Below are 248261 nucleotides of genomic sequence, written 5' to 3' on the forward strand. Positions count from 1 at the left end.
ACCTGTTCTTCTCATTCAAATTTCCTCACTTGTCACACTTGAGACATTCTAAACTATAAACTATCAAACGGGCAGCCAAGAGATCATCCTCTCTTTCTTAGGAGATTCTGATCTTGCTGATTTGGTATTGTACCGTATCGGCCAATATGTATCAATATCGCCAGAGCCTGATATGAATATGACACCGTTTCGGCCAAAAAGTAGCATTTTTTAGTTGAAAAATGATTTTTGGTCTAGAATTGGATCAATTCAACCAATACGTAACAATATCCATATCGATATCGGCAGCTGAGACAAATACGGCATCGATACTGATAACTAAAACCATGGACCCATCTTGTCCAAAACCCAAGAAGCCTTCTATAATGAAGTATATAATTTTGCAATGGCTTACTCCAAGCAATCCAAATCCATTTGAATAAGTTATCAGAATTGATCAATCCGGCAAATGGGCTGTTACTTCAACTGCCATATTCTGTTAATTTTCAATCAAGCAGGCTCCCCTTACCAGCACAGGAGCATCTGTCTCTGTTTTTCTTCAAAATTTAGTGGGGCCTGTGCTATTATTCACTTTCTCCATTTGTGCTTTCCTCAATCATCTAGAATTGTTTGACTACTCTACCTAAACTTTCTTCCTTTGGCATTAAACAAACCTTAATAAAATCCTCATTTTTTTCATTATTATATGTTAGTTAGCTCAGGAAGAGGACTAATTCTTTGGTCCTTTTATTTTGTTGGCCCTTTTTTGCTCCCTTTGGAGAGGGTTGCGGTTGGCAATTGGAATTCTGAAATGCAGTGCAGATTTCTTTGTGGGTGATAGTAATACCAATGAGAAAGAATCAAGTATGAGAATGAAAATTATATTAGAAAAGATTGTTAAAATACATTTATGATATCAAAGATGTAAGAACCACCAAGAAATCATAATCATAAATTTTGGTGAATGATAATGCATTACCTAATTCCTTCTAATCCCCCCCCCCCCCTCAAAAAAAAAAAAAAAAAAAAAGGACTCCTGTACAAAATTTTCAATAATTAAACCCAAACCCAACATTTTTCATCCATCTCTGCCCCCAGAATGTACAACTAGAAACAATGGTACATGGATCTATGGAGTTTTTTTTTTCTCCGACTTCTACTCCACACGTTCATCACTTCATGTAAAAACCAGTTCTGTTTATCAGTAAACTGGGCATACTAAACTATATAAACCAGAGATCAGCTCCTACCACTGGTTGAATCTCATATAGCAGCATCTTAGATGTGTCTTGACACATATGTACTGCTTGCTTTCAGAGTTATAAATTAGCATGTCATCTAGCCTCATCACCAGAACTCATGCAAGGAATCCGGTTGAATTTGAGACAACTTCTAAACAGATCTCATCAAGACTTCCAATCATCTCTCTGAACCATCCCTGTGTCAAAGATAAATCAAATGTTAAATTAGTATATTTATTATTTACAATTCTGTAGCTGAATCTTTGGTCAAAATTCCATATATGGCAATTGCAGTTAGCGTCTAATTCAGGAAACAAGGACATTTGCAGTTGATTCCATCCTAGGAGATCTAGCAAGCTATAAAAAAAAAGGGCGTACCCAGTGCAAAAGGCTCCCACCACTGCACAGTCTGGGGAAGATCATAATGTACGCAGCCTTACCCCCGCTTCGAGGAGAGGCTGTTTCCAGAGACTTGAACCCATGAGCACTTGGTCACGATGGAGCAACCTTACCGTTGCACCAAGGTCCACTATAAAAATCTGGCAAATAGTCCAGAAGCAGTAATTTACATTATATGGTTGAAATAACTTGATTAGGTTGACTTCCAACTAGATCATCTAGGCGAGACTCATTGGTCGGTGAATACCAGACCCAACATTTGCAATATATGTTCTGTTTTACTTTAGATATGCACTTAGCAGTTAGCTACATGGATCCTGTTTCGCTATTCAACTCTGTTTAAAGCCAACTTAGTTGTCATAGGCATACATAAACTTTGCATGAACAGTGTAAAGAATGTGGAGTCCTACAGTACAAGGAGGTGAGTTTCCAGAGTTATGCAAACAACAGCTACTCCCTAATCCAATTGGTGTCATTAGCAGCAATAAGACAATCTGAACCTGATCAACCAGTGACCAAGAAGATGAAAGGAATAGTACACAACACTGTAAACTTTATAAGGACATTTCTCTCCTAAACGTTTAGCTTGTTTTGCCAGATCAGACTATAGCCTAACCATAGGAATGCTTATATCTACAGTATTCTTTTAGAAGATACGCTATGATATATTTGTCTGAGACCTAACTTATATCTCAAGTTGCATTTAAATGCACCCAACAAAATCGAAAACAGAAGCAGTAACAAAAGATGGATTATAAACCAAGGAAAACTTTCATACAGGCACTGAATCCAACATCGTGAGACTGGAAAATTCCCATGGCTTTTCCATTTTTAATTTTCCTATCTTGTCAACTTGCCACTTATCCATGAGAAAATATTTAAAAAATGCAAGACTGAAATGATTTACCAAAGCATACCATTCAACATGCATTGAACAAACCAAGCTTAGAAGATGTTCTATGTCAAGAATTATTAAAGGAGTACAAGCAGAACCATCAGAGCAGTTGCATTACTTTGGACCATCAAGAAATTTAGAACAAAATGAGGAATGATGTAGAAAATAAAACTAAAAATTGGTTCTGGATATCTGATTGGGTCATAGTGAAGATCCCATGGGTCAAGTTCATTGAATTGTAGGTTGACATCTTTAGTCCTCTACAGTAATATTGAAAGCATTACATAATGATGCAACTTTGTCATGGGAAAGCTTGGACTAAGCATTAAATGGTTGATACATCGAGGTTGAAGACATAAGAAAAGTGGTTACTTAATCAAGCCTTTCATGGTAGTTCCCCACCCCCACCCTTACTTATTGTGATTGTACACAGGGATCATTAGGGATGCAGGTCAAAAGGTCAACATGAGCAATATGATCTGGCCCAAACCCAGAAACAAACATCACGAAGAAAATGTCAAAACTAACATGTAACTAGGTAAACCTGTCCTTAAAATTAAATATACCAGCAACTTATAGGTGCAAAGGTGTTCTAAGATCGAGTACGTGACAACGGATCACTTGGCTACCTGATTTCTGTCAAACTTTTTCACTCCCCCCATTCATCAAGAAACACTTCAGGATGCACTGCAGCATTTTTTATATTCAGAACTTTCTGGAGCTTTCGATGGTCAAAGACTTCAATATCAATTAAGAAGATTGAGCTAACTGGGCGATGATCTGAAAGCCTTATTTCAGTGTGCTTGTAGGCAAGCTGTCTGATGCCCTTCCCTAACCATAGAATGCGATCACACCTGACATGATGAAAAAGAAAAATTCAATATAATGTACATAAAAATCCATTTAACTTTATATCATCGTCGTATTCTAGTAAATCAAAGGTAGGAAGGCCTAGTCCACCCCATTTAAGTTTTAACTTTTGCTATAACCAACAAACTCCAATCCAGCATGGGTGGGGAACTAAAGCATTCTGGGTTTAAAAAAGAAAAACAAGAAAGGAAAAAAGAAAAGAGAAAAAAGAAAAACAAAAAAATAATAATAATAAAGGTTCAATCAAACATATAGCAGTACACAACAGAAGTACAGTGAGAGGGGCCAACCTAGTACAGGTCTAAATCAGCAGGTTCTGAAGTTGAGAAACCAATTGTTCAGATAATTGCAATGATACAACCCTTTACTTTCTTTTCTTTTCTTTTCTTTTTTTTTTGGGGGGGGGGGGGGGGGTGGCTGTGGGGCTATGATGCAAGGATGATTATGATTAAACATGCACTGATATTCCCAGAAAAAAAAAAAAACATATATGGATAGCATCCTGCCCTGATACTGTGATACAAGTACTGGCTAGTGGCCACGGCATGGATATTTCTAGGAGAAGTTTGTTGACCTTCCTCATGGTTTACTTAAAGGCTACCTTAGATTTCATCTTAAGCAGTAGCAGTACATCAGAAAATTGCAGTCCTGTAATGTTCAACAAAAGAACGCTAGAGATGAAGTTTAGATTTTATGCATGAAGCAGTTACTGTCCAACAGACAGAAGGTACTCTTTGTTTAATTTATGACAGACGAATAATTTTTAAAATGAAAATATGCAAGGCACAAAGCCTAGATGAGATCCCAATAGAAGTGTGGAAAATCTTAGGAATCTATAGTTTATCTTGGCTCACCAAGCTGTTTAATAAGATTATGAGCACAAGGAAAAATGTTAGATGAATGGAGGAGAAGCATTGTAGTTCTGATTTATAATAATAAAGTTGATTTTCAGAGCTACAATAACTATAGAGGCATAAAACTAATAAGTCATACTATGAAATTATGGGAGATGGTTATTGAAACCCACCTGAGAAAAGAAATTACTATTACAGAGAACCAAGTTTGTTCTATGCCAGGAAGAGCCATGACAGAAGCTATTTACTGACTTAAGAGACTCATGGAAAGATTTAGATATTACAAGAAGGATCTCCATATGGTCTTTATTGACCTAGAAAAAGCTTATGACAAAGTCCCTAGAGAGTTAATCTGGCAAGTACTAGAAAAGAGAAGTGTTTCAAATAAATATGTGGACAAAATTAAAGATATATATGATGGTGTAGTGACAAGTGTAAGAACTGTGGGGGATCAAAGTAGTGAATTCCCAATTACAATTGGGTTACATCAAGGATCAGCTTTAAGCCCTTACTTGTTTGTGCTTATCATGGATGATTTAACCAAAGACATTTAGGATGAGGTTCCTTGGTGTATGCTTTTTGTTTATGATATTGTTTTAGTTGATGAGACAAAAGCAGAGATTAACGCCAAGTTGGAGTTTTGGAGATCAACATTGGAATCAAAAGGTTTTAAGATAAGTGGAACGAAGATGGAGTATAAGATGTTTAACTTTGGTTACACTAGGATATATAATGAGGTGGTAAAAATTGATGAGAGGGATATTCCACAAAGTGATTATTTTAGATATCTAGGCTCAATCATAAATAAAAAAGGTGATATAGAGGATGATGTTTCACAAAAATTAAAATAGGATGGATGAAGTGGAGAGGTGCATCCAGAGTGTTGTGTAATCAGTGTATTCCTTTAAAACTCAAAAGAAGATTTCATAGGACAGTCATACGACCAGCTATGATATATGGTGCTGAATGATTGGCAGTTAAGAAGCATCATTTGGATAAACTCAATGTAGCAAAGATGAGGATGTTGAGATGGATGAGTGGAAAAACTAGGAAGGATAAAGTAAGGCATGATCATATTGGAGCTGATTTGGGAGTAGCTACGATACATAATAAGCTACAAGAAAATTGTTTGAGGTGGCATGGCCATGTTCAACAGAGGCCTTTGGATGCCCTAGTATAGAGGAGTGATTTGATTTAGATAGTAGGAACTAAAAGGGTCAAGCGCAAGTCTAAATTAACCATAGGAGAAGTGATGAGGAGAGACATACATAGCTTAGGACTTGTATCATATATAACTTCGAATAGAGTTGACTGGAGAGCAAGAATACATGTAGCCAGCCCCATTTAGTTGGGATGAGGCTAAGTTGTTGTTTTGTAGATGAATAATTTTTATATTTCATAAACTAAGATTCTTATATAAACTATGGATTTTTTTAATGATATATGAAGCAGCAGTCTGCAACACATATAGTGCAGCCTACATTCATATATTATTCAGGATCAAAAACCTGTCAACTAACATCTGGCAGGTGGTTGCCTCTTGCATATGTGAAAATCCAAATAATAACCATATATTCTTAATCGTCCAATCAAATCTAAAATTAGAATTCTATAAAAGAGCACCAGGCGGACAAGTTAAAGGAATTTGTGTGGTCCCATTGAAGAGGTGGCCTGCCTATTCAAATGCTCTACAGAGCACCTCTTCTCTGAAATATTGATCTTTAATTTCCTCAAAAACATGTGTAATTACTAAAAACCTCCAAAAATCACGCTTGTTGCCACAAATCTGCCTTACCATGCTGGGGATCTCTTTTTCTCCCCTTCTTTTGTATTTTCTCCAACATATCTATCTGAGTTGAGTTCATATTTGTATGTGGGTGGGAAGTTTATTACACCCTCCTTCCATCCGTCAAAGACATGCCCACTCCGAAGTTCTTTGCTCAGCTGCCACATTAACCAAAGTTTCTATCAATTTTTTAAATTATAGTAAGTTATGACTAGTAATGATGCAAGCAGATGAAATCAGAAGTTGTAGTTTGATAGATAAGTACTAATGAGGTGATGCAGGATTTATACAATAGTTAGATGGGTTGGATCCTACATCCTTTCATGTTTCCAAGTGCCATTAAATATTACTAGCAGATCTGATATCCCGAGAAAAACACATCTCTGACCTATTTTTTACATAATTACTGTGTCTAATTCCCAAAGTAAGAAAGCATAGAGTACTCTGCAACCATGTGATTTTTGGACACATTCAATTTGAAAAAGAATCATCTAAGATTTACCAAGTCCCAAAGAGTTAGGAAGAAAATAAAAAGTGACCAGATCAACCAAGCTATTTCAGATTGGACAAGTTCAAATGAATAGGCACATTGGCTTATGGGATTAAAGTTTGTTATATAAATAAAATTTAAAATATCAAGAGTCTTTACCTGGTCACTATTGATAAGCTCATTCCACTGTTTCTTAGCCACAAGCTTTCTTACCTCAGCATCCAACATATTAAGACGATAATTCAAATCCCCAAACCAGAAAATCTGGCTGTTCACCATTCAAAAAACTCAGTCAAACATTAATCAAACACATCAGATGTGTACATTAAATGATAATAGATAGATACCTTGACTCAATTGTGATAAATCAACTGTTAGTATTTGACCAGGCCAAACTAGTGTGTGTGTGTGTGTGTGCGCCTGTGAATAGAAACTCCTGAAAATTTCATGTCGGCAAACAAAGAAATGCAAACAATCCGCATTCTCCCCAAAAAAAATCATCTTAAATTTCAATAATACTACTTTTACAACTCTATAATATATTTCAGGAGTTGTCAAATCCCCATATAAGCACAAATAGTTCGACTAATTGCTCAACTACTTAGAAGTTTGACTCTGTACACAGTTTTGTACTCATGCTAATGTAAATAATTTTTTATATCATTAATCATTTTAATTATTTTAACCTAGAGATATCATAATAATAATTAAGAAAATTTAATTTTCACATTCTAAGACTAGGTAGGACAAGTTCTACAATCATAATTTTTAATCCAAGCTTAATAATTAGTATTTAGTAATCTACCAATACATAGCAAGTATATGTTTCTAACATCCAAATCATCATTGATCTACTTGATCAAGTAAGATATATTTCAAAATCTAAATCATTATAAATTTACTTGAGTATTCTGTGGAAGAGACAGTAGAAAACTTAACTGAGTCCATAATTTGCAACTCTTTTTACCAACTCCTTTTTGGGTTCCAAAATCATGTATTCCAATTTCCAATTAATACTGAAAAGTTCGATAATTGAATTTCCAGTACTGAACAAGCCTTTGAACACAGCATATTTTGAATAGGAAAATGAGGTTGAAGTTTTGGAATCAATGACCCAATTCATCCATGAAATGAAAAAACTTGCATTTTCTATTAATTACTTGGGATATGTACATTCCATTGCTTCAACGCAAAGGAAAAGAAACAGTGGGTGAAGGAAAGAAAAGAAAACTGGAAAACCATTGCTACCTTCTTGAACTATCTTTTGGGTTACATAACATGAACTTAATAGGAAACCTTGATTCCCAGTGGATTTAGGTTAGAAACCTTACGTGAAGAGTTATATTGAAAAATAAATAAATAAATAAAAGAGAGGTGGATCTATTTAAATTCTCTTTTTGCCTGCTTTTGATAAAGCGCACAAGACTTAGTTTATTCAAATTACTTAGTAGGAAGCAAAGGAGTGGAGTAAATTAACTCATTAAGAAGAGTCATTCATATCTGGATTCATCACCATGAATTGACCCCCATGCTTTGACTGGAGTCGACCACAGGAGTATAGGACTAAAAGTGGGAGTCAGTAATCCATGGCTTGATGTTGATGAGATCATAGATACATGGACACCTCAGAAAGTGCAAAAGATCATCTGCTAAGGCCAATAAAATTTCTAAACAGGCATAATCAGTTTTATATGATCATCAGGTACTGGCTATGTGAACTTGAAGATATTGGTAAGTAAATGCTTACTCGTGAGATGGAATAGTCTGTGGCTGATCTGCATCAAAAACAGAAGAGAATTGCGTACGTTGTAAGATTTCATAAACGTCAGAGTTACGTCTTTGTTGATCCCCCTCCTTTTGACCAGATGTTAGATGTGAACAAACAAAACACAGCCGTGTTTGAAAAAGAGACATACTGATAGAAACAGATCCCTGCATCAAATAGATATCAAGTAACATTCACATTAGATATTCAGAAAAAGGGTTAATTAATTGATGTCTGCATTTAGACTTCAAGATATCAGAAACCTTGTTTCCCATGTAGCCCATGAGACCAACTCCCACTGGAGAAACCTTCAAATTATTTATGTGCCTCCTCAACCTTCTACGAACCCAAACTGATACATAAATCCCCACCATCTGTTTGCTAACAATACGCACATATTTAGCACGGGTCTTCAAATTAGCTCTTTTGACTCCATTTTTGCAATTCCCCCTTTCTGCTTCTAAGTGAGAATCTTCGTCTTCTTCACACGAACTTTCAGAATCATCAGAAAAAGAGAGCACTTCAGACTGATCTTGCTGCACTGTCCACATCAAACCTAGGCTTCCTGAGCTACTGTGCACTCGTTTCAATCCACCGTCCAATTCTAAATCTTGATTAGTGAAAACTAGAGGCTTCTCCATCCAATCAAAGCCAATTCTGGCTGAACTGCTTAACACTTTCCGCAATCCTTTGTTAGAAGAATTAACTCGTGTCTTCATATCTAATGGGCGTTCAGGCCAATCTAGTCTACCATCAATGTCAATCCCATATGGTCTCCTTAACTGGAACTTCTTCGGAGTACTGATTATTTCTTCTACACCTTGTAATCCAAAATCACTAACATCATTGAGCCCCACAGGCTCCTTGCTCATCACCTCTACTTCAGGAGCAGCTATCTCATCTGCAAAGATATCATCAGCAGAATATGTCCTCCATACTGGTGAGGATGGGGCACTGTAACTTGCAAATTTTGTTTCAGGTTGTGAAGACTTATTCAGGGTTCTACGAATGATTGCTTCCCATTTTGGAATTGGCTTGTTATCCTCTGCCCCCAGTACATTCCCAGCATTTAAAGGGACCACCTCTTGGAAACTGTAGATAAGAGAATAGATATACAATGTCAATGTCTAGCAAAAGATTCAACATTTCCATCATCCCAAACATAAGAATAAGCGCAAGACTGGAATTTATAAAACAGAGCAACATATTGTAGTAAACAGAATTACACTGGACGATAAAAAATTCATGAAGTGCTATAAGAGATGACAACCCATGGCATTTGTTGGACTAAATAAATAAACAAAAAATGGGTATTACATGACTACACAGAAAAATGGCATGCTGATGGCATTCAAAAATGATTTGAGGAGAGAATAAAAGCATCAGCATCAGAAATAAATAGGAAATGCATAGAGACAATTCCCAGACAATGACAGAGTCTGAGATCATAAATGCATGTGGCATGGATAAAAACGCCAACGAAATTACAAGGTGAGCAGAACCAAGAATAACATCAACAGACTCTACAAGAATCATTGCACTAGAATGATAATGCAAAAAAAACATGGGAGGTCTTCCACAAAAAAAAAGAATGAAAAAAAAGATTAATCCTGAAAACTCAAGTCTGGAACCATGTAACCTTGTCCTTGTGAACTTCTTGCTTGTGGTCAGGAAGGATGCTCAAAGCCTTGACATTGAAATCTCATCAAAGAGATCGATATAAAAAAAACATGCTACTTTTACATCCAATTGTCAAAGTGAATAGCAGCTTCTTATACCAGATATGGTTGGAAACCTTCGACTAGGCTAATGCAGGTAGACTAGTAGAATGAGCAATAAGTATCCGTTTCTGATTGTGTTTCATGCAGGATCCTGAGTCCAGCAGTGCCAGAGTACATTTGAGCTTTCTATTAATTTATGGAAAATAATTTATAACTCAAGGAACGATTTTATTTCCATCCCCAATAAGTTCTAAGAGTGGAAGTAGGGAAAAGCTAAAATAATCTGGCTCCTAACTTACATGGGTACAAGTAATAGGTTGGAACAAGAAATGCAAATAATCAAATATAAAAATATCATCTTAATAATAAGATTGTATGTTTCAGATAGATGTATGCATATCAACTTTTTAATTGGATTTTGTCCTATGTTAAGCAGCTATTCATGAAATTCAAAGAAATACAAAGGGATTCATCAACCTGAGGAAATACTGACCCAATAACGTACATGTCTGATGGTTCTTCCATACCAAGCCACTCTTCAATTTCAATATCAAGATCCTCATATGGAAGTCTTCCACCAACATTCCATGTGCCTATCGTTACCCTAAAGAAGCACAAATGTTATGAGAGAATTAGGGCAAAAATTTATTGTTTTAAGAACAGGACCAGTTGGCCATGCACTGCCAAGGAGACAGTTTCTGGCTTGACCCAGTTTGACCTGGTTTTGACCAGTCAAACATGCCTGCAAAAAATAACAAAACAATTTATGTACCAGGAAAAAACAAAAGGAAACAAATAGTTTACATGGTTTAGAAGAAAACTGTGCCCATTAGACGCTGTTTTCTCCCACCCAGTTTTATGGGAAGGGTATCTAAACCATGGAAAATCTTGTTTCCAGTCGAACCTGCTCAGTCCAACCTAGTTTTCGAAACTATGCCACTTTTTCTTCCCCCTATGGGAATCATTTTCCTAAGGAAACGTCCTCACTGGGGAGCCCCCACAGAGCGGCATTCCCAAATGGTTCTTGAGAGCATTTGGTTCTTTCTTTTTCCTTTTTTTTTTTTTTTTGGATGGGGGGGGGGGGGGACCAAGGAAAGGGCAAATATTTTAATAGGCTTTGTTCCAGTTTCCATGAATGAAAATAATAGTAGCCAACAGCCAAACCTCACATCCTTTCTATTAATATATTGAACGCGTAGAGTTTCTGATTTTCCTCTCCTATGTCTTAAAAGATAACCCTTGGATGGTGTCCCTATACAGATCAAAAATCAAAACAACATAAATAAAAAATTTAGATATATAAGTTATCAGAGAGGAGGGGGGGGGGGGAATGACATTGACAACCATAAGTGGTTCCATGTATGAGCCAATTAATGGAAAATTTTAAACTTTTGAAGATCAGTGTCCATAACTAGACCATGGATACATTATCCATATTTGGACAATATTGTTTCTATCCTCTCCCCCCCCCCCTCCCCCTCCCCCTCCCCCTCCCACCTTTTTTTCTTTGGTGTAGAACAGATACAGAACAATAATAAATTTCTAACAGAGGTGTTGTGATTGAATTATCACAAACAAGAGAACAAGGTAAACAGACAGAAAGAGTGTCCATTAATCAGAGATTTCATAAACAAACAACAAAATTGCTTTAGGTACAATTAAACAAGGAAGGTGAAAAGCAAAGGTTCAAGCTGTAGCAAAGGCAAGCTCAAGCAGGTAAAGCTTCAGTTTTAAATAGAGAAAAATTGGGATCATATGATGAACAAATTACTGAAATATAAATTAATTATTGCCTGAAGCTTGACTTGGGTGTACAGATTGATCCCCCGATGTTCTGCAAAACCGATGCCCAGCCAGGTGCTCTTTTGCAACTCTAGGAGAGTATGCTGAAGGGAAATCAGGAAGAAAAAAAAAGCAATATCAACCATTATGAATACTCCAGTTAACTTCTAATTATCACAATTTTAAAAGCATACCCTCATCCTCACTCTCAGTCTCAGTATCAACCTCATCTTCACTAAATTCATTCACCTTGGGCTTAATATTTAGCCATTTCTTCATAACAATGGAAGGCCAGAAGGCCTGCATAAATGCCCAATTAAACAGTTAGTGACCATAAATTTGACCAGGATATCGAAAAACAGGTGAGCAAGAATTACAAAAGCACACAGTACATACCTCTGAACGCTTTGATTTGTTTGTTCTCATTCTTCCTCTGTCAAACTTCAGAGAGGGATTTTAAAGAAACTGAACCAACAGAACAGAGCTAGAAGATACAGTTCTCAATTGAAGTACTAAAATTTCCACTGTTCTAATTATTAAATTGGGTAATTAGGAGGCTTTCCGACCATGGGGATAATCTAATGCCCCAGACAAAAGATTCATAGTAAGACCAAATAGAAAGGACAGAAAACAGTGGCCAACTTGAGCCGACATCCATAACCTCAAGTTGCACAATCACTCATTTGTCCTCCCATTACTTCAGAACTCGAAATATGGAACGTCGAGATTAAACTAAATTCAAGAAAAACAGAGGATGTTCAATCGTTTTATAGAAGTCTAGCAGTCTCTTTCAATACACAGACTACCAACACCATTGATGCTGCAGCTACTACCTCAACCAAGCAATGTGTGTGAGTGAGTGGAAATGGGTAAAAAGAAAAAGATTAAAGACCATTAAGAAATTAAAATGCATCAGCAACTAATGCAATCCACGGAAAAGATAACCCATTAACAGATCTTTAAGAAATCAAAATCAGCCCATGATGCAGACTACACAAGAGGGATAACCCATTAATGGATCATTTTTAAGTATTCTAGAGATAGAAAAACAATTCCCAACTAACCCTTCTACAGTAGGACGAAATCTGAACTGGGTTACTATAAATTTCTCAAATTGGTCCCCAATTGTGCCCAATTGTGCCTAAACTCCATGTTTAGGCAACCACGTACCTTCTAAGCAGGGCACAAGCTTAAAAGCCGAAAAAAAAAACATATTAAAATGGATCAAACGAAACATTGATTAAGACTGGAAACTAATAAGTCCTAAAGACGTACCTTTATTAATACAAATTATGGCATTGCTGCTATCATCGTTTTACAAAGATTGTAATGACACACCGGCATATAAATAAAACCAGGAAAAGTTGATATTATATTTAAAAAAAACCAGTTTCGAATTCAGGTCATATAGGTGGTGGGTTCTTAAATAAAGACTGAATATGTGCAGTACAGCTGGTCCAGACTCCAGAGAGGGTGACGAATGAGAAGGTAGAGAGCTGTATTTGTTTCTGCAATTAGAGAGAGTATCAATCACAACAAGAAGACAACAGTGGATAAGTAGCATTCAAAAGGAATACTGGTTTAACGAAATTAAAAGTAAAACGACTTATTAATAAATGATTGTGTTGAACAGTAAAGCACAGCTGAAAGCAAGGTGAGAACAAGTGGACCCTGAATCGCACTATCAGTGGAGGTGATGTGTTCCAAGTTCCAACACTGAAACCCTTCTGTGTGGAATTGATGAGAATATGACATCGATGAGAACCATGGAAATGGAATAACAAAATTGAAACTTGAAAGGGAAGTCGGCAAAGCAGGATTTTCTGCAGATTCTTTTCCCTTCTTCTTTTTTTTTTTCTTTTCTATTTTTTATGGAAAATTGAGGCCTCCTTTCGGTATAAGAGAAAAATACTTTTGTACGACACAGGGATGGTTCAGAGAGAGAACATTAGTAGTGGTGGTGGTGGAAGTTTCCTTTTTTCCTTGTGGAATGGTGGAAGTTTCCTTTGACTGCAAGGAAAATTAAAGAAAGAAAAGTGATTCACACCTGAAAAAGAAAACTTTTGTGATGATTAAATTACATGATTATATTATTAATTTCAAATTATTTCATGTTTGTGGCTAATCTTTTGGAATTAGTGTGTGATTGGTGTGATTACACTTTCATAAAAATAATTATTTCATATTTGTTTATTAAATTTTACTTTATATTTAGAAAGGAATATGTTCTCTACACTAAGGTGTAGGATACACTTAAACACATGGGGTGAGAGAAATGACCGTTCCGCCCTCTAAATGATTGAAATGACGCATCCATCCCACCCATGTGTTTGGGTGCAATGTGCACTCCCGTGGGCTCTCAGGCAAAGAACATCACCCCAAATAAAACTTGCATCTATTATTTACCAAAAAGAACAATACATTAAAAAAAAAAAATGACCTCTTAAGACAAAAAACCAAGTCATCTAACCATTTAGACAACAAAGAGATTCAAGAAAATAACAAAAGAATTTCATGGCCACCAAAACTTGTCCAGCTCTATCACCATATCCTCAAATACTTGGAGTCGGTCCAAATGTGTTTCACATTCCATCCTAACTGACATGCTGCTAGAATGCCTTTGAGAATGTCCTGAGCTTTTGCTGAAGTAAGTTGGCATGTCTGCACACAACCCAAATCTATGAAAATAAAACAGTCTTCATATAAGAGACCATAGGCTCAACCTGAATCGATCAGAATGCTATTAGTAACTTTGCGCATATCAAAATAGGATAGCTCAAGGTTGGCAAAGAAACGTTACCATAAATATTAGAAAAGGCATCAGAAAAATCATGCATACTAGAATTAATAGGTAGACAAAAAAGGAGACAAACAGAGATCACCAATCCAACAGTTAATGTTATGTAAAACCATTAAGGAGTTAGGTTTTATATTGGAATGAACCACCTAATTTCTGTGTTTCCAAATAAAATAGAAAGTTATAGCTATTACACTAAAGAACCATGAACGATCTCGGGGCATCAGAGATGGAGAGGTAAAAAGCGAAAGAAAAAAAGATAACACCTAAGGATCCAAAGGTCAAAAAAAAATCCAGCTCTTACACCCAACAGCCCTGCAGCCCATTTTCCTTTAAAGAATTTATTAGATAGGAAAGGATTGATATTCTCTGTGTCGCAGCGCAGCCTACGGCCAGACACATGGGCCTGCCATTCAGGGGGCAAGGTGGTCATTTCGCCCACTTTATGTGTTTGGGCGCAACCTACGCCCCCAACACAGAAAACATTCTCCAGATAAAAAAATATGCCAGATGGATTCAAACTGAGTATGACAAAATGGGCACGCAGTATCCAAAGAGAGACACTTACCCAAAATCAAGTGCACATGTATTCCATCATTGAGGACCCTCCAGAGATGCATTTTTAAATTTAGGATGAATATTAAGTTTTCAGAAAAAAAAAAAAAAAACCATCACTTCCTAATAGAAGAAGAATCAAAAACCTCTCCAGAAGAAGGGGCTGGGTCAGAAATTTATTTTTATGTAAAAACCTAACAACCAATTTGAGATAGATGGCATCGCCAACAGTCCTCCGATTCTGAGAGAGAAATCTTAAGAATTTCATACACCAAAGAGTAAGGTAAGTACAAGGAGAGTAAATTTAAATTCCAAGAATTCATAGAAATGAAATGACAAATCTTGACCGAAGTATCTATTCGGGGCCGTAGAAGGAAGGCTACTCATTGGTAAATGTCCTACCTAAGGATCGAACCGGAAAAAAAAAGGTAGAGCGACCAGTACTTGTTTTTCGGTAAACCATCTGTTAAAGATTAGGGAGAATTCCAGTAATACTATTCCAAGTCTAGGAATCCCAATGAGCAAGAGTTTTCTTGTAAAAAATAGAGCAATTACAAAATATTTAAATTTTTAAATTTTGGCCCACAACGCCCCCTCTTCAATGAATAAACGCCAACCCAATTTAAGGAGAAGGGATTTATTTTGGGTTGAGGAATCCCTCTAACCCAAACCACCTACATTTTTAGAAGAGCACACCTTGTTACAACTAATCACATGAAGTTTCTTGGTATCACCAATAGAATAATTGTCACCTCCAATTCGTTGTCCGCTCCAATTTCTTCCAATTCTTCACATAGAAGTGGATATGACCACCCTATCCCACCTTGGGCAGTGTGTTCGGGCAGGGGGTAGGGTGGTCATTTCCACTTCTATGTGAGGAATTGGAGGAATTGAAACGGACAGCGAATTAGAGGGGATAACGATTCATCATGAATATCCCCCATTCCAAAATCTTAAACAAACGGAATCAAGGCTCAGGTAGATTTTGATAGTCTTTTTCATTGCATTTCTAATACCGTCAGCCAATATGGATACGGTTGATAGAATCTTTAAATTTTAGGGGAGATAGTTGTCATTAGTCAATATACAGGGGAAGGGAATGCCATTGAAACAAATCACAGGGAGGAGAGTGTAATTTTCTTATTTTTTTTAAAAGATAGTGTCTGGTCAATCAAATAATTATCACCCATGGAGGACAATACACTTATCATATGGTGACAAACAAATACAAATAAGTTTCATCATGAAATTTTAGTCCACAAAAGACGACCACATTTTGATTTCTAACATTTTTCCTCTATGGAATGCATCCCTTCCCCTTTCCCCCTTTATTACAACATTAGTCATTTTAACAAACTTTTATTTTCTATCAATCAAACAGGTTTTTTTTTGTGGGTTTTTATCATAAGGGCATTTTGATCATTAGATTCTTTGAAACTAACGTCTAACGCTCCAGACTAATGGACTGGACCAAAATATTACAGTGTTTTGAAAGTCGGAGGAGTTTGCAATTTGTAAAGTTATAGGAGTGCATTTAGATAAATAGGCATTTTCAGAAGGGGTATTTGTAAAAAACCCTTTTTTTTCTTCTGAAAAACAAAACAACAAAATGAGATGGAATTTTCTATTGATATCTCCTATTTTCCCAACAATGAAATTCAACTACAATGTTCTTATATAAACTATAAGCTAAATACCAAAATTACACCGGCAATCAATGGTATTTGTTAGCAGTTGCATAGTTAGAAAGAATGATAAACATCAATCCGAAACTTATAAAGGTCACACCTAATGTGAGGGCACCTTAATTGAACTAGAATCTTCTTAAAAGAAAAATAAAATAAAATTTTGAAGGGGCTGAAAAATCAAAAGGGATCATAAACTTTGCCTTCCATCACAACATGGCAAATATGGACGGATCCATGTGACTTTTAAATAAGACTCAACAATCCAAAAAGCATGTTTAGGGGGTAGTCTCTAGGCATGTCGAGTTCAATTCATTTTCGAATTATGATGAAGCAGATTAAGGTTGTGTTTCATATACATTCTCAGAATACATTCTGGATCTATAATGCATTCTAAATTATCATTATTCTCTATTTTCTTGCTTCAAAATGTATTCTAAGATTGCATAACAAACATAGTAAGTATTGTAAATTTTGCGCTAAAATAAATAGAAAAAATATGTTGAAGAATTGTTCTCGTAAGCTTTAAACTATGGGCTTCAATCAGCTTGAAATGTTTGCTTTAATACATTGAAATGAGTAAGATGAGCCTAATTATTCAATACTTAACTCAACTTTTCTGCATTGTGACAATTTTCAGTTGATAGCTTACCAATAAAAAGGGTTTTCTCTATAGGAATTTCTGTCAAGAAATGCAAACTTTGTCTTTCATCACAATTTGCCAATTGGCAAACATGGTGGGTCTATAATTTTATATGATTATTAATGAAAAGTCAACAATTTAAAAATACTTTCTAGGGTTGTTATTGAGCATCCAAAAAGCATGGTTGGCTTTTGGCATTTTATATATAAGCTTTAGAATTATTTTGATTGATTGTGAAACATGGACTTGAATCATCATGAATATTTGCTTTAATACAGTTAATTAAATTGCAAAATCTCAGATTAGGTTGGCTTGTTTTTTTATTTGATGGAACTTAATTAATTTCGCTTGTTTGCCTCTCTTGTTTCTCAATTTTTAGGGAAGCAGTTTTCTGTATAGGAGTGTGACCTACGCCAGTACTCTCATGTGTCTTTCTCTCTCCTTCTTAAAACAAGGGGGCAAAGATGTCTTTTTACATAAGGAGGAGAGAGATAGACTCATGGGAATGTTGGCATAGGCCACACTCCCAGAAAGAAGTCTTTTTCCCTCATTTTTATTGCAAGACACAATCTTTCTATCTTTGAATGTATCTTACATTTTTTGTCCTTTTGTTTGGATAAATTTATAGACAATGTCTTACAATTAGGAGGGAAGGCCCATCAAAGACTTTGGGAAGAGCCCCACTTGATAGGTTCAATGTACCAAGAGGAGCTCAAGCACAGGTTCCAAAGTCTTATCAAGAAAGAAATGGAAGAAAAAACAAAAGAGAGGTAACATCTTAAAACCCCATCAATAAAACAATGATATCCAAAAAGCCCAATATATAATTTTTGGGAGAGGGTTCTTGACGATATCAGAGAGGGGAGGAATCTACACGTCATACTAATGGCGATGCAAAGAACAATATCATCAACATAGAAACTACATTGGTTAGAACAAGATAAGAGTGTCAACGAGGGCCTACAACTCAATATGTGAGAGGAAGCAAGATGTAATTTATACTTCACTAAGCTTAGTGAAGTATAACGCTTCACTATTTACCACGAAATTTCACTTTAAAATGTATAATTTCACTTAAAATGAGTAGAGAAAGTAGTTAAAATTACAATTGATGCCATTTTGTATTTTATATTTATCTCTATTTGATTGCATTTTGATAATTTTACCAAAACTTTGAATAAGAGTTTCAAGAACTTTACTTACTTGGGACTAATATTTTGCCATTGAGATGTATGTGGGGTCCCCTATCACATGACCTAACCCATGTACTGCCAAGTGACAAATAGTGAAACATTGTACCTCACTAGGCATATACGCATAGTGACACCTTGAAGGACCCTTTTTTATATTCATTAAATCCATACAAGACATTAATATATTATTTGGAACATTTTAATTGTTGAGAAATTATTCACACAAAAAAAAAGGTGTGTTGAGAATTCTATTATTAGAACACTTTAATTGTGGAAATTTGTGGGAGAATCCCTGAAATCCATGATCAAAAGTATTAAAAGAAGCTTCACAAAGCCCAATTCTTATGCCTCCTTACAACTTTCAATTGCTAAGTTATTGCTGAAAAATTACTCCCAAAAAATCATTCTTGAGGTATTCTGGGTGTACCTATTTCTGTTTTCAATTTAATGGCTCAAGTATTATAACAAAAGGGTTGTGGCAGAGTCACTAATTAAAATGACAATTTGTCTTTTTGGCGTGGAACAATGATCCCAGAAGGAATTCCTTTGATATCTGTTGCCCCTATTTTCTGTCCAGGCTGAGGTGGACGACCTGTAAGAGAGATGGAGAATGATCGGATAACCCCAAGGTTAACTCGTGGTAACTCCGATGATTAAGTTAGAAACGGGCAACTGTAAATATGAGAGAGGGACGATAAGAGTATTCATCTGTCTGTCTACCTCTGTATCGTGATCCTTATATATTTTGAATCGATTTGTATTATGATCTGACTGAGTGGATGATGAGTTGTTACGACTGACTAGGTTAAGTCGGTCGTGTTGAGTCATCCAAGAAGAACGTAAAAGACATGATATTTAGGGTGTATTAATGGTGAGGGACCCACAGTACATACGGTGTCAGTGATATTTTGTAATGGTATCGACACCTATATAAGTACATATTTATGTATATCAGATGTCCCCCACTCCCTAGACTTATTATTATAAGGATAAGGGAGTAGAAAGAGTGGAAAATACAAGAAATGATGAAAAAGGGAAAATAAATTATTTATTCATGAAATCATGACATTAATCAAGATGGGAGTAGTAGGATTGCTCATGAAGCCACACGACTATTGAAGGTTGAGGCCACATGGTGGCATTATATACAAAGGGCATAGGCAGCATGACACTTGGCCATGGCATGCCATTCTTATCAGAGCAACACAAGAAGGTATTCCATAAAGAATATCATATGGGACAGACGATGAGTTTATTCATGACATATAGAAATGAAGTAAAATAAAAATGATTTGTTGAAAATAACATAGGTAACTGCTCACTTGACGGATAATCGTTTGGTTTTTGATGGTGGAGTATGTCGAGTGATTTGATGCCTGGTAGGCCATGCGCGGTTTGTAATTGTGGGGTATGCCGAGCATTTCCGTGCCCGATAGGTAATGCACGGTCATGGGACGCAGCCTTACCAAGGAAACATGCTGAATATTGATGTGCCTTGCAGATAATGCCCAGTTATGGGCCAAGGTATTTACAAAGAAAATGCGTCGAGTAGTGGCGTGCTCAGCGGGTAACGGACGGCTACAATATCGTAGTATTTACTTGAGAAGAAATGTACCGAGCACCCGTGTGCCCGACGGATAATGCTCAATGACATAACCGGGGGAGTTGCCGAGAGAAATGTGCCCGGCATTTGTGAGCTCGGCTGATAATGCTCGGTGATAAATCACTAGAGACCCGAATCACTTACTCTCTTTTTTTATATTCAAATAATAAAAGAAAGAGAGTTATGATATAGGGAATCTTAAAAACCTTAAATTTTACTGCCACGTGGAATAATCTTTGTTTGTATTTCCTTTTTAATTCCTCTTTCTTTCTTTTTCTATATATATATATATATATATATATATATAAAAGAAAAAGAGGGTAATTGAAACCTCAAGTCATATTTACTCGGGAATCGAGACAAATTATTCAATTAAGTAGAGGGGAAAGTTTAGAGTATAACCCACAGTAAGCAGTCATTTATTCAATAAATAACGTTCGATACGAATGTGGTGACACATCGAATGCATTGATGTAGTCGTATACCGAGCGTTTTGATGCCCGGTGGGTAACGCCCAGCTGTGATGCCAAGAAATGCCGAAGGTTTTTATACTCGGCCGACAACGCTCGGCCTTGATGTCAAAGTACGTCGACCATTTTGGTGCTCGGTAGGAAACGCTCGGCGTGGATGGCGTTTTATGTTTTGTTTGTTTGTTTTTTCTTTTTTGTTTTTATGTTTCAAAACAAAAGAACTGATGTGCACCGATCATGCTTATGTGTGAAATGGCTCAAGTGGCACTCACGGTCAGCCTAAGGACCGATCGACCGAGTTCACACAGGGTGGTGAGTTTATCAAAAGAGAATGACACAAATCCTAGGGAAGCAGCAGCTATTGCAGACTATGTAGAGATGATTGGTGATTCTATAGACGAGCTTCAACAATCCTTGAAGGAGATGAAACACTTATCTGGTCCTAATTTCGCAGTAGACTTCTGACAACGAAATTGACGCGTCGAGTGTAGTGATCGTGCAGAAATGACCAATTTGTTGCCTTAATATTCTGCCCGAGCTAGCTCGGATATCAGAACTAAGGCCACTATTGATGTGAGCTAGTGGAGGTGTGTCGAGCGTTTTTATGCGCGGCTATGATGGCGGAGCGTGAACGCGAAAGTGTGCCGAGTGTTTGTGTGCCCGACGCAAAATGCGCGGCGTTAATGCCAGACCATGTAAAAAATGTAAGCCGAGCGTCTGTGTGCCCGGCGCTTAATGCTCGTCTTTAATGCTAGAGCATGTAAAATATTTAAGATTGAAAAAAGAAATGATATAATACTTAAAAGAAATAAATGCAATGTAATGCTAAATAGATGAAACGCCCATATTATTCAAAGAAATAAATGCATGTAATGCCAAAAAGAATAAATGGAATGCTTGGTTTACCAAGCGCCAGGTTATCCGAGCATTTGGCTTCTCGGCTCATAATGCTCGGTGTATCCGAGTACTTGAAAAAATTTGCATATCATGTCTCGGTATACAATGCTCATGTAGTCCGTGAATTTGTTCTGTTTGGTGTATAATGATTGGTATATACATCGCGACGGGACTTGTCGCTCAGAAATAATGTGATCCGAACATTGTAGTTTTCAGTAGAGAATGCTCGATGTTGATGCCGAAGTGTCACAAACAAAAAGATGGATTGAGCATTTGGTTACTCAGTAAGGGAGGTTTACAAAGTGACCGAGCATTTTGTTAAGCCGAGCGTTTATATGCCCAGTTGGAAATGCACGGTAAAGAGAGAAAAATATGATTTGCTTGAAGATATCTATGTTTGTAAGAAATAAGAAAAGAAAGTGTGGACATATATGTCATGCCCGACGAATAATGCTCGGCTGCGATGCAGTAGCATGTGATAGAAAATGGTGTCAAGCATTTATATGCCCGACGAATAATGCTCGGCTGCGATGCCGTAGCATGTGAGAGAAAATGGCGCCGAGCGTTTGTATGCCTGACAAATAATGCTCGGCTACGATGCCGTAGCATGTGAGAGAAAATGGAGCCAAGCGTTTGTATGCCCGATGAATAATGCTCGGCTGCGATGTCGTGCCCGACGAATAATGCTCGACTGCGATGCCGTAGCATGTGAGAGAAAATGGAGCCGAGCGTTTGTATGCCCGACGAATAATGCTCGACTGCGATGCCGTAGCATGTGAAAGAAAATGGCGCCGAGCTTTTGTATGCTCGGCTGCGATGCCGTAGCATGTGAAAGAAAATGGCGCCATGCTTTTGTATGCCCGACGAATAATGCTCGGCTACGATGCCGTAGCATGTGAAAGAAAATGGCGCTGAGCTTTTGTATGCCTGACGAATAATGCTCGATTGCGATGTCGTAGCATGTGAGAGAAAATGGCACCGAGCGTTTGTATGCCCGGCGAATAATGCTCAGTATGGAATGCCCAGCATCATTGCCGTGACATGGAGAGCATAATGGTGTATTTAATAGAAAATGTGTGCCGAACTAAGTACCTTTGTAGAGTGGATTTATCGGTGTGAAATAAATTATAAATTTCATAAAAGAAAGAGAATTATATTTCCAAGTAATAAAAGAGTAAATAAAACTTATTGATAATATTTATGCAGATTTACCATTTTCGGTATCGCAGGTATGACGGTCAATATCCTTGTCGTTCCCACAGACGGCGTCAATCTGTTGCCGCTATTTTCTGTCCAGACTGAGGTGGACGACCTGTAAGAGAGATGGAGAATGATCGGATAACCCCGAGGTTAACTCGTGGTAACTCCGATGATTAAATTAGAAACGGGCAACTGTAAATATGAGAGAGGGACGATAAGAGTATTCATCTGTCCGTCTACCTCTGTATCGTGATCCTTATATAGTTCGAGTCGATTTGTATTATGATTTGACTGAGTGGATGATGAGCTGTTACGACTGACTAGGTTAAGTCAGTCGTGTTGAGTCATCCAGGAAGAATGTAGAAGACATGATATTTAGGATGTATTAATGGTGAGGGACCCACAGTACATACGGTGTCAGTGATATTTTGTAATGGTATCGACACCTGTATAAGTACATATTTATGTATATCAATATCTCTGGCAAATCTCCAATACCAGAATTACAGAATAAACTCCCTCTGATATCTCCATTGGGTTACTGACTTTTCCTTCGCTTGAATCAGACACCCAAATCTTGAAAATTTGTAATCAAAACATTATTATTAGATCTATAGTCAGCCGGTTACGATGCCTCAGCTGCATACATCACCGCATTTCCACTTGACACCTATCATAATCAAGGAAGAAAATCAAGACAGTTAAATCCTCGCTGTGTCTCGCAGATTTTTTTTTTTCTTCTGGAAAAGAAAAACACTCGTAAGTTCCACTCGACTTCCATGTCATCCATCACTGTCAACCAGAATTCGGCGGCTGTGTTTAACTTCAACCATGGAAATGATAACAGGGGCATTACCAAACCTCACTTACTCAAGCAAGTGTAACAGAACAGTCTACTTCGAAAACAACAATAGAAGGAAACACATAATGTGTTTATTGGATTTCGCTTTATTGTGTATTTTATCTGGGCTTTCTGATGGACCACAGCACAGAGAGACCACACATTTATGATAATATTTTGAAACATAAGTGAAGGTTCAAGACATTAGGATCAACATTAACACAACAGAGCAGAGAAGCTTCCCTAAATCTATTCCACTCCCTTTGCATTTCGCAATCTAATAAAGATGTGATCAAACAGAAAAAAGTTGAAATTGGAAAGTGACCTGACTGAATTGCTCATTCACTTGGGCACTGAGAGTGTTGAAAAAAGAAGTTGATGAGTTGTCTAAACAAGGGAGTGTTAGACCTGTGTTATTTTTGGGAAAGCTAGAAGGATGTAGCAGTCATCATATAATTGTTTTGTTCCATTTAGGGAGTGATTGGTCACTGGTCCTGTTTGGTATTGTACCTCTATTTACTGTAATCAACAAATAAACTGTCCCTCATTAAAAACTGGAAAAAGAAGTCATCAGTCAAGCTATGGCAAAAGTCGATTAGAATAGGTAAAGTATCAGTCTTTAGTAGCAAAGCTTAATGTTTATTGCTCAAGAATGAATCGGAATTTTATTAAGAATCAAGATTAAGTACACTTACTTGATTACAAAGTTGAGAGAAGAGGTGATGGATTCTGGGAGGTGGCTTATACAACCAAATATGATCGAGAGAAACAGAATTGGCTCCTTTCATTAAAATATGAAGATCAATATTTACTTTTGGTAAATAAACTCCGGTAAGTGAATGTTCTGCAGAACCACCTCCATCCCATGTATTCTTTCACAACTTTAAGAGGGTAGCCAGGATGTAAATTGAAGAAAATAAGATCAACTACAAAGATTAAAGAACAACCAAATTAATTTCCACATGTCACAATTTTAAAATCATACCATTGTCCTCACCTTCACTGTAAGTGTCAACCTCATCATCACAGAATCCATGCACATTGACTTAAATGTAGCCATTAATTAATCAAAAGGCCAAAAGGACTGCATTCGAGACCAAAGAACTATCAGTGAACACTACAGAAGCAGAGAGGAAAAAGAAAAGAAGTGGATCATGAAGCACCAGAGCACATGCACGTACCTTTGCTGCATCTTCTGGTTCTCATCAACTTCAGATTGAGATGTCAGAAACCACAAAATAGAGAGACACTGTCCCATATTATGGAGCAAACCCTGGTGTCCGAATTCCCACTCATAAGGACTATCTAATGCCCAATATAGAAAATTCACTGTAAGAACAAATACAAATGACAAAATTTGTTGTCAAGTTAAACAGGTCATTGAGAACTTCAAGTAGCAGGATCACTCAATTGTCCTCTGCCACATTTGATTTCGACAAGAAATATAGAAACTATGAGAGTGTTAATGTTCTGGAACAAAGACCAATATTAACAATTGAGACTATATAGCATTGTATAGGAACTTTTTCAAAACCTTACTGTCTAAGCGCGCAGTTTCAAAGTCTTCAACCGTAACCCAGTTTCAAGATACCAATCACCAGTAATCTCTACAAGAACAAGAACCATCCTCAAAGTGGTGAAAACGGCTACGATCCCTGATGATTATAAGCCTATTGAAAACTTTTGATATCAATTTCATGGCAGAATGGCAATCTTCACAAACCCTTAGGTTCTTTACAATACGAAGAACAGCCCCTTGCTTAGTGTTAATCAATCCAAAAGCAACAGCCAACTTCTCACTGTGTAGAGACAAGGCCTGCTCTTTCTCCTCCTCATCTATATCCAAGGCAATTCCCCTGGTAGCTGGTAAATATCCTTCAAGACTGAGAAGCCTGGCAATCTCATTCAACATCATATGTATTTGACTTATCTGTGGGTGAGATCGATCTCCTGCTATAAATTCATGAACATCACCATTGAACTCCATCAAACTAGACCCCGGTTGTTTCCTAATTCTCTGCTCTTTCATGAAGCTCCTCACCTCTTCAACTTGGGCCCACCTTCCAGTCGAGGCATATACATTGGACAAGAAAACATGGGCTCCACAATGGTGAGCATCCAACTTGAGCATTTCCTTAGCCACCATTTCTCCCATCTCCACATTCTTATGAGCCCTACAAGCAACAAGGAGAGAACCCCACAGAACAACATCGGGCTTCAATGGAATTCTCTTAATGAAGGCCAAAGCATCCTCTAGAAGTCCAGCACGACCTAAAAGATCCACAATACAGCCGTAATGCTCGATTGTAGGCTCCATATTATACACCTTACTCATTTTATCTAGAATTAACAACCCCTCTGCTACCATGCCTGCATGACTACAGGCACAGAGGGCACTCGTGAAAGTAATAGAATCTGGAGGAATCCCATCCCTTTGCATTTCCCTGAAGAGATCAAGGGCTTCATTTGCAAGACCATGAATAGCAAGCCCACCAATCATCACACTCCATGTCCTCACGTCCCTCTCCGTCATTCCCTTGAACAAATTCATCGCCGCGTCAATACTTCCACACCTTGCATACATATCAACAAGAGCTGTACCCAAGTTTGTACTCATTTTCATTAGATGCTTGTCAATGTAGGCATGAACCCATCCACCCATAGCCAATGCTCCCAACTGTGTACAAGCCAAAACTACACCAAGCAGAGTAATCTCATCAGCCCGACAATCCGCCGTATCTTGCATCATCCGAAACACATTAACTGCACCCATATATTGGTTACACCTAACATACCCCTTTATAAGAGCATTCCAAGAAGTAACATCTCTTTCAGGACACCGATCAAACAAGAGGCGTGCAACATTTATAGACCCACACGAGGCATAGAAATTTAGAAGCGAGGTTTGGATAAATGCATCACAATCTTCAAACCCACGTCTAACAACGGACCCATGAATACCCAACCCAAGATTGAGGTCCTTCAGTTGGGTACACACCTTGAAAACAAAAGGGTAAGTATAATTATTAGGAGAAAACCCTTTCTCAAGCATCTCTCGATATAAGAGTACTGCCTCATCAGGTTTGGAGCTATGTGAATAGCCCCTTATCATGGAATTCCACATGAAAATGTTTGGTGGGTATTCGAGTGTAGTGAAAACGGATCGAGCGTAGTCAAGGTTGGAAGGATCTGAAACTGCAATGTCAGCGATGAGCTTGCCGACGGTTAAGACGTCTTGCATGCCAGAGTTCCTGATCAGCTTGGCGTGGGTTTGCTTCAAATGTTTTATGTCGGGAAGAGGAGAAATAGAAGAAAAGGGAGCGAAAGCAGCTTTTGTTAGGAGAAAAATGTTGGAAACTGATGTTGATTTCCCGCGAGTATCAAAAGTTAACGACCTTATGGATTGGACAACCGGACCAGCCATCGACCCCCTGTGTTAGGAGAGTGTACCGCCACGCCCAGAAAGAGGAGGGGGGGCGAAATTTGATGCATCAAGATGAAAAAATGTTAACTTATCAAAAAAAAAAAAAAGGATGAAAAATGTTAGAGAAAAGGAACGCTAAGTGGGTGCGGGCGTATACCTGTGCTAAGATACAGTCGAGCGCGAAAGGACTGGCGCACTCTTGGTCCTCTATACTTTTCTAAGGGGAGTGTGCGACTGTATCTAGTGCAGGCACAGATCGACCGATTAGCATTTTTTATCACAAAGATTATTTTTTCAAATGTCACATTGACAATTATTTTGCTACATGGACAGATGATATGTCCATTTCGACCATTAGATAGAGAGGATATGATCTAGATTAGTCACATGTTAAATTTCAAAATCTAATTCAATCAAATATCCTCTTTTATATTAACACATGTCATGTGTAAATCTTGTATGATCCATGTATGTGTAGTATTAGTACTCTACACATTTTTATGCACTCTCCCATCTTTGAGTAGAAACAGATGATTTAGATTATACAAAAAAAAAACCATAAAAATAGATAACTCAATCGATCCGGTCTTTGACATGTTGCTAACATAACGGTGCAGGTCAGTTTGGTGAGATCGACCTTGGTGGGCCATAAAGGGGGGCAGGGTGGAGCAAAATCATATCATGGTAACGAGAAAGTTTGCAAGGTATAAAACACCAATAGTCTGCCCTAGGGATCTCCCAATGCTGATCCTTCTTTAGTAATACGGTTTGTAACTAAGTGGTTATGTGACTTGAATACTTATTCCCCCGCACCCCTTTATATCTACTGTGATCTTCGATTTGATATACTAGCTAATTGTAATATACATTGCCATGTCTTAATATGTGTAGGCATTTCTAACCCAGATTTAAGTATATCAGGATGACCCTTTTGCTTTTCGCTAGATGAGAACAATATTCTAACGGATACAGGATACTGCCCTACCATAAATCGAACAGAAACGGAAGTCATCGGTGTTGTGAAAGGATGGAAGGTAACTTAAACAACAACAACATTCCTTGGAACTGCCTTTTTTTGTAGTTTAGAATTAACGGACTCAACATCTAATTTATCTGGAGTGAAGTTTAATTTATGTTTTGAAGACATTTTAGGCAGGTGCTTAGAAAGTATAGCTCTCACAGCTATTACCAATAGGACTACGGATAACTTATTTTCTTTACAAACTTTTGATTATTAATTTTACCTTTTTCTTTCCAAATTTGTGACACTGAAACCAAATCAGACCGTACCAAAACTGATAAGACACCAAACTCAACTTTAAGAACTAGACCGTAATCGATATAATCCAATAAGAAACTGATATCAACACAAAATTTTTAAACCGATAGTAACTCAATAAGAGACACCGATACAAAACCAAAACCAATGCACCCTTATCGGATAATGTTTTAGACTCTCATTCTCACACCCAAACCGGTGAAACTGAACCAAAATCAGATCAAACTGATCAATTGACACCCCTAGTCTTCCCCTTCAACTCCGCTGTTATTATTTTACCGGAAAAAAAAATGCTCGAATATGCTTTTGCCCTCCGGCTCATTAGAGGTTTTTAACAGCATCCACCATTCCCATCTTAAAGAATTGAACCATGAGAAGCCAAACGGGAAGCTTCAGAAAAATAAGATCAGGCAGCATAACAGCATTGCTTTTGCGGACTGAAAAAAGACATCCCTTTGATGTTAGCACTACCTTGGAGAATGGAGACTATGTTTGAGCTTGGGCATCCAGGTCATACTTAATTCGAGATTTTTAGTTAATCAGGTTGATTCAAAAGGCTTAAGGGAGCTTCTTTGAAGCACTTCTCAATCCAATATACATTACCAGAACAAGATGGGTGACTAACGGCCGCAACACATCCACCCATAGCCTAGCCTTGCCATGGTTGATGACACAGTGATCCTGCATTCCAGCTTGAGAATTATGTTAAAAGATAGATTTTTCCTACCTTCCTGAGATACCAACATAGTACACAGTGGTGGCAATCTGGCAGAATAGTGTGAATAATGCAGTCACTTATTGACAGATGATACAGCTAATGAGAATTTTTTTTATAATGAAAGATCCCATAGGAAAAACTCAACTTCTGAAAAATATTTGTACAACACAAGCCAAAAAAAAAGGGGAAAAGGTCATAAGTTCAAGTTCATGTTCAAGTTCTACACACCAATGTCCAGCAAAATCTTCTCTCTGAGAACCAGCCTCCTAAAATTCTAGCAACTCCAGTATCACTAAATTACATTATAGTGCAACGACTCCTTTCCTCTGCTGGCTGGGCTGTGGGTTGTTGGTACCTGTTTGACTCATTTGGGTTGTATGTGAACTCTGACGTATCAAGCCCATACTGGTCAATAGGCAAAGAGAGGACCAGAAAAAAAACAGAAACATGGATTAAAGAGAGACAAAGAAACCAGAATAAATATCCAAAGTGAAGCATCCGTATGGGAGATTGTATGTGACTTTCAAACTATACATTTGGAGTCAATACAAGAGGTGTGGCATTTCGTATTTTAATATATACAATTACACATACATTTGTTTATATATATATATATATATATATATATATATAGGCTGGGTATGCTAGCGGTATACTGTAAGCTAGCACGTGTCTATCTCTCTCTTCCTCCCTTTGAGGGGTGAGGGAGTCATTTCAAAGGGGGGGGGGGAAGGAAGAGAGAGATTGACACATAGGGTGCTCACTTATGGTACATTATGTCTAAGGAGGGACAATATATACTCAGCCTTACGTCGCTTCGCAGAGAGGCTGTTTACTGACTCGAACCCGCGACCACTAGGTCGTGATGGAGCAACCTTACCGTTGCGCTGAGGTCTGCCCTCATTTTATTTTCATATAGAAACTCCATAAAGTGGATGTAATCATGAGCAAATTAGGCTACTTTGATCTACTAGTAAAATTTGGATCCTGCCCTAAATGACATAACATGACATAAACCCTTTGTATTATTGTTCTAATTCTGAAAGGAAAAAAATTCACTGAAAAAGGATCCCACCTTTTCCCTCATCCGTGTGCTCCAGGCATCATTCCTACTTGAACGAGAATCGAGGGTGGGACCTACAGGTACTCCTGTTGCTGGAACCCCTTGCCTGTTTATCAATGGTTGGTAGACTCCAGGTCTAGGGCCAAGATACTCGTCATCACTGTCATAGTCTGCCGGCCTGTTTGCTGCCCTTACAATTAGAGCTAACAAGAACACCAGAGCCTGCAATTCCAAAGGTAGTCGTTAACTTCAGAATTGGAGCAGGCACTCTGAATATATAATATAAATAAATATAATTTAATCCCAATTATATCCATCGTAGATGACCATAACTCATGACACTTGAAATTAAAAGAAAACGCAGTTCAACCAGTTCAAGAAAATTATCAGAAGAACAGTATGACAATCAAAACAAAGAGATAATGATCATGGAGGTGATACATTCTTGACTTGGTGCCAAATCTTGGACAACAGTCACCCAGTATGTGTTTTAATAGCCAGAGTCAAATGAGGAAAGAGTCGATTAAACCGTCTCTCCCAAATCAGCCTCTGATCATGCTTATGAAGATATGCAAGTACATGATCGTGTACTTGTACATAGACCAATGAGCATGAGGAACCAAGGAGACTTTGTAACCAACCCAACACGATGATCTTTCAAATAGAACTACATTTTCTTCCAGATAATCAATATAACTGAGACCAACGGTCCAGAAAATTAGTTGGATTCATTTGTCTGGCCAAAATACTTTGAAGGAGATTGGGTTGGGTGGTCCAGAATCCAGATACCTACAAATCACATGGAATTTTTTTTCACTCAGTCTAGACATTTTTTGTAAGATCAACTTTTGGACTAGGAGATCTCCAAGAGAGAAACCCTTGGATGATGCAGATTCCCACACGTACATGTCAGTGTCACTTGTATACTTGAAATCTACAATGTAACTAAAACACAATGGCACTATTGCTTTATACTGTTCAAACCAAGGATTTAGAAACTGAACTTGGGGATCAGAATGGCTCACATGCTGGTCACTGCAAGACTTATCCAACTCTTGGAATAGGATCGCCGAGTCAACTGGGATCGAACCTAGTCGATACGAATAGAGCTCAGTCAATATGACCAAACAATTCATATATGGCCAAATAATTTGTGCTCACATGGGCATACGTATTCATAAACCACAATTAAAGATCTTTATCTAGTGATCATTGGCAATTGGCAACACTTGTTCCTGACGTGTCTAGGAGCTCCCAGGTCAGAAAAAACAAGCTTATGGAATTAGTTGGAGCCAGCTAGAGGATGGAGTCACCACAGATATCTGAACCATGACAAAGTCAACCGAAACTCTGAAAACAGGCTATTAGCCAGTCAACACAACTTCTCAACTCTTCATTACATTGAAACTACAACAGAGTGAAATAGAGCATCTCCCGTCCTTTCTCACAAAGCAACATACTGTTCAACATATTTTAAAAAAAAATAGATTAATTGAACCAAAAGTTTAAAGTATTGGGGAAAAATGTTCACTAGACTTGTTACATGTTCCTTTGCTCCGACTTATGTTTTTCCTTTCTACCATAACCTTAATATCTATCTTTCACCAGGATTACACTCCTTGCCCCATGAGTTCAGCTTTAGATTTCAAGAGAATATATAACAGTAATGGGAGAGGGTTCCCCACACTCCCAGTATGAGGAGGAATCTGCACGCCGCATCAATGGGTTTGCTGAGAAAGGTATTATCTATATAGGGCCCACATTTTCAGAACAAGTGAGAAAAAAAAAAATGATGTGAGAGGGAAACTGTACACTGGCAGCATGGCAATCTTTTTCCCAATACTAAATGCTTCTGATTTGGCTGTGATCCATTCAAGAACCATCAAATTGAATGGTAGGAGGAGGAGATGGGAAAGGGCTAACAAAGTAAGTTCCTTTTTATAACTTCAATTCTTCATCCAACATGTCAAAAAACAAATATCCTGTTCAAGATGCATAGTCAATTAGTAGTAGGAGAAAATGAGACTTAAATCTTTTAGTATTCAAAGACAACAGCAGCTATAGCCAGCCCCCCCCCCCCCCCCCAATAAAAAAAAGAATGCAGTCCGCTCTACTGTTGCACAATGTCCCCTATTGTCCATGTTAAGTGTAGAAAAGTCGGACATAAGGGAAAACAACTTTTCTTCCACATAAATGGACAGGAGGGATGTGCCTTTTCAGAAAGTACGAATGCAGCTCTCACACACCATATAACTGGCCAATTCAGCAGAAGAATATAGTAACTTCAAAGTTTTAACAAAGGCAAAATATATTGTTAATTCTTACCTCCAATACAACAGCTCCGAGAGCAACCCATTTTGCAATTTTCCAGTTATCTTTAAGGAAATCATAGATCATATCGAAGTCTCCAGTTTTGTCGGTTGGAAGTGCCTGAAAGAGGGTTGTATTTTATTACTAGAAAGTTAAGTATAAAAACCAGGCAAATAAGAAATTACTTAATGAGACAACACTCACATCTTTCCAGCTCTTGTCAAAAAATATAAAAGCAGCACACCCCAGCTCTGCTAAGATCAACAAGATCACCAACACAGAATACTACCTTTGTTTAAGGAATCCATTATTACAAGACAACTTGTAAGTGCTATCAGTATTTCAAAAGAAATATGTTGGAATACATTCATACGACAAACATGACATTATGATTCAAAACTAATTGTCAATATTTCGGAAGACAAAATATCTACAAAATATACAAAACATAGATCTGGAATAGAATAAAAGTAACAAAATAAATTCAACTTTAGTCACAAAAAGAGGAACTAAGTAAAACTCCAAGGAGTTCAAAATTCTACAGCAAAATAAAAGCCATCCATACTGAAATGGTAAAGAAAGATGGTCAGTTAATGTCAATCAAGGTGGAAAAAAAATACTTGAGAAACCAGGATACACAAGACAGGCAGCACCCGTTCCTGGTTACTGCTCCAATGCAACCAAAACAAGATATGACGAAGAGAATAACTCCGATAGCAATGAATAAGTATATAAACCTGCAAAAAATCTTGTGGCATATTAGCTAGCACACTGAAAAAGGTGCACATGAGCTCTATTGTATCACAGCCAGATAAATTTATTAAGTTAGTTAGTTCCCTCATGATATATGTCATGTCAGTTTCAGATAACTTCACATTCAGAGATACACAAATTGACAGAATACCATTATATATACTAGCAAATACACTTTTAACCATTCTCAACAAAGACTCACAAACTTAGCAAGCAGGCATCCATACCACATTAATGATTCATCATAAGGAAGCACATACCACTGTCACTACGAAGTGTAACAAAGCTTCAGAAGTCGGTAGTATGTCAGATAGAACTGTCCAATTTCAAGTAAATTATAAGATTTATAGATAAAAACATGGTTTTACTCTTAACCATGGTTCTCAATCCCAATTGAAACAGGAAATTTTTTTAGGGAAAATATTTGTGTGTGTGTGGGGGGGGGGGGGGGCACGCCCAGACAGTGGGGGGGGGGGGGAAATGACCACCCCGCCCCCATGAAAAGTGGAATTTCTGCCCCTGAGATGCCAGCACGCGTGGCCCCTGCGCTCCCCCACAGAGAACGCTCTCTCTTTTTGTTAACCTTTTCTCGTGTCTTCTTTCACAATAATGGAGAAGGATTGAGGGAATGCATAGACAAGTCTGAAAACACAATGGGAGGCTGTAAGTTATACGTCACAATAAAGTTCAGTTAGAAGTTGCAAGCCCATTTAGTTGAAAAAAAAAAAGGCTTAGCATGAGTTGAGTTGAGTGAGTTTAGAAGCTTACTATAGACTGTTTTATAGAAATTTCATTTTTTATTTGACATTGATGATTTCATTTTCAGCCATGACTAAAACATGAATTGAAACAAAATTTTGATTACTTGAATAGAGTCCTATGAGAAGATAATACAGACTAGTACTATACTATAATATGTTTAGCCCACGAGTCCTCCCCAACTAAGTGAAGATACAGAAAATTTCAATTCACCCACACCTTTGCATGCCAACCCATCTGCCATTAGATTAGTTGACTATGACTCCATTGGAATAAGATGTAAGTGGAGAATGACACAACCACCCAGGAACCCTTGCAGATCCAAACAACCAGCCAATAAATTTTGAGGACCAAAAGTTTTAAATCACCTTAAGCCAAATACAATGCTTTAGCTATGGAATCTGCTCACCAATAAGACCCTGGAGGTCAACAGAATGGATCCTAAGCTTTTGTCAGAAACTCCCTCAATGTTTTCAGATCCTTATCACCTATGTATGACCGTCGAGATATAATTTGACGGATTTTGGAGAAACTTTGATGCCCTTTTACACATATGTAGGACCCATCCTCCACTCTCAGTCTGACCGACAAGTACAGTTTAGTACAAACCTATGCCCCTCATGCAATCCTGTCTTACTACCACTTGAGCCACACAAGTAGAGCTCAAGCGTATTTTCTGTCAAACCAATGGGGTCTTCTTCTCAAAAAAATTTAGTTCCTCTCCTTCCACATCTCACAGACCAACCATTATTGGGAATTACCAGTGGAGCTTCCCCATTTCCCCAGAAATCCTTTGCAAGAAAGTCATCAAATTAAACATACTCCAGAATAACCCAAAAAGAATGTAAAGAGAATTTGATCCCAGTCATGGACCTGAAAGGGTTATGTAAGATAAGACTCAAGACACCTCTACACCAGTACCTAAAATGGCTAGAGCAACAAACATGTAGGAGAACATTTATCTTATTTTATTTTTGTTATTTAATATTTTTTGGGTCAGTCCTAGCTGGGTTAGGATTTGGTTTTGGGTCAGGTTACGAATTTAGGATGTATGTAGTTAATTCCTTTCTCTTAGTAGCAGTCCTAGAATAAGAAAAAATTGTTAAAATAACTCTCTATGGGGTGATACTTTGATTCTTGTTAACTTATTTTTTCAATTTATTTATATGCTTTTGCCATTTGGATGAGTTGGAGTACCTAGTTGTAAATAGAAGGGTGGGCTATTAACAAGTTTATAGACAGATATTTACCATGCTCATTATGCTTCAACAGAATACAACGATTTTAATCAGCCTGTAGAATCAGGGTGTAAGGGATGAATAATGGATTTCCTCTGATTTCAAACATTCCCTCAGGGTACTACTTTTTCCTTTAACACTCTTCAATTTTCATTGTTAATATCATTTCCAAAAATGTAAGTGATTCCAGCAAACATAAATCAGTCCTTCAGAGAGGAGAGATCCATCTTCTTCAATTGGCTTCATCATACATGCATTATATTATACTTTCAAGCAGCTATTTCTCGTATATCATCAATCGTTCATCTCCAACAGACACCATTCCAGACAACTGATTTCTTAATAAAAAAAATAAAAAAAATCAATCTTCTGTCTGACTGCACTAAAACATGAAGCCTCACCACCAATCCATATCAAGAATTCAATCCTCTCATCTTTACCATTTTTAAGCTATATTCAATGGAAGTTTGCAATTTTGTTGGTCTTTCTCTATAGCTGATTAATTTCTTCCAATATGCTCTACTTTTTAATATTCAAACAACCCCTCCTCCAAAAAATGCATCCCTTTCTTATTTTCTAACTTTGAATCCTCCTGCCAGGAGAAAATTCTTATTCTTATAATAAGTTTGAATCACAGGATCAAAAGGTGGTTGCCACCTAGCCCAATTCAAAAACCAGGAGAACATGTGGAAAACCAGCTGGTTCAAACACATAAAGAACCTAAGCTTCCATCTTCTACCCAGCTAGTTTCATTGGACTGCCTGGAGGCCACCATGCCTTGAAAACACCGATTATGAGCTAAATAATCCAAAAGAAAAGATGAAGGCACCATGACACCACAACTAACAGGACAAGTGAAATTTTTGACAAAGAAAAATTACAGTTCACCCTTCAAAGACACGACATATCTAAAGTTATAGCAATTTCATTAATGGAATCTCCACTAGAATAACTATGAAAAGAAAAGATGATTTCCTTTCATTTGATTTTTTTCTCTATGACTATTTACTGAAGATAAAAGATACAGCTTTAACACTTGAGACAAGAATACATTTTGCTCGATAAAGATTGAATCCTACAAGAGTTAACAAACCAATGATCAGGTACGGTTTTGTCTCAGAAATAGTGATATCTGAACCAGTATTTTGATCCCTTTAATAGTTTTTCTCTAATTGACTATGGGTTCAGAAATACCAACATTAGCAATGATTTCTTATTGTACTTAGCATAAAACTTACTAACACAAGCAAAATAAATTGAGCAAGAGGAGGTAAAGATACCAGGCTTTAGGTAATTTATCAAGAATACTAGCCGATAGAGACACTGCCAACATCAGAGGACGACCGAGCTGTACAAGTTCCTGAGAGTCGCTGTTCGACAATAAAGCCGATTCATCCGACATTTTCTTCCATTCAATCAGTAGGTAAATCCCAGAACCCACCATGGCCAAACCAACAAGCGTCAACAAAAAATTCAGAAGCTTCAATAAACACTCCCAGAACCCTCTGCACGCCATCTTTTCAAGCTTTCTCTGCTCTCCCCAACGACGAATTCTTCTCTATTTCATGACATCATTTGTTCCCCTCAAGATAAACCCACAAACTCCAAATTCCCAACCAAAAAAAAAAAGAAAAAAAAAAAACAAAACTTATGACGGATTCACCACCTTAAACATGAAATTACAGAATTCCATTAAGTACTTTCTTAAAACAATTAAAAGTAAATGCAGACCATAAGATTAAAAAGAAAGGATTTTTTCTTGATAAAAATTCAAACAATGTACTCCAGGGGAAGAGGAAACATTGCATGCGATTTACAACGAAGAGGGGAAGGGGGGGGGGAAATGACTCAAAACTTTTCCATATTTTTAAACAATAAGATCGAAGAATGAATTTGGAAAAAAAAAAAAGAAGATCAAATCACAACCAACACTGAATCATTCTTCATGAAATATTTCACAAGAAAAGGGAGAAAATCGAACAATCCAATTCAGTAATCAAAAAACCATTTTAAAATCTGAGAGAAAAAAAGATAAGATTTAACTTACAGTTTGAAGGCAATATTAGCCGAGCTTTAGATCCTGAGCTTTGAAGGTATTTTTAATCTGAATCTAGAGAACCTGAAAACACGAGAGCCAACGCAATCTTCCAAAAAGCGGCAAAAATGGTGGTATTTATCTTACCTTAAACCTTTATTAATTAAATTAGCCGACGGCGCAGTTTTGTGACACGTGGTTAAACTTAAGTTTGATGGACAAATAAGCGGCTGAGATCGAATTAAATGTGCTTAGGAAGGCCAGCTGTATATACATGGCTACAGGCTACAACACCACGTACGTTCAGTTCAGCTAGTTCCAGAGACAACTTTGGGGATAACTGATTTACGTAAATACCCTCCTTGGTTAAGAATCCAAGGTGTGATAACGGCCATACTAAGGGGTGTTTTGGTCATAAAGATATACGTGGCTCAAATGTGAAGTCTTTCAAGTTTCTGAAGTTCACGTGTCTTAAAAAGATGACGTAAGCAATAATTTTCTATCAAGACCGTTGATTGATAGACTAACGGTGATGAGGAGAGGAAGTGGACCCACGCAGGGAAATGGCGGGAGATTTTTTTTTTTCGGTAGAAATGGCGGGAGATTTTGGCGATTTGCTCGGACGGAAAGAGCATGGACCTTTGCATGTATGGACGGTTGGAGGTAGACCCCACCCACCTGTCCTTCAGAAAGAGCAAAACAAACAGCTACCTGTCAAAGATTCGAAGTTTAAGTCCCAAAGGTCCTACCTAACTAACGGGTGCAAGTTTCGCCCTGTCGGTCGAACCCGCCCTAACCCACCTTTTAGCACAAATTAGGGCGTGTGATGGTTAGAAATTTCTAGCCTTGAGTAAGGGTTGGGTTAGGCCAGGATTGAGGCGGACTTGGGGTGAGCCCGATCTGACTAGCTCAATTCTATTTTATATTATATTATAAAATATCGAAAAGAGAATGTCATTCCTACATCCAAACATAGGGGTGCACAAAATGATCGTCACATCTTTAGTCATTCCATATTTTTAGGGGGTGGAATACAGGATGGCGTTCTGTTTTCCATAAAATATATATTATAAATTTTAAATGTCACGCATATTTTGTTGTCTAATATATTATATATAAAGATAATAAATGATATAATATATTTTATTATAATATTATTTTATATAAAATTGATAATTTTCTCTCCCTACCTTCAATCCAACCCATGCATCTCCCTTCCCCCTCCCCATGATCAAGGTTAGTTTGGCCCAACACCGAGGGTGGAGGGTCTCAAGGTTGGATTTTTCAGGCCTCGAATTAAGGTTGGGGCGGGTCTGGGCTTGGGCCTAGCTAAGGGGACTCAAGATTAGGTTGGGGTTTCAAAAGGTCCGGTCTAACACTCTAACCTGACCTTGTTGCAGCCCTAGCTATATTGACTAATTTTATAGCACATTTGTATCTATGTATTAATTTAGCCTAAGTGCATATTAGAATAATTTGATGTAATTAATACACTCATTCAATGAGAAATTTTGACGAATGTCTACCATATGATTCAAGGTGTCTATATGACCGTTAATTAAATATAAAGACTAAAGGTCAACAGTTAAGTTGCGCTATTGCAACCATTAGGTTGTGGATTCAAAACATGGAAATAGCCTCTTTGTGAAAGGAGGTAAAGCTGGATACATTTGATCTTCCTAGACCTTGTAGTAGCAGGAGTCTTGGGCACTAGGACACTCTACCAAAGGAGTGATATCATTAATATTTACACAATACATAGCTACGTCATATCAATATGCATTGAAAAGGTCTTTCATCAAAAAATATGAATTGAGGAGAAAGATTTAACAATGATATGAAAAAAAAATGATAACATGCCATTAAGGGTAATATGTGCATCTTAAAAACCTAGGGGAGAAGATGATAAGGAAGTTTAACTTATTAGGGCATCAAAAAAGAAATATTCTATATTAGAGTTTGGATAAGTTGAGTTTAAAGAACTAAAAAGAAAATTTTCCTTTATTTTTCCCGCTTTTATAACCCATATGTAACAAAGAAGATGGTTCATAGATTTTACCTGCCCTGCTTGTTCACGATGCTAGCATTCCTCTTATAAGAATGGAAGTCGATGGTAGCATGTTTCGAAACAATGCTTTGTAGGACATTATGCTATCCCATGTGGAAGTATGAATTGTTATAAGAGAAAGAGTTTTTTGTCTAGGAGCGTGGTCTCTATATCAATACGGAGGCCAATGGGAGTGCACGAGAAAGCATCAATCGATGTGAGATTTATGTCTTTCTTAAGGGCGGGGTGATCATTTCTATCTTCCCATCTCCTATTCTTTCTCGTGCCCACCCTTGATCTCCCTTCCAATCCCCATCTGCTCCAGGCCCCCCACCCCCACCCCCAACTCTACCTCCACCTCACCCCTTCTGCCTCCTTCCCCATCCCAACCCCCTTTAGAAATTGCAAAGAGGAAAAAGAATAGTAAGGATATATGTTGAATAGTGTTGTAGGTTTACTGTTTTTTTTTTTCTTTATGTAGGTTTACTGGTTGATGGGAAGAAGAATGGTAAGGACATACAAAGGAAAAGTTGGAATTTTAAAAAGGGAGAAAGAATGCTACCTGGTTGCGTGTAGTGTGCAGCCCCTATGCCCAGACATAGGGCCGTGCGAAATGATTGTTGCATTCTATAGAAAGGGGAAAAATCTCTGGGGGACACAACAATTATTTTGTGTGGCCCTATGTCTAGGCGCAGGGGCCGCACAATGCATGAGACCAAGTAGCATTCTTTTTCCTTTTTAAAAATTAAATAGTCTGATTAATGTTATGTTAGTTTAGATAACCCAGTCATAATATGTGAAACATTGGATATCTTAATTGTAATTTCTCAGAACATTAGGTACATTAAGTGACATTTACCCTAACAAATATGACAGTTGATGGGATTCAAGAAGGGCATTGGACCTTGCACCATTGTGGGGCCAATGAGAAAGCATGCAAGGGGACATCCAATAAGGGTGGAATTTTCATTTCACCCGGCTGGGGCAGTCATTTGGCCCTTCCTATGTTCGGGCTTAGGCTCCACACAGCTTTGGTAGCCTTCTTTTCCCAATAAAATAAAGGGAAAAAAAATGCCACATGGTCGTATGGCTCTTGCGCCCAAACACAACAGCGCACGAAAGTATCATCCTAACACATGAGAAATAAAAAAAAATCCAGTACTCTAATGCACACTCTCATTGGCTTCATGCTGGTGCAGAAGCTACACGACTAGACAGTAATCTGTTGCCAATAATAAGTTAGGAAACAGTATCTCATCAAACCTCCCAAAAAAAAAAAAAAAACACTAACAAGGCCCACTCTTCAACTCCTTTTCTGCTGAGGAAAACACATGGTCCGTTTCTCCCTTTTTTCCTTCCCAGTTCTCACCCTTCTTTTCCTTGAAGAACAATGTTTTCATCTCAACTGTTGCTGAGTTGATTAATAGGAAGTAATTAAGCAAACGTTGGCAAGACAAGGTACGCAATCATGAATTTATATCACTCTGTTCTTCCATTTCAATCCTGCCCATATATTATCCATCTCCCGTGGGGTTGTGGGGGGTGGGGTTCCTGCCCAGATATGGAAACTTGTGAATTTTACAGATCTGATTAGTATGTTCTATAAGATCACGATGCCCATCTTCACTGAATTATCGGTTTCCCCCCTTCCCCTTGAAAACCATATCTGGTCCCAGAGTACATTTTTTTTTTGGTAGGTGTTAGAGAGGGGGATGAGCAAGAGAATACAGTTTTAGCTCAGAAGAGGAGTTGTAAGCGGGGTCTGTGATCCTATTAATTTGGATGGCACTTCTTAGACTGTCTACAGTTTCTAGATGTTATTCCTTCTCTATATTGGGTTTCCTTAAACAATTAAAAGAAGTATCTGTTGTTCCATCCGTAATTTTTTTTTTGGTTTGGTGCTATAAATCCATGGGTTATTGATGAATTTTGAAGAATTTGATTTGATGGAAATGGAGGAATTCATGTTATGGGGATTTATTTAGGCATGTCATACCAAAATTCAAATTTCATATATCATTCCCTTTTTTGTTTAAAATCCTCCCCCCACCCCCCCAAAAAAAAAAAAAAAAAAAAAAAAACCCTTAAAAAAGAGGAAAATGAATAACTCAAATTTTCACTTCTCAAGTTGGTAAAGCTGCCAAATAAGCTTTCTTTAGTCTCAATGTCAATTCTATCAGTACTAAATTAGAAGTCAAGTGGTCTAGCGACACCCAAAGTCTCATTGGTATGTTCTGATTTCTCATTCAGTTTAGATTTAAAGATGAAGAAGAAGATTATCATTATTAGTTTTATATTCTTTTATAATGATTACTGTTATTAGTTTTCATCATAATGCTGAAGGAGAAACAAAAATGACTTTATTCTTGTTGATTGGGTATTGGGGAAGATAATACAAATGTATCACTCCATCTGAAGGCAGGTGATCATTCGGTTGTCTGTATTTTCCTGTTTCTGGTATATCATCTCAATACATGATCTCTCATTTTGGATAGTCAGATTCTGAGATTTGTAGATTCTAAGAAATCAGACCTGCATTTTGATTTTTCGATTGGCTGAGGAAGCTTCGTGATCTTAGAGAGTACTCCTTTATTAGCTTTGAGAAGAATGAATCCGCTCGTTCTAGCAATTTAGCAGGTGTATCATATTCCACTACTCTTCCTGCTCACAGAAGAATAAGTTAATTCTTTTTGTTAGCTAGAATGGAATCAATTACTAATTTAAATGTCTGCTTTTGCATTTGTTCAATTTCAATTTTTTACCTGGTCAAATTAAAGCTTACCTTCACTGAGAACTAGAACAAGATCGCTGTCTATAACTGTATGAATTCTGTGAGCTATGGTGACAACTGTACGATCTTTGAACTCCCAGCTTATGATCTTCTGTATCACACCATCAGTTGCAGTGTCAACAGAGGCTGTGGCTTCATCTAAAACAAGAATGCTGCTTCTCTTTAGTAAGGCTCTTCCAAGACAGAATAGCTGCCTCTGTCCCACACTCCAGTTCTCCCCATTCTCCACCACTGTGACAACTATATATATATTAATAAATTAAATTTGTAAGCCATAGAGTTGAGATTGATTACAGTCCATATGTTTTATTGACCTGTTGAATCCAACTTCTCTTCCTTTGCACGCACGAGATCTCCAAGTTGACATTTATCTAGAGCCTGAAAATTTCAACAAGATCTCAAATATCCTGATTTTGAATGAAAATATGAGAAACATATAAATCTTGCACACTTTTTTTTGGGTTTGTTCCATTACTTTGCAAAGACAAAATAATTTACATATTATAAATAAGTATTGTGACGGCTCAGATTGGCTACATGTTTTAAGAATCTTGTTAAATGATGAATATTGATAGAAGTGATCACCTCCCATATTTCGGTGTCCGAATATTGTCCCAGTGGATCAAGGTTTCCTCTCACTGTTCCTTCAAACATTGTTGGGTCTTGTGGGATGATGCTAAGCCTGGATCTCAAGTCATGAAGGCCTATCTTGCAAATATCCACATCATCAATTTCAATGGTTCCTTCTTTTGGTTCTACAATTCGGAAGATTGCCTGTATAAGAGTTGATTTTCCACTCCCTGTCCGTCCTACAACTCCTACTTTCTTCCTTCCAGGAAAGGTGCAGTTAATATCTTTTAAGACAGAGGGAAGATGTTCCGCATATCGGATCTGTAACACGAATGAACTTGCTTGTAAGTATAGACCCCTACAAAATGAACAGATACTTAATTTATCTGACTGACAAGTAACAGAGTATTCAGCCATTCAGGTGTTGTCAGTACACTGGATTGAAAATTCCTCAGAATTTGTGAAATAAGAAGTTATCTTGTAAAGCAGCAACAATAATGATTGACAAAAATTTTGAACTTTCAAAAATCCATAATTCGCAGATTCTACCTAGGTGATCTATAAGACCAATGATTGACTGAATTAGACTTGCTGACCTTCCAATGTATAAAATTCTTTTAGACAGTTGAAAAGGATGTGTCAATTGGACTGAAAAACTCTTTAGACTAGATGTTTAATAGCAGTCCATGGTGTCAACTTTTTACTCAGAAATCTCCCTGATTGAAACATCATGGTATGTCTTGACCACTTTACATGCATATCATTTGCATGGAACATGTATGTTGAGTGAAGGTTGGATATGAAATCTGTACATCAGCAGTTGTCTAGGATGAGTAGATAGAGCACCCTCACTCCACAAATTTATTGGATTAACTTGGAAATAATCATACAAGTGATAATTTTGCACAGTAAAAGAATGAAGAATATCCAAAATATCTCTTTTTATGAGAATTGGCGTCATACCACTTATTTAACATAAAGATTGCATAAATAAGCACTTAGTAACATATTCTTATCATGCATATTGTTTACTGAAAGTAATTAGGTGAAAACTAAATAATTACATGTGGCATCTATGACTATTCCTGGAACCCAAGGTAATTTGTGCGTTAATCATCCTTTATTTCCTAACCAATTCACGGTGACTAATGAGTCTTTGGATACCACCATATATATAGATGATGCCTTCGGAAAAGATATGCAATCATCCTATGGTTTTTCAATTTATGTTGAAGACAGTAAATTCCCGCATGATGTACATATTATACCTGTATGCAAATTTCGTTTTCATCTCGAATCCAAAACATGCTGAAAATTTTATTCCTAAATATAAAGAACTCTATATAAATATGTATATTTTCATATATTTTATTTCTACATATAATACATAGATTTTATATTTTATTCCTCCTGAAAGTGAATTATTCCGAATACGTTGTGCACTGTATTTTCCCATCCTTGCATTTACTAAATACCGTTGAAAATATTATTTGTGGTATAGATCAATAGGAAATATGCAAGGAGAAGCCAAAGTGGAAGACAGTTTTGATCCTGAATAGTTAAAGGAGGTCACTGAGAATTCTTTTTGGAGATTTCATATATTTTCTAATTCAAAGAAGACTATTTGCAGCATGGAGAATGTGGTGCAGATGAGGGAAGGAACATCAGACTCTTCTTGAAATTTCGGACATAGATAATTGTTTTGAGTATCTTAAATTCTCTTTCCACGTCTCTAAATATGCATGTTTATTTTATGGTTTCTAGGTCTCTCTCTAATGGTAGGAAATTTTTATGGTGGATCCCTCCCCCCACCCCCTCCCAATGCCAACTTATTTTAATATTTTGTAGTTTCCATTTTCTTTTTTATTTCTTTCACCCAGGAAAGAAAGGGCACAAGAATTAGAAATCTAATACTGTCATTTCTTGAGCATGTAGTTTCTTGTCTAACAGAATTTCTTCCAGTTATTTAAGTGTTAGATATATGGCCAGAATACCGTGGGGGTATTCTGGACCTTTTCTTTGTTATTTAATTAGTTTTGTATTATGTGGTTTAGTCCCACATTGCTCATGTACATATTTTACTATTCTATTATTCTTATAAATAAGAAGGTGCTTGGGATGAATTAATCATCCAAGCATAGAGTTCTAATTCAGATCCACTTAACATGGTATCAGAGCTGGTTATGAATTAGAACCATCCACGATTCCCTCCCCTTCTCTAATTCTCGATCTCTCTCCTGTTCTCTTCTCTCCTCTTCTTTCCTCTGTTTTGCATTGTTCTTCTTTGTCCCATAGGGCAGCACTGATGAGGTGATCTATTGATCCAGCTGCTGCCCTCCCTTGTTACCTCACTTCATGACATGAAGAATTGATCGATAAGGTGCTGCCCTCCTTTGCTGCGAATATTGAAGACTTCAGCCTTCATTGGACAGATTCACATTATATTACAAGGATTTTGTTCACTATATTGGAGCTTCAGACCTGCGGCAGATCAGTATTCCAGCACCTACATCAAGCTACATCAAGTTCTCAAGATCGATATCTCTTCACACTTTCAGGGTTTTTTTCAAAACCCTGACAATTGTCGATCTTGGGGTTCCACTTATCAGTTAATTCTGATTTTTTGAGGAGTGCTTCACATCTGTTCAAGTGTCCTTCGCCTGCAATTTCAGCCTCATACAGTCATTTTTCAGGCCTCACATCATCTTATCGATTTCAGCAATTTCGTGGTTTTTTCAAAACCCCGAAAATATCGATCTCAAGGTTTTCTCGGCTGCTGTTGCTGATTCTTGGAGACACTTATTCCTTCATTATTAGAAGGCTTTCATCCTTGTTTCAGCCCTTAACTTGGAGGTGTTCTTGGTTTCTCTTCACAACAGCCCTCTTCTCCGATTTGGGATTCTTCACTGTCTCCATGGGTGACTCGTGGATTCGATCGCTACTTATGTTGGTGATGGAAACAGCAAACCGAGTATCATACTTTCTCTCCAAATCCAATCAAGTTGGATGGCACCAATTACCTACTTTGGTCTAGGTTCGCCTCCTTTGCCATTCTGGCCGTGGCCTTATCGGTCATATTAGGGGATCCACTCCTATGCCTACCGAGGTTGGGGCTGCTCAAGACAAGTGGCTTGCCAACAATGGAGTTCTTATGTCCTACTTGATTGGTTCTATGGTTACAGATCTACAACACAATTTTCTTCTCCTTGATACAACCTCGGAAATTTGGGCGCTTGCAAGGAGACTTATGGACAGCTTGGCAATGATGCCGTATATGAAATCGAAGAAGGTCCTTCACACTACTCGGGGAGAATTGACGGTCTCCAAATACTATGCTACCTTGCGCAGCCTTTGGCGCAATTGGACCATTTTTCCGATTTTCACCCAAGTACAAATGCAGATATTACTTCTTATAAGCAACACATGGACAAGATCAGGGTTTATGATTTCTCGCGGGATTAAATGTGGAGTATGATCAGATTCGGGTTCAAGTGTTGGGTCACAAGCCTTTTCCCACACTTGAACAGTCATATGCCCTAGTCTCCTCTGAAGAAAACCATAGGGCTGCCATGTTGCACCCTCCTATTCGACAGATCGCTCTCCAGGCTGCTGCCCCGCCACTCCTACACCTAGTGGCATTGCTTCTCTTGGTGATTCTACTACAGGGTCTGTTGTTTGTGAGTACTGTCACAAACCTTACCACACCAAGGAGAAGGCTGAAACTTCATGGGAAATCGGCTGATTTTGAAGCTAAAAGGGTGCCAAGACAAAGATAAAGACAAAGACCAAGGCCCATCGATCGAGATCATCGCAACTCCTGCATCGACACTGGTCTATCCGGATGATCTACAGGCCCTCCTACGTATGCTCAGGACTTCCACGCCGCTTCTACTACATCGCCATCGCCAATTCCTCGCTCCTTCAGTTCACACTTTGTCCGGTCAGGTATTCCATTTGTAGGTCATTGTGCCTCTGTGGCTTCCCATCCTTGGATCATAGATTCTGGAGCTACAGATCATATGACCGGTTCCTCTAGTCTGTTTCACGATATTCTCCCACTCGGGAAAGATAAGGTCAAAGGGTGATGGGTCCCTTTCTTCAATATCGGAAAAGGACTCATCAATCGCACTTCCTCTCTTCCCTTGTCTTCTTTTTACATATTCCTAATTTTACTACTAACCTTCTTTCCATTAGTAGTATTACTCGTGATCGTGAATCGCAAAGTCACTTTTTTCCATCTTATTGTGTGTTTTAGGATCGCCTCGGGAAGACGATTGGATTGGGTAAAGTGCATGGTGGCTTGTACGCTTGATGACGGTCGCTCTCTCCACCACCATTGCCTTCTCCGCCGCATCAGAACTCCTTGGTCTCTTCTGAACTTTACCAGTGGCACTCTCGGTTAGGTCACCCCCCTTTAGGAATTTTAGCTCATTTATTTCCTCGTTTGGTCACCCTACATACTAAGGATGAATTTTTTTGTGAGGCTTGTGTTCTGGCCAAATAGACACGTTCAAATTATCATATTTCAAATAAAAGGAGTTCTTCTTGTTTTAATTTGGTACATTCTGATGTTTGGGGCCCTAGTCGCAAGCCCTCTATTTCTGGTCATCGTTGGTTTGTCTCTTTTATTGATTGTCATTCTCGGAACACTTGGGTATATCTTTTGCACACTAAAAATCAGGTTTTCTCATGTTTTCAGCATTTTCATAAGATGATTCAAACTCGGTTCCAGGCTACTCTCCAAATATTGAGAAGTGATAATGGAACCGAGTTTATCAATCACAATTTCAAAAATATTTGGTTGATCATGGCATCATTCACCAAATTAGTTGTGTTGATACCCCTGCCGAATGGTGTGGCAGAAAGGAAAAACCGCCATTTGTTGGAAATGGCCCGGGCTTTGATGTTTGGGAGGAATGTTCCTTCTCAATATTGGGGGGATGCGGTTCTCACTGCCGCCTATCTCATCAATAGGCTCCCTTCTTGGGTTCTTAATTCCCGTACCCCCTCTGATATTTTACTGGGCCATTCCTCCTTTATTGTCCCTCCCAAAGTATTTGGGTGTGTGTGTTATGCTAGGGATACCAGATCTCCAGGCAAGCTTGAGCCTCGTGGGCTCCGTTGTATTTTCTTGGGTTATTCTCCAACCCAGAAAGGTTATAAGTGTTACCATCCCCCTTCCCGTCGTACCTTGGTGAGTATGGATGTTGTTTTCCACGAGGCCCTTTCTTATTATTCTTCACCACCTCTTCAAGGGGAGAGTTCTAGTGAAGATGTGCCCTTTGAGATTCCTCCACTAGAGTTTCCTCGGCTGCTGTCCAGCCTCCTTTGACGGCACCCACGGCTGCTGCCCGACCTCCTTTGATCGATGCCCAACCTCCTTTGGATGATGTCCAACCTCCTCCACTGTTCCTCCCTCACCTAATGGGAATCCTTTACGGGGAGACCATAGAAAATAGTATTGTTAATGTTCCTATTCAGGGGGAGCTGACTCCAGTCCAGAGAACTATTGGTGCATTTCAGAAGAGAATTGACAATTCCAACATACTCACCTACACAAGGGGCAGAACCAACAGAGGGCAGTTGCAATCCCCTTTGGCACCAATACCCATCCAATTGCCGGCTCCAGATCCAGATCCTCCATCTCCTGGTAATCCCTCTTCTTCCGACTTACCTATTGCTCACCGCAAAGGTACTAGGACTTGTACTTTACATCCCATATCTCGTGTTGTTTCTTATAGCTCTCTTTCTCCATCTTTTCGTGCTTTTGTATCTTCTCTTTCTTCTGTTTCGATTCCTAAAACTTGGCAGGAAGCATTTACAGATGGAAAGTGGAAGGCAACAATGTTGGAAGAAATGATAGCACTAATACATGGGAGCTTGTGACTCTTCCTCCGGGAAAGAAACCAGTTGAATGTAGATGGGTCTTCGTGGTCAAACAGAAGGCTGATGGTTCTGTGGATCGATATAAGGCACGTCTGGTTGCAAAGGGGTTCACTCAAACTTATGGAGTTGACTATCAGGAGACCTTTGCACCAGTGGCGAAGCTCAACACTGTCCGGGTGCTATTATCTTGTGCTATAAATCTTGGGTGGGATCTTCAACAGTTAGATGTCAAGAATGCCTTCCTCCATGGGGAGCTTGAGGAGGAGGTCTATATGGACATTCCACCAGGCTTCTCTGATGACAGGACCAAGGGCAAGGTCTGTAGACTGAAGCGTGCACTTTATGAGCTGAAACAGTCACCTAGGGCATGGTTTGGCAGATTTCACAAGGCTATGATTTTAGCAGGTTATAGGCAGAGTAATGCTGATTACACTTTGTTTATCAGACGAGTTGGTGACAAGGTAACTCTTCTCATAGTCTATGTGGATGATATTGTGGTCACTGGTAATGATGGTGATGCTATCAGGGATTTGAAGCTCCTCCTTGGCCGTGAGTTTGAGGTCAAAGATCTTGGTCCTCTGAAATATTTTCTAGGGATAGAAGTTGCTCGCTCTTCAAAGGGCATCTTTCTTTCTCAAAGAAAATATGTCCTTGATCTATTGACTGACACAGGGTTGCTAGGCTGTCATCCTTCAGATACTCCTATGGAAGCTACTACAAAACTTAGGGAGAAAGAGGGTGAGCCTGTTGACAAGGGTATTTATCAGCGGTTAGTGGGCAAGTTAATCTACCTTTCTCACACACGACCTGACATTGCAGTTGCTGTGAGTTTGGTGAGCCAGTTCATGCATGATCCCTATTCCTCTCATATGGATGCAGTCCGTCGTTTTTGAGGTATTTGAAGTCTGCTCCAGAAAGGGAATCCTTCTATCTCCCACGGGTCACCTTAAGATTGAAGCCTATATCGATGCCGATTGGGCTGGTTCTCCGACAGAAATCTATCTCTGGTTCTGTTCCTTTGTTGGTGGGAACCTTGTCACATGGCGTAGCAAGAAGCAGAATGTTGTGGCCAGGTCTAGTGCTGAAGCTGAGTTTCGTGCGATGGCCCAAGGAATGTGTGAACTTCTGTGGCTTAGAGGATTATTACAGGATATCGGTGTTGCTATCCATCTTCCCATGATGCTTTATTGTGACAATAAAGCAGCCATTAGCATTGCCCATAACCCTGTCCAGCATGATCGTACTAAACACGTGGAGGTTGACCGACATTTCATCAAGGAGAAGCTTGAGGCTGGCCTCATTTGTGTTCCTTTTGTGAAGTCTACTGATCAACTGGCTGATGTGTTCACTAAGGGACTGAGTAGCAAGCTGTTTCATCCTATCTTAGTCAAGTTGGGCATGCATGATATATATGCTCCAATTTGAGGGGGAGTGTTAGATATATGGCCAGAATACCGTGGGGGTATTCTGGACCTTTTCTTTCTTATTTAATTAGTTTTGTATTATGTGGTTTAGTCCCACATTGCTCATGTACATATTTTACTATTCTATTATTCTTATAAATAAGAAGGTGCTTGGGATGAATTAATCATCCAAGCATAGAGTTCTAATTCAGATCCACTTAACATTAAGTATCCAACATGTATGACATGATTTCTATCTTCCTTCATTTTTAATTCTTATATCCTATAGGATACTCGCTTTGGAAGCTCGACCAACACCAAGCTTCATAACAAGGACACAGATACATGCATTGTCTGACTAATATCCAGACACACGGATGTGTCTGTGTATAATTATGTCTTTCCTGTAGACAATCACTTAGGTGCAACCATAACTATCTTTCATCTTTTTCCGATGAGCTCTCTCTTCCTTGCTCACTTTCTTCCTCTCTCATTCCCCTTATTTTTTGGTGCCTTGTCTAAAGGAGAAAAAGATGAAGTGTTTGGGTGATATGGACACATGTTTCAGTGTCCAACATGTATGACTAGTCTAGAAAAAGAAGAATAGGCATGTCTTTGTTACATAGACTCCAAAGTGTTCATGAGAGGAATATTACTCTATTGATGCTTTACCTGCAATTTTTTGAAGCATATTTTTCCAATTTGTGGCCAGTTGTTTGGTGGTCTGCATTCATCAATCACCAGAGGGGCTTCACTAGCGAGTTTGGAATATTGCAGAATTCTTTCTACTGAGATCATTTTATTCTCTGTGTTGCACAGGTTCCAAATAACTGAGGCTTGCTGAAAATTCAGATTCAATCCATAGGTCACCGCCAAACCTGCAATGCCTGCATATATCCAGTTCTGATAAGCATTCTCTGTATCTTCTGATTTAGAACTGATGATATAACTCAGTAATTTGAGAAAGAAAATTCAAAGTAACTCATTTGGTTAACCATAAGATGCAAAAGGTGGGACCAATTATAGCTTTATGCTGCAAAATTCGTAAGTTATTTTTTGCTTTTTGTGTTAGTATGTGTGTATTTTGTGTATGTGTGTTTGTGTGTCTGTGTGTGCATGGGATATTTCTTTTGTCTGACACATTTGATTTCTATGATGCCTACTGGTGTACCATTTTTAAATTGTATATATGGTTCACTAATCAATGAAAATTTCTACTGAAATATAATTATGATCCTTACTTGCATTAATTATTCCTTCAGGGATGCTCACAAGAAAAACCAATGAGAATGCGAAGACAAAATTGGACAGTAAGTTTAGTCTGAAGGAAAGCCACTCCATTGCTGACACATTATGGAACCAGGGCCTAGAGTGGTCATCAATAAGGCTGAGGTTTGCATTAGTGAAACGGCCTTCTTGGTCGAAAGCTCGGATTGTTGCTGCTCCCGTTAGTGATTCTGCAAAGTGGTGGAGAATTGGTGCTCTTTTAATCCCAGCAAGGCGGGCCAGTTCTCTTGCAGTTGGTATATAGTATTGCTGCAGTGATCCCCAAAAAATGGTTAAAGGGAAAATTTTTGAGAAGAAAGAATTGGATAGTGAATGGGAAATACTTCAAGAACAAAAAATATGCAGATGCCCACTTACAAAATTCTTCCTAGTTCAATTACAAAGATTAAGATCAAAGCATTTGTAATCGTTGTTTGATGGAATAACAATTACAGTTGAAATAACAGCTTACTTGGTACCATATGCAGATTGCTGTAACTGGAATGAAGACCGCAAACACTTGCCATGCTACCTGTGACATCACAGCGATAGTCCCCAAAATCCGTATTATTGAAAATGCGCACCAACCTAATTTGCCTGCTATTTCCAAGTCTAGCACACTTTGATCTGTAGAAGCCTGCAATTACATAAAAAGGATATTAGTAAGTTAGCCGGGTTATGTATACCTTAGTTTGTATATATATATATATGTATAGAAACGCATACACATGTTTGCTTCATAATGATATGGGAATTGCCCTTACATATATTCTCAATCTGTATTAGCATATGGTTGGTACCATAAAACAAAGAGTCTCAGGAAGATCCCTTCAGTGATTGTCTAGGTAAGAAACAAGCTTCATGGCTCAAAAGGGTTTTCTGTATTCCTTTAAAGCTCAAATAGTGAAAATATAAGTGAGAAACTATGATTTGTTAAATTGAGATCTGAAGTCAGAAGCACTTTCTGGTATTCCTCTGTTTTAGGTATGTGGCTGCTTTTAATATAATTAGTGCCTCCAAATGATATTTGAACTTTTTAGTATAATTCATTATGCAGCTTTGTTTTTCCCCATTTTCTCCCCTATTACGTTGTTTTCCTTTACTTATTTCCAGTCTCCTGAATTTTGCTTTCTTTAATTTTCACAGGGGAAAAAAAATTAAGATACTCTGACATACTGTATTAGTTCCTCTGAACTGATATTAGAAATCAGTAAGTAATGCTCCAATCAATGTTTTTAAAATTGGACTGGATGTCAGACTGTTCTGGCCTGGTAGTCAGTGGTCCAACCATCTGTCAAGCATGACAGAAAGTCCAAATAGAGAAGTGCAATGTTTGCTGAGTAATAGTATATTGTTTAAACGTTCACAACTGAGAAGCAAGTAAAACACCTTCTGTGATGGTAAGAGGGTGGGTTTGATAATTTTGGCATCACGAGCAAGTCTCATATGCTGCTTGTATCTGTTCTTATTTTTTTAATAAGAATCACATTTGCCATCTGGTTCGAAAGGTTGGATAGACTGATTGTTCAGATGAGATTGGACGTTGATCGGTCAACTGTCCTTGGAGGTCCTCCAGTCCTAGGGTTGGAAGGGATTGTCTTTGTCTTGTGGGTGACACTTTGAATGGTCCCAGCATAGTCGGACCATCTAGTCCAACCATCCATGAACACAGTGGCTCTGATATATGAAATTCTTAAGCATTCCTATGAATTCAAACATAAATTGGATGAATGTATGTTACTGACCCGATTTAATATCCTTCCAGTTGGTGTTGAATCAAAGAAAGCCATTGGAGCTCGAAATACACTATGCAGCATCTTCGTGAAGAGCTTTTGTGAGGTTAGAAGGCCGGCTATTGCAAGTAGCGTGGCTCGGACCAGCACACAAAGTGAACTTCCAACAGATAGAATTATATAAACAAGGAATAGAATTTTCAACCCCACTAGAGGTTCAGCCTCTGTTGAAGGAGGAGAAGCCCATGCCATCCAATAATTACTTGCTATCTGTAATACTTGGAAGAGCGACTGTGCCAGGATTATGATAGGGCCCAAGGCTCCGCCTTTCACTGCAGTCAAGTAAGACCAGTAGACTTCTTTTCCAATGCTTCCTTTCTCTCTCTCTTCATCCTGTACTAATCTCCCTCCATTTTCTGTTTTCTCTGGAGAAAGATTATGTTCAGAGTCATGCTGACCATTCAAAAGCCCTGTAGTTGAGGTTGGTTCAGCATCAACTTCTCCATCAGATACTGGTCTTTCAGATGTTCTGCTTGAATTTTCGACTGTGAGAATCGACTCTAGAGCTTGGCTGTGTGCACCAACTAAAACTTCAAATCCAATGTTCTGTTTTATTAGTTGTTCAAACCTTCCTGCCTGTTTGACTCTTCCATTTTGCATTACCTGTTAAACATCATTGTCTGTCATCATTGGTTCCTTTTTAAAAGTACTAGAAACTATGGGTATTTTGTTGCCTTAATAAAATGAGACACAAAAAAGATTAAGTTATTTGTGTATTTCGTATACCAGAATGAGGTCTGCTGCTGGAAGAAACTCAACTTGATGTGTCACATAAAGTATAGTTTTGTCTTTAAGAATCCCCATTAGACAGTTCTGCACAGAATATACAAAGAAAATGATGAAGATATATAAACTATTGGGCAGTCTGTGATGGTAGTTTTCAAAAACTTACCCCTCTCCCCCCCCCCCCCCCAACTCCCTGGTCGATTACAACTCACGAACCTAGAACAAATCTGGCAGGGTTACTATAGAAGAATTCAGGTATGCACATAGGTGCTGAACTTGCCTGAGCTCCTAAATAAGTGTTCCCATGCCATACTTATGCTAGGTTAATAGTGGTAGTCTAGGGTAGTTTAGAAGATCTGGGTCCAATGATTTGGTAGCTATTCTCTATCTCACCATGGGTCAAGGCTGTTACTGATGCAGCACTGAGGAGCCCAGTTCTTCTGAGCCTTAACTATATTATACTTTTTCTCGACTGAGGCATTGCTAATCTTGGTAGAGGATGGTTGGCTTGTAGCAACTGAAACCCTGTCTGAGCCATCAAACCTAAGTCTGAATTTATGATAGTAGGAAGAAAACTAACCTCAAAGAGTTGGGTGCCTGTATGAGCATCAACAGCACTGAAAGGGTCATCAAGAAGATATATATCAGCATCCTGATAGACTGCACGCGCAATTTGTATTCTTTGCTTCTGGCCTCCACTCATATTAATTCCCCTTTCTCCAATCTCTGTTAGATCACCAGAGGAGAAAAGCTCAAAATCCAATTCCAAGGCACAAGCGTTAATTGTTGTCTCATACTTGGCACTGTCATAGGGATTTCCAAAGAGAATATTCTCTCTGACATTTCCTGACAATATCCAGGGGGACTGGGGAACATATGCTTTAGTTCCCATAATCTTTACCGTTCCCGACAGCTTTGGTATTTCTCCAAGTACGCAAGAAAGCATACTAGATTTTCCTGATCCTACTGTCCCACAAATGGCCACTTTCATCCCCCTCTTCACTTTCAACTCTATTCTGTCAAGAGTTGGGCTTCTTGATTCTGGATTCCAGCTGAATTTCCCATTATCAATCTCAATCTCAAATCCTGATTCATCTTTTGGTGCAAGAAAAACTGCATCTGGTTGAATTTCATCTTCCTGCAGGTATGATGCAACTCGGTCAACTGAAACTTTAGCCTGTGCAATCACTGAGAGTAAATCAGGTAGATTGAAGATTGGATCCTGCAACATTCGGAAGGTTGCTAATGCAGATATGACTCTCCCAGCTGTGAGTGGGATTCTCAGAAGCATGCATGTTCCAAATGTCACGACCGAAATGAATGTGGGGCATCCCCAGAAGATAAATGCTGAGATGGCTCCCAACCGTAATGACTTCCATAACGAGTTATACTCAACTATTCTCAGGCTTTCTATTTTGTGGAGAAACCGAGTATCCCAAGCTTGGAGTTTCAGAGTCTTCATGTTGCGGAGAACTTCTGATGTAGCTTTCATCCGCTCATCCTTTGTTTCCATGATCTTGGACTGGAACCTTCTCTGTATTCTTGCAAGGGGTATATTGCAGGCCATGACCATCACTGTTGCCAATAATCCTGTCAGGGATCCAAGACCCAGATTCATATGTAGAATGTAGATCGCCAAGGAAATTTGTATTGGTAACATCCAAATTATGTTCAGATACCAGATGAAGTCTGTAATACGTTGGATATCAACACTCATATAATTAATGATCTCTCCACTAGTATGGCTTTGGCGTGACTGGCTTGATAGATGTAAGCCCTTTTTGTAAATGTGGGACATGAGAGCTGCTTGAAGGCGAAGACCGAGTTGTCGGGCCCCAAAGATCCACTGCCTCTCTGCGACAGTCTCAACCATTTTGGAACTTAGAAATGCTACTGCAAGAAAGTACCCCTTCTCTAATCTCTGTTGTCTCTTATCACTTAAGAACTTCACAAAGTCATCAATCAAGTACGGTCCAACATATGATGCTCCAGTGTTGATGATGGCAAATGCTGCATTAATTGCTGCTTTCTTCCTGATAAACAGAAAGATAGCCTTGTAAAAGACGGATGGATTTGCAATGCCGTTACTCTCCTTGACATGATTTAGACATTCATCAAATGAACGGGAGACGAACCTAGCAGAGTCTTTTGTATCAACGTCTGGGATATCATCCTGTTCAAGTGGTTTCTTGATCCCAACTGAAAACAATGGGTTAAGCCAAGAAAAGGTAATGAGTTGGAGAATAGCAGCCTGTCCATATAGAGAATCCTTTTTTCCCTCTGCTTTATTTTCAGCTTTTCCATTAAGAAGTGGGTCAGTGATGCCATTCTTGAAGAAGCTGATGCCTGTGGTCCCTCTTAGTGAAATACCAAACAGATAGGTGGAGGGAACGAGACTGAAGAAGTCAATGTAATCTGCTACCTCAGGATAACCCTTCTTGATAAGAATGTAGTGAATATCAAGAGCTGTGAAAATAATGGACAATGAGAAGCTGCATGTCCACCAAGCTCTTAGAAACCATGGAAGTTTTGTTGACCTTGTTTTCCATGTATTTAGAACTGCAATTAGTGAAATCAACCATGATGACACTTGCATGATTTCTTCCAGAATAACCGACTTTTTAGATTTGCAATGGGTCCCACAACCATTCAACAACATCAGGATAATGAGCAAATGGCTTCCCAGTAGCAGAGTATTGCAACCTATATTGGCTTTGTACGTGAGGCCATGTTTGACCATAACGGGGTACGTCTCTGTGCTTTTCTCTGTAGGATTTGATCTTCGTATGCATGACTGACATATAATTTTTTGTACAAAATAGGCTAATAAGCTTCCAAGGATCCCAACATGGAGAACTATGCTGACTTTCTCCCAGAAACAAGGTGAGCTTAACTTTACCTGTGCTCCCCAATGTTGAAGGATTTCCAAATCTGATGCACATGAAGCAACAATATTAGATCAGGAAAGCATTTGAGAGAGGAGATATCAGCTTCCATTATTATTTTTATTATAACCATTCAATCACTGGTCATGGTAGCTTCCTAAAGTCAAATTTCAGGGTCATATGCAGTAATATGTAGTCAATGATCTCTAAGAGATGGATATCTGACATAGTAAGATTGATCTGCTTAAATGTACCATAGTGGTTAGTTCTTATGGAGTTCATGATTAATTGTCAATTAATACATGCTTGTAACTTATTAAAAGACCCTAAAAAAAAAGAAGCAATGTTCTATTTTGGGGGATGCTAAAGTTAAGGGAGGACATGGACACATCCTGGACAAGAAACTTGATGTCCTAGTTCAGTGATCTTGCCATAGCGATCTCATCCTCTAGGCATATTGGATAAAGACTAGGTATCTGTTTTGGATGCCATCTTTGCTGCATCCCCAGGTTGACATCCCTTGGAGCAACTGTGAAACCAGAGTAGGTAGCCAGGGGCAGAGAAATTCGCACCTCTGTATTCTCCTCAGAAGGGTGACTTTGGATAAAACAAACTCGGTTACTATTTAGATTTGCTGATGCTAGAAGATTAGTTTTGTCAAATGAAGCACGAGAAGAATAATTTTAGTTCTTTCTCTTAGTTCATAGACCCATTCTAGTAGGTAGATAGTGGAAATAGTATTTGTTATATAGAAGAAGAAAGTCTATCTGAGCTACAGTGGTACTCATATCACACTTGCAAGGAGATAAACCATTTTTCAGTAAGTCAACCCGGAGCTCCTATGAAGAACAGGGTTAGATTGTTTCTGTTTTACCTGGAACAATTTCTTTGTCAATTTATGGTTTTAGAAACTCTGGGTGTAACCTTCTGAGGCATTAGTGCCTCCAGTTTACTCAGGGTCTGGAACTATTTTCATGGAGGTTTTCATATTGCCATCTACTAGTCTGTAAATGGGAATTCGTCCATAAACACAACCTTCCTGGAATCCTAGTGTTTACTACAAGATCTTTCTATTACAATAATCTTTAAACTTCTAGTTACTCATGCAAACAGAGTCAGTTAACAAGTGCTTGGCTTGTGTATTTCTACAGAACTGTCGATAAATGTTTAACAAGATGTCCATAGCATGTACAGACTATAGAATAACAAATCACCACCAGAAGTTAAAGTTTATTGATGCAGAAAATTGTGCCTGTAGTTCATAATTCATTTTTATGTCTGCATAGATGCAACCTCCTGAAAGCACCCACAAACCAAAGAAACCACGGAAATAACCAGTCTAAGAGGCCTATGAATTCCTAGAAGAACTTGGTTTTTCTCTTTTGCTTCCATAAACATACATTTACATCAGTTCCAATAACACAGGGAGAGAGCTTACTTGTTGCAGTACTGTTTAAACCAAACATATTTGCGTGCAACACTTTGCTCCACAAGCAGCAGGAATAATGCTTGTCAATGGCTCAAGAGTCTTCCATTTAGTGATGCTCTAATGGGTCTAAGATAAGAAAGAGAAGCCTCCCAGTACCTTATAACAAAAGAGTGTTCATTTCAGGTTTTATGGTTGCAAAGAGAAGTAGAATGGAAGAAAGTGGAAGAGAGGGAGGACAGATTCTGATAGCTCAAGATAATGGAGAGGGATCTTTTTTTTCTTTGCAAGTCGTTCATGTAATGGAGGGAAGAGCCAAGTTGGAATAGGATTTCACGTTTTATAGCCTTAGTGTGTGAAGCAAACAAAAACTAATGAATGATTCAATAAAGATTTAAAAGTGTGCTGCGCACTAACACTGTGAGCACCAGAGAGATAACTCCATAAAGTTTCAAGTGTGCTGTGCGCACTACCACTTGAGTGAGAGAGAGAGAGACTCAGAGAAAGGGTTTGTTATTGGCTCACTTTTATTTGAACCCACAGTTAGTGTGTGCTACTCCAGCATGGAAAGGAGTGAAGTGTATAGGCCTTTAGGGTTTATTGGTTGAGAATTTTTGAGATTCCAAACCATATTGAATATTTCTGGATGGATCTCATCTTTTATCTTGCATATTGAATAAAGAATAGGTAATCTATGTTGGGGACAAATGCGCAACCATGAGGAAGAAATCAATAAATAATTACATATGATACGAGAAATTTAATGTGGTCCGACCATCTGAGAGAACTATATAGAAAACTTAAAAAACCCTAATCCCCACAAAATTACAATTTTACTTTGTACATGTAATGAATTCAAAACACGACCCAATAGTAATTATATCAATCCATAGAATACAAGTTTTAGATATATTTTTTTTTCCTTTCAGGATGTCATCTTTGCTGCATTAGGGTTTACTGGTTGAGAATTTTTGGGATTCCAAACCATATGGAGTAATTTTGGATGGATCTCATCTTTAATCTTGCATATTGAATAAAGAATAGGTACCTATGTTGGGGATGAATGCGCAATCACAAGGAATAAATCAATAAATAATTACATATAACACGAGAAATTTAACATGGTCTGACATAAATACTTACATTCATCTGAGAGAACTATATAGAAAACTTAAAAAACCCTAATCCCCACAAAATTACAATTTTACTCTGTACATGTAATGAGTTCAAAACACAACCCAATAGTAATTATATCAATCCGCAAAATACAAGTTTTAGATATATATTTTTTTTCTTTCAGGATGTCATCTTTGCTGCATTTCTTATGGAGCTTCAGTGAAACCAGAGTAGGTAGTCAGGGGCAGAGAAATTCTCACCTCTGTACTCCAGAATTCCAACCTCCATCAATTTAAGAGTTCTTTCTTTTCAATATCACTGGCCTGGTTTTGATTCCATTTAATTGCCTAAATACATCCACTTGGTTCTATTTGATTATAGATCAAAGATGAAAGAATTCCTTTTGTCAATCTCTTACATCAAGTTTTATTGTATTGTGGGTCCAGGGTAAATGAAGTTATTATATACTCAGAGATGGTTGTTCCTTGACAACTTCCACAGCTCTTCTAATGCACTTGGAATTCAAATTTCTTTCCTAATATGAAGGCATATTAATTTAGAGAGAGAATTTAATAATTATACATTTTCTCTATGAAGAAAGGCAAGTAATTGGTTGTACATACTTCTCTACATTTTTCTCCAACTTTAAATATTCCCTTCATCTTTGCTTGGCGTTGGATAAAACAAATTGGGTAACTAGAAAAGAAAAGGGTTAGATACGTGTACCCACTAAAATGCACCCAATATTCCTCATACCCCCCTAAGGTTCTGACAAGTCCACGTACCACCCCTTAAAATTTCACGTACCACTCCTACTTTACCCCCCTAAAGTCATTTAAGTGCACGCCAGGCATTAAATACTAAAAAATGATCAAACTACCCTTTCTTCTATCTTTTCTAAAATTTGAAAAGACCTAATTGCCTTGACCTATTTGCTAAAATTTGAAAAGACCAAAATGCCCTCATCTTCATCAAATCATCATCTTCTTTTACAATATAGATACCCAATACTACCACCACCACCACCACTGCCATCCACCATTAACACCATCACCACTATGAAGCCCCACCTCCAGCACCACCTCCAACTCCTCCACCTTTACCAATTCCACCACCGAGTCCCCCTCCATTGCCTAAAAAATGACCAAACTACTCTTTCTTCTATCTTTATATAATGTATTCATTGAACCTTCAAGCTATATGTCCAAATGGGTCTTTCTCAATTTTCAATTTTTTTGTCAGCATATATATGCATGTAACATCCTGAAAAGACCCACAAACCAAAGAAGTCACAGATACATATATAGTCTAAGCTGCCTATGAATTCCTAGAAGAACTAAGTTTCTCTCCTTGGCTTATTCCATGAACATATATATCTACATCAGTTCCAATAGTAGTGAGAGAGCTTACTTGTTGCAGTATTGTTTAAACCAAACATATTTGCATGCAATGCTTTGTTCCACAACCAAGCAGAATGATGCTTGTCAATGGCTCAAGAGTCTTCTTCCCAGTGAAGCTTTAATAAGGCAAAGATTCGAAAGAGAAGATTCCCAATGTCTTCTAACAAAAAAGAGTTCATTCAGGTTTTATGATTGCAAAGGGTAAGAAAGAGGGAGGGAGGGAGCGGACAGATTCGGATGGATCTAAGAATATTTCATAATGGAGATTAGGGACCATTTTTGCAAGTCGATCATGTCTTGTAGGGAAGAGCCGGGTTGGAATAGGATTTCACATAATGATTTAATTCTTTGAGAATGGTATTTTGTGTTGAGGACCTGAGTACGATGTCTTGTATTCTGTCGCTTGCATTAATCGACTGATTTCGAATGACCGTTAAGAGGTTGTAGAGTCCAAAGGAATAATTTTTTAGGGCTATATAGATATTTCGTTATTCTACCTATATAGGATTCCAGTATAAATTTCTAACGGGGTTCTTTCTTTGTAATCAATCTGAGAGAGGCGTGAGGATGAACAACTATAACCCTATTTTTCATTGATGGTGTAGTAGATCTCATCTCATTGTGGATGTAGATAATCTTATTGAATCATGTAAATATTTACTGTGTGATTATTGTTTATGATTTTCATTCTTTTCTGCATCATTATAGACTTTGTTTTCTACAATTTTACATGATTGTTCAGTATCACATTTGATGTTTCCTATCATGTAGTGTGGAAAGCAAACAAAACCCACACTGATGAGTCCATAAAGTTTTAACTAGTGTGGTGCGCACTGACTCCGTGAGCACACCACACACACACACAGAGTCACCAACTTGAATCCAATAGAGAGAGAGGATTTGTTATTGGCTTACCTTTATTTATTTATTGATAAAGGCTTACCATTATCTGAACTACACTATGACTGTCATAGTGTATCCTTGCATGAAAAGGAGTGAAAAAGGTGTATGGGTCATTTGGGTTTAGTGATTTAGAATTATGTTTTCTTGGAGAAACGTTCTCTGCGTGGGATGCAAGGGCCACTCTCAGACACATGGGGGCAGAAATGACTGGCGTGCCCCCATGAATGGAGGAAATTCCACCCCCTCCCCAATGTGCCTGGGCACAGGAGCGACGTGGCCCCTGCATTCCACTGCATCCCACAAAGAGAACATTTCTCCTTTTTTTTTCATTTGGTTAGAAAGAAATTCAGTTTTATTTAACTCTAAAAAACCAAACCCCCAACATTTAATGAGTCTCATTTTTCAGTGGATTTCCTGTCATTCTACTCAACTTATTGAATCTATTCCTACTCCCTTTTGTAAGGATCAACCAGTCCAATTAAAACCATCAGGTGGTCACAACCTTATCATCACTGATGGTAGCTTTTTGGAGTGGACCAAAAAGCAAGATGAGGGAATCTTCCCTATTTTTGGGAAATGAAGAGATCTCTGTATCATCTGATTATGGATTGCTAGGTTCAGCATTGATGCTGAAAGGGGAAGCAATTAAACAATAAAATCTAAGATGCAACCGGGAAACGCATCAAGTGTCTAGAAATTTAGATTGATTTAACAAAAGGAAGAGACAACGTAAGAACTAATATACGTAGTTCGGTAAGATGCCTACATCTACAATGAGATGAGAGAGGGTCTTCACTGCTAACAATAGAGGAAAGGGTCACAAGCTCTCTACCTCATGCCTCTATCTCTCTATCAACAAAGAATTCTTTGAACCCTAATAACCCCCCATGACTACCAATTTACAGGGAAAACAAAGAGACGTCATATCCGAAATTACCCTTATGTAAACCCTAAAAAGCTATGAATTTTTAACGACCCTTTGAAGACGATCTACAACCCAAATCATAAAATACAAGACATCAACCCTCAACAAATAATTGTTTTGGAGTTTGGAAGCTTGTACTTTAATGATGTCGAATCGGTGACATATGTTCGTGTACCAAACATTGCATTATAGTTCTTTAGAATGAGAGAGAGAGAGAGAGAGAGTTAGTTTTCTTATGGGATTTGTCTTAATTAGAATGTAATGATAGTGGTTACTAGGTAGGTTGAAACTATCATTACTAGCTCGGAGAACAGGTCGTCATCTAGTTGTGTTTAATTATCTTGTGTTCATCACTCACCTTTGTCAAATTTGGCAACCCAAATAGGACCCATGTATTAAACACAGGAATTTTAGTTCTTATTCTAAGGTTTTACATGTAATGGGCTTAACAGAGTCATTGTATAGGCTTGCATTAGTAGAAGGGTGCTAACTGATGGGTTTGACCTTCCACATCAGTGAGATTTCTCTTTGATCTATGTTCTCTGCCCTCCATCTCTTCGAATGTCTATCATTAGGAATAGGGTTGCAACAGGGTTGCGTTGGGCTGGGCCTTTTAAAACCCTAGCCCAACCCTAAGTCCTCTTAGTTGGGCCTAAGCCCAGCCCGGTCATGACTCAGGGCAAGAAAAAAATCCAACAATGAGTGGGTTGGTCTAACCCTGATTGGCCCTGACCATGGGAGGGAAGGGAGATGCATGAGCTGGCCAAGCTCAGAAGAAGAAGAAGAAAAAGACAAGGTCGGGTTGGGCCAGGCCTGGCTCAGCCCGGTCCTGACTCAGGGCCAAAAATTTTCAACCTTGACCCGGCCTTAGGGCCAAGATATCTCAACCCAAGCCCTGTTCGGGCTCAGGGTGCACCGCAATGCACCGCCAAGCTCGAGAAGAAAAAAAAGTGCAATCGAGCTCACACAGTTGGATGTTGCTGTGTCCACATGTCGAGCTCGCAAAGCCGCACCGTAGTGCACCGCCAGATCGGTGCACTGCAGAGGATTTTTATCCTTCATTCCTTCACTATCACACCATATTGGGTTGTTGGAAACAAACACAAAGATCTTATAAAGCCAGCCCAACCCAATCTAGAGGTTGTGTTGTAAGGGTGTCTATGTAAACCAAAATCGTTTATTGAAACCGAACCAAGCTGTTTAAATCAGAACCATTAAACTTTTTCATAAATGGTTTGAAAAAGTGCAATGAATTATCAAACTATTTGGTTTTAGGGAGAAAGAACGCTACCCGAGCTTTGCATGGCTCATACGCCTAAACACAAGCCGCCTTGCCCACCTGAAAATGACCACCTTGCCCCAATGTAAAGGTAGAAATCCGAAGCAATCAAGGCAGTTTGTGTCTAAGCGAGGGAGCCACACAAGGCGCACAACCGGGTAGTGTTCTATTTCCCTTGGTTTTAAACCATTTAATTGCCGCTTTTAAACCGTTTGTAAACCAATTATACCATTTTTCAGTGACGTTACTTTTGTGTATGTGTAATGTTGCTTTTTTATTCTATTTTATTTTGGACCGAGTTTTCCTCCACCACGGTGAATAGGATTCCATTTATCGTAGGACTTCATTCATCGTGGGGCAAGAGAAGATGGGAAAGGGTATCAAGAGGGTATTTTGGGAGCATACTAAATTCCTAGGAGGGATTTGTGAACCCTAGGATAGTAGGTGAACCATCCTCTATGGGTGGAGAGAAACTTGATCTTTTTTTTATTTTTTAGATAGAGTGATGTCTTTTGACTTGAACATGGCTTTATTCTCTTTTTGTCTTATACAAATATGTGCGCTTAAAAGGCCATGTATTTGTTTTGTACAAGGGATGTATCTTCCTTGCATTTGTAGGGTACTAGGGTATAATGGTATACCTATCTAGTTAGTTAACCATCAACTAAATCGTTAATTAAACCGTTCAAGGATCATTAATGAACCTATTACGTTTAAACAAATAACAAAATCGAGCCCGAAACCATTTAAAAACAAGGAAATAAAAAACGTTTAGTAAATTGTTTTGATTTCACAAACTAAAACCATTTAATAAACAATTCAGTTTCAGTTATGGGTAATGGGACCCACTTGTCCTGTAATGGACAAAACAGATACCAAAAACACTGGTAGACATCAACTCCAATTATTGATCCAAACTTTACCTTTCAGAAAAACCAAAAACAAAACAGATACCAAAAATACTGGTAGACATCAACTCCAATTATTGATCCAAAATACATTTTTAGAGCAACCAAAACTTTATTCATATGAGGATAGGCATTGACCCCACTTAATTACACATCTTAACTGCTCAACAATGAACCGCAGACCTCGAGAAAGGAGTGAGAACTACAACAACATCGTCACAGCAATCAAAGCCCAACTAAATAGGATCCACCACATAGATCTTTATTTTCTAATCACTTCTATTTGAAATCATAGAGGGAACAAGACCTAAGCTAAGCATGTTTTTCTTGAGATCAGATCATGTCCTTGTACAAGTATCATACAAGACCCCACCCACATGGAATCCACTTCTCCATATCCATGTGAGTGGAGCCTTGAATAATACTTGTACAAGGACACGATCCACGCTCGTCTTTCTTCACCACTTCTCCTATAGTTATCTTAGGCCTACCTTAACACAACCACTACTACAGCTGAAAACGCTTTTCAGTTTCCACCAACATCAAAATAAACCCATATTTTTTCTTGGAGGACCCACCCCAACCCCACCTATTTAAGGACAAATCAGATGCCAATCAGAGAGATCATCCAGAATGACAACGACAATCAAGACAGCAAGATGATAAAATTAATTTGTCTATGTAATCCAGATCACACAAGTACGGCCCCACCTCATCCAAAAATAAGAGAGATTCCCCCGACCCCACCCAACACTCCAAAACATATTCCTATCTTATCATGATCACTCCACTCTCTTTTTCCAATCTTTGCTGCTACTGCTGATGCTTTACCCTTCAGAACATGAAAGAACAAAAAAAAAACAAAAACAAAAATGGAAAAAGACATTGTTGGGTTGTAAGGGTAGACTTTGATAACTCAAGCTGACAGGTGTCCCACCTGGCCTTCTATTTACAGCCACCAATTAGAAGCACTACACGTGGCCCTTCCTCAGCTCCTCTGTCTTGTCATGTCGGATAGGATAAGACCCTTCTCCTTCCTTGTAGTTTTCTTCTTTTTATCTTTTTTTTTTTTTTTTTTAATACCATGAATTGATGTTGGTGGTGGTGGTGGAGGTGTGAGGAGGAATGGTGGAGATGCCTTGGCTGTAAAGTTCAGAGAGTACACTTTCGGTGGAAGGAGGCTTTAGTCCCAATGGTAGAGGCAGCCACGGCTTGCTTATTGCCTCCTTCACCACCCTGTCAATCTCCTCCTCTCCCTGTTCATCAATCCCAAAAGTCAGCTCTACCCATACACCACAAATACTAAAACACAAGCTCATTTTAGTTCCAAATCCAAGGATATTTCTATTCTTATTAATCACCATCATGATTCAAAGAATGAGACTGGAATCAGAAGAATTAGGTTATGCCTGATTTCTAAATCCCTCTTTTAATCGACCATTAATGCACTCAGATCTTCATTTTCGGCAATTTTTGGAACTTAGCTCTTGTAACAAGATCTACAAACAGGGTTTTAAAACGTGGAATCAGAGACAAGCTGATTCCAATTCGGATCGGATTAGATCAGAATAGGTCGTAAGCGGTCCTCAGATCCAAAACAGGGAATTTCTAGACTTTTTGGGTGTGAATCAGCCACATAGAATTAGTCCGAAATTCTAAAAGCCCTGTCTACAAGCCTTTTGAATCAGAAACTTTAAAAAAAAAACACATATCTGTGGTAAAAATCTTTGCTTTTCTTCCCGCTTCTATTTTCTAGGGTTTCAACCAATTCCGGCCAATCGACCGATTCAATGATCTGATTCCTGATTCTAAAACCCTGTCCACAAATCCTTTGAATCAGAAACTCCAACAAAACATGTCTGTGGAAATCTTTGCTTCTTCCTATTTCTAATTTCTAGGGTTTCAATCAATTCCGGGGCCGGAATTGATGGAGGTTGATCCCATGTCCAATTTCGAGTTTTTAAGCCTTGATCACAACCATAGGGATTCTTCTTTTGGACAAGTTCATAACTATAGGGATGGCAAGGAGGGGGAAGCAGATGGCCTTTGCACTACATAATCTTCTACTTCAATCTTAATCAAAGGAAATTAAACAAGATGGAGGTAGGAAGGGTAGTGATCAGATCACACATGGGTATAAACAAACCAAATAGCAGGAAAAGATATTCAGGGGTACTTGTATAAAATACATGGGTGAGTGAGTGTTAACAACTGATATACCCCTAGATACTTTCAATGCCCATGAAATTGATAGGGAGAGGTGATCATTTTCCAAGTAGAAAGTGGATTTACCGGATTAAACTCAAGTGGGAATTTCTGCAAGTTTCCTGGCTCCTGACCTGTGTCTGAACCATGACAGCCTGGGTAATTGAGCACCTAATCCAAATCCAGAGGTACTTAACGATACAAGATTTAATCAACATAATATATAATTTTTCATATCACGATACTCACTTGAGGAAAGGGCGAGGATGGAACTTGTGGTGTGGGCATCACAGGGCTTCCCCATGCATCAGCATGCATCTAAAACACAGCAATGCTCATTAGTTTAAACATCAAATATGCTAAATGCTACTATATACTATGATGTTATGATCCTCCATTTTTTTGGCACTAAAGAGTTCCAACATTACCCCTGCATAAGTTTTCCAAGGCCAGATTTCTGAAGGCTGCCACGAGGGGAACCCTGGATGACCCCACATTTGGATGCTGGGAGGATGACCCCATACAGGGTATATCTGGCTGGTTGTGAAACCATGATTAGCATGGTATGGAGGGTAGGCCATGACAGGGTTTTGTGCATAAACCCTCTGCATAGTGTCCCTTGGATGATGCCATCTCCGATCATCTTCCTTTGGCATGATGTGTCTTCGATGCATTCGATACTTCTGCACAACAACAACAGCAACATCAACAAAAACCACTCATTTAGGTACTGTAAAACAAACATGGTGGTCCTAATAACTGTACATATCCTTGCATCCTTAAATTGTTGGATCACTTCCTGATGTACTACTCCAGTCCTAATTAAGTTCAGTTATCTTACTCCCCTGATGAGAAGACCCTTTTGCCCAACTGTTAAGCATTAACCATATCTAACATTGGTCAGACTTCACAGTTTGAGAAAGAAATAGGGAAAAAGAAATAAAGTTTTGAATGCAAAGAAAGAGAGTTTTACAGATTGACAAAACTATGGAGGTTCAACCCCAAATGAAGGAACTCTGACCATTTTCTACTTTCAAAAGACATGACAACCATTCCAAAATACTGCTATCATCTTGATCTATTTCACTTTCAATTAAAAAAGGGTGTTCTGAATTTTGATACTCTCCCTTTGTATTTATCCACATTTTATAGACAAAGTAACCCAGAAACCTGTTTCTCACAAGCAGGCACTTCACAGAAACCTGTTTCAAGGTGTTAAATGTTTCTGGTTTAAAGGGTTCTTAAGTTCTTTAGCCCAGAGCTTAACCATCCAGGTATGGGGCTGTTTCCCGTTATCTCTTCTTTGAATCATTCCGTGTAATCCCGAGATAATACTACGAAGCTTTCAATACTAACCTGGAGGTGGCTTGCTACATTATGTCTTGTCAAACCATCCATCTTCATTAATTCTAGAATTCGAGAAGGGATGGCTTGGTCGACCCCCAGTTGCTCAACTGCTTGCACAAATCGTTTGTGCAGTTCAGGAGTCCAGTCGATCTGAAAACACCAATAATTCAAACAAAGATTATGAAAATTATCTTTCTCAAACACTGTTTAAATTTAAGACCACAGCAGCAAAACTTGGTCAGATAACCTGTTGATAACAAAGTCGAGCAATGATTTATGCTTCTGAATTCATAAATCCATTTTAACCTTCATTAGGAATTAAATTAAACTACCTTTATCTTCCTCTTGTTTACTCTGGTCCCACAAAAAGAAGGAAGGTTTGATGTCTTTTCCTCAACTCCAGAATCCGCTACCCTGTCTTTATCATTTTGTTGAGAAGATATATTGGTTCCAGTCTTAGAACCATCATGTGAGTCATCCTCCTCTTTGATCCCAGCACCTTTGGTGCCTGGTGCTAGATCAACTTTAATAGTAGTTTCCTCAGCAGGATTGCTGTAAGTAATGTCGACAGATTTTGATTCTGCTTCTTGATCCCCAGACTCTTTCTCCATTGCGGAGTTAGGTTGGTCTTGACAGTCACCATCGTCTAACAATCTTCCCCCCTGTTTCAATTGTGGGGTTGAAGGTGCTGGAAACCTATCACTAGCCGCTGAATGCTCATGGTTATGCTTGTAGTCCTGGGGTTCGCTTTCCATTTCCAAGATATTTTCACTCTGTGGGTTCATCGTTTCCACTTGGAGCTGAAGCCTGGAAACTATGGTATCTTTGATGGGCTTCAATGATTTGGAGATGCCTGTTCCTCCTGCATTTAAGGCCTGTTCAGGACTAATCGTCTCAGAAATTTTCCATTCCCAGTTGATAGCATTAGAATTAAATCATATTTCTACAGCAGTAAAATCCAAAATTCCCAAACCAAGAATTAAATGGTTCAGTGGTTATTATGGCACACCTTTTGAACCACATGCTGCCAAATGTTCTTCAATTTGTCTTCAGATAGTGGCTTCTGAAGGAACTCTGCCGCACCAAGCTGAAATTCAAGATATAAATGAGAGAAGGCACCATTTTCATGTGCGTTTACATGCATATATGAACAGTTGCATGAGGACAGCCTCCGTGTTTATATATGTGAATGGAACTACTGCACTTTCACATGTGTGCCTGTGAGTTGAGAGGACAGATTAGAAAACTTACTGCAATGCACTTCATCATAGTGCTTAAGCACTGGATATTTGATGTCACTGCATCAGAAAATTTCATGTCATATTAGCAGCTGTGAGCGAATTAAGATACTGAATGCTAAGAGTTATGAAGACAATCTGGTGTCAACTCTAAAATAAACCAATTATTCTAGTAAGACTTAAAATTAAGGTGAGAAGTTAAAAGTTTATTGAAACTAACTTGGAATGGCTATGAGAGTCAGAGATGAACACACTTACTGATGGTAGGTAGGTCCTTGGCACTCTCGAGAAACCTGAAACTCCCATGGTTATTGCCTGTGCTGACCTGTAACCCCAGATGCATTTCAAGATGGGTACACCATAGAGCAACGTAATGTAGTTATGCATTTAATTAGCCAAGTGATAAGTTTTGCAAAATTTTCTGAAATTAAATCTCCTTACCTCCACTATGGCAACATGGAAGCACTCGGTTTTGTTTGAAATAGCTGTCAATGCTTCATTCTCGTTGCAAAATGTGGAAACTGCAAACAACATGCATAATGTCAGCATTAATACAGGAAAACAGATCAGGTAGTAATAGAAGCCTCCCTCCACCCCCTTCCCAACTCAATCATCTGGCTTCATTTGGTCTATGCCTCCAAAGGTTAAAACAAATATAAATAATAGTGGAAATGGACAAACATCCAGCATTTATTCAGAGGGGAAAAAAGGACTTAACAATCTGAAACTTTAAAAGAGGCCAACAATTAAGAAAATGAAAAGAAAAAGGGACTAACATTCTGAGAACTTTTAAGAGAGGACAACAGCTAAGAAAATAAAACTAAGATGACAATAGACTACAGAAAACAACTAAGAAATTAGATACATAGATGACAGAATTTTACTCTAAAATGATTATTGTTCTGTCGATTTTGTTCACAGTACGAGTGTATCAAAATTGATCCACTATTTTATCACTCAAAGTTATTGGATTCAGCAAAATGAACATAATACAGATCAAAAGCAGTAATTATCTGTCAACTCAGGGACGACGATGGGGGAGAACTAGACAATTTATAATTACCTGCTCACAAAAATAGGATTTAAATTCCTGATAGCCAACAAAAGAAATGTCTTTCAGAAAAAGTTGACAAGTTTATACTTTCAACCTTTAATCTAGAAATCTACTTTTGGACACTTGGGGCATAACATGGAGTATATTCCTATTAAGTTAAAAAGATACGTTCTGTTCTAATTCAAAAGTATTTATCAAAACTGAAAACCGTGACATCTGCAAAGAATCAAACATGGGATATCTAATGCTATGAGGAATACATGACAACTTCAATTACAAATGCAAGCACCAAGGATGACCAAAAGTTGAGTGAGACAGGAAAAAGGAGAAGGATAAATTCCAAGTTGCAAACTTGGGCAATTATCATAGTTCATCTGAAGCTATAAACAGAAGGGGAATTTAGAAGGTCACTAACCAATGTACTCCATTTTCTCAAGTCTTGATTTTATCTCTGCAGCCGATTCACTGTCTTCGTCAAGGAGAAGAACCCTGAGGCCTTTAGGAAAATCCTTCCAGCCCAGTTGATCATCTTCAGTGCAAACCATAGTTGACTTGGCATTCCTTCAGTCTACTCAGGAGTGTGGGAGATCACTACTCGTCAGGATGCTGTTCTAATACTGCAGGACCCAGATCATATAATCCTGTTTGATCCAAATGAAGAAAACATCAAAATTTATAAGAATCAATAAATTAGAGATAACCCATTAACAAACAAATAACCTTCATAATCTACTGAAGATTTTTTTTTTTTTTTAAATAAAACCCTTAAGAGTGTGATGCTAAGTGGACAGTTCATGTGTTCACTGTTCTTCAGGATCCATATGAAGAACCCGTTAAAAGAAGAAGAGCCAGAATTTTGCGAGAAAAAATGAAAAATCCAAAATTTTAGAAACTGAGGAGAAAACTCATACATCAGTCAAACAAAGTCCTCCAGAGTTCATAAATGGAAGAGAAGCAAAAAGCTGAAATCAAATGCTAACAACCCAACTCCAAAAAAACAACTATTGATTCACTTTATAAGGAGCAAAAAGCCAGAAATAATAAAGGGTGAGACAAGAAAGAAAAGATCACTGGGTAGGGAGAGACATTTCAAATTTATATTCAATGACCCATCAAGCTCAAGAAGACAAATAAAATCCTGATTAAATCATAGTAGAACCATTAGAAATTTATAAACATACTAACAACATACATAGTTTCAGTGTGAGGAAGGACAGACAGGCTCTTCAATGGTGAAACCTTCTTCTTCAGTCGTAAATGGAACGTGAGAGAGAGAGAGGGTTTTAGTGCGGTTCCTGCGGTGTGTATGTACCAGTTGCTGTCGGTAGCTATGAACCACAGAATATGCAAAGGATCCCCCAAAAAGGTCACAAATAGTAGTAACTCTTTCACCATAAATCTCAATTCTTTTTAACATAAAGAGCCCTTTTTAGATCCTTAAATAGCCAAATTACCATTCTAAACTCTAATTATGACAATGATATCCCCATGTATTCTCTTTCTGCTACCCCTTTATTCTCCTCTTGAAATGGTCCAAAGTGAATTACCTTTCTGCAAAAACCAAAGAAAGATTCACTTTTCCATCTTAACATGGATGAGAACAGCTTTACTATTATAGCCTTATAGGTTTAAAAATAAACCCGGTTCAGTGATCTGGCCCAACCAATAGATGGGATGAATTAGAGAAAATTAGGTTGAACAGAGTCAGTCATGTACAACTATTACCATTTATGGATGGACTGGGCTGGCTTTGCTTTGCTTTTCAGGATACATCATCACTCACTATCACTGGCCCCATTTGGATTTATACCAATTGGAATGGTAACTGGTAATCTAAGGTAGCATCTTTGAATTGTCAAACACACTCTCACTATCACAAAGAGAAGCCAAAAGACAACACCCCTCTCCCAAGTCCCTAGTGTCAAAGGCTGAAATCTATATACCCCTCCTCAACTTGAATGCCCTTTCGCTAAGTTTGCCACATAGGAATACTGTAGATAGACCAGGTATCGGTATCGGTATCGTATCAGTGGATCGGGTATTGATATGTCATCAAGGGTAAAATCATAAAAAAAAATTAGTGAAAATTAGGGATAGAACCGTTTGATCCAGGTCAATCTAGATCAGTATCGACAGAGACCAATACCGATATCTCAATCCTGAGCCCAACATGATTAATTACTAAGCTGAAGGAAATGTGAAGTTGGTGGGCCCATGGTTTTAGACATCAGTTTGGAATCGGTCATATCGATTATTATTGGTACCAGCTGAGGCCAATCCTATTCCTCTAGCAATGTAACAAACTAACAATACCGAGCAAGGGTAAAAATGTCAAAAATTAATTTTTTTATAAAATCAAGGGTAAAACCGTCTAATACAATATGTTGATATACAGATCCATATCCGAGATCCCATGTCGATTTCGGGTGTGTAGTCGATCCGATGCCATGATTTTAGCCTCACTAAGTGTCACAAAGTTTTAAGTGCATGGGTTTTTGTGTAATTTAGATCTGCTCCTTTATAATTATTTAAAAAGAGTTTAAGAGAATCAAATTAAGGAAGGAAAAGGATTAGCTTCTTCTAATGGTAATTAAGAATGGGAACTGGTAGTTATTAGTTAAGCAATTAAATTAATCGGGGGATTTGGGAGTGAGTAAGCACCAAAACAGTAACTTCAATTATTAAAGAGACTAAGAGCAGATAGGTGTACGGAATGACACGTCATGTTCTGGCAGAACTGGCAAAAAGTCGGAGGGGGTGAGTCACATGTGGGCTGGGGGTAACTCTTGTCACGAGTGGAAGTTAGATAGTAAGGTCAAACATATATATAAACAGATCACGAGATTTGAATTCACTTTTCCTCCTCCAACCAACCTCGAATCTGATTTTTGTGTCTATCCATTTAGGGAAATTCGTATTTGAAAAACGATCGATAGTATTATATCTGATTCGTATTCAATCCGTTTACATCTCAATCCATATCAGACTCAATAATTTCTCGTGTTAGGATGGACTTTAACGCTCCACACTTTTCTATCATTACATTTTCATTTTGTTTTGTTAAACGATGATCAATTGTTTTCTTCCTTATCTTCTTTTTTCTTTGGGAAATGGTTTCTATACGTCTAATTTTTGAATGGTTTCCATTTAGGGTTTGGAATCATCAATAATATGTAGTAGTTCTATATATTGACTATTAAAAATATGTAAGAAGGAAAATTCAATACAACGTGAACCATATAATTGAGATGAATCACAAATATAATAAACTCCAAAGAGACCCTACCTATTGAATGATTGAAATTTGCCACATCATTTGCGAGATAAATTAAAAAATTAGAAAACCAATATGCCATTGGATGGATAATGATAGCGAAGACAATAGGATCATACTCCCAACAAAAAGGAAATATAATGATAGAATAGATATCATTCAATCTGAATCATAGCAAATCTTTTAGATTTTTCAATTGAAGAATCAATAATTCCCTACACTTTGTTTCAAATCATTTTCAATATGATTTTGTCTACTTACAAAAAAGAAGAAGCAAAACTAGAGGTATTGAGTTTTTCTTTACTTTTCTTTTCGAGGAAGTGGAATATTCAGTTGGTTAAAAAACCTTTAAGAAAACAAAATTATATACTTTCTTAATCAAAAATAAAATTTTTTAAATAGAATGAACAAAAGCTTCTATCCATGGGCACATCTAATGTGCCATGTGAAAGGTGATCCAACCATACTAATATTTGGATATATTAGGAATGATCTAAATTGGCCACCTGAAAAATTCTCACTCAATTTAATCAAGTATAATTCGTGTATTGACATGCATCCCATGTATGTATATGTATGTCTATTTGTACTCCGACAACTATTGGATCTCTCTTGATTTTTTTAATGTTTCGTTTGTCACTTGGAAAATTTCGTTTGAACTAAAACTTAACATGTGAGTAGAGGGCCTTAAGGTCCATCTATCACTTCAGCTCATTTGACCTTCTATGTGACAGAAATGAAGTACATGTGTATATAATTTATATACATTCACGTTCCCATTGGGAGAAACTCCATCGATAGAATGTGCATTTAAAAATTAGATAGCATCTTATTTTCTTTTTAAAGATAAAAAATAAATTTTTTTGTTAAAACTAAACAATAATTTTAACAATCAAAATGACAAATTCTTTTTTATCTCCTAAAAAATCATTATTCTATTTATAAACTAATATAAGCTTCCAAGTAATTAGAGATACCGCCAAAATAACTATGAAATGCAATTTTTTCTGTAGGACATTGAGTTTCTAGATTGGTGGTTAAATAAAGAATCATGATCTGCAAAGCTGTTTTTGTTATGTGATAAGTAGGAATGAAGTAAAATATTGTGGACAAGTAGATCCCAGGGTCCGCAACTGTCAAGTTTCAACTTAAACGAAGTTTGTTAACCAAGAAGCAAAACATAGTATTAAAAAATCTATAACTACAAAAAAGTACATTCATGGTAAAGTGTGTCATTACATGGTGGTATATGATTTAATTTAGGCCCAAAATTAGAAATATCGAAATCCGTTAAATATCCAATATACAGATTTGTCACACCATTTGTCCTTGTGGCAAAAATATGTGCACAAGACTAGAAAAGGTTCCTAGACCCGCTCGACTAGAGGGATTTTTCCTTTCCTTAGTCTAGTATCCTTGCAAGTGGATGGAGTCTTGGAGTTTTGTTTGATAACAAGTGAGTGAAAATAGACAAATTAAAATAACGTTAATTTTTTTTTTTTTAAATTTTCTGCCATGCAAAGACTAATTGGAAATTTCACTATTTTCTTTCGCATTGCGTGTACTTTAGTTCACTTATATATAGACAACGAAAGTTTTATTTTTCAATTTACTTGTGAGACCTTAATCAATCATGCATGGGAAGCTCCCGAAAAAGGAGAGATACATTTTGTAAACATGACATCTAGGTAAATACATAATTGATTACTTATATACTTTATGTAGTGCCTTAAAAGGCAAATTTTCTCTAGTTGTATAGAGTGCATAACGTAGTGCACAAGTAAACTTGCTTGCGAAAAATAAACTCTTCTAATATTCCATTTCATTATGATATACAAAGAATTTAAAGTATAACCATGCATCAAAAGGTCGGAAGAATAAACCAGAAGATGATTATTCCTTAATTTATAAGAGTTGGTTGATCCTTTAATAGATGATGATGATGATGATTTTGTTGAATGGTTCCAACTGAAAATTAAATATATGTTATTCTTATGTTTCTTATATTTTCTAAAATCTTTGTACATATGTTGTACTTTTTCTGCATTGCTTATTTTGTAATTTAACTATGCTTTAAATGAGATGACTTGTCTAACTTACTATGATAGAGTGAAGATTAAATTTCGATCACTCTTTTCTATTTAGTAGGAGGTCAATCAGTTTAACGTATTGACTTTAAGCCAGCATTGTGAGTATGCATTTAATAGAATGATTATAAGAATATAATTGGTAAATCACTTACATTTTATATATTTTAGACTATATAAAATTCAAGACATAATTTTTCTTCATCCATGGTGAAAAGAAAATCTCTTCACTTGTAGGTTTTGATGTCTGAATGAGACTCATGAAATAGTGGAAAAACATTTTCGACCTTCGTCAATAGAAAGCAAAAGTAATACTGAGATCATAAAAATTTTGTAGTAACTAATTATTTTCTATTTAAAAAATAATTAATTAATCTTTTTGAGGTTGAAAGCGATTAATGTTATTTTGTGAAACAGAAACGTCAAGCTTCTTAAATCTATTTTTAAACACTAATCCAAAGACACACGAAACTATATATGTTATTATATTTCACTACCAAAAGGATGGGAGGAGATAGAAGGAAAATTACATTAAACTACTTTATTAAAAGAAATGATATACTTTTTGTTGCATCAAAGTTTTGAAATGATATGCGATAATCTACCTTGATGTTGAAACATAAGATAAGAAAACAAATTTGATTTCACTTCTTAATTCTTCATTGTCATCTCTTATGTAGTTTTTAGTTGAATGGTAATTACAAAAGAAAGAGAAAGAACCCCTAAGCCTGTTGTCCCATACAATCTTTCTTTTTCTTTTTCTATTTAGATGTACATATGTTTAGCACATTTTTTACATGGCATCTATGATAATATACTTGAGAAAAATAATGTAAGTTAGAGAGAGAGACCAAATGACCCATCATATCAAAAGTAAGGAGTCCACAACCTTAGACTCACTTTAATTAATTCCCCAAAATCAACCCATTGCATTCCCAACTACCACATCTCTAAATAATTTTCAACAATTAATGTGGCTACCACCTTTTCCTGTTTTCCTTATCAGAGGGGAAGACTAACTCTCTCTCTCTCTCTCCTTGATGGAATTAGATTTTTTTTTTTGGTAAATCCTTGATGGAACTAGATAACTCGGGAAACTGAGTCAAGCAGTTGAGCTACCATCATTTGGATACAAATATGCTAATAGTGAATTTTGTTACTTGTAATTTGGTCATTGTGTCATGGTCAGTTTCACAAGTTTGTGATTTTTTTTAAAAATCTTTTAATTTTGGATAAAATCAAAGCACTTTAAAATACAGAATGTAATAATTAATGTAATATTTCACAATTAGTTACTTCATGCAACAACTTAAGAATAAAGGATGACATTAGATACAGTGGGCTGGTACAAGAAAATTTTGTTAAAATTTAACAAACACCATGAAACATGAATAGAAACAAAATCAAACAAAGATGACACAAATTTTACGTGTTGCACACAACAATATGATGTGTTATGTCTACGAATGAAGTTGAAAATGATTCACTATGCAATAAATAGAACAAAGATTGAAAAGGAAATTTTATTTTGGATTTTTAAGCAAGGTAGGTATGTCAAATTGGCAATCTAATTTCCTTTACAAATGAAGAAAACTGTATTGATATCTTGAATTGAAACACTCTATTGCAATCAATTTTTTTTTTCCATATATGTATACATTTATAACATTCAAAAGGATGATAATGTTATGGTACCTTATCCCCTCTTTTTTCTTTCTAGTGATAATGAAAGGCCCACATGAAAGTAACATTTTGATATCTTAGTTTAGATCTCTTTCCCTAACCATTTCACTATATGTCAAAGATTGAAAAGTGTTAAATCATTTTCAATGGACACTGCACTGTCATCACAACTTTTCATATTCTCCTCTAAAAACCCAAAATTTCCATCCCTTAATATGAATGACTAATGCTCATACACCAGCCTCTCATTCCTTTCAATCCCAAAAAAATTTCTGGCTATTCTAGATTAAACCCACAAGTTTTAAAGCTTGTTGCCCACAGGTTTTGGATTTGGTGCCCATAGATTTTGGCTCTTTGGTTGTCTACCCCAAATAAAGGAGTTAGGTTAATTAACATTATCATCCAGGTAGTTGTGGTGACTGGTGGGTGGGCAGAAAACTACATATCTGAATGGTTCATTGCATGTTCTTTGTTCCCCCTCTGTACTAATTCCACAATACAGAGAATTTTTTTTATGGGTTTCTGCCAAACATGGAGTCCCATTAAAGGTTAGGACCCATACTTGGAAGAAATCCATCAAACAGTTCTAAGTTTTGTTGCTGAGTGAGTACATAAAAATATGTGGTCTGAAAACTAATCATGATTAGTTTGGTAAGAATATTATATTTTTGGGTAAATTACATGTTACCCTTTGGTTTGTTAAAAAACTCAAATCATCCTTTGGTTTAGATCTTAATATGACAAATTAGTCTCTACCGTTAGTTTTATGCTGTTAAGTGATGATGTCAGTCAGTTAAATAAATTTAAATCTTTAAACTACCCTTGACCAATGTTGAAGATGAAGGAAAGGTATTATTGTAAATTTAATTCTAATGTTTTAGTACCAGGATAAAAAAGTCTTTTCACACCAATAACCAACAGCAAACTAACACCGTTACTATAGAAGGGGGTGATTTGAGTTTTTTCAAAAATCAGAGGTATGATCTAAGTTTCATCTGAAAACCAAAGGGTTACATGTAATTTACCCTATATTTTTTCATCTTCACATGTATTAAAATGATGACACAGATGTATTTTGTTAATCAATTTGCCTATTTCTCTAGTTTGGTATAGTTGTCCAGTTTGATTCGAAGAGAAGCGAAGTGAAATAGTAATAATTTAAAAAAAAAAAAAAAAAAAAACAAACTATTTAATAGAGTACTTGGTTGGAATTAGAGTTAAATTTTTTTTATTTTTTTTTTACAATCTTCACTTCTAACCAAACAGAGCCCATTCATTGACAACCAAGTGTTGCTTCAAGGCTGTTCTTCCATCCCCTACTAACTCTACGTGGCCATGGTTATATATCCAGAACCTTATGTATATTTGTAATAGTGTGTCGGATGTAGTATTTACCCACTTTAAGAATCCTGTTTGTTTGGACGTTGTGCGTGACCTAGCAGTTTATGCACATGGTTCTTAGGCCAGGTTAGGTTTTCGTTGTACTTTGCTTTCTTTTATCATCAAAAAAAACCAAAAAATAAAAGTGTTGCTTCAAGGAGCATGAAGGCTGAAAGTTTTATCTCTCTAGGAAAACTCTCTAGGGAGCATAATTTCACATCACATGGATTAAATGAGTGTTAATCCTTTGTCAAAAATTAAAAACATAGTAATAATAAATGAATACTGAGATTTTTTTTGTGTCTTTGGCACTTAATTATATGCATAGACTGGATCTTGAAGCCAGGGTGGGGCTTCCATAATTTCTTTTTAGGAATGATTGCATGTGCTGATGTACTATTTCCAGTCAACATTTTGATTGAACTTGAACTTGTAGCAGTCCCCTTCCTTCCTTGTCAATTGAGGTGAGAGATAAGGTTTTTTTTGTAAACAAAATGATACAATTTGGCTTCTAAACTATGAAAATTTAATGAATTATAAGAGGTTTACCACTAATTAATTCAAAAAAGATATAATGATTCAAGAAAGGATGAAACATTAATGTCTAAATAAGATCCATTAGACCCTGATTAGGGGTTTTATTAAACTCTCGGGTCAAATAATTTTTATTTTTAATACTATGATCATCATTTTTCTTTCTAACAAAGGAAAGTTGATCAAACGAGTCAACAAGTAATAAATAAAGGATTGAACTAATGAAAACACTTTCTCGCAATAATAAAATCTTTGGTTGATGGAGATTCAATTCAAAGCTTGTCCTAGTTGGAGTTATGATTAATATTAGATCTTCAATCTCAATAAATATATTTTCATCAAAAACAAAAAATCTCAACAAACATATGTGTTTCTTTTGAGTTCAAGAACAATTCAATCTTTTCTCATTGATTGCATTTAAGAATGGGACAGTAGTATAGGACTCATGCACGGGAGATTCCCCCTCATCGAGTCTGTCTTATAAGGGGGTGAGGGTCTTTGGTCATTTCGGGTGTGCATTTATGTTCATCCAACCGTACTCAATGCAGGTCATGCATGAAAACTATTGCCTTTTAAAAATGATGCTCCATATGCTTCCTTGGAAGATGCAAGAAAACTAAAATTATCATGACTCTTATTTTTTATTTATTTTGAGCACATAATCAACAGAGGAAACAATGTTAATTGATAATTATCACAATTTGAATTCAACTTTTTAGGATAGTCTACTGGGGTGCAAGCGCCAAGGTTTACCATCTGAATTTTTTTTTTTCCTAAAACAAAGAAGGGAAAAAAACAATTCTTATTCGCGTGAATCCTGTACCAGACATAAAAGCGCATAAAATTACAGCAACACCCCCATGAAATAAAAAATCTCATCCTTATTGATATTCCTGCATGTGCTCTCATTAACATCCATGCTGGCGCAAGGGTCACGCATCCAGGCAACGATCTCTTGCCCAAAAATGAAAGTTTTAACTTTTTGGCATCTATAAAACTTAAAACAACAAAGACCAACTTAGCGGTGTAATTCAAATCAGAATTGGCTTATTAAATTACATGATCGGGATCTTCTCCAATAAGGAGATCACCCAATGAGTGTCCAATGAGGCATCCAACAGTTGGGCTGCCTGACACACATCCCGGTGCACGCTTATGCAGCCCAGCTGTTGAATACTCATTGGGTGATGCCCTCATTATTGGAGATGATTCGAATCCTATCAAATTCGGCATATGATAGATTAAGGGGGTCCACTTATGCATCGAATGAGGAGAATGACTTGATCAATTTTCCACATAGACCAAATTAAGTGATCTATGCTACAGAAAAAAGGTTTTCTCCATGTGTGATATATTTTAAGCAATGTGGCACTCTTGAGGCCACATGATGCCACCAGTCAAAAAGCTCATGGCTGAGAGACATTGCGTGCAAGTTTAAGATGGTATAAGGTCAAATCAGAGGGCTAATAATCATCAACCAGAGTTGCTTTAATTGGAGCTTCTGTTGAAAGGAGAAAGTTTTTCTAAATTGTATCCTAGGATCATTATTACTGCCCCCCACCACTAGTTAAATGTCCAAAAATACCCCTTAGTTTTTGCATCACTCCCATTGTAATAATGGGCTGGAGTTGGAAACTGGTCCCAGTTGAAACTCTGAAGATCTATATGTAATAAATGAGACCGGTATTGAGCCTTTATATGAAGGATAGATATTGGGCCTAATAAGCTCAATTATGTGGTTGCTTGGTGGGCTTTAAGGTTCAGCCCTCAACTTTTGTGTTTTTAAGTTCAGGTTGTCCAAACCCAACCTGGGCCACTATGTTGTGCTTTAAAGTCATTAGGCCTACAGAATTGGGCCAAAATTGGACTGGCCTACTGACATCAGATTGGCCCAACCCAATCTGCACTGTTAGCCATATCAAAGAAGATTAAACTTGAAAGCTGAAACTCTACCTGCAATGGGTATACACGAGAATAATTTTATAGCAACCCTAGGGTGAAAAGCCCATTGTCATGGCCTGCCATCAAAGGCCCACAGGCCTAGCTCACCAGCCCATGGACTTGGGCCATTGGGCTAAGAAAGGCATAGTATCTAGAATTTTCTATCAAAATGCACAAGTCTTAATACTTGTAGAGAAGCCTCTAGAAAACTCAATTACAAAGCCAAAAGATACGTATATATGGGAAAATTAAAAAGAATTGTTGGAAACAAATCTTTGGAATATAATAACCTTTGGAAAAGAACCATTAGAGTACAGCTATTGGAATGGGAGAGAAAAGTGGTCATGAGCAATAAATGTTTATATCATACCAACATCATCATTCTTCCCAGCTTGAAGAACTCATCCTCAAGTTCAAGATGCCAACCGTACATATATATATATGTATTGGGCTAACAACTTAAACAACTCTTTTTCTGGACTATATATAATATAATATATACGTATTTTGACTTGTAGAAGAGTTAGTGAATGATTTATAATACCTTTGTACTCTTGCTATGCCATTCCCCAATGTGAGTTTGAGATACTCTTGTGAGGGGTGAGTCCCACACGTGGGTGAATGAACCCCTAAAAGACCATTGAGTTAAATGGTCCTCTCTAACCCTTATTATCTTATACTTGATTCCTTATTTTTGCAATAGAACTCTTCTGTAATTTCTATTTTACTTTTAAGTTGCATCCACATCTAATCTAATCTAATTAAAAAAGTATCTATTGTTACTTTTGTGTGTGTGAGAGAGAGAGAGAGAGAATCTTTCTTTCCACATTGAGTTCATTTACATCTCTAGATTGAACAGAACAGTAACAGATTTCTGGTACATGAATCCACTTTCTTTGCTGAGTAATTTACATTTCTAGACTGAAGAAAAATAGTAAGAATTTTCCACAAGAAAAGGGGACGAGAATATTGGTGAGGGTATTCATTTTCTCTCATTGGGACTAATTTACATTTCAAAAAAATTTGTTACAGGAGCAACAAAAAATTATGGGAGCATGGTACTATAATACATGCATCTGCTGTGAGCATCTCTTCAGCTTTCCTGATTGGTGGAAATCCTTCTGAGAGATGCAAAATATACCAGATTGCTCATCAACCTTTTCAATCAAAAGTTTCAGAAGAGGAACATTCGAAACAGTTTTGCACGACCCTACCATGATCAACTTCTTCTGCAAAAGGACCAAACCAACCAAATATTACTTGGAAGCTCTACTTGTGCTTAAGAGGGAATTCATCAATTTTGCCCATACTTCTCTAGTCCAATAGAAATCTACTTGAGAAGCTTAAGATGTCTATACAGGTGTTGGAAGTTGAATTAGTGAATCATTTAAGTCTTATTACCATTTATGAGCACATAAAAAGATTCCCAATGTTCCCAATCACAGGAAGTTGGTTGGCTAACTGTACCCATTTCTTGACTAAGTTAATAAGGTCACAAGCGACTAGACCAACACCTGTTTGTGAGCTGCATGATAGGCCAACTGAGTTGCCGGCCAGCTCAGGGGAGACCCTAGAGCATGTTGTATGTACTCAAATAGGTGGTAGAGAAATTTTAAGCATTTTTCTAACAATATATGAATTTCGTTCTAAGCATGTGTACTTATATTTAAAAAAGAACGAAAACCTATGACATTTTCATCTTGCATAGATTGTAAAAGCATTATGAAGACATGATGAGCTGTCTACCTTTGCACGTGTCAGGGAAACATTTATCCTCTGCCAATCTCCAAGTAGTGAAGACTTGCAAGCCCTTGGGTTATCACTAGATCTTACGAAAGATACAAGTATGCAGTCCTTATCCCTGCCCTGTTCATTTGATACAAAATGCATATAACAAATCACAGAAAGCTTAAGTTGATGCAATATTCAATCTCAGATCATTCAAATACTTCATTTATTATAATAAAAAGGTGCCAACTTAATTTTCCAGTCACTGATACCATTTAAAATTTAAAACAGGAATACAAATTTTGTGATTAATCAGAAGAATTCAACTCAGTTCAAATAAGGGGATAACTACAAAGCAAAACTCTTTTGACAATAATATGGCATGCAAAATTTCTTACATGTTTATTATGGGAAAATGCACATAGTGAGAAGGCTAAACATGAGCAAGTTGAAGAATGTTGAAAACCTGGCTAGTTCTTAAAGGAGAGAAAAGAAGGGCAAGCAACATCAAAAAATATGTAACATATATAACCTGATATTTATCAATGGTATGTATCTCCACAGAGGTTGCACATACAACACGCCGGATGAGATTTGCCTGTGAGTTGTAGGGGGTAATAATGCCAATGTCTTCTTCAGCAATACCTTTGTTCACTAATTCATCAGTGATCTATAGACAATAACAAAGTTTGCATTACAGGATAAGTTTAAATACTAGCATCTCCAACACCACAATGATGAACAACAAATTTAGTAAGCTCGGAGAATCCAGTTTAAGACCAGTAGAAAATGAAGAAACATTGCAGTTAAAAATTATTGGCAGGAATTAATCACAAGGACCATACCTCTGCAACAATGTAAGCCTCTTTAGGGTTGTTTACGGTCTTTTGGTCCTTTGCCTCCAAAGCAGGCAACATATCTATGATGCAAAGACAGATTCATGAAGGGGCTCAAAATATATACTGAGAATCTTGATTGGATCCTAAAGAAATAATTAAGAAATTTTGGAACCTGTATTAATAAATATAACCGGTTTGTTTGGATCCAAGACCTGCACAAATTTACAATAGAAGTTAAGACAAATTCAATAGTCATAAAAAAGTATTTAAGATATCAATCTTGCATTCACATTTAGTTGTTATGTATTTATTTCTCTTAGTGACTGTAGTATTTCACCCGTAAGGGGACAATAGGATATTCTAGGGAAACAATAGCTCTATTCCAAAGTTGAGCACCATGATTAATGAGCCTTTTCAGGGGACCTGGCTCCTGTTCAGCGGTGGCGGGAGCTGGACGGTCCAGCGCTTGGGAACCACCCCAAAAACAGGGGGGGTCATTTCACATGTGGGGCCCAGGTGGGACCCACCTGTGAAATGACCACACCACCCCTGTTTTTGCCATCATTTAGCGGGGCTGGACGCTCCAGCTCCCGCCACGGCTGGACAGAACCTTTTCTCTTTTCAAGGCTAACTTAGTGGTACAATCTGGGGTGTATCTGCAGCCACTGTCATACATGACTTGTGAGAGATCAATGCCTCCTCTCCTGCTGCTCTCAAAATATCAAAGTTCTAATGGCCTCCCCTCCATAGGGTTCCTTCCAGAAAGCTCAATTTTGAGGAAGCACATCACAGAACCAATAGAGATCAAACATTGGAGCGAATTTTAGAGAAAGGCAATTATTAAGGTGTTTTTAGGTCCCAAAAGGGAAGGGCACTCCACCATAACTAAGAGCAAAGCTCTCATTTTTGGGTATCAAGTAGCCTCTACTGTTAAGAGCTAAAGTGTGAGGGTAGAGGGTGGATACTTTCATTGGCAATGGTTAGCTCTATAGTTTGTTCAAAACATGTTTTAAACACCATTTTATTGCTCGTCCCTTTTTTGGCTGTTTTCTGAATTGATCTCAATGATACGTTAAAAAACAGCAAAAGTTTTAAACATGTTTGCCGTTTTTTTGAGAGAATAAAATGGCACTTTTAAAAACTAAATTATTTTTATATATGCTTGGCCCAAACCTCAAATACTAACATTTAATTAATAAGACATGAGTTGTTCCCACAATTTATGTGTATATTGTCGTTTATTGATTTAGTATTTTTCAAATTTAAATGTTTAAAACCTGTACCATCCATTTTTGTTTTTGTCCCGTTCTCAAAATATTTGACCTTTTTCACCGTCCCGTTTGAATTTTGAGCTGTTTTAAACGTACAGTACCTAACAAAGTTTTTTTTCCCGTTCCCATTTTAACTAACTATGGTCAGCTCTCATCCACTCATGGCAATCTTGGGCACCATCTTACCTTGCTATTGAAGCCATTGACCATTTTTTCATATCAATGCCATGACCAATGAATGCCTTGGCAGATGAGTTAACTAAACAAGAGATGCTTAAGGATTGTAACGGGTACATGTTTTTAAAAGGATGCTTCAGAGCCCTAAGGCTTGTCCTCCTTGTACCGTTGCTGGTTGTTATTAAAAAAAAAATTTAATTATTCATTAAAAAGCAATATGATATGTTATATCCATCTCGTATTACCTTTTTTAATCTCACTACTATTTGATATTGAATCCTTGCATCTCATCAAGAAAAATAATAAATAACATTTTAACTTGGTAATGCTTCTAAAAATATTGTGACTAATCAAATAATCATTGTTATATATATGGTAAATGTTGATGCCACAACATACATCATCAGTCATTATCATTTAATATATATATATATAATATGTTATCAGTCAATATCATTACAGCGGGAATTATAATGGTACAGTAATTGTTTCATTTAAAAGTTCACGATTAGCATTACTAAAATTAGACACATGCCATAAATAGCTGATAATTGATATTATAACAAAAGAATAACATTCAAGGTCCATTGCTGCCAACCCCATTAACATCAATTTAAACCATGTTTTTCTTACATGGTTAATATTTAGATCATTTTATTTACTAACCCAGCAAACAAACCAATCTGAAAATGTTTTTTATGTAAGGTTCTCACTCATTTGTCATACAAAAGCTTTATATTCCACTAAGACTACATCTGTATAAGTTGCAGAGACTTCACAGACTGTAGAATTGCATGAAAGAAACATAATTTCAAACAAAAAAAAAGCACTCTGCAAACTGTTCAGCTTACCTCCTTCAGCCATGGTATACTGGGCTTTGCACATAGAAACTGGAGTTTTGCATTTGCTATTTTGGGGGAACCACAGCGTAATCTGTTCCCATATATTAAGGCATTTGAGAGTTCCATGATGCCAGCATTCATTCGATACTTCATGTATTAAAATTCATGTCCTGTCAGTTTTTACATAATTATAACAAAATTTCAAGCATAATAATCTGGTTTAATCATGAATTACCTGGCATTGTAATGCTGAAATTGCTTGAGGATGTGCTTCTGAGAGTCTGCAGAACAAACTTATTCCCATCCCATTCTCCCGAGCCTCTGTGCTCTATAAATAACAGAATAAAACAGATAAATTACAGATAAGTCAATTAAGTGAAGAAGCTTTGAGCATTAACTACATCAATTTATACCTGGACGAGTGGAGGTAACTGGTAATGATCTCCAACAAGCACGAATACTGAAGCAAACATCAAGGGCCCCAAGGATACCTGAATAGAAGAATCCAATCATTACATATGCCAAATATAGAGCATGTAAAAGGATCTTTTTAGAAGTTCAAACAGATTGACGTATACTAAAAATACACATCACATTGAATGCAGTACAAGAAATCAAAGTAAATTTTAACCCAATACCATTCTCTACAAGCTGGATAAAGAAACCATACTATCTTGCGGGTTACTATATTGTCAACAATGTTTTTTTTTAATGAGGAATTGCATCAAGTGAAAGTCAGCAATGTAATCCACTCATTAAAAATTTTGATATGATGTGATGAAGAAGTCTACAGTTATTTGAGATTCATATTTCCATAAACTAAAAACTAATAAGCCAAAATAAATGCAGTTCATGCATAGCTTCATATGAAAGTTTGCAAGATAAAACTGATGATTTCCAACAGGAAAAATAAAATCAGGTAGAATAATGGCAGCTGAAAGTCAATACTATTATTAATTTATTATGGTAACTAGTCAACCATCAAAACTGAAAGAGTAATGCCTTGATCACTACATTGAAGATGAAATGATGTACAATCACTTGCTTACTTAAATTATTGCACTATAGGAATCCCATTAAACAAGTACAAGAGAGAGAGAGGAGGGAGGTCAAGGAGGGATTTTGACCAAAAATGATAAATAAGATAAGAAATTATAGGGGGTGCATTTGATAAAATATCCATATAATCATAAAATGCAAAATGTACAGCAGGCCAGTCACTAGTTTCCTTTCAAACATAGAACAGACCTACATGCCATCTTCATCATGTCCACCGGTTGAGAATTAACCCCCACCCCAACACGCATATAAAGAAAATCCTCAACCATTAAGAAGTTTTCCCAACTTTGCTACTAGTCAGACTCTTATGAGCTCTACCATAGAAATTGTGTTTACCATCTTGGAACTTGACGGACACAATGTAGCCATCTGAGATTATTTATATGACGAATACATTAAACATGATTCCATTCTCAGTAAAAGTAAGATTTGGCATTCCTTGGACGATAATCAAGTCCTAGAATTCTAGTTTCTCAAAGTTGCCAAACTGAAGTAATCTACAATATCAAACAGGGGTAATCAACTAGCAGGTTGATATAGGTAAACCAATTTGCGATTAATAAGAAGAATACACATACAGGCAGTGTAATCTGTCCAGCTTCATCCATTATGCAAACATCAAACCTCCTGTTGGCAAGCAGGGGATGAGTTATCCCCAAACAAGTTACTGCAACAATGTTGACCTGGTCTAATCTTAGCTTAATTTCTTCAACACTGCATGTGCCCGTCGCTATCAGACAAAATTAAGATAAAACCATGTTAAACAGGATCCAAATCAGGGAAAGTGGTGAGGAAACAATTGCCAAAAATGGGGTTATCTGTCGACCTGAAAAACAGTGGCCACGAACTTCCTCATGCACAGCTTCATATCTTCCAATACGTACAAAATCTATGCCCTGCAACAGTCACAATCAGGTAAATTAGAAAAGATATCCCACATTTTGGAAGATAAAAAGACAATTTGGTCAGACATAAAAAGAATGTCAAGATGAAGACGGATTTGCATTGTATTTTATGTATGTAACAATACCTTTCACTAAATGCCAGCAACCACAGAGAAACAAAGAGAGAAGAAGGTGAGACTGCTGAGAATAGCACACAGGCTCAATGAACACAGCAGCCCCCCTACTGATTGTATTTATACTAAGAAGAAGAACTACAACTTAGAGAACTAGGAATCCCAACTTAGAGAACAAGTAGGAATCCCAATAACAAAAGAAAAACTACTCTAGATACTTAGCTATGTAAGAAGAGAAGTCTTAGTCTAATTCGGAAAACAACACAATAAAGACACCAAACCACGATAGGGACACCCCCCCTATGTAGCATATTCCAAATATACCCCTTGGTACATTATAGCATCCTGCTAACACTCCCCCTCAAGCTGGAGCATACAAGTCACCCATGCTAGCTTGGAATAGACTTTCCTGAATGCAGGGCAAAACAGAGGTTTGGTAAAAGCATCACCCAGTTGATTTGCAAAAGAGACAAATGGAGTAACAATCAGCTAGTTTTATGATGGCATTCCGTACAAAGTGATAGTCACCTTCAATGTGCATAGTTCTTTCATGCAACATTGGATTATTAGCAATATAGATAGTTGCCTAGTTATCACAAAACACATTCATCGGTGACGTGACTGGAAACCCCAACTCTTGAAGTAATGACTTCAACCACATCAATTCGGTTGTAGTGTGAACCATAGCTCGATACTCAACCTCAACACTGGATCTAGCCACAATTGTCTGCTTTTTTACTTCTCAAGGTAACCAAATTGGCACCAACGAATGTGCAATACCATGTGATAAACCGCCTATCACCAGCTGATCCAGCCCAACCAGCATAAGAAAATCCTACCAGATCAATAGTCTAATGAGGACGATGAGTGAGTCCTTTACTTGGAGCTCTCTTTAAATATCTCAGAATACGACAAGCTGCCTCCCACTGAACCTTCTGAGGCAATTGCATAAATTGACTAATAACGCTAACAGCAAAAGAAATATCCGGTCGTGTCACAATAAGGTAAATAAATTTCCTGACAAGTCTTCTATACCGTTTATCTTCAAATTCCTCATTGCTAGAAGTTTCCAATTTCTAATGTGGATCCATGGGAGTATCAACCGGTTTGGATGCAAGCATACCAGTTTCAGTTAAGAAGTCTAGCACATACTTCCGTTGTGATAGATTAATTCCTTTCTTACTCCTTGGTACTTCAATACCAAGAAAACTGAGAGGACCTAAATCCTTCATCTGAAAATGTTGATGAAGATAGGACTTTACTTTTACAATACTTGAAGCATCATTCCCAGAAATAATAATATCATCCACTTAAACAACAATAACAACCACTTTCAAGGCATGGCGCCGGACAATTTGTGGTTAGATAGCATAGGAAAAAACTACAACGAGTAACACTAGAGCTGAATTTGTTAAACCAAGCTCTAGCTGACTGTTTCAACCCGTTAATAGCCTTGTGTAGCTTGTATACACGGGCAGAATTCTCCCTCTAAGAAACAACCCAAAAGGTTGCTCCATATAAACCTCATCCTGTAAATCACCATAAAGAAATGCATTTTTTATGTCCATTTGATATAAAGTCCAGTCCAAATTTCACTGCGAAAGATATAAGAACGTGAACAGAATTCAAACGAGCAACAGGAGAAAAGGTTTCGAAGTAATCGACACCAAAAGTCTGAGTGTACCCCTTTGCAACTAACCGAGCCTTGAGGTGCTCAACGGATCCATTAAGATTGTACTTAATTGTGTAGACCCAACGACAACACACAAAATCCTTACTTGGGGACAATTCTACAAAAGTCCATGATTGGCGAGCCAAAAGAGCATCCATGTCCATTTCCATAGTCACTTTCCACCTCGGATGAAAAAAAGCTTCCTAATGATTCTTGGGAATAGAGTTAGTAGACAATGAAAACAAAATTATTCATAAACGATGGGCGATGAGAAAGAGACATATAACTGTCTAAGCAGTCAAAAAAATTTTAGCACAAGAGCGAATACCTTTGTGAAGAGCAACGGGGAGATCTGTAGGACAGTTGGAACAGGATCATACTGTATGGACGGTGGAACAGGAGCAGGAGCTGAAGTAGAAGGCACAATCTTCTTACGACGTTGATATACTGGCAAAGGAAGAGCATGCAATGGAGGAGCAGCACCAAATAGTACAATAGCAAGAATAGAAGGGCAACTATCAGTAGAAACAAGAGATGAGACAAGCAAAGAATAAAAAGGAGTACTTTCAAAGAAGGTGACATCAGCACTAAGAAATTGCAAATAAGTTACAGGGTCAAAACACTTGTAACCCTTCTAAGTGTGAGAATAACTAAGAAATTTCACTTCCGCCTGGGGAGACAATTTATTGATATGAGGTTGTAAAATATGAACAGAACACACACAAACAAATACTTGGGGAGGGAAAGTAAACAGAGACACGATAGGATATAAAAGAGAATAAGGTACTTGGTTATCGAGGACAAAAGATGGCATCCGGTTGATCAAATAACAGGCAGTAAGGACAGCATCACACCAATATTGTTTAGGTGCATTCATATGAATCATAATGGAGCAAGATATTTCTAGCAAGTGTGCTTTTACGTTCAGCCACCCCATTCTGTTGGGGGGTATACGAAACAGCTCGTTTGATGGAGCATAACATTATCTAAACACAACTTAGAAATTTCACACTGAATATACTCAAGGACATTATTAGATCTGAAAATCTTAATGGAAGCAAATTGAGTCTTTATTTCTTGATAAAAATTCTTAAAAACATTAAGAAATTCGGAACGATCTTTCAACAAATATACGCAAGTCAATCAGGAATAATCATCCACAAAAGTAACAAAGTAAGAGAACCCCAACCTATTACTGACACAACAAGGACCCCAAATATCAGATGTTTAACAAAAATAAAGACCGACTCTTAGTGTGAAACCCGCAAAAAAAAAAAAAAAAAAATTGAACTTTTGGAACCCGAGTGATTTCAGATTTTGGTTCAATATTTCCCATGCTAACCTCAAGCTATGGGCAACATCACATCTTTTTCCTGTGCTTGGCATGCTGGTTTGATGGCCTGCGAAACCTCTCTCTGTCTTAGGCCGAATCCCAGGTAAGAATCCCATTTTATATGTATATATGTTGTATTTTTAATTAATTAGTGTATTAGGGGCAGAATAGTAATTTTAACCTTATGGGACCCCGCACCAAAGCTACCTGTGTCTGGTCTACTGGCCGGACAGGCTGCAGGACCTCCCCCTTAATTAAACTCAATGTAAGTATAATTTAAAATATATTTATAAAACGTTTTGTACGACCAAATAGGGTTAGAAGAGTATTTTAGTAAAATTGTCACTGTGGGACCCAGTTCCCCAGTGGGGAATGTTGTTCCAGACAGTTACCCGTGTTCGGATGACCTTTAATGTCGGCAGGCATCAAGTTATGGATAGAATAGACCAATAAATACAAATTCAGGTTTATAAACTATTTTAGAAATTAGTTTAAATCTAATTTCTGTCTAAAAGACAAATTTACCCCTTAGTGCTTAAGTTTCTATAAATATAACCCTCTTTACACTATTCATTATTCACCAACAAAGAGAAGAGGAACTAGAATCGTTCCAGCCTTGGAGAATAAGAAAGAAAGAAGAAAAAGAGAAGAAGAAGAAGGGAAATGAGAAGCATACCTTGGAAATTCATCTTAGACTTGAGTTGGAAGCTTAGAGACCTCCATTAGAGACCTTGGAGCATAAAGGCAAAGCTGCCATCGTCCCTTCTTGCTGCTGATTTCAGGTAAGCTCTGAGAATCCCTGCTGTTTCCATCTCCTCCTCCTCTAAATTTGATCTAATTTCAGCCTAGACTATGCCTAAATAGATTTCTGCCATTAAAGCTTTTAATCCAAGCTTAAACAGTGGAAGTTCCACCTAATTTCTTACTGTTTAGTGCTGTTTAGGTTCAGCTATGCCTGAATCTTCATGGTTGTACCTCTAATCAGCCCAGTTGCTGTTTCTAATGGCAAACCATAAACCCTAAGTCAACTAATTTATGTTTAAATTATGAAATCCCTAAATTAGGAAGCCAAATATGAAATTGGAACCCAAGATAGATTGACCCACCTTGAATTAATGTTAAAACTCCTAATTTGGGCCATGCATGCAAAGATCTGGCCAATTGAAGCAAAACCCCCAAATTCGGATACTGACCCGGATGCTGTTGCAGGCCCAAGGGCGGTTGACCGGCTCCCTGGAAGTCTGCATCCGGCTCCCCCATTTTTGTGCCCTTATGACCTAGACCCCTTGGGACTTGACCTTGGACCATCCCAAAACCTATTGCATGGTGTTTGGTATGTTGTTTAGGGTTGTTTCTACTGTTTCTAGTCGGTTTGTTGGATTGTTGGTGGGTAACTGACCTAGGATTCCTTCTATAACTAATCTATAATTGTATTGTCTCATATTTAGGACTATCTTGGTCTGTTCTTGCCTGCCTATTGGAGTTTATTCACCTAGGCTAGCTACAACTACAGGTAAGGGGATCTTGACCTTAATTTCTGTGTGTTTATCATCTTAATTTCTATGTTGTGCTGATTGTCATACCATGCATCATTATAACTGTATCTGAGACATATAGTTTCCTAGCTTGTTTTTAATGCATTAGAATGCACTGTGAACTAGGCTGCATATGAGCATGTTGCATTGCATTGCACTGATATATTATTTATGTGAAACTATTGATGATGGAAATCAGTACTCTATAACTCAATCCATGATTGTAACATCATAATTAGATTGCACTGGGTTAGGTTGTTATTTATAACCCAGTACTACGCCCACTAACAGGGGAAAGGTGTTGGACGACCCATGAGTGCGTAGAAGGGACATGCCGGGGTGCCATCTTCTGTCCCATATTAACGTGTCCGCTCCGCTGTGGGAATAAACAGACAAGGTTGGTCATTGAGGGTTTGTCGGGTCCGCTGCCTGGTGTCATGCCGATCTGGCAGGTCCTCACCGTAGTAGAATGGTTTCGCTCGGGTGACCAACGTCTGGAGCTGCCTTGTGCCATGCTTTCCTGGCGGGTTCTCTTCGAGGCTAGCATCTACTTCTCGTAGTACTTAAACCTCATGAGACTTAGAACTATGCTAGGAGCATACTAGTTAGGACATGCATCATGATTTACTGTGTATGTGTGCTTCCCCTCCCCCTTATTGGGCTCAGTGGAGAGCTCACCCCTGTGGATATTCTTATTTTTCAGGTGATTTAATTACTTTTAATGTTGGCTTTGCGGCGCTGGAGTTTGAAATGCACGATACTTCGTGCGCACGTGATGATTGCGCAACCTCCTGATCTTGGCCTGATAGTCCAGGCTACCTCCCCACTCTTTTATGCTTTATAAATGCTTTATATAGTTATAGTATAGTTTCTTGTATACTTTTACTCTGTGCTACCTTTGAGAACTGTATAGTTGTATCACAAGCCTTATCATTTATATAAATGAAATATCATTTAGACTTCTCTTACTAATGATGTTATCTCTATTAATTAAATTGTTTCCGCTGCCTCTGATTACTGTATCTGTCAGCAATGATTGTGAATAGGGTACTGCACTTGTGATCCTTAGGGATTGGCTAGATGTCAGAGACATCCCGCCACACTTGGCCCTTAATAACCTGGCCGGGGTGTGACACTTAGAATCACTATGGGGAGGAAACGACGATCGATGATGTTTGCTAAGTTCACACACTTCACACTCAAGAGGAGAGATGGACTTGCAACTTGAAACCATCAACTGAAGCTTAGACAAGGATAGATGACCCAAACGAAATGTCACTGAAGAGGAGAGGGTCCACTAGTAGATGTAGTAGCTGCAGTAGAAGGTCCAGTGCCATCCAAATAATATACTCACAAATTAAAGACTCAGTGGTAATTTGGAAACATAAAGAACAAATGATAAGGTCATGGACGCAATAGGGGATACCGTTCCATGACCAACAATATGAGTAAAGGAACCATCAGCAAGAATTACAAGAGCTGAATGTGGAATAGAAGATAAGGAAGTATATAGGTTAGACTTACCCGTCATGTGGGAAGATGCTCCAGAATCAATAATCCAAGGGGTGGTAGTAAGGAAGGCTGACTTTCTTGTATGTGCTAAAGTAGTAGTGGAAATAGAAGCAAATGCTCAAGTAGTTGGAGCCATTTTAGTAGCCGATTAATAATCATCATGAGAGATAGATGTAGATCTGTGGCAGATTCTCCAAAAGAAGATGTAAGTATGGTGTCACTGGTGATCATTCGCTCAATAGTACTATCAGTACTGGCTGAATTGGCTAACTCATTTACCCAGTTGTGTCGACCATGTTTGGCCCAACATGTGTCAACAGTATGATTTGGCTTGTTGCAGAAGGTACAATATCGAGAAGACCTATCAAATTGTTGTCCACTAGAACCATGACCATTACATCCACAACCACGACCTCTCCATTTACCATAGCTTCTACTAGGAAAGGAATTACCTCGTCCTCTGTTAACAATAAAGGCTAAACCTTCCTGAAGAGTGGGGGAAAGATCAACTTTGGGTGCAGTTACCAAACGTTGAAGACGAAAGAATGTTTCATTCAATGAAGGTACCTTCTCACCAAGAAGGAGCTGACTTTTGACAGCCTGGTAGTCAGGATGGAGACCAGCTAGAAATTTTGCAACATGGAACTCAGCTTGTTGAAGCTTTGGTTGCTCCAGATCAGTAGTACGTGGTTGATGGATCTGGAGTTCCTCTATAATGCCCTTATAGCTGTTGAAATATTCAGTGAGGGACTTATCCCCTTGCTTGAAGTTGAACACCTTCTCATAAAGATCATAGGTTTGGGATATATTCTTGTCTTGCTTGAAATTGAACATCTTCTCACTGATAATATAAATGTGAATACTGTCAACTGGAGCCTTGGGATCAGCCATCATACAAATTGGCAATATAGGAATCAAGGGCAGCATGTAAAACGGCAACCAATTGTAGTAATAACTCAAGTAGGGAGTAAGAATATTGATCTGAGAGACCAACAGTAATTCGCAGCAGTAAGTTCCCTCAAACCGAAATACCAACCCAGAATTGTAGAAATTGTAATAGCAGGATGTAATCACCACAAAAGTATGTGAAATTTGGATCGAAGTCCCCTCTAGTGATGTGGAAAATAATCCAAAAAGGATGGAATGATCAGGTATATTCTACAAGATTCTTTTATGGAAGTTCCGATCTTTGATTGATCCAGCAGTGATATTGCCACCAGTGGGTTATGGCTATGATTATTCACTGTTTGTGGCTATTATAGTTGTGGTTTTATATTGACTCAACATTTTCCCTTCCCACGAACCTGCTGTTAATCTGTCATGCGCTGCTACTGATATTGATCTGTTCTTATTATATTGTTGCTGATATTGCTGCTGATTTCTCCTGCAGTGGTGCTTAACTGCTGCTGATAATTTTGCATGATATTGTCCGGCCATTGTTGGTTTTCTTGGTTATTTATTGTACTTCCCGTGTTATTTGTCCATGTGTAGTGCTACACGTGAGGGGAAGAATAGTGATGCTGGGAATTATCAAGACCACTCCTAACATGTTGGTGTCTACTTATTGAACATTATCTTCTTATCGAAGATTATTTTCCTATGTCTCCTTATAGGAGATTATTTGCCCGTCTCCTTATTGGAGGTTATTTGTTTCTCTTCTTATTGAAGATTTGTTATTTGTCTTCTTATTGAAGATATGTTATTGTGGATTTCTTCTCGCTGGAGTTCTTTCTGTTGAAGATTTCCTTCTACCTGGAGTTCTTTCTGTTGAAGATTACTCCCTATTGCTTGTCTGAAGATCTTCTAGATTTCAGATTTCTAGCCAACAGCAATGATTTATTCATCTTCTGTAGCTGCTATTTCCTGGGATTTTATTGTTTCTGTTGCTGCTACTGTTATCTAGCCTGCAGATGATATTTTCTACCACTTATATTGTTTTCTGGATTTCTTCTTCACGAAAAAATTTCTTCGTTGCTGCTGCATGTGGCTGATATGTTTACATGGCGCTGCGACTGGAAGAAGTTTTTCTCCTGTGGTTCTGTTGTTTGGTGTCCACTGGCTTCTACAACGGTTGTGTCAGTTCAAGTTTGGCACTTACGATTATTTCTGTTCTAATTGTTCCAATAGCCTTGCCCTCCAATCAGCTCTATTCAAGTTCATATTTGATACAAGGACTAAGCTATGCATGTCTTTCCTCACCACTTCTTCAAAGGACATTTTAGGCCTGCCTCTGGCTCTTTTAGTTCCTTCAATCTGAATCAAATCACACCTCCATACTGGAGCATCCAAAGGCCTCCATTGAACATGGCCATGCCACCTCAAACAACTTTCTCGTAATTTCTCATGTATCGGAGCTACTCCCAAATCAGCCCTAAAATATGATCTATACATACACACACACACATACATATGCTCCACCTTGATGGAGAGTGTTAAAGTTGTTAGGTGTTAGCTATGGTCCTTGTTTATTACTAGTGGTTTTTATTTATTAGTTATAGTTATTGTTTTTTTGTCATTGTCCATTGTCTATTCTTCGTAAGAGCTTATGTGTAATAACATAAGTTAGAGTTGTCTGCAACTTGTAGTTATTGATTCTTATTATTATAAATATATCACTAACCCACAGTAGGAGGATCTAACAAGTCTACCGTCAGAGTTGTCTGCAACTTGTAGTTATTCTCTCTCTCTCTCTTTCTTCTTCTACACGATCTTGGTTCTTAAGCTCTGATTCTATAACATTTTTAAAAAAATTTACATTAATTCTCTACCCACTTTCAAGAAGTCTAATAGTTCTGACAAGTAATATGAATCAAATTTTTAATATTTGAGGAAAGGGTGTGATTTCACGAGTCGACTACTAGAACTTGGAAGGGCCAGACTTATAAATGAAATTCCCTCAGCCATTAGCCATGCTGATCAACTCTAGGTCGACTTGGGGATACTAGTCATGATGATTTAGAAAATCATCTCCCTTTCAGAGTGTGCACTGTTAATCATGGTTGCAGATAAAAAAGAAATAAGTTTAGATGAATGCTGAACATGCTATCATCATTAGAATATATTACAAAATACATTTGAATCAGAGACAACCTGAGCTTTCAATTTGATAAGTAAATTATCAACAGCCGAGTTTGTGTATGATGTGAGCAAAATGGATGCACCTCTCATCAGCAATGCCTTCACAGCATGCACCATAGTGGAAGTCTTGCCAGTTCCAGGCATTCCTAGAATTAGAGCATAATCCTTTGCTGTAAGTATCTGCAGATAATATTGTCTGGTAAGTGACACTACTTGTTTGAGAAACATAATATGTCAACAACCAGATACTAAATACAAATAACTAATTGACATGCAAAACAGAAAACAAATGGGACACCATGAAAACACAGCATAAAGAGCTGAACAGATAAGTACCTTTTGGATGGCTTTGCGCTGGTCCTTGTTTAGATTCTTCTCTGACCGGACATAAGATATTGCTGGATCTTGGCTGAATATACCTGCACTGTCAAACCTGGGTGCCTGGAAAAGTCAAAAGGTATTAGTGACTTATAGTGACACCAAGCAGAGCATTGAGCAAATTGCCTTTTTGTAAAATATTCACCTCAATATCAACTATCATCTTTCTAAGACGAGAAGCTTCGGCACTTTGAACAAACAGTTGTATAAGGTTGAATCTTCATCAACACAAGCAAGAACGAGACAGAAAGTTAGCATCCAATTTTTTTTCCCCTTCCCCACAGTGAAGCATCCTAGCTACAACAGTTTTCTCAGAATATTGAAGGCTGCAGGGAAGGAAAAACCTCATAATTGCAAAAGAGGTGGTAAATTCATCCTTGTCAATCCGCCACACCTCCTGAAGGAGATCTCCCATCTCTAAAGAAGATTTGTTCCCCGGAAGACGTAAGCGTCGAGGAAAGGATACCTACGAGAATTTTTGTAAAGGAAAAAAAAACACATGACATCTAAGAATGTTTACTAATGTAATATTACATAGTAATGATGAAGCATTAATTACAAATATTCCCTGCTAATTACGGCATGAAACTATATTGAGCAGCTGACCGGTATTAAAAATTAGGGAAAAGACTGGGCACACCACGCCCATGTGCCGCAAGCTAGCGGGCGCTGTGTCTATCTTTCACTCCCCCCTTTGAAATGACCCCCCTGCCCCTCCTGTATGATGCCCCATTCCGCATTGGTGCGGCCCACTAGCTTACCACACACGGGTGGTGTGCCTATCCTCTCTTCTTAAAAGTTATCAAAATGGTACACATAATAAACAAAAAGAATAGAAATCACAACATGGAGAGTATAGTTCTTACAGAAACATGAAAGCGACTGATGTCAGTTATAACTCCATTGGCAACTGCGACATGGCCAGCTTCTGTGCTGAGTATCTAGACACAAAAAGGATAAGAACATACAAAGCAAGAAATAAGACTTAATTACATGCAGCAGCTCATGAAATTTTAAGTACATATGTATAGATGAATGTTAGCATGGGAAATCAAGGACATATGAGAGTTTACAAAATATTATATTTAGCACACATCTGTAAAAAGATTTCAAAAGATCATTCAAAACAGGTCCGTCAATATATAAGTAATATGCATCTTGAACAGTAGCAAACATAACATCTTAAAAGGGGTTTCCAACATCATATGGCACAGTACCTCACAAGTTCCTGTCAGACACGATCTATAGAATATAAATCACAAAGAATCAATTACAAACACCGGTAACATGGCAAAACATAGATAGACACGAGTGGATTCATGTGATTGAGTAGTTAATCAAGTTTCAACCCTAAATGAGCTAGGGAAGTGAGTCAAAAAAAACCACTGAAGTTTAGAAAAACTATAAGATTGGTATTTTGTCATCTAAGCTGCAGTTTTATAATTTTTTTGTCACTCTGCAGTCTGCACTCACTTTTTAATCACTTCCCTTACTTTTTAAGGATGAAACTTGGCCAGTGAAATAGTGTTGTGTCCTCTATCACATGGACCCACCCACATCTGTCCACATGATAGGTGTCACCGCTAAATTAAAAAATGTTAAAGAGAGAGAGAAGAGTTTATACCACATGGTCCCCACTTCTTAGTGTGCAATCCAGGTTTTTTATTGGAGAAGAGACAGCATTTAGAATCTGCCCATTATCTGTTTCTTGGTCACAATTAGGCAAATCTTGACGTACAAACCGGTAGAGATATCTGCCATCTTTGGGACAATTAGTGGGGAAGAGCTTGTCTGAAGCATCAAGAATAACAGAAGATAGGCCACTGGAGTGTTCACTCCTAAGACCAAGTGAACGCCAGATCTTTCTATTTGCAGCCTGAAGTAGTCAAAGTACAATGAGTACAAAGAATTAAGTGATGGTTGATTGGGTATTAGTACCCTAAAAACTTAGTGTGAAAGTGACCTGCATCTCTTTGGCTTCTAAGTCAATCAACCGATCCCATTTTTTAAGGAAACCAAAATGAGTACCACTTAAGTGTTTGACATGTGTGTCAAAGACATCACCCAATCCACTGCTCTCTGTGTTGCCACCATGTGCCTGATCATGGTAGGGAGAATTAGTCCAAGGATCCAATATTCAATAGAAGTATTTGTTACACTGCAGTTCAGCCTAATCGTTAAAGAGCATCCCAGTGCACAGGGTCTGGGAGGGGCCAATGTATGCAGTCTTACCCCCTGTTTCACAGGAGAGGCTGTTTCCAAGTTTTGAACCCGCAACCAACATGTTGCAATAGCACAACTTTAACCATTGCGCCAAGGCTCACCCACTAGTTCAGCCTAATCGTTGATAAGGATAAAATTTTACCTTATGATAAATGGTACAAGCACTAAGGTGGCGACAACTCTTGCACATATTTGGATTCTGCAAGTGAAGATGCAACATAAAATCAAATAGCAAGCCTGCTAATTAATATGTAGAAAATAGAAGATCAATAGCTCAGCAATGCAAACCTGTAACATTGGAGGCAATTGCTGTGTTGTTGATGCCTTTAGGATATCTTTTGTAAGTTCATTACGGCGCATGATTAGCCCTACCAAGTCAGATCTTCGAACTAAAACTCCCTAGACCAAATAATATGGAAATATTGTTAAATGGTTAATTCACGTACATGCAGAATCAATAATAACTGCAATGGAACTATGAAACTTACCTGTGTCTGATCTGTATGGAGATAATAAAGAAGGCCAGAATCAATATGTTCCAAGTATCTGAAAAAAGAAGGAACAAGTAGAAAGTGAACAAAAAGACTTCACCTTCATTATATATCCTCAAAGTAAGATATAACGCACAAATTGAGGGAACAAAGGTTTAATTAGACATACCTTTCCGACATTAGGAGAGTGTATAGGATCACCTGGGCACAATGTTCCATAGCAGACTGTACAAGAGATAAATATGAATTACATTACCATCATGAAAATGAAAAGTGGAAATTACATTAATGACTGAAAAAAAGAGTTACATCCAAATCTCATCCATTTTTTCATTTTCAACATGTTCTGTTGTGGATGTAAAGTTACCTGGCCAGTGGTTCCTTTACCGGTTTTAAACTCCAAAGGCATTATTTTCTCCTCGGCCCCACTGGTCTCCGAATCTATTTTAACTCGAACAGAAGCATCAATCATTCCTTTCAAACCATATCTTGGGGCCCATGCCATCTCCTCAATATCTATTATCTACATTTTGAAATAAACCTCTCAAAAGCCTGATACATTGAGTCTGCATATAAGCAAATGAACAGTTGGAAGAATTGAATCTATTCTATAACCTAACAGTAATAATAATAACTATTATTATTATTATTATTATATAGGAAAAGAGAATGCTACCTGGTCGTGTGCGGCGCGCAGTCCCTACCCCCAGACACAGGACTGCACAAAATGACTGCCACACCCCCAGGGATCTCCTCCTTTTCATGGGAGCACGGTGGTCATTTCGCGCTGCCCTGTGTCTGGGCGCAGGGGCCGCACATGACCAGGTAGCGTTCTTTCTCCCTAGTATATATATTATTAATATTATTATTATTATTATTACTATCATGATTATGATTATGATTATAATTATTATTATTATTATTATTATTAAGAGAGGTAGGAGGACAAGAGGGGCATCTGCATGAATGGGTGTAAAGAATAAATAGATAATCATAAAATTCTAGAATAGGGATGCAAATTTGTGCCACTTGTTTAGGAAGTGTACAAAACAATCTAGAAGCAGATATATGTAAATAATCTAAAGAGGGAGTTTTTTATGGTCAAATCTGTAATTCAACTTTAAGTGCGGGTACGTTCAATAGTTTTTTTCCTAATTGTGGGATGTTACTGATATATTTCTTATGCAAGTCAACAATTTTGGTTTTTGGAGCAAACCACATCCGTGCTTGAATGCATAATGCACTCAAGTAAATAAGCATATTTGTAAAAAAAAATGGGCACATCACGTAAACATGAAGATGCATGAAATTAAACTCAAAACTTTGCCTATGCACCTGAACAAGACCAAATGAACACCATACCTCACTTATGGTGACCTTTTTTTCTCCACCATTGGATCCAAAAGCAACAGTAGGAAGTCCTGTTTTCTGTCAATGATCTTGACAAAACCATTAGCATGAGGAATAAGAAGAAAGTAGGCAGCAGGGGAGAAAGGAGGGAGGGGAAAGGGAGAAATGTTCATAGCATAAAGGAGGGTAGATGGTTACTACTTTTTTTAGACTTGGCCAACTGTAAACAATGATTTATTTGAATCAGAGCAACAGCTGGACTAAATTGATGCATATTATGTCATTGAAAAAAATTAACAGCCTCAGTTAACCACTAGTGTAGTACCTCTGAATGCCTAAAGGATATGAGCCAATTCATTATTCTTGGAATTGCCTCAATCAGTATTATAAGCATATCCTTCTCCTTTACTGCACAATCCACATAAGAGATGTTAAGACCATTAGGGGGAGGGGAATCTAGGGATGTTTTAATACTATTTCATCTGAAAAAAAAAAACAAAAGTAGAACACTTAATAGGAATAAAGCAAGGATAAACTATTGAATACATACTTCAAAGGGTGTGCAATTTAATTAATCCTATAACATCTAGAACAAAAAGGGGGGAAATGAGATCTTAAATTATCCTTTACAGATATCCACCTCCACATGCATACAAGCTCTCAACATTTTTCTGGAGCACTATTCTGGCATATTCCTCTAAAAAACCTTTCGTGGGAAGCTCCTTAAGAAGTCCAGCCTACAGAAGGAAAGAATTTATACATGAAAAGCAGGTGCATGTCATGCCAAATTTAGTTTGCAGCAACTATAATCTTGTATTTTGAGAAATATTAGGCTTCTTGAGATCATAAAACCTGAAAAATCTGATGAAGCAAGGTTCCAATCAACGCAGCAGTTGAATGCTCACTACATTTTAGCCTCTCATCCAACACAGTTCTCCTGGGGCAGCTGAAACTAGCAGCAACCTATAGCTTTGAATTTGTTAGCATCCATCACAGGAAAGGACAGACAACATTTAGTTCTCAAAGCACCTTAGAAGTACTTATTGCATTTATGAATTTAATATTATGAAAACCAGTATAGTGTTCATGAATGAAGTTTTAGCAAGGAATTCAGAGCAAGAGATAATAATTACCCGCGTGCCAGATACCAATATATCTGGAACAACAATGACAAGATTATTGTCATGGTCCACAACACATTTTCCTTGTTCATCAAATTCTCCAATCACATGTATGGTATCACCAGGTCCAATGATGCTGTTAAACCTAAAAGTCAAGGAACACTGGTTAAAAATCAAATTTAGAGGACCAAACCATTTACCCAATAAAACAATCAATCAGGGTAAATAGAAATACTGGATAAAAATATTTAAGACCCCAGTGTATTTAGGTTGGGAAAAAATAGGAAGCAGAACTATCAGTCTTGTATAACTACTTTAAGTTCAAGAAGAAGAAACATTTAGGATGGACTATTTACCAGCTCAATGAGCCTGGATGTGTTTATTAATACCAGACTCTATAATATGAGACAGGTGAAGTGATAGTTTTATCTGTGAAATCAGCAGGCTTTCATTATTCTTTTAACTGGCCAGTAACACAGACCAGCTCAATTAGCCTGGATGTGTTTATTAATACCAGACTCTATAATATGAGACAGGTGAAGTGATAGTTTTATCTGTGAAATCAGCTGGCTTTCATTATTCTTTTAACTGGCCAGCTATAAGTACGTTTTTTGTAGTGTAAGGCTGTAAGCCCTGGTAACACAGACACAGCACAGTTGCTGTGTCTGACTCAAATAGAGTGTTTGCTGGACACCTGCCATCAAAATTATATAGGGTTTATTGGAGAGAGTTGTCATGGTATCAACATCTGACACAAATGCAATATCCAACATGGCAATATTTAGAAAATAAGCTTCTCTGTTATTTAAACCATCACCCTTTTTCATCCTACTTTTTTATCAAAATATCCAATGGTAAGATGAAAAGAGTGAAGTTGAATTGGTTGATAAAATATCATCCAATTGTAAAGCAAGGAACTATATAACCAAGATACTAATCAATAATTTAATTAATTGAAATTTTCAGTTTCAGCAGTAGATGAGGTATCAATTCAGAACAGTTTCTTTTTCTTTTTTCTTTTACCAAGGGGAAGAGGGTTCTTAGGACACCCTAATTGAAAAACCAAAACATATCGTCATACCACTTAGCAAAAATTTTGATTTTATACAAAAAATAAAAAAGAAAAGATGATAATGACAAAATCAACATGTGATAAGCTCAAGAGGACCAACCATAGAAATCCAAGTGCTTACCACTCATCATGCAAATGCAAAGTCTGCTCCTCCCCACATTGCTCATTCAATAGACGAATAACCTAATTAAAAAAAAAAACATTAGACATTTAATACGTTATGGGTAGTCTACAAAGAGAAGAGAAATGATTTCAGGATTGAAGTCCAAGAAGAACCTTAAAAGGGGACAGATCACTGGATGAATCACCAGTTTTATGCTTCTCATAAACCTACAGTAGGGACATGAAAAAATAGCATCAATCTCTTGGAAGATCTCATCAATCACCCCTAATAAAAAAAATAAGAGAATGGAATAAAAGGCAAACCTCCAACACAAGCAAATTATGTTCAGAGGATCTCCTATTAAACCTCTGTGGCGGAAACTTAGCCAGTGTCTTTGGTGCAGTATCAGCTTCCACAGAAATCGTATTATTTTTGTCTCCTTGACTTATTGATAAATTCGCCTCCAGGTCATTAGTTACTGATTCTTCAACTGCAATAACATCTTCCACTTGGTCTAAGAGTTCAAGCAATGCCTACAAATATGAGAAACAATAAGATAGTTAGATGAAATGCCAGAACAAATTTATGCGATACAATCTTTTGACTTGCACATTGTCAATAAGGTGTAATAATAATACAAAACCTATAAGAAAAGGCTAAACAAATAAAGTGGCCCTTAAAATATCAAAATATACACACACAAACAAGCAAGGAGAAAAGCTTAAAGTTGCATTTAGGAACCTTTCTGTGTTGCCGTAAACCTGGCTGATCGCCTGTTTCTTTAGACATGCTGCCATTAACAGGCTGCATTTCAATACAAATAAAAATGATTTAGAGTACTATCCATCCAGGCAATTTGGCAAGCATAGAAATAGAATAGTACTTCAATTACATCATCTGGGCCATATGACATCGATGGGGGAGTCCGGAAAGGACTGAACGGACTCTGACGATGTTTAACTGCACCAGTGTTATTCCGATCACTGGAGGTTACACAGCTACCCTGGAACTCCACTGCCTGTTCTGGCTCAAGAGCTCTTGGAAAAATCTTTTTTGAGACTATCACGGATCTTTCAGGGGCTTTTGGTGCTGGTGAAGAAAGCCAAGTCTCGAGCTTTCCCACTGAACCAGGAGGACTCTGTACCACCACCAATGTGATCAAATGTTTACCAATACTGCAATCAAAGATTAGCCATACAGAAAGATAATGCAAGTAAAACCCACCTGTTTCTGCGAGCATTTGTGAAAATTCAAAGAATTCAGCTTTGAAGCATCAGCCAAAGCTCTCATCATCTCAGGCAAATGCTTGGAGACAGCTTGAAGCCGCTCATTCACCGGAGAGATCTTCCACGTGATCTCATCACCTCCATCATCCTGACTCTGCTTTATCAACTATTACAACAACACCACAGAAAAAAAATTAATAAACGAACTATAAAATCCTAAATGCCGAAACAGATTAAAATTCTCAAGAAAGTTGAGGAAAATAACAACTAACCATTCCAGGTGAGAATTTAAAGCGTTTGAATGGAACTGACTTGGAGACATGTGGAGGCGAGACCTCGATTGGATTTTCTTCATTTCCGAATTCAACAAAGGTTGCGGCGGGGATTGCCGTGAGACTCGAGGGAGGTGTACTCTGAGAAGGGTTTTTGGGAACGGATGTTTGTAGAGGTTGGGGAGTTTTGGCATTTTGAGAGGCTGATAGAGCAACATTTTGAGTGTGGCGATCGAAGAAATGTTGGATTCCGAACTTGGAAGGTTGGGATTGCTGGTGGTTTTGGTTTGATTTCTTTGATGATGAAGATGAACCATATTTCTTCCTTGGAGCCATGGATGCTTTTTTTAGGATTTACTCAGACCTGATGGTTTTCTCCATAGACAGAGAGAGAGAGAGAGAGAATATCATATTTTGTACAGTTCCTTCACTGCTTTCCTTTCCCGCCCAAACAAATGAATCCAAAACTAATAAAGAGGGAAGACAGAAAAATACTAATAAAGTATCACTAGTGATGCATGTTTATTTTTGCCCTAGGAGATATTTTTAAAGGGTAAAATCGTAATATTATAATAATCACATTATTGTTTAAATTACACCACTTATGCAAATACACAAATACACAAATACACTCTAAAAATATCATGGGTAAATTACACGTCACTCCCTGATTTTTAAACAAAACTCATATCACCCCTTGTTTTTGAAAATACTCAAATCACCCCTGCATCATGCATCAGACCCCAATATGACAAATTTATCCAAATTTGTCATACCATTAGTTTTATGCTGGTAAGTGATGATGTCAACCAGTTAAATAAATGTAAATTCCTAAACTACCCTTGATTAGAGTTGATTTATGATTTTACCCTTGTATTGTAAATTTAACTCTAATGTTTTAGTACAAGGGTAAAACAATCCTTTCACACCAATAACTAATAGAATACTAACACCGTTACTGTATAAGGGGACGGATGAGTATTTTCAAAAACCAAGGGGTGATTTAAGTTTCATTTGAAAATCAAGGGGTGACATGTAATTTATCCAAATATCATTATTTTCATGTACAACTTTAATGTAGAATTTCTACTTTATCAACAAAGAATTCATCTGCTATAGGGTGTCAAAAATCAAATTGATCCCATTCAACGAACCTGATTGATTATAGAAGATCTCCTTAAATATTCAAAGAATTTCATCGAATTGAGTAATGATTGTATGTATGTTAGCATATCAAATAGATCAAATATTGATTCGGTATTGGTTTGTTTTTTTATAAATCATAAGAGATGAAAACAAATAGATCGATCGAAACCAACCATTTGGAGCAAAAATATCGAGGGATAGTAAAAAAAATAAAATATCGGAATGTTGTAGGTCAAAATCGTTTGATTCGGCTTGATATAGCCGATCCATATCAATTTTGGTGGTTACTAATACAGACACCGATACCATGAACTAAATCCCTGCATTAATCAACTCCCAAAGCGCCTGTGAATGCTCCAAATTATTCAGTTTGTTTAGCGCAACATTAATCATTATCTATAATCCCTATAGCAAAAGGCCCCAATATTATCCACGTGTCATTTTAGAGGGTTGAAAAAAAGCCCTTGGAAAACAAAAAGATATAGATGATAGATCATCCATTTTTACCATTGGTCTTTCGCCATATATCAAATCATTGGTCCACTTGATCGAGTTTCTCCAAGTTAGATGTGTGGCAATACACGGGAGGGGGACGCAAATCAATTAATCTAACAGTTAAAATCACCACGTCGGTTACCATTGAGACACACAGGTTATATGAAGGGACAAAAGGTGTCAAGGGTAGTCGATGTGGGACTATTCTCCCAACACTCAGCACGCACTATCTCTTTCAAAATTCGAACACCAATTCAACTTTCGTGTGGCAAATGACCGACCTCCATGGTATCTATCTAAATACTCCTTTATGTGGATACTTGCCCATAGAAACTGTTGAAATTGTTTCTAACAAAATCTCATTCTAATGAGTTAATGCATCTATTTTTTTATATATTTATATGAGAGGCTAGGAATTTTTTTTTAACAAAATCATAGATATTTTAGAGTGTAAAACGAAACATTGTTGATGGATTTACCTCTGCAAGAGTAGAGATCAAAGCCAATTCTCATGAGCTTTCTTTCGATAAGACTCCAAAAATCTTGTTAAATTGGAATTAGCACATGGCCTATATAATGTATTGCATATTTTATCAGATTCACTAATTGAATAAATGTTAAGTATTATTTGCTTAATTTTGTATGAGATTAGATCAAGGTTTGATTCTCTCAATACTATTAGAATAAACATTTAATGATTTATAACCATAGTTTCAAAGATAACCCACCTATGAGATCTATTTGTTAATTGTCAACCTTCAATCTCTCATGTTTTTTTTTTTAATTTATTTATTCATTGTGATAAAACGAAGAAAGAATAGTTACACATTTGATGTTAGTACGTAAAACAAGAATATATTTTTATGGGCAGATGTTCTCTATGCAGCAGCACTGCAAGCTGCACCCAGACACATGGGTTGGGTATTTGTGCCATTCAAACGGGTGGGGCAGTCATTTTACCCACTCCCCATGTGTCTGGAGCAGCCTGTGCCCCCGGCACAAAGAAAATTTGGCTTATTTTTATGTAGGAATATCTTTTTATTAAGATGTACTTCTACGAGATGCATTTGTATGGATATGTTTATACATCATAAATTTGAATTTGAATATACTCTAGTGGTTCCTATCTCTTGCACCTCTGACGCTCTCTCCTTTCCACCCATGCATACAAAATCACAAACCACCGTGCTTCTCTCTTGCACATCCCACCCTGCTTGAGCCTTCGGGGCAGGGGGTACTTGCACCTCTGTGTTGCTCGACTCGCTCCTCTATTCCACTTGCTGAGAAACCTCTTCCATTTTTTTCAAAATTGAAACATCAACTCAAACACGTATTCCAGCTCCATTTTCAAGCTAGCTCATGTATATAGCATAGTTTTGAAAATCAGACTTTCTGAAAAGATTTATGCTTGCTTTTTGTTTTTTTTTTTTTATGATTTTTGATAAATACCTCCCTAAAAATGCCCATTTGTCCAAATGCCTCCCTACAACTTTTTTAATTGCAAATTCTCCCTCACTTTCAAAATAATGTAGCACTTGGTCTCTATTGTTAATTTGGAACGTTAGCTGTTAGTTTCAAGGTATCTAATGATCAAATTGCCCTTCTAATGAAAAGCCACTAAAATTTAAAAATAAAATAATCAAATTGCCCTCATCTTCTTCAAATGGTTTAGGGTTTGAAACTGAAAATCAAACCCTAAACCATTATCAAACCCTAAACCATTTGGAGAAGATGAACCCTAAAATCAAACCTTCAAAATTAAAATGGGGTTCGTCTAAACATAGAAAGAAAGCAAATGAATAGTAATAAAAATTCCAACGAAGTCATAATAAACATATGAAGCTGTTAAGATCACGAGGCATTAAATGTATGTAAACCTGCAAATGGAACTTTCAGAGCCCCCTTTAAATAATTTCTGAAGCCCATAAAGCATTGCTTTCGCCTTTGCATTTGAGTGCGACCTGCTCCTAATACTTAATTAAACAAGTAAAGGTGAATCCGGCAACTATCATGTGCCAGACAAAAGGGCTCGTATGACCATTTAATTTTTTTTTTCTGCTTTTCCACATTCTTTATAGGCTAAGGGTTACACATGAACTCTTCCTAATTGATTAATGCCTAAAAGGTGAAACGGTCGCACATGATGAGGAAGCTAAGAACAACATGAAGGGTTCATCACCCTTTGAAAATTGAGATGGCTCAAATCAAAGAATCAACCCAGGCAAATTAAGATGCCCTGCAATTTTCATTTAAAGAACTTTTAATGATAACCAAAAAATAAAAATTGATTTTAAGGAAAACCACTTCATCACTATACACATGGAACCATTTCCTTCCATCACGAGCATTAGAAATAATGATCTCTCTCTCTTTCAATTTTGGAGGTTTGAATTTAGGGTTCATCTTCCCCAAATGGTTTAGGGTTTGATTTTCAGTTTCAAGTCCTAAACTATTTGAAGAAGATGAGGGCAATTTGGTCATTTTATTTTTAAATTTTGGTGGATTTTTATTAGAAGGGCATTTTGATTATTAGATACCCTAAAACTAACATCTAACGTTCCAAATTAACGACAGAGACCAAAGTGCTACATTGTTTTGTAAATGAGGGGGAGTTTGCAATTAGAAGAGTTGTAAGGAGGCATTTGGATAAATGGACATTTTTAGGAGGCATTTGTCAAAAACCCTTTTTTTTAATGCTAATCTGTTCCAGTACAACTACTGGTTTTCATAAACCCCTAACATCTAACTGGAAACTGGGAATCAGTAAGGATGTTGGAGGTTGGTTCTTGTTTAACCTGGTCCGGTCTAGTCTTAAAAACTATGCAGCTAGTTTAGGTCATACTCGAACCACCCAGTCAAAAATTCACCTAAAGTGGTTTAGCCTGATTGCCCATATATGCCCATGTTCGCATAGGGCAAGAAGCCACCCTCACAATCATTTCTGCGAGGTTAGCAAAACCTTTTGGCTGTAACCCCAACAAAACTGCTGCTGGGCTTCCACCATAAATATGTAATGGGAAGTCAACAATCCGCTAGAACAGTAAAAATAATCAAACTCCTGCATATATATACATGGGGCATGTGTAGGAGTTACAACAGCAGATGGTCATTTATATGAGAATCTAATAAATGGTGGTCTGAGACTAAGTTTCAGAACATTCAACAACATATTATAGGTGTTTCAAGAGTTCAAGTTCTTGGTCCTCTATTTCGTCCATCTGCCTACTTTCTTCCATATCATTAATCAAATAGTTGTAAAACAGTGATGAGGAAAAATAATGTTATGGCAACAGCCATGCTGGATATACTTCCAACAGAAATCTCAATTTACACTGGCTTAGAATTAAAAATCAAACTCTGGATCAACCAAAATAAGGCAGGAAGCACAAGGAAGTATGGAAGAAAACATGAAACAAGAGTGGAGTTTCCACAAAAGATAATTAAGAATTTAATGGCACCTCATATCTAATAATCCAAAGCAGCCAATAATTTCCAGATATGCTTGCCATCACCCTGAATGAAATTGCATGTTTACAGTTATAAATGTCATCAGCAGGGTTGGAACCACATTTGAAGAAATTTAGAAACTAAGAGAGACATCATTCTATAAAAACTTGTCTACAACTGGGAATCTATTTAAGAGACAAATATCCTTACATATCTATTAACAAAAAACCCTTTAATATTTTTTTAGCTCCTATAAGCCCAGTCGTTAAACTTTACCCATCAAAACCTTAACATCATTTATAATGCGAAAATACTCATAGAACAAAATAGAGTGCTCACCCTTAAGCCCATCTCTGCTCACCCTATTGCTGCCAGTAAGATTGTTACATGGGCTCCCACCAATTATAAGGTCAAACCCACCAAGTGATTTGATGAGCTCCTCCAACCTATCAAGGGTCAACTTCTGTACATCTCCAACATGGATTAGATTTCCTTTTTGATTTGTTTGCTCCCACCAACTATGAAGAATGTTCCTGCTAACTTCTGAAATCTCCACTGACACGACGTTCTTCAGAGGGATTCCAAGACGATGCAAAGCTACCTCGGCACCCCCAATACCAGAGAAGAGAGAAAGTACTGAAATACCATTTGGAAACATCTTCTTCAGCACTGAGAGATGGAAAGCAACGGTGTCTACCTGAAACCAATGCACTTCTGATGAGATATCGGAAAATTCTTCAAACGAGTATGACTAGAAGTTGAAGGAATATTAACCTGAAATGCATTTCCAAGACATTTAAACCTCTCAGTCCTACTGGTTCCACCCCCTCTTGTATGGTGCTTAGGGTATCCCATGAGCATTTCTATCTCCTCTGGCTCAAGAGGGGCAGCTTTGTTCTTGCCAACCCAAACTAAATTCCACTTTTTACATTCATAAAGAACGTATTTTTGGGTCTTTGGATGTGGCTCCCCATCCCAGTTTTCAAGGGCCTTCTTTATCCTTTCTGTCAGTTTTGCACTGGCAGTGCAAGTGTTTAAACAGTTTAATTTAGTTCTCTTGTCCCATGGAGGCCACCACTTCTTGCTCAATGGAAATGTTTCCTGAATTGTGAGTGGTGGAATAGGTTGGAGAGGAAATCTGTTCTGAATGGGAAGATTGTGAATGTAGCCTCTTTTTCTTGCGGCGGCACAGAAATGCATCGAGTCAACAAACTCAGGCTTAATGTCATATAAGAAACGAGAAATGGTATCCCAGACACCTTTAGGAGTTAAGGCCACATTTTCAAAGTAAAAGTAAGGAGGCCCAATGACTTCTGAGGAAATTTTCCTGTTGAACACAGTCATTTGGGTATTTGGGACTCCAAAACCTATCATATTTTTTGGTATACAAACAGTCTCTTCATCTTCATGCAGCAAAGATTTCTTTCTTTCTTTATATGATTCTTTTTGCCGCCGCCTCCATGAATCAACTTTTTTTTGCCATCTCTCCTCTGCTTCAAAGAGCTTCCTCTTCTTGTCTGGAGGAGGAGCAGTGTGGAAATGACCTGACCCTGCCTGTAAAAAAACGAACAATTGATGTTAAATTGAGATATTCTTCATATAACTTTAACAGGAATTGCAATAAACCTTGGCTTCGTGTTTTTCAGAAAGCTTTAAACTCCAAGACAACAATGCAAAGAAAGGTACTGAGTGGTGAACCTCATTTTCATCCAAAATTGGATGTCGTTGAGGATCGGGTATCTTTCCTATTTGTGCAGCAGATATAAAGTCCATTAGTTCCATAATTGAGGTACCTGGACCTGAAAAATAGTTTAAAACAAGGAATGGAGGTATTATTAGAACGGATAAAGAGGAGAAGATAGAAAGCATTAGCCAGCTGTGATTGACAAAAAGTCATGAAGAGGATATGTTCTGACAAGGAATATCATTTCAGTAATTTTAGAAAGGGCCATACATGGTTACCGAAAAATATTTAGAAAAGAAAATGTCTACTAAGCTTGCTTGGTCTCAGTATGTCCATATATATATATTTCACCTCTGGATAGAACTATCAATTGCATGGAAGAAATAAAATTAAAAGAAACCACCATCTATTGGACTTTTGTACCAATAAAATATCAGTTGTTAGAAGTTATTAGTTTTCTAAGTGAACAAGAAAGAGGGGAGGGGAGGGGATGTAATTTGGCGCAAGTCTAACTCTCACAGGGTCCCATGATTGATTGATTTGCACAAAGTGACCATTTTCAAGACTTAAAGTGTCTTCAAAACTGGTAGCCCAAGCTAGAGCCCATATCAACTAAGCCAACTTTGCCCCTGTCAGGTCTTTTACCACTTGCTTGTACTGATATAAACCCCCTACCCCCCCCCCCCCCCAAAAAAAAAAAAAAATTAAAAAAACAAGAAGAAGAAAATGAAAGGTAAAGGTAACATTCGGAACATGTGGAGCCCTTCTATGGTCACCTACATTTCTTTGTCTGCCTTTAAAGGAAGCATTAGAGGCCCAAACCATGTGAAGAGGCAGCTCAAGCAGAGCTTTAGTTCACTGCTTGAGAACAACTTAGCTCAACTCAGCCTTATCCCAACTAAAGGGGGTCAGTTACATGGATCCTTTTACTCCTTTCAACTCTATTCAAAGCCATACTCGTTACTAGTCCTTAGGTATGCATGTCTTTCCTCACCACTTATCCTAGAGTCATTTCAGGCCTACCCCTGGCTCTTTTAGCTCCTTCAATCTTAATCAAATATTGAGCTTGGAGTCTTGGACATGTAAACTTTTTTTTAAAAAAAAAAAAAAAAAAGAAGCAAAATGTTAGTTGCAAGGCATCAGGAGTGTCAGTTTTATAATTTTTTCTATTTTCAAAGGTATTTCTTCAGATAAATTATTGTTTTGTTAGATGGAGACTAATAATCAGTCTACACTGATAAAAATGTGCACTAGCTTTTGAACAAAAAATATTGTAGGATAATCAAGCATAAAGTTCTACAGTAAGGAGACAAAGTGGTAACAGGTTTTGAAATATAAAAATGTGGTGACAGTTCTAAAACCAGAATCCCACTGCAAAATAAAGAATAACCGCTCTTTAACATTCAGTGATCTTTTAAAATCATCATAATCAAATTTTCAATATATACTAACCACATTTTTCCAAAGCTGATGAAGCATCATCTATTGGGAAGCCCATATCCACTAACTGCAGGAATTTCTTCTCCCTGTCAGATAAATGATCTGTGGTTTCCTGCCCCCCCTCCCAACGAAAGAAGAAAAAAACAAAGGAATAAAAAAATGTTGTTTAGTTTATCCACAAAACACACAGCTGCATAGCAAATACAAAAAGGAGTAATTACTCATTGTTTCAACAAATGTAAAAAAAAACTGCAGAGGTGAAAAGCATAACAGATTGAAGAAGGCATACGCTGGAAATACATTTCACTCTAGCCCAAAGTCACATTCACAGAGTGAACGGTGAACATTTATTACATGGCATTACCCAAATATATTATGTCTTCATTGTAAAGTCTAGGAGAAATCTTGGCCCCGTTAATCCTCCAATTTGTGAAATCTTTGCAGCAACCTGTTGTTTGTATGTTTGGATTTGTTTATATCAAATCCATCCACTCAAATCTTACAGTTAGCAAGGGATCATGCAACTATTGCAAGCTCCTAAAAAAGAAAACAAGTCTTAACCGGACACACAGCTACATTAGAAGGGTCTGCAATAGGTAAGAATCAAGGAGTGAGATCCACCCAGAAACTTAAGCCACAAAACATTGACCCAAAAATAGATAATGGATGAGGGGATTTAGGCTAAACTATGATAGAAAGACCCGGGGATAATTTTTCTAGGTTAATTGATGGGTGTGTGTGTGTGTCCGCTGTTGAGGGTTGATGCCTTCTATTCTGTGGACTGGGTTGTAGAAAACTTTTAGGGTTAGTACAGGGTAGTTACAGAAATTTGTATCTTTTTGTTTCCCTTTCCATTGTTGTGATGGGGGTAATTACAGTTACTGGGAATTCTTTGTAAACATAGCGAGGCATGAGGAAGAGCAGGGCAGAAAGCTATATTAGAAGGGTCAGTAAAGTGTGCTAGAAAGACTCAGGGGTAAAGTGTTCATATGGGGCTAATTACGGAAATTTGTATCTCTTTGTTTTTCCCTTTGCATTGTTGCTATGGGTGGGGGGTAATTATGGTTACTGGGAATTCTTTGTAAACATTAGAAGCATGAGGAAGAGCTGGGCAGAAAGCAATATTAGAAAGGTCAGTAAAATGTGCTAGAAAGACCCATGATTAATCTTTCTGGGTGAATTATTGGGTGTGTGTGTGTCTGCTGTCGAGGGTTGATGTCTTGTATTATGTTAACTGGGTTGTGGAAAATTTTTAGGGATTACATGGGGGTAATTACAAAAATTTGTATCTCTTTGTTTCCTTTCCCATTGTTGCAATGGGGGTTATTAGGGTTACTCGCATGGTTGTAGGTTTCGGTTGAAACTAACCGAAATCTCCGAGTTGTCTCGGTTTCGGGCCTGGCCGAAACAAAGCCCACAGTTGAAACCCAAGTTTCCATCCTGAGTTTCAACACGGGGAGGCCTAAGGTTTAGGGTTGCCTTCGTGCCTTAGAATCATCTTAAATGGACCGTAGGACTAGTAAGGTCCCTTACTCGACTCTGTGGTGGAGATAACTCAAGGCAGTTATAGAAGGAGTAAGCATTGGACTATTGGGTTAACCAATTCAAAGGGATGAGGGCTTGTTTCCTAAAGAAGGGGTTGAAACGGTCTCGGGCTGGAGAGCAAAGAATCAAGCCAGAGGAAGAGATATAGTTCCGGTCTAGGCGTCAGTGGAGGTGGGAACTCTGTGAGCAGCCACTCGACGGCCTAGATAGCCTAAGAAGAGGCATGCGCTTATGTCGGAGGACAAACATTGACCCAGTGTCAAATCCTCGAAATGAGAGCCGGCATGTCTCTGTTCGAGCCTGATAGAAACCAAGTCCAAAACCGAGGTCTTGATCCTTGGTTATGGGGAATTCTTTGTAAACATAGAGAGGTGTGAGGAAGAGGGCTTGTAACCCTTGCTTCACTGCTAGTGAAACTGCTCTCATCTCTCCGTGGATGTAGGCACCTTGCCGAACCACGTAAATCCTTACGTTGTGTGATTGTTTGATTGCTCTTTCTGTTTGTTTTCTGCATCGTGTATATGATTTTGTTTCAGCATCCACCACATGTACCACACCCATGCCTATGTCATGTCACATCAAGTCAACACGGTTACTCTGGGGGTACATTAAGTGTCCATGTGACAGAGTAAAAGACAACATCAGTTTCTGAGCTAGTTTTAGTAATAAATAATCCAGAACTTGTTACTTGATAAATACTCCAAATAATCCACAGATATTCATGTTCTATGTGCACCTGTGCCTCTAGAATGACATAAGAAACTTTCAATTGGATAAAGTAGAATGAAAGCAGATTCTCTTTCCATGGTATTTATTTGTTAATAACATAGGTAAAAATAACAAGATGATACCTCATCTCCAAGACAGCTGCTGATATCTGATAGTTGGTCAAGATCATCCATTTTGCTTTCTGAAGAATTGGTATCAGATGGTATAAGTTCACATTCAGGAGGATAATTTTCAACCACCTGCAAAGAGTGAAAATAATATAAATACCTCTGTTCCATCATTCATTTAGGAATATGAATATTAGAGAGCAAACTGATTTGTCACACCAATATAATATATAGGAAAATCACATATCAAAGTAAAATTAACCCACCGAGTATGTCAGAAGAGTTTCCAGTATAGCTTCTGTGTTTCCTTCTGCATTTAATAAAATGTAGATCTTAGAGACCTCCAATGGTAAAAAGCTCTGAAGTTGAATAAAAGCAATTGTTTCACCTAACCATTCTCCTTGATAGCTTTGACAACCATGTTTTCAGAGAAGCCCATTCCAACAAAATGAGAGATCAAACTGAAGTTAGAACCTGCAGATGTACTTGCCTGCAACAGTTAAAGGAAACCCACAATAAGCTCCATGAACAAGGAACCTATATTGTCATCAGCATGCAAAACACTGACATCTCATGTTGATTTTTAGCCAAAACATTTTTATAAACTGCAGCCTATGGCATAGGCAGCCAAGGCGTAGGAGGATTAGATTTTTTTTTGGGGGGGGGGGGGGCCTTGGAACTGTTGCTTGCTTGTTTCACAGAGTTCCCTTTTTTTTTTCTTTTTCTTTTTGATAGATAAGAAAACTTTATTAAAAACAAAATAGAACTACAGAAAATATGATACAACAACAGCGAGAGTCAATGTCTCTATATAAAAAACTATATATATTCTAGCAAAGATCTCTCTCTGACACTTAAGAAGACAGCTGGTACATTCCTCCTCAAAGGTATCTCCACATAACTTACTTACTGGACTTCATCCTCTTGATTACAAAGGTCAGCATCACCTTTAATGACCAAATCACTCCCTCCCCTAGATCTTGATACCTCCAAACTCAAAATGATGAAAATGATGACCTCTAGTTACAAGTGCCAATTGAGAGTAAATATACTAGCAGCTTTTGTACTGTCATGATCCAAAATTGCTCCATCAAGACCAGTTGGACAAGGATAACCTTCAGAGCCGCCATTTGATGGTCCCAAAAGAAGGTTGGACAGAATTTCAATAGATAAAGGCCCCAAACAGGCAACTAGGCTCCACCCTCTTAAGAAAAACTCTAGAGGGATCCTATGACATATGTCAACAGTGATAGACTATCTTGCTCTCCCAATTTATTGACAAAACCACCACGACTTCTAATCCACCATCTGAACAGTTTATTACTTCTTTCCTCCCAAATGGTACAAAGGCAAGTTAACATAAACTCCACATTAGCTTCCTCTTGTCAAAAGAGACCAATTGCCCAAAACCCTATCATGACATAGATATTGGTTGAAATATTTGATCCAGAGACATGCTAGTCTTCCACCGTTTAACTGTTCAACTGTGGTGCCAACGGTGTCATAATAAATTAATAAAACGTAGAAAATGAAGAATAAAAGAAATTGCAGAAAAAGGAAAATCTACATAAAATTGTTCCCTAATGATTCAATACAAGTTATTAAATTATAAAATGCCTGTAGTGAGTAGGAATACACAAAAAAAAAAAACTGTTTTACTAAAATGCAATACAAATTTAGAAAAGCAACTGCTAGTTTATTTCTCTTTTTTTTTTTTTTTCTAGAAATTAGTGATGGTATCTTGGTCACTCATACAAGTTCCATTATTGAAGAACATTTTCCCATCAAATAGTTGGAATTTACAAAATCAAACATGTCTGAAAATGCTTCATCAATATATCGATATACAATCATAAAAGCAGAAACGATAAAGAAAGTCAAAACAAATTTTATTATTACAAACCAATTTTCCAGGAAAATATTTCTGACAAAACAAACAAAGCCAGAGGTAACCAAAACAAGAGTAAAAAATACTCTGTCCATACCAAGAGGACAACGGCACCCCTCAAACTCACCATTCTTCATAGCAGAAAATCGATTGGACAAATCATTACTCTTTGTCTTTTCTATTTCTAATAAAAAGGCAATAAGAAAAATCATCCACAAGAACCAGGGTTTGATGCCCATCCTCACTGTCCCTGGAAAAAATTTCTGGATGTTGCTTTCCAAGAAGAATAATATCATGGTCCATGATACAATTGCCTCCATGGAGGACACCAACCCCTGCACATAGCTTGACTCTTTCTTCACTTAATCAGTGCCTAGATATGCTTCCTAGTCACTCAATAATAATAAAAAAAGACTAAAAGCAACAACAACAACAACAAACTCAGCCTTATCCCAACTTAATGGGTTCGGCTACATGGATCCAACAAACAAAGTAGGGAAACTAAGGTCTGAACAAAAGGGGAATGAAGATGACAAAAGAAAAATGAAAGATGAAAATAAGAGAAAGGAGGCACAACCCAGAAAGTCAGGAGAATCTCAGCTAAATGGGATCTATTACATGGATCCTTGCCCTCTAATAGGCTATATCTGAGCTCATATGTTATGTATGTCTCGAATTCTTGTACCTTTGAAGAATGACCCTCTCTGACATTTTTGGTGGCAACCTGGATGGAACTTTTTCAGATATCTGTGATGGCAGCGGACGGCTTGGGCCGATACTCATCCGATAGAGGAGTATTTATATTCTTTACCCGCTTTGTTGTAAAGACAGTGAGATTTGGGGTTTTCAACTTAGGGTTTCTGTGAGACAGCAGCAACATCGTTTTTTGGTGTTCTTGAGAGATCTCCATTGTAACTTTCTCTGATTTATATAGTGAAAGATCTTCGCCTTTACCCGTGGACGTAGCACACCATATTGGTGTGTGAACCACGTTAAATCTTTGTGTCATCTTTCTCTATTTTCGTTTTTTGTTCGTGTTTTGTTTGGTGTTTGTTCTAACATCATACTTGATACAAGACCTAGACTATGCATGTCTTTCCTCACAACTTCTCCTATGGTCATTTTAGGCCTGCCCCTACTTCTCCTAAAGTAAAAGCAAAGAAAGATTAAAATAAATAAATAAATGTTGATTTCTGAGATAATATTTTCCATTCAAACAAATACATCCTTGGTTGTGTATAAGGTTCACCTCCTTATGGCTAGCAGAAGCTTCTTGACCAGCATGAGTTCTAAAATGTGAACCTGAAGAGAACAGAACAGTGTTAGAGTTGACTTCATCTTCATCTTCACCAATCCATTCGAGACTGTCACTTGATTTACTGCCGCCATTCCATTCCTACAGAAATTTAAACAAAAGATTTAAAGTATAGAAACAAACTCAAATGGTGATAACTTTTTGTTTACCTAGATCTCTTTTCTTTACAAGTAAAAGAATAGAATGGACAAAGAGATCTCACCATGTCTTAGAGCCTAATTTCTCTCGCAAGAGATCCTTAGGCTGTTTAAGAAAACACAACGACACAAGAGTAACAATACTGAAAAATAGACAAGGAAATTAGTTTCACAGAAAATCTATAGCAGTTAAAGCTCTTACCTCCTAAAGCACATTACGTTTTAAGAACAGAATCACCACTTCTTGCCTGTACCTCAATGAGAGATTAATCGCTCAATACACTCGATAAACACGCTTCTTGGATTAAGTTCAAGAAACCTGCTAAACCCGTTAAAAAAAAAAAAACAACACAAGCATCAGACCAACAAACAAGTAAAAGATGCAAATGCAGGATCAAACAGAGCAGAGAAAACCAAAGCAGCCCACAACGAACCATACCAGATACAACTACCACCATTTTCAATAGAAACCGAAACCCAAAAAAAAAAAATGTTTTCCAAAAACAGATACTCATGAAACAACAGAAACTTCTTATTCCAAACATTGAGCTCTAACAAGAAACAGCCGATCACAACAAATAACGACCCTAGCGAATCATTACTAGTAGAAAGAGAAAAAAAACTATTTAATTATTCCTCCAAATTTACGAGCTCTACTGGTTTGGTTAGCAGGTGAAAATCTTTGTAATTAACATGAAAGAACCAAAAACTACAATCAGAAGCTTGAATAAGAAAGCAGTTCCACCTCTGGAACTGGAGAGAGACACTCTCGAGCTGAGCTTGCTCTACTCGCGTTTCTGGTAGAAGAGGAAAACGAATGTAAATTAGTGAAGGTCTTATGAGTCTACTGTAATGGCGGAATGTGGAGGCGGGAGCAGAGCAGCCAAAAATGGTAATTGGTGCTTTTCAGGGTGACAGTTATTTAATTAATTACTATTTTTTCTTTTTCTTTTTTTATTTTTATTTTTTTCAGTAATACTGTTAAACAACACTACATTAGTCGCGAGGACCGATTGAGTGGAGGCACGACGGTTAGGATTTTGTCCATATCCTACTACTACTCTTCTTGAAGTCTTGAACGATCGGAGTAAAATTTATTAAGGCCATGTTTGTGTGATGGGGAATTAATCGGTTGTATGGTGCAGTTCGTATCGGTATTGGGCAACACAATCTTGATACTATACGGTATCGATATGAGATATTTGTACCAAAACAATATTTAATACGGTATTAGTATCAGGCATATGTGCAATGTACCAAATCGAAACCATATCAATTGACATCCTTAACTCCAACTCCGTGTTCATCAAAATCTTTTCCCCTCTCACCCCAATTTCTTGAAAATTTGAGCAAATTGAATAAGAATTTAAGGGGAAAAAATCAAGGGGAATTCCAAGTTTCTACTCTGTATCACTCTCAAAAAATCAATTAAACATTTTAAGAACCTATTTAATTATTTGGATAAAATTTTGAGTAAGAGATGGTCGTGTGGCTTGCACCAATGCATGACGAATGAAAATGAACGAAGGAGTATCAATATGAATGAGATTTTTTATTTATGAGATAAGGTAGAAACTTCATTGTGAAGATTTACCTACAAATCTAAGGTCATTATTACTTTTCTCTCTCCCATTAGTTGAAGAACCAAATTATCGTTGCCTAGTTGGGCTCTTGCACCCACAGAGGGTCATCATGCCCCTCTATTGGATGCTCCGGTGTGTCCCTCATTAGCTACCACACTAATGTAGGGGCCACGCAACTATGCAATAAATCCTTGGATTGAGCTCCTCTTTAGGGAGTCCAGCGCCCAAGGAGTGTCAGGGGGCATCCAATCATTGGGTTGTATGGCACATATCCCAAAGACTGATTAGGTGCACACCGAGATATGTGCAACTCAGCCCAACCCTTGGATGCCCCCTAGGAACTCCCTAGGTGCTGGGCTCTGAATCCCAAACCTTTCTCCTTATATAATGACATCCATACCACACTATTAATGTCATTAGTGAACAAATCATTATTCATCGTGGCTCAAGAAAAGGGACTTGGATCTTGTGCAGCTGTGGCGGGAGTTGCACTCTGTAGCACCAAAACCCACCTTGAATACAAGGGGGAGGTGGTCATTTCACATGTGGGGCTCAGGTGAGACCCACCTATGAAATGACTACCTTACCCCTATTTTTCTTGTCGTCTAGTGATGCTGCACAGGTGCAACTCCCGCCACGGCAGGATAAGATCCTTTACCCAAGAAAAGCTTGATCCCTTATCAAAAAAACAAAAAAAAAAAAGAGGAAAACTTGATCTTTTTTTTTTTTTGGTCCACCAATAACATCATAGCATTTTAGCTTTAAATCTTAACTTTTCCATCCAACATCCCCACCAAGCAAACAGGGCCTTAAGAAATTAAAAAATTAATTTAACGTGTCAATGCACTTATAATTAATTAACTAATAAAGTGAAATATTTATAGAAAACAGAGCCGGAACCACGTATCTCTGTCGTCTGAGGTACGATAAGACATAAGAATGACATTAAACCAGAATGTATTTACGAATTTACCTGGATGACGTTTTCTTCTTTTTGAGGCTGAGAAGCAATCAATGTAAAGGGAAGGCGTTTGTTTTTGTCTCGGAGTATAGTCTATGCCATGCTGTCACCACTCTCATGTGTCTATCTCTCTCTTTCTCAAGATATGAGGTAGAGATAGGAGAGGAGAGATAGACTCATGAGAGTGTTGGTGTAGCCACACTCCCGTACAGTCTTTTTTCTGATAAAATAAATACATGTAGTTTGTACTTTGTACAACAACAGCTCTATTTACCGCCATGCCCGGAAGGCTAGAACTCTGTAATTCTGCAATCCAGATTCTAGAGACTCCAGAAGCTTCTTCTTGGGCTTCTTCATCAAGGATTTTAAAAATCGTAATCGGGCATAGAATTGTTCAGAGTCAATTTCGATCCAACCGGTTCTAAGCTATTTTATGGTGAAAATTGAATCGGTTAAAAAACGAGAATCAGCTCGATTCAAGATAGATTACAAAGAAAATGACTAGGAATCTGAAACCGATCGATTTGGACGATTTGATTCTGATTCAAGTAACAGCAATTAGGAACTAGTAGCACTTGTCTCATATACTATTTTACCAAAGATTTGATTGTTAATTTAAAGGTCCATTTGTGAATTTTAACTTAAGAGCATACCTAAAATAATCCTAAATTAAGTGGGTGATGGTGTCATACCTATTAATTGAATACAAAACAAGAGGTAATATGAACTACTTCCATAATTTGAAGAAAAATGATAATGAATTGCATATCTTATGTGAATGAAATTAATATTTTACAAAGGAGAATTATCGTAAGGCACCCACATGAAGTATAGAAATATCAATTGTTACCCATATTTTAATGGGGTTAACCTATGAAATGCAATTTACTAAATTATTCTCTACACTAAAAAAAAAAAAAAAAAAAAGTGATAATTTGTTGACATCAGTACTTAACAACCCTGATAAGTTAGTCAAGGGCTTAAACCACTGTTACGCCTTCTCAACCATCCAAATGCTCTAGCGTCAACTGTCCAATTTTTGTACGCTTGGTCCTTTTGAATCAATCTCATTTGGGAATTTGACCAATTGTGATAATCTAAAGCTTAAAGAACAAATTGCCATGTTCTTCGGCAACGTTTTAGATTCTCAAGAGTAAAAATATTCAGGCAAATCAACCAATGAACAGAATTCTCGAAGTTTGAATAAACAAAGCTAAACCTAGAATAATAACTAATTATAAATACCCGAAAAGGAGAAACACAAAAAGAGGGTTTGGAGGTGGAACTCGACTCATGAGAAGGAGAAAAGTTGCAGGGAGTTACTTCTCAGATGAATGGTCTCTCTTTTCAAATCGTTTTCTAGAAATAGAACCAGAAGAATAACGAATATAGTTGCAGGGAAGAGTATTCAGATATCTCCTGCCTTCTTCCACTTTTGTTCTCTTGGCATCTATTGGTTCCTTTATAATCTGGATTTTCTACCCAGGTTCATTCCCCCTTTCAAAAACCGTGAGAGCCATAAAGATTTTACTGAGATTTTGGTTTATTGTTGAGATCTCAGGTCTCAGTTTTCTTTTCCGAAATAAATCTCCCTTATCCAAAATCATGAAGATCTTTCCCGCCATCCTTTCCAAAGCGTGGGAGATTTTCTCTTTATGGCTCTTTCGAAAAAGGCTCACCATCTTATTTGTCGTTGCCAGTGTTCAGCGGTGGGCTTTGGATCATCTCATAGTCCTCGCCATTCGTTTCCCTTATGGAATTACACCTTAGGCCGATCACAGATCCAGAGTCGGAGTTTGAAGAATTAGGGCTCCGTGCATTGGAAAGAATGAGAATTAAAGAGAACATCTGACACTACCTTATAAACAATGCTCTCTCTTATTGCCTCTACACTCCCCTCAAGTGTCATCCATTTGCACTACCTGAAGGAAATCTTCCTTTTTTTGTTTTCAAAGTTCTTCAGGTTGGTTCTTTTGCAGAGGACAAAACACTAGCTCAGTTATCTTCCTTGCTAGTGTGGGCGCTAGCCGCTTGAGAAGAAAGAGGCGGGAGGACATGATGGAGGTGGAGTTGGGGAGGGTCAGGTACAAAAGAGTGGTGGGTGTGGGGGAGAGGGGTGGGAGGAAGAAGAAGGATGTGTTTGGTTCTTTTATTTGAAAGGGTAGAATAGATAGTTCATACACTAATAAGGGGCAAAATTATTTTTAAAAAAAAGTAACCTGCTGATATCATTACTTAACAGCCCTTGACTAACGAACGATAGGGTGTGTGTATACTTTTTTTTTCTAAATCAGGGAGCCACTGATAAGTTCCATATTTCGTATGGGTGCCTTAAAATATTAGCAAACCTCAAGGGGTGGCGTTGAAAAAATTTTCTATTATAATATTATTGAATATATATAACATGTGTTAGGAAATTTTTTTTTTTGATGACTAATTGGAACCGATAACCTGAATCGATCCATCCATTACTTAATGGTCTTGGATCTCTGGTTTGGAATTGATTAGCTTATTGGTTCGGTTCTGGTCCTGATCCCTTAGGATTGGAACCATTAAAGAATCGAACCGATAGCCCATAACCAGACCAATTGACAACCCTAATTGCCCCTGTGCTGGTGCAGGAGCCACCATGGTTTGAGGTATCGGTATCATATTGCCCGTATAAGGCGATACGTAATGATTTTGCTGGTTGCCAATCGCGATTTTGTGTCGATACCGTATCAGTGACAATACAGACAAGGGGTAAAACAATCACAAATCCTTTTTTTTTTTGAAGGAAAAATCAGGGCAAATTTGTCTAAGATGACCGATCTATGACGGAAACGGAGGCAGCAACCCTTCCTCAAAATTTTTTTTCTTCCAGTGTTTTCACCCACAATCAAGAGTCATGATTATTTTGTCCCCTCTTAGGCTCAGGTCCAAACATCTTTCACTGTTCTCAATATCTCCAAAAAAAATAAAATTTGATTAAGAGATTCTCTTCCTTACTGTGTTGAAGGAAAACGAGGCAGGTTCACATTCATGTGCGAGAATGGTTCACATCCGTTCAGATGGAATCCATCCCATGGGACCCACATGGGGTGGATTCCATCTGAACAGATGTAAGCCATTTTCATATGCTCACAACATCGGAATCCACCCCATGGGACCCACATGGATTCCATCTGAACAGATGTAAGCCATTTTCATACGCTCACAACCTCACATACATGAACGTGAGCCCAACTCAAGGAAAACTCCATCCAAATATTTAAGTTGATAAGAACAAATCTTTTGTAATTACACTCAAGAGTCATGATTATCCTGTCCCCTAATACGTATTGCTGGTATCTATATTCGTCAATGGAAACGCACGTGGAAGTATCAATAGGAATGGAATTTCTGACTTTCATATGGGCACAGGTGTCATTTGACCCCATTCTGTGTTTGGATGCAGAAGCCACACTTCCAGATAGAATCCTAGTACCCATTTTTGGGATAGTAAAAAAAACGAGCCACGAAGTCTTGTATATTAACACTAAACCATATAACCAACCATAAAACCCTTTGGCAAGAGATAAAATTGAAACCTACAACCATTGAATCCAACTTGTGAATTTGCTAGCTCGGTGAAAATTTCTCCATGAATCAAGTCATCAAGGCTGTAGTATTTGTCCAAGAAATAAAGGGAGAAAAATAGATACCTGAGAATGATTGCCAAAGATGGACACAGGGAGAGAAAACACTTGCAGGTTGCAGCTTTACAAAGGTGAGAGATGAGGGGGTGTGAGGGTGTGGGAAGATGAGAACAACGGCTTCAGGGTATTACAAATGAAAACTAAACCTAAAGAAATGTAAAACTTTTTGGAGAAAGTTTTCCTCTACTTGTAGAATAGGATTAGTGGAGTAAGGTTCATTTATCATCTAGGGTAATTATTACTCTGATTTTTATTGTAGTAATTTGAAAATGCCATATTGTTCCCATGGAAGAAAAACTGGACCGAAACCTGTCGAAACCACCGAGTTAACTCGGTTTCGTAGGTTTCTGAGATGAGTTGAAGGTGGATTTTATAAAATCCCTGGATTTGATCGGGTTTTGACCATATTTCGATAGTTTCAACACTTATGTCCATCGAAACTTGGTTCGAAACTAGAACAGACAGGTATTTATGCCAGAAACTGTCAGAAACCAGACCAGACACTTAGTTATGTCTAATATCATTTAAGTAAATGTTTTAACATTTACTTAAGATATTATTCATAAATAAGCAAATAACCCTCTCTTTGAATCCAATAAAAATAGTTAAAAAATTAAATTTCAAAAGGAAAAAAGGTCAACCCCCCAAATGTTTGGATTTTTTTCAAATCTAAAAATTTCATAAATCTTAGTATGGTAAAACATTGCTAAAAGTAAAAAATGCAGTAAAATATCATTTGTTTTGATGTCCAAAAAAAGTATTTTCATTCAGAGTGATTTTGACAGCATTCACGCACACCAAATTAAGTTTGACCGGTGCATAACTCATTCAATATAAATCAGAATTAAGCAATCTTGGACTTGTTGGAAAGCTATCAAAAGAAGGTTTTCTATCAAATCCAATATTACTTAAATCTGATTTATATTGAAGGAGTTATGTTCCGGTCAAACTTTATTAGATGTCATGTCCAAGAACAATATATAGTATCAAACTTTGACCAAAATCACAGGTAATATTTTTAGTGTTCTCTATGTGAAAATAATGTATGGATTGGATTTGAAATATCAAAAACATGTAGCACAATAAAAATCATGATAAAAAAACAACTTCTGGGCCTTGAAACCAAAGTTTGAGTGTTAGTTTGGAAAATCTCAGATTTCAACCAAGATATGATTGAAATCGAAATGATTCATCTTGGTTTCTGGCGGGTTGAAACCTAATCGAAACCAAAGTTTTAGAACCTTGATTGTTCCCACTATCCATCACAAGACACCTAAACCTAAAGAAATTAATGTAAAATATTTTTTGGAGAAAATTTCCTCTACAAATGGAATAAGACCTGTGGAGTAGGCCGTAGGGGTCATGACACCCAACTAGGGTCATTATCTTTACTTATTTATGTACTGAATTGATAATGCCGTACTATTTCCAATGCCCATCACAAGACACCCAAGCTCCCCTGACAAGAGATTCTCTATAAAGTTTTCTTCCACTAGTGGAATAGGGACTAATAGAGTAGGGTTCACCCACTCTTTTAGGGTCATTATTACTTTGTTTTTTACTATGCTAGGTTAATAATGCCCTGCCCTCAGCTCCAGTACCAATTACAAGACACCCAAACTCCTTGACAGGGGATTCTCAATTCAATGTGGGTGGAGGGAATCTGCGTTCTTGTTTTTTATTGGGAAATTTACATATACCTTCCTGAGGTTTGCGGAAAGGATATTTTTATCCCTCAGGTTTGAATAATTCTGCATATCCCCCTGAGGTTTGCAAACGGTAACAGATAAGTCCATTCCGTCAATTCATGACTAATAGTGTTAAAAATATGGGATGAAATGACAAAATTATCCTTGCACCAAAAAAAAAAAAAAAAAAACTGCAACTACTCATCTTCCCCACAAAAATCTGCAACTCACATATCTCGATCCTCAAGCAAACCTACCCTGAAACCAATCAAATTGGATGGTAACTGTAATGGATTAGTTGAATCAACTGTTACACTATCAACCTCTTCCTTTTTTGGTTTTAACTTGTTCTTGTTTTTTGGGTTTTTGTTTCATTTTTATCTATTAATCACAAATTATGGATTCTTGATTTTTTATTCTGATTCTCTTCCAGTAGTCAATAATGGAAGAAAATGATATCCGAGCTTGTTTCGTTGGTGTCTTTGATGACGAGTCTGGTATCTCTCGGTTCATCGTCGTCGATGGAGTCAGATTCATTAGTGGTCTTGTCGACATCGAGGACCACTTGGCCGTTGAGATCTACGACCCTAGGATTGACACTTGGGAGCTTTGCCCTCCATTGCCGGTGGATTTCAGATATGGAACCTCTTCTCAGTGACTCACATCTGCTCTATTCAAAGGAAAATTCTTTGTCTTTGGCATCTACTTCGATCTGAAGTTTAAGAAAATTCCTCTCTTTCTCTTCCTTCTAAACCTAAACCATGGGTTTAACCAAACATTTAGGTTACGATTGATCTTCAAAACAGGGGTTGATTTGGATGGTGGAACCCTTGGATTATGATTACCTATATGGATACTGCCTCCAATTAGGATCTCAGGTCAAAACCAAAGAGCAGCAAGGAGTTCAATCACTTCCTTCTCTGCCTGGTATTATCAACAGTAACATAAACAGTAGCTGGGTAGAAGAAGAAGAAGAGAAGTAGAAATCAGAGGAGGGAAGAAATGCACGCAAGGGTCATGGCAACCATTGGTTAACCTGACAAAATTTCATTCCAAAAACTCTCAAATCTAATTTGTCCAACGCCTATCTGCATCATTTGGTTTCCTAACTAGAGTAGGACTCTCCAATATCTCAAATTATTAGTCTCAGATTTCTGATTTTGCTGAGATATTCTACTTACATGATCGAATTGTTTGGGTTGAGTTTTTAAACATCTCTCTTTGAAACCCTAATTTAGGGCAGAAGCAGAAATGGAATGGGGAGCAAGACGAGTTGCAGGTGAGCAAAGGGTTCAGAGTTGGGGGTTGGAGTGGATTCCACTTGATGACTAAGATGACAAAAGGTTAAATTCTCTCTTTTTTTCATGTCTTCGCTTCATTCCTGATGAGATTCCTCTTAGGAAGATGAGTTGCAGGTGGAGTGGATTTCAAAATTTTCCCTAATTTCACTAAAGGGTTTTTTTTTTTTTCTTTTTCTTGTAAGGGCAATTCTGTCAGTTCAAGTCTATTTTTTAACAGTGTTAGTCATGAACTGACAGAATGGACCTATATATTGACATTTGCAAACCTCAGGGGGATACGTAGAATTTTCCAAACCTGAGGGATAAAAATATCATTTCGTCAAACCTCAAGAGGGTATGTGTAAATTTCCCTTTTTTTTTTTCATAAGACGTCTAAAAAAATTATATTTTAATCATGGAAATTATGAAGAGCGGGCAAACCCGATACCCATTCCCGCCCGCTCCCGCACCCCATTAACCATTGGTGGAGGGGGAAACTCAATCCATAAAACATTAAAGACATTCTTTTCCAATATTGGCCTCTCACTTACTCCCTCTCGAGAGGACGGTTCACCTACCATCCTAGGGTTTTAGTATTTTCTGACATACCCTACCGATACCCATTCCCGTCCATTCTCACACCCCATTTACCATTGGTGGAGGAAAACTCAATCCTTAAAGCATTAAAGACATTCTTTTCCAATATTGGCATCTCACTTACTCCCTCTCGAGAGGACGATTCACCTACCATCCTAGGGTTTTAGTATTTTCTAACATACCCTCCTCCCGATACCCATTCCCACCCGCTCCCACACCCCATTTACCATTGGTGGAGGGAAACTTGATCCTTGACGCATTAAAGACATTCTTTTCCAATATTGACCTCTCACTGACTCCCTCTATTCTATGATAGTTGTTACCTTTTAGAAAAATGTTTTAGGTGTCTTTTCATGACTTCCAAAGCTCATTCTTTTTTGAGTTTTAAATTCATCGTCTAATTTATCATTTAGACTTCGGTTGTATTTTTTTTTTTTTGGTCACCTTATACGGTCTTTTTGGTATCAATTTTCGGATCAGGATCGTCTTCAGGGAGCCCAATGCCTAGGGCTCGCCCAAGGGACACCCAGCGGCTGGCAGCACCCTGTTCCTATGTCATCCCCTAAATAGTGGGGCCATCTCATCAAACTCAAAAGGATAGATATGCTGTGCTTTTATGGCATTTTCAGTTAGATGACTTTTTGTTGGGCCTAGTGAGCCCATAGACTTAATGGGCCGCCTTGTAAGGGTATCATTGGAAAAGAACAGTTTCGCAGATCTATTGAGGATGATAGACCTCAGCTTCGTCACAATTTTATTCCCTTTTTCAACTCTTTTGTCTAGTTGTCTTTCACTGACGAAGAGTTTTAATTTTTTAAAACGGTTGCGTTTGGTTTCCACGAATGTAGCAAACGACGGTACTCAATCGAAAAGCGCTAAAATTGATTTTTTGGAGGGAGAAATCAGAAAATAAGTTGCAGGTTATCCAAAGCTGTACGAGCATCTCTGGTACGTATCAACACCTTTGCCTTCTCGAATTTGACTTTGAGGTTGCATAGCAGAGCTGGAGATCGATTTGTCATGTATCAGATGAGATTTATCGAATAATTTTTGGTGGATTTTGATCTATTTCATTTGATGATCATTTTTATATCTTTGCTGCGATTACATAGTAAATGGGTTGATGATCATGGCCTTCTTTCGAGTTCAATGTCCAGGATTTGTTTTTCTGACCTTTGACTTTTTTCTGTTCATTTTCGATCCTGAATTATGATACAACGGGTGTGATAGATCGCAAAATTACGTCAATTGAGAGGATAATTGGAAGCTGTGAACTTTTCTAATGGTTTATTAATTTGTAATTCTCCTTGTTTTGTTTCGGATTAAGATAAAGAATTTTGCAATAGCCTTAATGACATCCTCGATCTGGGAATATGTTCTTTTTAAAAGGAAAACTGAAAAAGATTTCAGGAAAACAAAAACCCTGAAAAAGATGCAGAGCAGATAAGGATTTATAGTGAAGCTTTAACTTAATTTGAAATTGTGATATAAATATGGTGCATGAGATGAGAGGGAGCTTTGTAGCGAGGAGTACAAGAAATAGTTCCATTTGTTACTCAGGGAGATGCATGAAGTGGTGATGTCAAAGGAATTAAAGCCCGAAGTGATTAAAGGGATGTATTCAAGAAGGTCCATACAACCTCAATGAAGTCTATATCCCTGCTCCAAGTGAACGAATGACAGAATCAAACAAATTTAAGATAACTTCTAACTTACTTGAAGTCCATCTGCAGTAACCTAATCATGAAATGCTGATTGGTTTCTAATTTAGATGCCACTAACCCCTCCCCTCTCGCTTTCTTTTAGGAATTAATTCTTTTTTCTTTTTTTTTTTTTAAATTTATGAAGTGGTATGGCAGGAAAATATTGAAAACTGTCTTTAACTTATGATGAGTTGGATGGATATGGTCATGGCTGTTACTAGATTATATAATTAAATCATTTTATATATTTTTTTATTTTTTTATTTTTCACTAATCCAACTTCTGGTTGTGCATATGTAGCTTCATGCTTATGATTATTCCCACATTTTTCTGTTTCATGATAATAATATTGATAAGGCTATAGATATGAGTTGTGAGTGTGGTAATGAAAAGATTTTAGGTGGACCTGTCAACTGAATGTTTTCATTGTACTCGCTATGGATTAGTCATCTCATTGCTTCTGGTATTCGCCTTTCTTGGGCATGCAACTTTGTTGTTATAATTTTGGCTACTGCACAGTAATCAGTTAAATTTAATTTTGAATTAGTGTGAAAAACAGACCTTTATCTCTTTGAGATAGTAAGCGAGTTATCCCGCTGCTTCTGGTATTTGCCTTTATCGGGAATGCAACTTTGTTGTTATAATTTTGGCCACTGTCACAGTAATCAGTTAATTTTAGTTTGAATTAATGTGAAAAAACAGACCTTTATCCGTTTGAGATAATAAGCGAGTAAATGGGATAGTTTGAAGATTGGACGGAAAAATAGAAAATGAAAATTTTTGGCCCGCTCGAGATGAACCTCAAACCTTGACCAAGGCACTTCTTCAACGGTCCCAGTCCGTCCGGCCTTCTGGCCCATGAATTCTTTCGAGCAGGGAGGCAGGCGAGCGAGACAGAATGGACGGGCACTGCTAACCAAGCCAAGCCCAGTTCTCGCTGATAGCCGCTGGTAGCGTGCTTCCTTGCTATCATTGTTTCTGAAACTTTGGTGCTTCCATGAACTATTGAGCATTTCTTTGTTTGATAATTATTATCTATACCACAATAATCTGTGTATCTGCCTGATTTCTACCTTCCATTGGCTTTATCTCAAGTATGATGCTTACAGGTATCTGTTTTCATTATGCAGCTCTATCAGCTTGCCGATCTATCAGTTGTTCCTCTTCCAGAACTCTCTATGTGGTGAGCCAATTTATGATGGCAGACTTACCTCGTCATGTCGTTCATTGCTTGTACAGTGGGAAACTTGCATTTTTAGCAATTTTGGTCTCTGCAGGAATTGTATTGCAAATTCTGGTCGGTACTATTTTCATTGTGTGGTCAATGTTGGTCTCTGTATGAGTTCAATTTTTTTTTTTTCTCTCAAAGTTCTTATAATTTTTTATTCATCTTGTGTAATGGTCCAGGCATGTGCTTTGTATAATAATTGGTGGCCAATGTTAACAGGTAATTTGCATAATCACAACTCACAAGTTGACACCTGGAGAATCTTTTAGCAAATGAAATTTTTATGGAAAATTTAATTTCTTGAAGTAATTAGGCTAAAATTGAAATATCTTGGTTAATTTTGAAATAATTAACTAGTTTATTTATTGAACAGTAAAAAAACTCCTACGAAGGAATCAGATGTGACTGAACCATTAATGGCATTGAATTATCAAGGATTTCAAGAGGAATTTTTTCTTTTTGAATTTCTGAAAATATTTCGAAATATTTTAAAGTTTAACATATTTAGGAGATATTTTGCAAGATTAGCATACCAAGGTGTCTGTTCAAAAATTCTGAAGTAGTTGCCCCAAAAGAAAAACATTTTCAATGTAATATATTTTCATTCCTTTGATTCAAAATGGTTCCAAAATGTACTCAATTAAGAATAAATTATTCAAAAACTTTTCCAAAAGGACAAGGTAGCCTCTTTAGGTCCTATCAGTTAACTACCTCTTTGGTTTTTACCCTTGCCTGCTTGATACTGTTGAATAGAAATTGCTCAACGTCTTCCTATAAGTTTATTCCGAAATATAAAAATAAAATCTTGTCAGATGCACCTTGTTGCAAGTCTTGTATAACAAAGGGAGGAGGGAACACATAATGCACAGAGGAAAGCACACTTCGGTGCAAAGTGGAGGTGTGATTTAATCCCAACCTCCTTGTGACAAGCCAAAGACTTTCTACCTGCTGAACCAGCTGGCACCTTTGGCGCTAGAAGATGTGAGATGGCAAACTTTATTTTACAACCAGGTGGCAAGAGCTTATAATGTTGCCAGGGCAAATGGCCTATGTTATTGGAGACCCTCTGGATTTGCATCTTTAAAGTTTGTCTATCTGTGACATGCCAAAATCTACAGTTTATTGATCTCATTTGAAATTTCCCCCTTAAAAACCACCCCATGAAGTGTTCTTTGTTTAAAGAGGGGGGAGAAGGAGAAAAAAGGAAAAATTGAATAAGAGTTTCTCCACATGCTTATTAGGCTAAAACTTGCATTTTTGTGTGTGTGTGTGTGTTGGGGGGGGGGGGGGTGGGTTATGAATAGGTGAATCTCATCTTCCCTGACTGTGAGGTCAAGAATCTAGGGTTATCTGAATCTCCTCAGATATGCTGTCCTGGAAACCTTGCATGTTTGCATGTGTATTACAAATAGCAGAAAAGATGTCTTAATGGTAACTATTCTGGGATATTAAAATACGAAAAATGAGATATTATATCTGGAGGATTCCTCTTTAATCATACTAAAACTGTGATTTTAATGTTTCATATTGTCTTCCTGCAGTATTAATGTACATACTTCTTCCCATGCCTTTGATGTTTCTTGCTGGGTCTGATACCTCCTCTCTTTTTTCTGAGAGTGAGAATAGGTAAGTCCTTTCTTTCAGATAAATTGACTGATCAAAATTTGTGCTAATTATTAAGGCTTGGAATAGAAATTATATTTTTCACTTCGCTCTTGCTTTCAATGCCTATGTCACAGCTGGGTGGATGCTTCTAAGTTCTTGACAGGGGCCTCTGTAGTTGGAAGCATTGCAATACCATCTATATTAAAGCATGCTGATATTATTGGTTGGGAAGCTCTTGCAATGGAGATCTCATCCTTTCTTGTCTTCTTGATCGCCATAGGCTGTTTCGTTCAAATGAACAATGAAGATGATTACAGCAGGTTCTGAGATGCACTATGATCCCCAACTTATTTATATATGGAGTTGCCATTGTCTATTCTATCACACAAGTCGTGTCTTTCACTGATTTGTATCATTGTTGTGTAACCATTTGTGCTCCACAAAGGGAGGAGAAAATTATGTTACTGATTGAATGAAATTTGTTTTCTTAGTATAAAATGTGCGATTGTTGCAGTCAAAACAACACATTTTCTTGTGATCCTTTTCCTTTTCTTTCAATGACCCGAAGGAATTGGAAGTTGCAGCACATTAGATCATTTTTCTCTAAAGAATTTTTTTTTGTGCTCAATTTCTTTAATAATGTGGAATAAGACACTCAAAATTGTGTTTATTCAAGAAGGATCTAAGCTGATAACAACTACCCCAAATGTCAAAACTTGTTTGCTTTCTCCACTGTACAAGCAATTGAAACAGCATACTAACAACGCGACGCAGCTTTGCTGATGTTTTTTTTTTGAGGGTGCTGACCTGAAATTTGTTTCTCAAACTCGAAAAAAGAATGATCAATGTCCCAATTCCAGCACAGTGATGAACAATCTTGTCAGTGGTTGATGCACCGGAGTCGGCTGTTCCCTTCTCGCACTCTGATCGGAGTTGGCTGTCCTCCTCACGCCATTATCCCCTAATTCTCTATAGCCTGTATTCCTCTGTAACCATGCAGGCCTGTGATACTGTAGTTTGTAGTGTAATACCGTAGTCCTGTAATTATGTCTCGAACTATGTCATATGTACTTCCATCTCTATTATCCCCCCCCCCCCAAAAAAAATGAAAGAAAGAAAGAAGAAAAATGGTGAATGTGCAGTGCGGGGTTGAGAGCTCGACACATGGAAGATGTTAAAATTCAACGGTGCCGAGCTCGAAAAAAAAAGAGGGTCAATCGAGTTCTCAGCCCCGAACTGCACCACACTGCACTTTTTAGGGAATTGGAGAGGATTTTAATCCATAAGCAATTCCCTAAATTAAAAAAAAGTGTGATTATTTGTTCTAAATCTACAACTGGCATAAAGCAGTAAATTTAATTTGTACCTTGTGTCCGAAGAGATTTATAATGTTATCGATCCTATATAGTATCATGGTAGGCCTCAAACACAAAGAATTCAAAGGTGAAACTATTCATCCACCTTTCATGAATGTAAGACAAAAGGTGGTTTTCTTAACTCAAGTCTAATTTGTCAAATGTTGTAGGTTAAATTATCCCATTCAACTTCCTTCCAATTATAAGCCAATCTATCTACCCTTTCAAGGGAAAGTCCCCATTCGATTACCCTAACATCTTCCAGTAATGTTAAAGCTAATCATTCTTTGGTCTTAAACAATTGTTAAGAGTTGGATCATTGACTTACTTTTGTCTCCCCGCACCCCCTTAATGTCTTCTTCTAATGAGCTTGTATCTTCTGTGGTTGATATTTCTGAGCTGCCCACTTTGAATTATCCTATATTGATACGCACAGACACAGTTAATAGTGATTTGAGCATTTCAGGTTGTGCCAGAACCAAAATCCAGAGTGTGGCCATGAAACTATTTCAATGTTTTTGGAATTTTTTTTTTGTCTATTTGGAAATATTCTTGACATATAAGGCTATGATGGAGAAGTCAACCTATTTAGCTTATGGGATTCTGTGGATATTATATGTATCTTGAATTAATGTTAATTTCTTATTTTTGTTTTTTTTTTTCTCAAAAAACAAAAAAGAAATAATAAATAAATAATAAAAACAGTGTTGGTAGCAGATGTACAAATAAGAATAAAAAAGGGATTTTTTTAATGGCACTTTTGCACCCCTTAAAGTTTTAAATAGGGAAAATGTTCTCTATACTAGGGTGCAGGCTGTGCCTAGACACATGGGGGTGAGCGAAAAGACCACCTCATCCCCCTTGAATTGGGGAAACATTGTCCTCATGTGTGCCTGGGCGCAGCCTGCGCTATGGCACAGCAAACATCGACCCTAATTTGTAATCTTACTTTTTTACCCTTTTAAGTATGACATACAGTTTGTTTCTAATGAGGGTACCAGTGGTATTTCATATGTGTCACTTTTTTTTTTAAAAGTTTTTTGGTGTCATTCAGACACTCCAAATAATGAAATCCAAAACCTATTTTAACTCGACCCTTACACGTCCAACGTATGAAACCTAATCTAACTCAAACTTTTCAGTTACTCAAATACGGTTGGGGTTCATTGGTTAAAGACTTCTATAGAATCCTCGGGATAAAGCGCCGCAACGAAGTTTAGAATCGCTGTATTAGAAAATCCATCTTCTCCTTCTTCCTCCATTGTTTTCTCTCACTCCACGTTCAGAGAGAGTTCCAGGTTCTCTTCTTTCTCCAGGGGTGGTGACGCTCATGCCGAACGTGAGTTCTCTCTCTCTATACCCTGAAACCCAACGTTTTTCGGTTTCTAAGCTAATGTAGGTGAAGAAAAGGAAAAGCACCTAGTTTTTTATTTCCCAGAAATTAACTGATTTTAAATTTGACTGCTTTTCTGCGCAGAAACCATGGCGACACTAGTTTCTACGGCAGACATTGATGCAAAGGCCATGGGCCTTGGAATTGATATCTCTAAAGTGGATTTAGATTATATACGGCTACCTCCAGGGGAAGATTTTGGTATAAAAAGGTGTTAAACTCGGGTCCTTACCCTAGTTATAGCTATATCGCTTCTAATCTGGTTTATACGATTATTTTGTTTTGATTTGATTAATTGTATATTTTTCTCTCTTTGTAGTGACGATGATGAAGATATTTTCAAAGAGGATGCCCAAGAATTCGAAACTGGTTTTGGGAATGTCATTGTTGTAGGTAATCTTCCAGTTGTTCCACCGGAGAAATTTGAAAAGCTCGAAGTAGTCATCCGGAAAATATACAGTCAAATTGGTGTTATAAAGGATGATGGGCTTTGGATGCCTGTCAACCGTGAAACCAAAAAGACTCTTGGTTATTGTTTTATTGAGTTCAATACTCTTCAGGTAACAAAAATCCAAATATTCTAGAATCTTGTAGATTAGTGAACTAATTTAACTGTAAATTTGAAAAAAAATTGTGCGAAATTATTCATGGGGTTGTGGCTTTTCCTCCTCCGGAAGTTGGTTAAATAAATGTACCATATAGCAGTTGTTACTTGTCACTTGGCTGTTAATCTGCACATGCAATACAAAAATCTTTTCCCTTTTGGTTGATTGATGATTATAATACCAACCCTTTTATCCCCCATTATTTCATCATCTGGACCTAGATGAATTCAGTAAGCACTTCCTCTTATTGAATTGAAAGCAAATTTTATACTGAACCAACACTATAAAAAAAAAGGCATGTATTTAAGCAACATTGATACTGCTATGGATGGAATTTGGGGTAACAGGATGTCTAGCTGGTCTTGGACTCTTGGGACTTGGGACTTGGAACTTGGAACTAGGGGTTGAGATGGTGAATCATATAATAGTGTATGATTTGAATTGCTAAAAGGAAGCTTTAAGACTTCTTTTGATTCAATATGATAGTTCCGAAGGGGGTAGAGATCAGTTGGCAAGGACCAAAACCTCAGAATTAAGGTGTTATAAGTTCAGCTCTCCTTGGGATAGTTCTTGGGTAGAAGTGCTAGGGTAGTTACTGTTGTCACTTCTTTTTTTCCCCCATTCTATAGATATTATGTGTTTCTGCAATTATTAAAATTCTACTCATCTCCTTGGCAAATATTTTCTGATTTCTCTGTGAAGTAGAATTCCATATCTGTATTCATGTTTAAATTCATCAAAGGAAATTTCTTCTTTTTTTGTTGTTGTAGGAGGCCGAGCTTGCAAAGGAGAAGACACATTTATACAAGTTGGACAAGGCACACATATTTTCTGTGAACTTATTTGACGACTTTGATAGGTTCATGAAAGTTCCTGATGAATGGGTTCCTCCTGAGATCAAGCCTTATACACCTGGGGTAACCTTTGAATCTTCTGATTCTTAATATCATTTCTTTCCTGTTTATTCTTTATTATGCTTCTTGCCCAATTTTTCAGGCAGCATATTTCCATTAAGATTTGAAATTGAGATTGCTACTCAGTGGATGAACTTTGTATTAAGTTTAGTTGCTACTCAGCGGGTGAACTTTGAATTAAGCTTAAACTACTGCAAAAATGTCTGCTTTATTTATTCAGGGTTCTTAAGTCACATTAGAGAGTGGACCTTGGTGCAATGGTTAGATTGCTCCATTGTGACCAGTAGGCAGGGGTAAGGCTCTCTGCGAAGCAGGGGTAAGGCTGCGTACATTATGACCTTCCCCAGACCCCACAGTGGCGGGAGCCTGGTGCACTGGGTACTCCCTTTTTTTCTTAAGTCACATTAAAATTCCATACTCGATCTCATAGATACATGGAGAATTCTGTTGAAATCTGTATTCGATGAGTTATACGGCCTGGAGAGAGATTTCATATCATTGGCATGGAAATGCTGATTTACAGCCTGAGGGGGTACCCACGTAAATGTTCATATTTATTTGTAAACTGTGTTTTTGGACTTGAGCTTTTATTTTTTCTGAATTTCTTTTCGTCTCTCTCTCTCTATTGGTTTTTATTTTTTATTTTTATGTTTATCGTATTTTAATGGAAAACTGTGACATGTTTGCTGAATATTTCCTATATTATGTTCTTGGTGCAGGAAAATCTACAACAGTGGCTTACAGATGAGAAAGCCCGAGATCAGTTTGTAATCCGTGCTGGATCAGACACTGAGGTGTTATGGAATGATTCCAGACATCTAAAGCCTGAACTTGTTTACCGTCGGGGTGTAAGTGAATCTCCTAACAATATTCTCTTGTTCTCATTGAATAAAACTTCCAGTGATGTCCTTTTACCCCTATCTTATCTGTTTGGACTTCTTTGAAAACTGAGGAAGACGGTGGAAAGATTGACTTTTTATTTATTTATTTGGAGACCTTTTTAATTTTATCTTCTTGTGTCATCAGCCTGTGAAAAATGCCAAAGCCCATTAAAACTTATCCAATGCACGATCTTCTGAGGGGTTTTGGTCAAGTTCAATTAGAGTTGATTACCTTGTCATCATAGACAACCCGTTCAAACTCATTCACAGTTTGGACCCTCCTCTCCCTTTTTGCATAGCAACAGTGGTGGGAGGCCGTTAGTGCAGGAAGTGGCAACATTATTCTCCTCTTTGCTGTCTTTCTACTTGCCCAGAAAATACCTGAGTGATGGTAGCATTGAAGCCAATGGAAGTGTCTGTCCTGTGTCTAGATGTACCTAGCAATCCCCTTACTCTCTTTGTCTTTTTCCGCATTTTGGGCATGATTTGGATTCTAGGCTGTTTGATAACTTGTCCCCTACTTTGTCCTTTACAAATTTTTTTTTCAAGATTATGCCATTTATTTGTACTTAATAGCTTTAAACAGCTATATGACTGATTTATGTCTGGCTTTGTTGGCAGTATTGGACCGAAAGTTTTGTTCAATGGTCCCCTCTTGGGACATACTTGGCCACAGTGCACAGGCAGGGTGCTGCTGTTTGGGGAGGTGCCACTACCTTTAACCGCCTAACGCGTTATGCTCATCCCCAGGTTACAGTCTCTTATTTTTTCAACTTGTCCCCTGTGTAGCTTTCTTTTCTTTTACTTATAGTGTTGCTTCAATGGAATTGAATGTAGGTTAAGCTCATTGATTTCTCTCCTGGGGAGAAATATTTGGTTACATATAGTAGCCATGAACCAAGCAATCCTCGTGACACCCATGTGAGCATTCATTCTTAGTTATCATGCAGATTATTTGTTTGTTATGAAGGATCATTTTTGCATTTTAACATGTTCTGTTAATGCAGAGGGTTGTCTTGAACATCTTTGATGTTAGGACTGGAAAAGTTATGAGAGATTTCAAGGGAAGTGCTGAAGAGTTTGCCACTGGCGGCACTGGGGGTGTGTCTGGAGTGTCATGGCCAGTCTTTAGGTGATTTATTATATATGTCAGTCGTATGTGTGAACATTGTGATGTTGAATCTATCTTCTGAATCTTTTTTATTACTCTTCAGGTGGGGAGGTGGGAGAGATGACAAATTTTTTGCTAGAATTGGGAAGAATGTGATCTCTGTCTATGATACAGAAACATTCACTCTTATTGACAAGAAGTCCTTGAAGGTTGAAAATGTGATGGACTTCAGTTGGTCACCCACAGATCCCATACTGGCAGTCTTTGTTCCGGAGCTAGGTGGTGGGAACCAACCTGCCAGGGTGAGTATACGATGTTTTTTTATGAGAGGTGGTTCTTTTTGTCATGTAACTTATTTTCTTCTTCTGTGTTCTATTAACAGGTTAGCCTTGTCCAAATTCCTAGCAAGGAAGAACTGAGGCAGAAGAATCTTTTCAGTGTTAGTGATTGCAAAATGTACTGGCAAAGCAATGGGGACTACCTTGCTGTTAAGGTTGACCGGTACACTAAAACCAAAAAAAGCACGTATACTGGTTTTGAGCTTTTCCGTATAAAGGAAAGGGATATGCCCATTGAGGTTTTGGAGCTTGAGAATAAGAATGACAAAATTGTTGCCTTTTCCTGGGAACCGAAAGGTCACAGGTTTGCTATTATCCACGGAGACAGTCCCAAGCCAGACATAAGCATATATTCTCTGTGGAGTGCTCACAACTCAGGACGTGTCTCAAAGCTCACTACTCTCAAAGGAAAACAGGCTAATGCTCTTTATTGGTCTCCTGCTGGACGCTTCATTATCCTTGCAGGGTTAAAGGGTTTCAACGGGCAGTTGGAATTCTATAATGTTGACGAGCTTGAGACAATGGGAACAGGCGAGCATTTCATGGCAACTGACATAGAATGGGATCCAACTGGAAGGTACTACAAGGGCTTATCATTATTATTAGGGAAAAAGCTGGGCACACTGCCCACATACCGCAAGCTAGCGCCTGCTGTGTCTATCTCTCTCTTCCCCCTTTGAAATGATCCCCACCCCTCCTGTATGATGCACCATCCTGCGCCCCCATTGGTGCTGCCAGCTAGCTTGCTGCACCCGGGCAGTGTGCCTATTCTTCTCCCTTGTTATTATACTTGGGGGTCAGGATACAGCCTCTCCACGAAGTGGGGGTAAGGCTGCGTAAATTATGACCTTCTCCAGATCCCGCAGTGGTGGGGAGCTCGTGCACTGGGTACACCCTTTTTATACACTTGGGAACATTGCAAATTTTAGCCTCACAATGTTTATTTTGTTTGTCTGAATAAAAAAATTAGATTTTTTCGTTTTATTGTGAAGCTTAAGAATAATATATTTCATTTTCTGCACTACACAGAAGGTTCTTTTTAGAAACAAACTGGTCATATTTTGCTAGTCTCTTAAAAGTTTTCTGGAATATTTTCCTTGCTTTATTTTGTATGATAATTTTTGACACTTTTTTTGGGGTTTCTATAGGTATGTTGCAACATCGGTGACTTCAGTTCATGAAATGGAGAATGGGTTCAATATTTGGTCCTTCAATGGCAAGCTGCTATATCAGATCCCAAGGGACCATTTCTATCAGGTAGAGCAATAAATGTCCCAGTCAAACATCTTTGATCCATTGATGTATAAATTTTGGTTATTATATTCCAGTGGAAAAAATTTGGTATTACCAGTACATGTGTGGCTGTTGTATGAAGATTTGATCCACATTAGAGCTTAATTTCAATGAGCTCTCCCCAACCGCAGTGCGGTGGCTAACTGATATACCTTTTTTTAAAGGATCTGCTTACTGTATAGTCTGTAACATTTCATTAATTACAGTAGGACATTTTTGGAAATTCTCTCTTTGCTCTGATCTACATACTAAGTTCTTGTTTTCCCTTTGCCCAGTTTTTGTGGCGACCAAGGCCACCATCCTTCTTAAGTGCAGAGAAAGAGGAAGAGATAGGAAAGAACCTGAAGAAGTACAGCAAGAAGTATGAGGCAGAGGACCAGGATGTCTCATTGCTTCTTAGTGAACAGGATCGGGAAAAGCGGAAGATGCTACAGGAGGAATGGGACTGCTGGTCCCAGGAATGGAAGAAGTTTCATGAAGAAGAGATGGAGATACGGCAGTTATTAAGGGATGGGGAAGCAAGTGATGAGGAAGAAAAGTATGAGGCCGAGGAAGTTGAAGTAGAAGAAGTTTTGAATGTAACAGAGGAGGTCATCTCCTATGATGAGCAGACTATGAATTAGACGAGTTAATACTCGTTGGCTTGGTGTTTGTTGAGTTGTTCAAGGGTAGCCCCAATTTTGAGGTATTCATTTTTGTTTTGGTTGGTTAAATTTCTGTATATCTACGATGGTTTTGAAGTTTATTTTTGGTGGGAGGAAATTATTTATAAAACTAAAGTGAAACAGAAAAATTACAGAGTAGCATTGCTCTTGACAAAGTTAGCTGAGAGTTTTAGACATGTAGCAAACTTAGCAAAAACATGAGGCATATGAACATGATCGCGAGGGACCTTCTATACCTCCATTGCTTCTAAAAGTTCTTGAGTAATTGTGTAATATCATAAAGTATAGCAAAAAGAGACCAAGGCCATAGTGATGAAATTTCTGAAGTGAGCCATGATGCCATTTGATCCGAGTCCGTCCAAACTTCTAGAAGCTGGATGCTCTTGGCTGCTGCATCTTTGATAGCTTGTTTGATTGTTTTCCCTTCTGCTTCAGCTGTTGAACTTGAGAAATCATGATCTTATAAGACAGAATTACAATCGTTATCGAGAAAGAGACAGGATGCTCAACTTGACCCCTATGTAGTCTGTAAAAAACTGCTGTCATTAATGTCAGTAATAACAAGGTAATGACCATCAGTTTGTTTAAAAACAACAATTGCATGCCGTTATTTCAACGTGGATTTCCATCATTTGGCTTGTTGAATTCTTTCCATGGCTGTTCCAGTAGACAGTGGCCTAAACTTGGAATTGGTACATGGCTCCACTCAGGTCTTCCTTGTGATAGTTGTGGGGTTGAAATTTTGTGGACAAGTAAACCTCAAGATCCCTTCATTACATGATAAGTTTCAAAATAATCAAAGTTTGTCATTATTTGTGATGGTTGTTTTGACTCAATAACCAATACTGCTAGTTATTTTAGTAGTGTCTCAATTTTGCTTTTGCTTCTATGAATCATGGGGGTTCAAGGACTTATTGGTACCGAAGGCCAGAGGCATTTTGTAGGATCTACAACAGGCGATGGCAGAAGGATACCATAGAGTAGAGATTTGGATAGATAATGCTGATCTTGCTACATAGCTTAAGTAGGGGAATCGGCGGATTGGCCTTGGGAGTTGTTTCGGATTCTATTAACAGTCACTTCTTTGTCTTTTAAGATGAATGTAATATTTGATCTTAAGGATGATAGCCCATAAGACTAGGATAACTAAATTATCTTTGTGTTTTAGAAGGTGATGTAGCTTAACTCTTTTTGTTTTTTTTGTTTACTTTTGTTTTTTTATATCTTGGCAAAAAAAATTTGCTATTACATGTAGAATAAAGTGATGCATGGGAAAGGAAATGTTTCATGCGACTTGAAGCATTGTAATTTATCTTGAAAATTCATATTGAAAATCCAATACATGGGAAGATATTCGATTAAATTACAATCTAAAATTTGACAAGTTACACAATATCCTCTCTATCCAACAGTTGAAATTGCTACATCATCTCTTCATGTGGCACAATTAAGGTAGATTGTTAATGAAGACTTTTTCATCCGGCCGTATAATTTAAATATTTTAACTATTAAAACATTGCATCACCATTTGAAGTCTTAAATACATATCTTTTATATAGACCTGTAGTAAACACTTGTAATATAACACAATTATTTTTTTTAATGAGTAAATTTTTGTGATTTCACAAATCAACTTGAAAAATGTGTAAAATAAAGATATTTCATGATGATATCGTAACGATAAAATTTACGATAAAAAATATTTTTTACCCTCAACTTAAAGAACTTTGAAGAATAAAATAAGTTCAAAAAATATCACAAGTTCTAAGATCACTACTTTGGTGACCTAAAAAAACCCTTTATTTTATGGGAGAATCGGTCCTGGGCCTTGCGTGGCTCCCATGTGTAGACACATAAATCGCCTTACCCCTATGCAAAGACAAAAATCTCAAGCGATCAAGGCTGTTTGTGTGCCTAGGTGTGGGAGCCACGCAAGGTGCACGATCGGATAACGTTCTATTTCCCAATTAGGGGAAAAGAACTCTATCCGGGAGTGTGGTTTGCGCCAACACTTCCATGAGTCTAGCTCTCTCCTCCCCAAATGAGAGTGCTAGTGTAGGCCACACTCTCGGAAACTACTTCCCTTTAAGTTAAAGAAAATTCATATTACATCCCAAAACGATGTTTGTGTTTTCAGTAGAGAAGTCACTCCTGGTATCTGTCACACTCAGGGTATTAAAACACGGAACTGGCAATGGAATTGGTCATTAGATTGGAATCCAAATTGGAATCGGGCCGAATCGGTGCTTATGAACTTAGAATCGGTCCTCAGATCCGAAAACATGGAATTTCTAGGGTTTTTGGGTGTGAATCGCCATGGCGGAAATCAGGATTGGTCAAACCGATTCCGAACCGGACCGGCCGATTCACTGATCCGATTTCCGATTTTTAAAAGTCTGTTGTGCCCTTCTCCCTTTCAAAAGGAATTATAACCAGAGACGATCAAGAATACCGAAACTGTAACACAGATCGTCAGGCCTTCTCTTCTTTCATTTTGGATTTCTTAGCCATGGACGAAGAGCAACGAAAGATCCTCCTCGAATCAGCTTCTCGTTTCCCAAAACCTCAGGGTCTGTAAACCTGAAAACCTTTTGCTTTTCTATTGAAATTTTACTTCCTCCATCTGTTCTTACTTGGCTTACGATATATACATTGCCTATAATTTTAATTGCAGGAGTGAAGCTTTCATATGGGACAGCCGGGTTTAGGGCTGACGCTTCGATACTGTCGTCTACAGTTTTCAGAGTTGGGATCCTGGCAGCTCTGAGATCTCTGAAAACCCAATCTTTTATTGGGTTGATGATCACAGCTTCCCATAATCAAGTCTCCGATAATGGGGTTAAAGTCGCTGACCCTAGTGGTGGCATGCTGACGCAGGAGTGGGAGCCCTTCGCCGACGCCATGGCAAATGCCGTTGATGCTGAAGATCTCGTCCAGGTCGGTTTTCTGTTGTTTCAGCTGATTTTATCTGATCTTGGGAATTGATTTTCTCTCTTCGATATTTATATAATGTTTGTTTTTAAGAATTGTACTGTTGGATTTGAAGAAATTATTACTTATTGCTTTTGGCTGTAAAGTTGATTCATTCCTGAAATATTTGGTTTTCATTATACTTTTCTGCTTGATGTTTGGTAAACTTGGAGAATTCAACTGATGGGCATCTTGTGGGTTCCTGAATAGATTTCAGAGGTGCCCTTCAAATGGGAATAAAGTGCATTTTTTTTGTTTGGATTTTCAAACAGTTGATAACTGATTTTGCGAAGAAGGAGAACATTTCATTTGGGGCAGACCACTCGGGACAGGTACTATTGGGAAGAGATACAAGGCCCAGCGGAGAATCTCTCCTTGAAGCTGCAAAACAGGTAAAGCTTCTTTCTTTTTTTTTCCCACCTCCGAACTTTGTGTCATCTCTTTTGAGCTTGCTTCACCCTGAAATAATAATCAGTTAACATTTTTACTTTATGTTTGACGAAAGGGAGTCAATTCCATAGTTGGATCATTTGCAGCCGATAAGGGGGTGCTCACGACCCCACAACTCCATTGGATGGTCCGCTGTGCAAACAAAGGCATGAGGGTTTCTGAACTTGACTATTTTGAGCAACTCTCCAACTCTTTTGGGTTAGTTTCAGGAAACCCTTCTGTATATGTTAATTTGGTTGAACTGTTCCTTTTTGAACTCTTTGTTGGTTGCTTAACATGCTTACGCTATTCCTGCAGGTGTTTAATTGATTTGATCCCTCAGAAGACCATGCTGCAACTAATGGATGACACGTTGAAAGTGGATGGAGCTAATGGTGTTGGTGGAGAAAAGCTTGAAGAGTTGAAGAAATTGTTGAAGGGCTTGGTGATTCAGGTCCATAATTCTGGCAAGGAAGGAGGTTTTCTTAATGACAGAGTTGGTGCTGATTATGTACAGAAGGAGAAAATTGTTCCATGTGGGTTTGGTCCAAATGATGTTGGGATAAGGTTAGCCATCTACCTCTGCATTCGTTTTCATTAAAGCATGGATTGGACTGGCTGAGTCACACAAGTGCTCTACTAAGTCAAACTAACAAGACCAGTTTGGCTTCTGAAACCTTTTGACACCTGATTTTCTACTCATGTTTGATCACATTATTAAAATTTCCATTAGAACAAATCCTGCTTTGTAAAATGTCTTATGACATTAGACATGGATTCAAGTTGAAATATTTTTGCCTGATAGCTTTTTGATGTTGAGTTTGGTTTCAGTTCATGGTCGCTAAATGCATGGGTGGTTCTAGTGTTTCAGGTGTGCAAGTTTGGATGGGGATGCTGATCGGCTTGTCTATTTCCGTGTCCTATCAGAAAGTAACAACAAGATTGATCTTGTTGATGGAGACAAGATATTATCTCTATTCGCCCTATTTATGAAGGAGCAATTAAGTATTCTCAACAAGAAGGAAAATGAAAATGCAAATAATGATCACCCAGTACAGCTGGGTGTAGTTCAGACAGCATATGCCAATGGGGCTTCAACCATCTACCTTAAACAGATGGGCTTGGAAGTTGTATTTACTCCAACTGGAGTGAAATACCTGCATGAGAAAGCTGCTGATTATGATATTGGAATTTACTTTGAGGCAAATGGTCATGGAGCCATCTTGTTCTCAGAACATTTTTTATGTTGGTTGGAGGCTAAAAACAGTGAACTTGCTTCCATATCCAAAGGTTTATAGCTGACTTTCCCCCCTTATTGTCTAGCTGTGCTCATATTATTGACTAGTTTATCAAAGTTGCTGAACAATTTTGTTTTCTTCTTTTAGGTACGGAGCAACAAAAGGCTGCACTGAGACTGTTGGCAGTCAGTAAGTTGATCAATCAGGCAGTTGGAGATGCCTTGAGTGGTTTGCTTTTGGTGGAGGCTATCTTACAACATATGGGATGGTCTATACAGAAATGGAGTGAACTATATCAGGATCTGCCAAGTAGGCAGATTAAGGTCAGTCCCTTAATTCCGTACAAGTTAGGGAACCCAAATTTGCTAAATTAATCAACCTACACTGTTTTGTAAAAGGTGTGAATTCTGATTGAAATGGACTCTAATTGCCTGTTCATGAATTTTTTTTTTTGGATTAATTTAGAAAGTAAGTGAAACGGCGAGGATACATTTATCTGCATCCGAGTGTTGCCAGCTGAAACAGAATTACAGAACAACGTACTAAATAACAAAATATTTCATGACAGTGACTGTTTGATCCATCTTTTTATAGTTCAGACTTCAGTGTTGCATGTATTAAGTAAAGCTGCTATTGCCATTGGAGATTGAACATAGTGCAATTAGAAGTGCTTAAGCAATGTGATGTAAGACCATAATTGCATGGACCTGCATACTAGGTGGACTGTAGGAAATTGTTGTTTCATGCTTCTCATCTACTCTTTAATTTTTTTTTCGTGTGTGTGTGTGTTTGGGAGGGGAGGGGGTGTTGTGCGTAGCTTGATTAATTTTTCTCTCATAGCTGAGAAAGACTTAACATTGAGCCCCTGAATTGAAGTAGATTGTGGTAAAAATTGCTTAAACTTTCCATTTGGTTTTATCCTCTCCATATTTTTGGTCCTAAATTGATTTTAAAAATTTAATCACAATCTATATATGTAAATGTATATTGGTAATTTGGTATGAAATCTTGTTAGGATTTTTAAATTTTGGTTACTAGGCAACTTGCAGTTATCACCTAATCCGCAATTCACCATGGGGAGGCTTACATGCCTAGACATCTCTTAGCTGTCTTGACCACACGGGGATTAGCTTAAGTGTTTGCTTGGTCTGGAATATCAATGGAACAACATGTTTTTACACTTGCTACAAATTATGAAACTACAGAAAGACTACCTCCTACTTCAATGAACCGTCAGCGTAGGACCGGTTAGAGAAGGCCAGAAATTGAGATGAGACCTGAGTTGCAGGGGAGAGAGGGAATCACATAATCACCCCACACTCACTTCTCACACACGTTGAGCAAACCCAATCAACTTTCCATTCAATTCTGTCTTCCAACATTGAATACATGCAATTATATAAAGAAAAACAAATAAGACTATTAACTAGACTCTAAGACTGAAACTAGCTTACAATCGAACTCTATCTGCTATTCCTATGCATCCAACTCAAAACATGAATAAAAGACATAAAGATTAACTAAATTACTTCCAATACTTAGTGGACCAAAAACCCAGGTTGGGCCGGTTTCATCTAGGTTTGGGTTTCCAGACCTGGTTATGCTGGTCCAACCAGTCAATGCTACTGCATCAATTCTCGTCCTCTGAAAAGAACGCAACTCCATCGAGGAGTTTGGACAAGGACCGAGGAGGCCATCTGACTTAACAGTTAACACGCTGGAGGATAAAAGATTTTGTTGTCTGCTGAAGCTTGAATGCCAGAAGGCCTTACCTGGGAGGAACTTCATTTTGAATCCACCATGTTTGAAGGGGTAATTGTTCTCATAACCACAATGTTGAGCCTTCTTATCAAACAACCACTGACACCCCAAGAGGATGTGACACACCTTTAAGGATAGGACATCACACCTTCAAGTTGTTGTAGAATCTCACTATTGGCTACTCCACTATGGCGAGGATATAGTTAAAATCTGCAAATTGGTGATGATTCCGAGGCTCGGAAACCCTATTTGGCATCATTAGGAGCCCACACAAGCACAGAAATGCTCAAATTAAAGTATCAGTGGCAAAACAGTAAATAACTGAAGTTTAGGAGAATCTTAAATGCCTGTTAACAAATAGAGAGTAGGGGGATATAAAGGGAATTAAAGTTGTCAATGCACTACCGTGGGTGTGGAGTTATAAAGGAAGGGGGTAGTTCTGGAAATAAAAGAAAATAGGAGCTAAATGGAATAAAAGAATAAAATGCCCAGCAATATGGGGACTAGGTTTTTTAAAAGGATAACTTATCCTTGGGGGAGGGGTAGAAGACGTATTTGAGTTGTCTTTCTACCTCTGGAGTATCAGCGGAGAACCAGTGGTGGATGGGTTCAAGTTCGAGTTCAACTTTGACAAGGAGACCATCAACTCATGACGTCTGGAACACCGGAAAGTAGGGATTTGAACCACAAGTACAGCCTTCTGAAACCATATGATTCCCCCCAACTCCGGCCCCTCTTTTTTTATGTTCTTTCTTTGCTGGCGGAAGAGAAGTGTTTGAAGTAAATATGTGGACATAATTGAAGATATGTATGAGGGTGTGGTGACTAGTGTAAGAACCGTGGGGGGGGGTGTCAAGGTAGTGAATTCCCAAATTGCAATTATATTAAGAGAAACAAACAAGACTCCTAGCTAGACTCTAAGACTGAAACTAACTTTGCATCCAACTCTATCTCCTATTCCTACGCATCCAACTCAAAATATGAATGAAAGACAAAGACTACCTAAATTATTTCCAACCTTTATTGGACCAAAAACCGAGGTTGGGCCAGTTTCGTCTGGGTTTGGGTTTCTAAACCCGGTCATGCTGGTCCAACCATTCGAGTGCTATCAACCATGGTTTTTTGAGTTTGAGGAGTTCTACTGTCAAAGTATATCTGACTTTAAGGTAGCTATGCCTACTTGAAAACACTTTATGCTACTTTTAGGCAATTATTTTTTAGAGCTATGCGTACACTTAATCTCTTGAAATTTTTCGATCCTGCCTAGGAATTGATGTGTCAACTGCTTTTCTGATCAAATCAGGTAAAAGTTGCAGACAGAACTGCTGTTATTACAACAAATGCAGAAACTGTGGTTGTTAGGCCGTCTGGACTTCAGGAAGTGATTGATGCTGAAACTGGTACTATATTAATAGGGGCTTTTAATGACAGCTCTCTTTGTTTGTGTGCTCATTTTAATTTCTGTATTGGTGTTCATGGTCCAGTCCATGATGTAGTTCAGGCAATAATTGGAAGTTGGAACCACATAGGGCCATGCTGCACACTGGGCCACTTGAGAAAACAACAGATGCTACCCCAGGGCAGACCTATTTACACCCTGCTACACATGGTCATCAAGCTGGTCATTGCAGATTTCAGTCACTGTTGGATATATCTGGACTCCACAGCCATATGTCACATGTGACTTCTCTTGACCATCTGATTGGTAGCTTCATTTGAGAATTTGTTTATGTTAAGTTTTCCAAATGAGTAAGAACCTTTGAAAAAAGAAATGCATATTCCATGCTCAATTCAGATAGTCAGACGTGCTGGTGCGATGTTGGAGGCTCCGGATTGATGACCATGTTTTCATGTGTTTGTAATCCTCCGTGAGAGAAGCAAATGAAGCCTTTACTATGAGTAGTCACATATTTTAAAAACAAATTGCTCAATTAGGCTAATGTTCTTGGCAACTATGACTAAATGTCCCTGGTTGGTTAAATATTCTAACCTCTTTTTTATCTACTTTTTAATTTCAATGCAGCTAAATACACTAAGGGACGATCATTTATACGGCCCTCAGGAACAGAGGATGTCATACGTGTATACGCTGAGGCATCCACACAAGAAGCAGCAGACAGCCTGGCAAAGTCGGTGGCAGTGCATGCGGAACGCTTTCTAGGCTTTGGCAGCTCCTAATTATCTCTTTCTTGCCTAACTCGTTCCATAATGAGATCCATCACTTCCAATCTGTCCTGGACCTTAGCCTCATAAGTTATGGAGTCATGGGAAACAGATTATTCTAGAGTTGGTTGTTTCAATTGATCTCTCTTTATGTTTTCTTACACTGTGTTAAGTTCCGGTTACTTTGGACTATGGTGTTTGACTATGCTAACAAAGGAGTTTGTCATTTTATTCAATATATTCCCATATTTTGATTGCAGCCCAAAGAGCACGAGTTATGATGTGAAAGAATGACTTATACTTTGCGTTTTAGAGTTGTTTTTATTTATTTTTTGGCAGAGGTTCATAAAGCAGAAGACACAGATGTTGTCCAGAGAAATTTAAGGGGTTGAAACAGGGTTTTGCTAAATGTCAGGAATATTATGTTGTGGATGGTATTGGTCACAATTTTCCATCTTTCAAGGTTGGCATTGTTCACACTCAAAACGCATGGAGATTGGAAACTGAATAACATAGTGATTTCCGAAGCCCAAACTGCTGTTGTTTGCAGGCCAGACAGGGATTTGGATGCAGAAGTTCCTGGATGAGGAATCCCAGCTTTTTGTTGTAGTTAAAAACACAAGCTCAGCCTCAAAACACTACCTATTTCTGACTGGCCATGAAATCTTCTATTGGTTGACAGTACACTCTAGAGATCTGTAGGCGTTATTTTCATGGCTGGCTACCATTGTGCACTAAACTGTTGCCATTGTGTGCTCTTCTTGTTTCTCCAACCATGGCGTGTGGGGTATTTTAAACAGCAGTTATCCCCATACTTTGTGAAGATATAATGCCAAGTAATTATGCCCTTGTTCAATTTCACACCACCTCAAATGGGTCTGTTCTTTTTTTTTCTTCTTTTGGATATTCATGTATCGTGATGGTCTTATCACAACCTTCCAGGCATTATTCATTGTTTGTTATTTGTTCTCAAATCTTGCAATGTTTGCAAAAGTTATGAGCACGAGTCAACTTTTGTAGCTGTATAAGTCGTCACCCAATGTCATGGTTTTGAACTCTTAAAATGCCAGTGGCAAAGTTTAAATCTAGAAACTTCTACATTAGCAAAACTGGAACTTGGAATTATTTTGCTGCAGAAGTAGTGACTAGTTGACAGACTTGCAATAGAACCGAAAGTTAAATGTCGAAAGTCATGGCTTAGCAATATGGTTTCTTAAAAACGAAAAATATGCAATTCAAAACAGTGATTTTGTTTTGGGTTGTTTTTTGGCTTAGCAATATGGTTTCCCCTGCTGGATGAGGTAAGCTTGCTTTTAAGTTCGACTGAAAAAATGAAGAATGACCTATCATGATTGATATTCTTAGAGAGTGGATTAACAACCTAATTCAGACCACATAAAGGAGTGGATCCCTGTTCCATTGAAGAGTTGAAGTTTCATAATTCTGCTACTATGTTTGCAGCACTACCTAACAAAATGCAAAAGGCATAGCCAGTGCACGAGGCTCTCGCCACTGCGGGGTTTGGGGAGGATCATAATGTGTTTCTAGAGACTCAAACCCGTGACCACTTGGTCACTATAGAGCAACCTAACTGTTGCACCAAGGTCCACCTAAAAAAATGCAAACTCACCACAAATATGCCATTCTCATTATAAAGTTAAAAAAAAAAACCCCTGCCACCACCAGACCAGAATCCACAAAACTGAATGATCTGTTAGTAAAAAGTATTAGAGCAATAAGAAAACAGTCCTTGGGCATGAGAAAAGGAAACCAAACGTCTGCCATGTGCATAGAATAGGAAGCTAGGAGCAGTAGCAGAAAACCCAGTGTATGGCAGCAGTGTCAAAAAATATTATAATAAAATGAAGAACGAAGCTTAAAACATACTACTAGTGAGTAAATCAGTGGGCGTTACAAGGCAAAAATCTTTTAATTGTTGGAAATGGTAGGGGCCGCGCGAACGCGTACCCCCGCTACCACAAATTATGACGTACACTCTCCCACTTGGGGAGATGTTAAGCAGGCACCCCTCCCAAGTGCAATGGAAGTCACCAACCCAGGCAATAGGCGTTCTTGATCACCCATAGACCCCGTCCAGGTAAGTATGTTCTAAAGCTCTTGCTTCCCCTCATTTCTACACTTCTCTTCCTTGTCTTCTTTAGTAGCGGACCGATGTGGGACTAAAAAGACAAGTCTCTTCTTTATCCATTGATATCAATCGTTGTTCTTATATCAAAACACCCACAATAAGACAAAGTTGGAATGGTTTCAGATTAAACAATTCTGTCTGCTACATTGTCGATTTTGTACTCATGGAAGTTAGTTTCAAATGAGGTTTGGAAACGGATTTGAAATTGCAAGACAACATCAAACGAACAAAGATTCTTGTGGCAAGCATGTGCATCTGGACTTGCTACAGGTTCTGCGCTTCTTCGTAGGAGTTTTCTTGTAGATTCTTCATGTAATTGATGTGGAAGACAAGAATCAATCTCTCATATACTTTTGGATTGCCCCTTTACACGGGCTGTTTGGTTTGGTTGTGCTTTGGGTCATATTACACCAAATGGATCTGATTGTTGTCTTTCAAAATGGATTCAAGGTAGGAGTTATTTTTCGCATCAAGAGAAAAAAAGTGAATCGTGATTTGATGACTCTCTGTTCTTTTATCTACTGGAGTCTTTGGTTAGCAAGAAACGACTTGGTTTTTGGTTGACGTATTTGGTACCCTTATGAGGTTATTCTTTCATCACGACAAGCATATCATGAATTTCTGAATGTGATTTCTAACTAAAATTCTGATGCTTCAACGAATCACCCTCTCAACGGTATCCACCAGCATTTCATGGTGCCCGCCACTTGCATATGTCTTCAACATAAATTGTGATGCGATTTGGATACCTAATTCCACTATAAGACTTGGTTTCATCATTCGTGATCATCTTGGGAGATGTAAATTTGATCTTAAGTAAGGTTGTAGAACAGCCTAAAGAGCCCAAAACATCCAAGGGGTATTAGTAGATAGAACATCTGTTTAACATCCTTTCTTCTAATTATCTCCAATCCAACAATTAAGGCTTCAATCTCAACATTGAAATTTGACTGGACATTGAATATTTGGAGAAGCACCAAATTAGAACTCCCTAAGAATTCCAAAAGATACTCCCAACACCACCTCTCCCTTGGATTACCAAGTGAACAACCATCAACATTTAATTTTATCCAATTATTCATTGACTTGCACAAAAAACTTTTAAAATCTGAAGAGTGCAGAAAACCAAGTTAATATCTATAAAAATGGATCTTTGAAGCATAGTTGGAAAACCAGGTTTTTAGACTCATCTTTTAGAAAAACTTGGTGATTCGGCCTTGTCTAACCCGGTCAAAACAAGTCACATCTCTTAATTTTTTAATATAATAAATATATCCAAGTCATACTTGGCACATTAGTCAAGTGCTCACTTGCTGAACTTTTTTTATTTTTTATTTTATAGATGAAAAAGAAAATTTCATTAAACTTAAGGGTTAAAATTTGTACAATCCATGCACAAGGGGGTAGGAGCGGCAGATTTAACACCAGATTTAAACCAAGAGACAACAAAGGGGTTAGCCAGTTCTTTAAAAAGGACGCCACTTGTTCGATCCAAAATTTTCAAAAAATAGGGCAAGACTTCATAAGGCCAGGGAGAAAGGGATGGAGTTGAAAGAAGTCCAGATAGCACCCTATTAGAACACCAAACTTCTTTCAGCTTCAAACCTCTCACGGCACAGACTCTAAACCATTGAGAATGGCAGTCAACTCAGATTCCAAAAAATGATTGTTTTTACATCTTCCACTAGTCCGAAAACGAAGTTTCCCATCAAAAAACCAAAAGCCCATCTAGGTTTACCTAGATCTTTGGAATTGAACCCTACGCATAACAAAACAAGAAAATCTAAAGTAGATAAATCAAAACTAGGATAAGAAGAAATGTAGTTAGTACAATCCGATTCAGAAGAAGAAAAAACATCCATTTTATAGAGGGGAGGGGAGGGGTAGGATAAGAAGAAATGTAATTAGTACAATCCGATTCAGAATAGAGGGGAGGGGAGGGGAGCCATTGGTTTCGCAGAATCTGACCAGGATTAGGACCAACATAATTAAATACAGAATTGTTTCGAACCTGCCAAAAATAATAACAGTAAACAATAAAAACTTCAGCAAATGACTTGACCCTCCCCAAAAGAGAACGGGTACGTATAATAAACGTCCTACGTATATTTAACCTTTCAGGAAAATGAAAGTCTTTATTGGACTACTCTTTTCAAACTAAATGTACATCGGCAAATGACTTGACCACATCAAATTTTAAACTTGTATTGGTGGGGTGCGCCAGGCCCCTGCAGTAGTGCAACGCATGGGCGACACTTGAGGACCCTGGCAGCAAGCTACCGTAGTGGGAACTCCCCCGATAAAAATTAATTTAATATCATGTGAGTCGATGACCCACGTATCAGATATTAAACTGATAAGAACAGATACTACACTTGATCTTAGCCAAAAGGCCGAGAAAGGTATGCTTCGATCATGCTCTCTGTTTTCGTTTTATAACACTCTTTTGCCATCTCTCTTTCAACTTTGGTCGATGTGGGACTAAAACAATAATATTCACTTAATTCGCATTTAAGCATTTTCTTGCAAATAAGTGCTATGAGCCTATGCCTCCCTTTGATGCCAAACCACAAGACATGGTTCTCTATGTTTTACTGTATCATTCACTTAGTCTGAATTCATCAGAGGCAATACTCCTTCACAGAATGGTTGGTGTTTCAAAGTTATTGATGGGCTGAGGCTCATTACTTGTCTTGTCTTGAATCATGGTCGGGTGGTCAAAAACTTGCGCACCATTGGAGCAAGTTCAACCAATGCAACCACTGTTTAAAACCATTTCCCGTAGACGAATGATGCACTCTCTATCAGTGCAAAGCATTAGCCAACAATACAAGGGGGAGAAAGGGACTACTCATCAAAGAACATGCTATTGACAATCCATTATTAATCTCTGAAACTCTGCATCTACCTTGTATCAGTAATAAAGGGAAAATAATGTAGACACTGTGTAATTGAATATCACACACTATCATCTTATTTCTCATTTTTTTTAATAGGTATCATCTTATTTCCCACTGGGTCCTCTCTCTGCATCTCAGACATTAAATCCATTAGTTGTTACAACCCCACTGTCACTACACCCTCTCTCTCCCCCGCTGCATTGTCTCCCCTCTCCCCATTTCTCTCTCTCTCTCTCTCCCGGTTTCTCTCCCCTGCCCAAACCCCTCCGGCGGCCTCCCTATCTCTCCATTCCCTGGGTAGCCATACCCACTCCACCCACCATTGTTGCATCTCCCCTGCCCTCTGCCCCTCCCCCTGCAGCCACAAGTGCTAGTGTGTAGATTCCACCCCCTCCCCCACATAAATATATATTTTTTATGGTTCCATTTTTTTAACATATACAAAAGGAAGACGAAATACAACGAAAGAGGGAGGACAAAAAGACTACGAAATCACTGATGCTCAATCTGGTGGTATTTTAAAGGGGATTCTAGTTATCACTTATAGGATTCCTATTCAATATCACTGCAGTTCCTTTTCAGGCGGTTGTAGGACGGACAACCACCTAGTAGGGTAGGGTGGGTGGTATCTCACACACTCACACACACACACACACACAAGTAACCTGAATAAGTCAAGAAATTTTAATTTCACTTCTAGTGGATATGGCTTCGTGACTACATTGCTGTAATAATTCTTCTTGGAAAGGTGAAAGCGTGGAACTACCATATTTGTAATATGATATGTTGTCAACCCCCTTTCTTGGGGAGATTCAACCCATGAATGTTTTTATAATTTGTTTAATTATCTCATGAAAAATTTCTTTCTCATTGCAAGAATTGCCAACTTTTCTTTGGGCTCTAGCAGTCTCTAGGTAAACACGACTTGAAAAGGAAAAGTTTCATGTTCTTTTACCTGGAAAACAGAGCCTTGATCTTCTTGTAAAACCTTTAAGATGTTCTGTCTAGACCCCAGATTAATAGAAGAACAGTAAAATTGCTTTGCATTCTGGAACAGTAACTTTCCATTCTGGGTTTTTCCCCTTTGAAAGAGCCCAAGAACTGAATTATAAGAAAGATGCAACTGTGATTGATGAAACAATCTTCAAGCCCAAGCAGGCAATGGTTTCTCGTGGTGGCACTCAGTGTTTGAACGCTTTCTTTCCTGGGACTATCAATTGCCAATCTTCTAGCGAGATACTAATACAACCGAGGGAGAAATAGTAAATGGATGGTGTTGCTTGTCCAAACTGCAGCTTTTCGAATCATGCTGCCACTGCACTTTCTTTCCTTGTTCCTTCCTTCCACCACCACCTTGCTCTCTGCTAACATATGCACACCCCATGTACTTCTCACTTGGCCTACTTGTAGCTGGTGATGATGTGATGTACCCCTATGGCCTCTGTGCCTTCCTGTCCCTGCTTATTCCATTACTTGTGGATTTAAATGGCTTTTAAAGCCATTATTTTCTTTACCATTTTTCACTGAATTAACTGCTCTGGCACATTGATTTTAGTTTTCTACTTATCATCTTTCCTATTTAGCAATGCATATGGATTCTGCAGAAGAACCAACAGAAATTCCTATGGCACCTGAAAGAGAAATGAAGGGAAGGGGAGTGAAATCAAAAAACGATAAAAAAGAAAACTTTTGTGGCCATTACAGGAAATGATTGTTTAACTAAAAGACTGCGCCAATTATGGAAATTACAATTTACTATTTTTGATTCCTATGCAACCTGGGTGCATCAGCAACCTACTCTGTTGAGACTTCAACAATCAAAAGTTTGGCAATGGTTTCATTGCAGTTAATTACCATTTAATCAATATTTATAGAGCCTCTTATATGAGAGCTTGGATATACTGTGATAGCCTTATTACGACCCTTCAATATTTCTTCATTGTTTATTTATTCTCAAATCTTGCAATGTTTGTGTAAGTTGTGACAATGAGTCGCAGCTTTTATAGTTGCATAAGTTGTTATTCATTGACATGGTTTAACTTTTAAAAGGCCACTGTTGCAGATTATTAATCTAAAACTTTTACAGTAGCAAAACTGGATTTTGGATTTTTATTTTATTTTTTGTAGTGCCAGCTTTGTATAGAACCAAGAGTTGAATTAACAATTTGCTTTTATGCCAAACTTGTGGCTTAGTATCTTGGTTTCCTAAGAACAAAAATTAGGCAACTTAAACCATGATTTTCATTTTTTTGGGTGGAAAGGAAACTTCATTAAAAACAGATCAAAGAAAAACATCACCACTTCACATGCACCCATCAACCATAAAGGGAACCTCTATTGCCAAAAGAAACTACCAGTAAATCTAAAGGCATAAGCAGCCAGATACCAAAGTTTTTGCTCACAAATAAAATCTTACACAAAGCATAATAGCCTAAATTACCAATGACTTGGAATTATGATTCTCTCAATGTCCTTCGATGAAAAAAAAACAGATATTACATTGCCTTTCAGTGCCATCTATAGACCAAAGCAATTACATGGTTGGAGCAACACTGTAAATGTAGGGCTTGAAGGACCCTTTTTTCAGGTATCGGGGTCTTGAAGGTCATGTTCTGGTTTTTAGAGTCTTGACCATCACCACAACCAACAAAAAAGGTGTGGTATTCTGTTGTACTAAAGATTTTGCAACGGATACCCTAACCTCCTAGGATAGTCCCATACACAGGATCAGTGGTAGGAGATGAGGACAGTTAACTTGCTCTTGTCCCTATCTTTGTATTTCTCCAACATCCTCACTCTGCAACTGCTCCAATCTCTTGGGCTCTCTCCTTCATCAAAAGCCGTCTCCTTCCACCAAGATTGCAGGTTTTTAGCTACTCGGAATTTATCTGGTGCAGCTTGCTTGTTGTTGGATAATACTCTCGCACCCACAAGAATGACTAGAAAATGCTCAAATAGTAAACACAAACTATAACATGGAAAATGATGATCAAGGACCAGAATCAGCACCCCTGACATTCCTATCATTAGGTTATAAATGAAAGACAACAAAGAAGTGGCTCCAAGGAGATTTGAACTCATTACCTCTTAATTATTAGGTGTTGGTCTTTGCCAACTGAGGTACCCCCTTGGGGTTAAAAGGTTGCACCAGCCTGGAATCCCAATATAGGAGGTGCTCAAGCTACAAACTGTAACAATGGCGAATGATGACCAAGGACTAGAACTAGCAATCCCAACTATCTTATCACTGGACTAGGAATGACGAATATCAAAAAGGACTTCAAGAAAAATGTTTAGAATGGAGAAACAAAAATACAAACTAGTCCGTGAGGATCATGGAATTTCTGAACCCTGAGGATGAGGGCAAAGAAAGGTTGAATATCAGAAACATTGTAGCAGCTAATGAGAGAGAAAAGAAAGAAATAGAAAGCCTAGAAACATAGAAGAGGTAGCTCAAATCGCCAAGAATCCCTGCTGGACAAGGTACGCTTGCTGTTAAGTCGATTCAAAAAATAAAAACTGAAACAGTCATGATTGCTATTCTCGGAAAGTAGATCAATAACCTAATTCAAACCACAGAGTGGATCCCTCTATTCCATTGAAGAAATAGAGTGTTCATAAATCTGCTAATATGTTTACAGCACTACCTACTGAAATGCAAACTTGCCACAAATGTGCCATTCTCATTACAAAGTTAAAAAAGGTCCCCTCCCACCACCAGACCAGAATACACAGCTGAATGGTCTGTTGAAGGAGCAAAGAGGAGTATAGCAAAAGGAAATAGTCCCTGGGCATGAGAAAAGGAAACCAAACATCTTGCATGTGCATAGAATAGGAGGCCAGGGAGGGAGTGGTAACAGAAAATCCAGTGTATGACAGGAGTGTAAAAATATAAATAAAACCGTATGCCTCCAAGAGAAATCACAGAAGAAAGGAAAGGAAGATTGAGACACGGAAGACAACAGTTATGAATGGCTAGAATAATGAAGAGAATGGTAGAAAAAATGAAAAGAATACGGGAGCGGGAACAGGAATAGCATGGGACAAAGGTTAAATGGAAAAGCTCAAGCAAGATTAACACAGAGGAGACAGTTGGGTAACCAGAAGAACATTTGGGTTTCGGCATTCAAGGTTACAGGGGAAAAGTTGAGGCCCAGGCATCATAGAATAATACCCGGAAGAATAAAGCTTTCTCAGATAAGAGAATTCATGATGGCAGCTCTGACTGGAAACAAGAGGACTCAATAGTAAGGTCCTAGCCTTCTTAATGTCACCTCAGATTCTTTTTGTCTATGATAAAATTGGCACAGAAAGATTTATTGTCACTTCATCCCAAATGATAACCAAGTTAAATTTATGAACCCTTCAATAACTTGTTTAGGTCCTGGTGAATACCAAGTGTTTTTTTTCCCTAATTCAGGTAGTTTTCCTTTCAGTCAATGTAAGACCATATGACCACCAGATAGAAGTATGGAGTACGGAGTTACTGGCTTTGCAATGAAGAAACTATATAGATCTATTATCTTAATGGATCCATTTTGTATCATATCTATCATCTTAAAGCTATTGAAGCATGGAAATACAAACATTTGGAGAAATAAATCCAATTACAGATAATAAATCAAAGAATCACATTCTGTTACTTGAATTTGAGATCAATCATTAATGTAAAATCAATTTTATTACAAAATTCTCAAGAAAAAAAGTACAACATGATTCTCCTCAAGATTTAACATGAAAAAGAAGCAGGACAGTTCTACCCAGACACTATTTCCTCTTCTGCGACTTGAAAGAACACTATCAATGAACTTGAAATCATAATCCAAGCCCATAACTATTCTACAACCGCAAAAGAAAGAGAGCAGAAAAGCAAAATATATTTGATCTGTGAGAAAATGATCATTAATACCATGGAGATACTGTATGCATTAGCTTTTGAGATACAAAAATCCCTTTTCAACTGCAAGCTTCTGCTATCAACTCCCATCGTCTCTATCCAACTGGGTGCTTCAATATATACTTACTCAGCAGCTCAAAGTTATCATCAGTCCACTAATTTTCTTCTTTACCCAAGTCGATTCGTAAATTAAGAGATCCGGCAATAGATACTGTGAGAGTATCGGATGATAATGGGACACCATAGAGAAGGAGAAAGAACAAAACAGCTTTCAGTTAGAAATGGTAGGGGCCGCGCGAACGCGTACCCCCGCTACCACAAATTATGACGTACACTCTCCCACTTGGGGAGATGTTAGGCGGGCACCCCTCCCAAGTGCAATGGAGGTCACCAACCTAGGCAATGGGCCTTCTTGATAACCCATAGACCCCGTCCAGGTAAGTATGTTTGAAGGCAGTTATTTCCCCTTATTTGTATACTTCTCTTCCTTGTCTTCTTTAGTAGTGGTCCGATGTGGGACTAAAATACATTTCTCCTCCTTATCTCCTTAGTAGCTAAGCGATAGGCCACGGATTTGGCTTGTCTGCTGCCTGACTTTGAATGGTCATCGTGCTGCGCATAATCCTGAGCCAATCACGTGACTATCTGCATATCTAATAGTTGCAAACCATTAATTTCAAAATTATCCAAACACCCCCTTTGATTGGACATTAAATATTTGGAGACACCTAATTAGAACACTCTAAAAATTCCAAAAGATACTTCCACCATCAATTCTCCCTGGGTTATCAAATGAACAACTATCAACATTTAATTTTATTCAATTATTCATTGACTTGCACAAAAAAACTTCTAAAATTTACGGAGCAATAGGAGGTTTTAGATCAATTCTAGGAACCATTGTATTAATTAAAAAAAAAAAAACCACATCTTTAATATATACAAAAATGGATCGTTGAAGTTGAGGTTTGACTTGTTAAATCTTTTAAAATTTCTTTTATCTTAAATATGATAGGAGACCATAATAAGACATGTCTACCATATGACTATGGTATCTAAAAACTTTAAGGGGGAATATTCTTAGTGTCACAGCGCAGTCTACGCCCAGACAGATGGGCAGCCTATAGAGGGGGACAGGGTGGTCAGCCCCCATGTGCCTGGGCGCAGGTTGCGCTGTGGCACAAAAAACAGTATCCCAAACTTTAATTTAGATTTCCATTATAACATAAAGTCACGAAAAAGAAAAAAAAATTAAACCCAAGATAAGCCAAACAATGAGCAAAATCAGGACCACAACTCATGTGAAAATGATAACTGTAAAAGAGATGATCAAAAGACTCGGGCGATAAAAAGAGCAAGAGAAGCTAAGCAAGCTCCTCTCTTGGTAATAACATAATCCATTGGTAATCTTCCACGAACAAAACACAAAACATGTATGGACAGTTTAGACTCAAAAGAGAAAGAAGTAGTCGAATCACAAGGGAGAAAAGAAAAAACCGATCTGCAAGTGTGTTCTTCTCTTTTTGTGATGATTGCTTACCTTTTACATATATTTATTGACTGTGAATGAAATAGGACTGTACCTTGTTTAAACAACTAGGTAAACCAAGGAAAATACGGATTGAATCCATCATTAAAGCGCTGATTGGTAACCCTCCAAGGAAGTGGTTTTCGTATTTTATGGTCCATTTCATTGCTTCCAGTAAGTGAATCAGACAGTTACCACTGATCTTGGAACAAGATTTTTGGAGCATTTGGAATTATTTCCATCACCTAAGGTAGATAACAGAGAGAATTCTTTAATTAAGTATTGGTGGGGTGCGCCAGGCCCGTGCAGTAGTGCAACGCATAGGCGACGCTTGAGAACCCCGATAGCAAGCTACCGTAGTGGGAACTCCCCCGAGAAAAATTAATTTAATATCATGTGGATCAATGACCCACGTATCAGATATTAAACTGATAAGAACAGATACTACACTTGATCTTAGCCAAAAGGCCGAGAAAGGTATGCATTGTACATTGTCTCTGTTTTTGTTTTATAGCTCTCTTTTGCCATCTCTCTTTCCACTTTGGTCGATGTGGGACTAAAACAACAATATCCACTTATTCCTATTTAAGCATTCTCTTGCAAATGAGTGTTATGCATCCTATGCCGCCGTCTGATGCCAAACCTCAAAACAAGCTTTGTTATCTATGTTTTTACAGTATCAGTCACCAGTCTGAATTCGTCAAGCAACACTTTTCCTCAAATAATGGTTGTGTTGCGAAGTTATTGATGGGCTGAGGCTCATTACATGTCTTCTCTTGGATCATGGTTAGGTGGGTCAAAACCGTGTGGATGGTTGGAGGTAGCAAGCAAGTCCTCAACACTTTCTTTTTTTTTTTTTTCTTTCAGGTTGGGGGGTCTCCCGAAAAGATGAACAGGAACAAGCTGAAGCAAGGCGCAAGAAAAAGAGTTGACACTCAACTCACCTCCCTTCTTCCACAATTTGGTGAAGTGCTAATTATCAACTAAGTAACCTGAATAAGTCAAGAAGTTTCCCTACCTTTTCTTTGTTTTTTCGTTTTTTTGTTTTTCGTTTTTTTGTGTGTGTGTGTGTGTGGGGGGGGGGGGTTCAACCCATCAATGTTTTCATTAATTTTTAATGATCTCATGAGGAATTTCTTTTCCCTTGCAAGCAATTGCCATCTTGTCCTTGGGCTCTGGTTGTCTCTAGTTAAATAACACTTACAAAGAAAAAGTTTCATATTCCTTTACCCGAAAAACAGAGCCTTGATCTTCTTGTAAACCGTTAAGATGTTTGTCTAGACCCCATACTACTAGAATAAGAGTAAATTCGCTTTGCATTCTCGAACAATAACTTTCCATTCTGGTTTTTTTCCCCTTTGAAAGAGGCCAAGAGCTGAACTATATGAAAGATGCAACTGTGGTTGATGAAACAATATTCAAGCTCAAGTAGGCAATTGTTTCTCTAGGTGGCAATCTGTGTTTGTACGCTTTCTTTCTTGGGATTCTCAGTCATTCAATTGCCATGCTTCTAGTGAGATACATGGTGAAAGGAAACATCAGTAGGGATAAGCATAGAGGTTAAATGGAAATGTTCAAGAAGCAAGATTAGCACAGCGGAGTCAGTTGAGAAACCATAAGAACAGTTGGGTTCTTGGCATATACAAGGAGCTTACAGGGGAGAAGTTGAGGCCCAGGCATGGTGGAGGGCATACCCCGGAAGTAAAGCTCAGATAAGAGAATTCATGATGGCAGCTCTTGACTGGAAACAAGAACTACTAAATAGCAACCAAATATACTTTTAGAATGTTATTCAATAATTCACACATGCATTCAAATGTCTTTTAAATTACAATGTTGCAACCTCGCAAACAGATATGGCATCTGAGCTATTCCCTTTTCAATATGAAGACAAGAGATGAACATTGATCTTGGATATGAAATTCTAGCATACACAGTGGAATCCACATAGATACCATACATAGATAAGTATAGTCTAGAAATCAGATTCTTTTTGTTTTTTTTTTTTTTTTGACAAATTGGCACAGAGATTTATTGACACTTCTTCTCTAATGGTCAAGGTTAAATTTATGAACCATTTCAATAATTTGTTTAGGTCAAGATTAATACCAAGTGTTTTTCCCTACTTCAGGAAGTTGTTCCTTTTCAGTCAAGTAAGAACATAGGACCACCAGATAGAAGCATGGAGCATAGAGTTGTTGTCATTGCAATGAAAAAACTGTAAAGGTTCTTTAGTGAACCCATTTTTTGTCATATCTATTCTCTTAAAGCATCAAGAACAAACATTTGGAGAAAGAAATCCAACAGAATAAATCGAAGAATCACATTCTGTTGTTTGAATTTGAGATCAATCAGTAAATGAAAACCAGTTTTATTACAAAATTGTCATGAAAAAGTATAATATGTTTCTCTTCAAGAATTGTCATGAAAAAGAAGACAGTTCTACCCGACACTATGCCCTCTTCTGAGACTTGCAAGAACACTGTCAATGAACTTGAAATCATAATCCAGGCCCATAAGTATTCTTCAACAAATTCAAAAGGAAGAGAAGAAAAGCAGAATCCCTAACAAAAAATTACTCAGTGAGATAATGATACAACAATCACCTAACTGTGAGCGAATTCCAAATTTTTCTTCAGGCCGCTGCAATCTTCTCCGATCTCATGGCAACATCTGTTTGGAAAATGCCTTCAGAGCATTAAGAAGAGCAAAATCTTCACCAAAGCTCCAATTTGAACCACTGCTGTTTTATATATTAACCTCAACATTATCTGTTAACCCAACTGACGATTCTGCATTCATAGCCGCTGAAATCTTCTCCCATCTCATGGGGCATCTGTTTGGAAAATGCCTTCAGAGCATTCAGAAGAGCAAAACCTTCACCAAGGGTCCTATTTGAACCACTACTGTTTTATTTATTAACCTCAACATTATCCATTAACCCAACTGACGATTCTACATTCACAGCTTCGAACCGCTTGTCCAACAGTAGGTTGCTGGAAAAACTTGGAGAACGAATCCTTTCCCCAACCTGGTTTCTTCTTCGACAGTCCTAGGATAGACCCATACACAGGATCGGTGGTTGGAGATGAGCATCATTGATAACTTGCTCTTGCCCCCATCTTTTTATTTCTCCAACATCCTCACTCTGCCACTGCTCCAATCTCCAGCGCTTTCTCCCTCATTGAAGGCGTTCTCCTTCCACCAAGATTGCAGGTTTTTAGCTACTCGGAATTTATTTGATGCAGCTTGCTTGTTGTTGGATAATAGTCTCGCACCAACAAAAATGACCAGAAAGGACTCAAATAGTAAACACAGACTATAACATAGAAAATGACAATCAAGGACTAGAATCAACACCCCTGACACTCCAATCATCAAGTTATATACGATAAATAACAAAGAAGTGGTTCAAATAAAGCTCTGTGGGATGGTGAATAGTCGAAGGAACTTGTTAGTGAGGATCATGAAATTTTTGAGCACCTGATGATGATTAATAAAAAAAAGACTCAATATCAAACACATAATGTGGAACACCTAATGAAAGACAGAAGAGAAGTTGGGTTGTGGAGAGGGGGGAGGGAAAAGTCTAGAAGGATAGAGGATGTGGCTCAAGCTACAAACTGTAACATGGCGAATGATGACCAGGGACTAGGACTAGCAATCCCAACTGTCTTATCACCGAACTAGGAATGACAAATATCAAGAAGGGCTTCAAGAAAAATGTTTAGACTGGAGAAACAAAAATTCAAACTAGTCAGTGAGGATCATGGAATTTCTGAACCCTGAGGATGATGACAAAGAAAGGTTGAATATCAGAATCATTGTAGCAGCTAATGCAAGATAGAAAAGAAAGAAAATGGAAAGCCTAGAAGCACAGAAGAGGTAGCTCCAATTGCCAAGAATCCCCTGCTGGACAAGGTAAGCTTACTTTTAAGTCGACTCAAAAAATGAAGAACTGAAGAGTTATTATTGCTATTCTTGGAAAGTAGATCAATAACCTAGTTCAAACCACATAGAGTGGATCCATCTATTCCTTTGAAAAAGTTGAGTGTTCATAATTCTGCTAATATGTTTGCATCACTACCTACCAAAATGCAAACTGGCCACAAATGTGCCATTCCCATTACAAAATAAAAAAATAAAAAAAAAGGCCCCCTTCCACCACCAGACCAAAATTTTTAAAACTGAATGATCTGTTATAGGAGCAAAGAGGATTATAGCAAAAAGGAAATAGTCCTTGGACATGAGAAAAGGAAACCAAACATCTGACATGTGCATAGAATAGGAGGCCAGGGAGGGAGTGGTAGCAGAAAACCCAGTGTATGGCAGCAGTGTAAAAACAACAAAAACAAATAAAACTGTTTGCCTGCAAGAGAAATCACAGAAGAAAAGGAAAGGAAGTTTGAGGTAGGGAAGACAACAGTCATGAATGGCTAGAATAACGAAGAATGCGGTAGGAACCAATGAAAAGGATATGGGAGTGGGAACAGGAGCAACATGGTGACAGGGCACATCAGTATGGAAAAGGGACAAAGAGGTTAACTGGAAATGCTTAAGCAAGATTAGCACAGAGGAGACAGTTGGGAAACCAGAAGAACATTTGGGTTCTCGACATACAAGGAGCTTACAGGGAAAAAGTTGAGGCCCAGGCACCATGGAGGGAATACCCGGAAGAATAAAGCTTTCTCAGATAAGAGAATTCATGATGGCAGCTCTTGACTGGAAACAAGAGGACTCAATAGCAAGGCCCTAGCCTTTGTAAAAAAAAACCATCCATTAGCTATACAACCAAATTTGCTTTTAGAATGCTATTCAGTAACTCCCACATGCATTCAAATCTCTTAAATTACAATGTTGGAACCCAACAAACAGATATGGCATCTGAGCTATTCCCTCTTCAATAATGATGACAAGAAATGAACATTGATCTTGGACCCGAAATTCCAGCACACATAGAGGAACCCAACACGACGCCATTCACATATAAGTAGGGTCTAGAAATCAGATTCTTTGTTTTTTGATAAATTGGCAATAATTTGTTTACCTACTTCAGGAAGTAATGGAATATAGAGTGGTTGACATTGTAATGAAGAAACTGTATACTCAGTGACATCAAAACCTAAATCTGGGCAAATTCCCAATTTTTCTTCAGGCCACTGCAATTTTCTCCCATCTCCATCTGCAGATCTTTAGGAAGAGCAAAATCTTCACCAAAGCCCCAATTCGAACTGCTGTCTTTGGTTGGTGCGGAGAAGAACAAATCCCCACAAACCCCCCTCCTCAACCTGGTTTCTTCTTTGACAGTTAACTTCACCACCATAATCACCAAAAAATACGCAGGGAAAAGTTTTATTATGTTAGAATTTGTAGAGGCCTCGCGAACGCGTATCCCACTACCACAAATTATGATGTACGTCTCCCACTTGGGGAGATGTTAGGCGGGAATGGTTATCCTCTGCTGTCCGGGTAGTCCCCTCAGGTAAGTATGTTTTAAAGTTTTTGCTTGCCCTGATTTATGCACTTCTCTCCCTTTATCTCCGTCGGTAATTGATCGATGTGGGACTAAATAATTAAGACATCATATTTTTGTTGGTTGCAGTTGCATATAAGATCTCTGGCCAGCTTCTTGCATTGTTATTTATTATTACTATTATTTTGATAGTTAGGCCTCAGGGAGAGAATTGAATTATGACCTCTTATTTTGCACTGTTATTTGTTCTATCTTGGGCTATGTTATCATTGATGAGGGAACCAATGCATAGTGATTCGGATAGAGTTTATCATGTGTAACCATACATGTTATTCAGGTAATCTAGTTTAACATGATTTTTTTTTTTTTGGGGCTAAAGCATCAGCAGAGATAAAATGTTTAAAAAACATAAGAAAAAATATTATTTGATTAACATCTAGGCATACTCAAACGGAGATGACCCTCTCCAGACCTTGTAGTAGCGGGAGCCTTTTTATACATTACTCACCTTCGGCATTGCCACCAGCAAGAAAATCCATGGCAGCATAGAAATCAGAGGACAAGAAGTTAAAAAAACAAAGCTGAAAATACTTTTACTGATCATGTCCCATGTGACCTCAAAGCCTACAAAATCCAGATGATTATCAATCTAAAAAGTAATGTAAATCTTGCAGCTTTCTTGGCTAGCAAATTGATGTGTACAGATATTGGTGGAGAGAAATTAGAGGAAAAAAATTATAAAATAGAGGATAGAAATAGAGTTGCGAAGTTGTTGATGGGCAGAGGCTCATTACTTGTCTTCTCTTGGATCATGATTCATGAAACCATGCTGACACTGGGAACAAGTCCAACCAATGCGCAACCACTGTCTTAAACCATTTCCCATAGAAGAATGATGCGGTCTCTATCGGTACCCTTTTGGATGGATGTAAGCATTAGGCAACAACAGAAGGGGAGAAAAAGACTACTCATCAAAGACAATTGACAGCCCAATTTTAATCTCTGAAATTCTGCATCTAACCTTGTATCAACTGTTGTACTGCTCTTTATCAACTGGTTAATATCATACTGTCAAGTTGATTACCAATAAAGCAGTCTCCTCAATGATTCACTAACTACTCTTTGGATTACAGAGAGAGTGCTAGGACTGAAACTGTCTATGATGTGCTAAGTGAAAACACACATGGGTACTGCAAGGTGAAGAAACTTATGGTGGGAGCTTTTGGTCTATCCAACACAAACAAGTTCTATTGATGAATCCTAATTTATGACTGTAGAACTTACAGAACAGAAGGAATGTTCGTCATATGCCCACAGAGCAACTTAAGTACTCATCTCTAAATATACAGAAGAACCTCTGCTATGGCCCTGACAATACACAAATACAACAAAACTCCTTGATCTTAACTGTGGTTGTTGAGAAGAAATAAAACCATGGTAAGCCACAGACAGTTATATTAGAATGCACATGCCTTACAGGACGAAAAACCAGATTATGTAAGAAGTTTATAGAAGATGGCTTTCTGTAATTTCTTTCTTCTCAAAATACTGGAACTCTTCATTGACATTGATGAGATTCGCGCTCTAGCTGATTGTAGATCGACCACCATTGTGTGTTCATCACAAGGAAGTATCAACAGCCTACCATGTCATGAAGACATGAACATTATAGAAGATGGTTTGCTGTGATTTCTTGCTGCTCAAAATACTGCATGTCCACTTAACCCACAATGATGAGATTCAAATAATATCTCAGGCTGAACTTGATGTTGTCATATGTTAATGTCAGTTCATAGGGGCTTTCAGCGACATTTTGATTGTATTGATTCTGTTAGTAAAAGCAAATGCATACACTGGTGGGCTATCTGATCATTCTTCATGGGCAACTTGTGCCAAATAATGTGCAGACCTGACCATGTATGTGATCCAAATGATTTGATCTGGTGAACTTTGTTTCAATAGGTCTAGCCACTTTATCTGAACATGTAAGTTGGGCACATCAAATGACAGTTTCACCCACTGCCCCTCTTCCATGTACAATTCTATTAGGTTTCAGATCTTGTCTAATCTCAGTGTTTATCTCAAGCTCCAAAATTTTAATCTTTATTCTACACATGTATTAGGTTTCAGATCATGGAATTTCTGAACCCTGAGGATGATGGCAAAGAAAAATTAAATATCAGAATCATTGTAGCAGCTAATGCAAGATAGAAAAGAAAGAAAATGGAAAGCCTAGAAGCACAGAAGAGGTAGTTCAGTTCAAGTTCAAATTGCCTGGAATCCCCTCCTGGACAAGGTGAGCTTGGTTTTTATTCGACTCAAAAAATGAATAACTGACCAGTCATGATTGCTATTCTTGGAAACTAGATCAATAACCTAATTCAAACCACATAGAGTGGATGATCCTCTATTCCATTGAAGAAGTTGAGTGTTCATAATTCTGCTACTATGTTTCCAGTACCAGCCAACAAATGCAAACTTGGCACAAATGTGCCATTCCCATTACAAAGTTTAAAAAAAAAAATAAAGGCCCCCTTCCAACGCCAGACCATAATACACAGTTGAATAATCTGTTGTAGGAGCAAAGAGGATTATAGCAAAAAGGAAATAGTCCTTGGACATGAGAAGAGGAAACCAAACAAAAAAGGAAAGGAAAAGGAAAAGAAGTTTTAGGAAGGGAAGACAATAGCAATGAATGGCTAGAATAATGAAGAACGTGGTAGAACAAATGAAAAAGATATAGGAGTACGAACAAGACCAACTTTGAATCTTCTCCCATCTCATGGAACATATAAAAAGCCTAAAAAGAGAAAAATCTTCGATTGAAACTCCTCTCCAGTCTATGCCTTACAGGGAAAGCTTGGGCTATCAATTTCCATTGTTTCTCAAATGGGTTCTGTAACAAGGGAGAAAGGTTTTACCCAAACATAACATAAGGCAGAAACGTTTAATTGTTAGAATTGGTAGGGGCCGCGCGAACGCGTACCCCCTCTATCACAAATTATGACGTACACTCTCCCACTTGGGGAGATGTTAGGCGGGCACCCCTCCCAAGTGCAATGGAAGTCACCAACCTAGGCAATGGGCCTTCTTGAACACCCATAGACCCCGTCCAGGTAAGTATGTTTTAATGCTCTTGCTTCCCCTTATTTCAACACTTCTCTTCCTTATCTACTTCAGTAATGGATCGATGTGGGACTAAAAAGACAGGACACGTCTCTGCTGCGATATCTTTTGTGTCTGTGGTCTGTCTTCTTCCAATAAAACTAGAATATAATTGAAAATTTGAAAGTGTGTTCTTTTCTTGTAATGACTGTTTACAGAAAATGGGTTGCTTCGGTCTTTGCTTTAGACACATTGGTAGTAGGAGCTTCAAATTGCAAATGATGCACTTCTTAACTTTTCTTCAGCGTATAGTGTTTTTCTTTTTTAATGAGAATTCAGCCTGTAGCATTTTACAGCTTATATCTAACAAGTATTGATTTGCCAATGAAATAAGGCCTTGTTTAAACAATTAGGTTCTTCTCCTCCGCTTCCAGTTACTTAAACCAAGGATTTTAAACTTAGAATCGAGAAATCAGGTTGAAGCACGGTACTAATCGATTTTAATAAACATTGGATTAGAATCAATCCATAAAACCCGTGAACAAAGTGCGCAAGCATGTGGTGGGTGGAAGTCCATTGCTACCACGAGGTCTTGGGTTCAAGCCTCCTGGTTCACACTTCCCCTCCATCATAGTATAAGATAGAGTAAGACCAATCAAAAAAATAATCCATAAAACCTTAGAATTGGCCCCTCAAATCTGAAAGTCTACCAATTCAGTCCCAAAAACTGAGCCCATCCAGGCCCGGCCTGATTATCTAAATGGGCGGCCACAATGCGGGCTTCAAGCTTGGCTAAGCCAAATTAGACCCAACCGAGACCAACCGGTTGATAGATCTGGCTCCATCACCAGGGAGTCCCCAGGGACACATCCAACAGCTGGGTTTTCGCACGCACATAACAATGCACCACACATGCTGACTCGATGCACGCCGGGATTTGTGCATGTCAACCCAGCGTTGGATGTGTCCCTGGGCACTCCCTGGAGAGGAGCCAAATCCCCGATTGATACCCTTACTACTATTTTTTTCGATAATAGAAGGGAATCTATATATTAAGTTGCAGGAGAAATATGTACATCATTGTCCATAATTACAAAATCCTCCTTAGTGGTTATGGCATAACCCAATAGAATTCAGGAAGTACAAAATATTAGGATGCAAAAAGAGAGGTTGTCCTCAGCTTGGCCCAATAGACCTCGAGGCTAGCTGTAGATTTATCCCCTTTCCTCATTCTCTTTAATTTTCTTCCTAGATACATTGGGGCTTTAGTCAGATGTTCCAGTGGCATCCTAGACATAGTGAGTCCGGAGTCTGTGATACTATGGGATAAAGGCTAATGATGAATTAATCCAACATGGTTCCAAATAAAGCTAAATGAGAGAGCCTAGTGCATTGGGTCCGACTATGGAATAAAGGCTAATAATGAATTAACCCAACATGGTTCCCAATAAAGCTAAACGTGAGACCCTAGTGCACTGGGTACAACCTTTAAAAGATGAATAGGGACCCAGGGAGCTGTGTCGTAATCTTCAACAAAGATGGGATGATATACCAATGGCCAAGGTGACTGGATGGTGAGGGAAGGAGATTCACCACAACAGATTTATTGAATTTTCATGTTGAGTTATGAAGAACTATCCATCAATTTGACAATGCTACTGCCTTGAAATCCAATGAGATGAGGGGCACCGTATGTATATAAAAAGACAACCCTGCTACTTATTACACAGTTTTAGTAGGCAACTTCAACAAGGATGGCATAAGACCAATCCGAAAGTATTTGATTTGGCAATCACAAAATCTTATAAACTATTATTGGTGAGGTGCGCCAGGCCCGTGCAGTAGTGCAACGCATTGGCAACGCTTGAGAACCCCAGTAGCAACCTACTGTAGTGGGAACTCCCCCGTGAAAAATTAATTTAATATCATGTGGGTCGATGACCCACGTATCAGATATTAAACTGATAAGAACAGATACTACACTTGATCTTAGCCAAAAGGCCGAGAAAGGTATGCTTTGAACATGTTCTCTGTTTTCATTTTATAACACTCTTTTGCCATCTCTCTTTCAACTTTGGTCGATGTGGGACTAAAACAACACTATTCACTTGTTCCTATGCTTCTCGTTGCCCAACCATAAAAATATGGTTTGTTCTCTGTGTTTCACTTATAATCTGAATTCATCAAACAACAATCCCTCTGATTCCAAAACCCTTTTTAGTCTTATGGCAATGGCAGGTTATTTTCTCTGGTTCCACCGTAATCAAGTCATGTTCCAGAACAAAAAAGCCTGATCTGATTGGAATCTTGTGTAATAGTAATCGCTGGATTTTAGTTTTTAAAGCAGGTGTTGATACACCCTTATTTCCTTCTATTCCAGAAATTGCTATGCTTTCCTTGAACTATATTGATGACCCAACTCAGGATTCCCAGTGTTGTATGTGCCTAGGGACTTCCAACCCTTGCAATGATGTGGCTGGATGGGTGTGTTTTTATAAATCCCCAGTTTACTTACTTGTGCTGCATTTGTTTCTGGATATACAAGGAACAAGCACTCATGGTGGGGTTGCCTTAATCAAACAACTATTTAAAACCGTACAAATCCATGGACTTGCATTATTTTAGGGGTTCCCATATATATGATAAAGGCCCATTAGTGATGTTTCATACTGTCACGATTTGCACATTAGCCACCATGTGAGAGTCCATGAGACAAGAGCAAACATCCCTCACTGGTCAAGTTTCAGATTCTTTTTGGTTTTTTTTACAAATTGGCACAGAGATTTATTGACACTTCTTCCCTAATGATCAAGGTTAAATTTATGATCCACTTCAATAATTTATTTAGGTCAAGATTAATACCAAGTGTTTTTCCCTGCTTCAGGAAGTTGTTCATTTTCAGTCGTCAAGTAAGAACTTATGACCACCAGATAGAAGCATGGAGTATAGAGTTGTTGCCATTGCAATGAAGAAACTGTAAATGTTCTTTAGCGAATCCATTTTTTGTCATATCTATCCTCTTAAAGCATCAAGTACAAACATTTGGAGAAAGAAATCCAATAGATAATAAATCGAAGAATCACATTCTGTTGTTTGAATTTGGGATCAATCATTAAATGCAAAACCAGTTTTATTACAAAATTCTTAAGAAAAAGTATATAATATGTTTCTCTTCAAGAATTGACATGAAAAAGAAGACAATTCTACCTGACATTATCCTCTTCTGAGACTTGTAAGGACACTGTCAATGAACTCGAAATCATAATCCAGGCCCATAAGTATTCTACAACAAATTCAAAAGGAAGAGAAGAAAAGCAGAATCCCTAACAAAAAATTACTCAGTGAGATAATGATACAACAATCACCTAATTGTGAGCGAATTCCAAATTTTTCTTCAGGCCGCTGCAATCTTCTCCCATCTCATGGGAACATCTGTTTGGAAAATGCCTTCAAAGCATTAAGAAGGGTAAAATCTTCACCAAAGCTCCAATTTGAACCACTGCTGTTTTATACATTAACCTCAACATTATCTGTTAACCCAACTGACGATTCTGCATTCACAGCCGCTGAAATCTTCTCCCATCTCATAGGAACATCTGTTTGGAAAATGCCTTCAGAGCATTAAGAAGAGCAAAAACTTCACCAAAGCTCCAATTTGAACCATTGCTGTTTTATTTATTAACCTCAACATTATCCGTTAACCCAACTGATGATTCTGCATTCACAGCTTCCAACCGCTTGTCCAACTGTAGGTTGCTATAAAAACTTGGAGAACGAATAACCTCCCCCCAACCTGGTTTCTTCTTCGACAGTCCTAGGATAGTCCCATACACAGGAACGGTGGTTGGAGATGAGCACCATTGATAACTTGCTCTTGCCCCCGTCTTTGTATTTCTCCAACATCCTCACTCTGTCACTGCTCCAATCTCCAGCGCTTTCTCCCTCATTGAAGGCCTTCTCCTTCCACCAAGATTGCAGGTTTTTATCTACTCGGAATTTATCTGGTGCAGCTTGCTTGTTGTTGGATAATAGTTTCGCAGCCACAAAAATGACCAGAAAGGTCTCAAATAGTAAACACAGACCATAACATGGAAAATGGCGACCAAGGACTAGAATCAACACCCCTGACACTCCTATCATCAGGTTATATATGATAAATAGCAAAGAAGTGGTTCAAATAAAGCTGTGGGATGGTGAATAGTCAAAGGACCTTGTTAGTGAGGATCATGAAATTTTTGAACACCTGATGATGATTTTTACAAAAAAAAAAACTCAATATCAGACACATAATGTGGAACACCTAATGAAAGACAGAAGAGAAGTTGGGTTGTGGAGAGGGGGGAGGGAAAAGTCCAGAAGGATAGAGGAGGTGGCTCAAGCTACAAACTGTAACAATGGCAAATGATGACCAGGGACTAGGACTAGCAATCCCAACTGTCTTATCACTGAACTAGGAATGACAAATATCAAGAAGGGCTTCAAGAAAAATGTTTAGAATGGAGAAACAAAATTACAAACTAGTCAGTGAGGATCATGGAATTTCTGAACCCTGAGGATGATGGCAAAGAAAGGTTGAATATCAGAATCATTGCAGCAGCTAATGCAAGATAGAAAAGAAAGAAAATGGAAAGCCTAGAAGCACAGAGAAGGTAGCTCAAATTGCCAAGAATCCCCTGCTGGACAAGGTAAGCTTGCTTTTAAGTCCACTCAAAAAATGAAGAACTGAACAGTCATTATTGAATTCTTGGAAAATAGATCAATAACCCAATTCAAACCACATACAGTGGTTCCCTCTATTCCGTTGAAGAAGTTGAGTGTTCATAATTCTGCTACTATATTTGCAGCACTACTTAACAAATTGCAAACTTGCCACAAATGTGCCATTCTCATTACAAAGTTAAAAAAAAAGCCTCCTTCCACCACCATACCAGAATTTTTAAAACTGAATGATCTGCTGCCAGAGCAAAGAAGTTATATAGCCTTGGGCATGAGAAAAGGAAACCAAACATCTCACATGTGCATAGAAAAGAAGGCCAGGGAGGGAGTGGTAACAGCAGTGTACAAAACAAAAACAATTAAAACCACTTGCTTGCAAGAGAAATCACAGAACAAAGGAAAGGAAGTTTGAGGAAGGGAAGACAACAGTCATGAATGCTAGAATAACGAAGAGAGTGGTAGGAACCAATGAAAAGGATATGGGAGTGGGAATAGGAGCAACATGGTGATCAGTATGGAAAAGGGACAAAGAGGTTAACTGGAAATGCTCAAGCAAGATTAGCACTGAGGAGACAATAGGGGAACCAGAAAAACATTTGGGTTCTTAGCATACAAGGAGCTTACAGGGAAAAAGTTGAGGCCCAGGCATCATGGAGGGAATACCCAGAAGAATAAAGCTTTCTCAGATAAGAGAATTCATGATGGCAGCTCTTGACTGGAAACAAGAGGACTCAATAGCAAGGTCCTAGCCTTCATAAAAAAAACCATCCATTAGCTATACAACCAAATTTCCTTTAAGAATGCTATTCAGTTATTCACACATGCATCCAAATCTCTTAAATTACAATGTTGGAACCCAACAAACAGATATGGCATCTGAGCTATTCCCTCTTCAATAATGATGACAAGAAATGAACATTAATCTTGGACCCGAAATTCCAGCACACATAGAGGAACCCAACATGACACCAAACACATAAGTAGGGTCTAGAAATCAGATTCTTTTGTTTTTTGATAAATTGGCAATAATTTGTTTACCTACTTCAGGAAGTTCTTCCTTTTCAGTCATGTAAGAACATATGACCACCAGATTGAAGCATGGAATATAGAATTGTTGACATTGCAATGAAGAAACTGTATACTCAGTGACAGCCAAACCTAACTCTGGCCAAATTCCCAATTTTTCTTTAGGCCACTACAATCTTCTCCCTACGGAGAAGAACAAATCCCCACAACCCCCCTCTTCAACCTGGTTTCTTCTTCGACAATTGTGACTTCACCACCATAGTCACCAACAGGTACGAAAGGAAAAACTTTATTATGTTGAAATTTGTAGGGGCCGCGCGAACGCGTACCCCCGCCACCACAAATTATGACGTACACTCTCCCACTTGGGGAGATGTTAGGCGGGCGCCCCTCCCAAGTGCAATGGAAGTCACCAACCTAGGCAATGAGCCTTCTTGATAACCCATAGACCCCGTCCAGGTAAGTATGTTATAAAGGGCTTGCTTTTCCTCACTTGTAGACTGTCCTTCCTTTATCTCCATCGGTAACTGACCGATGTGGGACTAAAAAGACACGTCTATGTGATACCTCTCTTTTTCCAATAAACCAGAAGAGACATCATATTTTGGTGGTTGCAGTAGCACATAAGATCTCTGGCGAGTTTCTTGCATTGTTATTTATTTTTATTAGTTTTATAGTTAAGCCTCAAGGAGAATTGAATTATGACTTCTTATTTTGCACTGTTATTTGTTCTATCTTGCGTTAGGATATCATTGATGTGAGAACCCAGTACATAGTGATTCGGACAGAGTTTATCATGCATGTGTAACCACACATGTTATTCAGGTAATCTAGTTTAACATGATTTTTTTTTGGCTAAATCATTAGTAAAGATAAAATGTTAAAAAAAAATTAAGAAAAAATATTATATGATTAACATATAGGCATACTCAGACGGAGATGACCCTCCCAGACCCTGTAATAGCGGGAGCCTAGTGCACTGGGTACGCCTTTTATATAGATTACTGACCTTCAGGGGAGAAAGGACTACTCATCAAAGACCATTGACAACCCATTTTTAATCTCTGAAATTCTGCATCTAACCTTGTATCAATTGTAGTACTGCCCTTTATCAACTGGTTAATATCATACTGTCAAGTTGATTGCCAATAAAGCAGTCTCCTCAATGATTAGCTAACTACTCTTTGGATTACAGAGAGAGTGCTAGGACTGAAACTGTCTATGATGTGCTAAGTGAAAACACACATGGGTACTGCAAGGTGAAGATACTTATGGTGGGAGCTTTTGGTCTATCCAACATAAACAATTTCTATTGATGAATCCTAATTTATGACTCTAGAACTTACAGAACAGAAGAAATGTTCATCATATGACCACAGAGCAACTTAAGTACTCATCTCTAAATATACAGAAGAACCTCTTCTATGGCCCTGGCAATACACAAATACAACAAAACTTCTTGATCTCAACTGTAGTTGTTAAGAAGAAATAAAACCATGGTAAGCCACAGACAGTTATATTAGAATGCACATGCCTTACAGGACGAAAAACCAGATTATTTAAGAAGTTTATAGAAGATGGCTTTCTGTAATTTCTCAGAGCTCAAAATACTGAAACTCAATTGACATTGATGAGATTCACGCCCTAGCTGATTGTAGACCACCGTTGTGTTTTCATCTATCAACAGCCTACCATGTCATGAAGACATGAACATTATAGAAGATGGTTTGCTGTGATTTCTTGCTGCTCAAAATACTGCACGTCCACTTAACCCACAATGATGAGATTCAAATAATATCTCAGGCTGAACTTGATGTTGTCATATGTTAATGTCAGTTCATAGGGGCTTTCAGCAACATTTTGATTGTATTGATTCTGTTAGTAAATGCAAATGCATACACTGGTGGGCTATCTGATCATTCTTCATGGGCAACTTGTGCCAAATAATGTGCAGACCTGACCATGTATGTGATCCAAATGATTTGATCTGGTGAACTTTGTTTCAATAGGTCTAGCCACTTTATCTGAACATGTAAGTTGGGCACATCAAATGACAGTTTCACCCACTGCCCCTCTTCCATGTACAATTCTATTTAAGGTATCCCGTTGTGCTTCAAGTGAAATTAAACTTTGAACAACCTCTGACATATATATAATGTAAACATAAGAAAAATGAATAATTCTACAAAAGGGCATTTGAAGTTTCATTAGAAAAGAACTACATAAAGCCACCAGATTTCTGTCTTAACACATGTATTAGGTTTCAGATCTGGTCTAATCTCTGTTTATCTCAAGCTCCAAAATTTTAATCTTTATTCTACACATGTATTAGGTTTCAGATCATGGAATTTCTGAACCCTGAGGATGATGGCAAAGAAAGGTTGAATATCAGAATCATTGTAGCAGCTAATGCAAGATAGAAAAGAAAGAAAATGGAAAGCCTAGAAGCACAGAAGAGGTAGTTCAGTTCAAGTTCAAATTGCCTTGAATCCCCTCCTGGACAAGGTGAGCTTGGTTTTTATTCGACTCAAAAAATGAAGAACTGACCAGTCATGATTGCTATTCTTGGAAACTAGATCAATAACCTAATTCAAACCACATAGAGTGGATGATCTCCTATTCCATTGAAGAAGTTGGGTGTTCATAATTCTGCTACTATGTTTCCAGTACTAGCCAACAAAAATGCAAACTTGCCACAAATGTGCCATTCCCATTACAAAGTCAAAAACAAAAAAAAGGCCCCCTTCCACCGCCAGACCATAATACACAGTTGAATGATCTGTTGTAGGAGCAAAGAGGATTATAGCAAAAAGGAAATAGTCCTTGGACATGAGAAGAGGAAACCAAACAAAAAGGGAAAGGAAAAGGAAAAGAAGTTTGAGGAAGGGAAGACAATAGTAATGAATGGCTAGAATAATGAAGAAAGTGGTAGAACAAATGAAAAAGATATAGGAGTACAAACAAGACCAACTTTCAATCTTCTCCCATCTCATTGAACATATACAAAGCCTAAAAAGAGAAAAATCTTCGGTAGAGACTCTCCAGTCTATCAATTTCCATTGTTCCTCAAATGGGTTCTGTAACAAAAGAGAAAGGTTTTGCCCAAACAAAACCTGCAAGGCAGAAAAATTTTAAATGTAAGGATTGGTAGGGGCCGCGCGAACGCGTACCCCCTCTACCACAAATTATGACGTACACTCTCCCACTTGGGGAGATGTTAGGCGGGCACCCCTCCCAAGTGCAATGGAAGTCACCAACCTAGGCAATGGGCCTTCTTGATAACCCATAGACCCCGTCCAGGTAAGTATGTTCTAATGCTCTTGCTTCCCCTTATTTCTATACTTCTCTTCCTTATCTAGTTCAGTAGTGGATCGATGTGGGACTAAAAAGACACGACAAGTCTCAGCTGCGGTATCTTTTGTGTCTGTGGTCTGTCTTCTTCCTATAAAACCAGAAAATAATTGAAGATTTGAAAGTGTGTTCTTTTCTTGTAATGACTGTTTACAGAAAATGGGTTGCTTCAGTCTTTGCTTTGGACACATTAGTAGTAGCAGCTGCAAATGATGCACTTCTTAACTTTTCTTCAGCTTATAGTGGTTTTTTTTTTTAATGAAAATTCAGCCTGTAGCATTTTACAGCTTATGTCTAACACATATTGATTAATCAATGAAATAGGGCCTCGTTTAAACAATTAGGTTCTTCTCCTCCGCCTCTAGTTACTTCAACCAAGGATTTTAAACCTAGAATCAAGGAATCGGGTTGAAGCTCGGTACTAATCGATTTCAATAAACATTGGAATAGAATCAATCCATAAAACCCGTGAACAAAGTGCACAAGCATGTGGTGGGTGGAAGTCTATTGCTACCACGAAGTCTTGGGTTCAAGCCTCTTGGTTCACACTTTCCCTCCATCATAGTATAAGATAGAGTCAGACCTATCAAAAAAATAATCCAAAAAATCTTAGAATTGGCCTCTCAAATTTTAAAGTCTACCAATTCTGTCCCAAAAACTGAGCCCATCCAAGTCCGGTCCGATTATCTAAATGGGCAACCACAGTGCAGGCTTCAAGCTTGGCTAAGCCCAATTAGGCCCGATCGAGACCGATCGATTGACGGATCTTGCTTCATCACCAGGGAGTCCCCAGGGACACATCCAATAGATGGATTTCCATGCACACATAACGGTGCACCACACATGTTGACTCGGTGCACATCGGGATTTGTGCACGTCAACCCAATCGTTAGATGTGTCCCTGGGCACTCCCTGGAGAGGAGCCAAATCCCCGATTGACACCGCTACTGCTGTTTTTTTTTATAATAGAAAGGAATCTATATATTAAGTTGTAGGAGAAATATGTACATCATTGTCCATAATTACAAAATCCTCCTTAGTGGTTATGGCATAACCCAATAGAATTCAAGAAGTACAAAATATTTGGTTTCAAAAAGAGAGGTCGTCCTCAGCTTGGCCAATAGACCTCGAGGCTAGCTGTAGAATTATCCCCTTTCCTCAGTCTCTCTCTCTTCCTAGATACGTTGAGGCTTTAGTCAGATGTGCCAGAGTGGCATCCAAAACCAAGGTTGGATATTTCAACCACTAAACATAGATAGTGAGTCCGAAATCGGTGATACTATGAGAGAAAAGCTAGTGAATTAATCCAACGTGATTCCCAATAAAGCTAACGCAAGAGCCTCGTACACTAAATACAGACTTTAAAAGACGAATAGAGACCCGGAGAACTGTCATAATCTTTAACAAAGATTGTATGATATACCAAAAAGCCAAAGTGTAGATGGTGAGGGAAGTTGATACACCACAACAGATTTATTGAATTTTCTAGTTCAATTGTTAAGAACTATCCAGAGATTTGCCAATTCTAAAGACAACCCTGCTACTCGTTAAACACTCGCCCAGCAGTAAATCACAAAAACCGAATAAGTGGGACGCTAGTTGAAAATATCGTGAGTCATTCAACAACGCAGGCTTAGAACCAGCCAACACGGTAGTTCACCTACATATCACAAAAACATTTGAACTAGCATTGGTAGGGTGCGGCAGGCCCGGGCAGTGGTGCAACGCATGGGCAACGATTGAGAACCCCGGTACCAAGCTACCGTAATGGGAACTCCCCCAAGAAAAATTAATTTAATATCATGTGGCAATGACCCACGTATCAGATATTAAACTGATAAGAACAGATACTACACTTGATCTTAGCCAAAAGGCCGAGAAAGGTATGCTTTGAACAGGTTCTTTGTTTTCATTTTATAACACTCTTTTGCCATCTCTCTTTCAACTTTGGTCGATGTGGGACTAAAATAACAATATTCACTTATTCTTATGCCTCTCGTCGCCCAACCATAAAAATATGGTTTGTTCTCTATGTTTCACTTAGTCTGAATTCATCAAACAACAATTCCTCTGATTCCAAAACCCTTTTTAGTCTTGTGGCAATAACAGGTTATTTTCTCTGGTTCCACCGTAATCAAGTCATGTTCCAGAACCAAAAAGCCTGATCTGATTGAAATCTTGTGTAATAGTAATCGCTGGATTTCAGTTTTTAAAGCAGGTGTTGATACACCCTTATTTCCTTCTATTCCAGAAATTGCTATGCTTTCCTTGAACTATATTGATGACCCAACTCAGGATTCCCAGTGTTGTATGTGCCAAGGGACTTCCAACCCTTGCAATAATGTGGCTGGATGGGTGTGTTTTTATAAATCCCCAGTTTACTTACTTGTGCTGCATTTGTTTCTGGACATACAAGGAACAAGTACTCATGGTGGGGTTGCCTGTCATTTATCAAACAACTATTTAAAGGAAAAAAGAATTATGTACAAGAGTATGGTCTATGCTTTCATGTGTCTATCTCTTTCCTCCCCAAATGAAAAGACATCTCTGTCTTTTTTTTTTGGGGGGGGTGAGGAGGAGAGAGATAGGCATGGGGATCGAGGACGTGACTTGGCACAATGATAAGGTTGCTCCATTGCTATCGAGTGGTCACGGGTTCAACTTGAGAAACAGCCTAACTAAGCTAGGATAAGATTACATACATTATGCCCTCCACCAACCCTATAGTGGCGGAACCCTCATGCATTGGGTTGGAAACACCATTAGAGATAGATATAGGGAGTGCTAACGTAGACCACTCTCTCAAACATAGAATCATTCCTATTAACTAGTTGTTAGATGCTAACCTACAATGTTGTTCAGTTTCACAAGGAAAAAGATGACAATAATTTAGCTGAGAGGTCTTCTTCTTAGGTGGGTGGGGGGGGGGGGGGGGGGGGAATAAGGGAGAGTAGGTTTTATGAATCACCCGTCCGTAGGGTATCTATGGACCATCTACCTATTTGTACTACATAGCAAGTTTGATGCAAATAGCAAGTTTGATGGTGGCTAAATGTTGTAGGAAGGTAGACCTTAGGTCCCCCTTACTCACATATCAAGTTTTAGTTGAATTGGAGTTTGCTAAATGGCAAAATAAGACTTTGAAAAATTCGAGGTTACCAAGAGAATGCATGACAACGTTTAGACTACAAAGACGATGTATAACAATAAATGAAAAGGTATATAATTAAATTAAAATATAGAATTTGACAAGTGACCAATCCAGACTATTTTCTAGATATTCAATAGTTAAACTTGTCACATACCCCATCTACATGGTACAACTAGACTCATAGATACTTTAGGGATGAGAGAAGAAGTGTAATAAAAAATTAAGGTGACAATAATTTAGCTGAGAGGTATTTTTCATTTCAGGAAAAAAAAAGATTGAAAAAAGAGAAATTGAAAGAGGTGAAAATATGACAATTACGTCTGGCCCTAATTAGAAGGGTCCATGCTCCAATTTAACCCAGTAAAATAGCCACCTCAGATTCGAAATTTCTCCCAATTAATACCAGAGTTTGGGTCCAATAAATCTGTACCTTAAAACCATACAAATCCAGAATTAAGCTCATCTCTAGGGAGGCGTGTGCCCAGGGTGCAACCAGGGGACATCCAGTGGTTGAGCTGTGCCGCAAACATCTCGGTGCACACCTAGGAATATGTGCGACACAGCCCAATGGCTGGCAGCGCCCTGGGCATTCCCTGCTCCATGGAGACGATCCTGATCCACAAATCCATGGACTTGCATTATTTTAAGGGTTCCCATATATATGATTAAGGCCTATTACTGATGTTTCATACTGTCACGACTTGCACATCAGCCACCATGTGCGAGTCCATGAGACAGGAGCAAACATCCCTCACTGGTCAAGTTTCAGCCCAGGAAAAGAAAGAGTAGAATTACAATTATACCACTATATTCCATTATTAACATTTTTTATATTTTTTTATAAGGGCAAGAGATCTCTAATTGGTCATATGGCCTCTACACAAGAGTCTAGGCCAATGAGTGAGGGCACCTGGGTATTCACCCAAGGGGCAGAGGCATCACCTCATGGTGCCCTTTGAAAGGGTGTAGGAAACACCACCAAGTAGATATCTTTTTCCCTTTTTATAAACCTCAAACTCATATTTAACCTCTTCTGTTGCTTATTTTAGGTGAAATTTAAAAACTAAGAAGGCCACCACAAGAACACAAAGTCGTGCAGCAGGGGATAAAAACAAAGGGATGGAGATCACTCTCTGGTCGTGTAGCGCCTGCATCCACATAGATGTGATTTTTTATTTTATGGGGGGCAAGGTGATACTTTTGCACACTTCTGTGTCTGCGCACAGAAGCCACGCGAAAAGCCGCGTTCTTTTTCCAAAAAAATGAAAATACGCGACAAACCCAAGGGAGCTACTTGAAACCATGATTGCCACTGGAATGGTACATAACATATTCCAGAATATATAATGTCATGATACATATTTCAGCTAGTGGGAAAAATTTTTCCAATAAATATAAAATTGTTACCTCTTTCTCATCCTACCCTTCCACCACAGTCACACAATCTCAAAACTGTGACTTAAAGCAATTGTGTTTATTACAGTCAGAAAGTGCATAACTCAAATAGAGAAGTAATGGCTAGATTTGAGAGAAACAGCAGGGTCAGAAAAGTTTTCACATGTCAATAAGATGGACTGCATACTCTTCAGGTTCTCCACTACTTTATTTATTTATACCAACCAGCAAGGCAGTACCTCAGGAAGAAACAAAAGCCACATGCAAGAGCCTGTTGAACATATGGTAGCTTTATGCTTGTCATTGCTGAATGAGAATATAGAGGAAACAAATACTATGCAAAGGCCAAAGGAAGATAAAAGGTCACCTGTAAAACAAGAAGCACAAGGCAAAGAGACTTCTCAGACATCTGGCCAAACCATCTTAAAGAGAAATTCACGAGTGTCCCATCATCTGTCCCAGTTAATAGTCCTGTCTTAGGATCAAATCTGCAAAAGCAAAAGGTTTTTCAGGACATTATTGAGGAATAATCATAAACAGATTACCTGCTCTAGTTCTCGAATTGGCTTTTTGAGCATCAGCGAGCAATATGATCAGACAAGTTTATAGAAACCAGAAAGTTACCTTGGCAGACGGTGTCGTGGACATTTGCGATAGCCAGAAAGCTGCAAGGAGAAACAAAACAAAGACTTGATCAGGATACTCTTGATTCCTCCTCTCCCCCCCCCCCCCCCCCGGGTTAACAAAGTTTAGTATGTTTACAATGAAGGAAGTTCTTTGAGCATACCTGAGGGAGTGACAAAAGGAAATTAAAAACTTGAGGCAAGAAGAAGATCAAAAGTGTTTCACTGAAAAGACCAAAGATAAACTGTTAATTTAGGCATATGAATATTCACATGGCAATGCAACCAACAGAAATAAATGCATGAACTAGTATCCATAAGCTTCTGTTTATCCATATCTACACCTATCCCACCCCACCCCACCCCCCCCCCCCCCAACCCCAACACAAAAAAAAAGTTAGGATGGGTGTATATGAAGCTTCAGATATATATACAAGATGATCTCAGGAGATCATGGAAATTCAAATTGATACAATTTCAATGGTTATGGGTTTTCAGAGTCAAAATTCCTGAGAACTTGAAAAGTACAATCACCAATACAAGTCTCACATTTCTTTGAACTCATCACTGATTTGGGACGCCTTCATAAGTCACATTGGCATGCAGATTGGATCAAGAAGATCAAGCAAGAAACTCCTGTGTTGTCTAAAAGGCCTATCAAGTGATAAATCATGTAATTCAGACACCCAGGGCATATAGGATCTAAGTACAACCATCAGATCTCAAGTCCTGAACCCAATGCCCCGTGATCAGGAGAGAGGGTTGAATCTCTCCAAGTCATTGAATTCGAGAGAGAAATAAAATATGTTCACTGTTTTTCTTTAATTTTGACTTTATGCGTGGAAGTAAATCATCTCTTCTAGGCTTCACGCTAATACAAAAATGGATATGGGACAGCCAAGGTTTTGGTTATGGAGAAAATTTTCTGATCATAATAGCTTCAAATCTGTATAGAAATCAAGAACATAAATGGAGACAAGATAAACGTCACACCCAGGATTCCTAAGTTATCACACCTAATTGTTAAAAATAATCATGCTAAATTTAAAAGTAACTCTCCAAAGCAATAGAATAAGGAAAGATATTCGATTTACCATTTATAATTAAAGAATATTTGGTGTATATGACTGAAAATAGAAACCCCATCACAAATCAGCAACAGCTATTAGTTTAGCCAGAACTTTTCCAAATAACCTCATATTTGCAAGATGGTTATCTCGTTAAAGATACCTGAATAAGCTATCCCCCCCCCCCCCAAAAAAAAAAAAAAACAAAAAACAAAAATCTTGCTTGAAAATTGGCCTAGAGAGAAATGGTGGAAATATTACTGAAGGTCCAAAACTCAATATCTAATTCTAAACATAAAATAAAGAAGACTCTAAGTAATAATACAACTAAGTTCATAAAACAAAACATTTGCTTGGCTCAAATCCACTCCTAAACAGAAAGATTAAACCTAAAATACCAAAGTAGCCCTCTGACCCATATATTAAGGAGAAAAGATAAACCAAAAATAACAGGTTGCTTGGCCTATTAACTCATCCACCCCTATAACTTTCAACCACTTCCAAAGCTGCATGAGTACCATGCTCTAAAGAAACACCAAAATGGACCCAAAAAAATGTAACTGCTTTCTATGATTCCTGCTTTGGTACCACTGAAAGTTAGGGTGCCTTGGGAATAAAAACGTTGGCTTTCATGAATGAAGGTATAGCCAAGAAGATTCATCCCTCCGAATATATGTTTCACAAAACACAACGACAAACAACAGAGGTTCGGATGAAAGGAGAGTAAATTCAGGCAATGGAATAGGAATTTGGAAAGGAATTGTATTCATCTAAAAAAAAAAATTTGGAAAGGAATTGTAAGGTACTATGACGATCTATAGAAAGGGTATGTCTTAAAGTTGTCAATAATGGGTGCAGTTAAATTTTATGAATATAAATGATCAGACTATAAAGTAAGCTTTATGATACATGTATGTGACAGTATCAGCAAGCCATGTTGATGCGATCCCAGGTTAAATAACCCTGATTATGGGTCGCTATGGGCCCACCAAAATAATGGGAAACTCAATTACAATGAACAGTGGAACTTTTTTTAATATTTAAAATAATTTAGGACCCTTTTGGAACGGGAAAATAGGAATTGCAACGATCAGTAATTAAACAATTGAAGGAAAGGACAAATATAAAACTTAAAAAAGCATGGGGCAAAAACAAAAGGAACTTAAAAGGGGAGGGGCTTTTGTGTAAATAAGATAAGATATGCTTTTAGTAGTAAATTTAATAAATAAATAACCCCATCTCCTTCCACAGGATAAGAGGAGCCAACGATGACTTACTCCAACCAATGGAGCTTCAACTGCTCAAGGATCATCCAGACGGTGCTGAAATTTTAAGGATGGAGTCCCCAGCCCTGGTAAGTAAACCCAACCCAACAAATATTACTTCAATGGGGCTGGAATCCTACAGCAGATCAGTTGCAGGAAAATACAGAAACAGAGTAGGTTATCTAAACCGACTTCATGAACCTAGATTTGAAGCCACCTGAAGTGTATGGACTGGAAGGCACAAAGAAGATGTGCATATCATTCTAGAGCAAATGTTTGTCACTAATTTGATATAGTATCAAAGAATTACCAGTCAATAGTTCCAATGTACGACTGCATGTTACATTTGGATTACGTCAAAGCACTTTGTTGCTGAAGTTTTTTATTATTAAGAATTATATGATGGCTCTGGAAAGCAAGTCAGAAAAGAAACCACCTGAAGTGACCTAGTATTCCAACTACAGCCATAGCCATTCCAGCAAAGTAAGTGTAGGTGTCGCCAACAAAAACTGAAGAAGGATACCTATAATAACCAGCACAACAGAATAACAGATAACGTTAGAAATATAATAGATGTGCAATTGCAACTAACATGGTTTAAACATCATAGAATTGCCAAAATTAGCAATCAATAAGTCTGACTGGTTCAGGTGGTTATCAACATTTGATGAGAAAAGGGTTTCCATTACAGGGTGTAACTGTCTGAATAGTCATCCAATCGTTTTCGTCATTTAGCAAGGAAGAAAACATGAACTACACTAATCACTAATGTGTTGCTACATAGTATTCTTCCTTAACATTTACCAGTTATAACAAAGTAAAGCAAGTGTAGTGGTCAGCAAGGGTTGCACAAGGTAAATAGAGAATGCATGAGCTTGCTTGTACTCTGGGTCTGAAGACGCTCCAATTTGCATCACATTATGTATTAAGATCTACAATCACATATGTGCATTAGCTTCAGATATATCAGTATCATAATAAAACTAGATTCAAACCGTTGTATCACTCTTGTTCTTACAGCAGATGCAATGACAGCTGTCTGCCCAGCTTCAAGGCCATTTATGCCAGCATGGATATTGATGGAGTTGGTGCAAAATACTGCCAAAAGGCCCATATACAGCTTATATATCCATCCTGTCACATCCAATAATATAATGAGATCTTCATCCAAAGTAAGTGTTTATTTACCATCAAATCAAACAGGGTCCACACAATCCATTTCTATCCAGAAAAGCAAAGAGTTATCAGATGTAGTAACTAAGCTGATGACAAATTCTCTTATCCTTTCTTCTGACACAGACATTTTCTCTGGTTGCTTTCTCACCATCCCCATTGCCAACTAGCTCAAAATAAAGGGGTATACCCAGCAGACGAGGCTCCCACCACTACAGGGTATGGGGAGGGCACATATGTATGCAGCCCTACCCCCCGCTTCACAGAGAAGTAGTTTCAAATTCGAACCCGCGACCACCAGGTTGCAATGGATTAACCTTACCATTGCACTGAAGCCCACCCTCTATCACAAGCAATAAATATATGATTCGGCATACCCTCACCACTTTCCCTTTTAGGAGTTCAGCAGTTGCATGGTTGTAAAATTTTCACAAATGCAACTAATTGACATGATCAACTGATCCATCTTCATTGTACAAGCAAAGGAAATGACTTTCCTAAAATATTAAAAACAAGCTGTCTTTTTTTTTTATGTTCATTCAGGAAGCTATCTTCATATAATCTGCACCAGATCCTTTATCTTATTTCAGATTTTGATAGGCAAAATAAAGAAAATTTAATTAATAAGAGGAAGGGAAAATTTAATTAACAAGCTGAAGTGGTTGAAATCTCTTATCTAGGAGCTGGGGTTTTCAATCACTAACCTATGGAGATGTATTGTGATAATCAAGTTGCTCTTTATAATTTTATATTGCAAGTAATTCAGTTTTCCATGAATGGACTAAACACATTGTGGTCAGCTGCCATTTTGTGAGAGATACTGTTATGCAGAAACTGATTTCTACTATATTTGTTAACTCCGCCAATCAACTTGGTGATATGTTCACTAAGGCATTGTTTAGGCCTGCGTTTCTTAATGGTTGTTCCAAGCTGGACATGGGAGATATATATGCTTTAGCTTGAGGGGGAGTGTTGGATAATATGGCGCAGGGGGTTTTCTGTTACATTTTTCTTATTGATCGGGTTTAGTTGTAATTGTGTTTAGTGTGTCCTTGTTAATTGTTATTAGTCTGTCCTGTCTTGTAATTAATATTTTCTTAATATATAAATAAAGTGGACCTAGTCTCACAGTAGGCTATTCCAAAACCTACCGTGAGTTCCTAGGTTGTTTCCCTCTCTCCACTTCTTCTCTTCCTTCTTTCTTAGGTACTGGTTTGCTGGTTCTTCTATCATCACAGTTCATATTACTGTAATAACGTAATATCCTCAAACCTTTTTTTTGTAACAATTAAACAATTTTACACTTATTTACAACAACAACCATAACCTTAACCCAACTAAAGGGGTCGGCTACATGGATCCGAAGAGGCCATGACAGTAATAGAAATAAGAGCAGTTTCCCAACAATTTTACACTTCTTTCTGATTGTTAATTTCATATTTTTCTTTTTTGTAAGTCTATAAACACAGTACGAGGAAATGATACTGACCCAGATCCAAAACTTCTAGCCCAACATATGGAATTAGTGGCTTTGGAATAATAATGGTTGTATGTCCAGCATACGCCATCAACAGGGGAAGTGCAGCAAATGATGGCAAAAGCAATTTCCTGTTGTTCACAATTGCATAAGAGCACACAAAGGTATGTTAGATATCTAAAATTCTGGAAGCCTATCCATAAGAAAACAATTTCTTTTGAGATGAGAATAAGCAAATAAAAAATTTTTAAAAAGCAATTACAGGAACTCAGGAACTCACATTCTCCAGGGGATGTCAAGGACATCATCAACAAATCCGAGCAGAATCATGAAGCAAATACATGCTAATGCTGCATTGTACTCAACAAGCCACTGCAAGAAATTTCCAACAATTAGAAAAATTTATAACTTAGGAAGCATAGAAAAGTCAAAATCTTTACAATTTTAGGAATAGTTATCTTTTTCTCTTCCTTTCTTGTTCTTTTTTACTCAGATACTTTCCAATTCTAGTTAATGCATAACCCTGCTATACAATATGATCGTGTTGCCTACTAAAAAGTATTTAGGATACAGGCAGGATCACATAATGGCAAACATTACTAAAGCTACAACAGTGTCCAATCAATAAAATTAACACTATGGATATAGTTGCAAATAAAGAGGTTAAAGAAGTACATCACAAGCATGTACTTTTGTTGGTCCCAAAAAGCAAAAGCAACACAAATATTCAGTTCCAACAGATGATGTTTTAAAAAGGAAAAAGAAAAAAAAGGTGAAGTAGGAGTTAGGACATGCAAAATGAGAAAGGAAAAGGGCCATCAGCCATGCATACATATCTTTTTATTCATGGAACAATTCATCATGAATCATTATGACAGCTAAAGGTGTCCATAATCAAATTAAATATGAAAATACATACATTGGAGTCCGATGTGAAGTTAAAATACTGGAATAATATAGCCAAGACCAAGTAAACAATCCCGACAACAATACCCAGTGTTTCAGGCCTGCAAAAACATGGAAACACAATATTATAATGAATTTGGAGAACACAATTAAGTGGTCGAAAACATATATGTTGTAAGACAAACTGCTTATTGAATAAGATAGAAAGGATCTTCAATCGTCTCTACAAATGTAGCATTTACAGTGCAACAGTTTCTCTTGGATCCTAGCAACCTGGGTGTAATGTAAAGTAGGCAGCAGCCTATTGTTCCTATTGCAGGCTCAAAACAGAGCCCATATTCCAGATTTGAACTGGAAATCAAATACCACAAAACAATCAATGGATTAAGGAGGGAGTTACCATCAAATGGGCAGAATAATATGGTGAATCAGTCCTCCAAAACTCAGGGTCAGTTGATGGCTAGGGGCTGAATTATGACAGGATATTGAAAATAGAAACTTAGTATAGGTAACCAGATCCAGCCAGCAGAATTGCACCAAAGTGAGGTTGAGTGTAGATTTCAAAATGGGAGTGCTATGCTCCAAATATCTCTCAATTCCAGTGGATGGTTGCTGAGATACAGCCCCCTGAAGTTGCAACAGAGATCTTCAAGAACAAGATAATGGGTCTTTGGGGGATGGATTGAACCCCAGAATATCAGCTTTGATAGTTAAACAGAATCGATATGCTTGTGTAACCTTGGGAGTTTCAATTTAGTATTGGAACTCCCACTCCATTCAATATATATTCACTAAAAGGAACCAAGGAACACAATAGGAAAATAAGAAAGAAGAAGAATAAAGCATAATACCTAAACTACCCCTAACTAATATCGAGACTCTACACGGTCTCTACTAACACACTCAAATCACCAATCAGTCATGAGACCACTCCAAACCCCTCCCTTCTTTTCTCTCTATCTGGTGTAAATCACATAAATGGGTTTATTTTATTAGAAATAAGCTTTGGGTTGGGTTATATTTGTGCTGGGCCTTTGGTCCAATGGGTTTTTCATAATAATACATCACTTTAATGGGCCTAAATAATAGGTAGGAGGTAGGAATACAGATTTATTTTGTTTTATCTAACTCCTTTACCTAGTGTAGAGTGATTGCTTTTTAGTGTCTTTTTTGTTTTAATTTTCCCATTGGGAATGTAGTTTGGATAGACAGGTCACTTACTTAGCTAGGGAATCTTTTATTTTAAACAGACTGGTTGTAGGCTATTTGCCAACCAAAGATCTTTTATGACTGAAGCAATGGCTATAGCCTATTGCCTTTTTGCTGCTGTGAAATGAGCTGTTGTGAGACTCATTGAAGAATGAGAAATTCAAGGATTACAGAGATTCTGATCTAGGCATGTTGGTGAGAAATCAATGGCCATACTCCTTCCCTATGTTCCGTTTTCTTCTTTCAAGTAAATGCAATTTTATCTACTGGTATTTGTGCTTCTGGAAGTCGTTGATGATACTGAGATTTGGAAGTTTTTTTCATCTACTGTGAGTGCTGGTTAAGTGCTGTTATAATTGGTATTTAAATCACAGCCAGGAACCACCTAATAGAAGCTGGTGGAAGCCTTGTTTTAGGGCCCTTTTGTCTGATCTCAATATTGCCCATTAAAAGGGATCTATCCCTTAAATCCTGCCCATATTTTGGGGCATTAAAGAGTCACCCAACAGTGACCTTCAACCAAGGTTTTAGCCAGATCAGATGTTCTGATACAATAAATCTCTCAAATTTTGGATTATAGGTTTCAGATTTTTACTGTTTGACTGTTGACACAAATCTGGCCATTAGAACGTTGTTGTATTCTGGGGTTTGCTTATTCTAACAGTTTGATCTTGATGAGCTTTGACAATATTCTGTAAAGGGAACACGTTCAAGGGGTTGACAATAATCCTCTTATTTTTGCAGAGGGAACGTGTGTAAATAACCACTATACAGTCATGTTCAAGAAAGTTTGCCACTTTTCTTTGTATAATCGCATCGGCTTCACTATGAAAGGTAAAAGGAGAACCAAAGAACTAACCAGTCATGACTCTGAAAAACAAGATTAAGGAACAATGTAAATCATGAGAAAAGATCATAATTTGACAGTGGAGGAACTCACACTTTGACTGAACCTTGAGGGGTGCCCTTCTTGTTGATGTCATACCCAAACAGATTACGCTTCAGCACGTACCTAGAGCCCACGGGAATCAAAAGGAGCGTTATGATAAAACCCACGAAGCTCACACCTGTGTTAATGAGGATAGATTTCTTTAGCTCTTCCTCAATTTCGTAGTGGAAGAAGATCAGGTAGAAGAATGCAGCGAAGAATAAGACAGCAACGTTTAAAATCGAAACTAATTTTGAAGGAGTGATTGAAGGATCTCTCTCCATGGCATTCGAGATTCCATTCTGCGGAGTACCCATTCCGTACTTCCTGGGTTTCTCCGCCCTTCGTCTTTCTATATTTTCTAGTACTACCTCTCCTTTGCTCTGCTCCTCACAAATTTTCTGAGTCTGTTTATCAGTCTACAATCCCAATTCCAAGAAAAACACAATCAGATTCAGACGGAGAAGGAAGAGAGATAAAAGCTAGAATTGGATCTCTTGAACAAGTCAATGTCTTCAACTTTATCGGCAATGAAGACCTTCCAGCCACTATTAGATCCCCTCAATTCCAACTCCTCCTTCTTCGGCTCAACCCACAAACTCAGCTTCAATTCCCTCAAGCCCTCTTCCTCTTCTCAACGTCGATCTGCCGTTGTTACCGTCTCCGACGTCGTCAAGGAGAAGAAGCTCAAACCAACTCCTCCCTCGTCAATCTGGTATCTTTCTGTTATCCTTCTCACATAAATCACATCCCAAATTTCAATTCTCCCGAACCCCCCCTGGTTGCCTTTTGTTGTCTTCCAAATTTTAGTGGATCAGCAAACCCTAACACTAAAATTTAATTCTCCTCTTTTGCTGCAGCTGATCACCGAGGAAGGGCTGGAGCTTTACGAAGACATGGTTTTGAGTATAGCTTTCAAGGGTCCAGTTCCTCTGCACGTACGTGTAGGTGCACGTACATGTGAGAAGCAACCACCTGTGACATTTTTTGCCATTTACAATTAGGGACTCGGCTCCTGTGTAGCACCCTGGCCAGGCTGCAATTGCAGCGCCAGACACAGCGAGGCATGAAGAGATCGCCTTACCCCTGCCCGAGCACCTTGCCCGAGCAGGGGTGAGGCGGTCTTTTCACGCCTCGCTGTGTCTGATGCTGCACGTGCAGCCCGGGCAGGGTGCTGCACAGGATCCTTTTGGTACAATTAGAGGGTGGATTGAGCTCGTTTGCCGCTTAGGGTTGAGTGGCCATTGTGCTGCGTTCAACTCACAAGCTCACGTAGATTCCATGCCGATCCAATGGTTGATAGATGAGCTCCTCGGTAGCCTAGCACTTATGAATTTTGAGCGGTGCCCTCAGTACTTCAGAGTTAAAGAGTTCGAGAATGGATCCTCTGCACATATGTGGAGAGGTGCACATACAAAACTCGAGTGCCTCAACATAGTAATATATTTCAGATTTGATCCTTGATTAGTATTATTTTTTGTGATGTAAAATTACATCAATGCCCTCAATTGAACCAAGGGGTGTTTAGATAAGATCCAAATGATGAAGATGCCCCTAATGACTATATGGAATTTGTAGAAAATCATAGTAATATTGATTAAAGTGTTTAATCATGTAGGTTGCGTCAACCATTCATTTGCAGCAAAAAAGTGTGAAAAAAAGGAGTAGCATTTTTGTCAATGAGGTTGAGATTCTCAGCAAAAAATCACTCCTCATCATTAAGTAGTAACAATAACCAAGGTGATGATAATGAGTGAAGTAGTTGCAATTCCCTCTACACATTCAGGAGGGAAATCATGGGATAAGAACAGATACTACACTTGATCATAGAAAAAAGGCCGAGAAAGGTATGATTTGGTTAAGATCTGAGTTTCAGGTGACCGAGAAACTTGGAATGTATTAATTCATTGCTTTACAAATTAGACAATGGCAACTTATTCAAGCAAAGTTGATAGAACAGAATTGACCATTCACATACTCTTATCAGTGAAGATAACAACTGAACATATAGTCCTGTATATCAATAACACTTCCTTTAAGAATAGCTCTGTTTCCAGCTTTCCATAAAACCAACTGCTATGAGCCCCAGATTTATTTTTTTTTTTGGTGAATAGCTAGTTATGGGTTAGAGTATCTGTTTGGCTAATTATAGGCCCTTTTAGATTGTGTGCTCAAATGCTTCATTAAGTGCTTGATCAGATTTGTAAATCTTTCCAAACATTTAGTCCTACTCTTGTTTAATTGCCTATTAAGTGTGGGTTAGGAATGTTATACTAAGAAACAAATACATACTAAAAGGTAAAAAAATCTTCTCGGATTTTGTATATAAATGCTTCATTAGTGGGTTGATCAAATCTTACAGAGTATATATCCAAATATTTCTTGATGCATGAGTTTCTATTTCTCCCTATATAACTTTCCCATAACATCTCAGACATGGTTTTAGTCATGGCCAGTTGTACCAGACCTGCTGCCAGAGCGGCTTCAACCAATAGTGCACTGCAAGATGGAGGAATAAGGTCACTTGTCATGTTGCTGATCTTGTATTCCTTTCCAGCGTTCAGGATTCACAGAGGCTTCATACCATGATTTGCATACGAAAGAGATATCCAAGACTAGGGATCCTAGTCTGGCCTTCTCAAACGCCTTAATCAAGCAATCCATGTTTAGGCCTTCGCAATTCCTTCCTGCTTCCTTGATATTTTAGTCCATGTAGGAGCACTCGTAGTCCTTTTTTTCCAAGATAAACAGTAAATGACATGAACAATGACCACCAATGTCTGAACATGTGATTCTGACCTACATTTGGAGTCATTAGATGAATTAAGATTACTTTCAAAATAGTATTGGAGAATTGTAAATCTCAGGACTACAAGTGAATATAACAAGGAGAGATTCAACTACCACCAAGAAATGAATACACAAGATCATCATCTTGACAATGTAGTCCTATTCCTCCATCTTGCAGTGCTCTATTGGTTATAGCTGCTCTGGCACCAGGTCCGGTACAATCGGCCTTGACTAAAACCATGTATGAGAGATGTCATGGTGGTTATATAGGGAGAAATAGAATCTCATGCAGCAAGATGTTAGGAAGTTAGGATAGTTTGCAAGATTTGGTCAAGTCAATGATGAAGCATTTATAAACAAAAAGGACTATGAGTACTCCTCCATGGATATGGGTGGAATGTGAACTGCTCAATGAAAAAGCATTCATCATCCTAGACTTAGAACAGCCTGATACAAACCCTATAATAGTGTTGAGAAGGCTGGACTAGAATATCATGGAAGGAGGAAGGAATTGGAAAGGCCTAAACATGGACTGTTTGATTAAGGTGTTCAAGAAAGCCAGACTAGGATCATACCACTGAGTTCCTTAAATTTCAAAGAGGAAATATTGGATTAGGAGTTAGTTCATGGAAGTTTCATACCACTATGAGTTCATTGACTCTTTGTTTGTCTGCTCATTTTAATTTCTATATTGGTGTTCATGGTCCAGTCCATGAAGTAGTTCAGGTAATAACTGGAACCACATAAGGCCATGCTGCACAGTGCACACTGGGCCACTTAAGAAAGCAAAAATGCCACCCCAGACCAGACCTATTCACACCCTGCTTGACACACATGGTCGTCAATCTGGTCATTGCAGATTTCAGTCACTGTGTGATTTACATCGACTCTACAACCACATGTGACATCTCTTGACTGTCTGATTGGTAGCCCTCATCTGAAAAATTGTTTATGTTCAGTTCCAAATGAATGACTTCACAAAATAAATGCATATACCATGCTCAAATCAGAGTCAGTGGTGCAATGTTGGAGCTTCCGGATTGATAACCATGTGTTCATGTGTTTGTAATCCTTTGAGAGACAAGCAAATGAAGCCTGTACTATGAGTAGTCTACATATTTTAAGAACAAATTGCTCAATTTGGCTAATATTCATGGCAACTTAGACTAAATGTCCCTGGTTGGTTAAGTATTCTAACATTTTTCTTTCTGTTTCTTTTTAATTTCAATGCAGATAAATATGCTAAGGGACGATCATTTATACGTTCCTCAGGGACAAAGGATGTCATACATGTATGTGCTGAGGCATCCACACAAGAAGCAGCAGACAGCCTGGCAAAGTAGGTGGTACTATGTGGATCGCTCGTCTAACTCGTTCCAGAATGAGATTTATCATTTCCAGTATGTTCTGGACATTAGGCTTATAAGTTAGGGAGTCATGGCAAACTGATTATTCTAGAGTTGTTTGTTTCAATTGATCTCTCTTGAGACAAATGGGTGTCATTTGTTCTACATATTTTCCCATTGTTTGATTGTTGCCCAAAGAGCCCCAGTTATGAGGTGAAAGAATGACTTATATTTTCCATTTGAGAGTTTTTTGCAGAGGTTCATAAAGCAGAAGAGACACATTAAAGAGAAATTTAAGAGGTTGAAACAGGGTTTTTTGAAATGTCAGGAATCATGTTGTGGACTTGTGGATGGTGTGATCACAATTTAACATCTTTAAAGGTTGGCATTGTTCACACTTAATAGGCTTGGAGATTGGAAACTGAATAATGTAATGATTTCCAAACCCAAACTGTTGTTCAGATGCAAATCATTTACTGCTTGATCAGAATCCTTCAAATTATAGACGAATATCAAAGATTTGCTCAGATTTTGTAAATCTTTCCAAATATTTAATCCCCCACTCTTGTTTAATTGCCTAGTAAGTATGGATAATGTATTTCACCAAAGAAAAAAGGTGTGGATTAGATGAGTTATACTATGAAACAAATAAATACTTAAAAGGTAAAATATCTACTCAGATTTTGTTTATAAATTCTTCATTAGTGGCCACACTCTGCTTTGGACAGATTATAAGGATCTTCTTATTAAAGATGACTTCATAACCCTTTACTTAGAGTGTTTAACATACATACTTTTGCTGGGAGGAAGAGCAAACTTTAACTATGTATTATTGGTAGGGGTACGCCAAGCCCGTGCAGTAGTACAACGCATGGGCGACACCTGAAGACCCCAGTAGCAAGCCACTGTGGTGGGCCCTCCCCCAAAATACATTAATTTAATATCCTCTGGATCAATGATCCACGTATCAGATATTAAACTGATAAAACAAATACTACACTTGATCTTAAGCAAAAAGCCGGGAAAACTTTCCTTTTTACAAAAAAAGCCTCTGTTTTTGTTTTATAACACTCTTTCGCCATCTCTCTTTCCCCTCTGCCCGATGTGGGACTAAAACAACAATATACACTTATCCCTCTTTTTGCATTCTCTTGCCAGTGACACTGCTATGCATCTGTGCCGTCTTCTAATCCCCAAATCCTAAACATGGTTTGTTCTCTATTTTTACTGTATCATTCACTTAAAGTCTGAATCCATCAAGCAATAGTTCCTCACTGAGACTACGTATTCTCAATATGTTTAGACGCAGAGCCGTGGGCGGTGGAAGAAGGATTCTATGTCACAAACAAGGTAACTAATTGCTTGACATGATCAATTAAAGTGGAGCAATTGATTTGAAAGAGACTCTCCATCGACTGGCTCAAACAAAGATAGATAGATTATGAATTTGACTAATGACCACAGGGCAGCATTAATGGTTTCCTCTATTCCTCTACTGTTAGATATAGCTAAGGTTGCTCAGCACCTGGAGAGAATATGAACTACTCACACACCATTTTTATAGGCTTCACAATAATATGTGCAAATAGATGTGACAGTATCAACAACTTATTTCTACCAGCTTTGGGTATCGGTATCGGATTAAGGGTAAAATTATAAAAAAAAATTTATTTTAATATAAAGTAGGGATAAAATTGACCAATACAGGCCAATCCGGATCTCGATGCCAATTTTGATATCTCAATCCCTGATTCTATGTGTTGGAGCTTTCTGAAGACTAAAAGAAGTCCTTTTTGGCTGTAAAAAAAAACACAAAAAGGAAAAACACCTGAAAGTGTACTCGGAGTCCAAACTGCAATGAAACACCTGAATTACGAAAAATTATCTCCTCCTGTTCTCTGCCGGGCCCAATTCTCTAGTCCTCCTAAAAAGGGGCACAATGACCATTTTACCCTTGCCTGAACACTCTGCCCAGGTGAGGTCACACCCCCCCCCCCCCCCCCCCCCCCTTATTAGAGGGACTGGGGAGCTGGAGGAGATAATTTTCCCCTGAATTACATTAGAGTGAGCCACTTAAACTGAGATGAGGATGACAGGGATAATCTTTTCGTGTCATATTCAAATTCAAGAGAAATGCACCATAGGAGTGTCTCGGCCAATCTGAGGTTTTGAAATACAAACACCTTTTGGCAGAGTTGTCCCTGGAAGCTGGTGGCTCACTGCCCTATTCAAACATGGAAAACTGGATCCTAGACATTGGGAGTCACATAAAATAGAGGGTGGTTGGGCTTTAGGGCTATGAGCCTCACCAATTTTGTGAGGTGAGCATTTCCAGTTTGGGAGTTAAAACACCAGAGAATTCAGCTTTGAGGGTTTAAGAATTTTAGTTGAAGTTTACAATGGGCTGTCAAAAACAGATCTTATCCAAGTCCAAATTTCACGATGGAAGTCCTTATATGGGCCAGATTTAGGTTTTAGAAGTCTGATTTGGGCTTGGTTTTAAAAATTGGGAATCGGATCGGTGAATCAGCCTATTTGGATCTGAATCAAATGACACCAATCCCGATTTCCACTGCTCCTAATCGTTGCTTCTTGAATCGGAATCGAACAATCGGATTCCTAATCATTTTCTATATAATCCATCTTGAATCAAACCAAGTCATGGGTCAATTCCTGAATCGATTCAATTTTCATCATAAAATAGCTTAGATTCCCGATTCCTGAACCGATCTAGACCGATTCAGTCGGAATCCTCTCTGATTGATTCCGTTCCCGATTACGAGTTTTAAAACCTTGGACTTGGGAGTGGGGTAGGAATACACAATGGAGCAAGTAAATGGGATCAGACACCTAAGTGTCCACTGCAAGCTTACTTGACTTGGTTAAACATTCTTTGACATAGAAGTAAACATAGAACACAGATATCCATTTTCACTTAGAATTCCAAAACTTTATCCAAAAGGTCCAGGAAACATTTTCTGAAAAAAAAAAAACACCCAAATTGAAAAAATAAAGAGAGAGGTTGCAGCATTGGGGAAGAAAAAAATGCATTGGACTACTACCTCCAAAGAATAATTATTATTACTTGAGTAAATTTTATTTAGAGAATTCAGTCACAATAACAATAACAATAACAATATGACAGCATAGGCACTCATTACAAGAACTATCAGTACAAAATATGCTGGCGACCCTCTCATGTAAGGTACATCATATGCAATGTACTAAGTTTAACACCTGCAAAAAGATCCACAAAGCACAAAAATTAAAGTTGTAATAAACCAATTTAATGAGAATGAATACAGTAAAAGCTATACACATCTTTCCTGCAATTTAATTTCTGGTACTACCTATTTTTTAACTACAGTATTTAAGGCAGAATCATGGTACCCTCCTCCACCCCTCCCAAAAAAAAAATAAATAAATAAATAAAAGGCAGATTAAAACTAGGGAAAGGTTTCCCACTCCTGCTTAAAAGCAAGACATTTTGGCATGTGATTCATCTCAGGGCACTACAAAAATTCTAAACAACTGTGAAATTTGAGCTTCTTCTTTTTTAATGTAGGCGAAACTTCCTCATTTTCTCAGAATTCTATTTTCTTGAGAGGAAATCATAATACTAGATGGTTGACATTAACTAACAGTCTAGTAAGGACCCAAAATCAATGCAGCATATGAAGAAATTTCATTATTCAAATCTAAGCGAGACATTGGCTCTGAGCAGAAATGAAATTTTTTGTATTAATCTTGGAAGTTCTATATATATGTTGACAAACAATCCCTCCAAAACTTATACTCTCCACTAATAGATAAGAGCCATCATCCTATGAAAACTATACTGAGGATAACAAAGTAAATAATTAGAGAGAAAATTTAAGGTTTCAGAGTACTTGATGAATGTATTACCTCTCCCATCCATAATATGTAACATTGCAGGTGCAGTAGTAGCACTAAGCTGCCTGCAGACACAACACAACCAGGTTGTTAAGAACAAGCGAAGTTATAGAGCTGTGGTGTCATATGCATATTCTGTCATCATAAATTTATTACTGTTTTCGCAGGTTCCCTAGCTACCATTTCCCCTAACATGGCATACTTCTGGACCTTGCTTGGTTTCTGTGGTCCCAATGCAAGGGATAGCAGCATACATTCTATTGGAATCTAGCTAATTAGAAATGGTGACTTGAATGCAATTTACTTTATAACAGTAACTCCTGACATCAAGACCTAGGTCACTGTGAACCGATTTATCAACCACCATAATACAGATATTGTTGTGTCAGTATCAACATGCATCATTGTCTCTGCATATCAGTTCTGGTTATCAGGCAATAGGCTTGCCACATGGGTATCTTACCTCTGCATTAATGGAAGAGAAAACAACTTTGACAGCCTCAAAGACCTCTTCAACAGGTTTTCCAGCATCAATCTGAGCAAAACATATGGGTTAAATGGCACGTCAGAAGTTTCTAAAACTCTGTGATTTGTGATACAGGTAAGTCAACCAAAAATTACCTTCCGAACCTTCCCCTTCGACTCATAATACTCAATCACGGGAAGACTGGATTCTATGAAAACCTTAAACCGCTTCCGGATTGTATCAATGTTATCATCTTCTCTACCCTTCACAACCCATTAGGACAATATTAACTTACAAAAAAACACCCAAAGTATAGGGAAAAGCAAGAAGGGAAGAGATTGACGAAAGATTAAGTGACCACAGAACTCATAGTATCTTAACCTGGTTCCTATTCAAAATGCGCCTCTCCATCTCCTCCTCTGAACAATCAAAAAATAATACAAATTCGGGAATAATTCCTGTCTGCAAGATAATGCCAAAAATAGTCATAAATAATGAAAGAAAAAGGTTCACCAGAAGTTAAGAGAATCATCAAGAATGGGACATTCCAACCAGATCAGTATCTTGATAAAAACATGGATAATGGAGTTGAATTGTGTGATTGAACAGATGGTCTTACAACTTTCTCAAATGCAGCACGGTTCTCTTCATTACGGGGAAAGCCATCGATAAGGAATTTGACATTATCACTCTCCTGCATTGCCTTCTGGAGAAGATTAATTGTTACCCCAGAAGGAACAATTTTCCCCTCCTTAATCATGTTCTGGATCATAGTACTGCCACAATAAAGAAAAATATTAGAGGCATAGTTTCAAGAGCAAGATGATGTACAGAAAGAGTATCATTTAATTGAAGTAGAACCTTAAAAAATATTCAATTTAAAGAAGTGGAAAAAAATAATGCCGAGGTCTGAATGTCCACTCATGCAATATCTGTCCAGGATCCATGTGCCAAAAATACATGCATGGGGTGGCATCCACTTGATCAGGCCAGCCTAGAAAGTTCTAGTTAAAAGTTGGAATAGGTCAATAGTTCCAACCACATCTGATACATCAAATTTCTACTTTTTGAATAGCACAAGAAAGCAATTAGCTTTTTTCTGTGGAAAAAAAAATTGGCTTAAAAAGCATAATCCTTGCATCAGATTGTTAGGATCATCCAAAAAGGTCCATGCTTAGTCAATGAGATTTCCTTGATGGACCAACCAAATAGTTTTGGACAGGCCTGGAGTCATCACGCAAACATTTCTCCAAGTCAAGATAAGTATCGACAAGAGACAGAAAATGGAGGAAATTTTATCAATGTCCCCAAGAAAACTTTAGGTTATAGACAAACTCAAAGTATTTCTGAAATATAAAATTTATAAAGTATTTCTATCTAACACTCCACAAGATCGAAAGGAGGACCTAAAATGAATATTTCAGCATTTGTGCATGTCTGTTAAGGTGGACTTTGAACCAATTAATGGATCTCACCAAAATATAGCCTTGCCTATATAGCCTGGCGACTACATCTTTTGATTGGTTAGGACATAAAAAAACAGAACTTTTCACATTCTTTTTCATTACCAAATACCAAGTAACGATTGAGATGCAAAAATGAAACCTCATGCCAATCTAGATAGAGGATTAGGATCCATTGTTGCCAGATTTATCCAAGATCTTCAATGCACTTTGCATTGAGTCTGACATCAAGCTAATTTAATAGATCCATCCAAATAATCTAACCACTTGTGCCCCATCAGTTTCTGATTTTCCAAAGTTCTGCATTGTACCCACTGTGTATTTCAAGTGGTCATGGTTTTTTTATGCCAACAAAGAATTTTACATTATAGCAATTTACATCATACCCATTTTCAGAACCAGATTTAATTTCTGCTCGAAGAAGATCACCAGCACTGAGATGGGTGAACCCAAAGTGTTCTACAATATTTGCACACTGGGTGCCCTTTCCACTACCTGGACCACCTGTACAATTATTCAATCACAATCAAACTTATCAAACCACAAATATGTCAATTTCAAATGAAACCTGGCCACTCCAACAGAAAATATGAAAACATTACACTAGCTTGGTCATTGAAAGAGCAAGCAAAAGAGAAGGGCAGGAAACAGAGTACAGAGATATGTGCATATTTGTGTGTGTGGACACACTTGTCTCTATATGTTTCTGTTATTAAATTCTATTATTCATGGAATTTCGGATTGTAGAACAACTGTTTTCCTATTACTAGAGAAAGTATATGTGACGCAATTGTAGTGTATTTGAAGAGCAGGACAAATTCATTTTGACATATATGTCACTGATATGAAGCAGTTGCATGACCTCTTCTTGAAGTTTTGGAGCCTTGTGCTTTCTCTCCTTTTTCGGTATATAATGTGTTTCGCCCCTTCTACTGACATCACTAGAAGGGCATAGAAATTAGAGGTTGCCTGGGAGCATCCTTTGCCAGTTATAAACTGTAATCGAAATCGCTATTTTGAGTAGATAGTAACGTAATTTCAGTTTTAATTGTTGTGTTCAATGTGCAAAGATTTCACCACATTCGATAACTGCAGATTGAATGCAAATGAGTACTAACCCAAAACGAAGACAACTTTCACCTTCTTTCCATTTGGCAAGCTTCCATTTCCTGTCTGCATCCAAAGGAACACATATTATATGACAAAATCAAGACTTAGTTCTCCAACAAAGAAGCAAGTTAAGAAGTTCTCCAATCCAACGTTTGATTGAAGTTTGTGAACAGAAATTTAAGCCGTTAATCCAGTACTTAATATCATGCTGGTCCTTTCACTGTGCCAGGGACAAGGTTGTCTAGGCACGGTCTGATAGAGAAATGACGCCCATTCTCCTTGTTATTTGGATTCTAAAATGCATGAAATGGAAGCTACGAGTAATTAACGAAACACAAGAAATTTCAAAAGAGCAGAAAGAACCTGGTTGGCAGCATCAATCACGGTTCCCATGGGCGGCAACTATTCGGCCTTGAAATGTGCTACCTGCGTAATATAGAACCAGTCAATATGGAAAAACATTCATTGATCTATCAAAGAAACTTGTTCATCATTTTCTACAGTATTAAGGACTGAACTAAAAATCTCAGGGATGAAAAGATCCAGAAAACTTCTCACAAATAAAGATCTTAAGTCTATAACAGTCAAAGGAACTTCTTGCCTTGGCCACTTCCATAACAAAATTTAATATTTCAAATCAAAAGCAACCAAAGTATGAAATCCGATGTCCATCCATCGGGATGCTCCGTTGGACCTTCAGATTAATCAGAAATCCACATATCATGCTAGATCTCATGACAAATTACAGAATCAAAAGTCAATTCACTAGATTTAGAGCATTGTCCGGTCAAATCAAATCAGATCTGACTGAGAGCAACTAAAAAGATAAATTTTAGAGAAGGGAAAAAGATTAGTCTCCACAGATTCCAGTATGGAGATCCAAGTACGAATTAAGACAAAAATAAAAGGATGTAAGCTTGAATTTGAATGCAAAAACCATTTGAATCAATTCAAACAGATAAAATTTTAACAGCCAGAGTACCGAACACAAATAAAACAATGTCAGATGAGATGAAACGGAGCTCAAATTCAAAAGGTGTCGACTGTTGAGCATTACCTGATCCAAAATCGTAGTGGACGTAGCTGTAAGAGAAGAGAGAGAAAGAAAGCAGAAGTAGAAGCTTTTCGATTTGATAGTTGCAGAGAAAACCGAGGCGGAGAGAATAAAAGGGAGGGAAATGAGATCTCAAGGCATAAACGAACTGTTAATTTGGGCTCTACTTGGGGCTTTATATGGAGGTCCTAAAAGCCTAAACGGTTTCACCTGTTTACCTACCAAAAAAATTAAATAATTAGAAGCGCTCAGCCAAGTGCGCTGCATGACTGGCTCGAAGCTGATTAGCCGATGACTGTGAAAACTTACAGCGTGGACTATCTATGGGGGTGCAATTTGGATCGTCTACGGCGCAGCTGCCCGTCCTGCCTGTGTTGCGTAGACACAGGGTCGTGCACAAAAATCGTCTTACCCCTGCCCGAGCGCCTTGCCTAAGTGGGGGTAAGGTGGTCTTTGCGCATGGCCCTATGTGTACGCAACACAGGCAAGATGGGCAGCTGCGCCGTAGACGATTTCGATCCGAGACAGTGGAGGTAGTGTGGTTTGAGGTATCGGTGTCGCCGTACGTATCGGTTTTGCAAGTGATCAATCCTGATATCATGTCGATACCATATTGATGACACGGTATGGACAAGGGATAAAATGATTAAAAAAAACCATTTTAAAAGGAGAATCAAGAGCATATTTGTCCGATACGGTTGATCCATGCCTATACCAATCCGATACCATGCACTAAACTCATTGGAGGGACAACTAAAATTGGGTTTTCCTTAATATATAGGGGAAAATAATAGTCTGGGAGTGTGGCTCTCTCCTCTCTATATCAAAAGACACCTCAACCCCATTGTTTTGAGGAGAGCAATAGACACATGGGACTATGGGAGTGTTGGCGTAGGTCACACTACCAGACAGAAAACTAGTCGTGAAGTGTTTTCTTTCTTGGATTGTGGCTCCTACACCTGTGAGAGCCAATCAACGTCTCTCATTTGGTTCAATTCATTGGGTAGGGTGGTCAATTTACAGGAAGAGGAGAGAAACAAACACATAGGTGCTGGTGTGGGAGCTACACTCCCGGACAAAAAATTTCCATATATTATATGCTTCTGCGGAGTTCGTATGAACACCATAAATAATTTCATCATAATAAAAAAACCCATAATTTGAATATCTAAAATACCCTCAAACTTGTGATTACGTCCCATGCAAGTCCCAAAAAAGTGGTAGTCTTGCAGATCACTGGATTCACACCCCTATTTTTTTTTTGTGGGGGTGGGGGAAGTGTTCTTCATTCAAGAGCATGGATCTTGTGCATGTGGGGGCGAATGGGAGAGCATTTGTGGGGTGGGGGTAAATTGAGCCACGGGGGTGGGGAAAGAGGCGGTCATTTGTCCACATGTGGAATGGCATTTGTGGGGTGGGGGGGGTGGGGTGTCATTGTCCACCATGTATCTAGGTGAAGAGCACACACTCTTGGATAGAGTTCTTTTTCTTTCTTTTTTTCTCGAAAAAGGTTCTTGAGCCACTGTGATGGAATACACTAGCTTTTTGGTGTTATCTCTCTAGTCTCTCCTCCTCACATGAAATGATCTCGCAATCCTCCAATGTATGATTCAGATTTTACTTCAACTGGCAAACCTCCAACTAACTGAACTACCGACTGTTCACTTGCTAATATTCTTGTATTTAAGTACATGCTTTTTATTTTAATCAAAACAATATACTCTCTCTCTCTCTCTCTCTCTCTCTCTTTTTTTTCCTTTGGGTAATATACAAAGTATATGCTCTCCATGTGATGACCATGTGTGTGTGATGTAATGTTGGGGGAAGTTTTCCTAATGTAACGGGTTTTAAACGAAAGAGGCAAACTGAGCTGTTAGGTTGTCACTTGGAGTACCCTCTAACACCATCGGATGGGAATCTGTTGTTAGACTCAACATATGAAATCAATTGATTAATGTACACGACTTAACTGCCAAGCCATTAATGAGTCAAGAAGACGCAAAGGATATTTAGGAAAAGCAAAGGTGGGGTCCACTTTAAGCCTTTTTTTATTTTTAATTATGGTTCGCATGTTCGCACCAATTTAAGGCCCTGGACTATTTAGTTAATTGGGCTTCGATTGATGGATTATTAATTCATAATTAGAATCAAATTAATCAGAATAATCAGGCTATAATCAGTCATTAAATGGATTGTAAACATCTCATAAACGAGTTATGGGATTTAAATCCTATCCAATTCCTAAAGGGTGGTAGTGCGGCAATACTAGTGGAGATGTCGACACCTGGCAGCTGCCACATCCAATGGTCCATATCAATGAGCTTCGATCGTTGGATGCAGCAGCTGCCAGGTGTCGACATGTCCACTTAGCACTGCCGCACTACCATACTTTAGGAATTGGAGAGGATTTAAATCCTCCTGAAGCTGTAAATAGGCTATAAATGGTCGATCCAGGTCAATTATCGATGTCGGTCGGTCCAAGTTGGATGCTTATCGGGCTACAACCAAGCACTATGAACGCCTAGATAATAATTGGTCAAGGCCTGACACTGAACCGTTTACCATCTCCGGTCTCGATCTTTAAGAGGCCAAACTTACAACGCCGAGAAGATTTTCACACCCCTAGTCAAACTTACATCCCTATTGTCAAGTGCTTGTATAAGGACTCACCACAGCTACCTCGTGCTCTTTTTGGTTGCAAGTAATGAGAGATGAAGGGAACAAAAAAATAAATTTAGTTAGGCGTTCGTACATGGGAGATGCTCCCATCAACTCCATCAAATAATAGGTACACGGGTTTTTATGTCATTTCTATGACAATCTGACCACATTTAATGCAGGTCATGCACATGCACGATCGTGCATGAAAAATTTTGCCATATAATAATTATATTTTTCAAATGAATCTTTTTAGTGTCTAGTTGCAAAGAAAATAAAGGAAACATAAACTAAATTAAATAAAAACAAATAACATTTTTTATAATCATTACTTAACATGATTGTGTAACTAATTTCAAAATATTTAAAATCTGGTAATTAAATCTGAATATATTTTGGAACCAAATTCCTTAATTTTAAGAAACCTTGATTAGTTTTTTTTTTTGGAAAGAATTTACTGGTGATAAGCATGCGTAGAGCCTACAACATCCACAAGGCAAAGCATGTTTAGTCATGGAATGGAAAGTAGCCAATTTGTTAGACACATGATAGACAGGGCCTTCCCACCAAAAATATCGGCAACAACATTTGCCATCCTTGGAATACAAACAAAGGATAAAGATCCAAATGAGGGACGAAACCTTGTTTATTTTCAACTTTCAAGTAAAAGGAAAGTGAAATTTGTTTGACAAAGAAAATGAAACCCTTTGTAATCATGATGGCTCTGTCTTAGACTCTTAGTTGCAACCTACCTAAAATTCCAAATTATGACTATGCAACCTACCTAAAATTCTTATCATATCATATTTGGTAATTATATTTTGGGGAAAGTTTTCATACACGGCTGTGCAACCCGTGTATGTTAGAGGGTCACTAACAAAGAGTTGAAAAAGTCATAAATAAATTTTTATATTTTTTTAATATAATATTTATTTTAATTTTTATATCAAATGAATTTGATTGTAAAATAAATAAAATTTAAGAGAAAAAGAACGCTAACTTGCCGCGCTCTACGCGTGGAGACACATAACAGACTAACCACTTATTTCTGAGATTTTCATGCAATCTGCTACTTTTGTCTCAGGGACATGCTTGCCTTTAATCTGATCAATTAAAACAGGTTTAGGATTTAGGAAGCTCCCTCTACCATAGGCCCAACAAAAATATTTAAAGCATACGTTTGTTTTCTTGATGATCTTCTAAATCTTTTACATCAGTTTTCTCCATCTGGGTTCAATCATTCCCTCCCCCTCCCCCCTCATGGGGGTTTTCACACGATTACATGTTTTCAAACCCTTCCTGTGTCTATAACTCTGCACTGATGGTTGCAATGTTTCTTAGGATTAGATCCTCTCCAGCAGTCGATCCAGGGTTTGCCTTGGTGGTTCGCTGCTTCTTTGGAAGAACTGTGTCAGGAGCTTGATCGGTGGTTCAAGTCTCCTTAGCGACTTCTAGTCCACATTTATTTGCTTTCCAAGAAGTGGAGCCTATGGGTACCATATTTGACCCCTTGTGGGCCCTGATGGAGTGGATGGCCGGTCAGCCCTTGAATTGCACCCCAAAAAAAAAAAAAAAAAAAAAAAAGAAGATCCTCTCCAGCATGGCAGCCCCCCCAGCGTGCATCTGACGACTGGCAACATATTGGGATGTGTGTCAGGTGCACCAAGCCGTCGGATGTGCACTGAAAAGGATCTGGGTCCATGTTTCTTACTATGTCCCAATTAAGAATGCAGCTTTCATTCAAGTAGAGAATAGAGATGCATGCCAAGGGAAACATGAGGGAATTGGCTTTTCCATCACAATATTGTTTTGCTGTATTGGGAAAGACTTCTTTTACACAGGTAGTGGAACCATGGTTTAAGGGATTCGGTTGGGTTGGTAGAATCGTCCAATTCAAATTAGAGTTGGCTATCTCGATTCAGATTCTACATGCTTCGAATCCATTCTACTAGAGCAACCGGATATACCTTGCATGATGAACACATGTACTGTCTAGCTGAATCTTCCGAAGAACAGAGGGAGAGGATGGAGCAAAGCCAGAGAGCCAGGGAGGATGAGGACGAAGAAGAGAGAGAGCTTCGTGGGAGGGAGTTCTATTTAAAGGTTCAAAATGAAATTAAGACTCAAAACTCCTCTAGTTGTATAACAATCCTCTGCCATACTGCAGGATGTGCACCAATTCCTCTAGTTGTATAAAAATCCTTTACCATACTGCAGAGTGTGCAGTGCACATCCTGCGACACAGCAAATGCCATATGGCACCTGTGCAGTACGACAGAGGATCCAGATTCCCTCTAGTTCTGTTTGGTTTTCATTCCCCACGAGTGCATGCATTCTATGCATGGTTTCTGGGTTTGTGCTCAATGCCCTCGTTGACATGTATACATGTGGCGACATTGAAAAGGCTCCAAAGGCTTTTTAACAGGATTGAACATTGAGACTCAGTTTCATGAAATTCAATGTTTATAGGAGGGGGAGCTGGTGGGGGACACTGCCTCACCGAAGAGGGAGAGGGAGACCCTTCCATTGGCAGGTAGAGTAAAGTTGAGGGAAGAGGGGGGAAGAGAGCTGCATTGAAGGGTGTCCTGTCAACAGGTTGATCTGTGGGTATAATTGACCAATTCAAGCCGATCTAAGCTAATTCAGGTCGAAACCATCAAAATCGATGCCAAACAATTCGTGTCTGGGTTCTCATATCTTAAACTGATTAGAACATGTTTTGTGCAAACTACCTTCACAGTTTATTACCCTAAACGGGTATTCCCTTTCACTGTAAGGCAACCAAATGCAACAAAATTTTGGGCAATGATTTTCCCTTTCAAACCTACCCAGGAATAAGCGAACATAGCCCTAGATAAAATGCTGGTGTCGGTCTTCACATTGACTGAAAAAATCAGGAAGGATCAGGCCTGGATCAGCAAAACCAGTCCAATCCTGATCAGAATCGGCCAAGAAGGATCTGATCCAGGATGCCAGTCTTCAAAATCTAGCTCACAAAAGAAACAGCTCATTTCCACTCAAATCAACAAAAAATTGAAAAGCTTTAAATAATTTGAATTTACAGTGTGCTAGAAAGCTAGCATGTCAATAGAAACCAAAAAAAGGAAGGGGCAAGAGCTCCACATGGACTAACTGAAGTAGCTTGATGTACTAAGACATCTCACGGAACCTGGCAAGGGCTTTCTTCTGTATGAGGGTTCGGTAACTGTCACCTGCCTGCACTTCCAAGCTCGGTTCCACCTTCCTCTGCTTACTCCCAAGACCTGCTCTATGTTCCATGCCTTGCGCTTGCACTGGCTCTGTTATGCCGCTCCCATCCTTCCCTAGTCCCTGCACCCAACCAATCCAAGAAACAATAAACAAACCCAAATTAAAAAGCTGATATTTATCCATCCAAAAAAAAAAACTCGGTATGCCCTAGTCCCTGCACCCAACCAATCCAAGAAACAATAAACAAACCCAAATTAAAAAGCTGATATTTATCCATCCAAAAAAAAAACTCGGTATGCGACAAGCACACTATAAAATCATGCCGTCATGCAAGCCTGGATGACACAGAATCTGGTTGTTAATAGGGACAGAGCCACCTCTAACAGTTAATGGTCACTATCTGCCTGCCTCTCGAGGTACAGAGAAGCAGTTCAAAAGATATGTTTATAAGCAAATTCAACATGTAAACAAAACAATTCTTTATAATCAAATTCAACAGGTAAACAAGAGATGAATAGAAGAAAATACCAAGCCTTCTTGCCAGCCCATGCTGCGGAGCATCCGGTTACCCACATTGCTCTCATCAATAGCTTTTTCAGCTGAAATCACCTCGTAACTCTGGATGCTGCTGGTAACATCTCCAGGCCCACGTCCTCCAACCCCAGGGGGAAAAGGCATTGCACTTGTCTCCAGTAGAGAACCTTTTTTGAATGTCAAATCTCGATCTTGACAAAGCATTGTAAACACAGCATTTCTTACAACGTTAATATGAATCTTCAGTGAGAAAAACCAAGCAATGAACCTGTGAACTCAGTCGATCGATATCTTTTCCAACAACAAAATTTTCACATTCTAGGGTAGGTTATTAAAATTGACACGTGTATATGCTGCCTCAAGCTCTAAGGATTCATAATATGGTTTTGGGTTTATTCTGCAGCAACGAAGGACCCTTCACAGGATTTAGTACTCCGATCTAGAGCAAATGCAACATGTAACCCAAATGAAATTGTTAAACATGCTTACTTGAATCAGCAAGTGCAAAATCTGAGACATCATCCCCAATAGATGACGATGATCCATACAGGCTCCTCCTCTCAGCTGCGCGGTCCCTATATGTTGTCTGAGGCTGTTCCCTATGAGTAGAAGCTGGCTGCTCAGAGAACCTTCGCTTGCCACTTCCAGTAGCTGCAGGTGGTGCGTAAGAACCTAGTGCAGATGCATCCGTTCTGAAGGGAGTTTGAGGTGTCTCTAGATTAACTGTTGATGTCCCAGCAGTGACTGTAACAGCAGGTGAAGGGCTAGAAGGCCCACCAAACGAACCTGAATGCATTGTATCTGACTTCGTAACTCCTCTTCCAGATCCTCTAATCACCCCCATTATTGTGCCTCCCGAACTATTACCAACAGGTTGTGGTTTGATCTCAGAAACTACAGACGCAGTCTGTGCAGTAGTTGGGGTAGTGAACGTGTTATTAGCACCATGGCCTACACCTGCAGAGGAAAATCCCAAGTTGGCTGTAGTATTTTCCTTTGCTGGCACAGAATCACTTCTGAACTTGTTTTTAGTCAACAGCCCCACAGCATTAGGCCTGTCATCCATTGAAGCTGAAGATTGACTGTCATCGAGAACAACTCGAGCTGCCTGACCCTCATTATTCCTTTGCTTCCACTTGCTTAAAACATTACTCATTTTCTTCTTGTTTGCAAGAATACTGCTCTTGGATGCTAACCGTATCTCTTTCATTTTCTCCTTCTCTTTCTTCTCTGCAGCAAGAGCTGCTGTTGCAGCAGCTTGGACAGCATCTGGTAATGACGCAGTCTTGTCATTTGATGTTATTGTAGCAGCAGGTGCAGATATCACAACTTTTCTGTTACTAGCACCATCAGATGCCTTTTGTTCATTTGCTGCCTTTCCAGAAGCTTTGTCATTCTGATCACCACAAGGGACATACTGCTGAGTTTGCTGATCATAAGAATACCAGGTTCCGTTGTTACTATCATAATAAAGACCTGCATCATTTACAAAGTAAAAAATAAGATATTGCTATTTCAATACAGAGAGTTTTCCGCCACTAGGGTTCACATATCCATCTAATGATCAGGGGTCATTATTACTCTGCCCCCAACTGTACGAAGTCAATAATACCCTCCCCACAGTTCCCAACACCATCCCAAGACACCCAAACCCCCCGGCGAGGGATTCTCCACTCATCATGGGTGAAGGGAAACTGCCTCCTTTCAATAATATATCATTCCAGTGACAAGTAAATCATATCATCCAACCCCATATGATCAAGATATAGATATCACTATTAGGTTGATGATTGAATATATTATACCATGAGAGTCCAGGGAGAGATTTGAACCACTAATAAAACAGTGGCCAAAGGAAGCCACAACAGTGACCAACCACTTTAATACCTAGGCAATCCTTGGCCTTGGCCCCAAGATGAGTACAATATGTATAACTCAGCCATATTTTCTAGTATATATCATCTTTTAAACGTAACTATAGGATCATATAGGTCTACATATAGAATATTTACAAGGGTAGAGATGAGAAATGACTGAAATTCATAATATATGGAGGGCAAGATCATCAGGTCTTGAGTCGGGGTGCCTTGGCACATAGGGTAACTGGATGCCTTGGACCTAAAGGAGCACCTCATCAACTAGGCGACACCTTGACAAACATGAATGTTAATGCCCATAACCTACTGATGAAGCAAGATTTCAATCTCCCAGTGAGATTGTCTTGATGCAAGCCGGAGAAATTTAGCCAAGCCATGAGCATTTCTTCTAGCCTTTGCCTTAGTAGGTCCTACATGGCTACATGGGTCATTCTTCTGTTTCTTTAATTATTATTTTGTCTTCTTAAGTAGTCCTAGTTGGTCATTTATTTGGTCTAAACTGGCAATTTGAAGTGTTTTAATTGCAGTCCCAACTACAATAGGACTTCAATTAAGAGTCAGTAGAACTATTTTCTCTTTTGTTTTTATTAGTACGTTAGTGGGTTCAATCCTTTAGTTAGGAATTTGAATTATTTTTGGAATTGTGCCTAGAGCTCTGGCCATGGCCTAATTTAAACTAGTAATTCGAAATGTTGTAGTTGCAGTCCCAATTACAATAGGGCTTCAATTAAGAGTCAGTAGAACTTAATTTTCTCTTCTGTTTTTATTAGTATGTTAATGGGTTCAATCCTTTAGTCAGGAATTTGAATTAGTTTTGGAATTGTGCCTAGAGCTTTGGCCATGGCCTAGAAAAAACGCATAGAGTTCAAGACTTATGGTTTGGTCTACGATTAACAGAACAGTTCTTATCTATAGTGGTTTGATAGTTAAGCCCTAAAATCATGATGAGCAATACCTTGTCCTTTCTCTCTTTCTTTCTCATACTTTTTTATATCTGTCACTAACTAAATCCAAAGAAATGAGAAAAACATAGCAGTATCAATCTATTGCTGTAAATTCTTTACCAATTTTTTTACTTTTAAAAACAAAATGAAAAAGAAACCATGATCCAACCTTAACATGGCTCCTCACGACCATCACTAAAACCAAAAACAACTCCACCTAAATCCCAGACCACTAAAAAGGATAGTGCAGCAACACAACCCCCTCCCCCACCATCCCCACCACACCACCCAGTAACTTCTATAACCATTGCCAGCAACTGCAACACTCCCCAGAAAGAAGACATGATCCACTTAAACATGGCTCCTCATGACCTTCAACAAAATGACTTAATGTAAGACTAGAACCAGAATAGGTCTAATCCCAGGCAGGATCAAATAAAAAATCTCCAAAGAACAAGAAAGAGAGCAATGGGATCTCAAAATTGGTAGCCATAAGAGAAGTAATAAATATAAACCCACAAGTTTGTAACCTGTTGAAGCAGCAATCAAGAATAAATAATCTCCTGAATAAAGAGAAGCCAATCAGAATAGAGAAGAACAAAGATCGAGCAGCACTTAGGATTTTGAAACGAAAGATTCCTTCCAAGAATCGATGATGGGGACCTGAGCCCTGCAGTGGCAATGGATCTTGGATCTTGAACTAGGCAGCAACAAGAAAATCCAAAAGATTGGTATGAACTACTTGTAGAGAAAGTTCCAGCAATCTTGAACAGTTTCTTGAGATCGACTAGGGCAGAATTAGGGTTTGGTGACAAAAATCGATGGAAGGGGATGTGGGAAGGTTGGGGTTGGCAATTTCAGCCTGGATATCCCACCCCGGGCATCTCACCCATGGGTTTACTTTGTAATTGGCCAATTTAATGGAGCCAAAAATATGGATAGAAATTAGGAAAATGGGATTTACTTCATTAGTTTATTATAGAGTCCTGTTTTGAGTCTATTTCCTTTATTATTTCATTTTCCTAGTCAATTTAGGTTACCTTATTAGCATAGTTGTCATGGCGTCATATCGCTGGAGAAGTGGGCATATCGACCATCGATATGGATGATGTAAGAATATCGACCGATATGGCCTCCATGTCGTCGCCATACCACAACATATGGCCATATCCGGCAACATGGTTGTTTCAAATTATAAAACTTAATTTTTTAACAATAATTTTTTTTAAGCATTTTTTATTTTAATGCTTTTTCCTTAACATAAAAAAAATTTAAAAAAACATCAAATAGAAAACACTAATACACTATTGACTAATACACAATCACATATTTACATCAGCAATTTTTTTTTTTATTTAGATGGGTTGTTTATTAGCTTTATTCACTCAATATAAATTACGTTCTTGAAATTGTTTTTTTGTTTTGTTACTTTTGTAGTCACTTTCATATGAATCATATCTCAACTCTCATGATTTTTCAACTTTATTATCAGCAAGACTATTGCTATCAATTATTTGATAATCCATGATTTCATATACACTAATGGATATTACACTTTCATGAATTAAACCATAGTAGATTAGTAGTACACTTTCATATTAATTTTTTATGTTATAGGGTATATATTATAGCATATTAAATGACATTAAAAATAGAGAAAATAAAAAATAAAACATGGTCGAAATGATCGCCATGGCAACGCCATGGCGGCGACATGTCGATATATCGACATGACACCCCTCCACCGACTTGGATCGCCATGACGATGTGACAACTATGCTTATTAGTTAAGGATTGGGTTAGGCCTTTCCTTTTTAGTGTCTAAGTCTATTTTTGAGCCTTCTACATAAGTTTGTAAGGGAGGCCAGCATTGTACCCAATACATATATGACCCAACCCAAAGCTTATTTTCAATAAAATAAACCCTTTTAGTGACTCGTCTACAGCATGACACCACCTAAACCCCCTACAAACTAAAGAGGTGAAGCAGTGAATGTAGGATTTAAGGATTTATGTCTTTGAGTTATTTATAATTAGTTTTATTAGAGTATGAGGTTATTGATTGGGAGATTGAGTTCAAGTTAGAGACAAATTCTGTTTTAGTTTTGGATACGGATTAGGATTGTAGTCTTTAAATACATGATGTAATGAAGGATTAAGAAGATTGGAATGAATAAGGTTTCTTTTAGGATTTATGCTGTTGTGGGCTGCTGCTGCGAGCCTTCTTTTTTCTCTCGACTCTAAGATCTGCTCCTCCAGGTGTGTTCTCTACATACCCATACTCTTCCTCCCATATTCTTCTTCTCTCTAACCTCTCTTCTTTAACTGCTGCTATAGGCAGTCCTGTTTTTGGAACTAATTTCCCACCTCTATTTTTCATTCATTACTTCATTATTATTTGATAATTAGCCCTGAAATTTGGTACAGTTTCAAAAAAAAAAAATTCCATGGATCAGCAATGCAGTCGTGGTAGCAAAGAATTCATATTATTCTTACCATTACAACTTTGTCTATTGTAAAATTTCTAGTACTAAAATAACCTCAAGGAAAATGAATCTCCACCCACTTACGGAATACAGGGGACAGAAATTATAGCTACAACTACTGTATCTATGAAACTGAGGAGTCAGAAGTTCATTAGACACCATAAATGAAGCACGATGGTTTGAGCCTCCATCAATGCAATTAAACAAGACACTGACCTGTATTACCATCGTAGTAGAACCCTGAGGCGGCATCATAATAATAACCAGATGCTTCATCCCATACAAATCCAGATTGGGGGGCTGAGCCATCCTTTTGACCTGCATCACCACTTCTTTGCTCCTGCCCACCAGTGGATTGTTTATCATCTGGATTATATTCTTTTGGGGCCCATCCAACAGCATCATACTGGAAGGGGGAAAAAAAGAAATCAAGATTATGTGTGGACCATTGTATTCATACTTGAGCACATTTCACAAAGTAGAAGATCTAATGTTCTGAATACCTCCTTCCTGCCAGCGGGTGCTTGTGAAAGAATGTGATTCAATTAATCCTAAAGCAAAAAATATGAATGCGAAGTCTAGGAAACATGTGTTTTATCTATTTGAAAACACAGGACTATGGAGATAATAAGGCACTGATAAAAACGAAGCGGCAAAGCATGAGTCTCAGCACATGCTGGTTGATCTACTGGTCATTGGGCGTATTTTTCTACAGTAGAAAGAAGTCAAGTGCAACAAATTCAAGGCAACTTTGTTGCCTCAGTTTACTGAAGTTTGCAGCAAACGACACAAACTGTGAAAAAATCCCAGGCATAAAGAAAAATTTATATGATACAGGATCCTACAAAGAATTGATGCCGCCAATAAGGAATGACCAAATAAGCCTCTTAAATTTTGAATTCAATGTACTAAAACAACCTTGCACCCTTTTAGGCATAAATGAAATTTAAAGAATTATAATTTAAAAACAAAAAACAAAAAGAAAGAAAGAGGGGGAAGAACCTGTTGAGCAAATGTTGCTGCCTCAATAGCAGCAGTAGCAAGGCTGCTGGACTGTGAAGCCCCAGATGCACCCAACCCTGGTCCATGTATGCTTTTTGCGTATGCCACGCGTAAAATTTGACCATTCTTCTCAAGGGTTGTTCCATTTGTTGCTTCTAAAGCTTTGGTAGCATCCTCCACCTAACAGACAAGAAATGAAGGACATGAAACAGATGTTCAACTGCAATCAACAAAGACTTATCCTAATTACTTGGAGTCAGCTAGCTCACTTGAGTCCAAAAGCAGACAGTTAGAAACCTACCGAATGGAAATGAACAAATGCAAAGCCCCTAGAAACATGAGTAAATTTGTCCCTGACAAGACGAAGATCCTGTGGATACAAAATGATAATTGTGAGGTCTCATAATAAGCAAGATATAGCAGTCAAACGACAAACAAGAATTCATTACCTTGATCGGAGCGTGTTTGGAGAACTCATACCGAAGCATTCCTTCATCAGCATTTTCATCCAGCCCACGAACAACTAAAACATGAGTTGGCCCTGGTGGAGTATCAAAATAATTACTTCTTTGTCATACATTTAAGCAGCAAGGTCTTTTCCATGATTGGCAACTCTGGATCATCCCAATCTTTGGATCCCCACTACCTATCTTGGGTTTAGACTGTACCTTCTGGTATCTGGGTGTTAACTACACTAAACTATTTCGATGGCTCTTCAAGATTAATTTAATCAGACTACACTTGAAGACATTACATTCCAGTTGGAACAACAGAGTACCTGCCTCCGATCCTTTTCTTCCCAACTGTGTGGAATTAGATGACGCTATATCTGCAGCAGGAGCATCATCAGTCCTTGGCTCGTTACACTGCATTTGCCAAACATCAACATAACATTAATATAGGGGACAATTTCTTAGATCTACTTGTTTTGTAATTTATTTTCTTATTTAGTTGATCTAGGTAATTTTCCCTTAATGTAGTTACATACTCGGCAACAGAAAATTTCATTCACATATTTAATATATCAGATTACTCTATATCCATACAGAATGCTCAACAAAAATTACAAAACGTACAGGCTCAACACACAAGATCTGGAATGACAAAATCCAACCAAAAAAAAAACACATGCATAAGCTTTGCTACTAGTCATGTGGCTAAATACCAATTACTCTTCATTTAGAGTATACAGCAAATTCCCACATCAAAAGATCCGTCAGCAAATCAAATCAACAAAACCAGCACAACAGAAAATCTAAACTGTCTAGCTAGACCTGCCACGACATAAAAACAGCTCAATATCAAATCAAACCTCAAAATGCTGCAATTCTTTATCATAACAATACAAGTCTGTTGACTTCATTCACCATGGCAATTACTAATGAGTAAATGCTTGTTATCCTTATTTCTCTAATCACTCCCTCGATGCTTACTAGTCAAATAATGAAATAATATCCAAGCATCAATTTGGAGAAGGGAAACGGACTGCATACCCAAGCTAATGAAAAGGATGAATGGATTTTTACTCGATAAAAAAGAAAATGGCCAATTCCAACTATTTTTGTATCTCAGATGCACAAGAGAAATGAGATCAAACGCTGTGCAAAAGGGAGCTGGGTTTTATAAGCATTAAAATACAAGAAATTTATTATTGCGAGGAAGATGGAAATAAACCTGGAAACAGGAAGTTCGTCGTGCAAAATTTACACAGTCACAAATAGTGCACATCCAATCAGATGGTGGTGCAATTCTATGATGAGATTTCACTGCATTATCCTGTCCATAAGGAGGTCCACCTGCTCCACCGGTTGGCTTGCTACTGTAACACAAAACAATTAATCAACGGAAAAAAGATAATTGCAGGTGAAAATACTTCATACAATGTGAAATGCACGAAAAGTATTCTAATGATCATATCAATAGCGAAGCAGAAAAATAAAATGGCACCAATTATTGCCAACAACATCTCTAAACAGCAGTAACCAAATGAAAAGTGGATTACCGAAACGGAAATATAGAGATCTTCAACAGATTAAACACTGCTGGGGAGTGCGGGGGTAGAAAAGAACAAGAAGCAGAGTTCCCCCCGAGTGTAAGACAAACAAGTTGAACTCCAAAACTGATAAATGAACATGTATCTATGGTTGAGTGAAGCAAAGGTAGAAAACTAGAAAGTACAAGATGTTGCCCCTCCACTTCATATGCCCTAGAGTCGATAATACACATAAAGAAGCCAATTGATAATAAACATAAAGAAGGTAACATTAAACCAGGAAAACAAAATGATAAACTTTTGAGTAAGCTAATCAATTATCAGAGAACATAAACCCTGAGTAAAGTCATGGTAACGCCACTTCAAAAACTGTGCTTATCTAGTTCTCTTCAAGTTCATGTACCTATACTCGAAAAAAAGCTTCCTGCCATCCATGACCAGACCATCATCTCCAATTCCGTCCATCATCTTACGTGCCGCTCCCTGTGCCACAAGAATCAGCTTCTTCATACAACTTAAAGAACAACATCAAAAAATATAGTTGCACAAGTATTCAGTTATGTTTGCTTAAAGGGGAACTCAGAAATAACAGTACCACAGAAGGAAAATCTATAAAAGCAAATCCACGAGAGATGCCAGAATTCCGTTCTTTAATTACACGCACATGTCTAAGGGGTCCCCACTCAGCCTGACAATAATAGAAATTGAGCATAAATGAAAAGAAATAATTTAAGAAACAAAATAGAGTAAAGTGATATGGAACATTAAATTTATGTAGAAGCATACAAGAATCTGATATAAATCCTCTTCAGTTGTCTTTTGTGACAGACCCTTCACAACAACAGTAGCTGACGGAGCCTACAAGAAAAGACAAAAATGGACGATCCAACTCAAACCATTTAAGCTACAAGGGATCCAAATTCCAAAGTACAATAAATCAGGCCTACAGGATGACATTTTAAGCATACCACTGATGACTGATCATGGTGTCGTTTGTCATCACGATCCCTTCGTTTCTCACCCCTTTCATGCCAACTGTCATCATAGCTATCCTCCCGATGACTTCGACCATGGCTGCGACTTCGAGGTGACCTTGATCTTAATCGATCATCACGGCCACGAGATCGAGATCGAGATTGAGATCGTGAACGTTCATGCCTCCTATGCGGACTCTGATCTCTTTCCCGACTCCTCCTATCACGGTCACGGTCACGGTCACGGTCATGGTCACGATCACGAGACTCCCGCTTCCTCCAACTACCATCCCTCCTACTACCTCTGTCATGATCAGAATCATAACTATATCGACCATAATCATAATCCCTTTCACGACTATCCTCCCTGCTCTGGTGGGAAATACGTTGTCTGTAATCGTAATCATCAGCTGCAAACTCATCACGATCTCGTCCTCCAAACCTAGCAGGTCTATCAAACCCATAATCACGGTAACTCGCTACATCACGGTAGCTGTCAACACCGCGATAACCATCCCGAAACTTGTCAACTTCCTGAAACCTATCAATCTCACGATACTTATCAGCTTCACGAAAACCATCCATCTCATGGAAACTATCAATGTATGGCTTGTCATGTCGCCTAGGTTCCCTAATAAGTGCATATTCTTCATCAAAACCTCTTCTTGGTTGAGGCCAAGCACCAACAACAGATGCTGAAGGTGGACAATTATCCCTCTCAAGAATGTCCCTATGAAAGGTGCCCCTAGGATAGATGTTGTCCCTAGAGAATCCCTCATCCAGAAACCTCCTACCATCATATGAACCACCAACCCTGCCAAAAGAATATAAGTAGGAGGGAAAAGAAAAGCACTGTGATATAATACAACATCAAACAAATAGACACAAGCAGACACTAATCAATAAGGAAAATTTTATCATCAAAAGCATCATAGTTTTCTCAACTATCAACAGGTAATAAAGAAATTACGGAAAGGGGGGAGGGGGAAGGGAACTGGGATACAAGATCAGCATTATACAAGAGATCTAAGGAAAATAATTATTGCATGCACAATGAAATACCTACCAACATGGCTAATAGTAATATAGATTAAGCTAACATTTGAAGTATACCCATCACCAAAAAGCAACTACAATACCAGCGTCATAAGAAGCATCAGCCAGCACTCACCGGTAGTCTGGCTCATGCAATGAACCATACCCCTCCAAAGCCTGTGATTCAAGAGAATAAGTGAAGTCAGCAACTAATAATCATGGTAGGGGGTAGGCAAATCCATTCCATAGCCTCACTGGCCCATATCTTTCTGTCATAGAGTCATTGTCCTTTTAGGATGAGATGCCAACAAAAATGGAGGACAAACACAAAAGCCCTAATTTCTTGTATATGATCCCGGTATAGGTGATTAAAGGAGGAAACCACAATTACGCTGTTATTATCCCATCCTTGCTGCAGTACATATCGTCCAGGATCCATTTCTTGTAAGCTCCAATGGAGTTACCCCTGCAAGGCCCTTGGTGATCTTTCAGAAGTTTCGAGAGCAGGATTTGAAAAGCTTTCCTGCAACGGATGCAGAAACAGACCGAGTTATGCCAACATGAACCAAGAACTGTATCTCATGACTTGGCCACCCTTTTTACTGGAGTCCTCAAAAATCAAATTCCTCCCATAAACATCCATCTTCAAGCTCTCACAACATAAAACTTTAAAAAGGTGTTGATAGTTGCAACCATCATGTAACCAAAAAAAAAGAAAAAAGAGTGCCAACCCAAATACATCAATACAGAAAGCGTAAGAACCAGAGAATAGCCAGCTACAAAAACTGATGCTTTGTGTGAGATACTGCGTCGCATTCAGTGGATGCAATCACAAGTTTGTCAGTAAGAACACAAATTGCCACGCCAGATAATAAAAATATATATAAATATCGATCTGCAGGTTTCTTGTTTAATAAATTTAAGAGTTGACCATCTCATTTATGTGCTAATACAAAACTTATAAATTTAGAATTATAATACTTTTCAGATTCTAATAGAAAACAAAATATCCCAGCTAATTAAAGTTGTGCTTGACAAAGAACTGGTCATGACCATGAGAATGAAAAGTACTATAATTCTAAGTTGTGATTGACAAATAAATGGTCATGACCATGAGAAAAGAAAGGTGTTAGCAACAGTAACACAGAGCCAGTGACCTGTAGAAAATCAGCACATCTAATAGAGAAGCCTCATACTGTACACATTGTCCAACTGTTAACTTAGTGCAGAAGCTTTAAACAGGTAGAAATTTGAAAGCAAATCCAGCCAAAAAGTGAAAATATGATATAATCCCGAACAAAAGAGATGTGAGGCATTCATCCCAATAAAAGGATCATTCTTCACCTATTCATCTACAGTAGTTTTCTATAAGACTAAGGTACAGTTCCTTATATCCCTTTGGTCCCATCTCAATTGTTCCAAGTGATTCCATGGACATGATAAGGAGTTGAAGGTGGATCCATAGAAGAACAAAGTGAACATCACTAGAAATTGGTGGCCATTTGAGAGATGCAGGAATAATCAAAACATTAACCTTTTCCAGGATTTCTTGCACAATTTGCAGACGTTGAATCATTATGAAGTTCACAATAAGCACGCAGTGAAGACATTCTTAGTGGTATTTCCCATTCTATGGACTACATAAGTGGACCGGTCCCCATTGTTGCCCCATTGCAATCTCTTCTCCGGCACAAATCAATGCCTGGATACCTATGAATAAAATTCATCAATGGATGGTCATTGGGGAACACAGCCTTTAGGTAGTTGCAGAATTTTATTAGGCTTTCCAATACAATAATATGTGTATTTTCATCATGCGCTTGCCTCCTTCAGATCTCAAATTCTCAACAGGATGCACTAAGTAATTTCCAGAATCTACTTACAGCAAAAGTAACCTCCGGGGATTATGGGGTGGTCGACAAGTGGGGGAGATTCTCAGTGACTTGCTAATAGATATATTATCATTATTGATACTTGCATGAACATCTCATTTAAGTGGAAACTTTTTTTTTGGTGAATGAAAAAAAAAATATTAAAGAAAGAGCATAATACAACGCATCAGCCAAACAGGCTGGCCAAGGAGGGAACCCCAAACAACTGAACCAAAACAACTATCAGAAGGATGACACATTAAATGCAAGGGGGGAATAAGAGGAAGATCCTAAGAAGAGGCAAGATGCCTGTTCCTTAAAGTGTGTGGGCTCGCAATACGAATTAGAATAAATCTATTTCTGATCTCAAATGTGATGGATTCCTAGATCAATTCAATACTACTTGTCGAGGAAGTCCAGCTTCTTTTATCTCTTTCCCACAAACATGATGAATCACAACACCAAAGGCAAGCTTTCCAATGGAGTCACAGGTTGATTTGCTACTAAATTTTTTCAAGATCCACCTCCATTCTCTCCGAAAGGGAAGGATAATTCTATGATTGAGCCAACACTTTTTAAGGATACCTTTCCAAACTAATCAAGGAAAAAGACAAGAAAAGAAGAGGTATTCAACATTTTCTTGAGAGGCAGCAATTAGAGATTAACAGATTTCTCTTGAGAAGGAACTCCCGGGTATGGAGTGGCAAAGTCAATGCTCCCCACACAGTAAAACTATGTCTATAAATATATTGGTACTGAACCAGACAATCTTATGCAAAGAGACTTTTGGAGCTTTTGATCTAATCAAATTCCAAGCCATAGTTGTCAAGGTGTCAAAGCAACCCAAAGCGGTGGAGGGATGCCTAAGCGCTTAGGCGACTAGGCGCCCTAGGGAACACTAGGTTACCAAGGCGCCCAAGTGTTATTTTGAATTTCCCCTCTTTTCTAACATTATTTAGTATGCTACAATATATATCTTATATCATCAAAAATCATCATTAAGCCACATCAAGTCATCAAAAATCAACACAAAACTAAACGACAACAGAACTGAAGAAGCAAGCTACACGAAATTTGAAATAATCAAAACATAGATTTGGTTTATACTGTAATTGGAATTGGTCATTGTCTTGGTATACCTAATCTCACATTTGGTTTATATTGTTCTTAGAAAATATGATCTTATCTATAAGTAATTAAACTGTTCTCGATTTAAAATGTTCTTGTTCTCTGAGAAGTTTGACTAGTCAAATGATTTTATTTTTACACGAGGGACTTTCTGTATTGGGTAGAGCATAAAACCAGCTTTCCAACAATCCAAGATTGCTTAAATTTGATTATATTGAAAGAGTTATGTACTTATGTTCCGATCAAACCTTATTTGGTGTGCGCGAATGCTATAAAAATCACTCTGAATGAAAATATTTTTTAGATATCAAAACAAATGAATATTTTACCGCTTTTTGGTTTTTAGTAATGTTTTATCATATTAAGATTTGGGAAATTTTTAGATTTTAGAAGAACACCAGCATTAAAAAGTTGAAAATTTCACCTGTCGCCAAAAATCTAGTTTATGTTCTTGAATTGGATGGTTGACTTTTTATCCTTTTGGAATTTAATTTTTTAACTATTTTTATTGGATTCAATTAAGGGGTATTTGCTTATTTATGAATAATATCTTAAGTAAATAAAATAACAAATATAAAAACATTTAAGTTTGACAATGCTAGCGAGATTTGATTCCTTGACTCTGAGAAGCTTAAGCCTACCTTTAGCTTTCAGGGGCAAACTTTTGCCCAAATAATAGGATGAAGGAAATTAGAGCTATCCTGGCCTTTCCAAAGGAAAGAAGACATTTAAGTGGAAACTTAGATCAATAAATTCAAGCAATGAGTATACATTCCTTTGTATGTGGTTAAATATCTCTTCGGGACATGGGCAATTTTAATTTGAACTTCAGATTATGTAGTGATCCACTTGATGACAATAGCTATAGCTTTCTCTCATTTTATTCTTTAAAACAATAAAGACGTTGTAGGCACTCAAGAAATTTGGGAGGGGAAGACCAACACACCAATTAAAGTATTCATTGAGCTACATTGTCCAACAATAAAACCCAAGAGGGGGAGAGGAAAGAAATATTAGGAAGATGATTCAGAGAAAATAGCATCAGAATTGACAAAGACAAGCACAGTTCCATTATCCAAATCTTGTGCACAACAAAAACACCATAGAACAAACGGATTTCAATATGCTAATTACAAGTCAACTTGCCTGCTACAAAGCAATCAATATTATCAATTCAAATTACATAATTTCAGCAAAACCAGCTTACTGTAGCCCTCCTACCAAACTAGCACAGAATCAAATAAGCTGAGAAACTCTCCCCTTCCCCTTCACCAGCACATTCCTACGAATAATCAATGAACCAATAGAGAAATCTCTAACCAGATTCATTAAAACATTCTCTTTTTTTTTTTGGTTGGCGGGGGGGGGGACCCAGAAAGAAAACTTCATGTCTAGGTACTGTTATCACTTTCGGTGCAATTGGAGGAGAAAATGCCTTTGATTCACCTAATATGAGTTTGATTACAGCTAAAAAGGAAGAAATAAAACATCTCGTATCAAACAACCCCCCCCCTCGATTTTGATATATACAAATACCTCACTGACATCAATTCCTCTCCGCTCTCAATTGGGACTAGAAGCCGTTGGAAAAACCCAATCTTCAAACTCGGTATATCCAGTCAACCTAACGGAGAGAGAGAGAAGAAGAATGTGCGCATGTATGCTAAAGAGATACCCACCCACCCCCCCCCCCCCCAACAACAACAAAAAAAATTATATTGTAAAAATAATCGGTGAAGGGAACAATAGGAAGACAATACCGGTGAATAAAACCGTACAGGCGGAAATCATAATCACATATGCAAAGTTAAACTAATTGAAACCAGAGTAGATGGGCAGAAATTCTAATTGAGGAGCTATATAATTGATAAAAAGAAAGATGTAACTTACAGCTTCAACCTTGACTGCTTCCAAGTCACGAAACCGCTACAGAATTCTACTCCACCTCCGTCAACGATAGATCTGCGGGGAACAAAAATTAGGGCAAGAGAGAGAAAGAGAGGGTGAGAGGGGGGAGGGAGGGGGACGGAGAGATGCAGGGATGATAAATTTCGTTACCTTAATCTATGTGGTTAAATTTATAAGAGCACCTCCTCCGTGGGCGGAACTAACCCTAGGTACACAGAAATAAAGAAAGCGGGGCAATCATGCCCATTTTATGGAACTGCCTAACTATATGCCGTGTCGAAAATGTTAATAACCCGCGAGATTTTTTTTTTTGGGTTTGGTAAGAAAAAATGTTATTGCAAAGGGGGTATGCCGGACCCAAGGCATCTTGAGTATAGAGATCATGAAACCAAAGAACGGAATTAGGTCAAACTGTCTTACAGGCCAATGATAGGGCTTTCCTGGCTAGAGAATGAACAACCAAGTTGACTTCCTTAGGAATACAAGAAAATGAGCAAGATGAGAAGTTAGATGACACCGTGTGGATGTCAAAGATCACTCCTTCGACGTCGCTTGGGCAGTTCAAAGTTGATCAGATCAGCAGGTTTCTCAGATTTGCATTGTCTGATTCAACTAGAAGATTTGAAAAATGCATTTCAGTAGCCCACAATAAACTTGCCTGAACCGCCTGAGCTTCGTCAATCATACTTGTAGAGAACACAAACAAGTTCAAAACATATCATGATAATACTACCAATATGGTTTCTTCCGATAAAGCCAATATCTCCGTTAGAGGAATCAAGGGGGAGAGTCGCATTGTAATTGATCTTAATGCCATCGAGAGGGGTTAGTTCCACTTTGACATAGCCACATGTGAAGAAGAAGAAGAGACTTGCCTCTGTACCTGAGATGGTTTACTGATATCCCAAAATTCTTGGAAGGCATGATGTGCTTTGTTGATTACATCCAAAGGCCAAAGGAGACCAATCCTTCCCACTAGCTGGCCAGACATATATACCAGCAAAGAAAAGAGAATTGGCGAAGAACTCCTGAGCCTCTCTCCTTAAATCTTTTACAATCCTATAGCACCCGAGGCAGTGAAGCAGATCCATCCTGCAGGATAGAGAATGCTAAGTTGCTACCAAACCAGATCTCCTTAGCAAAAGGACAGTTGAAAAGAATGTGATCATTTGATTCTGTTACAAAACCACACCTTCTGCAGCTAATATGACATCTAAGTAATGCTTCCCCCGACGCCACTCCATCAGTACAAATCCTCCATAAAAAGTTGTTGATTTTTGGCATAGGATTACAATGCCAAATTCTCTTCCACACGATAAAGGAGATATCTTCCCATTTATGGTGACGAGATGGAGAAGCTTGAGATACTGTGTGATGGTCTCTCTGGTTTGATAATAAATGGTAGGCTGATTTGAATGAAAAAATTCCATTACGAGATCCTCCCTAGACTTGTCGATCAGCGCAAGGGAAGATGCTCAAATTATTCTTCAAAATGGCTTAAATATTAGAAGGATAAATAGGTTTGCAACACTTCTTCCTTCCATTTTCGATTTTGTAAGTCAATCGAATCAAAGACTCTTGATAGCGAGCATCCTTGGGGTCTTTGATATTGAATCCTAAATGTTGGTGAGGAGGGAACCCAACTATCTGCCCAAATATCAATATTGTTCCCCGTTTCTACTATCCAAATCAGCCCGTTAAGAAGAACATTTCAACCCACCGAAATACTACGCCATCCCCACGAGGGGCAATTTGCGCTTGTATCATCCAAGAAATCAGCCTTCGAGAAATATATTGCCTTCATAAACAAAGGGAATTTGGGTTCTCCCACAGTCTCCACGCTACCTTTGAGAGCAAAGCTCTATTTTGAAGAATATGATCACGAAGACCTAAACCACTTCTTTCCTTAGAGCGACAAGATGTCGGGGTTTCTTTACTTATGCTTTCGTTATTCATTATTCATTTACCAAAAAAATGAAAATGTTAACTTTTTCCTTAGATTTATCATTGTCCCTAAATTTGTGATTCCATTTGGTTGGACGAAAAGTCAAAATAACGGAAAAGGAATTTTTTTTAGCCATGGTAAAGGAGGAATTCCTTAACCAACATTATGTTGAGATGGATAATAGGCTACGGTGAAAGAATTTTGGATTTTCAACAAATAAGGAGAGTAATGATGACTCTAGATTTGTGGGTAAACCCTTCACCTTAGATGAAACCTCATAGCGTCCTTTATTTTTTATTTTTTTTGGTAAATCAAAGCCTCCTTTATTTGACGGACAAAAAAGTGGGAAAGTAGAATTTATGGGCATCACATATAATAGGGTTACATCACAAGAAAGATAAATAAATGAAACGATGGTAAACAATGGAATTTCATAATGTTTTATTCCAATGTTTAATAAAGTTCTAGGCCCCGATGTAATAAAATCATTCTTCTCCATTTTCTCAAAATCCTATTAATTGTGAGACGTTGTAAATGGTTTGTCATGTAGGTAGGTAGAGAGGTTTCCTTAATTAATGGATGATTATTTGTTTAATTTCCCACACCAGGCAGTCAAATACCTGTGTTTTCTGAATTTTTTTGGAAAACTCGAGTATCCCACCTTTTTTATTCCTACCCCACTATTTCTTGTAAAACAAACAGGGCCCAAAACTTAGTAAAGTGAATAAAAGGAAAATTCTAAAAAAAAAAAAGAAAAAATTTAAATCATCTCATTTGTTTTGACAATGAAGCCTGGATATTAAACTCAACTATCCAAACATAGCCTTAGTTTCTTAGGTTGCGTATGGTAACGTGCTGTGGAACGTGCTTCTCCATTCTTTCGTTCTGCGATAACAGAAAAATGGTCATTTTGCATTTGGCATGATGGTTCGTTTTATTGTTCTATAAAAACGTATCGGGCATAAATTTGGTATGTGGAACGCCTTTGACGAAACACCTTAGATGTGTTTTGTTGTTCCATGGAACAACCTCAATGACACAAATCACGATTGAAGGGGGGGGGAAACACATTCAATTTTGTTGAAGCTCGCGAGTACAGACGAAGAGGCCATTGGGAAACTCTTGCAACTCTATCAAGGTACACTGACCTGCAACTCTCTCTCTGGCCATCCATTGGGATACTCCTACAACTCCATCAAGGTACACCCACTTGCAACTCTGAGGACGGACGAAGAGGCCATTGGGATACTCCTGGAACTCCATCAAGGTACACCCACCTACAATTCTCTCTCTCTCTATGCGTAAGCTGATATCGCAAAGAGAGGTCGTCCTCCCTCTCTATACCGATTTTATGATGCCCCTTCCTCAAGGGCAGCTTTTCCCTTTCCATACCGATTTTGGTTCTGAAACCCTACCTAGCTCGATTCATCTCTCTATGGTATCCATTGGAGCCACAAAAACTTATTTTTTTCCATCGCCATAGGTATACAGCTCAATTCATCTTTTCATTGTCTATTTTTCTTCATAGCAAACTAAAGTTGCTCTTTGAAAGGGGAAATCCCAAACCATAAAACCCCAAATACTACCCATCTGATGGTCTATATTTTGGGCTTGATATTTGTTGCAAATAACTTCATTTTGCATGGACATTCAACGACTCCTTTGTCTTCTTAGTGGTTGTTTTTAGACCTCAAGAGGAAACCAATCTTCTGAGGAGGTATAGTTCTTTTCACAATGCATTCTTTGATAATTTTTTGGAGCTAATCTAAAACTCGGATTATGACCTGAAACTTTTCTGGTTGTGAGAATCTACAAGTAGATCCACATGTAATGCCCCATACCTGAAATCGGATACTAATCTTTCATTGGTCATTAGAGAAATATAATCAAAATTCAAGAAAAAAATGGCTAAGTTCTTTCCCATGCCCTTACTCGCACTTTGCTTATTTCCTCTTTTTTCTAGGTAAGTGGGAAAATGAGGTTGAATCTATGTAGTAATATATCAACAAGACCTCTTATTCATATGAGGGTTCTAGTTCATGCAAAGGATGATAGCTAGCTATAAATATTTTACAGTAAACTTTGTCTTATTTTTCATTATAAAATAAGGTGTCTTCCTTTGACCCTAATTATTGCTCAATCACTGTTTCCATTTTTAGTTTCCTTAGTCGTTCATAGATTTTCTTTGATTTGTGAACTTTGATTACCAATAATGTAGGAAATGTCATTATTTTAATTAATGACAAATTTGTAATGAATAGGTTTTACCATAGGATCCGACTCCTCTACTTCCGCCTGTCCGGTACTGTCGTGTGCCCTCACACACAAGCATGGTGGAAAGCACGCAGGGGTAAGGTGGTACATTCTACATTGCTTGTGTGTGGGGCGCACACGGCAGTAGGGACAGACAAAAATTGAGGAGTCACCAACAATTGCTTAGTTCAGTTGGTGAGCCGTGATGCGCTTCATGCCCATGCTCACCAAGAGGTCTCGAGTTCGAGTCTCTTGACTGGTATCTTATCCCCTCCCCGGTTTGACCCCCCCTTCTATCAACTACATATGTAAAGCTCCCAATTACCAAAAAAAAGTAGAGGAGTCGAATTGTTTATGATGGATACCCCATAACTGTTTTAGAATAGATTTGCCAAATGGTGTATTACTTACAAAGAACACTGTTCCAGAATCCAGACCAAGAACAGTACAAACGTTTCTGAGTAAAAACACCCGTTCCCGTACCGACTCTAGTTGTTCCGTGTTTTTGCCTAAAGAATTGAGAAATCGGTGAGGCATAGACGCACGTCACGCACCATAACCCGCATCCTTTAGCTTCTACAGATTGCGCAACTTTCCCTCTCCGTCTCTGTCAGTGTCTCATCCGTCGGCACCGTCTGTCTCTGTGGGTTAATTTCTGTGTGTGTGATTACGTGTGTGGTGTGGGCAGGTCAGGTCATGGCGACGAGCCTGCCATGGCATCCCTTACTGTCTCCTTCGAAGTCTCAATACCTCTCTAGCCAACGACGAGCCATATCGACGCGCCAAGTGGCGAAGGTACAGGCTTTCCAGCGGAGCGACTTCGATGGGTTTGCGAAAAGAGTGGCTTCCGGCGAGGCCTGGAAGGAAGCGTGGAGGAGCGCCAACGATGGATTCGAGCAGCTTCTCTTCGACGCTAAAAAGGCCGCAGAGCGCTTCAACCGCCGCTACTCCGTTTCGAGTCGCCTCAACTCTGTTGTCCAGTCTGCCACCGACAAGGCTCGCGAGCTTGACCGTGATCTTGAAATCGAACGCAGGTGGCGCACTTTCACTCTTGATTTCTCCCGCAACTGGCCCAGGGTATGCTCTCTCTCTCTCTCTCTCCTTCTCCCTCTTCATCATATCGAAAATTTGGTGACAAATTAGATGCTTATTCATTCAAGTGAGTTTGCTTATATCATGGCTAAATTAGTTACATGCATAAGAGTGATTCGTTATCTTCACTAAACCTTTTAGATTGTTTATGTAACATAAAAATGATAGTAAAATATACAAAATTAAAACACTGCTTTAAGCCCCTTCAGTCCTTGAATCCCATTTTTTGGGGTTTGTTGTGTTTGACACCTTGTTCTTATGTCATTGTGACATAGGCCTGCAATGGAGGGGGCATGCTCAAATTCATCTTGGATGGCAAAGTGATTTAGAAAGTATTTTCCTCTTAATCAGTAGATTGATATGCCTTTTCCCACTTTGGGGAATTAGTAGACGATGGGTTACATCCATGGATTGTTGCTTTCTAGGATAAAGTTGGAACTTTAATAGGTGTGATGGGGTATTGATGTAGGGTGGATTGGGATTTCATCCAAATCGTGGTGTTTTTAGGCTGAATGAATGGCAATTATGCCAGGTATTTGACCTAAGAGGTGTTGGTAAAGTTTTAACTTTTAAGGGTCAATTTTGGTTTGACTAGAGAGAATAAGATTATAAATTAGACTTGAACATTTGAGGGAGGATCTGTGTTAGCGATTAGAATCAACCCAATTCACAAGGATGAAGGAAGGGCTGATTGGGGGAAGTTAGGTTTTGATTAGGGTCCATTATGAGTTTTAATGAGATGGAAAACAGAATAAGTACTGTTAAATAATTAGCGATCAGTTAAGTCTATGTAACGGTGAAGACAGTTACATCAGAGGTCAAATTCGTTATGCTCAAGGCCGCAATTCTGTGAGTCACTATGTATTTTTTATGTGATATTCTCAGAGAAGCTAGCAAGCAATATATATTTGATAAATAATAATTTCAGTGTTGCTCTAACCATAGAAGTCTCTGTTGTTTACCTGTTTACTTTGCTTACAAACTTTCGTTATTGATGATAGTTTTTTTTCCTTTTCCTAAATAAATGCTAATTTTAGATGATTTTCTGTTGGATTATGTTATTTTATGAAAGTCAACTAAATTATTGTTGTCATCTACCAAATTCAGCAGCTAAACTCCTTATCTATCAAAAAACTGCCCAAGAAAATGCATTTGGTGTTTGTGGTCTACTTAAAAACTTCCTTATGATTACTATTATTAGTGTAAATTAAAATATTCCATTGAGTTGTGCTTTGTTCTTTTTGTATGGTCTAAAGTTGGAAAATGTAATTTTTTGTCAGAATTATTGTTGTTGTTGGTTATAGATGTAAGCATAGTGAGTTAATATTCTTTACCCCTTTGCTCCTGCAGTATAGGAGGCAGCTGAATGGTTTTTTGGATGCCCCGTTGGGAAGAACTTTTTCTGTGAGTATACTTGTTTATTATTGTTTCTCATATTTTACAAGCATAATTCTGTTGTTTGAATAGATTTTGTTCTATTCATAATGGCCCCTTGTAATTAGTAATAGTAGTCAAAGGTATGGAGCAGTTAAAACATGTTTGTCTTTCTAGACTATAGAGTTGCTGAAGAATCATTGCCTTAAAGTTCAGAAATAAGTAGCAATTTTCAAGTGCCTCTTTAAGGTGATTATGGTGGGGATACCAAAAAAACTTCCAAAATCCCATACTGTAACCTATTTTCCATAACTTCCAATCATGTTGGAAATAAAATAACAATAAGGCAGTTGCAAGTTGTAACTTGCATGTCACTTCCAAGGTTTGAGCAATTGGGGTTTCAACTACGGTTTTGAGGATCGATATCGTTCAGTTGGATAGTCTGATCCGCATTGGTGTCATAGATAGTAGGTTGGCTGGTGTGTTGGCGATGTGAGGCTTTTGCTTGTTAGATTCACCAATCCTCTTTTTGGATCTGACCCATACCAATTCAGATTCGTAATTTCTAGCCAAGGTTTATAGTATCGACATCAGGTATCGTATCGAAAGGGTGATTTTAGGTGATTTTGGATGCCAAAACTTTGCAGTATGGTGCAACAAAAATAAAAGGAGAGGCCAGGCTCATTGGCAATGAGCCTCTCATGTAGTTGAGTACAATGTTTGGAGAAGATATGGAGGAAGTTAAAAAAAAAATATATATATATATATAGTAAAAGCTAATGCACTTATCACTCTAAGCACATAACATTTGCACTAATCATAGATGAGCTAATTAGAGATATTCAAGATTAAATCTCTTGATTTATTTTTTATTGCTTATGATATTGTTCTGCATCCTCGGTTTGGTATCAGAGATACATATCGTACACTACAGATACTCATGGAAATGGTCAAGATACACATGAAAATACACTTTTGGAGCAAAAAACAATATAACTAAGCAATATATAATATGTATCATGCATAAACACTAAAATGGAGAACAATGTATGACGAGACAAGAGACTTTCATCGATTTGAGTACAAATCCTTGCAAATGATCAAGTTTGATGCATCAACTAACTTAGTTTTACCTAAATCTATCGATTTATAGCAAAAAATAGGATTAAAAACCATGATTTAAACACAAAGATCAAGTTTTTCTGAAGCCTACATTGTTATGTGAAATCTCCTTCAATCTCTGATCTCAAAAACAAAATCATAGTTTGATAGTCACATGGGCCTTTTACCTTTAATGGCCATATCGACCGTATCGGTATGTATTGAGCTGTATTAGCCGATACGTACCAATATTCTCACAGAACCCTTTAATGTAAGTATCAAAAGTATCCGTACGTATAGGTCTGTATCATACCGTATTGGCCGTTACAATAAGGTACCAATCAAGATGTAACATTGTCTAAAAAAAAGGTACGTATTAGTATGTATCTTATCAGTACCGATTGATACCGATTACCGATACGATACGGACCGGTACTTTAAACCATGTTTCCAGGAATGATCGAGGCTACTACACGGCTATACCTATCTGATGATCCTTATTTCAACTCTTTAGTCCCGAGATGACCACTAGTAATTTCCCCCGTAAGTATTGATTATTTTTGTTCCTATCAAAAACAAAGATTCAGGATTTGTGGTAAATCGTCAAGGGATGAAACTGCTGCAAACATTTCAGTTATCTAATCCCTAAAATAGTCTGACCAGTCCAACAATCTGGATCATCCATTAGATGTATCAACCCTTGAGCTCCCTTGGACTGCTATTTCCAATTTTATCTCTCCATTAGTGTGGTCTTATAGTAACACATCATTGCAGAAGGTTCTATTGCAGCTCCCTAATCAGCATGGCAGTACTATATTATGACTTTTTTCAAAGATGATTTGTAAAACCACTTAAGAACCATCTTGTTGACTGAAGAAAGAAACAAAAACCTAGGTTTGACGCTTTCCATTGACAATCAAAGGAGAGATGAAACTCCTGTTCAACAGTTGTCTGAAGAAAGAGCAATGTTTTTGAGTCTTTGTGATGCAGATTCATCACCAAATAGGGCTTGTTTCATTGGGAATAAGTCTAAGGTTGGGTTACATTCATGTTGGGCCTTTGATCCCATGGGTTTCTAATGTAATAGGCCACTTTTATGGGCCTAAAATATGGGTAAATAGGTTGCATAGGAGATTAGCTCCCATACTTAGCTTTTTATTTGGTGTTTTAAATTGAACCGGTTCAACCAATGGTTCAATTTAAGTGATTTTATTAGTTTTTCTTTTAGTTGTTTAGTTGGGCTGGAGTAGGACCCTATTTTGAGTCTATTTCAGTTTCTTGGTCAGTTTAAGTTAGCTAATAGGTTAGGGATAGGATTAAGCCTTTCCTTTTTAGTGTCTAAGTCTATTTTTGAGTCTTCTATATAAGTTTGTAAGGGAGGCCAGCATTGAATAAGAATTTGATTAATAAAACTCAGCTTTATGCTTGCTGCCTTTGTTGCTGCTATTGTCTCCTATGAGATCCAGTCTTGTGAGTCATATCAAGACACCCCCCTTGTGAGTCATATCAAGGATTGAAGGACTGGAATCCCCAGTGACTCCTTGCATCTTGTAGATCGGGAGGTCCTCTCTTAGCTCTTCTTCAATCTGCTACTGTTGGAGATCAGTGTTATTCAAGTAAGTAGTTTATTTAATTCTACAATTACCTTCTTCTTCTAATCCTCCAACCCTAGCCTTCACAATCTGCCCAGCATTCCCTTCATTAGACCACATCCAAACCCCCCTCCATCCATCAAACCCTAGCCTCCATTAAACCTGCAACTTCCCCCCATTCGATCCATAGCTTGAAATTCAAGCAACCACCTTCAGATCTGTCCCAAACTTTCAGCAGACATCTCTCCCTCTCCCTCCTACACTCGATCCAACTTTGAACCCAATCTGACCATCTAAACCCTAATTCCCCTCTTCTCCCACAAAACCCAAAACCCCTAAAAACATTCTAAATTCTGATCGAACCATTCCCCCACTGCCAGCTACACTCGACCAGAAACCCAGCCTCAAAACCCCACTCTAAACCCTAGTTTACAGCCTAGAACCTAAACCCAAACCCAAACCCAAACCCAAACCCAAACCCTAACCCTAGATTTGCAGAATTTCTAAACCTATTCAAATCCTATTTTCTTTATACCATAATAGTCCCCTAAACCTGCATACTAAAACCATATACAATCCTTACCCAAATTCCTAAACCTAACCCTAGTTTTACCCTAAACAGCCCCAAATCTGCCTAATTAGCAAACAGTTCCAGAACTTTGATCTTACCTGGCTCTTATTAGGCCTTGCCTATATAGGACTACATTACTTTGTTTGGCCATTGATGTAATTTTAAGAACAGAAGTGATGAGGAATTTCAGCAAGAAGAGAAGAGCCTGTTGTTTTGGATTTGGTTCAGTTTTCTGGGTCAACCTGAACCTACATTTCAATATTGGTTCAAGTTAGACTTAATTTTAATTCTTCAATGGGTTATATGGGTCATGGGCTTAGTTTTTTGGATTTTCTGTTGTAATGGGCCAATTCTATAAGCCCAAATATGAGGAATTTGAGTCCTATACGTGATTGGGTTTTTGTTTCTATTTTGTCAAGTTCTGGAAGAGTTTCTGTTTTTGTAGAAAACTTAGGTTGTAAAGGATTCCTCCTTCCGTGCATGGGGAGTTTCTTGTTTTGCTTATTTCATTGAAGTTATAGATAAAGAGCAGGGGATCACACTACCCCCACGGATTTTAACAAAAGGCTACCACAACTTATCCTTGTTTCTTCTGTGAGAGAAGAGTGCTCTTGTAGTCTTGTGAGATGCAATGGCAACCTTGGTGAGAAGCCAAGTGGACTAATGAGATGCTGATCAAGTTCTAGGTGAGAGGCCTAGTCCATATCCCTTTCTTTCTCTATTTTCTAGTTTCTTCTTTTTCATTCAATCAAGGTCAGCCCTTTTGTTTTCTCTCGTTTCCTACTCAGGTTAGTTCTCTGTTTTTGTTTCGTTTGCTGTTAACTGACTTCTATCAATCTTTTTCTCAGTTTTCCAGCTCAGGAATTAGTGTTGATACTGCCATGGTTTTCTCCCATCGATGTTCTTTGTCGGTTGATCTGCCACCTTAGTTGTGAGGTTGACAGTCATCATGTCTTATTTCCATCTAGAGTGTGCCCTTGACCTAGCCAATGTTGTGTGAGTTGCCAATGCAGGAGACAAGAAGAAACTCCAGATAGGTATTAAGCAGAATCTTCAACCATGGTTGTGTTTATTTCTCCAAGTGCCTTTGCAAGAGGTTTGCTCATGTGTCAATCCCTTGGTTGCAGTGGCTGAGACTTTTTTTTTTTTTTAAAATATGCTTGGTCAATAAGGTGGGTCCTATGTTTTTAATTTTTTTTCTCATCAAAAAATTCTGAACGTTTGGATGTCACAGCTGTTAGGAAGCTGTAGTGGGTGGTACATTCTTTGCTTGATGTGGTTTGGATTCGGCAGCACTTGTGTGCACCCAAATGACCATCATAAGCAATCTATCTAACGCACCTGAATTTGGGAATAAATCTCAACTTTATATGTTTTCAATCACCAACATTTTATCCAATGGTTAAGATTGTCTGAATAGTGGTTTCTGGATGCATTCTTTCCAGTTGGTGGCCAGTTAATTTCAAGGTACTAAAACTCGAAACTCGGTACCAACTCGGTCCCTTGAAAAACCGAGTCGAGTCGAGATCTCGTCGTCGAGTTGGTGCATTTTTTTTTTTCGGACTTGAAGCCTCAACTCGGTGGGTTTTAGACCTAGTTTGGGTCTGAAACTTGGTATTCACCCTATTTTAGGCCATGTAAACACAATGGCACTATCAGATTTTGCAAAAACAAAGTCCAAATAGGAGTTATGTACCGGTCAAACTTAATTTGGTGTGCACGAATGCTATCAAAATTGCTCTAAATGAAAATATTTTCTTGGACATCAAAACAAATGAATATTTTACCGCACTTTAGGTTTTTAGCAATGTTTTACCATATTAAGATTTATGGAATTTTGAGATTTGAGAAAAACCCCAGCATTAGAAAGTTGAAAATTGCACCTACCGTCGAAAATCCAATTTTTGTTCTTGAACTGGGGGGTTGATTTTTTTTCCTTTTGGAATTTGATTTTTTAACTATTTTTATTGGATTCAAATAGGGGGTATTTGCTTATTTACGAATAATATCTTAAGTAAAACATTTACTTAAATGATATTAGGCATAAATAAGTGTCTGTCTTAGTTCCTGGCCTAAATAAGTGTCTGTATACCAAGGTTTGCATAGATGGGTAATGTAGTCCTAGATAGGTAGGAGACCTCCTAGGAGCCAAACAACAGGATCAAATAACAAAAGGGGCTGCTGGTTCGAATGGACAGCACTAAGCTTTAGGTCAATTCCTAGGGTTTGGGTTGGATATTGGGAAAGGGGTTTATACGGTATTAATGGGCAGGTCTAGGGGGTCAATATGGTATAAAAAGGTTAGGATTTGGATGAGTTTTGAAATTCTGTAATTTTGGGCAAAATTGAATTTTAGGGTTTTGGGCTTGGGTTTTAATGGAGCAAGGAGATGAAGGGGTTAGAGTGGGAGTTTGGGGCTGAAACTTGGATCAAGTGTCAACAATGATGTAAGGGATGTATGCTGAAAGTTTGGTTTGAAACTGATGGACAGATTTGGAGTTATGGAGGTTTCCTAGTAGAAGTAGGAGAGAGGGGTAAAGCTGTAATTTCATACAATTGGCTGGGTGGATGGTGCTGAAATTTGAATCGAGTCTCTCTTAGGGTTTGAGGAAGACTTGATCAAATTTTTAGCAGATTCAAATGGTTAGATTTGGCTGGGCAGAATTCTCACGAAAATCACCTTGTATGTGACCTTCTAGAAGGAAGAAGAATAGTTGCAGAATTTCTTACTTGTTACAGGTCTTCAATGGTAGCAACTTTGAAGATGAACAATGGGGTCTCCTGATCTTCACAATGCAAGGAGATAAGTAGCAACCCTCCCGATCTTCACAATGCAAGGAGTCGATAGGAGATCCACCAATCCCTTCCACTTTGAGATCCACAAGGATATACACTCACAAGAGCAGCAACAATGGCAGCAAGCATAAAGCTAATTTTTATTAATCAAATTCGTGTTCAATATATGGCCCCCTTAGAATCTTATATAAAAGACTCAAAATTAGACTTAGACACTAAAAAGGAATGGCCTAACCCAATCCTTAACCTATTAGCTAACTTAAACTGACTAGGAAACTGAAATAGACTCAAAATAGAGTCCTAATGACTTAAAAACAACTTAAACTACTTAAAATAAAGAAGATTCCTTAGTAGCCAATAGGATATAAGAACCTCTTAGCCAATAGGATCACTTCACTTAAATTAGACCAATTGAACCAATTGGATGCAACCAATTTAAACCGGTTCAATTAAAAACACACAATAAAAACTAAGTATTGGGCTAATCCCGTATGCAACCTATGTACCCCTATTTTAGGCCCAGAAAAGTGGCCTATAACATTAAAAACTCATGGGATCAAAGGCCCAACATGTATGTAACCCAACCCTAGACTTATTTCTAATGAAACAAGCCATATTTGGTGATGAATCTGCATCAATAGGTGTCGGTATACCAAGATTTTCCACCAAGATCTCGAGATCTGGCACTCATATAAAGGAGTTTGGGTCGAGATTCTCGAGATCTTGGTCGAGTTGTTGCACTTTTGCAACTTGTATGCCAACTCGTCTCGATTTCTCAAAAACCGAGAAACTCGTCGAGATCTCGCGAGTTCTCGAACTATGACTTAACTTCATGATCACTGGAGTATGTGGTCTCCATGGGTCAAACCTCCAATGTATGTCATGGTGTTGGTTACTCTTTTTTTATTCTTGGGGTGGGGGAGCTAACAAAAAGTGGAAAAAGATACATAGAATTTGCTAATCTACATTAAAGATACAATGTGTGTGTCATTCTCTAACCGACATTTTTGCTCTTTATGCTGTTGCTGGGCTTTGGAACTTCAATACCATTCCTGAACTTCCCGAAAGTGTCATCGTTCCCTACATGTTGGCTGCGTTAAAAATCAGCTTACAGTTCCAGCTGTTCATCACCACAAGTCTGAGAGTAGTGATTTTGAACTTCTCCTCCGATACCTCTACAAAAGGAAACTGGAAGCAGCACGGTTTCTGCTTGAAAGAATGCTTCAGACAGGCAGCTGTCGTGGGGTTGTTGGCTGGACTTCAATGCTCTCTAAACTTGCCAAAGAAGGTTTCATTGATGAAGCTGAAGCATTCTTTGAAGTCATGCCGGAAAGGAACCTTGTCACCTATAATGCAATGCTCTCTGCCTATGTGCATTCTGGTAGGGTAGCTGATGCTTGTCGGTTCTTTGAAGGAATGCCTGAAAGAAATGTAGTGTCTTGGACTTCCATGCTGTGTGGTCTAACACATTGTGGAAGAATTGCTGCTGCAAGAAACTTGTTTGATGTTATGCCTGATAAGAATGTAGTCACGTGGAATTCAATGATCACAGGTTTGATCAGAAATGGTGATCTAGTGGAAGCTCGAAAAATGTTCGATATGATGCCGGTTAGGAATCAGGTTTCTTGGAATGTGATGATCGCAGGTTATGCAGAGAACTGTAGAATGGAAGAAGCGAGAGTTCTATTTAATGTAATGCCAGATCGTAATGTTGTCACTTGGACTACTCTAATTGCTGGCTATTGTAGAGCAGGTGATCTTGACGAGGGATATTACATTTTTCAGAGAATGCCTGACAGGAATGTTGTCTCTTGGACAGCCATGATAGGTGGGTTTGCTTGGAATGGTTTCTATGAGGAGGCATTGTTGCTTTTCCTTGAAATGAGAACTTCCCCAGACATGAAACCAAATGAAGTAACGTTCATTTCACTGGTCTATGCCTGTTTGGGTGTGGGTTTTCCTTGGCTGGGTAAGCAGGTACATGCTCACCTAATTTTAAATGGGTGGGACTGTAACGACTATGATGGACGGCTGTCAAAGAGCTTAATTCACATGTACTCTGGATTTGGAATGATGGATTTTGCAGATTATATTTTCACCAATAACTCAAACAACTGTACTATTCAGTCCTATAATTCTATGATAAATGGTTTCATTCGCATTAGAGACTTGCGGAGAGCTCAATCCTTGTTTGACACCATGCCTAGTCGAGATGAGGTATCATGGACTTCTATGATCACTGGGTATTTTAATGCTGGCAATGTATCAGAGGCATGTTGTCTATTTAGCAGAATGCCCAGGAGAGATGCTGTTACATGGACAGCAATGATATCAGGGCACATCCAGAATGAGCTCTTTGCTGAGGCTATCTTCATATTCTCAGAAATGCGTGTTAATGGGATAACACCTCTAGATTCTACATATTCCTCTTTTCTTGGAGCTGCAGGTGCAATGGCTTATCTTGATCATGGCAAGCAATTACATGGAATAGTGATGAAAACACGATACAAGCTAGATACAACCCTTGAGAATTCTTTGATTTCAATGTATGCAAAATGTGGAGAGATTGATACTGCTCATCATATATTCTCTGACCTGACATCCCGAGATATTGTCACTTGGAATACCATGATTATGGGTTTTTCGCATCATGGTCTAGTTAACAAGGCTCTGAAGCTCTTTGAAGCAATGCGAGATTCAGGGATCTGCCCAAACTCTGTTACATTCTTGGGTATTCTATCAGCATGTAGTCATGCTGGCATGGTTGATCGAGGTTGGGAGATTTTTTATTCAATGAGAAAGGAGCACTCAATTCAGCCAGGAGCGGAACATTATGTATCTATGATTGACCTTTTGGGTCGAGCAGGTAAAGTTGAGGAAGCAGAGGAGCTTGTCTTAAGTCTACCGTTTGAGCCAGGTCTTGAAGTTTGGGGGGCACTGCTTGGTATATGTGGGCTTGGCAAGATGAACCCAGCAGTTGCTAGACGTGCAGCTCAACGGGTCCTTCAGCTTGACCCATTTAATGCCCCAGCCCATATATTGCTTTGCAACATATATGCAGCTATTGGTTTGCAATGTGAAGAGGAAATGCTGAGAAAAGCAATGGGAACAAAGGGGATAAGGAAAGTTCCTGGGTGCAGTTGGTTAATGGTAATGGGAGAAGTTCATATTTTCTTGTCTGGGGACAAATCACACCCAGAGTCCGATGAGATATATACTCTCTTGGCTGGCGATTCTTCCAGTTTAGTTGGAGGGAGAGTATGAAGGGGTGTTAAGGCAACAGTGGTAGCTTTGTCCTTGGTTTATTAAATCCGAGATGAAGGGTGTTTGCTCTTTGCCTGATGATGCTGTTTCTCAAGAGCACCTTCTTCTAAAACGGGTGTTTATCCACGATTTCCAGGGTTATAAATGCATTCCACTAAGAAGATGCATTATCATCAAGCTCAGGTAAATGCTAGAAATCATAGTGATCCTGCTGAGAGTAGCACTAGTGTTGGCTTGAAATTTTAGGTTTCTGGGATTTTCCTCCTGTTATCAAGGCTACCCAGATCCAATGAAAATTAGGGTGGCAATTGGATCAGGCACTATGTGACATGGACAAGCCTTTTTGAAAAAAAAATTTCCCGGCTTTGTCTGACATGTTTTGACACTTCATGTATTGTTTCCCCTTAAAGGGTAGGGGAGAGAGAGAGAAAGAGAGGAAGAAGAAGAATACTATGTATTTGAAAAAGAGGGGAGAGTGAGAGATAGCCGAGACAAGAAAAATACTATGTATGTATATGGACATGTCCACCATATCAGATACCTTGTAACTCTGTTTCATGCCAGTGTGTGTCCATGCCTTCATGGCTCCATGCAATTATTATGTGACAGGTAAAAAAATCCCTTGACCTTGCTATTTACGCCAGGTCTGAGTTGAATTTTCTAGACCTGACTCTACCATATATACCTGTAGCATTAACTCATATAGATATCTAGAGCTCATCCTCCATAGTGGCTTGCATCTCTTATTTCTTCTTCTTCTACATCTACTGTCCAGGTTCTCTTGTTCTGGTGTTGTTACATGGTATCAAAGCAGGAGTAGTCATACGTGCAAATCTCCTATTGTTTTGAGAGTCCCTTCTAGGTTTTTCTGTTCCTGGTTTGCAGCCACCTAACACTGCATCTACTTCTGCTAGTGTTCTTGTTTGATTCAGTGTAAAACAAGGATTTTCTCTTATCTTCCTGTCCTGTGATTGCTGTTCCTATGGTGCTGCTTCATGTCCTGCAATAGGACATTGTTTCTCTAACTTGTGGTTGGTAGTTGATGGTCTGCGATCTGTTTATTTAGTTGCTACTGCTTTCTCACTTGCGATTGGAATGATTAATGGCCCCTATGTGAAGCCTTGATTTCAGGCCTGTTGCTGAAGATTTATTTGATCCATCTCTTTGGTGGTCTGCTGTGATCAGTATAAAGTTGTGGAACCTCTTTTCTTGGTTTATCTACTCAGTTTTCTGTGGTCTTTTCAAGAGTCCTTTTCCAACTAAGATATTTCAAGAATCATACTTCTACTTGTCCGATCGTCTTGAAAATTTACAGGATTGTTCTCCCAATTGATCTGAGCATACTTGAAAATCTTGAGCGTCATCAGCCCTAGAGACACCCTTGCGGCTTTGAAGGGAAGTTCTGACTGCTGTTTTTTTTTTTTTTTTTAATCTTCTTCCCTGCGGTTGCCACTTTCTTTGATTCTACTGTGTTGATTTGGCATGTGTTGAGATTGATATATATATTGTAGTCTTACAACGCCGATTTCTATTAAGATGTATCATCTCATATCTTGCGGTAGTTCCCTCCATTTTGAAGATTATTCCTGCGAGTGGGATTTATTCTTTGGCCTATTGATTTGTCTAATTCGTTTTTACCAGTATTTATCTCTTGATATAATGGTTGACTCGAAGCCTCTCGTGGACAATTTTAGTGTCCAAATTACTTCCATTAAGCTCAATGGAGCTTCTAATTACTTGTTGTGGGCTCAGGCTGTTAAGGTCTACATTAATGCTAAAGTCAAGCTTAAGTATCTTATATCTTCACCTCCACAATCTGATTCAAAAGAGTATGATGAATGGATGCGTGAAAACAACACTCTTTTAGTATGGTTGTGGAATAATATGGAGTCTTCTGTTGCAATGAATGTTATGTTCCACATCACTGCCAAGGGTGTTTGGGATGATTTAAAGGAGAACTTTTCTCAAGGCAAGAATATGTCTCGAATTTATGATCTTTATGATAAGATTTTTAATTTCAAGCAAGGAGTTAAGTCTGTTGGTTAGTATTATAGTGCCCTTAAGGGGATGTGGGAAGAACTTAATATCGAACAATCTCTCACCATTGACCTGGATTTGTCTAAGACTCGGAGGGCTGAGTTTCAGGCTGCAAAATTCTTGTCTGGGTTAAACTCTGATCTACAGCCAGTTAAAAGTCAGTTACTTGCTGGGGAGAAAGTACCATCTATGAATGAAGCATGTTGTCATATATAGCATGCTGTCTCTCCCTCTCATACCAGAGTTGATTCGTCTTCCTCTTTTAAGGAAAGCTTTGCATTTGTTGCTGGTATTGGTGGTAACTTTGTCACGTGGAGGAGTAAAAAGCATACTGCAGTGACGAGGTCCAGTGCTGAGGCTGAAAATCGAGCCACAGCTCATACTGCTGCTGAATTAATGTAGTTGCAATCACTCCATCAGGAGCTTGGGTTTCCAGTCACTAAACATTACTATCATTTTGTGAGGTATGCAGTAATGGGGAAACTTATTTTTGCTCCATTTGTTTCTTCTGAAAATCAGTTGGGCATATGCAATGCATATGCAACAACTTTGTGGGGGAGTGTGAAGATTCTTATGTTTATTCTACCGCAAGGGGTAGTTTGGGTATTCTTTATATTTATTATGTATACTGTTTATCGGGTATACTTGTTATTGTCTTTATTCTCCCTTATTATAAATATATTATATTACTCTTGGTTAGGTCATTTACTCTAACTGAGATCCAGTTTCTCCTTAGTGGCTCGCATATCTTCTTCTATACCTGCTATTCTGGTTCTCTTGTTTTGGTGGTGTTACATAATCAATGCTACTTCCTAATTTTATTTATCTAGAGTATTTAAACTACTATTTTTTCAAGATATTATAATAAACCATGTTCACAAAAGATCTAGAACGATTTGGAATGTAAGAAATTGGGTGTTTTTTTTAATTGTTAGGCAGCCTTTTTGTTATCTTTCAAAACAGGATTTACTATTTGTAACTTCTTGATATAATACAGTTGAGGAATGCGGACTTCTGAAAAGGTGATAAATCTTATAAAATCCATTCATTATGCATTATAACGTACTATTGAATAAAGTCAGTCTTGTGGTGCTGAATGTAAATAGGATTACTGTTCTCTTTTCTGTTTCTCTTTGAGAAGTTTCTAAAATCAAATTGATTGGATGATTACAATATCTCTAGACTTCTTGGTGGCCCTTAACTAAGATCTTTGATATTCCAAATATACATTAGATTATATAGATTGGGTTGATTTGAGCAAAAGGATATCCTTTATAGGATAATAGCTTATTGGTTGGCTAGATGTTTGACCTTCTTGTCGTACACTTGAAATGATATAGATTTGATTGATTTAAGGGAAAAAAAGATACTATTGATTATAGTGTATCCTGTTATCCTATTTGGATGTTGTAAAAGCATTCTTCAGAATAATTCTTACCTGCCACTGTTCCATTTTGTTCTGCTTTGGTAAATTATTCTACAAAAGGCAATTTCTTAGTTGCTAGTATTCAGAATTTCTACCAAATGAGAAGTGTGGAAAACCGTAATGTTTGGTGCTTCCTATTTTATTCTTCGATTATAACTTCTGTTGGCTTAATTTGCATTGTTTTGATTACACTTGTATGTGAAATTTTCCTTCTGTTTACATTATCTAGATCATTGTTTGGTTTCTTGATTTTTTGTTTTTGTCAGCTCACCTTGCATTTTTGTTTCTCTGTAGACGATGTTCTTCCTCTGGTTTGCTTTATCTGGATGGCTATTTCAGTTCCTAATTTTTGCAATATGGGTATTGCCCTTTGCTGCTCCTCTTCTAATTCGAACTGTTGCAAATAACTTAGTGATCCAGGTATTGTACCACTCTGTACCTTGCATTACTTTTAAGTTTGGATGAGATGGCTCATGGGAATAGCTAATATGCAACTAAGTTAAGGTATACTCTAATTATTAATTTTACTCTTCTTGTTGGGATTTTATGCCTTCTCCCAACTTATTCTAAATTCAAAATTTGAGTTGAGATCGACTTTGCAAGTTGGCTATTGAGGCTCTTATACATTTTGGGCATTGTATAATTAGCTTTAGTCATCCAGGAGGGGTGCTATAGATGATTGATATGTATCTAACAATTTATGGTAATATAGATAAACCATGATTGTTAACTGTTTGATTCCACACATCTCTTGGATGATTCTTGAAAGTTATGAGTGAAGTTTACAGAAAAGGGTAATTAGTTCGGTCTTACTGCTACTTGAAAGCTTTGTACTTTGTTGAATTCTCTCAACTTCTTTGATTGTGGCTTCGCAAACTGCGAAATTGCTTATATCTTTTATTTTGGATACTTAAATTCTTATATTGTTTTTCCTTTTGCAAAGTGTTTCCATGTCTGGTGAACCTTTAGCTGATGCATTGCCCATTTCAAATGTTCATACTTGCATAACAGATCTTGTGAAATATATACCTTTGTACAGTGATGAAGGCACTGGGCAACATAGCAGAACAGATTTAAAATTTGTTGACCTTCATTGGCCCCAAACTAGCCTCCAATCAGCACCTGCATCCGGGCTTCAATTGACCTAGATTAAGGTGCCCAACAGTTGGATTTTATCCACCTCATTTAGTATGGGATAGTTGCCACGAGAGGATGGTAAAGAAAAGCTTTTAAAGCTTTGAACATGACTAGTTGGGTTTTTTTTTATTTTTTTATTTTTATGAATTTACCATCTTTTAGTTCAAACTATTCGGAAGATTAAAGGTGCTAAGCGAGTAACACCACTACCACTTTGCTTGTGAGCAGAGTTTTCGACATCAAACATGGCCAAATACCTAAATTTTCATATTTCCAACAATTTTCATTGATTGGATAATGAGATGGTCCCCAGGCTTTAAGGGTGTCCCGCATGCAGAACTAGAGATTAAGTCCATATTAATCACGTTATCACCTTTTCACCTACTTGTTGACAATTGTTCTTACTAAAAAGTGAACAAATTGCTACATCAGTAATGTGCTTGTCATATCTCCTCCCAATTACTTGAGCAGGGATCTTGTCCAGCATGCAAACGGCAGTTCATGGGCTACAAGAACCAAGTAATTCGTTGCGTGAGCTGTGGAAACACTGTATGGCAGCCGAAAGATGACTTTTCCTCCAGAGGTGGTGGTAGAGACACTAAGTCATC

General features: G+C 38.1%; 14 protein-coding genes, 3 long non-coding RNA genes, 10 other non-coding genes and 1 pseudogene across 44 annotated transcripts; 5 read left to right on the top strand and 23 right to left on the bottom strand.

Annotated features, from left to right (window-relative positions):
• Positions 1–1075: 1075 nt before the first annotated feature.
• LOC122665273 (type I inositol polyphosphate 5-phosphatase 2-like) lies at positions 1076–12749 on the bottom strand. The gene is made up of 11 exons (XM_043861383.1): positions 12179–12749; positions 11977–12082; positions 11794–11886; positions 11165–11252; positions 10494–10604; positions 8543–9371; positions 8262–8446; positions 6674–6782; positions 6034–6182; positions 3144–3368; positions 1076–1417 (listed from the first exon to the last, which is right to left on the bottom strand). Exons 1-10 carry the CDS (start codon positions 12206–12208, stop codon positions 3164–3166), a joined length of 1905 nt encoding a protein of 634 aa, XP_043717318.1. The 5' UTR covers positions 12209–12749; the 3' UTR covers positions 1076–1417; positions 3144–3163.
• An 11575-nt stretch (positions 12750–24324) lies between these two features.
• LOC122663735 (pentatricopeptide repeat-containing protein At5g66520-like) lies at positions 24325–27090 on the bottom strand. The gene is made up of 3 exons (XM_043859373.1): positions 25206–27090; positions 24848–24995; positions 24325–24750 (listed from the first exon to the last, which is right to left on the bottom strand). Exon 1 carries the CDS (start codon positions 27088–27090, stop codon positions 25261–25263), a length of 1830 nt encoding a protein of 609 aa, XP_043715308.1. The 3' UTR covers positions 24325–24750; positions 24848–24995; positions 25206–25260.
• A 2289-nt stretch (positions 27091–29379) lies between these two features.
• On the bottom strand, positions 29380–36823 carry LOC122665302 (tobamovirus multiplication protein 2A-like). Its single transcript, XM_043861416.1, has 6 exons — positions 36491–36823; positions 33098–33197; positions 32665–32745; positions 32476–32580; positions 30163–30372; positions 29380–29492 (listed from the first exon to the last, which is right to left on the bottom strand). Exons 1-6 carry the CDS (start codon positions 36724–36726, stop codon positions 29385–29387), a joined length of 840 nt encoding a protein of 279 aa, XP_043717351.1. The 5' UTR covers positions 36727–36823; the 3' UTR covers positions 29380–29384.
• A 4807-nt stretch (positions 36824–41630) lies between these two features.
• Positions 41631–58220, bottom strand: LOC122664191 (putative ABC transporter C family member 15). The gene is made up of 11 exons (XM_043859906.1): positions 58051–58220; positions 54308–56658; positions 53728–53814; positions 52954–53604; positions 51681–51845; positions 51184–51478; positions 50615–50829; positions 42669–42974; positions 42398–42461; positions 42075–42314; positions 41631–41953 (listed from the first exon to the last, which is right to left on the bottom strand). Exons 1-11 carry the CDS (start codon positions 58076–58078, stop codon positions 41811–41813), a joined length of 4545 nt encoding a protein of 1514 aa, XP_043715841.1. The 5' UTR covers positions 58079–58220; the 3' UTR covers positions 41631–41810.
• LOC122664192 lies at positions 51324–56840 on the top strand. Its single transcript, XR_006333307.1, has 3 exons — positions 51324–51465; positions 51697–51870; positions 56787–56840. It is a non-coding gene; the product is annotated as an uncharacterized LOC122664192 (long non-coding RNA).
• A 7415-nt stretch (positions 58221–65635) lies between the features above and the next one.
• On the bottom strand, positions 65636–71272 carry LOC122664828 (two-component response regulator-like APRR2). Of its 4 annotated transcripts, XM_043860829.1 has the most exons (12): positions 71177–71272; positions 70829–71054; positions 69801–69880; positions 69618–69684; positions 69373–69419; positions 69131–69208; positions 68454–68996; positions 68131–68271; positions 67203–67457; positions 67024–67092; positions 66862–66945; positions 65636–65825 (listed from the first exon to the last, which is right to left on the bottom strand). In XM_043860829.1, exons 2-12 carry the CDS (start codon positions 70956–70958, stop codon positions 65646–65648), a joined length of 1674 nt encoding a protein of 557 aa, XP_043716764.1. In that variant the 5' UTR covers positions 70959–71054; positions 71177–71272; the 3' UTR covers positions 65636–65645. The 4 variants fall into 4 exon arrangements, with proteins under 4 accessions (XP_043716764.1, XP_043716765.1, XP_043716767.1 ...); XM_043860830.1 differs by lacking the exon at positions 69131–69208; XM_043860832.1 differs by lacking the exon at positions 68131–68271.
• Positions 71273–82337: 11065 nt separating this feature from the next.
• LOC122666301 (DNA replication ATP-dependent helicase/nuclease JHS1) lies at positions 82338–106073 on the bottom strand. Of its 4 annotated transcripts, XM_043862492.1 has the most exons (34): positions 105613–106073; positions 105339–105506; positions 105007–105252; positions 104856–104918; positions 104438–104647; positions 104288–104341; positions 104133–104194; positions 102952–103084; positions 102671–102781; positions 102459–102555; positions 102144–102226; positions 101831–101896; positions 100836–100991; positions 100638–100693; positions 100466–100523; positions 100266–100376; positions 100120–100176; positions 99718–99852; positions 99379–99630; positions 98621–98695; positions 98099–98220; positions 97900–97972; positions 97713–97817; positions 97389–97556; positions 88055–88124; positions 87807–87958; positions 86583–86660; positions 86405–86497; positions 86179–86316; positions 84052–84091; positions 83886–83959; positions 83573–83710; positions 83059–83178; positions 82338–82541 (listed from the first exon to the last, which is right to left on the bottom strand). In XM_043862492.1, exons 1-34 carry the CDS (start codon positions 105946–105948, stop codon positions 82374–82376), a joined length of 4068 nt encoding a protein of 1355 aa, XP_043718427.1. In that variant the 5' UTR covers positions 105949–106073; the 3' UTR covers positions 82338–82373. The 4 variants fall into 4 exon arrangements, with proteins under 4 accessions (XP_043718427.1, XP_043718428.1, XP_043718429.1 ...); XM_043862493.1 differs by lacking the exon at positions 99379–99630; XM_043862494.1 differs by lacking the exons at positions 104856–104918; positions 105007–105252.
• A 3438-nt stretch (positions 106074–109511) lies between these two features.
• Positions 109512–122235, bottom strand: LOC122663907. Its single transcript, XR_006333243.1, has 2 exons — positions 122200–122235; positions 109512–109616 (listed from the first exon to the last, which is right to left on the bottom strand). It is a non-coding gene; the product is annotated as an uncharacterized LOC122663907 (long non-coding RNA).
• Positions 110694–120011, bottom strand: LOC122663906 (DNA (cytosine-5)-methyltransferase DRM2-like). Its single transcript, XM_043859571.1, has 10 exons — positions 119800–120011; positions 119611–119651; positions 119343–119489; positions 116599–116695; positions 116472–116515; positions 116221–116337; positions 113837–113936; positions 112399–112499; positions 111475–112254; positions 110694–111397 (listed from the first exon to the last, which is right to left on the bottom strand). The coding sequence occupies exons 2-10, from the start codon at positions 119611–119613 to the stop codon at positions 110966–110968; spliced, it is 1821 nt and encodes a 606-aa protein (XP_043715506.1). The 5' UTR covers positions 119614–119651; positions 119800–120011; the 3' UTR covers positions 110694–110965.
• A 7982-nt stretch (positions 122236–130217) lies between the features above and the next one.
• On the top strand, positions 130218–134365 carry LOC122663893 (vacuolar protein sorting-associated protein 55 homolog). 2 transcript variants are annotated; one of them, XM_043859563.1, is made up of 5 exons: positions 130218–130279; positions 132205–132331; positions 132442–132481; positions 133804–133888; positions 134002–134365. In XM_043859563.1, exons 2-5 carry the CDS (start codon positions 132230–132232, stop codon positions 134192–134194), a joined length of 420 nt encoding a protein of 139 aa, XP_043715498.1. In that variant the 5' UTR covers positions 130218–130279; positions 132205–132229; the 3' UTR covers positions 134195–134365. The 2 variants fall into 2 exon arrangements, with proteins under 2 accessions (XP_043715498.1, XP_043715497.1); XM_043859562.1 differs by having other exon boundaries at positions 130224–130279; positions 132165–132331.
• On the bottom strand, positions 130385–130713 carry LOC122663894. The gene is made up of 2 exons (XR_006333239.1): positions 130548–130713; positions 130385–130510 (listed from the first exon to the last, which is right to left on the bottom strand). It is a non-coding gene; the product is annotated as an uncharacterized LOC122663894 (long non-coding RNA).
• A 2339-nt stretch (positions 134366–136704) lies between the features above and the next one.
• LOC122665928 (eukaryotic translation initiation factor 3 subunit B-like) lies at positions 136705–142451 on the top strand. The gene is made up of 11 exons (XM_043862054.1): positions 136705–136826; positions 136935–137175; positions 137991–138137; positions 138854–138982; positions 139637–139765; positions 139853–139936; positions 140023–140147; positions 140230–140428; positions 140509–141041; positions 141613–141721; positions 142033–142451. The coding sequence occupies exons 1-11, from the start codon at positions 136705–136707 to the stop codon at positions 142378–142380; spliced, it is 2166 nt and encodes a 721-aa protein (XP_043717989.1). The 3' UTR covers positions 142381–142451.
• A 2394-nt stretch (positions 142452–144845) lies between these two features.
• Positions 144846–197471, top strand: LOC122664002 (phosphoacetylglucosamine mutase). 3 transcript variants are annotated; one of them, XR_006333260.1, is made up of 10 exons: positions 144858–144992; positions 145097–145359; positions 145665–145784; positions 145898–146040; positions 146140–146388; positions 146693–147111; positions 147207–147382; positions 150124–150220; positions 150844–151051; positions 162671–162684. XR_006333260.1 is itself a non-coding variant. In XM_043859674.1 (9 exons), the coding sequence occupies exons 1-9, from the start codon at positions 144932–144934 to the stop codon at positions 150996–150998; spliced, it is 1683 nt and encodes a 560-aa protein (XP_043715609.1). In that variant the 5' UTR covers positions 144846–144931; the 3' UTR covers positions 150999–151120. The 3 variants fall into 3 exon arrangements, 2 of the variants coding, with proteins under 2 accessions (XP_043715609.1, XP_043715608.1); XM_043859674.1 differs by lacking the exon at positions 162671–162684 and having other exon boundaries at positions 144846–144992; positions 150844–151120; XM_043859673.1 differs by lacking the exons at positions 150844–151051; positions 162671–162684 and adding an exon at positions 197346–197471.
• Positions 152929–153089, bottom strand: LOC122666471. The gene has a single exon (XR_006333656.1). It is a non-coding gene; the product is annotated as a U1 spliceosomal RNA (small nuclear RNA).
• LOC122666484 lies at positions 155343–155538 on the bottom strand. Its single transcript, XR_006333667.1, has one exon. It is a non-coding gene; the product is annotated as a U2 spliceosomal RNA (small nuclear RNA).
• On the bottom strand, positions 161214–161374 carry LOC122666466. The gene has a single exon (XR_006333651.1). It is a non-coding gene; the product is annotated as a U1 spliceosomal RNA (small nuclear RNA).
• Positions 162743–162938, bottom strand: LOC122666487. The gene has a single exon (XR_006333671.1). It is a non-coding gene; the product is annotated as a U2 spliceosomal RNA (small nuclear RNA).
• Positions 167827–167947, bottom strand: LOC122666477 (annotated as a pseudogene).
• Positions 170894–171054, bottom strand: LOC122666469. Its single transcript, XR_006333654.1, has one exon. It is a non-coding gene; the product is annotated as a U1 spliceosomal RNA (small nuclear RNA).
• On the bottom strand, positions 172854–173049 carry LOC122666488. Its single transcript, XR_006333672.1, has one exon. It is a non-coding gene; the product is annotated as a U2 spliceosomal RNA (small nuclear RNA).
• LOC122666473 lies at positions 177084–177244 on the bottom strand. The gene has a single exon (XR_006333658.1). It is a non-coding gene; the product is annotated as a U1 spliceosomal RNA (small nuclear RNA).
• Positions 179925–180085, bottom strand: LOC122666468. The gene has a single exon (XR_006333653.1). It is a non-coding gene; the product is annotated as a U1 spliceosomal RNA (small nuclear RNA).
• LOC122666341 lies at positions 181822–182015 on the bottom strand. Its single transcript, XR_006333534.1, has one exon. It is a non-coding gene; the product is annotated as a U2 spliceosomal RNA (small nuclear RNA).
• On the bottom strand, positions 184586–207186 carry LOC122664004 (UDP-N-acetylglucosamine--dolichyl-phosphate N-acetylglucosaminephosphotransferase-like). Its single transcript, XM_043859675.1, has 12 exons — positions 207172–207186; positions 193335–193647; positions 191199–191286; positions 190560–190651; positions 190292–190410; positions 188648–188763; positions 188434–188561; positions 188066–188152; positions 185462–185522; positions 185299–185339; positions 185042–185162; positions 184586–184945 (listed from the first exon to the last, which is right to left on the bottom strand). Exons 2-12 carry the CDS (start codon positions 193637–193639, stop codon positions 184886–184888), a joined length of 1218 nt encoding a protein of 405 aa, XP_043715610.1. The 5' UTR covers positions 193640–193647; positions 207172–207186; the 3' UTR covers positions 184586–184885.
• LOC122666345 lies at positions 198295–198489 on the bottom strand. Its single transcript, XR_006333538.1, has one exon. It is a non-coding gene; the product is annotated as a U2 spliceosomal RNA (small nuclear RNA).
• LOC122664005 (UMP-CMP kinase 3-like) lies at positions 200518–205630 on the bottom strand. 4 transcript variants are annotated; one of them, XM_043859678.1, is made up of 10 exons: positions 205449–205630; positions 205161–205208; positions 204755–204820; positions 204400–204454; positions 203668–203785; positions 202438–202594; positions 202200–202280; positions 201974–202081; positions 201816–201887; positions 200518–200695 (listed from the first exon to the last, which is right to left on the bottom strand). In XM_043859678.1, the coding sequence occupies exons 3-10, from the start codon at positions 204782–204784 to the stop codon at positions 200669–200671; spliced, it is 648 nt and encodes a 215-aa protein (XP_043715613.1). In that variant the 5' UTR covers positions 204785–204820; positions 205161–205208; positions 205449–205630; the 3' UTR covers positions 200518–200668. The 4 variants fall into 4 exon arrangements, with proteins under 4 accessions (XP_043715613.1, XP_043715614.1, XP_043715611.1 ...); XM_043859679.1 differs by lacking the exon at positions 205161–205208 and adding an exon at positions 201365–201417 and having other exon boundaries at positions 204755–204817; positions 205449–205625; XM_043859676.1 differs by lacking the exon at positions 205161–205208 and having other exon boundaries at positions 204755–204817.
• A 3906-nt stretch (positions 207187–211092) lies between the features above and the next one.
• On the bottom strand, positions 211093–227152 carry LOC122666290 (SUPPRESSOR OF ABI3-5). Of its 6 annotated transcripts, none has more exons than XM_043862479.1 (16): positions 227057–227152; positions 222550–222681; positions 222295–222335; positions 221118–221937; positions 220936–221007; positions 220745–220837; positions 220553–220632; positions 219831–219972; positions 218935–219022; positions 218606–218697; positions 218458–218526; positions 218157–218336; positions 217371–217560; positions 212337–213323; positions 211842–212038; positions 211093–211433 (listed from the first exon to the last, which is right to left on the bottom strand). In XM_043862479.1, exons 2-16 carry the CDS (start codon positions 222595–222597, stop codon positions 211254–211256), a joined length of 3279 nt encoding a protein of 1092 aa, XP_043718414.1. In that variant the 5' UTR covers positions 222598–222681; positions 227057–227152; the 3' UTR covers positions 211093–211253. The 6 variants fall into 6 exon arrangements, with proteins under 6 accessions (XP_043718414.1, XP_043718413.1, XP_043718412.1 ...); XM_043862478.1 differs by having other exon boundaries at positions 218606–218700; XM_043862477.1 differs by having other exon boundaries at positions 219831–219975.
• Positions 227153–231860: 4708 nt separating this feature from the next.
• Positions 231861–243284, top strand: LOC122664733 (pentatricopeptide repeat-containing protein At1g32415, mitochondrial). Its single transcript, XM_043860697.1, has 3 exons — positions 231861–232340; positions 233706–233759; positions 240858–243284. The coding sequence occupies exons 1-3, from the start codon at positions 231960–231962 to the stop codon at positions 243051–243053; spliced, it is 2631 nt and encodes an 876-aa protein (XP_043716632.1). The 5' UTR covers positions 231861–231959; the 3' UTR covers positions 243054–243284.
• Positions 243285–248261: the final 4977 nt, after the last annotated feature.

The sequence above is a fragment of the Telopea speciosissima genome, chromosome 6, assembly GCF_018873765.1.
Source record: "Telopea speciosissima isolate NSW1024214 ecotype Mountain lineage chromosome 6, Tspe_v1, whole genome shotgun sequence".
NCBI lineage: Eukaryota > Viridiplantae > Streptophyta > Magnoliopsida > Proteales > Proteaceae > Telopea > Telopea speciosissima.

What these genes read in the sequence shown, in the direction of transcription:
- LOC122665302 (XM_043861416.1), bottom strand. Translation starts at nt 36,726, where the DNA reads ATGGCGTGCAGAGGGTTCTGGGAGTGTTTATTGAAGCTTCTGAATTTT. An exon ending in TCGGAGCTGTTGTATTGGAG is followed by an intron (nt 30,373 to 32,475) that starts GTAAGAATTAAC and finishes TTGGAATTGCAG; the next exon opens with GCTCTGGTGTTCTTGTTAGC. An exon ending in GCACACGGATGAGGGAAAAG is followed by an intron (nt 29,493 to 30,162) that starts GTGGGATCCTTT and finishes CCTATTGACCAG; the next exon opens with TATGGGCTTGATACGTCAGA.
- LOC122663893 (XM_043859563.1), top strand. Translation starts at nt 132,230, where the DNA reads ATGATGGCAGACTTACCTCGTCATGTCGTTCATTGCTTGTACAGTGGG. An exon ending in TTGGTGGCCAATGTTAACAG is followed by an intron (nt 132,482 to 133,803) that starts GTAATTTGCATA and finishes GTCTTCCTGCAG; the next exon opens with TATTAATGTACATACTTCTT. An exon ending in TTTTCTGAGAGTGAGAATAG is followed by an intron (nt 133,889 to 134,001) that starts GTAAGTCCTTTC and finishes CCTATGTCACAG; the next exon opens with CTGGGTGGATGCTTCTAAGT.
- LOC122664004 (XM_043859675.1), bottom strand. Translation starts at nt 193,639, where the DNA reads ATGGGTACTCCGCAGAATGGAATCTCGAATGCCATGGAGAGAGATCCT. An exon ending in CTTGACATCCCCTGGAGAAT is followed by an intron (nt 190,411 to 190,559) that starts GTGAGTTCCTGA and finishes TGTGAACAACAG; the next exon opens with GAAATTGCTTTTGCCATCAT. An exon ending in TCCTTTTGTCACTCCCTCAG is followed by an intron (nt 185,340 to 185,461) that starts GTATGCTCAAAG and finishes TTCTCCTTGCAG; the next exon opens with CTTTCTGGCTATCGCAAATG.
- LOC122664828 (XM_043860829.1), bottom strand. Translation starts at nt 70,958, where the DNA reads ATGGTTTGCACTGAAGATGATCAACTGGGCTGGAAGGATTTTCCTAAA. An exon ending in TGAGAAAATGGAGTACATTG is followed by an intron (nt 69,881 to 70,828) that starts GTTAGTGACCTT and finishes TGTTGTTTGCAG; the next exon opens with TTTCCACATTTTGCAACGAG. An exon ending in TAAACAAGAGGAAGATAAAG is followed by an intron (nt 68,272 to 68,453) that starts GTAGTTTAATTT and finishes TGGTGTTTTCAG; the next exon opens with ATCGACTGGACTCCTGAACT.
- LOC122665928 (XM_043862054.1), top strand. Translation starts at nt 136,705, where the DNA reads ATGGCGACACTAGTTTCTACGGCAGACATTGATGCAAAGGCCATGGGC. An exon ending in GAAGATTTTGGTATAAAAAG is followed by an intron (nt 136,827 to 136,934) that starts GTGTTAAACTCG and finishes CTCTCTTTGTAG; the next exon opens with TGACGATGATGAAGATATTT. An exon ending in GAATGGGATCCAACTGGAAG is followed by an intron (nt 141,042 to 141,612) that starts GTACTACAAGGG and finishes GGGTTTCTATAG; the next exon opens with GTATGTTGCAACATCGGTGA.
- LOC122664191 (XM_043859906.1), bottom strand. Translation starts at nt 58,078, where the DNA reads ATGTTTGGTTTAAACAGTACTGCAACAA. An exon ending in CAATCTGCATATGGTACCAA is followed by an intron (nt 51,479 to 51,680) that starts GTAAGCTGTTAT and finishes GGATCACTGCAG; the next exon opens with CAATACTATATACCAACTGC. An exon ending in TATGCTTCAAAAAATTGCAG is followed by an intron (nt 42,975 to 50,614) that starts GTAAAGCATCAA and finishes TTCGTGTTACAG; the next exon opens with ATCCGATATGCGGAACATCT.
- LOC122663735 (XM_043859373.1), bottom strand. Translation starts at nt 27,090, where the DNA reads ATGGCTGGTCCGGTTGTCCAATCCATAAGGTCGTTAACTTTTGATACT.
- LOC122666301 (XM_043862492.1), bottom strand. Translation starts at nt 105,948, where the DNA reads ATGGCTCCAAGGAAGAAATATGGTTCATCTTCATCATCAAAGAAATCA. An exon ending in GAGCTTGTATGCATGTGGAG is followed by an intron (nt 102,227 to 102,458) that starts GTGGATATCTGT and finishes TGGATTGTGCAG; the next exon opens with TAAAGGAGAAGGATATGCTT. An exon ending in TATCCTTTAGGCATTCAGAG is followed by an intron (nt 101,897 to 102,143) that starts GTACTACACTAG and finishes GATCATTGACAG; the next exon opens with AAAACAGGACTTCCTACTGT.
- LOC122665273 (XM_043861383.1), bottom strand. Translation starts at nt 12,208, where the DNA reads ATGAGAACAAACAAATCAAAGCGTTCAGAG. An exon ending in ACAAATCAAAGCGTTCAGAG is followed by an intron (nt 12,083 to 12,178) that starts GTATGTACTGTG and finishes GCATTTATGCAG; the next exon opens with GCCTTCTGGCCTTCCATTGT. An exon ending in GACTGAGAGTGAGGATGAGG is followed by an intron (nt 11,887 to 11,976) that starts GTATGCTTTTAA and finishes ATTTCCCTTCAG; the next exon opens with CATACTCTCCTAGAGTTGCA.
- LOC122663906 (XM_043859571.1), bottom strand. An exon ending in CTTCTGCTAGCCATAAGGAG is followed by an intron (nt 116,696 to 119,342) that starts GTGAACCTTATA and finishes TAACTGTTGCAG; the next exon opens with GCAAGTACATCTGCAGGTTC. An exon ending in GCAGCTGTCTTGGAGATGAG is followed by an intron (nt 113,937 to 116,220) that starts GTATCATCTTGT and finishes GAGGGGGGGCAG; the next exon opens with GAAACCACAGATCATTTATC.
- LOC122664733 (XM_043860697.1), top strand. Translation starts at nt 231,960, where the DNA reads ATGGCGACGAGCCTGCCATGGCATCCCTTACTGTCTCCTTCGAAGTCT. An exon ending in TCTCCCGCAACTGGCCCAGG is followed by an intron (nt 232,341 to 233,705) that starts GTATGCTCTCTC and finishes TTGCTCCTGCAG; the next exon opens with TATAGGAGGCAGCTGAATGG. An exon ending in CGTTGGGAAGAACTTTTTCT is followed by an intron (nt 233,760 to 240,857) that starts GTGAGTATACTT and finishes ACTTCCCGAAAG; the next exon opens with TGTCATCGTTCCCTACATGT.
- LOC122666290 (XM_043862475.1), bottom strand. Translation starts at nt 222,597, where the DNA reads ATGGATCCTGGACGATATGTACTGCAGCAAGGATGGGATAATAACAGC. An exon ending in GACGAACTTCCTGTTTCCAG is followed by an intron (nt 219,023 to 219,830) that starts GTTTATTTCCAT and finishes TGGCAAATGCAG; the next exon opens with TGTAACGAGCCAAGGACTGA. An exon ending in CATTTGTTCATTTCCATTCG is followed by an intron (nt 218,337 to 218,457) that starts GTAGGTTTCTAA and finishes CTTGTCTGTTAG; the next exon opens with GTGGAGGATGCTACCAAAGC.
- LOC122664002 (XM_043859674.1), top strand. Translation starts at nt 144,932, where the DNA reads ATGGACGAAGAGCAACGAAAGATCCTCCTCGAATCAGCTTCTCGTTTC. An exon ending in ATGCTGAAGATCTCGTCCAG is followed by an intron (nt 145,360 to 145,664) that starts GTCGGTTTTCTG and finishes ATTTTCAAACAG; the next exon opens with TTGATAACTGATTTTGCGAA. An exon ending in TGCCAAGTAGGCAGATTAAG is followed by an intron (nt 147,383 to 150,123) that starts GTCAGTCCCTTA and finishes TGATCAAATCAG; the next exon opens with GTAAAAGTTGCAGACAGAAC.
- LOC122664005 (XM_043859676.1), bottom strand. Translation starts at nt 204,784, where the DNA reads ATGGGAACCGTGATTGATGCTGCCAACCAG. An exon ending in GAAAGTTGTCTTCGTTTTGG is followed by an intron (nt 203,786 to 204,399) that starts GTTAGTACTCAT and finishes ATAATTGTACAG; the next exon opens with GTGGTCCAGGTAGTGGAAAG. An exon ending in GTGCTGCATTTGAGAAAGTT is followed by an intron (nt 202,281 to 202,437) that starts GTAAGACCATCT and finishes ATTATCTTGCAG; the next exon opens with ACAGGAATTATTCCCGAATT.